At 54.6% G+C, this 279,148-nt stretch overlaps 9 protein-coding genes across 15 annotated transcripts; 2 read left to right on the top strand and 7 right to left on the bottom strand.

Moving 5' to 3' along the window:
- Nucleotides 1–28,677: 28,677 nt before the first annotated feature.
- Nucleotides 28,678–31,342, bottom strand: RABAC1 (Rab acceptor 1). The gene is made up of 5 exons (XM_055310587.1): nucleotides 31,185–31,342; nucleotides 30,662–30,874; nucleotides 30,279–30,376; nucleotides 28,999–29,100; nucleotides 28,678–28,914 (listed from the first exon to the last, which is right to left on the bottom strand). Exons 1-5 carry the CDS (start codon nucleotides 31,238–31,240, stop codon nucleotides 28,826–28,828), a joined length of 558 nt encoding a protein of 185 aa, XP_055166562.1. The 5' UTR covers nucleotides 31,241–31,342; the 3' UTR covers nucleotides 28,678–28,825.
- Nucleotides 31,343–36,592: 5,250 nt separating this feature from the next.
- On the bottom strand, nucleotides 36,593–57,105 carry ATP1A3 (ATPase Na+/K+ transporting subunit alpha 3). Its single transcript, XM_055311745.1, has 23 exons — nucleotides 56,991–57,105; nucleotides 52,818–52,907; nucleotides 52,619–52,678; nucleotides 52,128–52,331; nucleotides 50,561–50,674; nucleotides 50,314–50,448; nucleotides 49,834–49,951; nucleotides 49,425–49,693; nucleotides 47,734–47,932; nucleotides 47,534–47,643; nucleotides 47,317–47,451; nucleotides 44,139–44,331; nucleotides 43,644–43,819; nucleotides 43,421–43,557; nucleotides 42,976–43,126; nucleotides 42,692–42,860; nucleotides 39,829–39,983; nucleotides 39,628–39,751; nucleotides 38,699–38,844; nucleotides 38,223–38,353; nucleotides 37,845–37,946; nucleotides 37,276–37,367; nucleotides 36,593–37,051 (listed from the first exon to the last, which is right to left on the bottom strand). Exons 1-23 carry the CDS (start codon nucleotides 56,994–56,996, stop codon nucleotides 37,023–37,025), a joined length of 3,045 nt encoding a protein of 1,014 aa, XP_055167720.1. The 5' UTR covers nucleotides 56,997–57,105; the 3' UTR covers nucleotides 36,593–37,022.
- A 4,286-nt stretch (nucleotides 57,106–61,391) lies between these two features.
- Nucleotides 61,392–114,368, bottom strand: GRIK5 (glutamate ionotropic receptor kainate type subunit 5). The gene is made up of 20 exons (XM_055311744.1): nucleotides 113,794–114,368; nucleotides 109,988–110,116; nucleotides 109,547–109,711; nucleotides 106,995–107,092; nucleotides 106,733–106,898; nucleotides 104,658–104,836; nucleotides 103,089–103,142; nucleotides 102,830–102,991; nucleotides 101,055–101,207; nucleotides 100,564–100,668; nucleotides 100,347–100,454; nucleotides 92,716–92,919; nucleotides 79,188–79,301; nucleotides 78,877–78,986; nucleotides 78,271–78,444; nucleotides 69,515–69,680; nucleotides 68,076–68,301; nucleotides 66,099–66,227; nucleotides 65,882–66,003; nucleotides 61,392–62,384 (listed from the first exon to the last, which is right to left on the bottom strand). Exons 2-20 carry the CDS (start codon nucleotides 110,064–110,066, stop codon nucleotides 61,956–61,958), a joined length of 2,943 nt encoding a protein of 980 aa, XP_055167719.1. The 5' UTR covers nucleotides 110,067–110,116; nucleotides 113,794–114,368; the 3' UTR covers nucleotides 61,392–61,955.
- Nucleotides 114,369–118,871: 4,503 nt separating this feature from the next.
- On the top strand, nucleotides 118,872–124,639 carry ZNF574 (zinc finger protein 574). 2 transcript variants are annotated; one of them, XM_055312000.1, is made up of 2 exons: nucleotides 118,872–119,006; nucleotides 121,657–124,639. In XM_055312000.1, the coding sequence occupies exon 2, from the start codon at nucleotides 121,677–121,679 to the stop codon at nucleotides 124,371–124,373; it is 2,697 nt and encodes an 898-aa protein (XP_055167975.1). In that variant the 5' UTR covers nucleotides 118,872–119,006; nucleotides 121,657–121,676; the 3' UTR covers nucleotides 124,374–124,639. The 2 variants fall into 2 exon arrangements, with proteins under 2 accessions (XP_055167975.1, XP_055167977.1); XM_055312002.1 differs by lacking the exon at nucleotides 118,872–119,006 and adding an exon at nucleotides 119,539–119,624.
- A 7,934-nt stretch (nucleotides 124,640–132,573) lies between these two features.
- Nucleotides 132,574–164,656, bottom strand: POU2F2 (POU class 2 homeobox 2). 6 transcript variants are annotated; one of them, XM_055310785.1, is made up of 16 exons: nucleotides 164,620–164,656; nucleotides 157,373–157,438; nucleotides 157,234–157,268; nucleotides 157,044–157,100; nucleotides 153,689–153,871; nucleotides 153,169–153,450; nucleotides 140,293–140,398; nucleotides 140,113–140,204; nucleotides 138,543–138,656; nucleotides 138,209–138,350; nucleotides 137,972–138,120; nucleotides 137,712–137,888; nucleotides 136,347–136,413; nucleotides 134,909–135,110; nucleotides 134,703–134,776; nucleotides 132,574–134,448 (listed from the first exon to the last, which is right to left on the bottom strand). In XM_055310785.1, exons 1-16 carry the CDS (start codon nucleotides 164,645–164,647, stop codon nucleotides 134,117–134,119), a joined length of 2,106 nt encoding a protein of 701 aa, XP_055166760.1. In that variant the 5' UTR covers nucleotides 164,648–164,656; the 3' UTR covers nucleotides 132,574–134,116. The 6 variants fall into 6 exon arrangements, with proteins under 6 accessions (XP_055166760.1, XP_055166763.1, XP_055166764.1 ...); XM_055310788.1 differs by lacking the exon at nucleotides 153,169–153,450 and having other exon boundaries at nucleotides 138,543–138,704; XM_055310789.1 differs by lacking the exon at nucleotides 153,169–153,450 and having other exon boundaries at nucleotides 153,689–153,805.
- Nucleotides 164,657–224,873: 60,217 nt separating this feature from the next.
- DEDD2 (death effector domain containing 2) lies at nucleotides 224,874–240,717 on the bottom strand. Its single transcript, XM_055310948.1, is given in 6 exon segments — nucleotides 224,874–225,709; nucleotides 225,712–226,068; nucleotides 234,582–234,728; nucleotides 237,958–238,083; nucleotides 239,629–239,984; nucleotides 240,599–240,717. Coding segments are annotated over 5 exon segments (990 nt in total). The 5' UTR covers nucleotides 239,957–239,984; nucleotides 240,599–240,717; the 3' UTR covers nucleotides 224,874–225,677.
- A 1,671-nt stretch (nucleotides 240,718–242,388) lies between these two features.
- ZNF526 (zinc finger protein 526) lies at nucleotides 242,389–247,389 on the top strand. Its single transcript, XM_055310507.1, is given in 4 exon segments — nucleotides 242,389–242,455; nucleotides 244,552–244,651; nucleotides 244,740–246,611; nucleotides 246,614–247,389. Coding segments are annotated over 2 exon segments (2,028 nt in total). The 5' UTR covers nucleotides 242,389–242,455; nucleotides 244,552–244,651; nucleotides 244,740–244,756; the 3' UTR covers nucleotides 246,787–247,389.
- A 2,191-nt stretch (nucleotides 247,390–249,580) lies between these two features.
- GSK3A (glycogen synthase kinase 3 alpha) lies at nucleotides 249,581–259,937 on the bottom strand. The gene is made up of 11 exons (XM_055310508.1): nucleotides 259,233–259,937; nucleotides 257,115–257,302; nucleotides 255,733–255,816; nucleotides 255,442–255,552; nucleotides 253,503–253,633; nucleotides 253,296–253,402; nucleotides 251,978–252,075; nucleotides 251,802–251,897; nucleotides 251,233–251,419; nucleotides 250,842–250,934; nucleotides 249,581–250,279 (listed from the first exon to the last, which is right to left on the bottom strand). The coding sequence occupies exons 1-11, from the start codon at nucleotides 259,513–259,515 to the stop codon at nucleotides 250,206–250,208; spliced, it is 1,452 nt and encodes a 483-aa protein (XP_055166483.1). The 5' UTR covers nucleotides 259,516–259,937; the 3' UTR covers nucleotides 249,581–250,205.
- Nucleotides 259,938–263,807: 3,870 nt separating this feature from the next.
- Nucleotides 263,808–271,293, bottom strand: ERF (ETS2 repressor factor). The gene is made up of 4 exons (XM_055311880.1): nucleotides 271,155–271,293; nucleotides 266,521–266,755; nucleotides 266,025–266,140; nucleotides 263,808–265,921 (listed from the first exon to the last, which is right to left on the bottom strand). The coding sequence occupies exons 1-4, from the start codon at nucleotides 271,174–271,176 to the stop codon at nucleotides 264,624–264,626; spliced, it is 1,671 nt and encodes a 556-aa protein (XP_055167855.1). The 5' UTR covers nucleotides 271,177–271,293; the 3' UTR covers nucleotides 263,808–264,623.
- Between the last annotated feature and the right edge of the window lie 7,855 nt (nucleotides 271,294–279,148).

Here is a 279,148-nt window from a genome sequence, read left to right as displayed (position 1 = left end):
ATGCTCAGGAAATATTGTTTAAATGAAATTCAGATGAAAAGGAGCAAGGCAGAGAGATAGTGAGTCAGGGAACAGAGATGAAGGTGGAAGGGAAGGGCCTAGAGCTGGGGGAGGAAGGACCCAGGGATGGAGATGGGAAGAAGCCAAGGGACACAGAGATGAGAGGACTGAGACACAGGAATACAGGGGGGCAGAGACAGATGGGGAAATGGGGACCAACCTGAGGGAGAAGGGAGTGACTGACTGGTCAGAGAAAATGAGCAGATGAATGGGGTCAAGGACCCAGGAAGGCAAACAGGAGACACTGAGCATGGGGGGATGGGGGGTGGGGGGGGCACAGGGAAACAGGAGACACAGGGCAGGGCCTGAGAGCCTGGGGCCAGGCGTGGGGCCAGGCCGCTGGAGCCAGGTGCCTCGGCTGCAGGGGATCGCACAAGGGCCAGAGAAGGGCCGAAGGGCCGGGGTCCGGCTGGGGTCCGGCGGGGCTGGGGGAGGCTCAGGGCTCCAGGGGCATCGCACGGTGCTAATTCAGCTCCATCGATCAGACGGGATGAGAGCAATAAATTATTGTGACAAGATGCAATCCTGGCCCGCGCACTGCCGCCGAGGCGGATCGATCCCTGTCCCCAGCCCCACACCGGGGCCCATGCCCAAGCCCTGGCCCAGACGCCTCTGCCATCTCTCTCTCCATTCCCTCACCAGGCACACTCCCGCTGACAGCCAGGTGGGGCAGCAGCCCTAGGGAAGAGACAACAGGAATAGGAAGAGAGCCAGGGCAGGAAGACCAGCCCCTGCCTGTCCCGAGGCCTCTTGCTTCCCTCACCACCCCATCCTCACCACTACCTGGGAGGAAGCAACTGCCAGGATGCCCATTTCACAGATGTGGAAACTGAGGCTCAGACACGGAAAGTAACTTGGCCAAAGTGCCATAGGGGTAGGTGTGAGACCTGGACTCAGATGTGGGTCAGCATGACTTCAAGCCCCCCCAAAAAACTTGCCCTGTCAGAGGAGAGAACAAGGGACAGGGAAAGAGGAGGGAGGAGACCGAGAGAGCCTGAGAGGAGAGACAGAGACAGAACAGAGAGAGTCAGACGCTAGAAAGAAATAAAGACACAGAGACACTGAGAGAGACAGAGGTGGAGAAACAGCACAGAGACAGGGAGGGAGGGAAAGAGAGACAGAGAGACAGAGACTCAGGTTCAAGACAGGCAGGGGGGAGGTGGGCAGCCAGGGGCAGAAATGGAATAGAGGAAGCAAACAGGCAGGGTGGGCAGAGAGAGATAGAGCCGGGGAGCACCACGATAGGGATGGCTAGTTCTGGAGAGCAAGGGGTGCCTGGGGGACAGGCGTGTGGTGGCAGGAGCTGGGCTGGCTCCAGGCAGCTGGGCGGGCAGGTGAGAGTGAGGACACGGATGGCCAGCTTGGTTAGGGGAGTTGGTGTCAGAGAGGCCAGGTGTACAGGACGGTGGGGAGTGTCGAGGGCAGGAGTGGGGTGGGGGTTGGGGGGTGACCCTGAGGCTGGGGTGCAGGAGAGCTGGGGGGACGCAGAGAAAAGTGTTGCCAAAGCAACAAGGTAGACAGAGGTGTCCGTGGAGGAAGGAGGTCACCTGATAGGCAGGTGTGGGAGCTAAGGACACTTGGATGCCTGAGGACAGATGGCCTCCAAGATCTACCAGTTTCTGAGAACTCCAAGAAATTACTCCATTTCTCCGGGTTCAGTTTCTGTCTCTGCGCAGTGGGGATGAGAGTAAGGACCTGCCTCATAAGGGCCTGGTGGGGGTGAAGTGAGAACCGAGAACACAGCCTGCCACAGAGACAGGCTTAATAGGCAGTGCCCGGATGGGGCGCCTGGCTGCTCAGCCGGTAGAGAGGGTGACTCTTGATCTCGAGGTTGTGAGTTCGAGCCCATGTTGGGTGTAGAGATTACTTAAAAATAAAATCTGGATTAAAAAAAATAACAATAGCTGGGAACATGTGGTGAGTAGGCGTGTGCTACTCAAGGAGGGATCCCGGACCAGCAGCCCCTAGAGCTCCTGAGAAGTTCAGTCTCAGGCTCCGCCCCAGACCTGCTGCCCCAGAATCCCTGGGGTGTTCCCATCCAGTGTGTGTCCAACATCCCCAGCTCCGTGTTCCTGTAGGCCCTCCAGCTGTTTCTGATGCCCGCTGAAGTCTGAGAACCTCTGGTTTAAGGGAGTAAGATGCAGTGGCAGGTGTGGGGAAGGCTGGGAACAGGTGTTCTGTGTGTTTAACAAATGCTACAGGTGGTACTTATGCTCATCAAGAAAGGCGTTCCCTTGGGGATCCCTGGGTGGCTCAGCGGCTCAGCGGTTTAGCGCCTGCCTTCGGCCTAGGATCTGATCCTGGAGACCCAGGATCGAGTCCCGAGTCCCGTGTTGGGCTCCCTGCATGGAGCCTGCCTCTCTCTCTGCCTGTCTCTCCCTCTCTCTCTCTCTCTGTCTCTCTCTCTCTCTCTCTCTCTCTCTCTCTCAGTCTCTCATGAATAAATAAAATCTTAAAAAAAGAAGGTTGTTCCCTGAGATAGATGGGTGGTGACATGCTCTATGAAAGGGGGACAGTATTTCCAGAGGGGAGCAGGCTGGAGACGTGTGTGAGGGATCTGAAGGGTAGGTTCTAAAGGTGTGGGGGTGGACAGGTAGCGCAGGTGAGCACAGGGGAAACAAGGTGGCTGAGAGGTGTGGGGTACGGATACAACATCTGAGCAAGCTATGGAGGGGGGCGCCTGGAGGGCTCAGTTAGCAAAGCCTGTGACTCTTGGCCTCGGGGTCCTGAGTTCAAACCTCACACTGGGAGTGGAGCTTACTTTAAAAAAAATTCTTTTTTAAAGAAGAAGCTATAGGGGCAGTTGGGTGGCTCAGCCAGTTAAGCCTCTGCCCAGGGTCTTAGGATCAAGCCCTGAATAGGGCTCTCTGCTCAGTGGGGAGCCTGCTTCTGCCTCTGCCCCTCCCCCTGCTCACACACACACACACACACACACACACACACACACACACACTCTCTCTCTCTCTCTCTCTCTCTCTCTCTCTCAGAAAGAAAAATGAAAAAGCTATGAAAGGACATGGATGCCGGTGGGTGGGGGGAGAGAAGGGGTCCCGATGTTGGTGCATGTCTGTGGGGAAGGAGGGTGGCCAGGAGTCAGCGTTCCCCTTGGGGATAGGCTGGGGACACCAGGGGTATGGCAGAGACCCACTTGAAGAGATGTAAAGCAGAGAGAGATTAAGGCAGGTGTGGAAGCCTCAGGCAAACCTGTTTGCCAAAGAAATGAGTGGACGTGGTACTGGAGCAGGTGACACCTCCGGCAGACAGGTGAGGAAGGGGAGAGGTGTAGAGATGTGTCACCTTGCATAGCAAGGGAGGAGGAAGGAAGAAACCTGGGGAATTAGTGATGTGGGTAAGGGAGAGAAGTAGATAGTGCCCGAGGGACAGGTGTGGGGAAACAGGGATGCACGTAAAGCAGGTACCTGTGGCCAAGGACAGGTGTGAAGTGTGTGAAGTACTGTTGTGTGAGACAGACAGAAGCAGAGACAGAGATAGCGAGGAGAGACAGGTGGCTTTCAGAGGACAAGGGCTTGGAGGACCCTCATGGCAGAGAGGGACATGAGAGGAGGAGGAGCAGACCCATGATGCCCAGGGACCACTGCATGTGTGAGCAATCAAGCCGTGTTGAGGTCAGGAGACAGGTGCGGTAGGTGCATGTGTCATCTGGGATGTTACCTGAGTTGACAAGTGGGAAAGGCAGATGTGGGAAAGACAGGTGGGAGTAGATATCTGTGTAAAAGGATGTAAAAGGATATACGTGGGCACGTGCATGGGAAGCTCCTCGGGAAGGACAGGCATGAGGGTGGGCGAGGTGAGCACCGTATGGGGGAAGTACCGGACAGGAGAGGCGGGAGGGGGCAGGCTTCACCTGAGGACAGGTTAAGAGAAGGCACGTGACAGGTGTTAGGGCTTCTGTGCAAAGAAAGGTGTGCAGTATATGTGAAGATACGAAGAACAGGTACTGCTGGAGGGGAGACAGAGGTGAAGAAGTATGAATGTGTGAGAAATAAATGTGCTTAGAGCCTTAGGGGACAGGTGGGGTGATGCAGGTGCAGGTAGGAAAGGGACAACAGGGCAGGAAATGAGACAGATGCAAGGATTCAAGTGGGAAGGGCAGATTTCAGAGAACAGGTGTTACCTGGAGGTGCAGGTAAAAGGGGACATGTGTTACCTGAGAGATCGCGGGCATCTCTGGGGCAGGTTTCAAGGGACAAGTGTTACCTGGAAAAGCAGGTGAGAGGAAACACTCGGTACCTACAGGGACAGACGAAGAGGACAGGTTACCTGCAGGGGACAGGTACAAGGAGACTAATGTCGCCTGGAGGTCCAGATGTGGGGACCTGAAGGGGAAACACTAATGTGACAGGTGTGCTGATAGGCAGGTGTGAGTGAAAGGTATTACCTGAGGCCACAGGTGTGTGCAGCGTGGCTCTTCAGGGTGAGGTGCTGCCTCGGTTTCCTTCACTTCCCTCCCCTCCCCTCCCCAGGGGCCAGTTCTGGTGCTGGGATCCGTCCCCGGGCTCCTGCCCAGGGCAGGGCACGCAGTTAGCTCGGCCGTCAGCTCTGGGCTCAGCGAGGCCGGCCAGGCCTGCCGGGCAGCCGGGCTCCTGAGGCTGCTTGGCGATGCGGAGCGCGTCTGGGCCTCGGCGGGCCGGCCGGGCAGGGGGAGCGGGCGGGGGGGCCGTTTAGCCGTGATAGATCCGCGCGCCGCTTGTCTCTTAATCTCCGGAGCGACCGATCGATTCGCTATTTCCCTTTGTTGCCAGAAAATTCGATCCTGGGCCTGGAATTAGGTCCCCGGCTTAATCTGAGCGGAAACCAGCGAGGGGGAGACAGAGACAGAGATGCTGGGAGACACAGAGATACCGAGACAGTAAGAGACAGAGAAAGGCAGAGACAGAGAGACAGAGAGAGATGCTGAGAAAGGCGCGGAGAGAAGGAGGCACAGAGATTCTGAGACAGTCCAAGAGTTGGACCCGAAGGGGAAGGGAGAGATGCTGCGAGAGACAGAGTCGGAGAGAGACAGAGATTCTGGAAGTTGGACACCCCATCTCTGGACACAGAGATGCCCAGAGACAGAGACACAGTAAGGAGAGACCCAGCCAGGGAAGAGACAGCAGAGGTGGCCCAGCACGGCCCTGGGACGGTTGTGGAATGACAGAGAAGGTGTGCAGCAGACTGGGCCACCTGTCCCCAGAAGGACACAGCCCCTGGAAGGTCAGGGCTAGACCTGCGCTCCCAGCCCCGAAGTGTGTGCAGACCCATTTATTGGCCCAGTGTCCTTCCCACAGGCCCTGTGGACTCCCTTACCCCAATATCCAGACCCCACATATGCAGACCCTCAGCCTTGAACTCCAGCTCCAGATCCAGACCTCCCAGCGCCCCCCAACCCATCCAAACCTCCATACTGACCACAGCTCCAAATGTTCACACCCCTAGTCTGACCCCAGCCCCAGTCGGCTCTCAAGCCCAAATATGCAGTCTCTTGGCTCTGAACCCCTAGGTCCCAAATTTCAAGCCCTCGGGTCCTGGCCCTCAAGTCCCCCCCTTCCCCACCCCCCCACCCCAGGATTCTAGCCCCAGAGGTCCAGACTCACCCTCAGGTGTGCCGCCAGCCTCGGTTCCCAAACAGACCGCGTCTCTCCCAGCCCCCGACCCCTGGCGCTCCGGTACACTCCTCGGCCCGAGTCCGGAGTCCTGCCCCCCCACCCCCCACCCCGCCCCCCGCCCCGAGCGCGCACCTCCCCCCTCCTCCCTCCCAGCGCCTCTCCCCAGCCCCAGGCTCCGCGGCCCGGCTCCGGAGGTCCCTCGGGAGCACCTCCCGCGCCCCGCCCCCCTCCCTGCACCGGCCCGCGCGCTCACTCACTTTCCGGGGTTTGCGCCTCCGCTCCGGTCCGGCGAGAAGTGTTTAAAGTTGGGATCCCGCGGCCATGGCCCCCGCGGCTTCCTGGGGAGCGGGCACCGGGTGGGGGGGCAGGGCCGGGGCCCCGGGGGACGGAGCGCGGGCGAGAGTCTCGGAGAGCCCTGGAGACGGAGGGACGGCCGGGGACCGGGAGGGGCGCGCGGGACCGGGAGAGGCGCGCGGGAGGCGCGGGCGGGGTGCGGCGCGGCGGGAGAGCGGGCGGCCGGCCTGCGGGGCCTCCTGCGCTTCCTCCTCCTCCTCCTCCTCCTCCCCCCCCTCCTCCTCCCCCCCCTCCTCCTCCCCCCCCTCCTCCTCCCTCCCTCCTCCCCCCCTCCTCCGCCGCCGCCGCCGCCGCCGCCGCCTCCCTCCGCTCCTCCGCGGCGCGCGGCGCGCCTCCGCCCTCGCGGCCGCCCGGCCGGCTCGGCGCGCAGATATATGGAGGCGGCGGCGGCGGCGGCGGCGGGCGCGGCGGGGGAGGGGGCGGGCGCGCGATCGATGGAATATAATTTTCCTCAAACTCGGAAAATAAAGTTCAGAGCTGATCAAATTTGAAAACAGATGTCGAATCGCGACTCTAAATAAGGTTCGATCCCGGGACTGAGGGAGTGGGGTGGGGGCGGGGCGCGCGGAGAGAGGAGAGACCCCCCCACCTCCTCGCCCCGCCCCGCCCTCCCCGGGAGGACGCGCGGACGAACCGACCTTACCGGCTGGAGGTGGAGCGAGCAGCTGCGCGCCAGGACCCCTGCTGGACCCGCGAACCTGGACCCCGACACCCGGCCCGTACAGCAGACACACGGACACACGGACGTCGGGACGCCCGGACAGAGTGACACAGAAAGTGCAAGCACACACGCAGAGTACATAGCCCAGGGGGCCTGGGACACACAGCCACAGGCAGAGGCAGACACAGAGCAGCACAAACAGATGGACCCTGATCCACTGACCCCCAGACTGGACACACACACACACACAACCGTGGTGACCTACAGTTACACTCCACCTCCTAACACACAAACCTTCAGTGACACACAAGCCCAGGGCATATGGACAGACACACTGACAGTCACAGAACCCAGGGCAGGCACACGGACACTCCCCTTCACACGCACACGAGTGGCAGGAGCTCACCCACACCTGCGGCCACAGGGAGGGCCAGGCCAGGTGGGCTCCCACCGAAATAACAAGAAGTGGCCACTGGCCTCAGGGCTCTGGGAGCAGCAGCCCCCAGCCCCAGGGTTCAGCCCCCTCCTAGCCTGACCCTCGCCCTCACTCTCCACTCTCTTCTTTCCCTTGTACCTTCCCCTCACCTCTTCCCCCTCCCTGCTTCTGTCCCCCACTTTTCTCTCCCATTCTCAGATCAGGCTCTGCCCCCCCAAGCACCAGTGCCACTTTCTGGGGGGGGGGAGTGGGGGGGAGAGCAGCCCCTGGAGCCACCTGCCTCCAGAGGGAAAGTGTCTGGGGTTGAAAAGACAGTCCCCAAAGGAGCTTGCCACGGCCAGGGCAGCTCTGCGAGATCGCACCAACCCCCCTGACCTCCGGCTGGGCCCCAGCTCCGCCAGCCACTGCCCACGATGCACTTGGGCAAGTTACTAAGCATCTAAGCATGAGTTGGTAAGCAGGAGCCTCAGTTTGCTCAGCTGTGAAGCAAGGCAATAGTGACAGCTGCCTCCTAGGGAAGTAAACCCCAGGGCACGCCGCCGAGAGCGCTCTGCATTGGGTGAAGCACCAAATAAAGCACTTGCCACGAGCAACACTACTTCGAATAATCACATTAAAAACACTGGATTCTGCTAGAAAATGAGAATCCCCTCACTGGTTTCTACGTGGAACAGCACTCTTCCAGGGAGCCACCAGGAAGCTCCTGCACTGGGTGTCTCTGCCCCTTCATTAGGCCACACTGAGACCCCCTCAGGACAGCCACCATCCTCTGCGTGTCTAGAACAACCCTAGACCGTATATAGCATCCTTGAAGATAGCTCACCAGCTAGACTTGTACCTCTTGGGTGTCTGTGACACCCACCCAGCACCTTCATGGTGTGTGCGACTCTGGATGCCAAGTTGGAGGTTTTGGAACACCCGCTGGGAGGCAGGACTCCTCGTCAGCGCGGTGCCATTCAGGAGAGAGACAACACCTCCGGGTGTTTCAAGAAGGCTAGAACCCGGTCAGGACACCAGGAAGATCAGCTGGAATGTATTTAATGACCCTTAAGTGCACGAAAGAACACCTGGGAAGAGAGAAGGCGCACTGAGCAGAGGACTTGCTTGTATGCTACACCCTCCAGTAAGAGTCCACCCTCTGGGAAGGCACCACTTATTACACTGCGTGCAACCCTCTTCTGGAAATTACAACATCCCTGGGATGCCAGGGATGCCCCTAAGGCAGCAAAGAGCATCATCTTTATCTCTAAGCCCTGCGTCTAGGGGAGAGGAAGGCACCCCAGGGTGTCAGACCTTAGGTAACACCTGTAGGGGGCTTACATTGCCCATCAGAGGTCACGGAGGACCCCCAAAGGGAAGTCTGATGGCCTTGGTGGCCAGGGCCAGATGGGCTGAGCAACCATGCCCACGGGCATGTGAACACACCCCATCTAATGGCTCAGAATCCACGCCTGCCCAGGAGACACCTTCCTGATCCCTGTAACACCTTTTGGGCTGTGCACCTTTGGACCATCTCTGTTCCCTCTCTGAGCCCCAGGCGGTTGGGAGGCTTCGTGAGGAGGATGCCAGAGCGTGGCGGGTCCTGTAAGCGCGTAGGAACTGCACAGCAGGGAGAGTTCTTCCGTGGAGCGTCCCGGGGAGGGGGCTGCCCAGCAAGCCCGCGTCTTCACTCGTTAGCAGTATTGCCAACACCTACCCGACTGAAGGAAGCATCTCACAGGAGGGGGACCATTAAGCTGTAGTTAACAACCCAGGGAGGCTGCACTAGCAGCCACTGTAGTTAACACCCTACTGAGACAGAACCCCCTTAGGGTGTTAAATGCGAATGCCCCCTGGAAAAGACAGAGAGAGAGGGCACCCTCACCAGCCTGTGACACCCAGTGGGCTGAATTTATCACCCATGGAGGAGAGAACACCTCTGCGGACAGTGACATCCACTAAGACTCTTTTTAACGCCCCCCCCCCCCCCGCAAGGAGTAAGGACCCCTCTGTTGGGGCGAAAGCCTCCCTTTAGATTGCTTATAACACCATTGTAAGAGGTGTCCGGGTGCAGCAAATACCACTAATGGTGACAGAGGGTGAAGCCCGGCTGGGTATAAGGGGGCCACCCCCCCATCAAGAAGCCACCCCCTAACCCTCGCCCTGCATGGCTCTCCTGGAGCTGCAGGAGCTCAGGAGTGGGGTGGACTGAACAGGGCCTGTCACCGTTATAAGAGCCATGACAATGAACTGGACTTTGCTTGGGGCCAGGCACTGGCCCAAACCCTTCACGGAGATGAACTCATTTAATTCTGTCAAGGACAACCCTACGAGGTAGGTGCTGCTTAGCATTATCTCCATGTCACCGACGAGGAAACCGAGGCACAGAAGTCACTTGCTCACTGTGGCGCAGCTACAGTCAGTGTTGGAAGTGGAACCCGACCCTGGCCGGAGGGGGCGGGACCTGTTTTCCTAACTACCCGGTGGGGCTGACCAGACCACCTGCTGTGTACACGGGACTTATTAGACTCTGGTCTCCAGCTTTGGCCCACACCGCCCCACCCCGGCTCCCAGCACTTCCCCTGCACGGTCTGACATCCCCTGGTTGGAGGCTCCCTGAGGGCAGGGCCTGCACTGGAGTCTTCCCCGGTTCTCCAGTGAGGGCAGAGCCTGTCACTCAGGGACCTGGGGAGACTGAGGGACAGAGGGAGGGGGAGGAAAGGCAGTGGAGAGGGGTGCGGGGAGGAGGGCCGGGGGGATGCTGAAACTGGGCCAGGCCTTAGGGAAGGTGTTGGGGAGTGGGAGGGAATCCAGAGCCTAGGGGAGGCAGGTCTGCTTGGGGGGGTGGGGAGCAGCGGGATAGCATCTCCACCCCTCCCCCATTCCTCCCCACCCCTCCCCCACTCCCCCCCACCCCCTGGAAGGTGCTAGAGGGATGCAGGCAGGGGATGGAGCAGGACAGACAGACCACCACACACGGCCAACAGGAGAGCAGAGGAGGCGGCCAGGCAGGGCGGGCCTGGGGGGCGGTGGTCAGACAGACGGACAGAGCTGGGTGTTGAGAAGACTGATGGACAGATGGGGGAGGGGGTCCCACAGGAAGGGCTGGCCGACTTAGGGCGAGGGAGAAGACAGCGGGACACACAGACAGCAGGAGGGAGCGGCCACGGGTGGGGGGGGGCGGCGGACAGACGCAGGACGGCAGGGGAGCGGCCGGCGGCGGCTGCGGGGCGGCAGGCGGGGCAGCCCGCGAGGCCAGGGCCAGGCCGAGGGCGCGCGGTGGCGGCCGGCGCGGGGAGGCGGAGGCCGGCGAGCGGCGGTGTTTGTGGAGCTGTCGGCTGCGGTGGAATTATGAAAAATAGCAGGCATCGGAGCCGGCCTTCAGCTTCGATTAGGGGAGATGGGACATGACAGGTGCGATCAATACGCAGCCGTTCTATAAAGTGTCAAGTAATGAATCAATTTCGACTAAATTTTCCATTTTTCAGAGGCCGTTCTCCGAGAGAAGAATATCCTCTTTTGTAAAGATATTATTATCGATTTCGGCGGCAATTTGACATCAGGGGTAGTTAATTCCACTCAGAATAAAATTGAAAACACTTGAGAGAGAAAAGAGAGAGGCGAAGAGTGAGACAGAGGGAGAGGGGGGAGGGCGGGAGGGGCCAGGAGGAGAGAGACGGATGGACAGAGAGACAGAGACAGAGACCTGGGGAGAGGACAGACCGCGCGCCCGCCCGGGGAGCGGGGCACAGACGCGGAGACCCACTGACAGGCTGTGAAGCCCAGAGTTGGGGGGCGGCAGAGACGGTCGGGGAGAGCCTGGGGTGGGGGGAGCCCAAGACTACACGACAGAGAGACAGTGTCTCCCAGACAAGCGCAGATGCTAGGACTTGCCACAGAGGCGCAGAGACGTGGACAAAGACAAATTCAGAGCAAGGGAAAGATGGCAAAAAGAGGCAGGGGAAGCAGGGGGGAGACCCAGAAAGTGAGAGGCGGAGAAGGGGAAGTTAGGGAGCTGGGGGAGGGCCGCTGAGTGAGCGGGGCGACAGTGACAGGGGTCGGGACCAGATGAGCAGGGGTGGGCAGAGGCCTGTGAGAGGTCTGGAGGCTGAGGGCACATGCAGGGGTGGGGGCCTGCCCTGTGTGTGCAAGTCACTCTGAACGAGGTGTGTGTGTGTGTGTGTGTGTGTCAGTCACAGTCCCGAACCGCGGTGACTGGTTGAGGCAGAGTGTGAGTGTGTGTGAGTGTGTGTCGTGTGTCCATGAGCTCCCCGGGGCGAGGGGTCTGATCCAGGCTTCTGGGGTCTGACTGGGGTTGTGGTTCGGGTGGGGGGGGTGTGCTCTTGCGTGCTAGGACTGAATCTGATTACCCGTGTGTTTCCTGGAATCCTGTGTGTGTGTCCCTGTGCCTGCACACGTTGTCAGACCCTGGCCTCGCAGCCCCGTGGGTCTCCGCAGCAGGCAGTGGTGACACTTCTGGTTACTGCCTGCCAGGCCCCCAGCTGAAATCTCCAGCACGCCCCTCCACCCCCACCCCTCACCCCAGCTCACAGGCTGCCTGAAGAGAGGGAAGGGAGCTGGACGGTGGGGCCCCTGCTACTGAGAGAGAAGATGGCTGGGGACCCCGACTTCTGAGTCTGAGGAGGAGGGGCTGGTTGGCAAGGGTGCTCCTGAAGGGGGAGGTCGGCACCCAGGCACCGGGCTGGGCTGGGAAGCCCCTCAGCCATCCTGCCAGCCTCCCCACCTGAAAAGCCTGTGCCTGCTGCCCCCTAGTGGACGTGGAGATTGGGCAGCCGGGGACAGGGAGCTGACAAGGTCAAGGGAAGGCAGAGGGACGGACCCACAGGGGAGCGAGACAGAGAGACAGGTGAACACAGACTGGGACAGAGATGAACAGGGGACAGAGACGTAGGCGGACAGAGGGGCAAGGGTCGGGCAGGCAGAGGACTGAGCTCTGGTTGAGAGAGGAGACTGGGCATTGGGGACGGGCAGGTGAGGGGTCGGGCGGAGTGGGGACAGACTGGTGTCAGACGGAGGGACGCTGTGCTGATGTAAAGGCTCGGGGACAGCCAGTTTGAGAGACAGACAGGGGCCATGTGGACAGAAGGACAGTGTGACGGGGGGCGGGGGATGGCCGATAGATCTAGAGAGGGGAGATGTAAGGAAGAGGGAGCCCTGGGGAGCAGGCAGTGAGAAGACAGGGAGACAGAGAGATAAGGAGGTGCAGGCACAGAGCAAAGGGCAGGGATAGAGATGGGCAGACACTCATGCGGAGACAGAGGGACACTAGACGTGGATGGAGAAAGACAGGCTGACACAACCCGGAGAGAGCCTGGCAGGTGGACAGAGGGGTACAGAAGAGCCAGGGCCCCAAAAGCCAAGTGGACACCCTGAGATGGAGCAGAAAGCGGTGCGTGGGGGTGAGGCTGAGCCCAGGATTCTGGGAGACTGTGGCCTGGGGGGGTTCCAGGCTGAGGGGCCTCCCAAGGCACAGCTTAGGAGTGAAGCTGGGGACCCGGCTCCCCTGGTCAGGGTCTTTGCCCGCCACCCCCTCCTAATCCCCCCCCACCCGGCGGGCTGCCCGGCGGAGGCGACAGATTGAGCGATGAGACGCATTACGCACTTAATCCGCCTGATTGAATGTTTTGCTTTCGCCCAAATTGAAACATTAAACAACACGGGACGAGAAGAGGCGGCCGCAAATCACTCATGAAAGATTCATCTTCTCCCCGGCAGCCGCCACCGCCCGCCGCCACCGCAGCCCGCCCCAGCCGGGAAGCCTGGGGTGGGGGTGGGGGCGGGGGCGGGGCAGTGCCCCCGCCCACCGCTGGGGCCCCAGCCCTCGTGGCCCAGCCAAGTTCTTCCCACTGTCCAGCCTCCATCCCACAGGTGGTCTGAGCCGTGGCCTCAGATCCCTGGACCAGCTCCAGCAGGCAGCATGACCTTGGCCCTGTCCCTGTCCCTCTCTGGTGGGGAGCCCTTTCAGTCCTCTCCGGAGTCCACCTCTCTAGCTCCCTTCGGGGACCAGCCCAGGACCCTGAGGCATGGAGGGGGCCACTCAGTGTTGGTTTGGGGCAGGGGGAGTGAGGTCCGAGAGCCTCCTCTCTGTGCAGGTTCTAGAGCCAGAACTGGGGTGGCATCTGGGGTGGGTGAGTCAGAGGGAGGTGGCTACAAGTTGTGTCAGGATGAATGGGAACAGGAGGATGGGGAGTGTGTGTGTGTGTTTTCTGCCACTTGGAGCTGTGTGTCTCTCTACCTTGTATGAACGGCTGTGCTTTCTGTTCTGCTCTGTGTTGTTGTAACTTGCTTTGTGACTGTGCCTGTCTCTCCATCTGTGTCACACCTTTGTGATCCTGGGTGTGTGGCTGTAACTCCATGGGCCTATGGAGGTCTGTGTGCCCGTCTGTGTCTGAGTGTAACTTTCTCTGTGTGCATCTTGCGTGTAGTATTTGTGTGTGAGTGTCTGTGTGACTTCAAGGGTGTGACTGTGTGTGACTTCCTCTGTGCTTATCTGTGGGTGCCTGCGTGCTTGGGTCTGTCTGTCTGTCTGCTTGGATTTGTGTCTATGTGCTGCTTGCTCTGGGTCTGACTTGGGGCTCCTGTTTAACTGTTTCACATCCGGGTCTGTTTTGTGCATCCCTGTGTCTCTGACTATCTCTCTCTCTGTCTCTGGGTATTTCTCTGTCTCTGGCACCTGCTAGGGACAGAGACAAGTCACCAGAAGAAGTAGGGCTGGGGTGAGCAGCAGGGGAGACAGGAGGCAAAAGAGACAGAGAGAAAGACAGGACAGTGGTGCCGCTTGAGAGCCGGGGAGCAGGGAGCAAGCGCGGGGGAGTTGGGGGGGAGCCGTAGTGGGCGCCACGGCCGGAGCGGGTGATCAATATTCGATTTAGGTTTTAATTCCGGGGCTTTCGGAGCCTGTCAGCCCTGATGTATGAGCTCACACCGGGGCCGCCCAGCCAGCCACCCCACGGATGCCCATGGCCTGGTGGCCTGTCTTGGCCCCAGCTCCCTTGCCCTGCTGGCAGCTGGCTATGGAAGAGGGGGAAGGGGGGATGGGCCCAGAGGCAGAGGGAGGGGCTGCGCTTGCGAGTGAGCAGGAGTTCACAGCTGAGCTCACACCTGGCCACTCGCTCACCTAGCATACCTGCTGACCTGCTCCTTCCTGCCTGTGTTGGAGGGAAACAGGAAGGAGACCCAGGCCCTGTCCCAAGGGACCTGCAGAGCTCCTCTCTGCTTCGGGGACTCCCTGTAGCGTCCCACAGCCTGCTTATGGGCATTAGTCACACACACGTCCAGGTACCACACAGCCCTGGGCTCCTGCATCCCCGTGCATGCACAAACATTACCATTCACATGTCCACACACGTCTGTGGACTCAAACACACATGTGCACACACACACTCAGACATGCATATCCATACACGCATCCTCTGACGTATGCATGTCCACACGCATAACCCCAAGGCACACACAGACACGAAGATAAAGGTTACACATCAATGGGAAGTCGGATCAACGTGGGGGACAGTCGCCTGGCAAGAGAGCAAGAGACAGGGACAGAGAGACACAAAAACTCAGAGACAGAGACTGACACAGGGACAGAGATGGAAGAGACACCCGCAGGTCGAGAGAGCAACAGAGCAAAACTCAGGGAGCAGAGGCAGAGCCGTCGGGGAGAAGCCAGGGGAGGCCCCAGGACAGGTGGTGAGGGCAGTGGGCGGCAGTCAGTGCCGGAGGGGGATGGGGAGCTCTCCCTGCCTCCCCAGATGCCCCCCCAAACCCTGTCTCTCTCTCAGGAAGATGGATCCACCGCCCTCCCCGATGACAATGCTGTCTGCGCAAACTTTAATTAACACTTTGAGTTAATTAGTTCGAGATCATTTAGGAGTAAAATGTTTTTATTAGGGAGGCTGCGAGCCTGTTGATGGATGGGGCGCGATTCGCTCTTCCGCCCGCGGGGACAGCCGGTAAACAGAAATCAATCAGGGGCCTCCCAACCCAGCCCCCCCAGTGCCAAGCTCCCAGCCTAGGGCCCCCGGAGTCCGGGCTCCCAGCCCCCTCTCCTCCCGGGGGGGCCGGGAGTCCTGGTCCCCAACCTTCCCCTCCCTCAGGATCAAGTTCCTATGAGGAGCCCACTTGTCTCCAGGGCCCAGGCTTCCGACCCCCCAGCTCCATCCTCCCCCTCGGACCCCCTGAAGGCCTAGACACCCCGGCCGAGAGCTGGGGGCCGAGCCACTGCTGGGGGCGCTCCCTGGGCTGCTGTGGTCGGACCCTCCTCGGCCCCCTGGTCGGCGCCTCTGGAACTTTCTCTAGGTGGCCTCCGGTCGCTGCCCCCGCCGGTCGGGGCCCTGCCGTGGCCCCGGGGTGCGCTCCCGCAGCCCCTCCCGCCCCGCCGACGGCTTCATCAGGTGTCTGGGCCGCGGGCGGGGCCGGGCGGGGGAGGCCGGGGGCGGAGGGGGCGGAAGGGGCGGGGGGGGGGCGGGGGGGCGGGGGCTCCGGGGCCGATAAATCTTCATCAGGCGGCGGCGGGGGGGCCATTAGGCGCTAATGGGAAGATGGAGGGGCCTGTCGGCCGCGCGGGCCGGGCCTCATTTGTCCTGCTTCCCGCTCCATTGGCCGCCGCCCCCGCCCCGCCCCTCCCCCGCCGCCGCCGCCGCGCGCCCCATTTCCGCTTCAAACCTTTGGAAGGGCTGGGGGCGCTGGGGGGAGCCCCGAAGGAAAAGGGAGCTGTAGGGCGGGAGTCAGCCGCGGGGGGGGGGGGCGCAGGGCGCTGAGGGGAGGGGCTGGGTCGCGGGGGCAGAGCCTAGACCGTGGGCGGCCCAGCCCGAAAGCAGGCGGAGGGGGAGAGGGGCGCCCGGCGGGTGCGATGGGTCCGCGCGCGGGGAAGTCCTGAGAACTCCCCGGAGGAGGGGAGACGGGGGGGCGGGGGCCGGGGGGCGGGTCGGCGCCCCGGCCTCGGGGCAGGGAGGCCCCCGGCGGGGAGCTGGGAGGCGCGCGGCGGCGTCCCCCGAGGCAGAGGCGCGGCCCCCGCCCGCCGGCGCCCCCGCCCGCTCCCGGACTCGCGCCCCCCGCGCGTCCACTCTGATTTCTCGGCCCATTTTTCTTCCTCTCCTGTCACTCCGGCGCTCGCCCTCCCGCCGCCGGCTGCCCCGCCGCGCTCTGCTTCCCGCGGGAACCCCCGCCGCAGCCAGCCCGGGGCGCGGCCCGGCCCTGCGCCGCAGCACCCCCACTCCCGCCCCGCCGGGCCCCCGGGGCGCCCGTCCCAACCACGTATTCCGGGCGGGTCGCCCCCAGATTGGTGACCCCCGAAAACGGGCTGCCCCCCTGAACACCCACAGGAGAGGCCCAGCCTGGGTGGCACTGGGGGTGGGGACCCCAGAGCCAGTGACCGTGCCTCTAGCACTCAATTTCAGATTCCCCAGGAGGAGGCATCTGGGTACCCACAAATCAGGCATGGGAATCCCCACCTTCCTTCAGAAATCTCCACGCAGAGGGAAGACCCCCCCTCCCCCCAGATCAGACCTGGATCATACCAGGCCTCATAAATAGTAACCCAGACTCAGGAACACCAAGGACTGTACCCCCAATCCAGTCTCAAACACCCCAAAATAAGGATTCTGGATCCCAGTCCCATGCATCCCAAACCTCCAGCCCCAGAAAATGATAGGATAAAGGAGATAGGCCTTTAGCTCAGTCACCCCAAAATAAGCATCAGTAAGATACCCTTAAAATCAGCATATTCTCCCAGACTCAGGACCCCCAAATTAGGCATCAGGAGGCCCCAAAGCTGGCACACCTAAACTAGACCTTCCTCATTGAACCCTAAGCAAACATGAGGACCCCAACATAAATCACCATCTAGACACCCCACTCAGCAAGTGATCCCCCCCATTCTCAAAGTAGGAAAAAGGACTGAAACTCAGTAACCCCTAAACTGACCAACCCCAATCTTGATCCCCAGACTCCATCAATGCCAACTTGGGATCTGGGCTGCCAGCTTAAGACTCCCCCACACTAGGGACGCCTGGGTGGCTCAGTGGTTGAGCTTCTGCCTTTGGCTTAGGTCCTGATCCCAAGGTCCCGGGATCGAGTCCCGCATCAGACTCCCTCCGGGGCACCTGCTCCTCCCTCTGCCTGTGTCTCTGTTTCTCTGTGTGTTTCTCATGAATAAATAAATAAAATCTTTTAAAAAAAAGACTCCACCACACTACACATCTGGCTCCCCAGACTCATTTCCACTACACCAGTATGAGGAACCCCCAGCAAATCACCTTGACATTAGCCATCCAGGGCTCTACCATCATTCCAAATGTTGCATTAGACCCAGTCACTGGTGACCTTGACCTTGACCTAGGCATTTGAACAGCCAGCCATTTGAACAACTATCTGAGGTACCAGATGCTTCCCGGCTTGGTATCTAGAACCCCAGCATCAGGTGCCCCTGAGCTCCCCCGCTCAGGGCTCACCCCGGTTCATGAGGGTCAGGAGCTTTTCAGTAAGTTAATGCACCAACTAGGCAGCTAGCTTCCCAACCTCAGACCCTCCAACCATGGAACTCTGAGACACTGAAGCTTAGTGATCCCCAAACCACATCTTCAGTTACCCCCAGACTAACCATTAGAATCTCATAGGCTCTTACCCTTCCTAAGTAAGCAAATCAAGTCAAGAAGCCCCAGATCAGTTATCTGGAGCCGACTCTCAAAGTTGATCATCCTAAACCAAACTCTGGGAGCACCAGAATCAGTGGAACTCAAACTCAGAATTTAGGGTGTCTGCCTCAATCACCCCTGTAGTGGGTTGATGGTAGTCCCCCCAAAAAGACATCTCCATGTTCCTTTTTTTAAAAAAGAATTTTAAAATTATTTATTCATGAGAGACACAGAGATTGAGGCAGAGACGAGGCAGAGGGAGAAGCAGGCTCCCTGCAAGGAGCCCCATGCGGGACTCGATCCTGGGCCCCGGGATCGCACTCTGAGCCGAAGGTAGACGCTCAACTGCTGAGCCACCCAGGTGTCCCGATATGTCCATGTTCTGACCCCAGAACCTGCTAATGTGACCTTATTCAGGAAAGGGTCTTTTTTTCAGATGTGTTTAAGTGAAGGATCTCGAGATGAGATCATCCTGGATTACCTGGGTGGGCCCTAAATCCAGTGATGAATGTCCTTTTCTTTTTTTAAAGATTTTATTTATTTTTTTTTAAATTTTATTTATTATTTATGATAGCCACACAGAGAGAGAGAGAGGCAGAGACACAGGCAGAGGAAGAAGCAGGCTCCATGCACCGGGAGCCCGACGTGGGATTCGATCCCGGGTCTCCAGGATCGCGCCCTGGGCCAAAGGCAGGCGCCAAACCGCTGCGCCACCCAGGGATCCCAAGATTTTATTTTTTTTAGATTTTATTTATTTATTTATTTGAGAGAAAGCATGAGCAAGGAGAGGGGTGCAGAGGGAGAGGGAAGCAGACTCGCTGCTGAGCAGGGGAGCCCAAGTGGGGCTCGATCCCAGGACCCCGAGATCTTGACCCAAGTTGAAGTCAGACGCTTAACCAATGGAGCCACCCAGGTGCCCCTAAGATTTTTTATTTTTAAGCAGTCTCCACACCCAAGGTGGGGCTCGGACTCACAACCCCAAGATCAAGAGTCACATGTTCCACTGACTGAGCCAGCCAGGTGCCCCTGAATGTCCTTATTAAGAAACAGAAGACACGGAGAGATGAGAAGGCCATGTGGAACAGAGGCCAGAGCGCAGCAGTCACCAGTCCAGGAACGCCCCAGCTGCCAGAAGCTGGACGAGGCCTCCCCTGGAGCCTTCGAGGGTGCGTGGCCCTGCCGACACCTTGATTCTGGACTTCTGGCCTCCGGAGCTCTGAGAGAATCTGCTTTAAGCCACAGGATACTAATATAGCCCCCACCCCCACCCCAAACCAACTCTCTGTATCTCTAGACTCACTGGTCACCCCGAAATTAGGGGTGTGGACCCCCATCGCCAAGTGTCCCAAACTAGCCTCTGTTCCCCAGATCAGGCTTCTGGCTCTCAGACCAGTTGCTACTGTGGTATCAGGGACCCACAGTCACCCCCAAATTTGTTAACTAGATCCCAAGGCTCCTTCGGCCACCATCACCATTAAGTGAACCTTGGGATCCCCCTCCCCCGTAGACAGTAACCTCCAACCTCCTCCTCATCACAGCCTCGACAGACACCTAACACGGAGCTCCTCCCGAAGGGGCAGCTGGGATCCCAGAGTCAGCACCTCCAAAATGAAATAAGCATTAAGGACCCTTCTAGTTGGTTAACCCGAAACTCATCATCTGGGCCTGAGGGTTAGTCCACCCCTGACCGAGGCATAAAGATCCCCACTTTAAGCCACTTCTAATCCAGGCACTTAGGCTCCCCAAGTTCTGAGGTTCCATGTCGGTCACCCTTAACTAGGTACCTGGGTCGATCAGCCTCAGACCCCCTCATACTAGGCAACAGCACCCCAAACTCTATCACTCCTAAACCAGGTCCAAGGAATATTGCGGAATCTTCCTTAGTAACCTCCGAACTAGGCAACTAGTCCCCCCCTGTCTCAACTGCCCCTCCAAAGTCAGGCTTCTGATACACAAGAATGACCACCCACCCCCCGGGAGGCATCAGAGGACACAGCCAATGGCAGGTGACCTAGGGAGTGGCCACTAAACTTGGCATCCGGGTCCCAACTCTCACATACAACATGGTCATCTCAGCCTCCACATCGGGGCAGCTATGGTAGGCACCCCTAAACCAGACATCTGAATGGCTTGTCTTTGCAACCCCCAAACCAGCCACTCTCTATTGGACCGCTGAGTCTCCAGACTCACTCACCCCATCTTGATGGGCAAAGCCCCCTGAAGTCTCCACCTGAGCCCCCTCTATCACAGATCCAGAGCCTGGTTTGAGGCTCCCCAAATCGGGAACATGGGCTCACAAAAACCCAGAATTGGCAGGAGGGACTCTGGTCACCCCAAATTCAGTATTGGAAACCCAGCATCCCATGTCCCCAAAGGAGGAATCTGAGTCCCCTGTTTTCTTTACCAGTAACAATTAATGCCAAGAGACTTGGCATCTGGGTCCCAGCTCTCACATACAACTTGGTCATCCCCTTGACCCTGGGGACCCTGTGGTATCCCATTAAGACAGCCAAGTCTCTCCCATACCCCCAGCCAGAGACCCCTCTGGGCAGCTCCTTGTGCCCCACCCTTAGAGACTCCTCAGCCTAGTGTTCGGGCCCCATCCTCAACTGTCCCCATGTTGGCGACTTCTACGCCGCTCATGCGCAGGTGCCCCCAGCCTTGAGAGCCACTGGCTCTTTGTGCCACAGACATCCCCAAACCCAACCGAGGACCCCTCCAGTGGATCCTGGGTCCTGTGGTCCTGGCTTCCTGGCTCCCCACTTCCAAATGCCCAGCCTCCCACCTCCAGTAACCCCCAAACACGCCTCCATGCTGGTGGCCACGCCCACTCTGAGGTCCACATTTATCCGGGGACCGCATGCCTGGGGTGCAGGAAAGCCCTGAGTCGGTCACCACGGGAGCACCCATGCATCAAGGGTTCTTAGACTCAGCTGCATTTGGAAGGTCCTGGGGCTCTGGGCTCTGCGCCCCAAGCCAGGAGACCAGAACAACAGTTCCTGCCACCACAAGCCAAGAAGGGCAACCCCGAGTCTGCGCACCTCCCCGCCCTGGGCTAGTCAGCTGCCTCCCGTGCGGCCACATGCCACACTGCTGGGTTCCTGGCCCAATGCTCCACGCCAGGTCCTGGATCCTAATCTCTTTCATACGAAACGGCTCCCACACCCCAGTTACACCGCCCCAAACAGCACCAGACCCTTGTTGTGAAAACAGTGTCCATAACGTTGAGCATCATCTCAAATCGGGCCCTCGGACCCCCACTTCGTGCTTCCCCAGACTAGACAATTGGGCTCCTGGTCTGTCCCCCCAAAGTAGATAGCACCCCCACAAGGCACCCCTCCTCTGTCCATGGGAGACAAGCTGACCCTGTCTGAATTCCTTAAACTATTCAATGTGTCTTACCCATCCCATCATCCCCAGATAGACCATGGGAACTCCCAACTCTTCACCCCAAGATAGATGCATGGCTCAGTTTCTGAACCTAAACCGAACTGTTGTTCACACAAATTGGCCCCAGACCGAGGGACAGGCAGTCTCTGTCACCTGGAACCAAAAGACTGAATCCTCCATTGATGTCACCCCAAAGCAGGGCCCTTGTCACTGGATCCCATAACCCCAACCTAGATGGTGGACCCCAGTTCATCTCCCCCAACTGGAAAATTGCATCCCCATCACTGTCAATACAAACTGGACCAAAGGACCCCAGTTGCTGTCACTCTAAACTAGGAAACAGGATCCACAGTTTGTCACCCTATCTGGACAACTAGACCTACAGTCTCTGTTACCTTGAATAGTGACAATGGGTAAATAAAGTCTGTCACTCTGTCTTCACAAGTAAGCAAGCTGAGCACCAGTCCCCCACCCAGACAATACAACCAAACCTCCAGTCTGAACCGGTTTGTTACCCCAAAACATCCTGAGGACTTCAGCTTCTGTCTCTTAAAACTAGACAATCAGACCTCAATCTCTGCCATCGCAAACATACTCTGAGATCTCAGTCACTATCCTAGCAACCAGATCCCCATTCTCTGTCACCCCCAAAACACCCTGGGACCCCAGTCTCTGTCCTATAAAACTAGATAGCCAAACCCCCAGTCTCTTTGCCCCAAATGCTCCTTAGTACCTCCAGTTTGTCACTCAACTCTAGACAAGCAGACCCCGGTCTGTCAACCCAAATATCCTCAGGGACCCTAATCTCTGTCTCACCAAACTAGGTGGCCAGATTTCCAGAGTCTGTTAACCCAAATAGTCCCTGGGACTCCGGTTTCTTCCCCACGACAACCACGCCTCCCATCTCTGTCAAATATTCCTGGAACCTATTCTCTGCCCCACGGTACCAGGCAACTGACCCCCAGACCCTGCCACCCCGAACAAGGCAACAGCACCTCTGGGATCTGTCCTTCCACACTGAGCAACTATGGGCCTGAAGTATCACCTCAAACCAGAGACAGGGCCCCACAGCCCCCTATCTTTCCTCTTGTCAGTCCGCCTCATCTATTGCCCGAAACTGGACAAACAGACCCCTCATCCCACTTGTGCCAAACCGGATGAGCAAAGTCCCATTCTACATCACCCTAAACTAGACCCTAGAACCCTTGCATCCTTCATCTCCGATCCCTAGTCTCTGTCATCCCAAACTAGACACTAGTCTCTGCCACTTCAAGTCTGGTCCTGAATCCCAGAACCCCAGTCTCTGGCACCCCAATCTAGACAATGAACCCCCACTTCTTTCTTAAAAAGAATTATTTATTTATTTATTTATTTATTTATTTATTTATTTATTTATTATCTATAGCGTGTGAGCAAGGGGGAGGGGCTGAGGGAGAGGGAGAGAGAGAATCTCAGACTCCTCGCTGAGCGCAGAGCCGGATGAGGGCCTTGATCCCATGACCCTGAGATCATGGCCTGAGCTGAAATCAAGAGTCAATTAACCGGCTGATCCACCCAGGTGCCCCTGAGTGCTCCCCACTTCTTATGTCTAAAACTAGACATCTGGATCTCCACTATCTGGCCTCCTCAGTAGACAAAGAAACCCCAGAGTCCTCTGAAATCCCAATCATGACAACCATGTCCCTAATCTCTTCCTTCCAAGCCAAACAATAGACCCTAGTCAGTCTGTCACCCCAACTAGGCAGCCAGACCTGTAGCATCTGCTGCCTCAAACCAGTCAAGTGGCCCCCCACTGTCTCTTACCCAAAACCAAAACTCCAAACCCACTGTCATCACCCCAAAACAGCTGAGCAGTCCTTTGGTCTCTATAACCCCAAACTGGACAATTGGCCTGTGCATCTGATACCCCCCAATGGGATGACCACAGTCTCAGACACCTCAGTGGAATCCACCAGATTCCCGATTTCTGTTGCTCCAAACTAGTCACCGAGCGCTCAACCTGGCATCCCAAACCTTAAAATGTTGGAGTCTCAGCCTAGCAACTAGATACCATCTGTCTCCCCAAACTAGACCTTAGAATCCCAGCTCCCGGGGATCCCTGGGTGGCGCAGCGGTTTAGTGCCTGCCTTTGGCCCAGGGCGCGATCCTGGAGACCCGGGATCGAATCCCACGTTGGGCTCCCGGTGCATGGAGCCTGCTTCTCCCTCTGCCTGTGTCCCTGCCTCTCTCTCTCTCTCATTCTATGTGACTATCATAAATAAATAAAAATTTAAAAAAATTTAAAAAAAAGAATCCCAGCTCCCATCACCCCAACCTTGACAAGGACCCCCATCTCTGACAGCTAGAACAATTCCAGTCCCGGTCACTCAACCAGACAAAAGAGTCCCTCATCTGTCACTTACAGTTTGAGAACTAGACCCATTGTGTTCCTAACCCCAGGCAGACATTCCCTAAACTAGAAAATGCAACTCCCCAGTCGTCACTTCACACTAGGCAGTGAGACCCCTCACTCTGTTGTCCCGAGTTACACAGCAGGATCCCCAGGCTCTGCTGCTCCAGACTAGATGGTGTGGCCTGTTGCTCTTGCTTCAAGGAGACGACAGACTCCAATCAGGTCACCTCCAAAGGGACACCCTACCTTGTCATCCCAAACCAGAGTCCTAGACTCCCAGGGTCATGCACCCAAAGTTGCCACCCAGCTACCCTCACCCGTTTTCTATCACCCGAAGCTGGATAAATGACCACAAGTCTCTGTCACCTCAAAGCTGATAACAGATCCTCAATTTCTATTACCCCAAACTAGAAACCATCACCCCAATAAGACAAACAGATGCCACAGCTGACACCTAAAATGAGGCAGAGGCAACTCCCTGGCTTTGTCACTCTGTACTAGACAATCTTTTTTTTTTTTTATGATAGTCACAGAGAGAGAGAGAGAGAGAGAGAGAGAGGCGCAGAGACACAGGCAGAGGGAGAAGCAGGCTCCATGCACCGGGAGCCCGACGTGGGATTCGATCCCGGGTCTCCAGGATCGCGCCCTGGGCCAAAGACAGGCGCTAAACCGCTGCACCACCCAGGGATCCCCAATCTTTTTTTTAAAGATTTGTTTATTTAAGGGGCACCTGGGTGGCTCAGTTGGTTGGGTGTCTGCCTTCGGCTCAGATTATAATCCCAGGGTCCTGGAATTGAGCCCAATGCGGGGCTCCCTGCTCAGCGGAGAGCCTGCTTCTCCCTCTTCCTCTGCTCCTCCCCCCCACCGCTCGTGCTTGCTTTCTCTCTCTCAAATAAATAAAATATTTTTTTAAAAAAAGATTTATTTATTTGGGGGGGGTCAGCTGAGCGAGTGTGAGTGGGGGGAGAGGCAGAGGGAGAGAGAATCATAAGCAGACCCCTCCCCACTGAGTGTGAGCCCAACAGGGGCCAATTTCATGACCCTGAGATCATGACCTGAGCTAAAACAAAGTTTGGTATTTAACTGAGCCACCCAAGCGTCCCTGCACCAAACAGCTAGGTCCCTTGTCCCTGTCACACCAAACCTGGACCCACAGGCTCTTTAATAATGAAGTCGACAACTGGACCCCCAATTTGTCACTCCCAACAAGCCAGCTGGACTCCCAGGATCTGTCACCAAAAGAGATGACCTTTGTCCCCTTGATGACACACCGAGTCCTCATTTTTGTTGTCCCAATCCAAACCTCTCAACCTGAGGTCATTCAGGAGGGATGCACGGGGAGTGGGCCTCCAATCCTCACCACCCTCATGGAAACTTCTGGCCTGAGGCATCTCAATAACCCAACATCAGAATTAGGGACCTGTAGCCAGTCACCCCGAGATTAGGCCTCTGGACTGAGTCAACCTCCCATGCCCCCCAACCCCAGGCTGCCGACCACTTGCCTCAGTGACCCCAGTCCTGGCCTTGGGCCCCTGGTCTCCTCACCTCCAGACAAGGAGCCTGACCACCTTCCCTCCAGGCTCTGCAGTGTCAGCGGGTCGTAGTGACCACCCACCCTGTGTGAATGAAGACGTGTCCCCCCCCCTCCGGAGCACCGGCATCTCGATTGGCGGACAGAACGCCCCCTACCACCCCACAGGTGGGCTTGGGAACCTGGCCTTGCTGCAGCCGGGCCTGGGCCTGGGCCCGGGGAGGGCCGGTTTCAGTTCCCAGAAGTCCATCTCTGGCGCCCTCCCTGGAGAAAGCACTTTCCCGCCCCCTGGTGGCAGCCACTGGAAGCGCGCCCCTGGTGACGAGACCCAAGGTGGGCCGATCCGCCCTGGCCCCCTGGTCTCCCCGTGGGGCTGGAAACCCACGGCCGGGGCTCCTCTCAGTTCCTACGCACATCCGTCCCTAAGCTCCTGGTTCCGAATTTGTCTTCCTTGTCCCTCCTCTCCACTCCATGTCCCTGCCTCCTCCTCCTTGGCCCAATTGTCCCTCTAGCCCATGCCCCTACACAAACCCGAAGGGATATTCCAAAAATTCACACCTGGCCCTGTCGCCACACAGTTCAAAATCCTCCCATAGTCTACATGACCTTAAGCTAAAATCCCAAGACCTTCTTAGTGGCTTGCAGGTCCTGTGTGATCTGGCTCCCACATCCTCCCCACCAATCATCTACAGCTGTTCCCTTCACCCCTCACCCAGCCACACGCGCTGTCTTGTCATTGAGCAGTTCCCACCCCAGGGCCTTTGCACTTGCTGTTCCCACTGGCTGGAATACTCTTCCCCCCAGACCTCCAAGGAGCAATCTCCGCCTCATGCCCAGCAAGGCCCTGCCCCGCCACTCTAAGTGAGCCCTCTCCTTCCACGACTCTCCAGCCTTGCCCAGTCCGTTATCGGCTTCACCAGCTTATCACTTCCTAAGTTTTGTGTTTGCTGAGGGTTTGGTTCATGTATCACGTGCCTCTCCCACTGAATGTGAGCCGGGAGAGGGCAGCGGCTCATCTGTTTGTGGTGCTACTATTTCTCCAGCGTGCCAGCCAGCGTGTGCAGTAGACTCAGGATACAAGCCACAGAGGTAACTATATTTTCTACTTAATCACATTTTAAAAAGTAAAGAAAAAAGTGAAAATAATAAATTTACCTACAGGGCGCCTGGGTGGCTCAGTCGGTTAAGCCTCCAACTCTTTTTTTTTTAAATTATTTACTTATTTATGATAGTCACACAGAGAGAGAGAGAGAGAGAGAGAGAGGCAGAGACATAGGCATAGGGAGAAGCAGGCTCCATGCACCAGGAGCCCGACGTGGGATTCGATCCCGGGTCTCCAGGACCGCGCCCTGGGCCAACGGCAGGTGCCAAACCGCTGCACCACCCAGGGATCCCTAAGCCTCCAACTCTTGATTTTGGCTCAGGTCATGATCTCAGGGTCCTGGGACTGAGCCCCACGTCAGGCTCTGTGCTCAGTGGGGAGTCTGCTGGAGATCCTTTCTCCCTCTCCCTCTGCCTCCCCTGCTCTTTCTCACTCTCTTCTCTCTAAAATAAACAAGTAAATCTTTAAAAAAAATAACAAACTCACCTAATATTTTCCAACATATTACACTTCCAACATATAACCAGTATAGAAAATTATTAAAAGACATTTTAGGGACGCCTGGGTGGCTCAGCGATTGAGTGTCTGCCTTTGGCTCAGGGCCTGATCCTGGAGACCCGGGATCGAGTCCTGCATCAGGCTACCTGCGTGGAGCCTGCTTCTCCCTCTGCCTGTGCCTCTCTCTCTGGGTCTCTCATGAATAAATAAATAAAATCTTAAAAAAAAAAAGACATCTTACACCCTTTCCTGCTAAGCCCTTGAAGTCGGGTGTGGATGCTACACTCACAGCACACCTCAGTTCGGGCCACCATGTTTCAAGGGCTCAGTAGCCACATGTGGCCACCAACGATTCCAGAACAGTGCCGAGTCCTCAGCGGGCACTCAACAGGACACTTGAATGGTGAATGAATGGGTTTTGGTGATGCCACAGGAAGTTGGGGAGGCCAGGGGACTGCACTGCCAGGCCTTGGTGCTGTGGCTCTGCTTAGGCCACCCATCCCTCTGCCTGTGGCTGCCTCCGTGTCCCTCTGGGCTCACTGAAATGTCACCTCCTCAGACAGCACCTCCAGGCCAGCCGCATCTGAAGCAGCTTCTGAGGGCCTGGCCCCCTGCTTTGTTATCATTTCAGCCTAGTGTTTTCCCTCAGGCCTGTTCCTCACCGCACACTCTTCACGTTATTAATGATGAGTAGGTTGTGTCCCTCCCACCTCAGAGTAAAGCCAAAGTCTTCCACTTTGCCGGGCTCACCTGCTCCAGCCACCTGGGCCTCCCTGCTGCTCCCTCCCACCTCCAGGGCGCTGCCTGCCGCCCCGCCTCCGGCCCTTTCACTGACTACTACCTCTGCCCAGAATATTTTCCTCTGAGGGATCTACAGCTGCTCCTTCACTCGGCTGCAGGGCCTCAGGGAGGCCTTTAATCTGCAACTCAGCTCCAGAACTTTCTTTATGCAGGAGAGCTAACATGGTAGGTTGTCCTTGGAGAGGGCTGCTCACATCATTGGCCCTTGGCTGGTGTCTGGGAACTTGGGATCCAGAAGGCTTCTCCCTGGCCCCCGTAAGAACAACTCAGTGTGTCCACGCTGTTTGTGCAAGTGATACTCTATGCTGAACCCCTGCTTTCCTTCTGGGAGTCTGGAATTTCGGTCCATGCTAGACAGAGGGTGCTCGTGTGGCCACCACCACCACCCCAGCAGAAAGCCTGGGCCCTGGGTCTCTAATGAGCCTCCCTGGCAGACATCCATACCTGCTGTCACACCCCGCTGCTGGAGGAAACGTGGAGCACAGCAGCACAGTGAGTGGGAGTCCCCTGGGAGGAGTCTGCGAAGCTCAAGCGGGGCTTTCTCTTGACTCTGCCCCATGTGCCTTTTCCCTTCCCTGACTTTGCTTTGTAGCCTTTCATGATAATGAATTACAGCTGTGGGTCCAAACATGTACTGAACCCTCCTAGCATATCACTGAACATGGGGGGCGGTCTGGGGTACCCCTGGCTCCCTCTCCCCCCACCCCCCAGCACTTACCATCATTTGCCATCCTATTATATATTCTTTAATTAATTAATTAATTAATTTAAAGTAGGCTCCACACCAGTATGGAGCCCGGCACAAGGCTTGAGCTCATGACCCTGAGAGCAAGACTAAAGCTGAGACCAAGAGTCAGATGCTTAACCCCCTGAGCTGCCCAGGCGCCCCTCCCATGCTACTTTATTTATTTTTTTTAAAGATTTTATTTATTGATTCATGAGAGACAGAGAGAGAGAGGCAGAGACACAGGCAGAGGGAGAAGCAGGCTCCATGCAGGGAGCCTGATGTGGGACTCGATCCCGGGTCTCCAGGATCAGGCCCTGGGCTGAAGGCAGCGCTAAACCGCTGGGCCACCCTGGCTGCCCCCATCCTACTTCAGTGATTTATCTTGCTTATCGAACCCCCACCCACCCAGGGGACCCCTCTATCTTGGTCTCTGCAGTTGCCCTGGACCACCCGCACAGGCCCACAGAAGACCCCAGGAAAGCATCTGCTGAATGACAACTGTAACAGCTTTATTTCCACAGCTGGAATCCCGCCCTGGGCTGGCGATGGGAAGGAGGCCTTTGGCCAGGGCCTCGGGGCCAAGCGGGGCAGCGGGGAACAGGGATGAGGCAGCCGATTCCAGAGGCCCGCAGGTCCTCACACAGGCTCCATCTGCAGCTCTTCCCCATCCACAGCTTCCATCTGGTGGAAGGCAGCATGGGAGCCAATGACCACGAGGGTGGCTCCTGTAAGAAAATGGGCAGTTCAGGGCCTTGCTCCCTCACCTGCTCCCCCACCACCTACCCCAGCTTCCCAGACCCTGTACTCACCCAGGACCCAGAAGACAGCAGACCCTGCACCAGCCAGCCAGAAGAAGGGAAAGGAGACGGCCCCGGCCAGAGCATACTGATGGGCTGGGCTCACCTCTCGGCCTGGGGGAGGGGGCAGATGGCAATGGGGGCAGCTGTTCCAACACTCAAGCCCTCCCCCTGAGTCACCCCTGATGCCCCGCCCAGTCTGGTGACACAAGCTCCAGGAGCCCCAGGATCATCCCGACTCCTCATGTCAAGGCCCTCCAAGCCCTGGCCTCAGCCACTTCTCTGATGTTCCCACCGCCCACCGGAACAGAGCACACCTCCCTTACCACAAAAATCCCCACTCCCGCCCTAGCCCTGCTCATCACCCTTCAGCCCAACTTCTGTTAGGAAGCAACCAGCCTCCTACTCCCCCAGACTAGGGCTCTCCTGCCCCAGTCTGCACTCACATAGACCAGGAGTCTCAAAATGGTCGCCCAATGGCCAAGCCTGATCTGCGGATGTAGTTTTTGAATCTGCACAATGTTCCCCCCAAATTTTGATTTATAGTTGATGGGGAAACTGAGTGCTTTCACATAATCATGCAGACTTCTGGCTTCTCGGGCCGATTGGAAGATCGTGTCTGCAGGCCCCGGCGGCAACAGGGGCCGAAGCCAAGTCGTGGCTGTGCTCCAGCCGCTGCCCCCATGCCACTCAAGTGCCTGCCTGGGCCCTGTCATGGGCAGAACGTGCAAGCCCCTGGATTCTCACTTGGGTCTTCCTGTTTGATCCCAGCTCTTCCATACCGCTACTCTGAATCTAGAGCTCCCCTTGGGTGGAGATTCAGTCCTCTTTTTTCCCAGTGGTGCTAAGGGCCAGTCTGGGACCAGAGGAGCCGCAAACCTCAGCTTCTCTCTTGGAAGAGTCCCAAGATCTTTCCGGCCCCACCCCAGGAAGCGGGAAGGCCAGGGGTACAGATCTAGGCCAGTGTAAGGTCGCCACCTGGTGTCCAATGTGCGTACCTGCAGCTGATGCTTTCTGCAGGGAGGTGACAGGATGGGGGCGGCAGGGAGTAGCTTTAAAGGACAGGAGCCAGGTGAAGAGTAGGTTCTGGGGTATCTCTAGCTTTGAGAAATACGAACTGGGGGGATCTGATACTTGGGTGTGCGTATTTGGTGTGTCTAGAGTTCAACGGCTCCAGTTAGAAGAATCTAGTGTGAATTTATACTTGGGCAGACGGGTTTGGGGTTTTAGGCTTGTGTTCCAAGACCAGGATTTGAGGGATCAGAGAACCATCTGGACAGGGAATTTCTCACCAAACAGCACAAACTTGGACTGCAATGTGCGCAGATAGAGGATGTAACAGGCGCCAAAGAAGACAGCCAGAGCCACCAGCAGCATAGGGGACGTCACCCTGGAGAAGGGTAGGGAGGCATGGGTCAGGCGGCTGGGAATGAGCCAGCCAGGGGGACCGTGACCACCTACGCCCTTGAGGCCAGGCAAGGCCAGGTCACGTCTGGTCACGCTGGGTCCCGGCCAGATTGACGGGGCCGTGGTGGTGGCCTGGCCCTCGGGTGAAAAGGTCCGGCGCAGAGGTCCCCGTGGGGCGGGGCCGAGGCTCTGCGGCGGGGCGGGGCTCTGCGGCGGGGGCGCGGCCGGGTCGGTGGGCTGGAGCGTGCGGGGCGGGCGAGGCACTCACACGCAGTACAGGATGAGGCCCAGGAACACGAACACATAGTTGCTCTGGTAGTACTCCACGTTGCGTACGAGGCGCTGGCACAGCTCGCCCAGGTTGCGGGGCCGCGAGAAGCGCCGCTGGTCCACGAAGGAGCTCCAGGGCCGGATGGTCGCGCGGCGCCGCTCCAGCCACTCACGGCCCGCGCCAGATGGGATCAGTTTCGGCAGCAGGGTCCTGGTGGGCGGCGCCGGGTCAGCGGGAGCCCGGGGTGGAGCCCGGAGCCCCCAGTCCCCACCCCCGAGCAAAAAGGGTGCCGAGGGGGGCTGGACTCCGGCGCCCTAGGGTGGGAGGAGGCCCAAGACCCCTGGGTCCCAGAGGAGGAGGGGGCGGAGGGCCCAGACTCCAGAGTCCTTGAACTGGAGACCAGGGGCCCAGACTCTAGTGTCTAGAGCCCGGATTCCTGGGACCCGAAGGAGAAGGGGGCGGGGGGCAAGGGCTCCCGGGTTTGGGTCGGGGAGGGGGTGGCTAGAGCCGGCTCGCTCACGTGGCGCTCAGCCCTTCCGGCTCAGCATCCTTCTGCTGGTCCTTCTCGGCCGCCATGTCTGCGTCGTGAGGGGGTAGAACCGCTGTAACGAGCCCGGGACCCTGCAGACCCCGGCGGCCCCGCCCGAGCCCGGCCCCACCCAGCGGAGCCGACGTGGCGCCGTTCGGGAGCCGCCGGGGGCGGTGGTTCTGCCGCCGAGCATTGTGGGAGTTGTAGTCCTCATGGTGTCAGGGAGGCTCTGGCTCGCGAAACACCTTGGGAGTTGCCGCCGCGTGAAGCCGCGCTGAGCGCCTCTAAGCATTGTGGGAACTGTAGTTTCAAAACCGAGGCGTGTGGTGTCCGGGAAGGTGGGTGGTCAGGAGTCGGGTGTTATTGCGGGAGATCTAAAGGCAGAAGCGGGCGTCGTGTACTCCCCACCCCCCCAGAGGGTACCACGGGGCTCGTGAGAACTGTCGTTCTGACTCTAGAGTGCATGAAAAACACCTTAAGGGCCTGCTAAAAGACTCAAATGTCCTGACTTTGAAGATCCGGGGAGGGGTCATTAATCTGCATTCCTAACAAGTTCCTAGGTAATGTGGATGCTTCTGGTCCATGGGCCACATTTTGAATGGCTGTAGATAATTCCTGGGAATCTATTTGTTCCTGGAGGCAAAGGCAAATGGCAGAGGGAGTTTCAGAGGTGGAGAGCAAAGCTCCCCCCACAACCCTTGAGCTCCCAGGGATGCATGGGTTAGGACTAAGGACTTTGGGATACCCTCCTCCCCTCAGATAGCAAGACGAGACTTGGGAAAGGGTTGACTATTTATTGGGGAAGAGGGGCAGAGGGAGATAATCTTTTCTTCTTCTTTTTTTTTAAGATTTTATTTTATTTATTCGTGAGAGACACACAGAGAGAGAGAGGCAGAGACACAGGCAGAGGGAGAAGCAGGCTCCCTGCAAGGAGCCCGATGTGGGACTCGATCCCAGCTGGGATCATGCCCTGGGCAAAAGGCAGACGCTCAACCGCTGAGCCACCAAGGCATCCTGGAGAGAGAGAATCTCAAGCAGGCTCCATGCCTACTGAGGAGCCCAATGTGGGGCTCCATCTCAGGACCCTGAGATCATGACCTAAGCCAAAATCAAGAGTCAGACGCTTAACCAGCTGGGCCACCCAGGCACCCCCAGGATTGAGAAGTTTTAGAAGAGAGAGTTGTTATAATTGAAAGAGCTGGGATTTTGGAGTCAGAGATGAAAATATAGGCTGTGGGGCACCTGGGTGGCTCAGTGGTTGAGTGTCTGCCTTTGGCTTAGGTCGTGATCCTAAGGGTCCTGGTATCAAGTCCCACATCAGGCTCTCCACAGGAAGCTTGCCTCTCCCTCTGCCTATGTCTCTGCCTCTCTCTGTGTGTCTCTCATGAATAAATAAATAAAATCTTGAAAGAAGGAAAGGAAAGAGGAGAGGAGAGGAGAGGAGAGGAGAGGAGAGGGAGGGGAGGGGAGGGGAGGGGAGGGGAGGGGAGGGGAGGGGAGGAGAGGAGAGGAGAGGAGAGGAGAGGAGAGGAGAGGAGAGGAGAGGAGAGGAGAGGAGAGGAGAGGAGAGGAAAGAAAATCTAGGCTGTGATGACTTTCCTGATGTCATAATCGAGACAGTGGAGATCCTGATAGTACCACACTCACTTCTGGGGTTATAATGACTCAGTTAAATGGTCTGTGTACAGCGCTTGGAAGAGTCTTGATATTTTATACTCTTCAATAACATCAACTAAATGGTAGTCGATGTTATTGCCATTACATTATCATGAATGTTTTCATTATTTCTAGAGTTACACTTTCTGAAAATAAATTATTTCAAGTAATCTGCACACCCAATGTGGGGGCTCAAACTCGTGACTCCAAGATCAAGAGTCCCATCTTCTGCCAGCTGAGCCAGTCAGGTGCCCCTTGCCTTCCTAAATTTAACAGTAACATTAGGAGTTGTTGGCCCCTTTCTGTCAAGGTGTGGCTGGTGTCTGAGGCATGGGCCTTTCTTTTTCCTAGCTCCCACAGCCATGGTTCCCCCTCAGTCTTAGGCCCTGCCCCTGAATGAGTTGTGGGTAAATGGCCAGAGTGCTAAGGGGTGGGTACACCAGAAGAGCCTCAAAAAATGTGTGTGGAAGGTTCAGCAAGCCCAGCTCCCTTACATGGAATGAAATTTCAGGGCTGGTGGGACTGCAGAACACCCAGGTGGAATAGCCTGGTGACTCCTAACCCCAGCTGTCTCCTGAGACCCACATCCCTTTTGGTTTGGGCTTTGAGGCCTGCTGGAGGGCATTCTCATGAGGTGGGGGAGACAGCTCCTGCCAAAGGGGCTGGTAGAGAGGCCCCCTGTGTGGGGAAGCTCCCAAGCTGAAGCTCAATGAGCCGTACTTTGAAGATCAAGTCTGGCTAGTGACTGTTTATTTCCCTGTTGTCAGCCCCAGGCCTTTGTAGAATCTTGTTCAGGCTTTTTTTTTTTAATATTTTATTTATTTATTCATGAGAGAGAGAGAGGCAGAGACACAGGCAGAGGGAGAAGCGGGCTCCATGAAAGGAGCCCGACGTGGGGCTCAATCCCGGGTCTTCAGGATCACGCCCTGGGCTGAAGGCAGCGCTAAATCGCTGAGCCACCCGGGCTGCCCTTGTTCAGGCTTTTTCCACTTGTGCCTAGCTAGTTTCAGGAAATCAAAGGGGATCTGGGAGTGCACAATTAGCCCAGAGTGGGACTGGGAGGGTTTCTTTATAGGAGGTGTCCAAGAGCATGGGCTGTGGACAGTGGTGTCCAGAGGATGTTGTGGGGGTGACGGCCCTCTGGGTGGGGTGTGGGAACTTTGAATCAGGAGATTTCAGGCAATAGGGCTTTGGCACGGGGCAATGTGGGAGAGGACCCCCTTGACAGAGATTGTGGGCAAGGTCAGAGGGTCCTTGAGGGAAGGGGATGGTGGGAGATGGTGGGGAGAGGGGGCCCAAGGTAGGTGGGCCCTGAATTAGGGGGATGGTGGGAGATAAGGGGGCTCCTGAAAAGACCATGGGAGATGAGCCCTGACCCCATGCTCCCTCCAGTCTGAGGCCTCCTTCCTGCCTCTTGGGTCCCTGGAGGAAGTGGAGCTGGAGTGTAGGAGGACCTTAGCACAGACAATCAGAAACCTGGCTTATGTCCCTGCTGTGTGACTTCAAAGAAGTCCTTACCCTCTCTGGGCCTCAGATTGCTCAGCTGTCTATGGGAGTACAGGTGCCCCTACTACCCAAAATGAGCATTCCTTTTTTTTTTTTTTTCAAAATGAGCATTCCTATGAAACCTTTCGAAAGCCAAAATGATGTAAATTGAAGAGTATCCCTCACTTTCCAAAAGCTCATGCGATGCCACTTTTACAAAAGACCTACATTAGTACCTGTCTTCCCTAAGTGAAAGAAATTTAAAGAGGATTTTCACTTTTACAAAAAATACTATTATGGGGCACCTGGGTCCTTTAGTAGGTTGAGCATCTTTAGCGCCGCCTTCAGCTCAGGTCATGATCCCAGGGTCCTGGGGTCGAACCCCACATCAGGTTCCCTGCTCAGGAGGTTGCCTGCTTCTTCCTTTCCCTCTGCTGCTCCCCCTGCTTCTGTGCACTCTCTCTCTCAAATAAATAAGTAAAAATCTTAAAAAAAAAAAGACCATTATGCATGAATGTAGGTAAATGTAATTGTCTGGGGCGGTGGGCATGTGCACACACCCACGCTCACATCTCTGGGCTGTATTAGAAAGTCTGTGGGCAGCCTGGGTGGCTCCGCTGTGGTGGCGGCTTAGCCCCGCCTTCAGCCCAGGGTGTGATCTTGGAGACCTGGGATCGAGTCACACTCGGGCTCCCTGCCTGGAGCCTGCTTCTCCCTCTGCCTGTGTCTCTATCTCTCTCATGAATAAATAAATAAAATCTTTTTTTAAAAAAAGAGTTTGCCTCAAGTGAAGGGGGACTGCGGCCCAATCAGAACGGCTGAAATTCAAACTATTAACAATATGATTAACGCTGGGCGGGAATGCAGAATGACCTCAGAGCTTTGGAAAGAATGTGGCCATTTCTTTTAAAGCTAAACACAGTCTGTGCCGTGATTAGCAATGGGCCCAACAGAGATGGGAGCCCATGTGTCATCGGGAGACAGAAGGTTCCCACTTTAAGGAAGTGCCAAAGCTACTGCTACATGGGACAATGTAGGTGACTCTCATAGGTGTGGTGAGGATAAGAAGCCAGACACACGAGACAACATGCTTGTAAGATCTCATTTATATGAAGTCCAAGAACAGGTGCAACTTATTGGATGACAGAAATCAGAGCAGCCTCTGATGGGGTGGGGGTGGGGGAGTGCTGACTGGAAAGGGGCATGAAGGAACTTTCTGAGTGAGTTGAAATGTTCCACACCTTGATCTGGGTGGTGGTGATGCAATGCAATTTTTTTTTTTTAAAGCAGGCTCCACGCCCAGCAGGGGCTTGAACTCATGACCCCAAGATCAAGATCTGAGCTGAGATCAAGAGCTTGATGTTTAACTGCCTGAGCCACCCAGGTATCCCGCAATGTAAATTTTAAAAATCACTGAGCTATGCCCTTAAGATTTTTGCACATCACTGAAAGTTTATCTCAATTAAAGAGTGAGAGAGGGCAGCCCCTGTGGTGCAGCGGTTTAGCACCTGTCTTCAGCCCAGGGCGTGATCCTGGAGACCCAGGATCGAGTCCCACATCAGGCTCCCTGCATGGAGCCTGCTTCTCCCTCTGCCTGTGTCTCTGCCTCTCTCTCTGTGTCTCTATGAATAAATAAATAAAATCTTAAAAAAAAAAGAGTGAGAGAAAAGCACAGTACTTAGAGGTTGGACAGCTGAGGTTCAGATCTCAGATTTGTCCCCTCTCAGCTGTGTGGCCTTGAGCAGGTCACTCCCCTTCTCTGTGCCTCACACCCTGTGAGGACTGAAAGAGCTGATGCACCAGAGGGCAGAGCACAGAGTGGCCAATCAGTGAATTACCATCATCACCACCATTGTCACCATCATTGTCCCCCCCTTCCCCATCCTCCTCCAATGTGAGAGGATTCTGAGTCTGACTCTCTTCCTCTCTCCTGTTCTTCTTCTTCTTTTTTTAAAGATTTTATTTATTTATTCATGAGAGACACAGAGAGAGGCAAAGACACAGGCAGAGGGAGAAGCTGGCTCCCTGCAGGGAGCCACATGTGGGACTCCATCCTAGGACCCTGGGATCATGACCTGAGCAGAAGGCAGATGCTCAACGGCTGAGCCATGCAAGTGCCCCATCTCCCCAGTTCAGATCCCATAATCCCACTGCCTGGTAAATTCAAGCTGAGTTCACTTAACCTTGGTCGGGTCTAAAACGCCAGGACCTGGTGACTTCGTGATTCCTGTGGCTCCTGGGGTTGTGTGGATCACCCGGCAGTAGGTGCCAGGCCCGGGGACAGCCCCCCACCCCCGGGGCCAGAAAGCAAGCACAACACACACGCTTCTCTCTCCCCACTGATATATTTGATAATTGTCCAGAACCAGAGATGGCATCAGCCAGGGGTGAGGGGGAGTAAAAAAGAGCCCAGGGAGGGGGGTGGAGAGGGGGCAGGGAGGGAGGGGTGAAGAGAGGGAGAGGAACAGAGACACAGAAAAGAGAGACGGAGAGGGGGGTTGGGATGGTGGGGAGAGAAGCCAGCCAGAGGGGGATGGTGGGGTGGAGAGAAGTTGAGGGGGTAGGGGCCAAGGTGGGGCCATGGGGAGAGAGGGCCCCTCCCCCAGAATACAAAATGGGGGAACCGGTGGGGGCTGTCCTGGGCTTGAGGGGGCAGGGAAGAGATGGGCGATGTGAGGGGGGGTGAGGTCAGTAGTAGGTTTCCTTCTCCACCCAACCTGGAGACAAAGAAAGGAAGAAACAGGAAGAGACACGGGGAGGGGTACAGGAGGGAGACAGAGGCAGAGACAGACAGAAAGGGAACAACGGGGGAGAGAGAGCCGGGGAACAGAGGAGGAGGGACGTGGGGGAGACAGAGAGGTCAGCACGGTGCTCCTCCTGCTTGCCCTCCCCCCGCCCCCCCTCCCCCCAGCCCCTCCCTGCACCCGGAAAACCCCCTCACCCCCGGGGTTCCTGCGCAGGATGAGTTTGCGTATCTCGTCATAGACGAAGATGAGGAAACTGTAGGGGAAGGCACAGAACCACCAGCTGGGCCTGGAGAGAGAGCAGGGTGGCACTGGTGAGCAGGCGGCACTGCGGACCGGAGGCGGAGTGTGGGGAACAGGGGGGGCCACCCGGGCAATTCTCCCTTGCGCTCTGCACCCACAGGCGAGGGCTGCCCCGGCCAGGGCTGCAGGCTGGGGGCTCCCACTCCCAAGTGCCACCCCTCTGCCCCGTGAGGACGTCCACGGGGGAAGGCTCAATGGCATCAGAACGGGGACTGTGGGGGGGCCCGGCTGGCTCAGTGGGTAAACGTGGGGCTCTTGATCTCAGGGTTGTGAGCTGGAGCCCCACTTTGAAGGCAGAGATACCTCAAGATAATACAATCTTTGAGAAAAAAAAAGAACAGGGACCGTGAATGGGGGGGGTGGCGGGGGGGGGAGTGGGGGGCAGGGTCCAAAGAGACACCAAGAGAGGTGGGGCCTGCCAGGAGGATCCTGGAGCAGGGCGCAGGGGTGGGGGAGCACTCACTTGAGAGGGTACATGCGGAGGGCCACGTCCATGCCAGGGCAGTAGGACAGGAAGGCAGCCAGGGCCGTCTCCTCAAACAACCCAAAGATTAGGATCTTGTTCCTGGAGGCAGAGGCAAGAGCTGGACTCTGAGGACCTGAGCCTGACCCCGCCCCGCGGAGACGGACAGACAGACACAGATGGGGACCACAGAGAGACACAGACAGCGACACACAGATGGGCCTGCAAAGGGACGCCAAGTGATCCCCTCCCCACACACGTAGAGACAGACATGACCCGTCGGGAGATGACCACCCAGGGGACGGAAATGGCGCCTGCGGGGAGGGACGGACAGACACTTGGACGGGATGGAACAGAGCCTGGCGCGGCGGCCCTCACTTCATGCCCTGCTGGAAGACCGAGTTCCTCCGGGTCTTGCAGATGATCAAGTCAGCCCACTGGACGACCACTATGCTCACGAAGAAGGCCGTGTGGCACGTGAACTCCACCACCTTCCTCTGCTCGTACGTCTGCAGGGGCGATGACCAGCGTGCTGGGCCCCAACCCAACTCTACCGGGGCGGGGGGGGGGGGGGGGGTTGTTTGGGGGGGGGCGCTGCGGGGTAGGGCCTCCCCTCCGTGGCTGCAGGGGCGGGGCTGGGCCGTGGGCTGGAGTGGAGGCAGCCCCGCGTGGCTCGAATCGCAGGCCGGGGTGGGGGTGCTGGGCCGTGGGCAGGGGCGGAGCTGGGCCGTGGGCTGGCAAGGAGGCAGCCCCGCGTGGTTGGGATCCCCGGCTGGGGTGGTGGGGGGGAGGCTGGGCCGTGGGCAGCGGTGCTGACTGCGAGGCCCCCCCAAGCTGCAGGCCCGCCCACTCACCCACTGCTGCCCGTAACTGTCCTCCAGGTCATTGACGGTGCGGTCGTCCCAGTTCAGCCGGATGCCCACCAGGTTGCTGGGCAAGAAGCCATTTTCTGCCAGGATCACGAAGTAGGAAAAGAAGCCCCCGAGGGCCTGGATCATTCCTGGGGGCGGGGTGAGGAGATGAGGAGAGGCTCAGGTCGGGGCCAGCAGCCAGCCCAGAGCACCCGGGAAGCCCTGCGAGACTCCCCTTGGGAGGTGGGGGGCACCCTCGGAACTCTGGCCCCACCATCACCTGAGGCGGGGCTCCCGCGGACCACCTGAGAGCGCCACCTGGTGGTGAGCACCTGACATGGGCCAGGGACGGGAGCCTCAGGGAAGGGCCCACCTGGAGGCTCTCCCACCTGACCCAGGCCACCTGAACATCAGGGAGTCCCTGGGAACCCCTGGGTTTCAATCTGACAGGCTCCCCGATGCAGGAATGATCTCCCCGGGCCTCTGACCACCACCATAAAGCCTCTGCTTTCTGGGACGCTCCCAGCAACAGGGAGGTCAGCACCTCCGAGGCTCTGTGCCTGGGACCTCCGGCAGCAGGTTGAGGAGGAGGTGGGGGAGGGATAGGGCTCACTCCTGCCCTCAGAGTGCTCACAGGCTGACCCTGTCTTCCCCACTGTGGAGGCAGGTGGAACCGTGGGCTCTGCGGTGGCCAGCTTGAGGCCAACCCCATCTGCCACTTGGTGTCCCATGTGCTCCCCACATGCACCCCCAGGCCTATACTCCACCTGTACTGGCCCTGCTGTGCTGACCACCACCTATCTGCAAGTCACTCCTTCCAAACCTCCAGCACCAAGTCCTGCTTCTAGCCCCCTCATCCAACACAAGGTTTCAGAGTGCCAACAGGCACTGGACATCCAGCTATAAATCAGGTAAGGGCCCCACATCCTCACCAATCTGCCCATAGGCCATGCTGATGAGCCTCTCATTGACCAGCTTGTCAGTGCGTGGGTTCCTGGGCTGTCTCTTCATGATGTCACTCTCTGCAGCCTCGTATGCCAAGGAGATGGCAGGAACCTGGGCAGGAGAGTCCACATGAGCTGGAAGTGGGGGACCCTCCCCTTCCTGGGGCCCAGAGGGTGGCTGGGACTCACCATGTCAGTGCCCAGGTCGATACAGAGGATGGTGATGGTGCCCAGAGGCAGTGGGATGTTGGCCATGATGAACAGCAAGAAGGGTGTGATCTCAGGGATGTTGCTGGTCAGGGTGTAGGCAATGGATTTCTTCAGGTTGTCGAAGATCAGGCGACCTGAGGCAGGGGAAGGCTCAGATCTGGGGCACCCTGGCCCTCTGCCCCTTCCCTGCCCAGTCCCCAAGTCCTTTCCAATCCACCCTCCCATCTGCCCACCTTCCTACGCAAACATCCAACCATGGCACCCTGGTCAAACGTTCTGGAAATATAGCCACGTTGGAAGACTGGCAATTTGTATTAAACACCCCCCTCCTCTATCGACCCGGTGATCCTACTCCTGGGTTTGAATGAGGATTTATATCCACCAAACAGCAAGTACGAGGAGGTTCACCATTGCCAAAACCCAGAACTGACCCCAGTGCCCATCAGCATGGGAGTGGATAAATTAACTACGGTCCCCCCACACAACAGAATACCACTCGGGAAGAAAAAAGAACGAACAAGCTATGACACACTCAACTCCATGGATGAATTTTACAGATGTTAGGTCAAGTGAAAAAGGCCAGACACAAAAGCATTCATATCATGTGACTCCAGTTAGATGAAGTTCAAAACTAATGTATGGTGCTAACAGTCAGGATAGTGTTTCCTTCTGGGAGAGGTGCTATGGGCCGGAGGGAACCTGACGAAACCCTAATGGGGCTGGAAATGTTCTTTATCTTGATCGAGGTCTGGCGGTTGCAAGGGTGTGTACATCTATAAAAATTCCTCAAGCCGCCCAGCTTCCTGTGTGCCTGTCACATCTCAGTACGAACTCCATCAGTCCAGTGTGTGTAACGTAAAAAGAGGCCCCGGATGAACCCAGCCGGCACCTCCTCCCACCCTCCTGGGTGCGCTGAGAGGTGTGAGCGAAGAGATGGGTCATTCACAGGCACAGAAAAGGCAGGGCTGCACAGTGGGTACGGATGGCCTGATCACCTTTGTGTACACGGAAGACCCACTATTTCCTATTCCTGCCGGGCCTGCTCTGCTCCCCACAAACTGCTGCTGTCTCTTCCCAAAGTATTGATGGAGGAAATGAAGACTGAAATGTGCTTCGACAGGGACGCCTGAGTGACTCAGTGGTTGAGCGTCTGCCTTTGGCTCAGGTAGTGATCCCTGGGGTCCTGGGATCAAGTCCCGCATCAGGCTCCCCGCAGGGAGCCTGCTTCTCCCTCTACGTCCCTGCCACTCTCATGAATAAATGAATAAAATCTTAAAAAACAAAAAGAATACTTTATGAAATGTGCTTCAGGGGCAGCCCCGGTGGCGCAGCGGTTTAGCGCTGCCTGCAGCCCAGGGCGTGATCCTGGAGATCCGGGATCGAGTCCCACATCGGGCTCCCTGCATGGAGCCTGCTTCTCCCTCTGCCTGTGTCTCTGCCTCTCTCTCTCCTGCTCTGTATCTCTCATGATTAAATAAAATAAAATCTTTAAAAAAAAAAAAAGAAATGTGCTTCAACATAATCCAGTGTGTGTGCTGAGACAAAAGAGGATTGGCCATGAGTGATAATGGAGCAGGGTGAGGGATGGGGACGTGGGGTTCACTATGCTCTTTGCTCTGCTCTGTGGTTTTTTTGGTTGATTTTTTTCCACCTCTGAGAGGCCTTCCTTGCCCACCCTATCCGGGTAGGACCAGGGTTATCACCTATCATGGCATCCCACTTGTTCGCTTCTTAGCACCTGCCACAATTTACAACTACATTTATGTTACGATTTGTTTTTTAACTTGTCTAAAGCTGCCTCTCCCAGCTCCTCGAGGGCAGGGACCTTGCTGCTCTGCTCACAACTGTCTCTCCAGCACCAGGCAAGATGCTCAAGGCAGGAGCCCAATAAGCGTCTGGAAGGTGTGAACAGTGTATCCCGGAGAGTGTACCCTGCATACGCAGAAATGTCTTGGGAAGAAGAAAGGGTTAACCGTGGTGTCTTCTGGGACACAGGAAACAAGGGGTAAGACCATTTAATTTGTCACTTTAGGGCTCAGCTTTACTGTTGGAATTCTCTTTTATCATGCATTATTTTTTACCCTGGGGACACTTCAAATGAGAGAGAGAGAGAGAGAAATTGGAAGAAAATGCACCACAGCATGAATAGTGATTATTTCTGGATGGTGAGGTCATGGGTGATTCCAATTTTCTTCTTAATGCTTGTCTACATTTCCTATAATTATCAGCAATTGCTTTGATGATCAGAATAAAATTAAATGTGAACAAGCCCCATCTGTGGCCAATCAAGGCCCATCAGGAGGCGGTGCCCGTTGGCTCTGCAGCCTGGGCTCAGTGCCCCCCCCCCCCCCCCCCCCGCCCCTCCGCAGATACCTGAAGCACGGGCTCCCTCATGGCTGTGCACTCTGTTTCTCTGCCTGCAGCTTCCTTCCTTGGCCCTTGGGATTCTGTATAGTAATTCCTATCCACTCTAGAAGCTTCCTTGCCCCCTGACCCCAGGCTGAGTGAAGGGTGTCCACAGGGCTCACAAAAGACCCTTGGCTTCCCCCGAGGTTGCACTTAGAGGGTTTTATTTTTTTTAGAGGTATTTTAAAAGTGCTTCTACATCTGCCTCATCCACCAGACTGGGCCTGTCTTGGGTAATGCTGGGACCCAGCTCAGCCCTGCCTCCAGGGAGCCCCCAACCCCAGAGTGGGGAGGAAGACAGGTTCCGCCAGGGACTCTGTAGGATTCTGGTGTCTCCCTACTGTGCATTCTGCCCCACAGCCCTGGCCGGTTTCTCTTGCCCTTCTTGGGCCTCATGCAGGAACCCCCATCTCCAGAACCACCCCGGGCAACTCACCCTCCTCCACACCCGTGACGATGGAGGCAAAGTTGTCATCGAGCAGAATCATGTCCGCTGCCTGCTTAGACACATCAGAGCCAGCAATGCCCATGGCCACCCCGATATCGGCCTTCTTCAGGGCAGGGGAGTCATTCACACCATCCCCAGTCACAGCCACGATTGCTCCCTGGGGGAGAGAGGGTGAGGATGACGCCCAGGGGCTTGGCCCCAGCCCCTCCTCATCAGGGACCAGGAGTCCAGGCCCCAGCTCCCTCCTCCGAGGGACCTCAGCCCAAGCCCACCTGTCTCTGACAGCCTTCCACAATAATGAGCTTCTGCTGGGGGGATGTGCGGGCGAAGACGATCTCAGTGTGGTTCTGCAGGATTTCATCGATTTGCTCAGAGGTGAAGTCCTTGAGATCCGTGCCATGGATCACACAGGCCTTGGCATCCCTGGGAAGAGCAGAGAGCTGGTCAGGACTCGTGGGGATTAATGGACAGGCAGCCAGGCAGGCTGAACCCACAGATAGGAGAGGACTGGCTTCTGAAGTGTAAGTGACTTGCCCAGGGTCACAGCTCGTGAGCAGGGAAGCTGAGATGCATCCCTGGACAATGCTGCCCATCCTCCCATGTGCAGGGGGAGGGGGACCCAAGGGCTGAGACCCCAAGGGAAGGGGGACAGGCCGCCCCAGAGGGAGGCCAGGTGGGGGGCAGCAGCTTGGGCTGGGTGGGAATGAGGAGGCTCACCGGGGGTTGACCTGGCTGACGGGAATGTTGAGCCGGGCAGCAATGTCCTCCACAGTCTCGTTGCCCTCAGAGATGATGCCCACACCCTTGGCGATGGCCTTTGCCGTGATGGGATGATCTCCCGTGACCATGATGACCTGTGGGCATTGTTTGGGGATAGTCTAGCCTCACTGCAGACCCTGGGGGGCGCTGGCCCCACCTCCCCGGCTGCCCTAGGCCATACCTTGATGCCAGCACTGCGGCACTTGCCCACTGCATCGGGGACAGCCGCCCGGGGTGGGTCGATCATGGACATGAGGCCGACGAAGCAGAGGTTGTCGGTGGTAAAGTTCACATCATCACAGTCGAAGGCAAAGCCCTTGGGGAACTGTTCTTCGGGAAGGTAGTAATGGCAGAAACCTGATGGCAGGACGGGGTGGGACATGAGGGCTCCAGCCTCGGCCCTCCATGCTTCCCACCATCGGGTCCCTGCAGTCAGGACAGTCCCAGTAGGCGGGATGCTCTGTCAACATTCATCCCCTAAAATGCCTTCCCCTCTCGTTCATACACACACTCGCTCATTCATTCATTCATTCATTCATTCATTCATTATGGTGCACTCTGGGATGCCCTATTCTGAGCCAGCCTCCGGGCAGCCTCACATCCTTCCATAACCTCAAGGGGCCCCTAGAGCTGACTCTGCCACCCACCCCAATTCAGCCCCACCCACTGTGCGCACCAAGCACACGCTCGCCCAGGCCTCCGAGCTCCAGGTAGGCGTTCTGGAAAGCCTCCTTCATCTCCTCATCCAGTGGCTGCTCCTTGCCCTGAAGCAGGATGGTGGAGCAACGGTCCAGGATGCGCTCGGGGGCCCCCTTCATCACTAGCAGGTATCGGTTGTCATTGGGGTCTTCGGTCTCGTGGATGGAGAGCTGTGGAGAGGGCAGAGGGTGGAGGGCGAGCATGCCTGAGCCTCTAACGGACTAAGTGGGGGGAGGGGATGCCCCACTCCCATGCTTCCCCCTGCCCAGCATCATAGGAGCCAGGACAGACCACAGCTGGGGTTCCCCCAGAATGCACTGACCCTAACTCTCTACCCAAGAGATCTCCATCTGGTTCTTGAAGTCTCTCACAGACCTTGGCTCACTCCTGCCCATTTCTGCCTCTATCTCACAGATGTTTCTGCCTACGGGCTCTCTTACAGAAACCCCAGCCGTCTTTAGATATGTGCGTTTCTCCCTGGCTCACCCTCATCTCTTATCCCACATCTGAGCTGTCACCAAATCTGCTCAGCTCACCTCTCAGATACACTCAGATTCTGACCTCTTCTCACCTGTCCCCTGCCCTCCCCTCCGGGTTACCATCATCTCTCATATGGAATATCACACTGAGTCTCCGTGTCTGCCCTCCCCAGTCCATAATATTCCCTCCCCGCAGCAAGCAGGAGGATCCTTTAAAAAAAAAAACGCAAGTCAGTGAAAAATGGTGAGGTCACTTGGGCAAATAGTCTGACAGTCCCCCAAAAGGCTAAAAGTAGAGTGACTACACGAGCCAGCCGTTCCCAGGTACACTCAAGAGACATGCAAAGTATGTCCACACAGAAACGTGTGTGAATGTTCCCAGCAGCATGATACACAGGAGTGCAAAGGGACGAACAACTCAAATGTTCATCCACAGATGGATGGATAAACAAAACGTGGACTCTCCCAGGTCCGATGACCAGTGGGAGAGGCAGGAAAGGGTAGCCTGAGAACCCCAGAGGGAGGTTCCCCAAGGCTGGGTGGACTAGGTAAGGGGAGCGGACTAAGTATTAGCCTCAGCCACTTGCCACCTCTGGCCAGCTGCTTCCTTCTCTCCCCCCCTTCCCCTCAAAGCTGGGTCCCTAAGCCCTTTTGCTTTGTCACTGCCTAAGAGTATGACCAAAAGCAAGTTATCTAACTTCTCTAAAGCTTGGCCTCCTGGTCTGTGACATTGTGAACAGGTGAGGGGTCACCAGCCCAGCCCCAACAAAGGCTTGTTCGGAGACCAAATGAGACAAAAGCAATTTGTCTTGGCAGCTAATTTCAGTTTCCCTGGCAGTGTTTCTAGAAGGCTAGGGTCACAGTTTGTTCACCCTGTACTCCCAACACCCTCTATAGTACCTGATACTTAGTAAGTGCTCAACAAATGTTTATTGAATGAATAAATAAACAGTGTGAAGACTGTAAAAAAAACAAAAACAAAACAAAAAAACAAACCATGGACTCTCCAGACGATGCAACGTTATTCAGGCATAAAGAGGTACGTAGCACTGACACATGCTACAACAGGAAGGAAGCCTGAGACCATCACACTACGTGAAAGATGCCAGTCACCAAAGGCCATGGATTGTGTGATTCCATTTATATGAAATGTCCAGCATCAGCCAACGCATAGACACAGAAAGTAGGTTAGTGGTTGCTCAGGGATCAGGATGCTGGGGGAGGTGGGGCCAAGAGCTAAGGAGTGGGGCTTCTTTTTGATGAGATGGAATGTTCCATAATCATGTAGATGAGGGACACCTGGGTGGCTCAGTGGTTGAGCATCTGCCTTTGGCTCAGGTCGTGATCTCCGAGTCCTAGGATTGAACCCTGCATCAGGTTCCCCTTGGAGAGCCTGCTTCACCCTCTGCCTCTCTCTGTGTGTCTCTCGTGAATGAATAAACAAAATCTTTAAAAAAAATTATGTGGCTGATTGCACATATCTGTGAACATACCAAAATGCTGAATTATGCACTTTATGTGGGTGATCTACGGTATCTGAATTATCTCAGGGAAACTCTTTTGAAAAACTTGAGTCTCATCTCTCTACTGCTCAGAGCCCTCCCATGGCTCATGTCCATCTTAGAGATTCACCTGAGTCCTCTCCATGGCCCACAAGCCCAAAGGGACCTGGCCAGGCACCTACTGTCTTCACCTCCAGTACACTCCCTGGCTCACTGCTTCACCATGCTGGCTGCCTGGCTGTTGTTCAAACACATCAGTACCCTCCTGCCTCAGGCCTTTTGCACGTGTTATGCTCACTGCCTGGAACACTCATGCCCCAGACACTTGCAGGCAGCATATTCTGTATTTCCTCATGCCTTTGTCGTTGTCTGTCTTCCTCTTTTTTTTTTTTTTTTTTTTTTTTTTTAGGATTTTATTTATTTATGAGAGACACAGAGAGAGAGGCAGAGACACAGGCAGAGGGAGAAGCAGGCTCCATGCAGGGAGCCTGATGTGGGACTCGATCCCAGGTCTCCAGGATCAGGCCCTGGACTGAAGGCGGCACTAAACCGCTGAGCCACCTGGGCTGCCCTGTCATTGTCTGTCTTCTAGCATTAGAGTGTAAGTTCCACGAGAGGAGGGACTCCACTGTGGCACTCACTGCCACAGGTGCCCCAGTACCTAAAACATGTGCCTGACATGTGGTGGCTGCTTGAAAAAAATATTTGTTGTGGGGCATCTGGGTGGCTCAGTCCATTAAGTGTCCAGCTCTTGATTTCGGCTCAGGTCATGATCTCAGGGTCATGAGATGGAGCCCCACGTTGGGCTCCATGCTGAGTGTGGAACCTGCTTGAGATTCTTGCTCGCCCTCTCCCTCTGTGCTTACCCCCATTCCTGTGCAGGCTCTTTCTCCCCGCCCAAAAAAACCCCACTCTTGAATGAATGAGAGATCTCTGGCTGGTCCCCAGTCTCTGCCTCCCACTGCGACAGAGGCCTTGCTCTCACTCCTGGGTCTGCTTGCCCTTTACCTGACCGGGTGGATACCATCATTCCCATTTTACAGATGGAGAAACCAAGGCTCTGGAAGGTTAGCAACTTGCCCAAAGCAAGGGGGCACCAGGGAAGAGGTGACCGCTTACAGGCATTAGAGAGAAACTGAGGTCCAGGCTGGCTCTCTTAGACAGCCCAGAGTACCTGGTATTTGTTGGTGGAATTGAAGGGAATCTCGGCTACTTTCTTGTTACGTTCACGCATCAGCTTCACGGAGCCAGAGGACAGCTCGATGCACTTGAGCAGGGCAGACTCAGAGGCATCCCCGGCCACATCCCTCTAGGGAAAAAGAGGCCTGTCAGAGCAGAGCAGCAGGCTGTGGGCAGGGGCAGGGCCAAGGTGAAGGGGCGGCTGGACCCACCTTGAGCACCGGGATGTTGTCCTGACCTCCCTTGAAGACGGCACGGTTGCAGAGTCCGGCAATGTGGGACAGGGCCACCCAGGTGTGCGAGCTCTTGTCAAACGAGGTTCCTGAAAGGAGGTGTGTGTCCCATATTACTGTGCCTTGAGGCCAGACCCCCCCGCCCAACACCCCAGCTCCTGCCCGGGCCCCACCCTCACCTGACTGGTCCTCGGTAGTGTCAGCCTCATGGATCTGGTTATCAAACCACATGTGGGCGACCGTCATGCGGTTCTGGGTGAGGGTCCCTGTCTTGTCTGAGCAAATAGTGGAGGTGGAGCCCAGGGTCTCCACAGCCTCCAGGTTTTTCACCAGGCAGTTCTTCCGAGCCATGCGCTTGGCCGTCAGCGTCAGACACACCTAGGGGGCGTCCCAGGGCAAGCAGGTCACAGGCAGAGCGGGCGGCGGGGCTGGACCAGCCAAAGGAGTGCCGAGGACCCAGCTGCCCAGTCCAGGGACAACCCCGGGTGGCCCATAAAAGACAAGGGTGCTGCCCCCACACAACAAACAACAAAACAGACATGCACATACACAGGAGAGTGTTGTTGCCTGGCAATTCCACCCCAAGGCACAGACCAATGAAAACGGGCTCAGATGTGCCCCCAAAGACAGGTACCGCTATATGCAAGGCAGCAACCTTTTACCATCATCCCCCCAAAAAACAACCTAAACGTCTGCTAACAGCAGAAGGGATAAATAAATAGCAGGGGGAAAAAGATGTAATAATGTATGCCAAAGAAAAAGGACGAGCTCCTGCTGCCTACACCTGCACAGATGAAGTTCAAAAACAATGTCTGGCACATTCCATCTGTATGAAGTACAATGATGTAGAAGACAGGGCAGGGGTTATCTTTGGGTTGGGGAAAAGCAGTTGCACAAGGTCTGGAGGGGGTTTCTGGGGAACTCAGGTCTGGGTGCTGCGCACATGCACGTGCCCAGACTCACAGCCTGTGCGTGAATATGTGCAACTCCAGGTCTATACAAAGCCTCTGACCTGCCCTGGCTTTGAAAATGCTAATATGGAAAACGCTGCAGGATGTATTAAGTAAAAGAATCAAGCAGCAGAAGAGAATTCCTGGGACTATGTACCATGAAGACAGCATTTACCCACAGGCTGGAATCTGCCCATATCTGCCTGGGAACAGTGTGGACCGTGTGCTTCTATGGTGGGGCTGACTGTAGGGCAGCAGAGCAGGGATGGGGGGGGCACTTATTTTTTAACTATTTTAATGTAAAAAAAACTATTTTAATGTATTCTTTAGACTTTTTGCCATGAGGGTGTACTTTTTCTTTAAAAAAAAAAGATTTTATTTTTAAGTAATCTCTACACCCAACGAGGTGCTCGAACTCACAACCCCGAGATGAAGAGTCATACACTCTCCTGGCTGAGACAGCTGGGAGCCCTACGAGGGTGTACTTCTTAATTTTGTAAGTTAACTTAGAAAGTGGTAAGACTGAAGGGGTGCCTGGATGGTTCAGTTGGTTGAGCCTCTGACTCTTGATTTTTGGCTCAGGTCATAATCTCAGGGTTGTGGGATCAAGCCCTGTGTCAAGCTCATGCTAGATGGGTAGTCTGCTTGAGATTCTCTCTCTCTCTCTCTCTCTCCCCCTGTCGCTCCCCCTGCTCACACTCTCTCTTTTTAAAAAAAAAAAAAGGTGATAGGCTGTTAGCCCTTTATGTCTTGCAGTGTGCCTCAAGATTTTTGTTTTGTTAAGAAGGCCTTCCAGTCCCCAGGTCCAGTCATTTAAGATCCAGGAAGCTCAGCCCTCAGTGTACAAGTTGTCCTCATCAAGAACATTGTACTTAGGCCCCCAGACCCCTCCCCCTCAGACTTGGGGATCTGGGCCTTACAGTGACAGTGGCCAGCAGGCCCTCTGGGACATTGGCCACGATGATGCCGATGAGGAAGATGACAGCCTCAAGCCAGGTGTATCCGAGAATGAGGGACAGGATGAAGAAGGAGACACCCAGGAAGACAGCCACGCCGGTGATGAGCTGGATGAAGTGCTCTATCTCGATGGCAATGGGCGTCTTGCCCACCTCCAGGCCCGAGGCCAGAGTGGCAATGCGGCCCATGACAGTACGGTCACCCGTGGCCACCACCACACCTCGAGCCGTGCCTGTGGGGCCAGAGGGGATCGGGCTGAGGTGGAGATGGGGTCTCAGCGAGGTTCAGAGGGACCCCAAATCCCAGAGGCACAGCCCTCTGTCTGGACCAGCCCTGCCCCAACTTGGGTGCCCCCATTGCGCCCTGCCGCACCTTCCACGCAGTTGGTAGAAAAGAAGGTGATGTTCCGAGTCTCCAAAGGGTTGTCGTGTGTGCAGTCAGGAGAGCGAGTCTGTGGCTCTGATTCACCAGTCAGGGAGGAGTTGTCCACCTGAGTGGGTGAAGGGAGAGAGAGAGAGGGCTCAGCCCTGGGATCAGGGAGCATTTGGCCAGAGGACATTGGGGCTAAAGCTGTCTCCCTGGAGGTCAGATCCAGAGGCCTGGACATCTGGGTGAGCGAGTGGTGTCTGGGCAGCTAGAGGTTAGGCTCTTGAAGTGGGAAGCAGAGGTTTCTTGCCAAGGTCTAAAGTATTGATGGGTCTAGGGGGTGGGGACCAGAGGCCTGGGTTCCTGGGTCTGAGGGAGGAGGGGCTGGGGGCTTGGGCTCCTGGGTCTGAGGGAGGAAGCAGTGGGGGCCTGGACCCCAGAATCACTCCAGGAAAGACAGAGCTGGGCCCCAGGTCCCAGTCTCACCTTGCAACCATGAGCTGAGATGATCCGCAGGTCGGCCGGGACTCGGTCTCCGCCCTTAATCTCTACCAGGTCCCCGACCACCACCTCCTCAGCATTCACCTGCATCTTCTCACCTTCTCGGATCACCAGGGCTTGCTGGGGGTCGAACGGAGAAGAGTCAGCGCCCCTGCTGTCTGCCTGGGCTTGTCTGGCAGATCTCACCTCCATCCTTCCACTCCCACCTGGCCCCTTTCTGGGCCTTCCTCACCTGGGGAACCATGTTCTTGAAGGACTCCATGATCTTGGAGCTCTTGGCCTCCTGGTAGTAGGAGAAGCAGCCGGTGATGATGACCACAGCTGCCAGCACGATGCCCAGGTAGAGCTGCGGGGAGACACAGGGTCACAGCTCACTCCCGCTCCCTACCAGGCTCGCCCTGAGATTTTTGCAATCTGGGAAGGGAACTCTGAGTCAACGGCAGGGAGCGGGGTCTATATTTGTGTATCTGATGCCAGGTTGTGTCTACCTGGTTGAGGGTCCATGTGTCCATCTGCCTATTCAGGTTTGGGTCCCTCTTTCCGCACATGGGTGTGTTTGAGTCTCTAGGTCAGTCCATCTCTCCATTTTGTGCGTCCATCTGTCTGTCCTTCTGCCTGTATTCGAGGATCTGAGCATATGCTATTATCCTTCCATGTGTCTGTGTGTTTTTAGGTCAGCACGTCTGTCTGTCTGACTGTCGGCCTGCCTGGCTTTAAATTTAGGGGGCTGTTTGTGTTTGAATCTTTTTTTTTAATATTTTATTTATTTATTCATGAGAGACAACGAGAGAGGCAGAAACATAGGCAGAGGGCGAAGCAGGCTCCCTGCAGGGGGTCTGAAGCAGGACTTGATTCCCCAGATCGGGATCATGACTCCAGTCAAAGGCAGATGCTCAACCTCTGAGCCACTCAGGTGCCTCGTGTTTGCGTCTCTGTATGTGGTTCCCTGTCTCTCTCTGTTGGTCAGCCTAGGTCTGAGACTCCATGTCTGTCTATCTGCCTATTTACGTTTCAACTGCCTTTTTTTTTTAAGGCTTTATTGATCGATTGATTGATTGTAATCTTTCCACCCAATGTGGGGCTTGAACTCAGGACTCTGAGATCAAGAGTCGAATGTTCTTCCTACTGAGCCTGCTGGGTGCCCCAGGTTTTAATTTCTGAGAACACTGTCTGTGCTTGGTTCTCATGTCATTCTGTCTGTCACCAGGTTAGGCTTGCAACTCTGTGCGTGTTTGAGTTTCTGTGTGTGTCTATGTGTGTGTCTCCACTTGGGTGTCTGAATGAGGCACCTCTGTTTGAATCTGCGTACAGGTGTGACAGTGCTGACTCTGAGTGTGTTCGCGTGCACTTGTGCATGGATCTCTATGTAGTCAGCATGTAGGTCTGCATTTATGGGCATGGGGTCCGTTGAGATCGTGTCCCCCTGTGTGTCCCTGGCATTGGATCCTGACGGATCAGCAGGTGGGTGTGCCCGCCTCTCTACATGAGTGCACTTATTTTCTTGGGGCACCTTTTACACCACGGCCACCTGATGATGCCTGTCCCTAAGACCACCAAGATCACAGAGCCCTGGGACACAGACTCAGCTCACACGCCCCACATAGTGCACATGTTACTTGGCTTTTCTGAGCCTCGGTTTCCTTATACCTTCTCTGGTTCTCTCACTGAGTGGTTATGAAAGTCCCATGAGACAAAGCTGGAGTGGGCTCTGAGAAGTCTGAAGAGGCAGGAGAAGTGAGGCAGGATGTGTGCCCCTAAACGTCCAAGCCCTTGTTCAGGGCAGCGTGGAGGGTACTCACATTGTCACCCGAGGGATCATCCTCTGTGCCCGCCTGGATGCCATAGGCCAGGAAGCAGAGGATGGCTCCAATCCACAGCAGGATTGAGAAGCCCCCGAAGAGCTGGCGGCAGAACTTGACCCATTCTGGGGTAGTAGGCGGTGGTGTGAGCGCATTGGGCCCGTCCCGGGCCAGGATCTCTTGGGCTTTGCTGTGGGTCAGACCCTGGGGGACACAGGACTCACACAGAACCCTCCCTGAGCCTCCCTGACACCCAAACTCTTCACGAGCACCCCAGGCCCCCAGGAGTCCTGTCCCCAGCCTCTCCTCCCTCAGATCCAGGAGTCCTGCCCCCAGCCCCCTCCTCCCTCAGACCCAGGGCTCCAGGCCCCCAGCCCCTCCTCCCCCAGACCCAGGGATCCAGGCGCCCAGCCCCTCCTCCCCCAGACCCAGGGGTCCAGGCGCCCAGCCCCCTCCTCCCAGAAGCCCTCCTCCCTCAGACCCAGCCACACCTGTACACAGTCCGTGTTGTATTTCCGGCAGACCTCTTCCACTGACATCTTGTGCTCTGTCTGAGGAACAAGAGTTTGGAGGGAGGAAGTGAGAACCCAGGCCTTTTGGGGGCCGGGGCAGGACCTGAGAGCATTAGGCCCATCCTCAGCCAGGATCTCCGCTCTGGGAGCGTGTGTGGGCACAAAGGGCGAGGCTTACCATAGCCACCTCCTTCTTGAGGTCATCCAGGTCCCTGCGCTCTTTGGTGCCCTTGCTCTTCTTGGGCGAGCCCTTGTCATCTTTCTTGTCCTGCGAGGTGGCGACACGATAGCTGTCAGAGCCACCAGACTGCGGGCGAGAAGGGGTTACAAGGGGGACACCGGCCCTCTGGGCCCCCACCCCGGCCTGCTTTCTGTGCACATCTGAGCCCTGGGCAGGGGCTGGCTCTGGGAGTCTCTGTGTGTCTGCTGGGGCTCCCCGACACCTCCCTGTCTCTGCCCTGCATCTCTGGGTGGCTGTCTCTCAGGACCCTGGGTCTCATCTCTTCTCATTGTGTTCGTCATCTCTGGCTCTCTGTCCTCCAGGGTCTCTGTCTGGGTCTGTCTGTGTTTCTCTCTCTCTCTCTCTCTGATTCTGGGTCTATCTCTGTGTCTCTCTCTCCTTCAGTCCCTTTGTGTCATCTCTCTCTCTGCCTCTAAGTCTCCCGGCACGTGTCTCTACATAATTCTGTCTGTCTATCTGTCCCATTCAATGTCTGTCTGCATCTCCAGAATGATCTCTCCCTGCGTCTGGCTGAGTTTCTCTCTGGGTTCCCATCTCCAGGTCGATGTGTTGCGGGATCTCAGACTGTCTCTGAGTGTCTGTATTTTCTGCCTCGGGGTCTTTCTCCATCCCTTCGAGCTCGGTCCCTGTCTGGAACACTTGGTGTGTCTCTCCCTCTCCGTCTCTCCCATTTCAACCGCCTTGTGTGTCCATCTCTTGTTGTCTCGCTCTGTGACCTTTCTGCCTGTCTGTCCCTCTCGGATCTGTCTGGACATCTCTGTCCTTCCAGCTCTGAGTCTCTCGGCCTATGTGACTCTCCCCATCTTCTCTACCTGTCTCAGTCTCTGTCTCTCAAAGGACTCTGCTAATCTTGGGAGCCCCCTAAGGGGTTCCGCAGGAACAGAGGGGAAAGAGTACTGCACATGTTGGTCACAGCTAGGACACAAGCCCAGGAGGCAGCCCTCGACACACAGGGATGATGGCCTGGCTGCATATTCAGCCCATCCTGAGGGCCTTGACTGACAATTTGGGGGCCCTGGCCTCTCTCTCGGGGGCTGGTGGCAGCTTCAGACAGCTCTGAACAGAGGACAGGCAAGGTCAGGTCTCTGGAGGACAGACTAAGAGCGGGCTGGGGTGTGGGGTACAGAAGGGCGAGAGGCAAGAGCCCCAGCGTAGCTTGAACTGGATGCGGCGTGAGGGAGTGAGGGGGGTTGCAGTTGGGGGTTTGGGCAGAGGGGGAAGGCAGTGTCCCCCGAGGCTGGCAGGAGGGGTGGGGCCAGGCCAGGTGCTGGCAGAGGGCTGCTGACAGGTCCTCGGGCCCAGAGCCAAGCCGGGATCCCAGGCTCAGGCAGCTCAGTGCTAATCCTCTCGTGACCTTGCAGAGGGCTGAGCTGCCTGCTATCTGCCCCCAGACCCAGGGGCTGAGCCTGGGGGTTACTGCAGCCCAGCGCCCCGGAGCCTCTGAGAGGGTTTCAGAGGGTGGGAGGGAGGCTTGGTCCCGGGCCAGCCCTGCAGCAGCACTGCGGCTCACTCAAAGGCACTCAAAGGCCTGGAGGCCTGGGGGACAGGGAGGACATGACTTCACTGCCTGTGCCAGGAGGAGTCTTATACCTGCCCACAGGGGTGGACCCAAGGATGGAGAGATGTGGAAATAGAAGGTCATGGGGTCAAGGTAGAGAAATGAGGGGGAAGGCAGGAGAGAGAGAGGGGGGCCTGGCAAGAGCAGGGGAGAAAAACAGCAGCCCATCCTTGAAACTTTAGGGAAAACTGGGAGCTGATGCTTGGGGGGAGGAAGGGCTGGGGGCCTGGACCCCTAGTCTGAGGGGGGAGGGATTGGGGGCCTGGACTCCTGGGTCTGAGGGAGGAGGGGCTGGGGGTCTGGACCCCTGGGTCTGAGGGAGGAGGGGGCTGAGGGCCTGGAACCCTGGGTCTGAGGGAGGAGGGGCTGGGGTCCTGGAACCCAGGTCTCAGGGAGGAGGGGCTGGGGATCTGGACCCCTGGATCTGAGGGAGGAGGGGCTGGGGGTCTGGACCCCTGGGTCTGAGGGAGGAGGGGGATGAGGGCCTGGAACCCTGGGTCTGAGGGAGGAGGGGCTGGGGTCCTGGAACCCAGGTCTCAGGGAGGAGGGGCTGGGGATCTGGACCCCTGGATCTGAGGGAGGAGGGGCTGGGGGTCTGGACCCCTGGGTCTGAGGAAGGAGGGGCTGGGGGTCTGGACCCCTGGGTCTGAGGAAGGAGGGGCTGGGGACTCTAGACCCCTGGGTTTGAGGGAGGAGGGGACCGGGACACCCCAGTCCCTGGCAGACAAGCCTTGGCTCCTGCTTGCCCTTGCTTTGACCAGACTCCCTTGGGGGCGGGCTTCCATCTGTTGGAGGGGGAGCCGAGGCTTTCCCAGTCAAGGCAGGAGGCCCAGATGGGCGCACTGCGGGGTGGGAGGACCTCTGAGGGTGGGGGACACGCCTGTCTCACTGCAGCCAGTCTCTGCATCTCCTCACCATTTTCCGCTGTCCGCCTCCCCCTGACACCCGCCAGCTCACGCAGCTTCTGCACCTTGGCCAGCCTCTCCCTCCCCCTCTCAGAGTGTCTGGGGCCTTCCTCTCTGAGCATCTCTCTCTCTCCACCTCCCCTTTTGCTCTCTGCCTCCTCTTCCCATCCTTCAAGCTGACTTTGGTCGTCTCTGGATAGCAAATGTCTGTCCTTGGGTCTCCTAATCACAGACTCAGTTTCTCTCGTTGTCTCTGTATGTCTCTCCACGTCTTTGTCTCACATGGCCTGTCTCTGTGTGTCTCTCTGACCATGTCTCTCTTTGTCTCTACGTCTACGTCTCTTTCTCAGCATCTGTCTCTGCCTGTTTCTTTCACTCCTTCTATTGGGTTCTGCTTCTCTGCCACCCATGTCTAAAGCGTCCCGTCTTCTTTAATTAATGTCCCGCTTCCTTTCCTGGGGCGTACAGTCTCAGTCCTGTCCTCCAGTCGGCCCACGCCTCCCTCCTTCCATTCCACTTACCTGGAAGCCATCACTGACTCTCACCTCCCCCCTTCTCTCTCCCAGTCCCCTCCCCACCCAGTTCTTCTCCCCATCCCCCTTCGCCCACCCCAAACCACAGATCTGCAGCCCCACCCCCCACCTCCAACCCTGGGCCCATCAGCCTTCATCCGCCATCTTTCTCCCCATCCCTCATATTCCCTCTCCATTAGCCTTTCCCATCCGGACCCTCTGTCTTCATCCTACCCAGCCCAGCCCACCCGCCTCCTTCTCCCACTCTCCCCCCATGGCCCCGCCCCAGACACGCAGGGAGGAATCCAGGGCTGCAGAGGGGATCAGGTGGTCAGCCAGGGAAGGAGGCGGCATCTGCTGGAGAGACTCACAGACAGACAAGGACACACGGACACAGAGGCAAGGGCATAGCCAGACATGCACGACCCACTCCCCCAGCCTCCCCACCCCCCTCACGGCAGACAGGCGCCCTCAGCCAGGCCCTCAGTCTCCCTGCCCCGCTGTCCTGCTCCTCCCAGCGCCCCCATATCAGCTTCCCCAGATTAGGGGCTGGACACACAGCACAGCCCCAGGCCACGCGCCGCACTGCGGGGCCCCCCCATCCAGGCCTGGAAGGAGAGGGAGAGGTCATCTGGTGTTCATCCCACCGCCGGGACCTGTCCCCACCCGGCCGGGGACGCAGGGGGTTTCGACACCCCCAGACACAAACGCCGGCTCCCAGACACACCCAGACACGAATGCAGACGGTCAGACACAACCTGGGCCACTCGGTCGCTGGCAGGCGGTGCTGGCAGGACCTGACGGAGCCAGGAGCTCCCGCACGCGCACGCACACGCACACGCAGCACGGGGCGTGCGACCGCACCGGGTCAGGCAGACAGGCCGAGGCCGGCCGGTGCCCCACGGACCCCGCACCCGCACACAAAGACACGCCAGCACGCGCCAGACCGCGGCCCCAGGCGGCCCCGCGCACACGCTCAGAGCGGCAGGGCAGACGCACCGGCCGGGGCCCGCAGACCCGGCCCGGGAGCGCGGGGTCCCGGAGCCCGAGCCCCCGCCCCCGCCCCGCGGGCCCCCAGCGTCGCCGAGCCCCCCAGTGTCGCACACACCACGGCCCGGCCGGCCCGAGCACCTACCCCCATCTTGGCGGCTCCGGGGGAGAGGGGCGGGCGGGCGGGGCGGGGGCCGGGGCCGGGGCCGGGGCCGGGGCCGAGGTCTCAGGGCGCAGGCTCAGGCGCGGGCTCGGCTGGGGCCTCTGCAGCGCCCGCGCCTCGGTCCGCGCGTCCGTGCAGCCCGCAGCCCTCCCGCACAGAGTCTGCGGCGGCCGCCGCCTCCGCCTCCTCATATGCCCGCGCCCGCGGGGGGGCCGGCGCCGGCCAATCAGGAGCGCCGCCGCCCTGACGGACGGCCCGCGGCCCCGCCCCCGGTACTGCAGCTGTCCTCCCCGCCCCCCAGCCTCCGCAAAGTGGCGGCTCGGCCGAGGAGGGGGAGCGCTGCAGCAGCGGGGGATCCCGGAGACCCCGCAGTGAGGAGCCCGGAGGGCCCCGCCATGGGGGTGGCGCTTCCGAGGAAGGGGCGCTCGGACGGAGAGCGCCCCGAAAATCCCCTTATGGTGGGGGTGTTGCCACAGGGAGAGGGGCTGCGCGGCGGGAGGTGGACACCGGGTGGGAGGAAAGCCCCCTCCGTCAGCCGCCACAAGGGGGGGGGCCAGAGCACCTCCTTCCGCAGTGAGGTGGAGGGGGTGGCTGGAGACCTTGTAGGGGTGCTGTTCAGGAGTTGGAGGGGCCCTCAGAGGCAAGGAAGACCCCCCAATAAGGAGGGGTGCTGCAGAGGGGAAAGGAGGCCCGCTCACTAGTGTGCCTCACCCCCCCACACACACACATAATGGCAGAGTTATCCAGGGAGACACAACTGTACAGGTACACAGAGGCTACATCCCAGCCAGAGGACCCCACCAAACCTCACACTCACACATAACCATCACCCACATAGCCCAGATAGGGAGGACACACACATCTACCACCTCATCACACATCACCACAGTTTCGCCATCACATTCCAGAACACACCTGCTTGGACCCTCACACACATACCACACAACCCCATCACACAATCCCAGAGATTCACCAGCATGTGGAAATAAAATGCATGTCCCATCACACCACAACAGAATTACAATCACAGTCATAAACTGCCGTGTGGATTGACACACACCCTCTGAACACTACATCACAGACATGCACATTGTACACTCCACCATACCCTGCCATGTCCCATTTCACATAGAGACCCACAACCAATTGACCCATAAACCCAGAGACCAACACATCCCCACACTCAGCAGCATCACACACACACAGGTCACACACTGCCTCACACACCCCATGAGCCTTTGTGGATGTTGCTGCAGAGTCACACAAAGGCACACACATAACCACACACACACACACTCCTCCCCAGGGAGCAGAAGACCACAGGGCACAAGTGCCAAAGCATGGCTAATTGTGAATGACAGACAAAAAGGTGCACACAGACTCACACAGAGAACAATAATTCACAGAAACAGAGCACATGACGCCATCCCACACACTTCCCACACTACACACATCACGTATTGCAGTGCTATCACATACACCTCTGCTGCACCTGCAAACACGCCCCGATGCCCCCACCCAAATGCCACACACATCCCATCTCGGTGTGTGTAGGAGTGCGTGCATGTGCACACGCGTGTGCGCACACACATGCACTTAGCTAGCACACACACCCAAGGCCCACCACATACACACAATACCCGATCAGGCACCCATTGAGGCCTGGGGTGTCAGTCTCTCACCCCCACACTTTGCTCTCTGAGGAAGAGCCCAGACTTTCCTTGGCGATTGTGGAAGGGGGCAGAGAGCAAGGGAAAGCCTGTCCTTGTAGCTTTCTCAGGATGTGGGTATTCTCCCCACCTGTGGGAGTGGAGGCGTGGGGGACACAGGCAAGGGGCACAGAGTGAGCCTGGTGTGGATAGGGGCTGGGTAGTGAAGGTTAAGGGCCTGATCAGGGAAATATGTGAAAGGCTAAAAGCCAGAGTGAGACATACAAAAAGATAAGAGAGAAACAGAGATTCAAAGCGGAAGAGAGACAAACATGGACAAGGAGACAGGGCCTGAGAGTGAAGGGGGGCAGGAGCCAGTTTCCTTGTCTTTCCCCAGCACCCAGAGCCTCGGCCCAATCCTGTACTCTGACCCATCCCTATCCCTCCCAGCTGTCCCTTGTTGCCATGGTAATAGGGAGGCCGAATATGCAGCAAAGGAGGCTGGGCCTGCAGACCTGGCCTGTCTCCATGGAGACTGAGGAAAGGGGGGGGAGCCACATCTTCTAGCCCAGGTGGTTGGCCCCCAGGTCCCCTCTGCAATTCTGCCCCCTTCCTGGGTGTGTGTGTGGTGGGGGGAGGATCTGTCAACATATCATCTCTGTCCCCCTTGTCTGTTTCTGGCAGGGATGGGCCTGGACCACAGGCAAGGTGGTTCAGAGGACAGACATGCCTCAAGGTGTTTGGATCCCAGGAGATTCTAGGCTCTCTCTCTCACTCTCTCTGTTCCCCCATTAGGCTGGGGGAAGCCTCGACCCCCCACACGATACCCCAGATACAGGCTCATGTCCCCCTTTATGCACTCCCTCCTCAGACACGAGCCTGGTGAGACTGATGACTGTGCACCGTGCTCCCAGCGCGAGGCTCTGCGGAAGTTGGGGGGGGAGGAGGGAAGACTTAGGAAGGTCACAGGGATGGACAGGGACAAGGGAGCTCAGTGAGCGAGACATAAGGAGAGACTTAAGAGGAGAAATGGATACAGTTCAGAACCAGGTAGAGGCAGATACAGACAGAGAGATGGGCAAAGACAGATGAGAAAACAGACGGAGGGAAACAGAGCAACAGAATTACTCAGTGAAGGTGACAGAGAACCATAGGGACATAGAGAGCCTGGCAGAGACACATTTGGCAAATGGGAGTCTCCGAGATCAAGACCGGGGGATACTTGGAGCAGAAACGGGGAGGGGTGGGGAGACTGGGAAATGGGGAGAAGACCCCACGGATCAGCAGCATGGTATGGGGACAGAGGGCTGGAGAGACCAGAAATGCCTGCAATCATTGCAGTCATATTCCAGTCACCTCAACAGACCCAGAGTCTGGCCCAAGGGCAGAGACATTGATTAAAGTCTGTACAATAGATGTGGGGACAAGAGACCCTGACTCGAGCCCACCCCCACACCTGTCCCCGAGGGGGACGCACACACACAGCAAGGGCCGGAGACACAGGAGGGGCTGGGTGGAGACTGGGGGTGCTGTGTGTCGGGCGGGGTCTCCTGGAAGGGGGCCGCCCACGCACCTCCAAGGCAGGCGGGCCCAGGCGCCAGTCCCCGCCTGGCCGGTGCTGAACGGACAGCTCCCGGGCTCGGGCAGCCTGCCGGGGGAGAGCCCAGCTCTGGCTTTCCTCACCGCTGCGGCCCCCTCCCCTCTCCATCTAGTTTTCCTTGGCTTCTCATCTCTAGCCTCCCTCTCTAGTCCCACCTCCATCTCTGCTTCTCTCAGCCCCAGTTCCCGGGGGGTGGGGGGAGTGGGTCTCATAACTTCCCTGCTTCATCTGTCTCCCCGTCTGCCTCAGTACCCTGTCCCCATCTCCATTCTATCTCTCCTAATCACGGTGGGTCTCCCTGTTTCTCCCCCCTCTTGGCCCAAACTCTCTCTCTCTCCCTCCCTCTCTGCCCCCTCCTTGTCTCTCCCCATCTCTCTTTCTCTCCCCGCCACCACTGCCCTATCTCTTCCTCTCTTCCCACCTCTCCATCTCTCCCCCTTCTACTCGGCCTCGTTATGGCTCTTGCTGTGTGACCTTCACGCGTCCTTTCTCAGCTGCAGTTTCCAGTGGAAACCTCCAGCGGGGCGGGGGAAGGCGGGGACGGAAAGCAGACCCACCCCTCTCCCTGCTCCACCAGCCCTTCAGCCACCCCCTCTCCACTGGGATTTCTCACTTCCTCTCTTGGGGGCTGGGGAGGCACACTTTCCGCAGAAACACGGGTCACAATCACAGACAGTTGAAGATGGCCTCCTGGGTGTACACACACACACACACACACGCCCACGATGAAAAAGTCACCAAATCACCCTGGCCCAAGCACACACTTGGCACTGTGTGGCCACTCCAGGCACCACCACACTAAGCAGTTCCCTCGCCCTCCCCGCCCCCAACCCCATCTGGTTTCTATCTTTCTGTTCCCTGGTGTCTCCGCCTCTCCAGATTCCTGCATTTTTCTCCATCTGTCTCAGGGTCTCAGTTGCAGCCTCCTTATGTCCTGAGAGAAGGTCAGTGGAGAGGGGCCAGCTGCCAGGACCTGGGCTGACCTGCTGCCTGAGGGCAGGGCCCAAGGGTGGAGAGAGTCCAAGAGTGACCATCCAGTGTGTGGTTCTCAGCAGACTCCGTGGGGAGCCCAAGCCTTAGTGCCCTCACTTCCCCAGGAAATGAGACCCAGGTATTCCCAGTTTTGGGGTTTTGTTCTTTTTTTTATTCCAACAGGGACTGGGGTGTGGCAGCGGGAGGGATGGGGGCCCAACTGACCTCCTCCCTGGGGGGGTCTCATAGAAATTCCGAGGTTTCTCCCCAAAAAAAAGAGAGAAAGAGAAGAGTTTAGGGGCGCCAGGGGACACCCATCCGCCCAGAGGCCCTCCCCTCCTCCAGAAGTGGGGAGGGCTGTGTCAAGTCTTGGGGAGCCTGAGCAGTTCCAGGATGGGGCTCTCCTCGCGGACTGCTTTCCGCTTCTGGAGGGGCCCCGCAGTCCCCGGCCCCTGAAGTCCTCGGTTCCTGCGCTCCTGTCCGCAGTCGGGGGCGGAGGGCAGGGTCCGCGGCACCCTCTGGCGAGTCCACTAGGGGGCGCAGGCAGGCTCCGGAGCCGGGCCTCGGACTTCACCGTGAGCCCAAGGCAAAATCGCGGCGTCCCGCGCACCGGGGCGCAAGTCCCGTCCCTTGCCCCACTGGGGAAGCGGTGGGGGGGGCGGCCCGGGCCTGGGGCGGGCCCCGTCCCTGCGATCAGTCCGGCCGCCAGCCCGGCTCCGCCCGTGGTCACTCGTGCTCCGCCAGCTCGCGGGGGCCGGCGGGGCCGGGCCGCGGCCGGGGCGGGCTGGTGGCTTCGGCGGGGGCGCCAAGGCCACGCGGGGGCGCGCCGGGCCCGGACGCCCGCAGCGCCTGGATGCGCCGACACTCCTGGCAGACGCGCACGTGGGTGCAGGGCGTGGGGGCGGCGGGCCGTGCCCCGCCGGGCGGCCCCGGGTCGTCCAGGAGGCGCTGGGGCCCTCCGTGCGCGCCGCCCGCCTCCCCGCCCGCGCCGGCCGAGTAGAGCTTGCCGTTGCTGAGGCGCATCTCGCGGACCGCGCGCAGCGACAGCAGGGCCCGGCTCGGGCCGCCCGGGCGCCGGCGCCGGCGGGACCGCGACGTCTTGCGGCAAGACACCGCGTGCCGCAGCTCCTGCAGCATCTCCTGGCACACCGACACCTGTGGGCGGCGCGGGGCGGAGCGCGGTGGTCACCGGCCGGGCGCCGCCGCCCCTCGCCTGGCTTCTGCGTCTCCCCTCCTCCTCTTCTTTCCCCTCTCATCCCGTTCCCCGCCCCCGGCTCACCTCTCCATTCCTCGGTCTCTCCGCTTCTCTCTCCCCTTCCGTTCCCAGGGTTTCTCCCCAAGTTTGCCCTCACCTTCTGTCTAGGCTCCTCTCTCTCCCTTTCTTACCACTCTTAAGTCTCTGACCACCTCCTGCTTCTTTTCCATCTTTTACCTCTCATTCATGCTACCATTCCTGCAATACATTTCCTGAGCGCCTGCTGTATGCAGAGAACCAAACAGACACAAGTCCCTGCCCTCATGCAGGTTGGGTTCCAGCATGCAGGGACAAAAACAAAAAACAAAACTGTAAATGTAGGTAGCCTGTTAGCTGGTGATGAGCAGTTTGGAGAAAAATAAAACCGGGAAGAGAGGTGCAGGGAGTGATGCTGCATCTGCAGAAAGGAGGTCAGGGAACACTCATTGCAAGGAGGATCTTCAGTAAGACTGGATGCTGAGGGGCACCTGGATGTCTCAGTGATTGAACACCTGCCTTTGGCTCAGGTCGTGATCCCGGGGCCGTGGGATCAAGTCCTGCATTGGGCTCCCCGCAGGGAGCCTGGTTCTCTCTCCCTATGTCTCTAATGAATAAATAAAATCATTAAAAAAAAAAAAAGACCGGAGCCTGGGAGGAAAGCAGGCGGATGCAGTAGCAGGTCAAAGGTGTGGGGGGAGGGGGGACCTATAAGCAGGGCAGGGTGGCTGGAACGGGAGATGCAGGGGGACAGGAGATGCAGGGGGACGGAGAGAAGAGGAGGAATGCAGCCCCTAGGTTGCTGTAAGGGTTTTGTTCCCAGTCAGGTGGGAGGCACTGGAGAGTTTTAAGGAGAGGACTACGGTACTTTCACAGGATCTCTGGTGCCGTGTTAAGAAGAGACTAGGGAGGCCAAGGGCAAGCTGAGTGGCAGTGGCCGAGGAGCTGAGCAGGGGCTGGATCCTGGATATTTTTCGAAGGTGGAGCCAACAGGACTGGCTGAGAGATCCGGGGGAGGACTGAGAGAGAGGGGAGAGTGAAGGGTAATCCCATCTTGGCCTGAGCAAACGAATGACTGTGCTGTCTGCTGCGTGGGCAGGAGCTCTGCACTGGCCACGTGATGTTCCGTGGGCTACCTGTCAGACATCCATGGGCAGATGTCGAGTCCGGGGCTGAGTTTACAAACCCTAGGTCCAGGGAGAAGCCCCTGTGAGGGATGCACACTGAGGGGTTATGGCAGGCAACCTCCAGGGTCCTGCCTTCCAGTGTCCCCCCTCCAGTGTAGTCCCCTCTGTCTTTGTATCTGGGCTGCTGTGTGACCAACAGAATACGGCTAGTCAGCTAACTAGTCAGCTGACATTTTGGCTTCTTCTGGGTTCACCCTTGGATCACTCGCTCCAGGAGAAGTCAGCTGCCACGGTGTGAGGACACCCAAGCAGCCCTCTGGAGAGGTCCCGAGGCCTCCTGTCAACTGCCATTGGAGTGTGTATTCATCATGTTCTTTATTCTATCCTAGGATGGTCTGACATCTTAAAAACCTTGCTGGCCAGGTAGAGACTAGTCCTCCCAGAGCTAGACAATTCTTAGGGTTAGCAGAGGGCTGGGAGCCCACCTTTCATGCAAACCAACCAATCCCAATACCTCTCCACCCCACCACTTGATCTAACTCCCACACCCTAGCTGCTCTAAATCACCCAGGCCCAGATACACACAACTAGAGCCCACTGACATTACCCACACGAGCCAGTTCTAAGCTGCTCTCCCTGCCTGCCTTGCCTTTCATGCAGAAACCCCAGTGAAGTCTGAGGCCTAGGCTTTTCCCCAACTCCAGCTCCTGACAATCCTGATGCTTCTCCTGTGGCCCTGTGTGGTGTGGCATGACCCCTCCTGGGAAATGTAAGTAATAAAATATCTTCTCTTAGTGGCATTGGCCTCTCCATGTCATCACTTAGTCACCTCTAGAAATCAAAATCCTACAAGTACATTTGGAGACAGCATGCCACCTTGGAAGTGGACCCTCTGACTCCAGGCAGTCTTTCAGCCAACAGCATGACCGGGACCTCACTAGAGACCCTGGCTGCCAGGGCCACCCAGCTAAGGTGCTCCCAGATTTATGACCCACGGGAACTGTAAGCTGACATAAGTGTGCTGTTTTAAGCTGCTAAATCTTAGGGTGTTATATAGTAATAAATAACTAATACAGGTTGTCAGCATAGCAGTGGTCTTACAAACCGTTTGGCTGGATGGGATCACCAAAGGGGTGGAGAAAGCCAGAGGAGTCCAAGAAGGAGCCCTAGAGCCTCTTAACAAAGGACTGGCCACAGAAGAAGGAGCAAAGTGAGGCAGGAGCATGGAACAGAGTGTTTTAAAGAAAGCAATCAGCTGTGCTGAAGCCTATCACTATCTTACATGTGATGAGGCCTGACATTCCGGCAGTGGATTCTGGATGTGGGTCACGGGTGACGAGTGGCTTCAGTGCAGAGGTGAGGACAACAGCTGGATGGGAGTGTGCTCAAGATTGAATGTAGGAAAAAAAAAAAGATTGAATGTAGGTGAGGACCTGAAGCAGCAGGGAGAAACACTTTCAAGTGTGTAAGGTTAGGGGAGAAGTGGAGTGGTGTCTGGGAGGGGAAGCGGGGTCAGGGAAATTTCTGGAAGATGGAGAAGATGACAGCAGGTTTGTATGCTGACGGCCTTGATCCAATAGAGGGGAGGAAACTGATGATTGGGGGATGGGGGGAAAACCATGGAAGGATCGAAAACCATGGAAGGATGTCCTTGGGGAGGGAAGAGAGGAGATGGGGGCACAGGGAAGGGCGCCTTAGCTGGGAGTATGCATGTTCCCTTGGAGTAACTGACTGGGTGGGTGGAGAAAGCACGCAGGTGCCTAGATGTGGAGAGGTCTGCATGCTCTCCTCTGACTCCTATGCTTTCCTCAGAGACGTGGAAGCAAGGTCATGGGCCAAGGTGAGGAGGGGGATGGGCCCGGAGCTAGAGGAGAGAGGGCGGTGGGACGTGCAGGAGTGCAGGAGCATGTGTGGGTCCGGAGATGGAGGAGTGCCACTGGGCAGCAGCGAGGCCCCATGGAGCAGAGACCAGCCCCACTCGTTGCCTGCTCACCACCTCTCATTCCTCTTGCTTCACCCCCTGCCTCCCCACATCCTTCTCCCCTCCTTTCCCCTTCATCCTCATCTCTGTCCATGCCTGCTTCCCTCCTCTGGCTTTCCTCACACCCGCTCTCCTCTCCCTTCTGTTTGCACCTGCCTCTTCTCGGACCCCCTCTACCCCAGGTCTCTCAGGTCCCCTCCCTGCCCCTCACTGCCTCTGCTATTCCTCTAGGAATGCTGCGCAGGTCACAACCTCCATGCCCCTCTGCCCTGGCACCCCACTTCTCCCCCACACCCCTCGCCAACCTCCTCACCTCTTCGGATTCTGCTGACCTCCGCGTGGACCATATGAATTCCATGACCGCCACGAAGACAGCAATGATGAGGCCACAGATGAGCACAACAAAAATGCCACCAATGTTCTCCATGCCCAAACCTGGGGGTCGAGGGGGAAAGCCAGGGGGTTGGGGCTGTGTGGGCACAGGGACCTCGGGGGGCTTTGGGAATGGCACATTGTGTGGGGTAGCTGACCTTTAGCTCGATGGTCCTCCTCCTTGGGGCACCGGCCCCCCTCCCACCACTTGCGCTTCAGGATCTCCAGCCGGTTGTTCTCCTGAAGCTGCAGGATGGCCAAGGTGATCTCATCCCGGAATGGGGAGCCTGGACCAGACACACAAGGGAGTGGACTGGCCGCTGGGGCCCTGGAGCCCTGCCCACCCAAACCACAACTGCTCCCTCACCACGACACTTCCTTCTGCCTCCACCACATCCCCTGGGGCTTCTCTGTCCACCTTCAGGTCTGACTACTGCTTGCCACTCTCCTGTGACCAGCCTGAGCCAAGCCCCCACTATACCTAATGTCACATTTGTCACGGCCCCCTCCCTGCAGCTCTCCTCACCCCCCACCCAGGCTCTTCTTTATGGCAACCAGAGGGACAACTTCAGAAACACAGCCATAGATCTCGCCTCTCTCATGCTCACAATTCTCCAATGGCTTCCCAATGCAGAGAGAACCAAGGCCTTCCCTCAGACTAAAGGGCCTGCGTTCACTGACCCCGGCCACCTGGGGCTCTCAGCTCCAGCCACACCAGCCTCCTGGCTGTTCCTCCAGACACAATCCTACCATAGGACTTCTGCCTGGAAGGTTCCTTTCCCCACATCACTTGGGGCCCTAGTCACATGGTACCTCAAAGGGTCTCCTCTGATCAGCCTCACTTAAAATGGTACCAAGCACCCCACTCCCTGTCAATCTCTTCCCCTTAATTTACTTCAGAGCAGCTGTGACCCCCCGGTATCACGATATAAAGCCACGTGTTTATGGTCTGCTTGCTGTCAGTGCCCCTAGTCAAGGGCAGGAGGCTGAAGGCTTGGCAGCTCCCTGCTGAGGCATTCTAGCATGCAGTGCAGTGCCTGGCACACAATAGGGCATCAGACAATCTGCCAAGTGAATGAATCTCCGGCCACATCTCTCCTCTGCATGGCCTCAACCCCAGGCAACCTCTCCTCCCTACCCTCGGATCCTTGCCTTAAACCATCCTTAGGTCCCGAATACCCTACATGTGTCCTATCCTGGACTCATTTCTTCATTCGCTAGGACACTTCTTAAGCATCTACCAGGGGCTAGTAACTAGGGACATGGGCGAGTAGAGTGTTTCTTATTTATCAGGCACCTACTATGCGCCAGACCCTTGGTTTACAGACGTTAATTCAAGTCCTTTATGATCCTGGTATTACTAAGTGTTACTGCCCCCCTCCTCCCCATTTTCTGGATGAGGCAGGTGACATTCTTGCCTAAGGTCAGGCACGGAGTCACAGAAGGAGCTGGAATTTGAATCCAGGTCAGTGTGACTCCAGAGCCTGGCCCCCAAAGCACCAGGCTACACTGCTTCCCCGGCACAGCACTGAGACAAAGCACAAAGCTGCTAATATTTAGGGTAATTTGTCACACAGCAATAGAAAACTAACACAGCAGTGAGAAGTAGTGAGATGGATTTCAAAACCAAGATGTCAAAATGTAGTGATAAAGTTGGTGGGTTTTCAGCTCTGGGTCCTGGAAAAGCAAGTCTAAGTCCCCCTGGCAGATCCACCCACCTATCCCTCATACCTCTCTTTCTCCCTCCCTCCCATCCATCATCCCTATTCTGAGCACCTGTGTTGAGCCCAGCTGTGGGTTCCATGCAGAGAACATGAAGTACATAAAGCCAGGTCTTCACCCTCAAGAGGGTCCTTGGGCCAAAGGGGAAGGTGGCAAGTGTCATGGCTCATAAGTACTGGGTTGTATGCAGTCTCACTGGGTTCCCCCAATGGCCATGCAGAGTTGGAACTGACTGCTGCCAGGCCCGTTTTTGCAGGCCTAGTGTGTTGGTTCATGTTGGTGACACATGCCCAAGGCCTTGCAGCCAGGAGGCCGCACATGACAGGGGGGGCCTGGCCCAGTCCCCAGCTCACATGGCCTGGTTTCAGATGCCCAGGACCCCCTCGGCATTCCCCAGGCCCACCACTCCGTACCCAGTGGCATGCCGATGCCGTAGCCCTTGGTGTCGAGGAGGCCCCCGATCTGGGTGAGGTTGCAGTTGAGACGCCGGTGGTACTCGTTCATGGTGGACTCAAGCAGGAAAGCGTAGCGGGAGTTGAGAACACGGGCGATGCCTTCTTCTGTGCTCTTGACAAACACGCTGGGCTGCTTTGACTGCATGTAGTTCCACATACGCTGGTATGTCTGGTACCGCGAATTCTGGGGATAGGGGGGTGGCAAAAGGGGAAGTCAGGCATGCGGCAAGCATCTTTCCCCTGAGCCCTGTCCCCTGCCCTCCAGGAAGTTTCTCTCAACCAGAGAGTAAGCAAGGAGACCAGAGGAAGACTAAAGAGCCAAAGTCAGAAGAGAAGAACAAGACAGACCACTCGAGGCCAGGTCCAAGTCATCCACACGCCCACCAGCCCAGTGAGATCCCTGAGGACTGGAGGCTTTGGAAGAAGGGACCACCGTCTGTTCTCCAGCCTGTCTTCTCTCTTCCACCCCTGGGCCTGGCTTGGCCTGACACCCAGCCCTGTCTTCCCATCATTCCCAGGCCTTATGTGCAGAAGCTCAACCCCAAATTTACCAGGACCCACCTGGGTTGGGGAGACCTGTGTCCATGCCAAATAGGACAGTTTACTTCCTTCAGACCCTGCAGGAACCTTCTGGGGAATGCCCCACCCCGCCACTACTTGTGACATGTGCCCTCCTTTGCTCTGAGGTCCAGACACTGTTCTTCCTATGTACCCCACAGGCCAGTCCCCAGGGCTCAGCAATCTCCCAAACCTACTTCTCTGGGCTCCCATCTGTGAACTGGTCCTATGACCCACCTAGGACATCTGGGAGTTCACCCCTCCTCTCCGCGCTTCGACCAGTGGCCCCTCCCAGCTCCAGCCTCCCTTAGATCATTAGTCTACTCCCCATCTGCCCTGAAGGGAACCTCCAGCTCTAAATGGATCACTCCTGTTTGGTTACCATTCCTATCTCCCCACTTACAGGTTCCAATCTCAGCCCTATCCTAGCATTCAGGACCTCTACGGTCACGCAAACCTCCTTGCCAGGCTTGCTTTCCTTGTGATTCCTTCCCACCACCCCATTATACACAGGGACAAGCTCCTTTCACCCTAAAGGGACTTGCCCTCCTCTCTGCTATTTTCATTTTCCTAAGCCTAACACTTCTAGCAGCTTCCCTAACCCCATTTGGCCCATCTAGCACTGATATGACATTAGATCCCACATCTGTCTCCTTTCTATTCCCTGGGTGAGAGTCTAGTTCCTCCAGCCAGACAGTAACACTCCCTGTGACACAAAAGAGTGTCTTCTGCTCCCCAGCCTCCCTAACTGTCATGACCCAGGAGGCCCTGTCTAGCCCCCACCCTGGGCAGCTACACATGGTAGGGATACCAAGCCCAGGCAACTTCAAAGTCCCCACCTGAAAGAAGGTCATGGTGGAGCCAGCATGGATGGTGCCATACTCAATATTGGTCTGGTCTGCCAGGTCATCGGCTGACTCCACGGGCACCTCCATGCGCTGCACTGTGAGGAAGGCAGCCAGGTTGGCCGTGTAGGAGGAGATGATGATCAAGGTGAAGGCCCACCTGAGGGGTAGAAAGACTGAGCCACAGTCTGGAGCCATGCCCGCAACCCTCCCACTGTGGCCATACACCCTGCTGGTGGCGCCCATCTCAACGACCTCAGCATCTGGAAGGCTCAGTGACTGCTGACTTGTGGGAAGGCTGGAAGCACAGATTTTGGAGCCAGACTCTCTGGGTTTAATACTGCTTCCAGAGACTTCCACTTCCAGATATAAGAGAATAATATATCCTGAACATACTGTCCCACTGTGAACAACTAGAAAACTGAACAGAATAGAGAAAACTATTTAAAGACACAGGACAATAGGCATCACAGGACTGTAATCCCTGAGAAAAAAAAAAAGCAATGAAGTGAGACTTATCATTGCCCAGGCTGCCTAGCTGAATTTAATTTATAGACTGCAATGCCAGGAAGGGAAGCCCAGGCTGGCAATCACACTGAGTTGCAGAGGTGAAGATCAGAGAGGCCAACGTGGCTAGAATTCGTGGGACAGAGAAACCAAGAAGAGGGAGTGGCACAGAAAAAGAGGGTTCCAGAAATCTGCACAGAGCCCCCTCAAATCTTTGGCTGAATATTGATCCGTGCATGCATAGGGTCAAACTCCAAGAGGCCAGAGATGAACTGCTTTCAAAGACAACAATTTTTTAGGGTTCACACAGCGCTGGGAATCTTTTGAGCTCCTTCCAGTAGTGAGATCTCACTACTCTGAATACATGAGATATTCAGTAGAGACCCCCAAAGACAACCCATTACAAATAGAGTTAAGTCAGCCCTAGAATAAAGATTATGCCAGACCTGGCCCCAGTGAGCTGAAAAACAAGTCTGAAAAGGATCAAAATTACCCACAAGAATTTTAACTGCCTGTTAGAGAAAGTCTAAGACTCTTTAAAGTAAGACATTCAACAATGTAAATGATGTAAAATTCAGTGTCTGCCATCCAATAAAAAATTGCCAGATATACAAAGGTGCAAGAAACAGGGTACTGGGTGGCACAGTTAACTGTCTAACTCTTGGTTTCAGCTCAGGTCTGATCTCAGGGTTGTGAGATTGAGCCCCGCATTAGGTTCTGTGCTCTGTGCAGAGTCTGCTTAAGATTCTCTTCCAAAAAAAAAAAAAAAAAGATTCTCTTCCACCTCTGCCCTTCCCTCATGTGTGTGCCCACTGCTTGTGCATGCTCTCTCTCTCTCTCTCTCTCTCTCTAATCAATCAATCTTGGGGGGGAAAGGCAGCCAAAAGAGGGAAAACATACATAACAAATCAAAATAAGAGTGACATCAGGGGTGCCTGGGTGGCTCAGTGGTTGACCATCTGCCTTTGGCTCGGGACATGATTCCGAGGTCCTGGGATTGAATCCCGTATCAGGTTCCCCACACGGAGCCTGCTTCTCCCCTTGCCTGTGTCTCTGCCTCTCTCTGTGTGTCTCTCATGAATAAATAAGTGAAATCCTTAAAAAAAAAAAGAGTGACAACAGACTTCTTGTCAGAAAGTGTAACAGGAGATAATGCAATAGGCTGCTGAAAAAGAAAAACAACCTGTCAACCTACTATTCTATATCCATCAAAAAGATCCTTCCAAGAAGAAAACACACTAAAAAATTTTCATACAAACAAAAGCTGAAAGAATTAATTGCTAACAGACTTACACTTCAAGAAATGTTATGGGGAGTGGTGCCTGGCTGGCTCAGTTGGAGGGGCGTGCAACTCTTGATCTTGGATTGTGGGTTCGAGCCCCATGTTGGGTGTAGAGATTACTTAAAAATAAAATCTTTTTTTTAAATGAAAGAAATGTTATAGGAAGTTCTTCAGGTAAAAGGAAAATAATACTAAATGGAAATTTAGATGTACACAAAGCACAGAAATAGTAGATGTGTGGGTATATATAAAAGACACATTCCTCATTTTAAAGATAGTTTTACTTTTTTAAAAAAAGATTTTATTTATTTTAAGATTTCTCTTTTTTTATTTTGAGAGAGAGGGAGAGAGAGGAAGCAAGAGAGAATGAGCAGAGTAAGGGGCAGAGGGAGAAGCAGACTCACCACTGAGCAGGGAGCCTAATGCAGGACTTAATCCCAGCACCCTGGGATCATGATCTGAGCTGAAGGCAGACACTTAACCAACAGAGCCATCCGGGCAACCCTAAAGATTTTATTTTTAAGTAATCTCTATACCCAATGTGGGGCTTAAACTCAACAAATCAAGAGTTGCATGCTCCACTGACTAAGCCAGTCAGGCACTCCAAAAAAATGTCTCTAAAGGACATTTATTGTTGGGGCACCTATGGCTCAGGTTGTGATCCCAGGGTCCTGGGATGGAGTCCTGTAACAGGCTTCCCACAGGGAGCCTGCTTCTCCCTATACTTATGTCTCTGCCTCTCTCTCTCTGTATCTGTCATGAATAAATAAATAAAATCTTTAAAAAAAATAAAGGACATTTATTGTTTAAGCAAACACACACACACATATAAACCTAATGTGTCGTGGGGTTCATAAGATAGAAGTAATACATATGATAAGAGTAGCTCGATGGATGGGAGGGAGGGACAGAAGTATATTGCTGTAAGTATTTTGTAATCAACTAAAGATGCATATTGTAAACCCAGAGCAACAACTATTAAGAAAAATTTAAAAAGAAGTATGCTTAATGAAGCAGAATCATAAAAATCTCAATAAATCCAAAAGAAGGTAGAGGAGAGAAAAGGGAACCAAAAGAGATGGGACAGATTAAAAGCAAATAGTAAGCTGAGAGATTTAAACCCAACCATAACAGTAATTGTGTTAAAGGTAAATGGTCTCAACCAGGGGTTGGCAAACGATGGCCCATGGGCCAAATCTGTCTTGCTATCTCTTTTTGCACAGCCCACAGGCTAAGAATGGTTTTCACATTTTTAAACATTTAAAAAGAAATTCAAAGAAGAGCAATACTTCATGACAAATGACATATAAAATGCAAATTTTAGTGTCAGTGTCCATAAATAAAGTTTTATTGGAACATAGCCACACTCATTCATGTATGCATCATCTATGGCTGCTTTCACAATACAAGCAGAGCTGAGTAGTTGTGACAGTGACTGGATGGCCAGCAAAGCCTAATGTATTTACCATCTGGCCCAGTATGGAAAAAATTTGCCAGCCCATGCTCCAAGGCCTAAGTATGTGATGCCTATAAGAAACTTGCTTTAGATATAATGATCCAGGTAGGTCAGAAGCAAAGGAATAGAAAAAGATATGCTATACTAATATTAAGCATAAGAAAGCTGGGGTGGCTAGGGGCGCTTCGGGGACTCAGTCCTCTGTGCAGGGTCTGCTTGAGATTCTCTTTCTGCCCCTTACCCGGCTAACACATACACTCTCTCAAATAAATCAATCTTAAAAAAAAAATAAAGAAAGCTGGAGTGGCTATATTAATATCAAATAAGGTAACTGCAGAACAGGCACGTTACCAGGAATAGAGAGGCATTAGGTAATGACAAAGGGATCAATTCATCAAGACAACATAACAATCCTAAACATTTATGCCTCTAATTACAGAGCTTCAAAATTCATGAAGCAAAAACCATTAGAACTGAAAAGAGAAATAGATATGATTTTTCCACAATTACAGGTAGAGCTTTCAACCCTCCTCTCAATAATTGATAGAACAAGCAGACAGAAAATCAGTATGGATACAGAAGCCTTGAATAACACTATCAACCTACTGGCCCTAATTGCCATTTATGACACACTGCACCCACCAACAGCAAGTTCTGTGCAAGTGCATGTAGGACACTTACCAGGATAGACCATCTGCTGAGCCATAAAACAAGTCTCAATAAATTTCAAAGGATGAAAATCCTTCAGAGAATGTTCTGACCACAATGGAACTAAACAAGAAATCAATAATAGAAAGATCTCTGGAAAATCCCCAAATCTTGGAGCTATCACTGCCTGGCTGTGTGACCTTGGACTCATCTGGGAAGTAAGTACAACCGCAGGCTGCCCCTCATGGGGCTGTTTTAAGTGTGAGCCACGTCTGGCACAGAACAAATGCGGTGCAAGCCTATGCCCTCACTGTCTTGGTGGCTTGGGAGAAGAAGGTACCCATCGACCTCGCCACAGAGCCCAAGAGCAGCCACTGGTCTTACCCTGACCCTCTCTGTCCTCCTGCCTGGCAGGTGAAAGTGGCTCCCTGCAGAGGGTACAGATCTGTGGGGCAGGAAGACAAGGGAGAAGTTGGGGGGGCCTTCTGGACTACGTCCTCCCCCAGCAGGGAATAAGGAAAACAGCAGCTAACCTTCCCTGAGCACACATTCACAGTTCTGTGTTAGGCATGGGGGTGGGGGTAGAGTGGAAGCCAGAGGGATGAATAATACAGCCTACTGCAAAAGAAAGTCAAAACCCGACACACAAAGACCTGGGGTCTGACACAACTCTCTGGAAACCAAGTCTCTTCAAATCAACCCCAAGGGCCAGTGTCATTTGCTCAAGACAGAATGATTCAGTGCCTAGGACACACCAGGCACCACCTCGACCCCAAGGATACAGCGTGACTGACTGGTGGTGGGGACTGCAGGGGAGGTAGGGTGAGGGAGGCCACTCACTGACACGGAACAGGGGAGCGCAGATGGGGAGTCTGATGTGGGAGTAAAGATGTGTGCTGTGTTTGGGGTGCTGTTGGCACACACGGAGAGGGTCTGGAGGGGAGAACTTGATGTCAGTTCCAAAACACAAAGGGAGCTGGGGCTGGATGAGAAGGCCTCAGAGTGTACAGAGCAGGGTTTTCCCTGGTGCGGAGAGCCCCCTGGGGCACTTGGTTAGGTGTGGGGCACCCTGGTGGCTCCCAGTGTGGGTGGGTAGGGACAGGTATGCAGCAACACAGCCCAGTCTAAACAAGAAAAATACAGTACATGATGATCTGAGCCTAACTCCATGGTAGATAAAAACCAAAAATGTTTTTGCATGGTGATCACAGAAACTGAAGTTTCCAGAAGCGCATCTATTGTTCAGATTGAGGAACAACTGGATGTTGTGTTTGAAACTTTGCCAAAAACCCTTCATTGTTTGGAACTCAGGTCTCTGACAGCAGCCCTCCTCACGGTTTCTGAATCACTAAACCAAGACTGTTGGAGGAGTTGAGGTAGTAAATCATCATGCTTGTGGTGATTTGTATTTGTACAAACATACTCATTTACCAACTATTTTAAGGTGTCAAGTCTCAGGGGTCGACACAATTCTATTAAATGGTCTCAATTCTCGTAATTCCCAATGTGCCCGTAATAAGTTGGTCTGAGCCTTGCATTCTGTCTTCTGGCAGGGCCCCACCCAAGCATTTATGCATTGCTATTATATTATTCTATCATAGATCACTTCCCTTCCTCCCCTTTGTATTGCAATCAGGGCGTATTACCGATTTGTTTTAAATCATGTGTAGGCAGGTGTGTAAGTAGATATATTACCCTTGAATTTCATCAGGATGGGAAAGCAGATGTTACAAAATGTTCGTGGTAAAACAAGGGCACTGGGTCTGCAGGCAAGGGAGGGCAAGGGAGAATGGGGCTGTGGTCGGGCATAACCTCAAAACCATGGATTGGAGGCAGGGCTGCCCTAAATGATGGTGAGCCCTTGGTAGGGCCGTAGGAGGCTGAAGCCCCAACAAACACCAAAGATGATGGGTCCAGGAGACCAGTTTGGGCCCCGCTGGCAGCCAAGTCCCTAGGCTACTGGCATCGGACTGCTGAGTCATCATGCTGGGGTCACATTTGGAGACTAAGAAACCTCTGTTGAGACATCCGCTGGCCGAGTGATCGAGTGAATGTGTGAGAGGACAGAGGGTGAAGACGAGAGTGGGCTGGGGCCAAAGTCTCAGGTGGGGGGTCCAGGGGTGTGTGACTGGGGGCTTCCAGGTTGATGGTGATAGGTACAGGCAGAGAATGCCCAGCTGGGGAACAGGTCCCTGACTGAGGAACAGAAGGGATGGCCCACAGAGAGGAGGTCACCAGTCCACCACCTGACCTGAGGACCCAGCCAGATTTGTCACAGCAGGCTGCATGCCTCCTCTAGCCTGTCTGGAATGCTCCTCCCTCCTTTTTTTTTTTTTTTAGTGGTCCAGGTAAGGGGATGCACTTGGAAGGTGAGGGGCAAGGAGGGCAGAGCGGGCGGGGAGGAGACAAAGAAGTCTGGTGTCTAGCCATTGCCTGACTGGAGTGCTTATGCTGCCAGACGATGGAGTTTTACTGTGAGGCCAGTGAGACGGCCATGTGCGGCGAGTGCCGCGTGGGGGAGCACCGCGAGCACGGCAGCGTGCTGCTGCGCGACGTGGTGGAGCAGTACAAGGCGGCCCTGCAGCGCCAGCCAGCTCGAGGCGTGCGCGGCTGGTAGGAGCCTGGTGGGAACCGGGGCTGCCAGGGCCTGGGCTGGTGGGGCAGGGGAAGGACCCTGGGGAGGCTTAGAAATAAAATTCTTAGGGAGGACGGGGAGGTCTCAGGTAGGGGATCTCCTCAAGGGCAAGTGGAGACCCCCTGAAAAGGAATGGTTTGGTGAAAGCATCCTCAAGCAACCGCGGTATGAGATGTTTCCCCTCCCTAGACTGCCACAGCTGTCTGCAGCTATCGCCTTAGTGGGGGGCATCAGCCAGCAGCTGCAGGAGCGCAAAGCAGAGGCCCTGGCCCAGATCAGCGCAGCCTTCGAGGACCTGGAGCAAGCGCTGCAGCAGCGCAAGCAGGCTCTGGTCAGCGATCTGGAGGCCATTTGTGGGGCCAAGCAGAAGGTGCGTCTGTTCACCCTTCCCTACCACTGTCAGGGCAGGGAGGCCTCTATTTTAGCCTTTAGGACTCACCTAGATGTCACCTCTTCAAGGAGGCTTCCCTGAGCTCTCATATTCCCTACTGTTCTCTCTCCCCCTGCTCTGTTTGCTTCAGAAGCACAGTTTGCCTGAATCTAATACTTCATTATATTAACACCATCAGTAAGTGGTAACTGGGGTATGTGGTAGGCCGAAGGACCTCTGCCACCAGAGATGTCTACATCCTAAGCCCTGGAACTCATGAGTATGTCCCCTTATGGGGTAAAAAGGGCCTTTGCAGATATGATTAAGTTAGGGGATTTGAGATGCAGAGATTATCCTGGATTATTTATTTGGGGAGGCAGGCCAGCCAGGGTCCTTATAAGTGGAAAGAGGAGATCAGAGCCAGAGAGAGAGATAGGAGGATGCTATGTTGCTGGCTTTTAAGACAGAGAAAGCAGCCATAAGCTGAGGAATGCAGGTGGCTTCTAGGTGCTAGGAAGGTCAGGCAAACAGATTCTCTCCTGGAGCCTCCAGAAGGAGCCAGCCCTACCAACACCTGGACCTGAGCCCAGTGAGATTTCAGATTTCTGACCTCCGGACCTGTAAGAAAATACATTTATGTGGTCTTAAGCCACTATACCTGTACACTTGTTGCAGCAGCAATGGGAAACTAATACAGAGCACGTGACACTTGAAATGATGCCAGACCCGAAATGTTAAAAAACTGTCATCAAGACTCAAAAGATGCAAAGCCAGCAGACCAAGCGAGTTGCCAACAACTCACTATATGAGGGGGTTAGTCCCACTCACTTGGGAGAGGAAAACCTGCCACCCATTAAACATTAGTCTTGAACAGGTTTTGGATCAGATGACATCTTTGGGATTTATTTATTCTTGGGATAAAAGATGACGTTCTGTGTTTATTTGTTTAGCTATTTATTCTTGGCTCCTCTGCCTCTTGAGGCTGGATGCTTCACCTGAGTGCCTGGCATAGGGAGGGACTTGAGAAGCATCTGCTGAATGGCTGTTAATGCATGATGAATCCTAAGTGATAGGGAGAAGATGAGGAAGACAGTCTTTAAGAAGGCCTTAGGGAGCAGGGCTGGGCTCAAGCAGCGCTGGAGCTGGGGGCCCTGGGGAGAAAGTCAGCCTAACCCGGCCCTGCCTCTGGAGGAGTGTGTGGTCTCAGTGCTCTAATGCATAAACCCAGGAGAAGGTTGGCTCGTCTAGTGCTATCAGAGCCCCTGAATTTTCAAGAAGAGTGAGAAACCTGGATTTGTGAGTGAATTTGCCCAATTTTTAAATGTTACTAATTCAAATTTTTAAAAAACGGTGGGCCAAACGGACATGAATTGACAGTGTCCACTGTCCAACATGTGGCTTCTTGGAGCTTGTCATGGGGATAAAGTAAGCTCTGTCCAGGTTACTAGGGTCCCCAAGGGAATTTGAGGGAGCAGGTATCCCTGGACAGTGAGCAGGTATCCCTGCCCAGGTCTCTGTGACCACAGGGTGTGTGCAGGCCAGCAACAGCCACGCTGATGCTGTTCCAATCATCATCCTCATGTCAGCAGAAGCACTTTTGTATAACAGCCCAACTGAATCCTTACAATCTGAGACATGGGCATTTTTATCTGTGTTTTTCAGATGAGGAGACTGAGGCATGGGGTGGGGGATGTGGCGTACCCAATGTCACACAGCTTGCAGCAGGCAGGGCTGGGGTTCAGCTCTCCCCACCCCATTCCCTGTCACACAGCTGGCGGAGGGGGACCAGAATCCACCCAGGACACAGATGGGGCTCTCCCCACCCGGGTGGGACAGACAGAAGGCTGCTCACCAGACTCCACTGACACAGCGTGTGGACAGCGCCCGGGGCATGATCTCTGAGCCCTGCTGCATGAAGCCCCCCACAGGGAACCAGAGGCTGTTGCCCAGCGTGTACTGGTTCTCCAGGATGTGGGGGCGCGCCCGCAGGCACGGGTGTGGGTTGTACCACTCGTAGGGACTCAGCCTGTGGAGAGACATGGGAGTGAGGGGTGGTAGGAGCCAAGGGAGGAAGAGGAGAGAAATAGAGGAAAGAGGCAGAGACACCGTGATGAGAAGAGATGAGGGGCAGTTAGAAAAAAGAGGGAAAAGAGAGAGATGAACAGAATGAGATGCATACACAGAGAAGAGGTGGAAAGAAACACAGAGAGACACAGAGAAAGAGGGAGAGAGAGAGAGAGAGAGAGAGAGAGAGAGAGAATGGGAAGGGGAGATGCCCAGAGAGAGAACCCCAGAGAAATAGAGCTAAAGGGTAAGACAGGGCCTGTAGACAGGGAGAGAGGGAGAGAGGAGGGCACGGAAATCCAAAGCCTGGATAGACAGTGCGTGTTGGCCACAGACGCCCTGGCCTGTGCCTTTTCCTCGCCTCCTCTTCCCAGGCAACAGGCAGTGGACTCACCGGGCAGCCAGGAACAGGACGCAGCTGACGGCCAGGTAGGCGAGAAGCATGAAGAGCCACACAGCAGGCGAGAAGGGGTCCAGGAAGGAGAAGTAGCCAGGCTTGCGGCCCTGGGGGCAAGAGGGAGTGAGGCCCAGAGCCACCCCAAACTGAGTCACATTCCCAGCCCCTGCCCTGCCGGGTGCCCATGAGCACAAGTAGCCCATCAAGGAAGGTCCAGCCCACAGCGTCTGCTTCCCTGGGGGGACACAGTTGTCAGCCCCACCGCTAGCTTCTGCCCCACAGCCTCCACATCTCCAGGGGAGCCGTACCATGTGCACTCGGTAGAGGATGCTGATCCCCAGGGTCATGAAGGGTTTGGAGAAGTCGATGACCTTCTCCCGCTCGGCTGTGATGGTGAATGCAGCCACAGCCAGGTCCGCCTTCTACTGGAGGGGAAGCAGGGCAGGGGCAGAGGGGTGGGCCAGGGAGACAGACAGGCAGTTAGGGAGAAATGCACAGAAAGAGCTACCGAGAGACCAGCAAAGAGAAAGGAGGGGGACAGAAGGGGCCAGGAGCCCACACTGTCTCCAGAGCAGCACCTTGGGGCCAGAATCGGACCCCTGTCATCACATGTCTGCGGGAAGATGCTCCTGTGACCTCTTCCCTGCCCGGCTGCCCCTCCTCATCCTGTGAAGTTCACTGTTAAGGCCCTGCTTTATAAACTCCCCGGGGACCTGCATATCTCCCACCTCCTTCACTGCTCGGTCCTAGAGAGCGCCTGCCACTGATGCTGAGATGCCAGGATGCTGACCCACTCAGGCCTTGGTTTCCTCTCTTGTCTTTACAGTTAACAACATGGAACATTTACTCTGCACTGACTTTGCACCAGGCTCCACCCTAGTTAACACTTTCTGTAGATTGCCTTGAATCTTCCTTCCAACAGCTCCCAAAGGGCCACTATTAGCCCTGTTTTATAGATGGAGAAACTGAGTCTCAGAGAGGCCAAGGCACTAGTCAGTAAAGGCAGGAGCCAAGGGACCTTAAGGCAGAAATGGGACCTCTCCTGCCACCGGCAGGCACTGGTGACTTACGGGTGTACATAAAGGCACCCCTGCCCCGACATAGGACCTGCGCCCAGCATAACTGACATAATGACCTTGGGGGAAGCTACATGTCTTTAGTGGGGGAGGGGTACCCAGGGTCCAGGTCTGAGGTAGTGAGGGTGGGGAGTGGGTGCGGTGCGACAGAGAGAAGGGTTTGGGCTAGGGTCTGGCTGGCATACCCAGAATCCCTAATCCAAAAGGATCATTTTGCTCTAGCCCAAGTGGACTTAGCCGGCCTTTAGCTGTGGGCCAGACATAAGCCTGGGAAACACCCAGCACTTTGCACACCCTTCCCGCCACACAGGCACACGTACACACTGCACACGTGAGCACTGCCCACGGTCATGTGTATGCCACCACTGACATGTGCACACCACACCACATCCACACACACGTGCTAAGACACAGGCTGACCCAGAGGCGGACCACCAGCATGGGTGCAGGCAGACAGACTCCTGCCCTACACACAGTGTAGGGAGGAGTGGAGACACAGGGTGGAGGGGCATTCCCTAGAGGCACACACGGCTCTCACATGCGTACATACATGACGGAGCAGGCAGGGCAGGGCAGGGCGCTGGAAAGGGCCAAGTGCGGGAACGGGGAGCCCCGGCTCTGCCCCGAGTTCGCTGGGTGACCTCGGGCAGGGGCTTCCGCGGCTCTGGGCCTCAGTTTGCTCATCTGCAAAATGGGGGTGGGGGTTGGACGAGATGTCTCACACAGCTCTCTTGGTCCTGGGGTTGCCACCTGGCTCCCAGGATACCCCTGCCAGGCCTACTGACTATCCCTCAGGCCTCAACTGGATCCCAGAATTGACTCTAAATTCAAGCAGAGACTACCCATGGGGCTGAAATAAGAGAAGAGGTCCTGGATCACTGGCCCAGGAGGAGACACACACTCACACAGAAGCAGCTGAGACTGAGAGCACACGAGGTAATACAGGTGTGGACAGAACTGGGGCGCAGGTCAGAAGACAAGCGTGGGGCGAGGGAGAGAGCACCAGCCCCACAGCAGGATCCAGAGTTGGGAGGGTGCGGCAGGGGCCCAGAGCCTGGCTAAATTTGGGGCATACCCTTGGGAATTCTTGATGGTGACAGTAAGGAGCATCTTGCCACTCTCATGACTAATAGGTGAAATGCCAGGAGCAATGTCACTATTACAGGAATCCTATTACTTTTATGCACCCACGGGATGTGTGCCCTGGGAAGGCCCTCCATGGGGGCCCGAGTCTCCACTTAGGAAAGCAGGAGTCAGTGGCACTGCAGACAGGGCTCAGGAAGGCGCTGCTGATCTCTAGTCTTGCTCCCTCCTTTCTGCTCCATCCATGCTCAGCTCACTAGCCTCCTCACCCACTCTGGACACCTTGCCTCGACCCAATACCTAGGCCAAACCTGCTTCTTTCCCTTTCCCGAATTCTCCACATCTCTTCCAGTAGGAAGGGCAGCGGCTCTGCTGCCAAAACATAACTCTGATCTGTCCGCTTCCGTCCATCCCCTCTGACCAGGCCCTGACCATCAGAGTCTCTCTCCTGACAATCCTTTTTAAAAAAAATATTTTATTTATTTATTCATGAAAGACAGAGAGAGAGGCAGAGACATAGGGAGAGAGAGAAGCAGGCTCCCCGAAGGAAGCCGGATGTCGGACTTGATCCCCAGACCCAGGATCATGCTCTGAGCTGGGGGCAGATGCTCAATCACTGAGCTACCCAGGCATCCCTCTCTTCTGATAACCTTATCAGCTACCTCACCAGCCCCCTGGCCACCACTCAGAACCCCACAGTCCAGAGGGAAAGTCCCCTGTTAAAGAGCCCTGAGTGGCTCTGCACTGCACCTAAAACAAATCCTTTTCCTGGCCAAGAGGCCCTAGATGATCTGAGACCCACCTGCCTGCTGGCCTCACCTCATGCCCTCTCCCCTCACCCATTTGGCTGCAGCCACAATGACTGCCTTTTGCTCTTCAACACAGAAGGCTCATTCCCCACCTCAGGGCCTTTGCATGTGCTCCTCTGTAGCTCTTTCTCACCACTCGAAGTTTACTCACACTTCACTCCTTTAGGCCTCCCCACAGAGGCCTCTAGATGCCATTTACCCCTATGCCAGGGTCTTCTCTCTTGTATTACCCATTGACCTGCTTTATATTCTGCTTTTTAGCAGTCCTGGAGATGACCCTGCCTGTTTGCTTATTAATGGACCAACTTTCCTACTAAATTATAAGTTCCCTGCCTATCTGGTTAGAGGTGTACCCCAGGATCTACAGAGGGGTTCCCAAGAAATATTGCTGGATTTTGACCAAGCCTGGCCTCTCTGAATGGCACCCAGGGCTGTTACAGTTCCCTAAAATATTCCCGGGCCTCTCGCCCCCTCTCTCACACCAGCTGCTTTCTGGCCTCTGCATCACTGAACACACCATTCCTTTTGCCCGAGGCATCCCACTCTGCCCTGCAGAACTGGATCTCACCCACTTCTACAGGGTCCCTAGCTTCCCTCCTCTGCAGCACCTTCTATGGATCCCCCACATGCTCAACACCCTTTGATCTATCACAGCATTTAGCTCAGTTTGGAAAACATCCGTTCGCGTCTCTGCCTCTGCAACTAAACCTGCAAAAGCAGGCCCAGCTGGACACATCATGTATCCTCTGAAGAACCAGGAATGTCACCCCTTCTCCAGGGGCCTCCCAGAATGTCCCAGACAGAGAAAGCTCTCCTTCCCTGTGCTTTATGGAACCTTACATGGCTGCAGAGGCTCACACTTATGCAGCATGTGACTCTTGGCCACCATTTTAGGGCTTTCCCTCCCAAGAGTAGCTTACATAGTCCCCAAAGCAACCCTGTCAGAAGGACCATCCTTCTCACCATTTTACATGTGAAAAAATGGAGGCCCTCGCTGATCCTGTGATTCAGAACCAGTACCCCTCTAGGGGCTTCACCTGTCCACTGTCCCCACCTTCCATGGCTGGGGGCATCTGAGGTCAGGGCCCAGGTGTGTGACTCCTCTCTGGTCCTGGGGAGCTCGGGAGATGGGCACTTTGCAAATGACTAGAGTGAATTTGAACTTCTCGTCAACACACAGCAAACTCAGTCCTCACCCTCTATCCATGTCAACCTAGGCAGAAGCCTCCACCCTCTGCCCAGCATTGTCCCATGTGGAAGCAGACGGGCATCCTTGACATCCCCCCACCCCTCACTACTTCCATCTTCAAGCTCTCCTGATTCTGCTCCCCAGACACCTCTAGAATCCATCACTTCTTCCACCTTCACTGTTCTGCTCCAGCCCGAACTACCATGTCTCAGGACTGGAAAGATTAGCCAGCTGCCTAAGGGACCCCCCAAATTACAGCCCGGTCACAGCAGCCCTGCTTAAACCTGGCAACAACTCCCACTCTCCTTAAACTGTCATCCCAACTCTCCTCACTCGGCCCACTGAGGCCCTGCCCCACTCAGCCCCCACCCCACTGCTACATATTGAGTGCGTCCCCCCTCTACAAATTCATATGTTGAAATCTTAACCTGTAACACGACAGTGTTAGGAGGTGGGCCTTTGGGAGGTGAGGAGGTCATGAGGCTGGAGCCTCATGAATAGAACTGGTGCCCTCATCCCATTCCATCCCTCCACCATATAGGCATAGCAAGATGGCCATCTGTGAGCCAGGAAGAGGCCCCTCATAGACACCAGATCTGCTGGCACCTTGATTTTGGACTTTCCCAGCCTCCAGAACTGTGAGAAATAAATTTCTGTTGCTCGTAAGCCACCCAGTCTGTGGTATTCTGTTACAGAAGGACAAACAGACTAAGACACCCACCATGTTGCCCTGTGTCTCCCCGTTGCAGCCACTCTGCCTATTCTCTCTGGCCATCCACTCATTTACCTACTTGACCAATATTTACAGAACACCCAACACTGACCAAACATGGTTCTACCTCTGGGAACCCAGCAGTGAATATAAACATATAATGGTGGATAGCGACAGGTGCTATGAAGAAAAACAAAGCAGGGCAACATGATGGAGACTGCTGGAAGACACTAGTTTGGACACCACCACCCCAACCACCCCCCCACCCCGCCCCACTGCAGGGAAGTCTTGACTGAAGCAAAGTGTGGAGCAAGGCCCAAGAAGAACCAGGGAGAAAGTCTCAGGCTGTGAGACAAGCACATACAGCCCCTGTGATGGGAAGGGACTTGTAGTGTCCCGGGTGGCTGGAACCCCCTGGGAGGGTAGAGCAAGGATCGGAGCCCTGCAGTGCCTTGCACACATGGGAAGGGGACTGGATTCTACTCCAAGGACAACAGAGGATGTCACATCGGAGGGTGTGTGCAGGGGGATGACATGATCTGGCCACTGTGAGAACAGACCACAGAGGCAACAGTGGAAACAGGGTTCCCAGGGACAGAATGAAGTCCATGGAAATACCTGGGGGTGGGGCTAGGTAGTGGTGGAGTCAGGTGGCAGATTTAGATTTAATTCTGAAGGCGGACAGATGAATCCTTAAACCCTGCAATCTCCTTCTACGATCTCCTTAGGGCCTTTGGAGCTCTGCTTCTCCCTCCTCCTCCTCACCCTTGATTTCCTGGCAGAGTCATCTAGTTCTTAGAGGTTTACCTCCACAAGGGGACGCTGACATTTAATCTCTGGAATGAAATCAGGAAAAATCCAAATGATGAGCCATCTGTAGAAATGACGGGGCGGGGAGGCTGTCTGAACGCCGAAAAGCCAACCAGAGCACTTGTGAGCATGCATCCCACCCCAGCCCCAAGCTCGCCCCCTATCCCTGCTCCACGCAAACCCCGGTTCCGCCTCGCCGGTAGCTCCCGGTCAGACTCTGCCAACAGAGGGCGCTAGCGGGCTGCTGCAATGCTGGAGGAAGGCGAAGGGACCTGCTCCTCTCTGTGCCCCTGCCTCCCCCACCTGGGTGCTCCACCCCTGCAGCAGCTATTCGTCCTGAGGCCGCAGATGAATCCACGAATCCAGTTTGTGGCTTCCCTGCAGAACCAACCTCACTGAGCCCCTCTTGGGGAAACCAGTGCCAGCCAGTGAGCACCTTCCTCTAAGTTTCCAGTAATTTCAGCTCCTCTCTCTCTGTCCCTTCAGAACTAGGGATGCAGCCATTTCCTGCCTTGCGACCTCCACAATACCTGAGAGCAAAGGTGTGCAAACTGCGGCCATCAGCCAAGTCCAATGCCTGATTTTGTGAATAAAGTTTTATTGGAACATACCCACTCCCATTTGTTTAGGTATCACCTGTGACTGCTTGTTGACTAGTGGTGACACTATGGCCTGAAAGCCAAACCTACTTATTATCTGGCCTTTACAGAAAAAGCTTGCTGATCCCTGTATTAAAGGTTCAACTTTAACCTTCTTAGTTACCTAGTTAACAACTTTATTCCTAGTAAATAATTCTCTTCATTCAAACATTTGGCCTGCCTTGTCTCCTGGCAGGACCCCAACTCAAGCAGAAATGACAACAGCCAGGTCCCCAGAGGACACAGGCCACACGGTCACTCACCATTCAGCCTCTAGGAGGGCCCAGTAACGAGCATTTTCTCAAAAGGAGACTAGATACCCACAGAAGAGAGCACAAACCACTCCAAAACCCCAGAGGTCTCCGCTGTGAGTCACCTCTGGGTGTCTGTGTCCCTATTTGCCACCATCGCTCTGCATATCCCTGGACCTGCAGGGGCATCAGGCCCAAGTGGCAGATCAGCTTGCACACAGCTGGGACTTGCTGCAGAGCCTTCGTGTGTTCTAGGCCTCCCTCAAAATGAAAAGCCATGTTGGTTGTTTAGTAAACAGGTTGAAGCAGCACACAACTTACACCCAGATCCCCAACCCCACCATACATCACCAGTACCAAACAGTGGCCCCTTCTCAGAGGTCAGGGTTTCAGTTCTGTGGGACCTCTTATCCGAGTTTCTAGGTTTTCCCCTTTTCCAATTGCCTCTCTTGTCCTCTTAGGCCTCAGGGTGGCGGCCATTTCCTGCAGCCCTGAACCTGTAACCCCTCACTTTCCTTTCTATTCTTTCAGTTATCTGGCTCACCAGCTTGACACCTAGGTAACAATTCTTTGTATCACATCCTCTCTGTTCACGTAGCTGATGTGATTCTGTTCAAGTACCTGGGGCTATTTTTTGTCTTCAGATTGGACCCTGACTGCCAGATGTCAGCAGCAGGTTTACTGCCAACCCCTTTAAATGTCCTGCTCCCGAGATCCGATCAGTGTAATGTTGCCAGGGTAAGTGGACCAGCATGACCCCGGGGCCACTGCCAGGATCAAGTTCTCTGTGGCCTGTGCAATGGCAGAAGGCGAGGGAATGGGATGTCACCCTGAGACGAGACTGAGGCATTTGGTGGGCCTCAGGAAAAAGCATTTGCCAGATCAGGAACACACACCAGCTGCCAAGGGCCTTGTTGACTTGCTCCAATAAAGAGACTTCATTTGGGCCAGCGACTGCAGTTGGAGTCGCTGCCTGATTACATTTACAATAATCCACCGTTGTCCAAGATCCATCTGCCTTCTGCATAGGCCGAATCGCCCAGTTGACGGTAGATGAGATCACTACTTCTGCTTCTTTCAAGCTGTTAATGGTGGCACTAATCTCTGCAATTCCCCCAAAGGATGTAGAACTGCTTTTGGATTACTATCCTGGGAAAGGCAGGGAATTCTAGGGTCTTCCACTTGGCTCTTTTACCATAATGGCCCTGACTATATGGGTCAGCAAGCCAGTGTGGGATTCTGCTGGTTGTCACGTATGCCTCTTCCAATTATACAATGGGATGTAGGAAAACTCAGGGTGGGTCTGTGGACCTAGCAGGCCCATTCTGAGTTGAGCTTGGGCTTAGACTCTATCACCCAAATACATAAGACTCGCTGTGGTCCACCAGGCAAAACAGGAAAAAATCAAAGTAACCTATCATCTATAAAAATGATGGCAGTGGGTTGAGGGGTGGGATGTCTAAATCTCCAAAAGCCAACCAAAATCCTCTGTGTGAGAAGAAGCCTGTATAGAAACTGCTCTAGGGATCCCTGGGTGGCTCAGCGGTTTAGCGCCTGCCTTTGGCCCAGGGCGCGGTCCTGGAGTCCCGGGATCGAGTCCCACGTCAGGCTCCCGGCATGGAGCCTGCTTCTCCCTCTGCCTGTGTCTCTGCCTCTCTCTCTCTCTCTATGTCTATCATAAATAAATAAATAAATAAATAAATAAATAAATAAATAAATCTTTAAAAAAAAAAAAAGAAACTGCTCTAGCTTTTCTGAAAGCGGTTCAACAATATATAACAAAAGCCATACAAAGGGTCCTCTTTTATGCAGTCATTCTATTCAGAGAATCGGTCCTAATCAGCTGCAATGCAGTACAAAGATTTTGTGCATAAAGATATTTGCTTCTGATTGTTCATATCAACACAAACAAATAAAAGTACCTGGAAATAACTAAGTACAAAAACATGCTTCAATAAACTACATGGGGATTAGTATGCAGCCAGGTAATGTTCTGTTTAGGTGGGAAAAATAAGGTATTATTTTTGGCCTTTGAGATCGGCAGAGGTTTTTTTTTTTTTTTTTTCTCCAAAAGATTGATTATACCGCTTGTTGGCAAGAGTGTGGGAAATGTGACATTCCCGTGCACTTCTGGGGGGAATATAAATTTGTGGAACCTTTCTGAACATCCATTTGGCAGTCTCTGCTTAAAACACATTCGTACTCTTTGACCCGGCGCTTCCGCAGTTTGGAGTTTCTCCTTTAGGAATACACCCACAAATCCACAGGCCCAGCTGATGGTGGCATCGTCTATACCAGCAAAAACTGGAAACCACCCAAATAGGGGCTGAGCTAAATAACTCACGCTCAGCTGCACAATGAAATCCATATTTCTCCTCTCAAATGTTAGTCACCCCAAGCGATCCACGCCCAGAGACAACCCTTATTTCCCCAGACCCAAATCAAACGGTTCCTCCCACATCCTCCCCAGGGTGGGAGCCAGCCTCATCACCCACTCAGCTGCTCAGGCCACACCCTGAAATCACCCTTGATTGCCCTCTCCCTCTCAACTGCACCCAACATGGCTACCACTCCAGTACGAGCCCTCATCTTCTGTCTTTTGAACCCTCTAACGGATTTTTAACCAGACCATCCTGTCTCTACTCTTGTCCTACTACAGTTATTGCTCAAGAGAGTAGCCAGAGCAATCATTTTAAAGTGATTTAAAAATTAGTCAAGGTCATATGTCCATATAGTGGAACATTATTCAGCCCTAAAAAAAGAATGCGGCGCTGATCCGCGCTACGACATAAATGGATCTTGAACATGTGATGTTGGACCAAAGAAGCCACACACAGAAAGCCACATATTGGGTGATTCCACTTGTAGGAAGTATCTTGAATAAGTAAATCCACGGAGATGGAGAGACTGGTGGTTGCCAGGGGCTGGGGAAAAGGGGAATGGGACCTGACTACTTAATGGCTATGGGGATTTCTTTAGAAAACATTTTAGTACTAGGTAGAGGTGATGGTTGCACAAACTACTTGCCGCTGAATTATACACTTCAAGATGGTTAATTTTATGTTATGTGAATTTGACCTCAATAAAAAGAGAAAAAAACAAATTAGATCACAGCATATTCTCTGCCTACACTCTTCTGCTGGCTTCACACACAGTGAAAATAACATCCCAGTTCCTTGTCCACAAGGCCTCCATGATCCAGGTTCTGCTCTAGAGCCTTGTACTCTCCCTCACCACCCCCTCCAAAACCCTGTGAAGGTAATATCCCCATTTCAAGAGGAGACACTGAATCCAGAGACATGATGTGCCTCTCAAGGATCTCATGGGAATGCAGACAACTGAAGCTGGCTCTTCCTAACTCCTACCTAGCTCATGGCTGTAGTAGCCGCAGCAGAGGCCACTCAGACCCCCTCCCTCAGGATCGGGCACTCACTGATCCAGCTGCCAAGCGTGCTGGTGGGGATCACTCTCCGCTTGGTGGCTGGAAGAGCCTCCTTGAGGACAGCCCCTTCCCATGACAGGTTGGTGGGGCATATACAGGCCTGCCCCCTCACCTCGGGGGTTTTGATGGCCAACTAAGGCCCAGTCTAAGTGCACTGCAACTCTACTCCCTCCTCTGCCCAGGCTTGCTCCTTCACTCCCTCACAGGGCTGATTTCCAAGTGGGCCTTCAGCCTGCTAAAGTCCACCTCAGGGTCTGCTTCCCTGGACCAACCCAAAGATATCTGCTTTGCCCTTGAGAGAAGGGTCAGAGAGCACAGGCTTTCTCCTGGGGGTGGGAAGGTGTTCTGGCTACACCATGTGAATGACAGGCCAGACTTGTACCACAGGAGATCCTACTGGAGGACAAACCAGAATGGAGAGAGATGGGAGGCCAAGAAGTCAGTGAAGAGCCTGGTGAGAGCCTGACTTCGTGCCATGGCAGTAAGAACAGGGAGAAGCCAATTCCAGCAATGGCCACTGGGTGGAATAAAGGGACTAGAATTTAAGACTAGCCTAGGGACGGGTGGGGTGACTGGGGAGATTCCAGTGCCCTGGGCCGTCTTCCATCTGGAAGTCACTCGTCAGCACCAGGCCATCCTGATGGGGGCCAGCCCTGGCTGTGACAGCCACCAGCCGAGTGGCCTGGACATGGTACCTTGGAGTCTCACTCTCCATTACAGAAAACAGGGCTAATACCAGGCCCTCCTCATGGGGTGGAATTCATACAGTTCAGAAAGCTTAGGCAAGGCCCTGGCACAGTGTGAGTGCATCATCAGGTCCACTCTGGGCTTCCTGAGGACCTGCTGGGGGTCTGGGAAGGGCCTTGGGTCAGACACACCTGGCTGCGCCCCATGGTGAGGGGAGGCAAGTCCCTTCCCCTCTGAGCCCCGGAGCAGCAGTGGGAAGACTGCGATTTTTAGGACCTTTAAGTAACACTTCAAAAGCCTCTGGCATGTGGTGTGGTGTCAACAAAGGCAGCTGCTGCCGCTGCTGGGAGGCCATGGCGAGTACCCGCATGAAGCTCCGTGTACTCGGCCATCCCACGGGCAGCAGGCAGCTGAGCCTCTGCAGGGCCAAGCTCCGCCCATCCTTCGCGCTCCTAGCCTGCTCCTCCTCCAGTGTTCTCTCCCTAAATGTCATCGCTGCCACCCAGCTGCCCAAGCAACGAGCAACAGGGAACTCAGTCCTTTCTCCCGTGCCCCCCCCCCCCGCCTCAGCAGTCACCAAGCCCTGGTGCTCACAAGCCTCCCCCTGTCTCCATCTCTGCTATCCCCATACCTCCCTGCAGGTCATCCTGCTGCCCACCCAATCCCAGTGATTCTGAGACCTTTGCGGGCATATGCTGTGAGCCCCCTGCTCATGGCCAAACTCTTCAACCTGTTCAGTAAGAGCAAGGCCAGGCCTGACTACTGTATCCCCAGGGTGTAGCACAGGGCCTGGTATACAGTAGGCCCTCAGTAAATGCTAGCTGGCTAGGGAACACACAAACACATGAATGTATGCATGTGTTGGCCACGTCGGTATTATTAATATATACCAGTATTATTAGTATTCTTATTAGTATATTAATATGAATATAAATAGAACACATTCTTATAATACGCACTACCTTCCAGGCTCCATTCTGAGCCCCAGAAATAACTTGTTTCCTGCTCAAGACAGTGGTGTGTACTAGCCACTCTTATTCCTCCAATTTACTGCTGAAGAAATGATGCTAACAGAGTGGTTGGTAACTCGCCCAAGGTCACACAGCTAGTATGCAGCAGAGCCAAGATTCAAATAGGACTCAAGATCACAATCACAGCAGCTCATCAGAAAAGCTCCCCCCAGCCTCTGTGCTATGTTTGCCCCAGACACCATGATGCCCGATCCTAGCTCATGCTGTAGGATAGGCCTGAAGCTCAGGAGGTTAAGACTCTTCCCCCAGGTCATGTGGCCATAAATCAGACTATCCCGCTACTTCTTTGTTGAATAAACTGGTATTCTGTTTATAGTGACTGGTTGGGGGCTACTCTACCGCAGTCAGCTTACTTCCAGGGACCCTGATGAATGTTAAAAGTTCTGAACCTACATAACTGAAGACTAGGACGTGGAAATGGAAGTAACGGAGAAGCTGGCCAGTCGGGTGGGTGCTGGGCCGACAGGGCTCCATGCCCCCTCCCTTCTCAGACTCTGGCTCTGGGACCTTTAAATCCACCCAGGACAGATGTTTTTAAATAGGCTGGCAGCTGTGGGGCAGTGCCTCGGGCCTGCTCATGGGGTGAGGTAGAAGAGACTTAGCCACCAGGACCCCAGGGACACCCCTACCCCTGCCTCCACCAGAGCTATTCTGCTTTGTCTGGGGTTCTGAGGGTGCTTTCAGTTGGGGGAAAAAAGGTTCTGCAGTCAAAACAGCCTTTGAAAATCGGTGCCCTAAGGAATAAACTGCCCTTGTCATGCAAAACGGCCTTCTCAAGTCTACCCTGGTGACATTCAGGGGCTTGGAGGCAGTGAATTCTGGGATGGAAGAGACAGGAGGGTAAGGATCCTAGATGCCCTCAGCCAAGTCCAATGTCAAAGCTTCCCTGACTGTTTGCAGCCACAGGTCCTTAATATGTACACCTGCCTGGGGTGTCTGGGGCCTGTTTGTCTAGCATAGAACAGTCCTGCCTCCAGGTACTTGCCCACATGGCTTTTTCCTGCCTGGAATGAAAAGAGGGAATACACATTGAGATCCTCTGCCTCTGACAAGTGACATGTCTGGTGCTGTCCCCGTTTCCTGAAACCCTCCTGACAGACCTGTGAGGCATCACCATCTCCATCCACAGGAGGGGAAAAAGAGAAGTTAAGGAAAGAGAAACAACTCACCTGAGGATTCAAACCCAGACTGGTCTGACTCCAAAATATTTTTTCCACATTATCCTCACCTCCCACCTCCCACACCCCTGCCTCTCTCCCTTTTCCCTTCCATCTAAATCCCACCTACAATCAGGTCCCTTCCAGGGCACCCCACTCTCCCTCACCCTGATGTCCCTTGTAGAAATGCCATTTCCTCCACTCTGAACACATTCCCCTGCCCCCACACCCCCTTCAGCCCCCGTTGAACCCTTCACACCCTTTGGGAGTCTGTTTGGGCTTCACTTTTTCAAGGAAGACCTCCCTGGATGCCTGGCTGGATCAGGAGCCTCCCCTGGGTCCCTCCTCTGAGTTTCTCCCATCATAGCCCTGAGGGCTATCTTGTAGGTCATTTGCTTTCCTGAATCTCAAGGACAACCTAACCTTTTGAGAGCAGGGTCCAGATCCACTATATCCTATGCCCAGCATGGTGCAACATACGCATTAGGTGCTCAATAAACACCTTCTGAGTATGGGGACTTGTGAGTTCAACACATAGCTTCAATGTCTGCAATGTGCCAGGCCCCCCTGGCAGGGGCAGGACACAGCGCGCAAGCAAGCGCCATCCCTGGCCTCCCAACCTAGGCCTGCCTCCTGCAGGAAACCTCCTACCTCTACAGTCTTTATCCAGTTCTAACTCCATGGCTTTTTTGTTCACTCAAAAAATCCTGAGCACCAGCCAAGTCAAGGTGATGCTAGAGGAGCATGCAGCAAAGCAAGACAAAGGAGGTGATACATTGTCTCTCGTCCCCACCTGCCCCGCACCTGCCCATGGCATTCATCAGGTACAAGAACAGAGCGCACCTCTTGTTATATGCCAGAGTGCTTGGAGCAGCCACTGGCTGCTTGCTTGCCGGCCTCCCCATGCCCACCTGGGCCACAGCCCCCTCCCCAGACCTGGCCCAGCCGTACCCGGTTGATGAGCTCGCCGACCATGCCCGTCCAGGAGCCATTGGGCTCGGGTGCCCCGTAGAGCCCATCCTCCACCAGCCGCAGGCGGTAACGGAAGCGCAGGAGCTCGGCCAGCTCTCGCAGCATGTCCACACAGAAGCCCTCAAAACGCTCATTCCCAGAGAGGGCCTGGAAGTTTGGCCGGCGCATGACATACGGGTTCTCCTGGGAAGCAGCAGAGAAGCGAGGTCAGAGACTGAGCATCTACGGGCTGTTTGGGGATCCCGGAGCCCGGGCTGGGCCGCCAGATCAGGAATCCGCCTCAGCGTGGGATGGAATCGCTGCATCCATTCCTTGGCTACAGATGCTCAGAGTGCGGAGTAGGCCTGGAACATCGGGGCAAAGTCTCCAGACGATGTCCCCGCCCCCCAGCAGATCACAGGGAGCTGTTTTATTTTTTTATTTTGTTTTAAAATATTTTATTTACTTATTCATAAGAGACACAGAGAGAGACAGAGGCAGAGACACAGGCAGAGGGAGAAGCAGGTCCCATGCAGGGAGCCTGATGTGGGATTCAATCCTGGGACCCCAGGATCACACCCTGGGCTGAAGGCGGCATTAAGCCACTGAGCCACCCAGGGATCCCACAGGGAGCTGTTTTAATCTCCACCAGCCAACCTGATCAATCGTCTCAAACTCAAATGCCTACCAGTGAGGCAGGTTACCTAATAGTTAATCACACTGGAAGGAGATTATGCCAAACTAAAATGGGGGCTTTCAAATTTCTGACTAGGACCCACAGTAAAAGATACCTGTTACTTTCGGTTGCAAATTACACACACACACACACACACACACACACACGCGCGCGCGCGCGCGCTTAAATAGACTGTTCTTCAAAATGGTCCTTCCAAAAAGAAAAAAAGGTCCTTACCCTTAGCAGCAGACCCTGGTTATTTTCTCTCCTGCTCTACTTCACTTTTTTTTTTTTTTAAGATTTTATTTTTAAGGGACACCTGGGTGGCTCAGTAGTTGAGCATCTGCCTTTGGCTTAGGTCGTGAGCCCGGGGTCCTGGGACCGAGTTCCACATCAGGTTCCCCACAGGGAGCTTGCTTTTCCCTCTGCCTATGTCTCTGCCTCTCTCTGTGTGTCTCTCATGAGCAAATAAATAAAATCTTTTAAGACAAATTTATTTTCAAGTAATCTCTACACCCAACATAGGGCTCAAACTCACAACCCCAAGATCAAGAGTCACATGTTCTACTGACTCTGCCAGCTGGGACTGTGCCCTCTACTTTACGTCTGCACAAACCTGTAGCAACACACTGAACAGACTTGATGAGCTAGCAAGGGATCACAGGGTCTGCCCCGCCAGGATTTAGCGCCAGCAGACGCCACCATGAGGGAAGCAGGCCTGAGATGCCAGATGGCCCAACGTCAAGAATTCTGGACTCCTCGGCTGTTTTGTGAAATGTCCTGATTATAAAGGTTAACAACAATTCACATTCTAATACCAATTCTTGCAATGCTCTGCAGGCTAAATAAACACCTCAGACTCTGTACAGGTTTGCTACCTTGATACTTATTTCTGAGGGGTTTACTGGAACCCCCAATGCAGCAAAAATAAGTACAGAAGAAGAGAAAACATGCCTAGGGCTAGTAAGATTAGGCATATGAAGGTGATGTCAACAAAAGGGATGCACAGTTATTATCTAAATAGGTGTTTGTATGGTGTCACTTCAGACTTAAGAACAAAGGAAGTTAGGAGTTAGGACATAGCAGGGAGGGCTTTGGCAAGAATATCTGCAATGGTGGCCTCACACTGAGTACCTGCCGAGTGTAAGCACCCCCCATCCCCCTGCCTGCGCTGCATGTGCTCTCTCGAACAGGTTATTTTATTTTTTAAAGATTTTATTTATTTATTTGACACAGAGAGACCACAAGTAGGGAGAGCAGCAGGCAGAGGGAGAGGGAGAAGCAAGCTCCCTGCAGAGCAGGGAGCCCAATGTGGGGCTCAATCCCAGGACCCTGGAATCATGACCTGAGCAGAAGGCAGATGCCTAACTGGCTGAGCCCCCCAGGTACCCCCCAGAAGGATCACTTTAACTCCTGGCAGTGACCTTATGCCATTATCAAACTCAATTTACACATGTGGAAACTGGGGCTCACCGGAGGTCAAGTAAGGTGATTTTTACCCAGTGACAGGTACTATGAGGCCAAGTCTTAGTATAGGCTCTGGATTCCTGGACCACACAAAGCCCCACAGCTGAGGGGTAGTGGGATGGAGGGAAGTCAGTGCTTCTCTCTCTTCACCAAGCCGCCTTTCCAAGCCCAAAACTGTGGAACGGGGAGTAGGAATGTGAGATAATGCTAATAATAGCATCAGTAGCTAGCATTTCTTGTAGGCTTGCTGTGTGACAGCTATTCTGTCAGCGTGGGAGGTCGGTATTATTACCCCTCTTTTAGAGATGAGGACACTGAGGTCCCAAGAAGTGAAGTAGTAAGTGGCTGAGATGGACAAGTTGGTATGACTCCAAAGCTCTGCTCTTGAGCCCTGTGCTAGACAGAATTCAAGTGGACAGAATCAGAGAGCAACACAGGAGAAGCCAGAGGAGGGACCCAGGACAAGTATCAAAGCCGGAGAATCAGAAGTCAACACTCCTCTAGACAAGCACCAGCAATGGAGCTGGAAGGCTCTCCCCGAACTCTCTGGACATATGGAGTAGGGAACTGAAGCTCAGGGAGGTCAAATGTCTTGTCTGAGGCCACACAGCTGAAGCAGGGGAGACGAGACAAAGCTGGGACTCAAGATGCAGTAACTGTGCAGCCCTTGGTCCTTCCACCAGGCTCATCTGTTCTCCAAAACCAAGGCTGAGGCACTTGGGTTATGGATTTGGGTTCAAGGCCTCAGGATTGGGGTCTAGGCTTATAGAATCAGAAATAAGCTGGGGGCCTATGAACAGAACTCAAGTCAGAAAACAATGATCTGGGGGGGGGCATCAGGGTGGCTCAGTTGGTTGAGTGTCTGCCTTTGGCTCAGGTCATGATCCCAGGGTCTTGGGATGGAGCCCCATGTCAGGCTCCCTGCTTGGCAGCGAGTCTACTTCTCCCTCTCCCCCTGCTTGTGCTTGTTCTCTCTCAAATAAATAAAATCTTAAAAAAAAAAAAAAGGAAAGGAAAAGAAAACAATGATCTAGGACTCAACATAGGGCGCCAGACCAACAGAACCCAGGGTCTTAGGGAACCTCTCATCCAGGGTTTTCAGATTGTTCAGAGAGTCTTCTGCGGAAGCACTGCAGACAGACAGTGGGCTGGTGCTAAGTCTGATTCTAAGAATCCATCCCACAAATGGCTGTGCATCTGTACACAAAATGTACGCCCGACAGAATCATGGCAGCACGGCTCCTAGTGGGAACAAAGACTGAAGCTGCCTAATTTGGGACAGGTTAAAAAGATTATTGATGTCATCAAAGACTCCTAGGCAACTACTAAAATAACAAGTTCTATCGGATATATTAGGAGGAAAAAAAAAACCCAAGCTACAGAACAACGTGTACAATATGCTACTCTTTGTGAAGGAAAAAGTGAGGATGTGCTTGTACATGCACAGACATCTCTGGAAGGATGTGGCCTCTGAGGAAAAAAATGGGCGCCTGGAGGGTAGGGAGCCTGGCTTTTCTCTCCTCACTCCCATGTGCTTTCAATTCTATTTTATATAGATTTGTATTAAATTCTGTGCCTCTCCCGATGTGATGAATTTTTTTAATTAAAATTTGTAAGATTAAATATTAAAATATTTTAGAATTTTGAAGTAGAATATTTAAACGTATACAGAAATGCCAATGGTCAGAAGAGCCATAGCAATCCTAAAGAAGAAATTGGAGGATTAACTCTAGAGGTATTAATACTTAAATTAAAGCTATGATATTTGAGGGGTGCCTGGGTGGCTCAGTGGTTGAGTGTTTGCCTTTGGCCCAGGGCATGATCCTGGGGTCCTGGGGTCGAATCCTGCATCAGGCTCCCACAGGGAGCCTCCTTCTCCCTCTATGTCTCTACCTCTGTCTCTGTGTCTCTCATGAATAAGTAAAATCTTTTAAAAAAATCCACATAAAATGAATACATTCTGCCCCCCTACCTCACATGGTACATAAAAATCAATTTCATGTGGATTATAGATTTAACTGTAAAAGGTACAACAGTTAAGTTTTTTGAAAATGAATAGAAGACTATCTTCGTGACCTTGGAGTAGAAAGAATTCTTGAATTCTAAAAGCATTAATCAAAAAGGAAAAGAAAATCACAGATAGAATGGACTTTAGTAAAATTAGAAATCTTCTCTATCAAAAGACAGGGCAGAAGCAAGCCACAAAGCACAAGATATTTGCAATACATATATCCAGTAAGGATTTGTATCCAGAATATAAAAATAATTCACAAATTGATAAAAAGTTCATATATCCCAATATTTTTTTTAATTAAAAAGAAAGACTCCAACAGGGGACTTCCCAAAAGAAGAGTATCAAATGGCCAAGAAACCCAAAAAGGTTTCTTTAAGGGTTTCCTGTTAGGAAAATGCAAATGAAAACCACAGTGTGGCTGGTAGGGCGGTCCTCAGGGTACCGGGAAGATGGAATGACACAAGCAGAGGGCTTGACCCAGCACTGAGATGTGGGCCATGACGGGTGCTAGTTCATCCAGGATGCAACATCAGGAGAACATGCCTTTCATGCTGGGAAGCCAGGTGGCTTGCTTACCTCATGCGATCCTTCCACAGCCCTTCTAGGTGGGATTAATAGACCCATCTTACAGATAAAGGAATAGACCACCTGAAGTGGTCAGGAGGAGAGCCCAGAGTCACCAAAGAGAAGGATGGGATGTCCCAGCATGACGAAGACAATCATAGGGACCCCTGAGTGTTCTGGCAAACCTCTGCAGGAGGGAACAGAGGGAAGGCCCCTCACAGCCTTGCTTCCGTGGGCCTTCTTTTGCTCCTTAGCTTCCTTGTGGAGCCTCCATCAATCATGGTCCCAGCCACACTTTTAGCTCCAGACCATTGAGCCCCACCTCTGAGACAGCCTCACCGTACCCCCATCTCAGACCTTCCCCTTTTAACCTCACCCCCAGCCTCTGCCAGCCTCAACACCTGCACTCTTCCCGACCTCGAGCACCTTTCCTCCCTGGAGCTTTTCTGACATCTGGATCTGACTCTGCCCCTTCCTGTTCAACACTCTCCAAGGGTCCAAGGGCTCAGGGAAAGCATAACCGCATCCTCCAGAGACCCTTCCCCCTCTGCAGCTGCACAGCCTCTAGGCCACCTTGGTCACAGCACTTATCACCCTCCTGGCCCCTCCATGCTTGGTAGGGGCCAGGCACTATTCTAGGCCTCAGGGACAGAGTAGGGCAGAAGGCCAACCCTGATTGCCTCTTGTCCCAGGCACCCAGTTTGAGTCACACCAGAATCCCTAAATGCCTGACGTAGGCCCTGCCCAGAAATACAAGTCAGAAAACACGAGTGAACGATGGGTACGTCCTGCTGTGCACACAAAGCTGCTGCCTCCACAACCAGTCTGGCACATATCTCCTAAGGCCCCTGCTCTTATAGCTCACGCTTCTTGGGATGTCTGGCCCTTCCTTCCCTGTGCATCCAACTCCTACACAGCTTCTAAAGCCCTGTCTAATGCCACCTTTTTTGTGAAGCCTTCCTCAAACCTTCTAAACCTGAGTTAGCCCCTCCTTTCTAAGGAGGGGCCCTCATTATCCTGGGTTGGAATGATTGTGTCCAGCTCAGGACTCCTCCATCAGACTGGCATCCCCTTCCCCAGTGCCGCTTAAGAGTAAGGAAACCACAAGACCATCTATGACTATTCACATGCTTCCAGCATTTGTGTGAGGCCTGGTGTACAGCAGCTTCAATAAAAATGTGTGGAATGAGGGATCCCTGGGTGGCGCAGCGGTTTAGCGCCTGCCTTTGGCCCAGGGCGCGATCCTGGAGACCCAGGATCGAATCCCACGTCGGGCTCCCTGCATGGAGCCTGCTTCTCCCTCTGCCTGTGTCTCTGCCTCTCTCTCTCTCTCTCTCTCTCTCTCTGTGATGACTATCATAAATAAAATTTTTAAAAAAATGTGTGGAATGAATGAATGAATGAGCCATAAATGTCAGGAAGAGAACAACACAGGCTCATGGGCTTTTGGGGGAAAGGAGAGACAGATGTGAGGAAGAGATGAAGCCTCCAGGGTCACGGCTCGTTTCTCCTGACATCCCCTCCCTGACCTCTGTCCCTGCTCCCTGCCCAGGAAGCCATCTCTTTTGGCCCTGGGAAACTTCTGGGTCTGACCACACTGCCACAGGCATGGAGGTGTGACTTCTCTCAGCTGGCCCAGCCTGGCCCTCAGGGCCTCTGGATGAGGCTGTTACGGAGTGTCTGGTTCCCTGTCTGCAGGCCATCTGGCCCTCCCCAGCAGGCTCACTGGCCCTTCTCCAGAGGGACACGACGTCCACACTAGATCAGGAGTTCCCCAGGGACTGAGAGGATAGTTCTGCACCGCACTGCTGAAGGTGGCATCCTGTGGCACCTGTGGCAATCCTCTCAACCTCAGCATCACAGCTGTGAGCCGCCCCCGCCTGCACACTTACTGAGGGGCTCCCACAGACACCGGCTGCCAGCACACCGGGGACCTGGCTGCTCTGAAGGCCATGGCTGCCTGGCACACGGGCCTCCAGGCCTAGCTGTGCATCACCCCCTGCTCACCAGGTCCTGTGCATCACCCCCTTCCTGACCTCCTGATGGCCACCATGCCTGGCAGGAGGTGGCAGGGTGCCGGGGAGAGAGCACAGGCTCCGAGCATGTCACTCAGCTCCAGCCAGAAGTCGCCCTGTGACCCGTTTCCTTACCTTCAAAACGAGGAAAATCGGACAAGCCTCATGGAGTGGCTGATAGGTTTATAAAGCAGCGCCTGGCAAGGGCCCTTTACGGTGGCTGGTATAGAATGGGGTGCTCCGTAAATATTCACTGACCCACAAAGGCCCCTGGGTCTCTGATCTGCTCAACTCAGGAACAGCCCGCACAGGGGCCACAGGACCATTTCCCTGGCTGGTGTCAAGTACGAAAGGACCACAAATGCAGGGCACAGCAGCCACGGCTCAGGCTCTGGAGCCTCAGGGGCATGACTTCCACTCTGGCTCTACCATGTCCTTGGTGTGAGACCTGGGGCAAGATGCCTCACCTCTCAGAGGCCCATTTTCCACAGCTTTAAGATGTATATAGAGTTGTCACACGCCAACACACTCAACTAGCAAGTGTGGCAAAATGACTGCTCGGCCAACCATGATTTATGGGTGCTGACCCTGGACCAGACAATGTGGGAGGTGCCCTGCCTGTGTGGCCCCTGGGATCCCTGTGACGTCAGTCATGTCTGTGTCTGCTATGTGACAGCAGGTTGGCAGAGCCTGTGCCCTCCCCTCTTCCAGTGGTGATTAGGCTGGTGACTCCTTGGTCACAGTCAGGAGTTGCTGGGCACATGGGTCATATTCCCTTCAGGTCTGTGAGCTGTGTGAGCAGAGGCATCCTCTCCTCACTAGGACTGGGCTGGGGCACTGCTCAGGAAAGGCCCCTCCACCTACTATCCAACCCCCTCCCCCAAGGGCCACTCACCAGAATGGTTGTGACCACCAGTGTCTTGTTGGCCAGGGTCTGCGACAGGTTGATGTCCAGGGTGGTGGCATTCATGGCCAGGGTCCGGTTAGAGTACCATACCCCGATCTGGGGCAGAGAAGGTGCCATCAGCACAGGCCCCGGCCTAAAGATGCCTTAGCCCTCTGGGCCTGCCCCCACCCCATCACGACTCTGCAGTTTCCCTGGACTTGCTCACCTCACGGTGGCCCTGCCGAGACTTCTCTAGGATGCGCAGGGTGTAGTTGGTCCTCTGTCCTTTGCTGTTGAACTCGACCCTCCCAGTCAGCCCGTCATACTCTACCTAGCAGGGTGGGAGGCGGGCAGAGGGAGGGGTGGCAGGGGCCCAGAGATACAGGCAGGAGAGCCCCAGAGGGGAGGAGACAGAGAAGGAAAAGACAAACAAGAGAGGGAGAGGGACCAGGAAGAACCACAGTTAAAAGAGAAAGACGACGCCCCAGCAGAAGGGAGATGGAATAAAGAAGCAGGGAGAGGGCAGCACAGACAGGCAGAGAGAAAGCCAGGAGGGGAGAGACCATGGAAAGGAGGAGGGAGAGGCCCAGAGAAAGCAGAAGGCAGGTGGTGTTGGCAGCGGGGGAGAGGGCAGAGGGGCCACAGGGTGGACACGGTGAGTGTCCCAGCCTGAGACAGACGGCCCTGCCCCCTTGGCCCTCCCCGCTCCCAGCTCACCATGCGCAGGTAGTTCATGAGGCTGGTCCCGTGGGGCCAAATGTTGGCCGACGTACAGGCCAGCGGCTTCACGCCGATCTCTTGGCTACGGTTCAGCTCCCGGACGGCGCTCACCACCACATGCACGGCGTCAAACATCAGGGCCGCCGACAGCTGCAGGGGGATGGGAGGGGGAGACAGAGGTGGGGCAGGACAGGGGAAGAGGCAGCTTAGCCAAGGGGACCCCAAGCCCCCATGGTGCTACCCTGAAGCCCTCAGACAATCCCTGCCTCTCCAGGAACATAAAAACAAGCGGGTGGGCAGGAAGGACCAGTCTCTGGGTGCCTCTCTCAGGGAATCAGAGGGCAGTGGGGAAAGTATACGTGCTGCCCATGCCTCTGTGGGAGTAGCTCCTCCTGAATCATGAGGCGCCGGCGTATTTGGGGAAGGGCACGTCAGAGAGGGTTTGCCTGGACGGCCAGCTGGGTCACCTCCAAAGGACATGCTCGTGGACCTGAGGGCGAGTCCCGGCATCTGTGTCTACGTGGCTGCTGTGGGCACGAGAAGAGGGCCACAGCCTGATCGTGTGTGGGGACACATGTACGTAGGCTAGACAAATGTGCCTATGTGTCTACACACATGGTGGGTGTGGCATCTAGAAGGCAGGCGAGCATAATGGTTGTAAGCGTAGGCCTAGGCAGCAGGCAGCTCTGAGCCAAAGGTCTGGCTCTCCTATTTCCTATAGAGGGCCAAGTCCCCACCCCTGTCTGAACCTCAGTTTCCTTCCCTGTAAAATGGGGACAATTGGACTCTCTGCCTCCATGTTCTAGTGTGGGGATCAAACAAGATAATCCACGTATGAGCTCAAAACTGCCCAGTACATAGTGAAGGCTTGATACACATCGGGCATTGCTCTGTGGCTGGGGACATGTGTCTATGCACATGTATTTGTGAGAGTGGGTCTTTGCTGGGCTGAAGTGAGGGCCTGAATGAACATCTGTGCTGTGGAGAAAGGTGCAGGGGTGCACACAAATGCGCCTCTGCCTACGTGTGTCTGTGACGCCCGATTGCGTGGCTCCATGCATGCATGTGTTTCTCTGTAGGAAGAGTGCCTCGGTGTCTTGGCATATGACTACATGTCTGTGAACAAATACACATAAGTATGCATCTTTTGTATGTTTGCCTTTATTCAACATATATCATTGGATACCTACCCTGAGCCAGGCTGATTTTAGGCACTAGGGATACAATGGTGAACAAAACAGAAAGAAACCCCTGCTCTTGTGGAACTGACGGTCTACACATCTGTACCTAACACCTAAGCAAAACATAGAGCAACTTACGTGGTGATTGAATATGCAGAGACAGGTGCTGTGGAGAAAAATTCAGTAGAGGAAGGGGCTAAATAGTAGGGAGTTTCTCATTTTTAAGATGGAGGACCAAGGAAGGTCTTATAACCGAGGGAACATTGGAGCAATAATTTGGCAATGAGGCAGTGAGTCACTAGTTCTCTGGGGAAGTATGTGTGAAGCAGTGGGAGAAGTGAGGGCAAAGGCCCTGGGGTGCATGTGTACTGGGGCCATAGAGGCAGATGGAGGAGGCCAGTGTGTCTGGGGTAGCAGGGGAGGTAGAGAGGAGGAAGCAAGTCAGACTTATCTCAGGGCCACCCTGTGAGGCCTCAAAGCATATACTCGGGAAGTGAGTGGGGGCACCAGAGGGTTCTGAACACCATCTGACCCACGTTTGAAGGGGGCTCCAGAAGTGTCTGTGTGCCCAGGAGGAGGGCAAGTGCTCACCGCAGGACCCGGGTAGGTGCTGGCTTCACAGTTCTCCCTCCAGGACATGTTGAGGCTACGCACAAACTCGGGGTAGAAGGGATGTGAGGTGTTGAACATGGAGAAACCCAGAATGTTGGAGGTGTCCTCCACGATCCCATCCAGGTGCAGGATGGGGAAGTCCTGGGACCAAGAAGAAGAAGTGAGGCCTGGAGCCAGGCCCCATATGGGGCAGACACCAAGTAGAGTGGGGGCTGGAGGGGTTGGATGGGGTACGCACCATGGTGGTGAGGATGTACTTGTAAAACGCTGAGGTCATTCCCAGCTCTGAGGCCTGGAGAACACGGGGCAGCACAGAGGTGGCGGGAGAGATGGAGACCCACAGGCAGGGCCGAGGAGACGCCGAGAGAGGAAGAGAGATTTAGAGACAGGCCTAGTGAAGACACCCGTGGGAAACGCAGTAAGAGACACCCAGAGACAAGGAGAAGGACACGCATGGGGGCAGAGGAAGACCTCAGTCCCCAAGATCATGTTGTGTGAACTGGTGCCCCAGCGGGGATGACGGTGTCGGTGGAGGAGAGAATGGCCCCCTCAGATGGCTGCACCCCTCTGTAGCGCACTTGCAAGGCTGCCTCCTGGAGACAGGCAGGCAGAGGGATGCTTAGAAACAGGGCAGGCCACTTAGAAACAGGGCAAGCCTGGAGGGTACCTTGAACCCTAACCTTCTCCCTGCACTGCCCCTGAGCCAAGTTTGGGCTGCTACTGTGTGGGGCCTAGCCTGGTCACGGGCCAGATACAAAACAAAACAAAACAAAAAAACAAAAAACAACAACCCTGCAATACTTAAAAACACTTTGCAGCACTTCAACTGGAATCTCAAAATTCACATTTGGAGCACACCCTTCTCCACAGTCCTCGAGGAGAATAAAACTAGAAGCTCTCTCCCCACCAAGGGTACAGAAACCTGTCCCCACTATGGTCATAGAACAGTAAACAGCACCAGCCTGCGCTGACTGAGTGGCAGGAGCTATCATTGTGAGGGTCACGGCCTACTCCCCGGCACAGAAGCGGACTTGAGAGGAAAGTCACCACTGGTCATTAGGTTCACAGGGCCCCAGGCCTGCCTCCCTCCCAAGCCCAAAACCTTTTCTCTAAGCTTTCCTTCCTCAAAGGCCCTATAGATTCATCCACACTTCTTCCTGTTTGCTATGATCAGCAGTGACATATGGTTTTAATTAAAAAAAAAAAACTGGAGAAAAATAAATAATACAGATTAGATTATGAGAATGAATTAAGAGCAGCGAAACAATGAATGATTAATGAATATGGATCACTGCTGGAGGGCACGTGGCAGGCCCATGGGGGAAGGTCCTGGCACTACCTCGCCTGGGTGCCCTTGAGCCAACCCATTTCCCCCTGGAACCCTGACTCCTTCAGCCACAAAATGATTATCACACTTGTCCTGCAGGGTGGGTGGAAGCCAAATTCAAGTGCCTCCAGGCAGCAGGACAGGCACTCAGTGCAGATCACAAGGAGCTCCCACTGCACCCGTATCTCCTCTGGGCCAGGACCCGTCCCAAGCGCTATGCCACCATTCACTCACTAAGCCTTGCAGGGACCCAGCACGCAGCAACATTCACAGAGAGGAGAGGGGACCATCCGGGGCCTGACCAGGGGTGCAACCAGGAAGCGTCCGAGCTGAGACAAACTGCATGCTAATCATCTGTAGTAGGGAGAGGATCTCCACACCCCATGTGACCACTGAGACACCGCGGGCACTAGGTGACTTGCTCCATCACCCCACATTTCTGCCCCGACCCTGTAGGGAAGCAGAGACCAGGGGACCCACCTTACGGAGGATGAGGTGAGAGATGGACGCGTTGGCGTCAATGATGATGGTGGACACCTTGTCGTCGCGGATCTCCTTGAGCAGCGGCGTGGGGTCTCGGCTGTCGTCCAGCATCCTCACTGACAATGTCTCCTTGGAGATAAGGAAGCCACGCACGAGCTCCTCCAACCGCAACAGGCCTGGGGGAGCAGGAGGGCCCAGGTCAGAGTCCACGGCAAGTGCCCAGCACAGGGGAGCCTGGGAGAAGATGAGGGCCACACTGCCCAGGGCTCAGGTGGCTCTCTTGGGGAATTGGGCCCCAGGACCCTGTGCTCAACCTCCACGAACTGTCTCCTGCCACCTTTCGACCCACTGGGTCGTGTGACAGGGATTTCACGGTTCACTCGTGCAACCCACACTCCACTCCTGTTGCCCAAGCCACCACCAGCGTGCTGGGGGCTCAAGCCCAAATCCTGGCAGCAGCCTGGCGTCCTCGCTCTGTCTCTGACCTATACTCACTGCAACACAACCCTATCACCAACCTGACCTAAACCACTGCCTTCCCTCACCCATTACAACCGACAGCCACACCTGTCCCAGTCTGTTAGCTTCACAGCAGCCACAAGCATGTCAAGCAGATGGTGCTTCCTCTAGCCCAAACCTCCTCTGGGCTTCTGGCTCATTCAGAGTAGAGGCCCAAGTACTCACGGACTCCAGGTCCTACTCCCCCTGCACATCCCCTGGCTGTCCTCCTGACCTCACTGTATCACACACACCAAGGCCCCACTCCTGTCCTGTGGCCTTTGTGCTAGCTGTTCCCTCTTCTCCCAGACCCCCGCACATTCCCTCCCTCACCACCTTCAGGTCTCTACCCAAATGTCACCTCCTTGAAGAAGTGGTCGCCATCTCATTTCGAGGTGCACCCCTTCCTCCAGCACCCCCAGTCCCTGCTACCCTCTTCTGTTTGCCCCATTAGAAAGCAGGCCTGACAAGGGTGGTGTGGGGGTCCTAGCCTGGCTCCCGCATGCCCGTGGCTCTCTCCCCTATACAGAGAGCAATGTCTGGGCCATGGCAGGTATTCAGTAAATATCTTTTAGAAGACAAATTTATCCTGGAGGTTATGGAGTGTGGTTCCCCCTCTCTCACCAGCTGCACACCCACAAACCCACCAACTTACTGGATATTTCTACTTGATGGTCTCAAAGACACCCTGACCAAACTGTCCCCCCCCCCCCATTCTTGGGTAGAACCCAGTCACCATCTGTGTTGGCACCCTCTCGCTTCCCTGGCGACTCTCTGCAAACCCCTCCTGGCCACTCCAGCCCTCAGTCACCACCTGAGATTTAAGTAGCATCACTCCTCCCTGCCTGGTGCTGGTCTCCAGCCACACCCTATGGCACTCTCCAGTTGGTTCTCTGGGCTGCAGCCAGAGCACTTCCTGCGACGCGCACCCGGCCACGTTCCCTGCCCCACCCTACGTGGGAAACTTCCAGGGCCACCACCACATTCAGGCTGACACAGGCCCCCTGCATGATTGTACATCCTGCATGTGCTGCTTCATTGCTCCCACACTCTGGCAGTGGGCTGGCTGGAGGCATCCTTGAGCCTCTCAAAGAGGCCTCGCTCCCCTGGGCCCTCAGCCTCTGCCCTGCCACACACCCACCTTTCCCTAACTCCAATTTCTCCCCAACCCAACTTTCATCCAGCTCAGAAGCCCCTTTCTTGGGGACACAGGCTCTGAGTTTTCTGGATCCAAGTGGGATTCCCTTCTATGTCCTCTGACAGCACCCCACATGCCCACTGACAGAGCATGGATCACTGCACATCACAACTGCTCTGCTACTGTGTCCCCCACAGGTCCTGGAGTGAAATCAGGGGCCACATCTAGTGTGAAACCGCCAGGCCTAGCAGGCACCTTGCACACAGGTGCCAGTCACTACCTGTTGACCAAATGATCTCTTTAGGTAGGTGAGGAGGTCTGGGTTCCTAAAGGGAAAGGGGGTGAGGACTGGGGGAGCTTGTGCTGTGTGGGAGACTAGATCTCTTGGGCAGGGGAATTTAGGGGAATAGAAACAAAACATCCAGTTCTCCCTCACACTCGGCCTTGGCGCAGATGAGGCTGGCCGAGGGGTAGTTGAAGGACTTGAGGATTCGGGAGACCGCCAGGCTGACGTCCTCGTTACTGGGGTACAGGCTGACGGACGCGAAGCGCAGGTACTGCAGGCGGGGTGTCTCCTCGGGACCCACCTTGATGTGGGGGATCTGGACAGAGAAGGAGCCTTTGCTTCTACCCCATTGCCTCCTCCCCAGCCTCACCTCCCAGGGACACACCCCCACCCCACCCCACACTCTACTCACCTCCTTCTCCCCACAGATATGGCTCACGGTGGAGGCAGATGCAGGGCTGGAGGAGGGCCCCAGGACAGACACGACCCCTTTAGGCAGGATCTGACACACTGCAAGGGGTGGGAAGAGACAGATGGCAGTCAGGGGGCCTCCTCTCTGTCCCCACCTGGCCCAGGAGCGTACCTGATGCTTGGAGCTGCCAGATCTTCCCTGGCCACCCCAGAGCCAGAGGCCCAATCTCCAACCCCATCCACTGCACTGGACAAGACAGAGAGAGGTGGGGAGAAATGGGAAGAGGGATGTGTCAGACCAAGAGAGAAACAAAGGAAGGACAAAGAGGAAAGCCCACGGGTCTCCTGGAGGCAAAGCTAGTGCCTAGGTGCTCAGCCTGCCTCACTCCTCCCTTCTAACCAGCTACAGCCTCGGGTACATCCCATGGCCCTTCCGCCCCAGACCCACAGCCCAGGGCCCCTCTCTGCCCCACATCCCAAACAGCTCTTCTCTTATATTCATCTGGTCCTCTTTCTTCTTCTTTTTTTGTCTTAATATTTTATTTATTTATTCATGAGAGACACAGAGACACAGCCAGAGACATAGGCAGAGGGAGAAGCAGGCTCCCTGCAGTGAGCCCAATGTGGGACTTGATCCCAGAACCCTGGGATCATGACCTGAGCCAAAGGCAGATGCTCAACCACTGAGCCACCCAGGAGTCCCTCTTTTTTCTGATTTCTTTCCTCTTAAATATGTGTACATCTCAACACTGGGAGGTAGAAACCCTTGTTTTTGCCTGCTCAGTGCCTGTTCTCATGGCAAAACCCTAACTTCTCCTCAGGGAACTCTAAGTTTCCCAAGAGTGGCTGGCACTCAGGCCAGTATCCAGAACCACACTGCCCTGGCCACAGTGACTGGTGCATAGATGAGGACGGGCTCAAACCAGGCCATCAAGAGCCTTCCCCAGGTTTCTGCTCCAATTATTACTAGGTTTGCTATCCTGGTAAAATGTAAGCTTTGAGCTATTGGGGCCGGGATTTTAGGGAGAGTATTCCTGAAAATGAAGCCAACTTAGAGGAGGTCGGGGACCACAGATGAAGACAGAGATTCTTGGGACATCATTTGCCATGCCTGAAGTTAGTCAGCCCTAGGCCTTCTGCTGTCATGAGCTGCTAAGTTCTTTTTCCCTTAAGGACAGCCCAAGTGGGGCTCCTGCCACAGCCACCTAAATGCTTTACCTTCCTCTAAACTTGATTCTTCTGTGCCTTCCACACTGGGTAAAGGCTCCATTTGCGCAGACCAAATGCTCAGAAACGATCCTTGCCTTCAATCCTTCTCTCAATAGGCAAATTAGTCACCAAGTCCTTTCTTTTTTCTGTCCTCAAATTTTCTCACATCTGTCCCCTTCTCTTTGACTCCCTCCTCCCCTGCCCTACATTAGGGCTCTCAACTCAGGCATGCAACAGCCTCCTCACTTATCATCCAAATCTAGCCTCCAGATTTACCCCCAGAAGCCCAGCTCCCTGGCCTAAACCCATCAATGGCTCCCCTCCGCCTCTTGGTGAGGACCGCAGCTTTCAGCCCGCCACTGTAGGCCTCCTTGAACTGTTCCGCCCATCTGCCCAGCCTCATCTCTCATGGCTCCGTTGCAATTCAGCCCAAAAGTCTCTCACAATTCCTGCAAACATGTCCTGAGTCCAGGTAATCAGGACAGGTGCAACCCTAGACCCTGTCCCCTGGCTCCATATACCCACTTCCTCTGCTCCAGCTCCAGACTAAAGGCATATGCCTGGAACACCATCTGCCTTCTCATCCCCCATCCCAGCTTCTCCCAGTTTGTGCACCAGTCAGAAAAGTATAAGCAACATTGTACCCCATTCTTCCTCTGGCTGACTTGAAATATACATAAATACAACAAAGGCTCTGATAAGGCCTGTAAGAAATCAACCAGTCAAAAAAAAAAAAAAGAAAGAAAGAAAGAAAGAAAGAAAGAAAGAAAGAAAGAAATCAACCAGTCTAAAACATACTGAAGGCAGCATCTCCTGAAGGTGTACAAACCCAGAAAGTCTGTTCAAGAAACACGTATTAACATTCACTCAATCTGTCAGGATCCAACAAATCCTTATGCACCCCTACTACGTGGCTACTGATGTTCTACGGAGCATACTTTGAGCAATGCCACTCTTTCTATATCCTGCTCGCCTTTCAGAGCTCAGAACTTTAGTTTAGCCTGCTCCAAAGTGCCGTCACTGTCCTTGCCCCTGAGGCCCCTGGTCTCACTGCCCAGGTCCCTCATTACTCAGCTCTGAGGGCTGTATCCCTGGCCAGCTATGAGCTTATCTTTCAAATGAGGCCCTCAGCTCCTATAGGGCGGGGCTGGGGCTGGTGCTCTCCCCACCTCCCCACGCTCAGCAGCACCATCTCTGGGAAGGAAAAGGTAGAGCAGACACAAAGGAAGGAGCAGGTGAAACTAGAAAGAAACAAAGCAAGCTGAGGAGGCTGGAAGCTGAGGAACAGACTGAGGGCTACCAGCCAGCCCTGCCTCATCCCACACCCCCTGTGGCCCTGCTCACTGGTGTCCGTGGTCTCGTACTGGCTGTCCCGCTGAAGCTCGAAGATGTCTACTTCAACCCGGGCCTTGGCTGGGACTTCAATGATCCCGTTGATCTGCTCCCGGGCCAGAGCCAGGGCCAGACGTTCACCACGGCCACACACTGTCTGATCGTCCAGGATCGCAGCTGAGGGGACACAGGGATTGGGGACTTGGGTGCTAAGAAGGAAAAGGCTGGGGTCCTAGACTCCTGGGCTCTGAGGTGGGGGTGAGGATGCTGACAGGGGTCCAGGCTCCCGGATCTAAGCTTAGAGCTGGAGGTCAAGGAGGAAAAAGGAGCTGGAGGTGTTGTTCCTTGTTGCCAAGGGAAGCTGAGACCCAAAGCCCAGATTCCTGGGTCCTCGGGGACTGGCATGCTTGGGAGGGTCTCTGTGGAGGCAGGGCAGGGGCTGAGGGGCCTCACCCATGCGCAGTGACGAGAGCACCTGGCGGCTGGGGCTGGCGAAGGCAACAATCAGCAGCAGCAGCAGCTCAGCCGGCATCTTCCTCCCCTCCTCATGGGGACGCAGCTGCCGCGGCCCCCACTCGCCACCTGCAGGGAGCCCCCCCGCCCACAAGGAGATTGCTGATGGGGGTGCCTCAGAACCCTTTGGAGGACTGCTAGACGAGGTAGTGACCATAGACCCCGGGACATTGTGGGTGAGGTCTGAAGGGCCCTGTCCTTGTCAGAAGCTGACAGTACCACGGGCATTGCTGCAAAGGAAGCTCAAGTTCTGAGAAGCACCACCAAGAAGGACCCCCCAGCACTGAGTGGGGACAGGCACTGCAGGAGGACAGTCACAGCTACCAAAACAGAAGGGAACTCAGGTAAGAGCAAATTCCAAGGACCATCCCCACTCCAATAGGAAACCAGGAAGTGCCACCCCCCACCCAGTCCCGCCCCTGTCTCTGGGCAGGCCACCGTTACTAGGCAACAGAAACTGGCTGGAGAGGATGCGGTGGTTGCTAGGCAACCCCATCCCAGGCCTCACTTGCCACTTTCCTGACGTCCCTGGTTCCCACAATCCCCTGGGGAAAGAGGCCTGGACATCCGGGGTCTGGAGGAGAGAGTATCTGGGAGTTAAGGAAACTTGGAGAGAGAGGGAACGATGGAGAGAGTCAGAGACACACACAGAGACAGATGGATGGACTTGAGACAGCCAAGGGGCTAAAAAAAAAAAGTAAAGAGAGAGAGAAGGGAGAAACAGAGACAGAAATAGAAAGAGAAGTTGAGACAGAGAAAATACAAAGAGATTTGGAAAAGGAGAAAAAGAAAAACAGGCAGAAATACAAGGGAACAAGAAGATAAGAAGACAGGAAGCAGGGGGAATAGAGATGGAGAGAACAGAGGAGTTTCTGGGAGGTAAGGTAGAGGGAAGAGGCAGCAGGCAGGGAGCCATGGGAGTAGAGAAAGGGCAGGGTGGGGAGAAGAGTGTAGGGCAGGCAGTAGAGAGAGAAATTAAGGCACAAGAGACACAGAATGGAACAGGAAGACAGAAAGGAGAGAGGACACAATCCCACTTGAGATGCCACCAGAGACAGCTGTAAAGGAAGACTGAGTAAGGCAGGGAGTGAGCTATCTGCCAAAGAGGTGCCACACTGCAGCCCTCCACTCTGCTCTAGGAAGCCGAAAAGTAGGGGGGAAGACAATGCATTTCTGCTCTCCAGAACAGCTCCATCCCTAGGAAGTTAGAGTCCTCCAAGTACCCTAGCCTTCTGTGGGGCATCCCCCACACCTAGGGAAGGAATGAGTTTGGCTAGATGCACAGCTTCACCTGGCCAAGAGCCATGCCCCAATGGAGGGGACATTGGGTTTCCAGGGGAGAAAGTTACTGTGAGGCTCACAGTGCTGTGAGGTGAGCCTGAGGATCTCCCTGTACCCCACCTGATCCCCATAGAAAGGGGGCTTGAGCTAGTGAGAAAACAGAATGAAACCTCCCAGGGGATAGCAGAGGCACAATGCAAAGCTTTGGGCCATCCTTGTGGCCAGGAAAACCTAGACCAGGGCAGCAGGAGACCCTCTCAAAAACCTGCTCTGCCCCAACTCCCACCTGAACTTGCAGCAGGTCCCTCTCTCAGGCCTCTATGAAAGGCACTGTCGGGGAGGGAGGGCAACATGGACTGGCTGGGGTTTACAGATGGTCATTTGGGTCTAAAGTGGAAAGCTTCAAGGGTAGAGGAGCAGGCAAGTTACGGACCAGGAAGGAGAACTCTCCAGGGAGGGCTGTGGAGGGTGGGGCTCAGAGAGAGGCAGGAGTGAAGGGGAGGGTCATCCTGAGACACCAGGAGTTTCTGGGGACAAGCCGGGGAGCAGAGACTGGAGAATGAGGAAGCCCAAGGGAGAGACAGGGGCCAGAAGGGCAGGGTCCCACAGGTGGCAGACACAGGTGGGAGCAGAAAGTGCAGGACCAGGGTTGGGGACAGCAAACGAACAAAGACATACAGGAAGGCACAGACAGAAAGACAGCCCAAAAAGAAGTAACAGGGGTTGGGATCCCTGGGTGGCGCAGCGGTTTGGCGCCTGCCTTTGGCCCAGGGCGCGATCCTGGAGACCCGGGATCGAATCCCACGTCGGGCTCCCGGTGCATGGAGCCTGCTTCTCCCTCTGCCTGTGTCTTTGCCCCTCTTTCTCTCTCTCTGTGACTCTCATAAAAAATAAAAAAAAAAAAAAAAAAAAAAGAAGTAACAGGGGTTAAATGAGAGAGAAGGACACACACACACACAACACACACACACACACACACCTCGCCTAGAAGTGAGGCACCAAAAGAAACAGAGACAAGACAGGCAGCATGAGGTGGCAGAGGCAGAGAATCAGGCAGGCCTGGGCCCCACAGGCAAACCCTTAGGCAAAGCCAAGTAAAGGTGGAAGCACAGCAGGCAACAGGGCAGAAGGAGCCTAGTGAGGGGGCCTGCCAGGGGAGGGAGACAGATAAGCGGGCAAGCAAGAGACATGGCCAAGGTGAGAAGGGGACATCCGTGAGACAAATGGGGTGCAGAAGAGGGAAAAAAATGACCACAGGTGCAAGTAGGAAAACTGCAAAACTCTGAGAAGGAGGAAGGCTAGCTGGAAAGAGACAGAGACAATGAATGTCAGAGCCACACAGCAGATCTAGAGAAGACGAAGGGGCAGGTGGAACAGGCACAAACTAGGAGAGGGGGAGCGAGGGCCCAAGAGGGAAAATGTGGCAGGGAAGAAGATGGAGCAACCTGGAAGGGCAGAGGCAGGGTCGGGGCAAGTGCCCAGGTAAAGGGGGCAAGTCCACACAGAGGTGCCTCTGCCTCCCCCCAGGAGGGTCTTGAGGACAGTGGTCAATTCTGGAGCCCACAAGCCCCAAGGCAAGGGGCCAGATAAGGACCAACAGGCCAGCCCAGGACGCAGAAATGAGCAGAGGATGGGGCAGGAGGTGAGACCACCAAGGAAAAGGCCAAGTGGACCATGGAGTGGCTGCAAATAAGGAGAGAGGAGTGGATCTGGGGTAGGAAAGTGGAAAAGTGAGCAGGAAGACGGCCTCCAGGTGCAGGGGCAGAGGCAGAGCCAAGAGTGGACGGAGAGAAGTGGATAGAGAGCCAGACCTGGCGGTGTGGGCACCGCTGAAAGAGCCAGACAAGAGGCAGGGGAGTTTTGAGAGAGAGAGAGAGAGAGAGAGAGAGATCAACAGAGACACACTAAGAAAGAGTTAGGCTAAAGGCAAACAAGAGAGAAGTTGGACAGAGTCAGAGAGAGGCCCAAGAGACACAGGGAATGGAGACTGTAAAACGGAAAGACATTTCCAGGAGACAGAGCGGATGGGATGGAGATGGGCTTGTGGCAGGTGGAAAGGATGAGCCTTCAAGGAAAGAAGAGAGGTGGAAAGAGCGAGAGAGAGAGAGAGAGAGAGAGAGAGAGAGAGAGATTGGGAGAGGGAGAGAGAGCAGAGCCAGTCACCGCGGGACCGCGGCTGGAGAAAGCAGGGGCGGAGACTGGCCGGGAGTCCTGGACGAGGAGTGAGCCCACAAGTAAGAGCCAGGCAGCCCCTCAGGACCCCTGGGGCTGGGGGCTGGGGGTGAGGATGAGCTGTGCACCCAGAAGAAGGGTGAGGGGAACGGAGGTCGGGAGATGGGGCGCACGAGGCAGGCCCCTACTCGAGGAGGGGCAGGGGGACGTGGGAGCCCCACCAGGCGCCCGCGAGCCCAGCCTTCCAGGACCCAGGCTGGCCCCAACCCAACCCCCGCCCCGCAGACACTCACGGATCCTGGTGGGACGGAGGGCTGGGCTCCCTCGAGGCCCGAGAAAGACAGCGGGGAGATGCTCTGGCGCTGGGTGGTGGTGTGGCCGGGGCGGGGGGAGAGGGCAGTCCACAGGGCCCCCTCCCCCGCCGCCGACAGTGGCCCCCAACTAGTCCAAAACGGGGGCTCCCCAGGAGCAAGGAGGAAGGACAGGTGGAAGCGGAGAGGGCGGGCCGGGGCAGGGAGGAAGGGGAAAGGAGAAAATGGAGGAGAGAAGGGGAGAGAGGAGAGGGGGAAGGAGCAAATGGAGGGGAAGGAGGGAGGAAAGGAGGAGAGGAAGGTGAAAACGGAAGGGTGGGGGACACAGGCAAAGCCGGGGGAGGGGGAAGCCGGCCCAGGAAAGGGCCCCCGCCCCCTCCCCTAGCCGGGCCGGCCTGGGGGGGCCACAGGGGGCGAGGACTGGCTGGAGACCAGGAAGCCGGCCATCAGGAGGAATGGGGGAGGGGAGGGCTGGATTGGGGGGAGGGGGCCACCCCTTCCCCCCTCCCCCCTGGAGCCTTGGCCCTGCCCTGGATGAGGCAAGGGCCTGGAGTCCTCAAGCCCTCAGCCCCCACGGGAAAAGCATGCTAGAGGCGGGGAGAAGCCAAGGGGTGGAGGGGCTGGGGAGGATGGGGTGCTGGGAGACCCGGAGAGCCGAGAGGGGGGCAGGCGAGGTGGAGAGATGGGGAGGAGGGAGAGGAGGAGGGAGGGAAGGATGGAGAGAGGAGCAGGTGGAAGAGGAAGGCGGAGGAGGGTGGGGTGTCCCGGGGGTGCCCGGTGCAGGGCCCCGGTGGGAGGGCCTGGCCACGGACTCCTGGTCCCCTGCGAGGCGCAGCCGCCGGCTCTGGGTCCCCAGCTGGGCCTGCCTCCCTGCTGCTGGCCACCGCCGCCACCGCCACTGCCGCCACCGCCACTGCCGCCAACACCACCACCACCACCACCACCACCACCTCCGCCGCCGCCGCCACCTCTCCTTCTCCCCTCCGAGGCCGCCGCCTGCCTGCCCGCCCGCCGCCGCCACCCGCGCTGGGTCCTGGAGCGCGGGGGGGCGGGGGGGGGGAGAGATGAGGGAGAGAGGGAGGGAGGGAGGGAGGCAGGGAGGAGGGCGGGAGGGAGGAAGGGAGGGCAGCAGGCGGAGAAAGAGGAGGGAGGGGAGTCAGGGGGAGGGGGAGCCCGTATTGGTCGGGGCTGGGGGGCCCGCGAGGAGAATGCTGATGAGGGGGGAAGGCGCTGCATTGGACAGAGGGCCCACCCCCGGGCCACCCCCTCCACCACCATGCCGCCGCCCTGCCCAGGAGCCCACGGAGATGAGAGGCTGGGAGACCTGAGGAGAAGGCCATGGAGCTGGGGGGAGAGGGCTACAGAGATGAGGAAAAATGCAGAGGAATAGCAAGCTGGCCATCAAAACTCACAGAGGTGGGCCAAGGTCCACAAACCCCACAAGGACAAGGACAGGAAAAAGCCCAGAAAAAAGAGAGGAAAGCCCATGGAAACATGGGAGCAGACCAGAGACGGCAAAGGACCTCAGAGACCAGGGCAGCCGGTGGACACAGAGAAGCTCCCATGAAGATGGAAAGAGGCCCATGGGAACAGAAAGCACTCCAGGACCTGGGGAGTGGTCCATGGGGACAAGGACACGTATCACAGAGACAGGGAGGCAGGCCACGCAAAGTGGGAGAAAGTCACAGAAATGGGGTTGGGGGAAGACAGATATCGGGAACCCTCGAAAACAAGGATGTGTGGACATAAGAGGTCTAAGGCAGGAGAAGCCAGCCCCTGGAGATAAGCGAGAAGCCCCCAGAAGTAGAAATAGTCCCTGTGGAGGGGAAGGGATGGGTGGGGAGAATGGGAATTGTCTATAATGCACTGAGACATCCTTGGGCCCCACAGACATGAGTGGGTGGGGTGAAGAGGCCCTCCTTCTCGGGCCACCACCTGAGCAGAGAGGTAGTGGGAAAGGGCAGGGAGATGGAGAGCAGAGCCAGCACAAGTGGGAGACTCCCTCCTAGGGAGCCCACTGCAGCCTCTCAGAGGAACGAGCAGGACAGGGGGATGAAAGACAGAAGCAGTGACACAGATCTTGGAGTGGGGGTGGGTGGTGCACGGCTGGGTGGGGGGTGAAATTTGGGGGGAAGGAACATGACAGTTGGCGCTGAAGGCTGAGCCCGTGACTCACCACCACCCCCAATGCTCGTGATGGGGACGAGACACTGACACACTCACGTGCAGCCCCCCAGCACACGTGACCATATGCCTTTCACACACACACACACACACACACACACACACACACAGAGCACATGGCAACCCCTACACCAGCCTGGCATAGAAAGCCCTTGTCCCATATGGAGCATCCCTGACATAAGCCTGACACATACATTGGACCCTGAAGGACCACCAACTTTGCACACACCTCCTCCCCCTACATAGACAACACCTGTGGTCCCCCAACGCCCACCCTCAGCTCCAGGAAAGCTGAAAGCCTAGACTCTCACTGGCCTCTAGGCTTTTGCTTATGCAGGGACCCCAGCAAAGAACGCCTATCCTCTCTAAAATAAACCTACCCCGAAATCTAGTCCCATGCCACCCCTCTATAAAAACTGACCCAGGCCTCAGCCCTCTCCCGTGCCATCAGAAGAGAAGGAACCTAGCTAGTCGAGAGGACCTGGGAAGTCCAAGCAAAAGGTCTGAGCAGAAAGGGACCTGACATGTTGAGCTGGACCCTCGCATTTTCAGGTGGAAAAGGAGGCTTCAGCGGAGTGAGAACCTACCCAAGTGCATGGAGCCTATCAAAAGCTGAGTCTAACTTCTGGGTTCTGGCTCCGGCCCAGGTGATTTCACCCTGATGGCAAACCCAGATCACCAGCTTCAGAGCTCACGCATTCCCATCAACTTCTTTTCTTTACTTCTTGCATTCATCCATTCAACACACCATGCAGGACAGGACATCCACCTGGCCAGGCAGGAGAGCCTGGGGGCCAAAGGCACAGACCAACACAGTCAACCCCTGGGTTGGAACCCTGGCTCCATCTCCTCCTAAAGATAGGCAAGCAGCTTAACTCCTCTGGGCCCCAGTCTCTTAGTAAAGTGAGAACAGTAATTCCTCCCTCCTAGGGTTGTTGAGATGATCAACCTGATAAAGCATAGAAAGCACTAAGCACAATACTTGGCACATCATAACAGGCTGAGGACACAGGAGCTATTATTACTGAGCTCCTTGAGGTCCTAATAAAAATTCCTACATAGCATTTACTCTATGCCTCACCACCATGACACAGGGGCTATTATCCTCATTTCACAGATGAGGAAACTGAGGCACAGGGGAGTGGACTTGTCCAAAAAGACAACAGCTCAGAAGTGGCAGGGTCAGTGGGGAGCCCGGGTGGCTCAGCGGTTTAGCGCCACCTTCAGCCCAGGGCCTGTTCCTGGAGACGCAGGATCGAGCCCCAGGTTGGGCTCCCTGCTGTGTCTCTGCCTCTCTCTCTCTCTCTCTCTCTCTCTCTCTCTCTCTCTCTCTGGGTCTCTCATGAAAAAATAAATAAAAACCTTAAAAAAAAAAGAAGTGGCAGGGTCAGGATTCCAATCCAGATGGCCTGGTTTAATTACACTGGCTTGCTGTTAGGGACTTTAATGTAGTGGGAAGTTAGGGTATCCAGTTAGAAACCAATTGAAGGACAGGGCTAAGGTGATGACCAAAGAGTCAAACCTAGTTTCTACTCTGTATTTGGGGCCCCTTGGTCACTTTGAGCCTCAGAAAGGTAAAAAAAAAAAAAAAACTCCTTTGAGACTCAGTTTACTCATTTGAGAAATGGTGGTGTGTGGGGGGTACTAGTTAGAACAGTGAATCTCTTGCACCCCCAGCCCCCACCCCCAGTCCTTGGGTTTGGAGAGTAGCTCTGAAAACGTAGCAATGCTCTGCCAACGCCCTGGGGCCAGAAAGGAAGATGAGCAGCAACGGCCAGTGCCCCCTGGACACACAGAAGCTCCACCTTCCCAGTTGCCCTGGGTCAGCCTAGAAGGAAGGCACCTTGGAAGGAAGGAAGCAGAGTCCATCTGCTACAGCGTCACTTTCTTTTTTAAAGACATTTTTAAATTTTATTTAATCATGGGGGGGAGGGGAGCACAGGCAGGGAGCCCGACGCTGGACTCGATCCCCAGTCTCCAGGATCACGCCCTGGGCCGAAGGCTGCGAAGGTGGAAGGTGGCGCTAAAGCGCTGAGCCACCGGGGCTGCGCCACGGGGTCACTTTCTGCAGGTGCTCACCCCAGCTGCCCCTCAGGTCTTCTACGCACTCCCCCACCCCCACCCTCTCCGTTTCTTCCAGTGAAACTGTCCTTGGCTGAAAATGAATGGAATCCCGTTTCCTCCCCTCTTCGGGTTTTCCTCGCTGCCTCGGATCCGCTCGCTCCTTGCTTCTCCTTTGACATTTCTCCTTCCCCCTCCCTCAAGAGTCCCTCGGTCGGCCTCCCCTTCCTCTTTTTCAGGAAAGGAGTCTGGAGCCTCAGTTTCCCTTTTTATTCCCTCCATTGCTTGGTGCTGCAGTCTCCCTCCCCGCTGGGCTGACGGGCGCTTCACTTTCTCCCTTCGCTCCGGGGGGGGGGTGCTGCTGCGCCACAGTTGCCCCGCCCTCACCCCTCTGAGTGTCCTGTGCCTCAGTTTCTCCAACTTCCCCCTCCCCCCCCTCCCGTCCGACCCCGACACGACTGCAGCCCGGCGTCCCCAAGATGGCGCCCGCAGCCTCGCTCCGCCGCCTGACGTCACCGCGCTGCCGCCCCTCCTTCAGGCGCCAGGCGGAGTCGACGGGGAGCTGGGGGAGGAGCATCCTCCAGGGGGCTTTAAGGGGCGGACACTATCAGCCCGGGGCCGGCCGGCGAGGGGACTTCGCTGGAGGATTGGTTGGGCACTGGGGGGATCCCGACGCTCCATCCTATTGGCCCAAGGCTCACAGACGTGAGCGTCGATTGGTCGAACGGCCGGAGCCAGACGGACGCTGATTGGGCGCGTTCGGCCGTTCGCGGAGCGGCCGAGGGGGAAGGTAGGCGGGGCGTTGCTGAGGGCGATTGGGGGCGAGAGCGAGGCTGCGGAGCAGACGAGAGGCGACGGCGGGAGCTAGAGAGGGCGCAGCGCTAGGGTGGCCGCGCGAGGGGAGCGGCGGCCCGGGCCCGGGCCCGGGGGGTGCGAGACGGCGGAGGCGAGTGAGTGCCGCGGGGGCACCGCGGGCCGGCGCGGCCCGGCTCCCCCCTTCCGCCGCTCCCGGCCTCCCCACGCCACCCCGCCTGCGCACTGAGGCCCGGAGGGGGCGCGCGCCCGGCGGGGAGGGCGGAGCGGCACCAACGGCCCGCGGGGCGCGCGGGCGGCGGGGCGGGGGCCGGGCCGGGGCGGCGGGTGGGGAAGGGGAGCTAGAGTCGTGTGCTGGGCTGAGTGAGGAGGGGCGGGGCTCGGGCCGGGAGGGACCTCGGTGGCGAGGGAGGCGTTAGAGCTGCCCCCCGGGAGAGGCTCCGAGGCCCGCGGGGCGGGGGGTGGGTATTGAGCCAGGGCCTAGCGGTAGGGCCGTCCGGGACCGTAGCGGGGTGGACGGTTAGAGGGGGCTTGGGTGTCCCGGGAGGGGCTTAGGGCGTGAGAAAAGAGATAAGTTAACAGAAAGAAAACAGTTATGCCTGGAGGGTATTAGACCAGTGAGAGGGGCTTGTGTGAAAATGACTATTTTAGCAAATAAATATCCCTGGGTGGGGAGGGGGGGTTGGGATTTGGAGCCGAGGGAGAGGTCCGAGTGTGAAGAACGGGGTTGCGTTCATGTGAAGAGGAGTTGGGAGGTGGGTACTGTTGGAATGGGGTTGGGGTTGAGAGGAGCCCCTGTGCAAAGGGTTAACTTATGTAAAAAGGGTGTCTGGGTGTCCCTAGGATAGGTTGGGTAGAGGTGATGTTTTTGAAAAGTACAGGGAATTAGGTCAAGGTGAAGAGTGGGAATTGGGTATCCCTGGAAAAGGTTAGGGTGGTGAGAGAGATCCGCGTGCCAAGTGGCAGAGGGGTCTTGGCATTGCCAGAATGAGAATGAGCTGTTAGGTTGACAAGAAGTTGGGGGTCTGGGTATCCCCAGGGGATAAGCTGGTGAGAGGAGTCTCGCTATCCTCTGTCTGGGCTGGGGGGTGAAGGGGTTCAGCATATCAAGAAGTAGGGCCTGGGTATTCCTAAAGGGGATTCTGGCAGTGGGAGGGGTGTGTGTGTGTGTGAAAGTTTAAGCCTTTGTGAAGAGTAGTCTGGATCTCCCTCGATTGGGTTATGGTTACAGTACATGCTGGGATGTTTTTGCAAAGGAAAGAAACTAAGTTGTTATAAAGAGGGGGTCTGAGCACCCCTGGAATGGGTTAGAGTGGGTTGGGTCTCTTTGCAAAGAAGAGAGGTCTGTTTATGCTGATATGAAGAGGGGATCTGGGCATCGCTAGAATGGACTAGGGTGGGAAGGGGTCTTTTTGAGAAGAAGAAAAGATTAGGTTTATAACAGGGACTGGGGTCTGGATGTCCCTGGCAAGGGTTAGGGCACCGTGGGTTTGTAAGGAAGGGTTTGCGTTGATGAGAAGACCGTATCTGGGCATCCCTGAAATGGGTTAGGGTGGGTCATGTTGTAAAGAAGAGGGGTTGAGGTTGATATGAAGAAGGGTGTGGGCATCCCTTGTAGTGGTTGGGGTAGCTGTAAATGTGAAGAGGGGACCTGGGGACTCTAGGGGGTATTAGAATTGTAGGTGAGATCTCAATGTAAAGAAGTGATTGCCGTGAAGAGTATCTTGAGATATGACTTAGAGGGTCACGGGTAAAATATAGGTGTGAAGAAATAGGTTTTTGGGAAGTGGGGCTGGATGTTCTGGATACAGGGTTAGGGCTGTGGGAGAGGGCTTTGATTTGGAGAGAGGTTTGAGTACTTTGAAGAGGGGGATCATCTGGCTATCATGGGGAAGTGGTTAAGGAGGGAAAAGTGTAGGTGTGATGGATTAGGCCAATGTGAGACAAGATGGTTGAGGGAAAGGAGAGTTTGATGTGAGGGATCTGGGCACTGGAGGGAGAGACTGTGCGCTTATGTGAAGGAGAGCAGTTGTGCCATGTGCCGGGCCTTGGGGCAGTTTTGAGTTCTCTGGTGTAAAAAGATGTTAGGAGCCAATGGGAGGGAACAGAGGAGGAGCAAGGCTGGGAGACGTGGCAGCAATTAGGGCCTGTGACGGCTTCCCCAGGCACCTGAGAGCAGGAGTGGGGTAGTAAGTTGGTAGTCAGTTGGGCAGCCCGGGTGGCTTAGCGGTTTAGCGCCACCTTCAGCCCAGGGCATGGTCCTGGAGACCTGGGATCTAGTCCCGTGTCAGGCTTCCTGCGTGGAGCCTGCTTCTCCCTCTACCAGTGTCTCTGCCTCTCTATCTCTCTCTCTGTCTCATAAATAAATAAAATCTTTAAAAAAAAAAACGTTGGTAGTCAGTGGAAGGAGGCTCAAGTGGAGAGGACACAGGTTCCTGGGGCATGTGTGTGGCTGTGGGCCAGCTGAGTGGCAGAGGAGATGGGTTGGACAGGTTACAAGGATCTGGTGGGTGGAGTTTGACGTGCATTGATTTCAGACGTGAGACTTGGGTAGATTCTAGGAAGGGACTGCTGAGAAGTTTCTGTGCTTGGTAGCGTGTTCTGGAGAGGAAGGATTGCTAGGGAGTGGGGCGGGAATGGGAGATGGAAGTGAGACTTTAGAAGGTAAAATGCATCTAAGGTTTTGGCTGGGGGAGGGGCGTGCTAAGGAGATAGAATTGTCCCTGGGAAGGACCGAGGAAACAGCAGTTTAGCTATTATTTGTCCCCACCTCTCTTCTTTTCACAGCCCAGGGCCTTGCTGCCGCCATGACCGAAGAATCCGAGGAGACAGTCCTGTACATCGAACACCGCTATGTCTGCTCTGAGTGCAACCAGCTGTATGGGTCCCTTGAGGAGGTGCTCATGCACCAGAACTCCCATGTGCCCCAGCAGCACTTTGAGCTGGTGGGCGTGGCCGACCCTGGAGTCACGGTGGCCACCGAGGCAGCCTCTGGCACAGGCCTCTATCAGACCCTAGTGCAGGAGAGCCAGTACCAGTGTCTGGAGTGTGGGCAGCTGCTCATGTCCCCCAGCCAGCTCCTGGAGCACCAGGAGCTGCACCTGAAGATGATGGCTCCACAAGAGGCCGTGCCAGCGGAGCCACCGCCCAAGGCGCCTGCACTTAGCTCTAGCACCATCCACTACGAGTGTGTGGATTGCAAGGCGCTCTTCGCCAGCCAGGAGCTCTGGCTGAACCACCGGCAGACGCACCTCCGGGGCGCTTCTACCAAGCCTCCAGCCCCGGTTGTCCTGGGGTCCCCAGTTGTCCTGGGGCCCCCCGTAGGCCAGGCCCGTGTGGCTGTGGAGCACTCCTACCGTAAGGCAGAAGAGGGTGGTGAAGGGGCTGCTGTCCCTTCGGCCGCCGCCACCACCACCACTACTACTGAGGTGGTGACTGAGGTGGAGCTGCTCCTCTACAAGTGCTCTGAGTGCTCCCAGCTCTTCCAGCTTCCAGCCGACTTCCTGGAGCACCAGGCCACCCACTTCCCTGGCCCTGGCCCTGAGTCTGAGGAGTCTGCCTTGCAGCAGGAGACCCTGACTCCGTCAGCCACAGAGGGGCTTGGGTCCCAGCCTGATCCCCTGCCGTCCTCTGACCACAGTTATGAGTTGCGCAACGGTGAAGCCATTGGGCGTGACCGCCGGGGGCGCAAGGCCCGGAGGGACAACAGCGGAGAACCAGGCGGGACAGCCACCCAGGAGCTCTTCTGCTCTGCTTGTGACCAGCTCTTTCTTTCACCTCACCAGCTCCAGCAGCATCTGCGGAGTCACCGGGAGGGCATCTTTAAGTGTCCTCTATGCAGTCGTGTCTTTCCCAGCCCTGCCAGTCTGGACCAGCACCTCGGAGACCACAGCAGTGAGTCTCACTTTCTGTGCGTGGACTGTGGCCTGGCCTTTGGCACGGAGGCCCTCCTCCTGGCCCACCGGCGAGCCCACACTCCGAACCCCCTGCACTCGTGTCCTTGCGGGAAGACCTTCGTCAACCTCACCAAGTTCCTGTACCATCGGCGTACACACGGGGCAGGGGGCGTCCCCTTGCCCACAACACCGGTCCCCCCAGAGGAGCCTGTCATTGGTTTCCCTGAGCCCGCCCCAGCAGAGACTGGAGAGCCAGAGGCACCAGAGCCTCCTGTGACCGAAGAGGGCCCCGGAGGGCCGGCTGCTTCGGGCACCTACCGCTGCCTCCTGTGCAGCCGTGAATTTGGCAAGGCCTTGCAGCTGACCCGGCACCAGCGTTTTGTGCATCGGCTGGAACGGCGCCACAAGTGTGGTATCTGTGGCAAGATGTTTAAGAAGAAGTCTCACGTGCGGAATCACCTGCGTACACACACGGGTGAACGGCCCTTCCCCTGCCCAGACTGCTCCAAGCCCTTCAACTCACCTGCCAACCTGGCACGCCACCGGCTCACGCACACGGGGGAAAGGCCCTACCGGTGTGGGGACTGTGGCAAGGCCTTCACGCAGAGCTCCACGTTGAGGCAGCATCGCCTGGTACATGCCCAGCACTTCCCCTACCGCTGCCAGGAGTGCGGTGTGCGTTTCCACCGCCCCTACCGCCTGCTCATGCACCGCTACCACCACACGGGCGAGTACCCCTACAAGTGTCGTGAGTGCCCCCGCTCCTTCTTGCTGCGCCGGCTGCTGGAGGTGCACCAGCTTGTGGTTCACGCTGGGCGCCAGCCGCACCGCTGCCCGTCCTGCGGGGCTGCCTTCCCTTCCTCCCTGCGGCTCCGTGAGCACCGCTGTGCCGCTGCAGCGGCGCAGGCCCCACGGCGCTTTGAGTGTGGTACCTGTGGCAAGAAAGTGGGCTCGGCTGCTCGGTTGCAGGCGCACGAGGCGGCCCATGCGGCTGCTGGGCCTGGAGAGGTCTTAGCTAAGGAGCCCCCAACCCCACGGGCCCCCCGGGCTGCTCGCACACCTGTTGCCTCCCCGACTGCCCTGGGGAGCACAGCCACGGCAGCTCCTGCAGCCCCTGCCCGACGCCGGGGCCTGGAGTGTAGTGAGTGTAAGAAGCTGTTCAGCACAGAGACGTCGTTGCAAGTGCACCGGCGCATCCATACGGGTGAGCGGCCATACCCGTGTCCAGACTGTGGCAAGGCCTTCCGTCAGAGCACCCATCTGAAGGACCACCGGCGCCTGCACACAGGCGAGCGGCCCTTCGCCTGTGAAGTATGTGGCAAGGCCTTTGCCATCTCCATGCGCTTGGCAGAACATCGCCGCATTCACACGGGTGAGCGCCCCTACTCCTGCCCTGACTGTGGCAAGAGCTACCGCTCCTTCTCCAACCTATGGAAGCACCGCAAGACCCATCAGCAGCAGCACCAGGCGGCCGTGCGGCAGCAGCTGGCCGAGGCAGAAGCTGCTGTTGGCCTGGCTGTCATGGAGACTGCAGTGGAGGCACTGCCCCTGGTGGAGGCCATTGAGATCTATCCTCTGGCTGACGAGGGGGTCCAGATCAGTGGCTGATCCTGTCCCCATTCCCTCTTCAGCACTATTGTGCCCTGTTGCTGAAGAACCTCCTCCAGCGTCCCCTTCAATCTCTGTAGATACTGTGCCCTTTCCTCCACCTCTCCTAACTGCCATGTAAGTTCTGTAACTGGATTTATTCTCCCGAGAGGGGGTTGATCTGGGGTCTTTAATATGCATAAAAGGCACCCCACCCCCTGACCTTCCACCTGTTCACACTGGTGGCCCCAAGTTGAAACAGTCAATAAAGACTGAATTGGACATGTGTTCTGTCTGGCCCAGCTGTGTGGGTGGAATTTGGGAGTTTTTCATGGTTTTTTCAGCATCCAGAACAGGGCCTGGCAGAGTAGTAGGAGCTCAGTAGACATTTACTGAATTCAGGACCCAGAGTCTGAGTGCATGGCTCAGCAGGGACTTCACCCTGGTGCTGGGTGGGAAGCAATGTGGCTGTCTTGCCACCAGAGGTCCCCACAGCACCATGGAAAAACTGGAAGTTGTTTCAATTGGTGGCAGGAACGTTTGGGAAAATCTGAAGGTCTTTTTTTTTTTTTTTTTTTTTCTCACCACTTCTGCCCTCCACTCCTGTGCCAGTGTGAGCGGTCTCCCCCCAAGGCCATCTGAGTTTCGCACTATGGGTCCCTGAGGGCAAATGCAGGTCTGGGAAAGGCATGATCTCCAGGGCAGTTGAGGGTGGCTTCTGGGACCAGACCCAACTGTGGAGTTAGAGAAGATTCTGGGAGTTAGGCAGCCTCATAAGGGGAGCTGCCTTGGCGCCCACCTAGAATTCTGGCTTAGCCAACAGATGTGGGGAGAGGGGTGGTTGGAGTGGCTCTCTGGCATTTGTCTAGTTTGTCTCGAGAACTTAAGTTTTTATAATAATCGTCACACTGACCTGTGAGGAGAAAATCTTGTAGGGAAGGAGTCTGAAGTCAGAAGCAGGGAGGTGATTTGCCCAAGGTCATTCAACGACATAGGATAGAGCTTGAATTTAAGCCTAGGTTCATCTGGTTTAATCGCCCATGTGTTTTCCTCTGCAGCCTGCTGCCTTCCACATGCCTGGGGGAGGGCGGTTGAGAAGATGGTGATTGGTGACAACTCTCAGTTTCTGTGCTTGTCTTGTCCCTAAGAGCCGTAGCCCAGGAAATACAAGCCCCACAGAATTGCTCTGTGACAGTGGGATGATCACCGTTCCTCAATTGTGGTTACTTCATATTCCAGTCTTTCTGTTGGAGAAAATTCCTATTTGGAACCCTAATAAATGAGAGATGAAGGGAAGCTGTTTGTATTGAAACCAAGGAAAGGGAGGCCTGAGACCTGCCCACTCAGACTGTTAACTCTCGGCACCCTCACTGGTCTTCTAGCCTCTGGGCACCAAGCTTGGGGAAATACACTGGCCTCACCTATGTTCAGGTGAAAGATGAGAGCTCAAGAGGGGAGATTTATCAAGGCTAGGTAGATAGATGGTAGACCAGAGCTAGAAACCAATTCTAGCCCATGATAGAAATTTTACTACTTAAGCCTTATTTTATTAAAGAAAAAAATCCCGTTTGATAACCTGACTGCCCCTAATGAAGAGCACACCTGTTAAGCAGTTGTTTTCAAGCAGAATGTATGGATGACGGACACCGTCAGTGACCTCATACCCTGCAGAAAGGATTCAAGCTATCTTAGCCCAGCATGCCAGATCCCCTTTAATCCCCAGGTAGAGATTCCTTCTCATACTGCCTCCCAAGAAGAGCTGCAACATCCTGAAAGTCATATCAAATAAGTGCTTAGAACAACTGGAGGATTTATCCTTGCCAAACCAGGTAAAAATCAGGTTGAATCAAGGGACAGGGTGGAGTACCTGGGTGGCTCAGTGGTTGAGTGTCTGTCTGCCTTCAGCTCAGGTTGTGATCCTGAGGTCCTGGAATCAAGTCCTGTATCCTCCTCCCTGCAGAGAGCCTGCTTCTCCCTCTGCCTGTGTCTCTGCCTCTCTCTCTCTGTCTCTCCTGAATAAAATCTTTAAAAAGAAAAGGAACAGAAATGGGGGAGGGGTGAGTCCTGAGGGTGCTGGGTGACTCCCAAGATTCAGCAGGGAAGAATGGCTCTGTGACAGTGGGATGATCACCGTTCCTCAATTGTGCCTTTTTAGAGCCGCTAATGAGAACTGTAGACTCCCACCCTGTGAAAAGTTGACGTATGCAAACACATTTATGAGCAAGACTCATTCTTCACCCGACTGAAACTTGATGGTCCTCAGTTGAACCACTGTCCTAAAAAAAGGCACTAAGCAAACCCTTGTTGGATGCTGGGGTTTGAGCTGAAAAGGCAAAGGTTCTTGAACTTTAATGTTTGGTAGGGAATTCCCCTAGAGGTTCAGATCCAGCAAACATGTCTGGATGAGACCCAGGAATCTGCATTTTACTTTTCATTTATTTTAAGAGAAAGAATCTCATTTAAAATTTTAAATCTGCATTTTATTTTTTTTATAATATTTATTCATGAGAGACAGAGAGAGAGAGAGAAGCAGAGATACAGGCAGAGGGAGAGGCAGGCTCCACACAGGGAGCCCAACGTGGGACTCGATCCCAGGTATCCAGAATCAGGCCCTGGACTGAAGGTGGCGCTAAACCGCTGAACCACCAGGGCTGCCCTGCATTTTGTTTTCTTTAAAGATTTTTTTTATTCATGAGAGACAGAGAGAGAGAGAGAGACAGGAAGAGACAGGCAGAGGGAGAAGCAGGCTCCATGCAGGGAGCCCAACGCGGGACCTGGGACTCCAGGATCACGCCCTGGGCCAAAGGCAGGCTCTAAACCGCTGAGCCACCAAGGGATCCCATAAAATCTGCATTTTAAACACCAATTCTGGGCAGCCTGGGTGGCTCAGCGGTTTAGCGCCACCTTCAGCTCAGGTCGTGGTCCTGGGGTCCCGGGATCGAGTCCCGCATCGGGCTCCCCGCACAGAGCCTGCTTCTCCCTCTGCCTGTGTTTCTGCCTCTCTCTCTCTCTCTCTGCCTCTCATGAATAAATAAAATCTTAAAAAAAAAAAAATTCTGGGGTGCCTGGCTGGCTCAGTAGAGCGTGTGGCTCTTGATCTTGATGTTGTGAGTTCAGGCCCCACATTGGGTGTAGAGGTTACTTAAAAGTAAAATCTTTAAAAATGAATAAATAGGATAGCTGGGTGACTCAGCCGATTAAGTATCCCACTTCTGGGGTCAGGTCATGATCTCAGGGTCGTGAGATGGAGCCCACCATTGGGCTCCAGGCTGGGTATGGAACCTGCTTAAGATTCTCTCTCTCCCTCTCCTGCTTCTCCCTCCAAATAAACACACCAGTTCTGATGCAAGTAATCTGCTGACCCCTCTAAGAAGAGCCTTGCATTGCCTATTTTTAGTTGGATATGGAAGCTACATAAGCAAGAATGTCAAGGGAACACAAAAGTGGTCCTCTATCGCCCACTATGCTCTTGACAAGAGGAGGCCCAAATGTGACTCTCTGAGGGAGGGCATGTGGAGCAGTTGGGCACATACACGGGACTGTAAGTGGATACCTTGTTCAGTTCCAGAGTGTTCTCAGGTGTGCTGCCTGTGCAAGCCACAAGAAGACCTGGGTAACAAGGAACTCAGGTCTGAAGGATTCTGACTGCACCACCCTACCTGAGGGGGCTGGTCTAAATGACCTTCCTCTATACCAACATCCCACATCCCCACGCCTACTGACCTGTCTTGAGAATTGGGGAGGTGCTTTTTTTCAACCTTGCCAAAACGATGCAGTGTGAATGCTTTTTTATCTAAGTGATTCAGCTCCTATTCTTTTCCTTTCTCCTATCTCCCCCATCCCTTCCTACTGAATTTTCAGAATTCCAGCATCTATGTGCCAAGCATTCATCAGAGGGATGGAACAGCAGCAAGGAGACTTGATGCCAGTGAGAAAACCAGTTGTTGACACTATTTCTGATCTCCAGTGGTGAGGGTTTGGGGATCAGCCCTGTGAGGCCACTGTTTGTGCCAAATGTGACATAGGCTGGACACACAAATTTGAGTGAAAGAGTGTTAATATCACTCTGAAAAAGAGCGTACCTTATACTACCAGACAACTTCAAAGTCAACTATTTGTCAAGGGTCTGGTTATAGTTCCTCTGGGAATGGAAGTGGGGAAGGACTCACTGGCTTTCTGGCTTTCCCCATAGCTCTCATTTATTGAAGACCGTGTGCTAGGGGTGTCCTAAGGACTTACCCATCATCTCCTTTAATCCTTGGACCCCATAGGGTAGGTACTGTCTCTATGTTACAGGCAAGGACATTGAAGGTCAGATATCAAAAGTCCCATAGTTTTAAAATGGCAGAACTGAGACGTGAATTCAGAAATTTGAATTCATCCTAAATTCCGAGTCTCGGTTCTGATCGGTGAAAACACGGCTCAGGCAGGCCCCACTTCTGAACACTTCTGTTTGATGAGAAGCAGAGCCTCCCCTCCACAGCACACAGGTACCCACCGCCCTTACCAGAACAGAGAGGAGACCACAGGAGAGCAGGGCAGCATTTCTCTCTGTACAGTTTTTACTTTTTTATTTTTTGATGTTGTTCAGATGAATGACACACTCAAGTTACAAAAATGGGGCCTTAAAAGAAGCACATTGTACAATGAACAAGCAGATTGGAGTTAAGAACACTGAAACGCTAACCCACTACCACGAGAAGAGACAGGGAGGGGGGTACAGGATGGGAAGGGAGGGGCTACCAACACAGGGGTTCAGACAGAACTGAAAGTGGGGCTCACTTGCTGAGAAGGGACCAAAGGCAGGTCTCCTCCGGGCCCACTCAATTTCCAGAAGCCACTTTGTGGTCTTCCTTGCCCGCTACTTGCCACCTCTTCCCCTCCCCATCCCAACCTGGTCATCTGAATGAGCAGGTGAGAGACACCCACTCCAGAAAGGGCCGAGCCACTCAGATCTTTACCAGATGGGTAGTCACCTTGCCTCAGTGCAGGCTTGGATTTTGGGAGGTGCTGGTGGCAGCAGTGGGATAAGAAGCCAGAAAGGAGCTAGCAGAGAGGCCCCTGCTTTTCCCCCAAAGACTCCTTGCCCCTTCCCCACCCCACAGTGATCCAAAGGCCCTCTCTACCTGCGGAGAGAAGCCCCCCAGTCACCCTGCAATTATGCAAATAAATTAATACTGAGCCCCTGGGCTTGGAGGACAGGCTGGGGGAGGGGCAGCAGGGATTGAGGAGAGGAAAGGGAAGCAGAAGGGGGAGGGGTCACAGACATAGTAAATAGTTGTCTCCGTCCCAGCAACACTTCTCTCTAGATTTTTTCCTCTCCTTTTTGTGTTTGTTTAACAAGGAGCTAACATTTCAAGGACAAATACTTAAAAATATACATAATTTTTTTCTTCTTTTTCGCCTTTGTCATCGTCATCTTGCTTTGGAGACTGCTGAGGTCAAAGTTCAAACCGCAACGCAGGAACTGCGGCTTGGAGTTTTTGTGTATTTTTTTTTAATTTTTATTTTTTAATTTTTTTCACTTTTTTTTTCCAACGTATAAAAAGGTAGCGGAGTTGTCTGTGGGTTTTTTTTTTTTTAATGGTTAAATCTTTGGTTTGTTTCTTTTTTCTCTTGGAGGCCTTTATCTCTCGCACTTGCCTTTCCCACTCAGAGGCCAGTGGGGGCCCGCGTGTCTCAGTCTTGCTCAGACGGTCTCACTCTCTCTCACTCAGTTCCCCCTACCCTGGGCTAAAGGGAGAGAGAGGCACCCTGGGATTTGGGTGGGCAAGGAAATTAGTTGGGTCAAGAGGTCATCACCCTTACCCTGTCCACCCAGGGTATGGGGCTTGGAGACCCTCTCTTGGCCTTCCCCAGGGAGGAGATATGCAGGGGGGAACTAATACCCTTCCTCCCTCCTGTCCTGATCTTATTAGCCCTAACTCTTCCAGGGCTTGGGTTCCCCATCTCCACCCACCCCTACTGATACCCCCCAGCCCCTCCTTCCCACTTCCAGCCCCCACCCTCCCAGAAGAGAACAGAGAGGTGTTTTCCTTACTGGCATTTTCTTTCTTTTTTTTTTTTTTTGGCACAAAAGGCCCACCATTAGGGCAGACCCATTCATTCTCTGTCCCTCCCTCAATTAGGAGGTCAGGGTCAGGGAGAAGAGAAATTCAGAAGGCTCCCCCTTTCTCCAATGCACTCATCTTCCTCTCTTCCTAGACCAGGCCGCTGCCCCCCCCCCACCTCAGACATCTCACCTAGCCCAGAGCCTGGCTTGGGGTCTCCCTCCCCATCCCCCACATAAAGTCCCCTAGCCCCCCCCCCCCACTCTCTCTCTCACACACAGACACACGGACACAGGCTCTGTACAGACCACAAAATAAAAACGATGAGATAGTTTTGTTTCCCGGAGTCGAGACAGGGGGTACTGGAGTGGAAGGGGCAGAGCGGGGTGGGGGGCATGGATTCCCCCATCACCTCCCCAACCCTGGCTCCCTCCAGCCCCCCAGCCCCTTGCCCTGGCTGGCCCCCAGCCAACGATATTTGGTTTCCTTTTTTTTAACATTAAAGTTCTATGAGGTATTTGGTGCCTTATCTCGAGTCCTCGGGGGAGGGGGGCCCAGGGGGGAGACCTGGGGCACACTGCCCCTCCCTCCCTCCCACCCCCTTCCCAATATTTGGTTTCACAGCTGTAGTTAAAGCTTGGGATTTGGTTATTTTTCCCCTCCCAGGAAATTTTTTTTCTTGTTTTCTTTTCCCAGTTATGGGGGTCAGATGGGGAGGGTCCCCCTCACCCCCAGGCTGCACGTGGGGGGGGGGTCCCTCCACCAGTGTCAGGGCATCGGCCCCATCCCTGCCCCTGCTTCCTCCGCTCCTCTCTGCCCTGCTCCCCCAACACCAGGGGTGCGGGAGAGGTCCCCAGTGGCAGGAGTTGATGGGGAGGAAGCAGGACGAAGTGGGTGGTGGTGAGTCCTGGATTTTCTTTCCTTTTTTTCTTTTTTTTCCTTTTTTTTTTTTTTTTTTTTTGTGGGGGTTTTTTGGCTTTTTTTGTTTTTTTGTTTTTTGTTTTTTTTGTAGTTTTTTTGTTGTGTTTTGTTTTTTGGTCTAGAATCATAGTTTTTAGTCATCTCCACCATGCCTTCCATGCTGCCTGTCTTCTCGGAGGGGTTTTGGTCGTAATTCCTTTCACTTTGCTCTGCTCAAAAGTCCTTCCTATCTGTTCAGGAGCCCTTGGCCCCCTCGCCACCCTTGGGCTGGGGCCCAGGCCCTCTTGCCAATCCCTTCTCTTCGGAAATAAAAAAGGACAAACTCAGAGGTAGGGTAAGGGCAGGGAGTCGGTTCAGCGGAGATGCTTACATTCTGGCGAGGATGGGTCGACGGCAGGCCAGGCCCCATTGGTGCCAGGATGGGAGAGGCAGCCACTCCACCACTGCCCAGACAAGGCACCCCGAGACCCCCAAAACAACTGAGTCTCTGCTGTCTCCGTGGCCCAGCCCAACAGTTTCATTTCCCCGGGTGGGAGAAGGGAGACAAGAAAGAAAGAGAGAACGCTGAGACCTCGGGGCCCAGGGCAGGCGGCTGCCTCTCCTCGGAGTGTCCAGCCGGTTCCCAGGCTCCCAGGGGGGGCTTCCAGGGGGGCTCCGCCCAGCAGGGGTCAGGCCTCTGATTTCAATGGCTCTCGTCCTTCACAGCAACACTTTGGTTTGAGGAGAGACACAGAAAGACTGGAGACTGAGAGAGGTGAGAGAAGAGCCAAGAAGAGGGAGAGGCAGAAGCAGAGAGAGAACAGACTGGAAAGAACAGAAAAAGAAATGAGAGGAATCAAACCACCCGAAAGTTTGTTCGTTTTCCTTTGTCCATTCTTTTTGCTTTCTTATTCCTTTTTTTCCTGTTTTGTTTTGTTTTTGTTTTAAAGCTTTTTCAGTGGATTGGGGGGCAGGGAGCAGGGGGCTCTTCACCCCTGTCCCTGACCCCCTCTCTCAGCCCTGCCCACCCGCTTCCATCCACCCTGGCTGAGGGACAGGCCCTGCCCCAGCCTCCCCCTCCGGCTTTCCCGAAGACGACGTCCATGAGGTATTTGTGAAGAGAAAGAAGCGTCTGTCCTTCCATCCGCCTTGAGGACCAAGGGCCTGGACCACTGGCGCAGGGGCTTGGCTCCACCTCGCGGCTCCTTCTTATTCTTGAAGAGTCCTCGTCTTCTTTCCCTTAAATATATATATATCTATAAATTCTTTTTTCTAGTTTTAATTTATTGTTTGGTTTTTTGTTTTTGTTTTTTTGTTTTGTTTTGTTTTTTTTTTTTTTTGGTTCAAAACTTTGTTGGCCTCCACAATAGCAGGAGGGCAAAGTGGCTCCCAGCGGCGTCTCTCCTCTGTCTGTTGAGACGTGTCCAGGGCTGGGCAAACACGGGGTCCAGCCAAGACTCAAGGGAGGTCTCGTGGGAGTGGTGGCCACCACAGTGCCCTCTCGGATGGGGACCACAGGTCATGGCACTGTCCCCGCCACGTGGACCCTGATGGGGATATCACCTCGAGGAACCCCACCACTGGGGTGCGTGCGTGTGTACATGTGTGTGGGGTGGGGAGGGGGAAGAGGCATCTGCCAGTATCAGGGGCACAGGGTGGGAAGAGCGAGGTGAGTTCTCTTTTTGGTTTCTGGTCAATGTCAAAGAACGTGAAAGATCCCACGGATAGGCACTGGAATATGAATTTTTTTTTTCAGGGAAACTGACAGACGAGAATGGGAAAAAGACAACTTGAATGCCCTCACCTCATCCCTCTTGCCCGAAGCTTCCACCTTCCCCTGGGCTGGGGAAGGGAGTGGATTCCAGAGCAGAAGAGGGTGACGGGGTTGAGGGGGGAACGAACGTGTGAGAGCTAGAACTTTTCAAAACGGCCTAGCCCACCCTTCAGAGGGAAAAGGGGGAGGTACAAGGGGTGAAAAGTCATCCCAGGCCTGCCCCTGCACTCTCCCCTGGCTGGGGGAGGGAGGAGGTTAAAGCGAGACCCCCCTGCCCAAGTAGGGAGAGCTGGGGGCCAAGGGAGAGGGGGACACATGGTAGGGACACATTCTGTTGAGCGCAACGCTAAAAATTCTGTACATCCTTTGGATGAAGCTACTGAATATTTGGTGTAAGGTTGTTCACGCCCCTTCTCTTTCAACTTCTGGAAAAGAACATTTGGCGGGTGGTTCTGAGCCCACCCCGTTGGCCCCAGGCTGCTGTGCCCTGTCTTTGCTGGCCCAGGGCTAGGGGCTGGGGCTGGAGGCTGGCACATTCTCTTGCCTTCTCTGGCCCCCACTGGGGGAGACCAGGTTGGGGGTTGGCCCCCCAGCTAGGGACTCGGCGAGAGGTCCGCCCTGCCGAGGCTTCTCTGCCCCTGGCTGGGGTTCTTATTTGGTGTCATAGCGGTGAGGGTGAGCACACTGAGGTCTGGCTCGCAACTGGTTTTTGGTTTGGTTTTGTGGGGGATTTTTTTTGATTTTGGTTTTTGTTTTTCACCTCTGGTTCCTTTGGGGCAGCTGGTTTCTGTTGTGATTATTTTTGGTTTCTTTTTGTTGGTTGTTTTCTTTCATTTTCTTTCTTTCTCTCTTTTTTGTTTGTTTGGTTTTTTTTTTTTTTTTTTGGTTAGTTGGGTTTGTTTTGTTTTTTTGGTCTTTCCTTCCTTGTCACTCCGGCTCCAAGGACCCTCTGCGCCACCACTGCTGGCCTCCTCGCCCTCTTCTCAGGCGGGGGACTTAGGTGGGGGTCAGAGGAGTAGGAGGGGAGGCAAGGTGGGCCCTCACTCAGGCTTAGACCCTGCCTCGGGCCCCCCGGAGCCTCCAGGGGTCTGTGCTGCCGCCTCACTGCAAGTGGAGGACGAGGACGAAGACGACGAGGAGGACGAGGAGAGGCCCGGAGACTTGCTGGAGATGGAGGCCGCCACGGCTGCAGCGGCTGCGGAGACCAGGCCCACGCCAGGTGGGGCACTGAGCAGGGGCAGCCCAGCGTGGTTCAAGAAGAGTGGCGAGGTCACCAGGCCAGGGCTCCCTGGGGCCGCGCCGGCCGCCCCCAGCACCAGGTTCCCGCTGCCGTCAAGGCTGGTAAGGGGCAGGGTTCCACCAGAGGCCAGGGCTGGTGGGGAGAGAGAGAGGCTGGGCTGGGGGCACCTTCCAGCATCCTGCCCACAGTGCCCCCTGTCTTCCCATCTGTCCCACTGACCCCCATCAGCAGCCCTCACACCTTCCCCACAGGTGAGATGGGTATGAAGAGGCGAGCAATGCAGTGAGCGGGGGGCAGGATGGCATGGCTGGAGCAGCAATGAGGGGGGCTCGAGGCCCCAGGGGGCCAGGCTGGTGGCGATGGGAGTGACATGAGGCAGCACGCACCTTGGATAGTGGCCAAAGGGTTGTTGCTCATGAGGGCTGGACTCAGCCCGGAGCTCAACCCCACCATTGTGCTTCTGCAAGAGGCAAAGCAGAGGCGTTAGCAGGGGACCCGCTGGCAGCAGAACTGGGGCACAGCTCCCACCCAGGAAGCAGCAGCGACCCTGCTTCTCTCCTCACAGCCTCCCTAACTGCAGGTGTCCACTTACCCCGTGCTGGGGTTCAGGCCCGACAAGCCGATGGCCGAGTGGCTGCCTTGAGGGCTGGGATTTGTGCTGTTGGTGGTGGCCGGGGGTGGGGGAGTGACAGAGGGGATGGAATTGAGGGGGGGCGCGGCCCCGCCCCCGCCCCCACCCCCTCCGGCTGTCCGGCTGGGGTGGAGCGTCCCCACAGCTGAGGATAAGGTAGTAACTGCCAGAGAGAGATAGAAAGATAGAGACTTCAGCTTTCACTTGTCCTCCACCGAGGAACCCGAGGAACCCGGTGTCGGTGTGGACTGGGCTCACCTTCCCCCCCAGCTCGCGCCCTGCAGCATCTTCTCTGGAGGAACAGACTTAGGCCTCCCACCCGCTCTTCCCACAGCCTCGGTGACAGCGATCACGATAATCGCAGTAAGAGCAGTTGCCACTCACTGAGCCATGCCCTGTGTCCAAGTGCCCGGGTGCGCTCACACACAGCAGGAACCTTGCCCTGAACCCCTGCTCCGGGCGCCCAGAAGACTATGCCCCGTGGCTCCCTCTAGGAGCCAGGCAGGGGGTTGCGGCTGTGCCCGCCGAGGTGCACAGGGCTCAGAGCCCACACTTGGGTCAGACAGCCAGGGCAGCAATTTCCTGGCTGTTCAGTCCCATCTGTGCCCTTGGGCAAGTGCCTTCACCTCTCTGGTCTTCAGTTCCCTAATCTGGAAAAAGGTATAATAATAGAACCTATTTCATAAAGTGGTTGCGAGGATAAAATGAGTCATCAATATTCTCATTTCAAATGAGTTTAGATAGTGCCAGGCACACCCTTGTTACTTTATAAACTTCCACTTAATAACTCTTAATGTGAGAAAAATCAATATGATGTTTGTTTTCTATTCTTTTTTTTTTTTAAGTTTATTTAAGTTATCTCTATACCCTATGTAGGGCTCGAACTTACAACCCCAAGATCAGGAGCTGTATAGTCCACCAACTGAGCCAGCCAGACTCCAGTTTTCTATTATTCTTGTATATGGTGTTAAACATGCCTGTCCCAGGAGGGGGGCAAAGGGGGTTTGGTCTGTGTGTACACAGACATACACACTCTTGTATGTATATATTCCTGTATATAGCTTTTCTGTGTATTATATGTTCACAAAGATTTTATAAAAACTGAGGCTCAGAGAGGTAAAGTCACTTCTAGAGTTCACAGTTTATAAAAGCCAGGAACAGAACCTGAGTACATCAATGTTTAGCAAGCCCATGTTTTTCTCATATGAAATCATAAAGCAGATGAGAGCTGAGCTGCTCTGGCAGGAAGGGATGAGGCTGCCCTTTCCCCTCTGTGACCCCTGCCTCCCTCATCCCCAGGCTCAGCCTTGAGGCCCACAGGTGCCCTGAGCTACTAGAGAACCTCGGGCCTGTACTGTGTCCTCCCAACACCCCCTCACAGGCTCTTGCCCTCCCTGACCTGTTGTGCTCAGACTGCTGGAAGCTTGGGACAATGGCAAGGTCCCGGCACCCCCTTGGGGTGTGACCTGGGGAAAGAGAAAAGAAGGCATGGTGAGGCCACTTCCCAGCAGCCCCCATGACACTCCCTGTGGGTAAAAGCCCCAGTCATCTGCCCCAAGGCTGGGGGGAGAAGGGGCTTTGGGCACAAGGCTATGCTTGTATTATGCTATGGTTCTTTCCATCATATCTATCTTGACATTTACCCAAAGTGATCTCAAGCCACAGGTGGGAAGAAATAACTCCCAGTTGACAATGTTCCCCTACCTTTCTTCTGACACCATCCAGTTGCAGGTCTAAAGTGTGCGTGAGCGTGTGTGTGTATGTGTGTGTGTCTGCGCGGGGGGTGGGGATGAGGGTGGGGGATGGGTGTTATGATGATAAGGGATAGCTCTGCATCAGAGTGTTGGGATGTCATATTGCTTGACTTTCTGGGACCCTCCCCCACCAGCCTCCTTGGCCTCCCTGCCTCCAGTCTCATCCTTCCATCAGCTCCAGAAGCCTCATGTAATGGAACCCTGTCCCTCCCCAGCTCAAAACTCCTCCTTAGCTCCTCACTGCCCATGGTTCACGTTCAAGCTCCTCAGCATGTTACTTGAGAATCTGGCCCCTGCCCACCCCCTATACATATGTATTCCTGCTCCACCCTCATTAAAATGCACTGGAGTTCCTCAGTTTGGTCTCAGCACACTCGGGCTTTTAGACCATTGCACACAGCAGTCCCTTTGCCTATGCTTCAAGTGGCTGGCTACCTCTCCCTCATGCTTTATGACTCAGTTCAGATGGTCTCTTCTTCCTCCATACCAGGGGTGGGGGTGGGGGGTTCCTCTCTGCAGCGTCACAGCCTTTTGCACAAGAGATGCAATAAAGGGGTGTCCCAGTGTGTCTGATCCTGAGTGGGCTTGTGTGTAGCTGTGAACCTGAATGTACAACCAGGGACGTAATGCTGTCCCTGCCTGCATCTGTGTGTGTGGCTGTGAACCTTGTGTGTGTGTATGCGGGGGGGAGGGACAGTACCTCCATCCCCTACCTGGGATCCATCCCTGCGTGGCCCTGCCCTGTGACAACTATTTTTGGCTCTGTTGGTGTGTCTCTGTGTGTGCTTGAATCCCCCACATAAGACTACAGTTCCCTGGAAACTGTGTCCTTGTGTGACTGTGCTCCACCCATATGACAGCCTGTCCCCACCGGTGAGTCTCCCTGCCTCAGTGCTAGGCACTGTGAACAACCCAGTAGGCTGTGCTTCTTCGTAGACATGGCTGCCTACGGGCGTGGTGTTGCCATAGCTTTATGCCCCCCCACCACCCCTCAGAGGGGTTCCTGGTACCAGATGGGGGCTGTAGCTCGCCGGTTTCCCCGGGCTGGGCAACATGGGGGCTGCGCTGCAGGGGTTGATGCGTTTTTCCTTCTGGCGCCGGTTGCAGAACCAGACGCGGATCACTTCCTTCTCCATGTGCAGCTGCTCTGCGATCAGCAGGATCTCCTCTGAGGTAGGCTTCTGGTTCTGTGGGCAGAGGGGTGGTGAATCCCAGGTCCACACTAACACGCCCCCGCCCATCAGGGCTGCCCAGGAAGCCACGGCCTCACCGCTAGAAAACTCTTCTCTAAGGCGAAGCGGACATTTGTCTCAATGCTGGTCCTCTTCTTGCGTCTCCGGCCGGGGAGTCCGTCGAAGCCCAGGCTGGGGCTGCTCAGCTGGTTGGGGCTGGGCAGGCTTGAGTCCACAGACATAGTCTCTGTGCCCAGGAGGAGACAGGGGCATAAGAGGGCGCCTCCCGGGCCCACCACCCGCCTCCCGCCGTGGGAGCCCCAGGCCAGTCTCACCTGCGTCATTGAGCCACTTCTCCAGGAGGGGCTTGAGTTTGCACATGTTCTTGAAGCTCAGGTTGAGGGCCTCGAAACGGGAGATGGTCGTCTGGCTAAAGTCGTTGCCGTAGAGCTTGCCCATGGCCAGGCCCACGTCACCCTGGTCCAGTGGGGTGGGAATGGGGTCAGCGGTCAGGCCCTGCCTTTGGTGCCTGGCTCACCCGGGTGCACCCGCTAGCCACACCCCTGGCCCCGCCCACCCCCACCCCCACTGCGGCCGCGCCCCGCCCACCACCTGGCTAGGCCAGGTCACCCTCATGCCCACGCCCCGTGCTGCTGGGTGGCCCCAGACCTGTGTGAAGCCCAGCTTGATGCGGCGTTGCTTGAAGGTGCGGGCGAACTGCTCCAGCTCCTCCAGGTCACTGGGCTCCTCGGGGTGGGATGGTGGCTCCAAGCATTTGGGGGGCTGCGGGTGCGAGAGGTGCGGGTCGGGCAGCGTGGGGCGGGTCACGGCCTGGTAGGGTGGGCAGGGGGGGTGGGATGCAGGACCGAGCACCAGGACGGGGCTCAGCGATGGCTACGCACTCCTCCTTCCCCTTCCCTCCCAGCGGTCCCGCCTCTTCCTGCAGGCTCTTCTGTACCTGTCTCCGGGAGGCTGATGCGCACTCACTGCCCCGAATTCTCTCTCTGCACATTCCCTCCCAGCCTGCAAACTCCCAGAAGGAGCAGCCAGCTCCTTTCAACCAAGGACTTTTTTCCCTGGAGCTGGGGGCCATGGTTTTATCGTTCTCTCGGTCAGGGAATCAATGACTGGCTCTGCTACCGAATTGCTGGGAAACTTAGACAAATTTCTTAATCTCCCTGGGCCTCCGTTTCCCCCCTGCAGAATGGAAGCAATCATGGCTGCTCTGCCCACCCCATGGCTTGATGGGAGAATCCATTTAAAGGTTGCAAATAAAGTGAAAATATTTTTAAAAGTAGATGGGGAGGGTGACTGGGGGATTTACAAAGAATGAACCACTCTCTCTAGAATGCTTCATTTCCCTAAAAATATCTGAAACAGGTGGTGAGTGCAGCCACGTTGGTCACACAAGTCCTTGATCCATTATCCAAATGCTAGGGCCAGATGTGTTTTGGAATTCAGAAATTTTGTAGATTTTAGAAAGCCTACATGGGGCATGTATAAATAACATGACTCCCCCCATCAGGGTCAAGACATCACCCCATAATTGAACATATTAACAACTCTCAGAAAAGCACAAATATCACACAGAAGGGAGAAAGGAAAGTCATACTCCTTGCCTTAGGTCAAGACAAGTTTTGCAGCCAAATGACTTCTGGTTTCACATTACGAAAACAACTTGGTTTTCCAAGCATTTTGAATATCAGAATTCAGCTCAGACCCATATTAGTCTCTAAATTTTTTGGGTTTTCTGAAATAGTGCATCTATTTTTGAAAGGGCTGTTAAAAATAAGTGGGTAGGAGGGAATGTTGAAATCTGTAAAGAATCACGAAAGATTATTATTAAAATCTAGAACCCAGTCAGGAAACTGAAAGAAAGGCCAAGCCATAACTTATAGGTTTTTTGTGTGCTTATGCATGTGTGCATTTTTTGGGGGCAATGGGGGTCAGATCTAAATCTTTCTTCAGATTCTCAAAGGAGCCATGTGTCTGAAAGGGTTAAGAGCCACTGGCCTGCCTGACTCCCCTGGTTCTATAGAGAAAGAAGCTGAACCAGACAGGGAGAACAGCTTGTCCAAGGTCCTACAACAAATCTGTGGCAGAGCAGGGCTGGACCCCAGGTCTCCCCAACTCCTGTCCTGGCCTTTGTGGTCCTGAGGAGGGTCAAAGGGAGAGGAGACCCTTACCTTCCCACCCCCATTCACCCAGCCTGGCACACTCACTCTATGGACATTCTCACCTGTGTGGGCAGCCCGGCCCGGGGCTGGGAGGTCAGAAGAGCTCCCTGGGTTTGCTGAGGTAGCTGGAAGAGATTTGGCGTCGGTAGCAGGCCTGGGGAGACAAGAGGAATGCACGGGGTGAGGGGGGAGAGAGAGTTTTGTGGAGGCATCATCAGGGAGGCCATGGGGGTGGGGCTTACCTGGCTGACTCTGCTGGGCCTGTGGCAGCAGGAACTGAGCAGGTGGCTGGAGGTGGTGACCCGGTACAAGCACCAGCTGCTGAAGCTGGAGGAGCTGCTGTATGTCCTGGCAGGGAGGAGGACGGTCAGAAAGACAACCTGAGTCCTGGCCCAGCTCCTTCTGCATTGCTTGAGCCCTAAGGGGTTCCCCAGGGAGGGCAGTAAGGCATGGGGCACGGTCTCTGAATTACATCCAGAGCTAAGGGCGCCTAAGAGGCTTCTCCCAACCCTGGGGCTATCATAGCAACTATCTGGGCTGTCCCAGGAGGGCTCGCTCTTTATTTATCTTTCCTTTCTTGAAGAAATATTTGCCTTGTCTTAACATTCCCACAGAACAAATAGTATCGTTTAAAAATGTAAATCAGACCAAGTCTTCCCTTCTTTTAAAACCCTCAAGGCAAATGATACCATGGCTGGAATTAGCTTTAAAATACTCTGGCACAGTAAATTTGTTCAACCACTTTGGAAAGCTCTTTGGCACTGTTATGGCTTGATTGCGTCCTCCTCTCAAAAGATATGTAGGAATCCTAACCCTTAGAACCCTAGAGTGTGGCCTTATTTGGATATAGGGTCTTTGCAGAAGATCAGGTTAAAATTAAGTCATTAGGATGGGTCCTAATCCAATAAGACCAGTGTCCATTTAGTAAGGGGGGATTTGGACACACAACAAATGCATACAGAGGGAAGGCACTACCTAAAGAGAAGATGGCCAACCCTGCCAACACATTGGCTTTGGACATGTAGCCTCCAGAACTGTGAAATAATAAATTTCTGTTAAGAGAGTCAGCTTGTGGGACGCCTGGGTGGCTCAGCAGTTGAGCGTCTGCCTTCAGCTCAGGTGTGATCCCGGAATTATGGATAGAGTCCCACATCAGGCTCCCTGCAGGGAGCCTGCTTCTCCCTCTGCCTGTCTCTGCCTCTCTCTGTCTGTCTCTCATGAATGAAAAAATAAAATAAATCTTAAAAAAAAAAAAAGACAGCCAGTTTGTGGTTGGTTGTTACAGCAGCTCTAGAAAACATACACCTGCCTCATGACCCAGTGGTTCCACACCTGGGTATAAGCCACCATAAGTATGTGCATGTGTTCACCAAAAGACATGTACCAGAATGTTCACAGCAGAACCATTTGTAGTAAGCAAAACCTAAATAAAGCCCAAATACCCATCAAGAATTGAATGGGTAAGTGAATTGATTCACTAGAATGCTACAGCAATGAGAAGGGGCAGTCTACAATCAATCCGTAATGACACAGAGCAAAATAAACTTCCCAAACATGATACATGGAAGAAGCTAGACACCATAGAGAACATCCTATATGGTTCCATTTGCATTTTGGGAGGTAGAGGCTAGAAGGCATCCCAGGGGCTCCTGGGGGGCTGGCCATATTCAGTTCTTGATCTGGGTACTAGTTACATGGGTATGCTCAGTTTGTGAATGTCATTGATCTCTATACTTATAATTTGTGCACTTTTCAGTATTTGTTATACTTCAATGAAAAGTTTTTTTTTAAGATTTTATTTATTTATTCAGAGAGAGAGAGAGAGAGAGAGAGAGGCAGAGACACAGGCAGAGGGAGAAGCAGGAATCATACAGAGAGCCTGATGTGGGACTCCATCCAGGGTCTCCAGGATCACGCCCTGGGCTGCAGGTGGCCCTAAACTGCTGCGCCACTGGGGCTGCCCGAAAAAATATATATATTTTTTAAAGGAAATGAGGCAGGGAAAGAGGGAGAAGAAAAAATAATCCAGCCTTTCCAGCAAAAAAGTGAAGCATATACCCAGATGAAACAGGATTGACAAAAGGTTGGTATCTATTGAGCTTTGTGAAGGCATGTGCAGTTCCTTATATCATACTCTCTACTTTTAGGTTTGAACATTTCCGAAAGAAAAAGCAAAACCCCCTACACACGTGTGCACACACACACACACACACACACACACACACACACAAAAAAAAAACACAAACACTCTAATGGTTTCTCATAGCCACAATAATACAATCAAAACACCCTCACCTGCTCACTAAGGTCCTTTATACCAAAACCTTCCTGATCTCAACTCCTACTTCAGGCCTTTGCACATGCTATTCCCTCTACCAGGCAGTTCTAGTTCTTATTATCCTGCCTAGGCCCTTGTCACTCAGGTCTTCATGTAAAATCCCCTCTTCAAGGGTGTCTGGGTGGCTCAGTCAGTTAAGTATCTGATGCACTCAGGTCATGATTTCAGCTCAGGTCATGATCTCAGGGTCATGAGATTGAGCCCCACATCAGGCTCCATTTCCAGCTCCCTCTCCCTCTGCTCCTCCCTCTTGTGCTCACTCTCTCTAAAATAAATAAATAAATAAATAAATAAATAAATAAATAAATAAATAAATCCTTAAAAGAAAATTTCTCTCTCCCTCTGCCTCCCCACCCAGATACACATGCTCTCTCTCTTAAAAAAAAGAATCACTTCTTCAGAGATGGCCTCATTGACCATCTAATCTAAAGCAGCCACCACCACCCCTCCCTTTGTTATCTCCATTTCACCTCTTCTGTAAGACTTATCACCATCTCAAGGTAGGTATCTCTCTTTCTGTTTACTCTTTCACAGTGCATCTCTGTCACTGATATGTCAGCTCCACGACAGTGTGATCTTGATGGTTTTGGTCATTATTATAATCTCAGCATCTAGAATAGCATCTGGTACCCAGTAAGTGCTCCACATATATTTGTTGATTGAGCCAATACTGATGCTTCTTGATTTACTTAGCAACTTTTATGTACAATCGAAAGTTATGTTACTTGGAGTAACATTCTTTTTCCTTCCAGGAAATTGAGGGCAATGATACATGCCCCTCAATTCCTCCCAATGCTATCTTTATTCCAAAGACCAATTTAATGTCCCAGGAAATGAACAAGCTGAGGAAAAACATAAGCAAACTGACACAAAGGGTTCATTTCTTTAACATATAAAGAGTGATTACAAATCAATAAGAAAAAAAAAACTAACAATCCAATAGTAATCTGGCCAGCATAGGTCTGGCAACTGCCCAGCAAAAGAAATACAAACAGCTCTGAATTAAAAAACATTCAGATTCATTCACAAAAAGATAAACACAGCTATAACTGCACTGAGGTACTGTTTTTACCTATCTGATCGGCAAAGATGACAGTAGTGCAGAACACCCTCTGTTGGGGCATATGGGGAAAACAGTCTTTTTTTTTTAAGATTTTATTTATTTATTCATAGAGACAGAGAGAGAGAGAGAGAGAGAGAGAGAGGCAGAGACACAGGCAGAGGGAGAAGCAGGCTCCATGCCGGGAGCCCAACGTGGGACTCGATCCCAGGTCTCCAGGATCACACCCCAGATGCAGGTGGCACTAAACCGCTGCACCACTGGGGCTGCCCTGGGGAAAACAGTCTTGCATGTCACTCACTGCTAAGAAGATAATTTGGCAATGTGTGTCAGAATTACAAAGGCATATACCCTTTGACACAGCCATTTCACTTCTAGGAATTTATCTTAGAGATACATTCACACTTGTGCAAAATGATCTCTCTGGAATGATATTCCTAGCAGTGTGGAGTATTTTTAGCAAGAGTAGAAACAAGCTGGACGCACAGCAGTGGGGAATGGGTAAACGAATTAGGGTGGATCTTTATGATGGAATACTATACATTCACCAAAAAGAATGAGGACACTCTTTGTGTCCTGATATGGAACAATCTCTAAGATGTCCTGTTGAGTGGAGAGCTCAAGAGACAGAACAGTGGGTCTAATGTGCTGCTATTTGTGCTATTAAAAAAATACATATCTAGGGATGCCTGGGTGGCTCAGCAGTTGAGTGTCTGCCTTCAGCTCAGGATATGATCCTGGGGTTAGGGGATTGAGTCCTGCATTGGGATCCCTGCAGGAGTCTGCTTCTCCTTCTGCTTATGTCTCTGCCTCTCTCTGTGTGTCTCTCATTAATAAATAAATAAAATCTTTAAAAGATTAAAAATAAAAAAGTGTATCTAGGTATTTCCTGGGTTTGCATAGACTATACCTGGAAAACTATACCATAAACTAGCAACACTGTAAATCCTTCCATATCTCTTGAGTTTTGAACATTTACCTAGCCTAAATAAATAAAGATTCCCACCCCCACCTACCCAACTGAACAGTCACTTCTGCCCAACATCCCTGTTTTTCCAGCTATTTGTGTTTTGACTGCAAAGGCCTCTGCTTTCTCTCTGTGCCTCAGAAAGTGGACAGAGTACCCAGATGCTCCTGACCTCTCACTTCTTCACTCTAGCTGCTAACCATCTAAGAATGCAGCTTAAGGGATTTGAAGCCCCAACACTCTATCCTTCGAAACTGTCCGTTCTGCCTTTTCTGAGACTCCTCCACCTGATAACTCACATAGAGGTGTCCCTTCCAGATGAGGCCTGGCCACAACATGAGCAAAGCTTAGAATTCAGCCCCCTACCCTTTATAACGGACTCTTCCAAGTCCCCATACCTAATTTTGATCCCATAACTTTGTCTTCTTTTTCTCTAAAAGGACCTGCAAATTGTATAAACATCAGGCCCCACAAAACTGAACCCATCCTGCTCTACACTGCATTTCTCGCAATGCAGTGCATTTGTTTATGTACAATTTTTCCTCTTGCTATACTGTAACTCTCGGGGGCAGAGGCCATGTGTTATTCTTGTATCCCTAACCCTCAACACAGTCTGGTCAGCCCCCATTAAATGCCCACTGACCTGAATCAAAGAATAAAGCCAGAAATAAAGTCTTATTACCAATGTTCTTCTGACTAGCTTGGTAATGAAAATATCTGTTAACCACTGTCTCTCCCTAGTGTGACTCTCAGTGAAAATCCCCCTTCCTCCCCAGAAGCCTAAAAGAGAGGTGTCTACAGATTTCTGTCTGAATCAGCAGGGAGAGGAAAAGAGTGGGGGAAGTGCATCCCAGTTTGTAGGGGGGGTCTCATGGAGAGAAGTCCAAATGAAAAACCCAACCACACCCCCATTCACTGTCACTGAGACCAGAAACTTAGAGGTCAGTCCCAATACCTTCCATCCCATCCAACATATCTGCAAGCCCTAACAAAAATGTTCTCAATGTTTCTGTGCTCTGTCTGAATTATTTAGTGTCTGACAAAACTTACTGCCCCCTTCTCAGAGTTTTAAAAAAATGAGTAAAATAGATACAATTTCCTATGAAATCAACTATATATGGAAAAAAAATCATCCAACATCTTGAATTGTGATAATAATCTATGGGTTTCTTTATTAGCACATTAAATAATAAGATCAAGCAATATGTCTGATTACTACTGTAATTTCAAAGCAATGATGAGTGAAAACAATATTTTGAGGTCTCTGTGTATAGAAATATCTCTGATTCCATTTGTGACAAAGTCCCACTGATGCTACTGTGGTCTGTTGCCTATTCATAATAGAAAGACATGTAACATTTTCAGTTGGAGGATAGTAAAAATTGAGACATATTTTTTTCCCATCCAAGTTCACGGACTCCCCTGAATTCTATCACAGACCCCTCCAAGGGGTTCCTGTTCTGAAATGTTGATCTAACCATAAAACCTCCACTAGTTTCCATCACATTTGTAACACAATTCAACTCCTTGCCATGGCCCTGCATGACCTGGCCTTCCTCATCAACCAGGCCAAACTCCCTAACTCGGAGCCAATCACACTGGTCCTCTTCCTGTTATTGAACCCAGAAAAGGTCCCCACTTCAGGGCCTTTGCACATGCTGTTGCCCTCCCTCTTCTTGATCTGCACATGACTGGCCCTGCCTCATCATTCAAGTCTGTATAAAACACCCCCTCCTGAGAGAGGCCTCCCCTGGCTATCCGCTCTGATGAGGAGTCTTCCTCTTCTCAATCTCTATTACATTATACCCTTTTCTTTTCTTCATTGCAATTATCAGCTATGAGTAGGTGCCAGCTCTGTGAGGGCACAGACTTGTTTGCCTTATTTCTCACTGTATCCCCCATGCAAAAAGGTGCCGGGGCATGGTGGATGTTCACTACCTGTGTGCTGACTAACGAAATTACATAATGAGAGAAAGGAGATTCCGGGTGCTATGCTGGCTCAGGACTGGGGTTAACCAGTAGGAGGCCCCATTTCTCCATAGGCTACAGGCAACGAGCAATCTGAAGCCACTTGGGGGCGCGTTAGGACCAAGTCAAGATGGTAGAGAAGTTAGAGGAAGTGGAGACACTGGGGAAGGGCCCCTGGCCAGAATATTTAGTGGATCATCTGCTCTGTCCCTAACCTGTGAGAAAAACTATCCCAGAGGGCTTAGCACACCCCACTAAAGCTGAGAAGGGAAGAGACCATTTCTTGTTAGTTGCTGTATTCCAACCACCCCCGCCCCAGTGCAGGCACCCAGCAGGCAACTAGTGAATGAATTGAATGAATCAATGAATGAATTTCCGATGAATGAATGAGTAAAACCTAGGACTGATTAGTGGTGTTTCAGAGCGGAGGGGCTCCATTTTGCAGTAGCTGGGATCCTGGCCAGAGTGGGGCAGAAAGACTGACACTCAGTTCACATGACACTCGGGGGAGCCCGAGTATAATTGTCCACTCTCCCATCTGGGCTTGTTTCCACCTGGGGGTGGGGGTGGGGGGTGGAAAGAAAGCCTTTAAAAGGAACTAGAGGAGGCCTGGCCCCTGCTGTGGCCGCTTGGGACCAGGTGCAGCGCCTCACTCCAGCGCACAGGACAGATTCCCCACCACCACCACCCCGCAGGCCCCCACACATGCTCTGGCAGCCACCCAGACTGGGATGGTGTCTGCGTGACACTGGCCATCCCTGATATGGCAAACTACGACTGGTTCTGGACACCCCATTCCAAGACATGGACAGTATAGAATTAAGTCCAGAGTAGGAAAGACAGGAAGGGGGTGTCTGGGGACCATGTAAACTACACTGTCATCGCTTATGTTCAGAATGGGGACGGGCTTCCCGACCCTCTGAGACATGTCAGGCTGCCCGTTGGTGGGGTCGGGGGGCTGCCTGGGAAGGCAGAGGGCACCTTTCCTGGGAGCCACCTGGGAAAAACTGCACCCCCACTTGCCCAGAACTGTGCAGAGGGAGCTCCTACACCAGGTGGGAGGGTGGTCGGAGGAGCGCCAGGGTCTCTGCCAGCTGGGAATCTTGGAGGTCTGAGCCTCGGGCCTGTTGCTTGCTTCTTGCTGTGTGACTCAGGGCAAGCCAGCCCTCTTCTGGGCCTTGACCTCCTTAATTGTATAGGGTGATAGTGCACAGTGTCCTAGAGACGGCCAGACACCTGGCTGTCCCTCACACAGTGTGTGTGGGGAGACATGGGCATCCCTTACTGTGAATGCCTCAATATCCTTGGGTGACACCTCAATAATTCTTACCTTGTGGGGCTGTTATAGGAATTAAATACAACAACAACACACATAGCATGTTGAGCCTGGTCTCTGTTCACTCAAATCCTGCATAAATGTTAGTCGTGACTACTAAGTCATAGCTCTCATAGGGTCTTGGTGTTCTCATCTACAAAATGGGGATAAGACTGACTCTACTGGATTGTTCTGAGGCCTGAGTAATATTAGTATCTGCAAGAAGTTTGGAAAATCACAACATATTCCCCCTGCACAAACATTTGCTACCCCTGTACTCATGTCACTCCCCTCCTGTGGCCCCACACAGCCATAAGCTCTCAAGGGCAGGGGCCCCTGTTCTCTGTCTGACAACCCACAACTGCCAGTCCCCACCCAGCCTCTCCACTGAGCTTCAGCCTCAAATGTCCGCCTGTGTATTTGATGTCTCCACTTGGATGGTGAATAGACTCTTTATCCCCTGCCATGTCCACAGAGAAATGCCTGGTTCCCTACTCCTGCCCTCTAAAACGCCCTGTGCCTCCCCGGTCTTCCCCAACACAGGAAACCAGCTCACCACCATCCCGGTTGCTAAAGCCAAAATTCTAGGAGTCATCCTTGATCTATCCTATCCATATAAAATAGCACCCCAGGCCCCCACAATCACCCTCACCTCCCACCTGGATGTCTGCCAGGATTTCCCACTGGGCCTCTTGCTTACTCCAGTCCCCCACAGTCCATTCTCCACCTGGAAGCTGGAAGGATACCACTTCTCTGCTGAACAACCCCCCAACAGCTTCCCATCATAACTGGCATACATTCTAAACCCCTTGATCTGGCCTGGAAGGCCCTGCGCCACCTGGTCCTGCCTACCTCCCCCTCACCCCTTACTTATCTCCTGCTCACTTGCTGTGCTCCAGCCATACCACTTTTCTTTGTGCCCTGATGTCAAGCTGCCTTTCACCACAGGACCTTTGCACTTGCTGTTGCCATCTCCTAAAATCTTCCCTAGGCTTCTTCATCACTGACTTATTCAAGCCTCAGCTCTCAAAGGCCAGCTCCTCAGTGATGCTTTTTCTGACCACCTCTTTCTATGACACCAGCCTGTTTCATTTTCTGCAGTGCACTCACTCTAAAACAGTCTTGCTTTGTTAGTTTGTTTACTTGTTTACTGTCTCCCCACTAGAACATGAGGTTCTCAAAGGCAGCCACCTATGCCTTGTTCACAGCTGTCCCCTCGGGGCCATGAATGGGCACCTGGCATATACAAGGGGCTCAATGGATGAACGAATAAATGACTTTGTTACTCTAGTCACTTCACTAGAAACGAAGCCCTAAATTTGGGGGGGGGGGTGGGCAGAGGCGGCCTGTCTCTACATGGGCTCCTGTATGTATCCCTCTCCCCCAAAGTTGGCCCTGCCACATGGAGCCCAGAAAGTCCCAGCAATTGGGGCAGAACACCACAAAACCGAGACATGTCCAACAGGAAGAAAAAAATGCCAGGCTAGATGAGCAACAGCAAATCCCAATCCCACCATTGTGGAGTGACTGGTACCCCTCAGCCCAGCTCCTAGACTCCAGGGCCTGTGGGTACACTGATGGACCTCCAGGTGTGGCTGACCTGGCCCCCCACTGCCCCTTCTTCAAGCAACAGGACCCACCTCTTTCTCTTGGGGACTTGCCCTCCCCGATTCTTAGGTAACATGGTCCAGGGTGGGCTGACACTACCTTCTCAGAGTTGAGGACACCAACTCAACCCTGGCCAGTGGGAGGGTTTTATCTCTCTGGGCGCAGTGGCTGCCAAGTCTAAAAGGGCCCATTTTGCCTGCCTCAGAATGAAAATAAAAGACCCCTGGGGCTGGGACCCACGTTCCAGGCTGGGCCTCTTCAGGGATCTGAACCAAATATCCCCTTTTCTTCTTCAGCTACCTGGCGTGGGGTTTGGTCCAGTTGCCACCCCTCCTAACCCACTGTCTTCCACTGCTGTCCCTCCCCGCCCCCCACTCCCCAAGCCCACCGCACTCTCACTTTATCTTCCATGCCTGGAACAGCTTTCTCCACTTCATACGGTAAATTCCTACTTGTCCCAGCTCAGGTCAGATACCACCTCCTCCAGGAAGCCTTCTCTGATTCCCTCAGACACAAGTCATCTGTCTTTTCCCCCAATCCCACCACATCCAGTAGGCTTCTCTGGGGACCCTGTAGTCACTAGGTCCTGCCAGCCTAAAAGATCTTGTCAAGCTTTATTTGCCATGGTCATATTATGAAAATAGGGATTTTTTTCTTTCCTCTCCAAATACAAAATGATGTTTTACTGGTTAATGTAAATTTTCAGTCAATGCCTACCCCTACCCCAGATATTCTGAATTACTCCCCCAGAGAGATGTCTTCCCTACCCTTGATTGAAAAACTGCAGCAAAACATCCCTCATTGATTCAGTAAACATTCATGTGGCCCCCATGGTAGAAAGCATCGTGCCGAGCACTGTACACACAAATTATAGAAGTGTGTTATGATCACCCCCTTCTCTGTACTAGCTAGGAAAATGCAGGGAAGGCTCCTGCCAAACTGTTTAACTGACATAACTGTGGATGCTGGCATTAGAGGGACAGATGAGGGATTTTCCCTTAGTACCTTATGTAATTTTAAAGTGATAAGGTTTGGGGTGTTTTTGACTCTGTTAGTATTTTTAAAGTAAGACATTTCTTAGTGGTTCATTGGTGAGTCTTCTTTCCCTAAAAGACTGGGAGCCCTGAGGGGGCAAGGAAGGGTCTGAGTCATTTTTAAGTCTTTAGCTTCCCACCAGGGCCTGACACACACAGGAGGCCCGGAAATGTCTGTGAAATGACTACAGGGTAGAGCTGAGCGGGTATGGGAGGGAGAATTGGCAGTGGCACAGGACACAGGCTGAGAGGGGTCATGCCCAGGGGCGAGACAGCTGTGGCTGCAGTAGGCAGCGAAAGCAGGAGGAATGTGGTACCCATTGCAGCTGGTCGGCACGGTGCCTGGAACGCTGGTGGTACGGGATAAACATTGGTCTATTGGTCTGTTAGGGAGATGAGGTCACAGGGTAACAGAACTCCCAGAAAACAAACGTGGCCCAGCTTCGCGATAGCAGAAAGCAGACCTGAGCAGATGGGAGCTGGGGCAGGAGGAGTGAGAGGAAGGGGTTTGGCAGGGCAGGTTGGAGGAGACCTTGAGAATCCGAGTTCCAGCAGGACAGCAGGTGGTAGAGGACCAGCCTGCTGCAGCCCTTGGCTTGCAAGGAACTTGAAAGAGGTGGTTCTAGCAGTGTATGAATGGAAGGAAAGCCTGATGCTCCCAAGGGATGATGGTCTGGTTGGTCTGAACTAGGCTGCTCTGTCCCCCCTCCCTCCCTGGAGTCTTTGTTCCTTCCACAGATACTTCCTTAGGCATATTTGGACACAGTGCTGGCGATTAGGGCCAGAAGGAAAGGAAAGGGCTGGGGGCCTCCAGAGAAGGCAGGAGACAAGAAATCAAACCTGCTGTTGAGGGGGAAATCATGAAAGACTTCCTGGAGGTATGGACTCCCAAGCCGAGGCTTAAAGGCTGAAGAAAAGTTGTCCAGGTAAAAGGGAGGGAGCTGACTTCCAGATAGACAGGAGAATAGGAACAGGTGCAGCACTCTTGAGACCTAGGGAGGAGCCCTGGGCATTGGGGTTGCTCTATGAAGAGCTGTATGTACTGAGAGGTGACCCCTGCTATTGGGATTTCTGGTGGCCAGGGTGGGGAAAGGTGGGAAGATGGCTAAAGGTAGCAGCCCTGGATCATGTGGTTAGAGCCCAGACCTGCTCTGCCACTTGTGCTCATGGGGTAACCTTACCTAGGATGAGGATTCAAGGAGGTCACCATTAGTACAGTGCCTGGTACAAAGGCAGCACCTGCCAGACTCTGGTTACAATTACCGTGGCGAGCCAAGCACCACAAGGCTAAGTTTGGAAGAGCTATCACACTGCCTTTGGCTCAGGTTGTGATTTCAAGGTCCTGGGATCAAATCCTGCATCTGGCTCCCCACAGGGAGCCTGTTTCTCCCTCTGCCTGTGTCTTTGCCTCTCTCTGTGTGTCTCTCATGAATAAGTAAATAAAATCTTAAAAAAAAAAAAAAGATTTTAGAAGAGCCATTACAGAGCAGCGGGTACAGATTGCTCTGTGTGTCTCTGAAGAACCAGGCCCAGAGGCAGGAACCTCTAAGAAGGCAGACACCAGCTCAGGGTTAAGGACAGTCTCAGTCTCGGTGGAAGCGCTGGTCAGTAGTGGAATGGGCCCATCCGAAGCTGAACTCTGTCAAGGGACAACCTTGTGGGGGCACTGAGCATCTTCTCTGGGTAGACAGCATCTGATCCTGAGGTTCCATGGAAGGCAGCGGTTGGAGAGAAAGAACAGCAATCCAAAGAGCAGTCATTGTGGGAAGCACAAGACTAAGGGAAGACTTTCACTGTCCTGGAACAAAGACTCCCACAGAGTCAAATGCTTAGGGAACTCCAGGAAGATAGCACAAATGGGTGACAGGGACAAGTGTGGACCGAGTGGAGACAGCAGACCCATCAGGAGGGAAGCTACTACTCAGTTCTGCCAGCTATCCTTACAGGAAATTTGTTGGCCACTATCAGGGTTGAATTGGATCTCCCAAAAAGATCTGTTGGAAGTCCTAACCCCTGGTGACTGTAAATTCATGACCATATTTGGAAACATGGTCTTTGCAGATGTAGTCAAGTTAGATGAGGTCATTAGGATGGGCCCTATTCCAATAACTGGTGTCCTTATAAAAAGAAGAGGAAATATTATCATGGGGACAGACAGGCACAGAGAGAAGATGGCCACATGACCATGGAGGCAGATTGGAGTGATCCAGTTACAAGAATGCCAAGGATTTCTGGCACTTCCAGAAGCTAGAAGAAACAAGAGATTCTCCCTAGAGCCACCCATTTCGTGGGGCTCTTTCATGGCAGCCCTGGGAAATGGATACAGCCACTAACTCATGATTCAGTGTATGCCAGAAGTTTCCAGAATGGCCAGAGTGGAGGCTGCGTTCCCTGACCCAGAGGCCACAGGCCCCTTTTCTGAAAGAGCATCTCTCACTAGGTACGCCAGGGCACATGTTATAGGTCACTAGCTCAGAGTCTCAGCCTTTCCTTTTGCACCCACATGAGCACTATTCCATGGAGGTGACTCCTCGTTTCCTCAGCTGTAAACTGAGGATAATGTGCCAACCTCCCAGGTGGCTGGGAACCCTCAGTGAGATACACAGAAAGCACCAGGCTCTCCACCACACAGAGGATGTCCTCCATCTGAGCCTCACTTTACCTCACTGAGACTGGTGACAGCATCCCCCAAGGCTTCCAAGGGTTGTGGGAGCTGCCTGGCACATGAGCAGTGGTCAGAAACGTCCACTCGGACCAGTCAGCCCCCGCACACCGGGCTTCTGTGGGCCCTCCACTGGAGGGCGTGTGCCCCCCAGGGCTGCCCTTACCTGTGCTGTGAGCTGGATGGGCTGGGACAGGGTGAGCTGTGGGGTCCCAGGGGGTTGGCTGGCAGGTTGTGGTGGTGGCAGGTCGCCTCCCCCAGAGGAGGCTGGGGGCTGCGAGGTCGAGGAGGAGGCAGAGGAGGAAGAGGAGGAGGAAGAGGAGGAGGAGGTGGAGGAGGCGGCGGCGGCGGCTGCGGCGGCACTGGATTGCTGCACGGCGGCGGCCAGGAGCTGGGCCTGCGCTTGCTGCAGGAGGAGCTGCTGCTGTGCTGGCATCAGCGCCGTGAGCTGTGGGGGGCGCAGGGTGGCAGGGCCAGAGGAGGGACAGAGGGAGGAGCAGAGAAGGCAGACAGGGGTTAGTGCCCGAGCCAAGCAGGTTAGATGGCAAGTCTTCCAGGAGGACTGAGGAGGGCAGGAGGCAGGTGTGAGAGAGTAGCTGAGGCCCTGGTGGGACACCCCCTGGTCCTATAACAGATGGGAGGTGGCTGGTCTATGCCCACATCCCCATCCTTGCCCAAGTACTTACCCCGGCTAGCTGGCTGCCCGTCAACATGAGTTGGGCCTGGGGCAGATGCGGCTGAGCCGGCTGGGGGGGCGGGGGTGCTGCCGGGGCTGAGTCGCCACTGGGGTCTTCAGCCTTGATCTGGGGGGGAGAGAGGCAGGGTCCGGGACCCCAGAATGTTAAGTGGAGGCCAGAGAGAATGCCCACCTGTGAACCAAAGAGAGGGCATGTGTGTGGCAACAGCAGCCTTGGGCTGGAATAGGAGGAGCGCACTGGGGTACAGAGGCAAGACCCTGCACTGACTGGCCAGGATCTTAGGCCACTCCTCTGGCCTCAGGTTCCTCATCAATCAGTAAAGCTAACACATCCCCTGCATCCAAGCTCCTTACAGGAGAGGGGCACCTTTGAAGAGCAGTTTCCCCCTCTGGGAGGTGTGTCAGTTTCCCCATCTGTAAAATGGGAAATGTGCCAGCAGGGGGCTCATGACATCAAATAATAGAATTCTAGGTCCCCATTGGTCATCTGCTTTAGCTGGAGGTGCATCTCTCATTAATGGAGTAAGGCTTCATTGGAAGAAAGGGCCATATATATATATATATATATAAACTGCCTTGGAACATGGATTTGGAATTCAAATGAGTATAGAAACAGACAGACAGTACAAACGGGTGAGATGGGCAGAAGAGGAAGGCTAAGCTTGCCCATCTCCTCCTCTGTTCCCACAAATCACCCATTACAAAATCTAAAGCAAGGGACACCTGGGTGGTTCAGTGGTTGAGCGTCTGCCTCTGGCTCAGGTTGTGATCCCAGGGTCCTGGGAGCCAGTCCTGCATCAGGCATCTTGCAGGGAGCCTGCTTCTCCCTCTGCCTATGTCTCTGCCTCTCTCTCTGTGACTCTCATGAATGAATGAATGAATGAATAAATAATCTCATTACAAAAATCTAAAGCAATAACTAAAAGCAATCTTAAAAAACAAAAACAAAAACATTGGCAAGACCAGTAAAGCACATATGTAGGCCAGATGTGGTCCAGATGCTGCCAGCCTTCAGTCTCTGCCCCAGAAGTGCGCTGAGCCCCTCCTCATCTCTCTGTGTAGGATGTAGAGGCATCTCACACCAAACACATAGGCCAGACCAGCACACAGCAGTCCTGGGCTTCCTACTCGCCTAGACAGAAAGGCCAGACCACAGTGGGCTTGCCTGGGAGGTCAGGTGGTAAAGGAGATGTCAGGGTGGGAGGAGGAGGCATGGTTGAAGAATCACACACTCAGGGCCAGAGGGGACACTGCATTTTGCAGAGGTCCCAGCAGCATTTTGCAAAAGGGGGTCCAGAGAGGGAAAGCAACTTGTACAAGGTGACACAGCAGTTTGGCGGGGGTGTGGCATTCTGAATTTCAGAGTGAGATGAACAGAGGCCTGGAAAAAGCCAGATAACAGAGGGTGAGGGGTGTGCCCCCCGGGTATGGATACAGATGTCAGAAAGTCTAAGGGGTACAGGAATGCAGCAACCCCTGGTGGGGAATCAAGGGCCTCTGGTAGTTTGGTTGTGTTCTGTGTCATGATCTAGTGGTGCTGGCAACACGGGTATTCAGTTTGTGAAAATCCACAGAGCCATACACTGAGGATCTCTGTGTGTGTCATATTTTAATTAAAAGTTAAAGAAACTTCCCTTCTCACATCCAACAACACCGTGAGGATGTTAGTCCTCTTTCAGGTTTCTTTCATCCTTTCTGCTCTTGAGAAAGTCTCCCTTAGCTGCTAAGATGGCTCTAATGCCTCACCCCCAACACTGCTCATCTGACTTTTAAACAAATGAAGGAAAAGCCTCAGGCTTAGACTCGTCAGCAAGCAAGAGTCCCTGGGTACATTTTAAGAATCATTGTGTTGGGGTGCCTGGCTGGCTCAGTCAGTACAGCACCGACGCTTGATCTCAGGGTTGTGAGATCGAGCCCCACGTTGAATGTGGAGATTACTTTAAAAAAAAATCATTGTATTTATTTCCATGGCAAGAGATTCTGATTTTCCACTCGTGAAATTTCCATTTAAAAAACATTTATTTGAGCTGTTGAAAAAGCAAGCCAGTTCATGAGCTGAAAATTGTTGAAGTTGATTGATGGGTACCTGGGGGCTTATTTTCATGATACTCTTTTTTTCTCCGTTTGTATCTGCTTCACATTTTCCATAATAAAATGTTTTTTAAAATGAAGCCAATTAACACAAGTGCAATGTAAGTAGTTGTACGTGGTGGTGTGTGAATGTGTCTGAAATCATGATGGGAACACGTAAATCACTGCGGTCGGGTAAAGGAAAGGCACCCAGTGAACAGGACGAGGTGTGGACAGAGGCCCGGAGTCAGAGGTCAACACCCTCTCTGCCTCGGGCTTTCCTGAGGAACCAGGGTCCAGGCCAGGGAAGGGTAGGGAGAACCCCTCCTTCTCAGGGCACCCCCCCACCCCCACCCTGGCTTCCCCACAGAGAAGCAGGGCTGCTGTGACGCAGCTGAGGAGGGAGAGGGTCAGGGAGATGGACACGTGCTCCGCTCCAAGGGCTAAGGCCAGAACTGCACCTGGAGGGAAGGAGGCCAGAGCCAGAGCCCTTCTTTCTCCCCTGGGCCCTGGCCTACTCACTCAGCACAAGACACCCACCCACGAAGCTGCACACGGTACCTCAGAAGCCCTGGGACCTGATAGCCCACCATGTTAGAGAAAAGGAAGCTGAGAAGCCCAGTGGAGGGGGGGGTGGTTTTCCCAAGGTTACAGAATAGTTTCCGATCCCAATCCCAACCCTCACCCAGGACCCCTCGGCCCCTGCCCTGCCCTCCGCCCTCAGGCATCTGGACCCACCAGGCTGGGGCCTGGAGGCCCAAACCCCAGACACCTCAGGAAGCCCAGCAGTGCCCAAAAGCAGGCAGGGCCCCTCTGGATTAGGAATTTGTTCTGTCTGGCCACTTCCAGCCTCCTCATCATCCTCAGCCATCCTTATTGGGTCTGTCCCCCGCCCCTGTGCCCCTCTCATCAGCTGGCCCCTGGGTATGTGTGTTGGGGGGCTGGGGGTGGGGCAGGCCCCTGTCAGGGAAGTTGGGATGGGGGCGGGGCCCTCAGCTTCCTGTTGTTCATCGCCCTGGGGCTCTGGGGGGGATTTCCCTGGCCACCCCCACCCCCCCAGGGAAGGGGAAGGAGCCTGGGTGAGTCACAGGCCTGGGGCGGGAGCCCGAGTGTGAGAAGGGGCGGGAGGAGCCTTGTCACCAAGGTATCAGGGCTCTGTGCACCCCCTTCAGGCCCAGGGCCCACAGGAGCATGAGGGACCCTCTCATAGATGCAAACCCATCACAGGACACCCTCCTCGTCCCCCTGCCCAGGCTGTTCTGATAAATGCTTACCTTGGTGCTGGGGCCAGTTGGGGACACGGAAAACGGGGAGGTCTTATTCTGGGGGTTCTGTGGAGAAAAAGGGTGGGGAATGGGAAGAGTGAGCTGAAGCAGCTTCTGGCACCCCACCCCTCCCCCACAGGGGCGCCCTCTGTCCCTTCTCCCCCTCCCCACCCCTCCTGCTCCACCACTCCCGCCTGACCTGATGGTTAGTGTCTGGTCCATTTCTTTCAGTGTCTGCAATGAGAGGGAAACAGTGAGTTGTCACCAGTGCCCCCCATATCCCCACAGCTCCCCCATCACACAGGCCCTCTGCCCTCCCTGCTCCCCTACCCACCAACCTGTGTGCTCTGATGGGGAGTCCAGACCTTGCTTCTCGGCCTCCAGGGGCTTAGACATTCTTATTTCTGGGGACAGAAGAGGGATGTAAGTGGGGTGAGGGAAGCTGGTGGGGGGGCTCTTGTACTCTCCTCCAGCACTACCCCGGCCTCTCTCCAAATACCCCCGCACCCTCTGCCACCTCGTAAACGCCTCTTTCCAGGGGATACGTCCTTCTTACTGCGCCTCTGGCAAGACAAGAAGGGGCCTTCAGTCCTTGTGAGTCTTGCCTGGTCCCTTTTACCCCTGCAAAAGGTGGCACAGAGAGTGCCACCCCTGTGAGGCCCCGGGGCAGGGTGGGAGGTAGCCAGTGGTCGTGAGAAGACTTCAGTGCCCAGGAGGAGGTGGGTGATGTTCCACAGGAGCGAGTCAGCCTTGGGCCTCCTCCTGAGGCGCACCCGTCCTGCCTCACCAGGTTTCGGGTGAGACATGTTTTCCACTCTGAGTGGAGCCTGGGCGTGTGAAGGGCTGCAGCATCCCCAAAGGAGTGAGTCTTCTGATCTCTGCGTGGGATTCGGCACCCTCGGCCCTTCCCCCAGCCCGCAATGTTCCTGTCCACACCTGACTCCCACCCGGCCCCCCAGCCTCCCTTCTCATATCCAGCACACAGGCCCAGCAGCCCCACCCAGAACTGGGAACTCCGACCTCAACACCATCCGGCTCTGCCCCTGACCAGGCCCTCAGACTCACTCCTAGGCCTCACCTAGGACTTCCGCCTTGAATCCCAACTGCACGCCCAAATCCAACCTGCGTGCCCCACCCTACAAACATGATCCCATTCCGTAGTCTCATAAACCCAGGAAATGAGGGGAGGTGGCAAACAGCAAGCTGGCACCGGGACACGAAGCAACGCTCTCTCCTCACAACACTCTGATGCTGATAATGGAAAGGTGAGTGTGCTTACCGGTGCTGAGCACAGCGTTAAGTATGATTCAGAGCTTAGTGCTAATATTACCCCCATTTTACAGAGGAGTAAACTGAGGACCCAAAAGCACAGAGAGACGGCAGAGGTGCCCTGATTAGACACCTGTCTTCATGACTCCAGGGTTCCCGCTTCTAATCAGGACTGCTACGGTCTAGTGGACCCCTGCTGTGACTTCCACCCACCTCATCTCCAGCTGTCACCCCTACTCAAGTTCACCCTGAGGCCAACTCGAGTCCAACCCCTTCTGGTCCTAGACCCCACACAAACCCTGGCTTCCACCCTACCCATTCTCAGTCCCCTGACCCACCTGAATCCCAGCTCCCATCCAGATGTTACAAGTCCTTCATCTGACCTTGACTCTCAGTTTGGCCTCTGACTTTCCTCATAACCCTGACTCTGACCCGAAGGTCTCCCCCACAACTCACTCCACATCCCTGCTTAAATCGCAATGCCCTATCAAAGGGGCTGTCCAAATCAAGTGTGTTCTGTGCCCAAGATATTTAAAGAAGGCCAGCTAAAGAGAGCTAGGACGTCCTCAGCAACTGGGGGGAAAAAATGTCCAGGAATTTTGCAATTGAGGGTTACTCGACATGAAACACCACTCGGGTTTAAAATTCCTGATTAAAAAGCCAGGTCACACACTGCTCATGGGAGTGTAAATCGATACAAGCACAATACAGGAAAGCTGAAGAGGTACCCCCTCCCCAGGACCCAGCACATCCGCTCGCTCCCGCACAAGCGTCCCCATGAGACAGAGGAACGTCCCGCCCACCATGGAACCAAGCCCATGGACATATGTGCTCTTTCGAAATGGCCCCCAAGGCCGATCAGTGGATCGACACAATGTGGTACATCCATACACTGAAACACCCCACAGCAAGAGAAGAAACAAACCCCTGCCTCACACCCACCACTAAATCTTGCAGGCACGACACCAAGGGAAAGACATCAGACACACAAGCGGACAGATGGTAGGATTCCAATTACAGGAAACTCAGAAACAGGCAAGATGATATCTGATGATCAAGATCAGATTATGGGTAACTTTCAGGGATCGCTGACGGGGAAAGGGCGTGAGGAGGCCTGCAGGGGGAGGGAAATGTTCTGTATCATGATCTGCTTGGTGGTTATGTGGTTCCACACGTAGGTAAAAATTCATCAAGCAGCACCCTTAAAATATGAGCACTTTGCTGTTGGTATGTTATGTTTCCACATTTAAAAAAGAAGAAAAAATTAAAAGCTAAAAAAGAAAAAAAGCCAGTACATAGTACTATTAAGCATAGACTGGTGAGAAGATAGTGTGGGGAACAGGTGGTCAGGATGCTTTGGGAGCTCGTGTCCTGTTTCCAGGCACTTGGATGGCAGTGAGTGGCCAATGATCTTGAGAAACCCAGGAGGACAGACCAGGTGCTGGTGCCAGGTGACAGACCCCACTCCTGACTTTGGGACACCAAAGGCAGGGGTCCTGCTTAATCCTACCTCTAAATGGCCCAGAACTTGGCCCAGCTCCTGACAACCACTAATGCTGGCGTGGTCCTGCATTCCACCCCTGCTAGCATCCCTGAGACCCCTGCCCCAACCCTGTCCCCAGCCCCTACTTCCCACCTGTGCCCATCTGGTCCCAAGGAGATCCTTCCCACAACTTGGCCCTAACCTTTCCACGGCTCCCCATCTCCCCCAAGTAAAGCCCAGATAGCGTTTTTAAAGAGGTTTAAGTTAAATGAGACCATTAGGGTGGCCTTAATCCAATATGACTGGTGTCCTAATAAGAGGAGGAAATTGGGACAGAGACACACAGAGAAAAGACCACGTGAAGACACAGGGAAGAAGTCGGCCATCCCAAGCTGAGCAGAGAAGCCTCTGCAGAAACCAACCCCACTGCCACCTTGATCTTGGACTTCTAGCTTGCAGATTTCAAGAAAATTAATTTCTGTTGTTTAAGCCACCCAGTGTACAGCACTTCATTAGGGCTGCCCTGGGAAAATAATACAGCTTCCCACGACCGTGCCTTCCCACTGGCCGAGCCCTGAGCCCACAGGGCCATGGCCTTCTGTGTCCCTGTCCTTTCCCACCAAACCAGGGGGCAGGCATGCTCTGACTCACTGCCGGGTCCCTGGCATCACCCAGCTCAGAATAGGTGGTAAATGTCGGCAGAATGTCCCTCCCCGCAGCTTTCTCTCTTTCCTTGCCTCTGCCTCCATCCTGCTGTCTCTCTGCCATTTACACAGTTTCCTGAGTCCTTGGCATGGGCTGGTCCCTCTGCCTGGAAGGCTGTCCCCCCACGCTGTCCACCTGGTGACCTCCTGCTTATCCTTCAGGACCCAGCACAGGCTCTGTTCTCTCTGGCTCCCTCCACCCCAGAGTTCCCACTGGCCTAGCATCTCCCCTTATGGGGTCCCTAACACTGCCCAGCCCAGGACATGTGGGTCGGGTGAACATGGGTACCCCGCGGACTTTGCCCCCGCTCTTCTCCCACATGGCGACCTTTTCTTCTCCACTTGCAAACTCCTGCTCCTCTTTATGATCCCAGCTCACACATCACCTCCTCTGTGAGGTCCTCCCTGAGTCCTCGGGTGGTCAGTGTCTCTCTCATCTGAGAACCCCCCTGCCCCTGCCCCTTAACACACCCTGTCTCCCTGGACAATGGCCTCCCCCTGCACCAGACTGTGAGCTCCTCAGAGCCCACACTGGTGTCATAACAGCACTGGCTGGGATTGTGCCTTTGGAATAAAGCAATGCACACAAGAGTCTCAGACGGATCAGGACCCAGTCTTGTCCCAGAGAAGCTTCTCTCTCTGCTGCCACCGGCCACCATGACCTTGAGCCACAACTCCAGCCCAAAGCTTTAAGGTTCTCTGCAGGGATAGTGGCTGAGGAGGCAAAGGCGGCATGAGAAGAAATCTCCACACTCTTTCCCTTGTTCTCCCTAATTCTTTCCCCCATCCCGACTCACACACAGCCCAGGCACCCCTACAGCAGCATTTGGCTGGGCTGATGGCAAACTCGCCAGTGTTGCCCTTGGCCCAAGCTCATCCTGCTTTCTTTCCTCCTCCTCCATCAGAACCCAGCCTGAGAAAAGAACCAAATCATCCCCACCAAGGATGAACAGGGAACTCCATTTCCACCACAGATCCAAAGCCAAACGATGCCCTAACACTTGAGGGCATTGGCAGTCCCCTTAGGAGGCTGGCCCAGGTGCCTGTCCTGCAGCTGTCAGCCTTGACCCAGGACCCTCTCTCTCTTGACTCGAGAGAAATAAGAACACCTATTCCCACCCAGACACTCTGCTTTCACAGGGACAAGGTGAGACCGGGACATCTGGATTTTGCAAAGCCCCACCCCCACCCCCCACCAGGTGATCCTAATATGCTCTGGCTCCCTGGTGCCTTCTGAAGCCGTCTCAAAGCCTCCTTCACACAGAAAGGCTGCTTGGTTATATGACCTTAGTCACCCTCCTTCTCCCATCCCAGGCAGTGCATTAACTCGTTAGAGGACCAGGCAGGAAAAAGCAATGCAGAATTCTACTGGGCCCCTTGTATCCCACCACCCTGGAGTGAGACACACCCAGGGCTACCCACACCCTTGGGGTCACACTCGCTTGCCCCACTGCCTCAGGCCTGGGACTCTGGGTCCCCTCCGCCCTCCCCACCTCTCCCTTGCCCCTCCCTCCCCGGACTTTCACTTCTCCTCTGCATTTCCCCCAGCCGGTTTTAGCAGACTTGGGCCAGCTTCTCGTTAGCACTTACCGAAAATGGGGCTAAATATAGAGGGCCCAAGGGCTGCCCCTCACCCCTCCTGGCCCCTCTTAGCCTGTCCCCTGGGTCTCCTGCCTTCAGAGCTGACTTCAATCAAGGCTGTGGCCTGGGAGCCCCTGTGGGCAGGGTTCTCATTGCCGGGAACCTCTGTGGGCCCAGCTGGCCCGGTCCCTGCGTCCCTAGGAGCAGCACCTCACACCCCCACTACCCCACATCTGTCCCTGGGTGGCCTCAAGGGAACGAACACTTCTGAGCTGTCAGGAGGGAGGGATGGAGATAGTAGGCAGCAGACACAACAAGAAAGGGTGGCCCCACAGCTGTGCTGACAACAGGCTGCTACTTCGCACACACACCACAGCCTCAGCCAGGCAGGGCCCCAGACAAGGACAGAGACCATGCAAACACCACGGGGACAGGTGTGCACAGATCCCAGGCAGAGAAGACATACACCCAGACACAATGGCATGGGTAGATATGCAAAACACACACCCAGACATGTACATGCACACCTGTGCTTACACACACACACACACACACACATCCTGAATCATGGCCCAGAGTGACTCACAGACACATATACATGTACACACATACACTCAGGTCACTCAGACACATACACATGCACACACTCACACCTGAGTCACTCACAGACAGAAATACAGATAGATACAGATGTGCATACACATATACACTCAGGTCGCTCAGACACAACTGAGACATGCACACACACGAGCGCATACACACACCTAGAGTTACTCAGATGCACACAGATGTGAACACACACATCCAGAGTCACTCACAGACAGACACACAGATGGACACAGATATGCAGACACACACATACCTAGGCAACTCAGATATACACACACGTGTGTGCACACTCCCACACCCAGAATCAGCTCATCCTGGGAGATGGCCAGGGTGGACCCCTAAGCCTAATTCACAGGTGTGGAGCTGAGCCCAGGCAGGATGAGTGATCTGCCTGAGACCATGCAGTGTATTCATTCACATCCAGGCAGGGAACCCAGGTGGGCCTCGCAGGCACCGCAGTTATGTGCAAAATCCCCAGTAAGGGGTCTAACTCAGCACCCAGCATGTACAAGGCTCCCATTCAACCCCAGGTAGGGAACGAGTCCATGGTGGAGCATATGGCATGCATGTGCAGACACCCGGGATCTCTGTGTCTACACTGTATGTGGGCACACGCATATACAATTGCACGTACAGTCACCGCAACAAATAATCACGTACCATCCTGCAAGTAGCCTTCCCTCCATCTCAATCCCCTCCTTTACCTCCTTTGCCTTGCTCATACCATTCATCCTTCACATCTCAGCCCAGATGTCCCCTCCTCCAGGAAGCCCTCTGTGACACCCTTCTGGCTCAACTGGGCAAATCTTCTGGGCTCCCACAGTTCCCCATGTCTCCAGCATCCAAGCCCTGACCCCTCTGCCTGTGCTTCCTCCACTGTCTGGCAACACATCTGTCTCCCCGACTGGGAGCTCCAGGACAGCCCCAAAGCTGCCTTTTTCAGTTCTATTTCCAACACCTAGCAAGGAACTGCTCAATAAATATATGTTGTTGAAAGATCCCAGGGATGCCCGCGCACACAGGTGCACATAGGATGGCACAGGTCCAACCAGGACTTGTCCCTGCAGACTCTCACAAGTGTGACATAGACCAACACTCACACCTATATGGCCACAAATGAAACAATCATGCAGTACTTATGCTTGCTGTCTTCCAGGCAGTGTTAAACATTTACACACATTACCTCATTTAACTGTCCCATCAGTACTGCTGGGAGATAACTATCATTATGCAGAAGTAGACACATTTTACCAAATGAGCCAACAAATACAAATCATCTTGTGTGGTGCCTGGCACACAACAGTCACTCAGTCAACCGTCATATAATAAATTTTCAGGCAGTGATACATTCCATAAAGGAAAGACAAAGCAGGGCAAGGGGATGACCAAGAATGGTGGGACTGGTTGCCAGTCCAGACAGGGAGGTCAGGGAAGGCCTCCCTGAGGAGGTGACATCTGAGACAAATGAAGTGAGGCTGTGAGCCAAGAGATCATTGCCAAGGCTAGCCCACAATGCCACACACAACAGCCCTTCACACACAGACACATGACAGTCACACTCAGAGGACTTGGAACTGCCACTCACATTCACACACACAGAAACTCACGTACACTGTAAAGTCCTGCAACTCAGGGTTCCCACCACCCTGTAGCCCCCACCCAAGAAGCCCACCCACTGGTCCTCCATATAAGAGCCTGCTACAGGCACTGGGCTCCATCCTCACCGTCCCCACCCCAGAGCCCTCAGAACACTGCAGCAGAGATGGGGGGGGATCAAAAGCCCCCAGGTGTCTGGAGTGAAGAGAAGAGGGAAGAGGAGTTGAGGGTGGGGACCTAGGGTGGGAAAAGGGGAGCTGCTGAGGTTCAGAGCCAAAGTTAGAGGAGACAGCTAAGGAGGAAGGGCAGGGCAGGCAGCAGGCGCTGGCCCCAGGCCCCTTACCTGGAGCCCCCATGCTGGAGTGAACCATGCTGCCCGCCCCGCGGGGCCGGGGGAACAACTGTGTCATCTCCCCGCCCTCTCTGGGGGCCAAGCCCTCTCAGCCGGAAGTCACCCAGGGAGGAAACCACAGGGTCCGCCCCCTTCAGAAGGGAAAATACTCTGGCCCAAAGGCCCACCTCAGGAGGCGGTGGACCCCAAATCATGTGTATGTTGGGGAAGTGGGGGTAGTGAGGCACAGGGCAAGTAGGCTGGAGGAGCTGACTCCTCCAGCTGAGTCTCCAGGAGGTGCCTGCAACAGCTGCCCCAGCCCTCCAGCTGCTTCCACCAAGGCAAACACATCTGGAACAGGGCATGTGGGTCTGGGAGAGAGGGTGGGCCCATTACAACAACGGCAGCAATCCCAAACACTGGCTAGAAGCGTTTTTTGGGGGTGGAGGGGCTTTCCCAATGCCAAGCTTGACAGACACCATCTCTTGAGGTGATTGGTATTTGCCCCATTTTACAGACGAAAAGACTGAGGACCAGAGAGCCGAGGTAGCCTTCCCGAAGGCCCAGAGCCCCAAAGCGTTGAAGCCAAGAAGCACAGCAGGAGACATTTGCGGTCCTGCAAGGCTGTGGGAAGGGAGGTACTCAGCCATGCACCTGTCCGCAGGTGAGGCTTCCGTCCACTGAAAGGAAGCCGAGCCAGTGGGCAGTGGCAGCGCGGGCGATGGGGCGGGGCCTTGGCCCGGAGTGGCAAGACGCCTGCCTGCCGGGGGTGGGGGGGTGGCAAATGCGGGTGCCCGAGGTGGTTCCGGCAAGGGACCCCGGACTGCCCGCTGGCCCTTCTCCGAACTGCGCTCCCGGCCCAGCGTTTCCCTCCGCGCCCGCCAGAGGGCGGCAGCGCCCAGCCAATAGGCCGGAGGGCGGGGCCGGCTGCGGAGGAGGAAGCCCCTCCCTCCGCTCCCCTCCCCGTCCCCCCGCCCCGCCCCCGCGCGCACACCTGCGAGGGTCACACAAAGGCGCAGGACTCCCAGCGCAGGGCGGCGCAGACAAAGGCGCGGCCGAGCCCGCTGCCCCCTTCCTTTGCCCGCGCCGGTGCGAGGCTGCCAGGCCACCTGGCTCCTCCGAGCAGCCCGCTGCCGCCCTAGGCCCCGCAGGACTCAAGGCGCCCCACGCCGGCGGGACCCCTCAACCACAAGCGCGCACACGGACGCCTGGACTCACCCAGACAGACACATACACTCAAGTGTTTATACATATGGGCCCCAGCACTTCACACACACGTGTGCACACGCAGACACATGGGAACCCTCTATGTGCCCAGGGTCCAAGACCAACCCCCCCTATCCACCATCCCTAACTCCTGTGTACAGAACCCCCTCCGCTCCCTCAGTGGGCACAAGGGCACATCTACACAGGTGTGTCCAGGCACGCCTCCTGGCCCTGTGGGCCATGCTCACACCCATGCACCTTCAGGCAGGATATAACACACAGGCAGACCTTTATGAGTGCCCTTCCTTCTGCACACAAGACCCTGTGAACCCAGACCCGCCCAGGCAGGCAGACCCACTCACTGGGGATGACCAGCAGTTTTTACATCTGTACACAGAGGGGACAGTTCCCAGCTATCTACACACCACAACATCCCATATCTCCAGAGACCACATAGCATTAACCCAGCTTCAACTGAGACCTCCTGCCTCAGGGTCCACCCCCCCACCCCCCACCCCCATCTCTCTTTCAGATGCAGGGTGTCTGTACATGAGGGCCTTCGGACAGCAGTCTAGTGGCAGTGAGTACTGGAGCCTTGCCTTGAAGCTATAGGTTCTGTTTTGATTTAGGATATATGTTTTGAGGGGCTTAGAAATAAGGGTAGTAAGGACATTGGGGGGGGGGGCCAGAACCCTACCAAGCCACCCCCATGCTCCACTATGTACATAGTCAATGTCATCTATATCAGGTATGCGTTTTTGGACATGACTGGGTGTCAGCCCCTTACGGTGAGCATGAACAGAAGCACCACCCATTCCTGGCGCTGCCAGACTGTAGGTCTGTAGCTGAGTGGGGGAGCCAGGGAAGGCCTCAGGTGCTCTCCCAAGGGATGAAAATACTCTATACCTCTTGGCCCCCAGGCTGAATCCCTGAGCTAGAGTCAGGGATTTGAAGGAGAATGGGTCTGAGATGTCTGCCTGCTGGGAGAAGACAGAGGGACAGAGTTCAGGACCACCAGGGGCCTGGCAGCCAGCAATGGGAGGCCCAGGCTGGGCAAATAGTGGCCTCTCAGTCAGGGAAGAGGCCTCAAGCCATGTTGAGCAAAGCAGGTAGGACATAGGAGGTGGGGAGCAGTGGGGGGCCTCTCGGGGTGCAGGGAGCCTGGGAGGGAGGCAGCGCAGGGGAGGCCAGGCTGGGCTCAGGGCTGAGCGGTAATTAAAGGAGACGTAGGGGGCTCCCCAGGGCCAGCGGGGCTGGTAACTGACACGCGGGCCCCATTGCTCTGCTCATATTTCTCACCGGATCGATACGTTTGACTCCCGACAAGACAATAATCGCTTGTACGCGGCCGGCGAGTCGATCAAATACATTATTAGAGCGAGGTCCCCCGGGGGCCCGGCGGGGAGCGGTGGGGGGAGCAGCCAGCCCACCGGGGACAGCAGAGCGGGATTCTTCACCCCTCAGGGCCCCCAGCCATGGCCTCTTCCTCTCTGTTGCCCCTGGGGACCCTCTCTGTGGCTTGGTTCCCTGGCTTCTTTCGGGATTCCCGTTGTCTCTGGCGACCTCTCCACTCAGCCCCCCACATGTCCTTGCTCTGCGTGGGGACCCAAAGGGTCTTTCTCCACAAGTGCTGCTTCATCTGTAGGGCTGCACTTGTGGGAGCTCAGAGAGGCCCCTCAGACCCCCAGCTTGGCAGTAGATAGGGACACAGGGCTGCAGGCCACACTGAGTCAACAGCTGGGCCAAGAGATGAACTGGTGATTCATTGATACCAGCACTTACTCAACACATCAGCCTTCAGCACAGAATAGGCCGGGCATCGTCTTGGTGGGTATGGCAGGGGGGTGCAGGGGTGGGGGGCAGTCAGGGAAAACCGGCTTAGGGACCCAAACTCATAGGAAAACAGGATGAGGAGTAGCAGACAGACACAGAGACAGAGAGATGTCTGGCTAGTCCTACTGCAAGGCTGTGTCATCTTCCAGTGGGCCCTGGATACTCTCAAACCAAACCTAGCCTTGGCCTGCCCAGGGCACTGCCTGCCCACCTCTTCCCCCACCTTCCTGGTTTCTGGGCTTAAGCCTTCACTTCCTGTTTACACACCTGCTTCAGCCTCTGCCCTGCCCTCAAAACTGCTTCTTCAGTGGCCCTAAATCAAGGTCAAGCTGCAACCACCCCATGATCTGCCTAAGAACACCCAGCATCCAGGGACTTAAAAATATTTCTTCTTTACCATCATCATCATCACCAGCAGCAGCAGCAGCAGCAATTGTCTACTCTGTGCTAGTTGAGCCAATACATTATTTCTAATTTTCATGACAATCTGAGAAAATAAGGTCTATTATCATCCCCATGTTACTGATGAATTGGAGCTCAGAGAGGTGAAGTCACTTGCCCCACGTGACACAGCATATGAATGGTGGAGTCAGGATTGAAACTCAGACCAGTCCTCTGCATAGCTTGTTCTCTCTCTACTGCACCGTGGGTCTCCTGTGAGCTTTGAAATGCTCCCTATCCTCCAGCAGACAGCAGGGAAGTCTGCTCAGGAACAGCAAATCTCACAGTCCACAGGCCCACTCCCGCAGCCCTGAGTCTGGATATTCAGCAATACAGTGGACTCCCTCTGCCTTATCAATTCTCGGCGGAAGGTAGGCCAACCCTTCCACTGCTTTCGATTCAGATGTTTCCTGTGTCCCTTGGTGCCACACCCTGGGCTGGGGTCTGAGGGCCTAGAGATGAGCTGGGCTGAACCCTGCCTGATGATCTGATGGAAGACAGAGGGTGGGCGGTGTGGTATGGAAGGCTTTGTGAGGAGGTGGCGTTTTCATGGCAGTCCGGAGCTATTCGTGAGGCAAAGGATGTGGGGAAGTGCACTGCAAACAACAGGAACAGAAGAGGTAGGAAGGGAGGCGTGTATGGCTTGGTACAGGGCAAACAAGGTGGATATAGGCGACTGAGGTGGAGAGGCAGAGCAGACCCCAGGGCCTTGCAGGCCAAGTAAGCATTTTGGATTTTACTGCAAGCACAGCAGGATGCCACTGGGAAGGTCTCAAGTGGAGAAGTGATGTGATTCTGTGAGTCTTTTTGTAGACAATACGGGGTGCTGTGGGAGGCCAGTGAAGGGCCACAGTGTGAGGGAGGTCAGCTGTGAGAAATAGGTGGTTTCTACATGAAATGGAGGGGATGGTGGCTGGGACCAGGGTGGTGGCGGGGGCGGGGTGGGGAGGAACACGTGTCCCTAGGAGCAATTTTGACAGTAGACTCAACAGGATTAGTGATTTGCTGAAGGTGGGAGTTGGGGGAGGAGTCAAGAATTAAGCCCAGGAACACAGAAGTACCTCTGTTGCCATTGAAAGGTTGAAGAGAAGGGAGACCTCAAGCTGGGATGAGAAAGATCCAGGCAAGGTGCCATACAATGCCTCGAGGCTGGATTTGATGTTATAGGTGGAAGATTTTTGAGCAGGGACAGTGCGTGCAAGAGACATTCCATGGCATGAGGACAGGCTAGTGGGTGGAATCTGGAGTCAGGATGAGTAGAGAGGAGGCTGGGACAATAGGTGAGGTGACAGGGAGATTGGGGCCATGTGGGTCCACCTTCACAGGAAATTCTTTTTTTTTTTCCTTCACGGGAAATTCTACAGGACTCTTGTGGGCCTGCAGGTGGATGACTGGTCACGTGGCTGGGTAAACACTGAGACCATCATCAATGGACAGTGGGAAGGAAAGCAGGCTGGGAGAAGACACTCAGGTCAGTGCTGGGGGTGAGGTCAGGAAGAGGCCTCTCAGAAGCAGCAAGGTCTATGGACCAGGAAGCCAACAGATGCTTAATAAATTCACATGGACACAGCATGCCTCGATGTACCACCCTCAACCTCATGACACCAATTACCCAAAACCTGCCAGAATTCTCAAGAGTTCACCTCAAGTCAGAAGAAATCGAGCACTGTGATATGACTTAAAGAAGACAAGTCATAAGACCAAGCAGATCCCCATTCTGAACTGGCCACGTGGTGACCTAGGGCAGCCCTTTGCATGCTCTGGGCCTCAGTTTCCCTGTCTCTAGGTGGGAAGTGGGCTGGAGGAGCTCACAAAGGCTTTTTTCAGCTCTAACAGTCTGTGCTTGAATGAAACAAGAATGGGCAAGATAGTCTGATGGATAAACGCTGTAAGACAAATACAAGGAGAGAAAAGGAATGTATTACAGGCTTAATCTAAGTACGACCTGGCTAAGGATACTAAGGGCTCCACTGACTCCTCACCTCTTATTAGGGACTTTTGTTATGACTATTTTATTTTATTATTTGTTAAGATTTTATTTATTTATCTGACACGGAGAGAGAGCAAAAGCAGGGGGAGCAGCAGGCAAAGGGAGAGGGAGAAAGCACTCTCCACCAAGCAGAGAGCCCAACGCAGGGCTCGATCCCAGAACCCTGGGATCATGACCTGAGCTGAATGCAGACGCTTAACTGACTGAGCCATCCAGGCATGTTATCCCCATTTTAAAGAAATGAGGGAAAGTGAGGGCTGTGGTCACAGCTAAGCTGAGGTACACCCACAGCCTTTCTGACCCCAAAGCCTGTGCCCAAACTGGTGCTGGGCTCACTGCTCCTCTTGGCTAGTGTGTGTCTCTCTGAGACTGTAGATCCTCTGAGAACAGGGTCCATGGCATCCATCAACACATACCCACCAGGGCCTCCAAGGAAGCTAAAGAAGCAGATGCCTGGCCCCTTCCCCTGACAAGGCACGGCCCTTGGCCCAGGAGCCCCTACTCACCCCATGCTGTCCACACCAATCCAGCCCAGACTTCCCACTTTTCCAGCAAGCCTGCAGGCTCAAGGCCACCGCTGTCCCACAAGCAGGGAGGGAGCTGTCCAAAGGCTGAAGTGCAGGGACCATCGTCCTTGGTCTGGAAGCTTTCTAGTACCTCACTTCTGCCTCTGGGACAAGCCCAGTGCCTGCACCATCACGGCCTCCTGGGCCCAGCAGGATTTCACTTTATGTCTCCCCACAGAAAGCACCGCCCACCAGCCCCACTGGTGGAAGCTGAGTCTGTCGTCCCCACCTCGGGGCCTTTGACCCTGCTTACCCCTCTCTGAGAATGCTGTTCCCATCACTTCCCATTCCTCTTGTCCTTGAGAACCCAACTCAAAGGCTGCCTCCTCTGAAAGGTCTTCCCTTAGTCTCTCTCCACTCTCACCGGTTTCATTTTCTTCGTAGTACTCTGGAACTCAGTTATCATCAGCTTGTTTTACTGTCTGGATCCCCCTCTGAAATGGAAACTCTCTGAAAACTGGTGGGGTTGTGGGGTTTTTTGTTGTTGTTTTTGTTTGTTTTTTTTTTTTTGGTCTATTCCCAGCACCTAAAATAGTGCCTGGCACACAGCAGGTGTCCAACTATCTCTGTTGAATGAGTAAATCCCTTGGGGCTCCCAGAGCCCACAGAATGAAGTCCAAGGCTGGCTCTCCAAGCCCAAGTGGGTGAGGGCCTCTGCCAATCTGTGCAGCCACTTTGCCCTTAGAGCTCACCTTCTTCCTCTGGTCAGCACCTTGGATTCCCCTATGTGCCCAGCCTTCTTGCCTCCTTTGTCAGCCTCGGCTCAAATCCCCCCGCCCCCACCGCCCAAGAAGCCATCTCTGACTCCACCAGAGGCCCAATTAATAGTAATGACCTGGTCTTTCCACAGTCCAGGCAGCATTCTGGGCTTTAGCACCAGTGGTCCTGCATTGCAATTACTTCCTATTCAGGCTGTCCCACAGGGCAGGGCTTGAGGGCAAGGCAGGGTCCGATTCATTACTGTGGAGTCAGAGCCCAGCACTGGGCCTGCAGACAGCTGGGGCTTCAGGAATGTTTGTTGCATTAGGGCACCCACCCTGCAGACTGTTATTATCTGTACAGCCTATACAAGCACTGATTTGGGAGTCAGATGTATGAAGATCTACAAACTAGTCCCTCCATTCACTTGCTATATAACTCTGGGCAGTGAATTCACCCCTCTGAGCCTCAGGCTCCACCTCTGTGAAATGTAATATTTGCCACCATGCACACAGAGTTCAGAAAGTTCACAAAGTGTTCATCACATCAAGGTTTAAAATACACATGATAAGATGAGCACTGGGTGTTATACTATATGTTGGCAAATTGGATTTAAATAAATTTTTTAAAGATTTTATTTGTTTATTCATGAAAGACACAGAGAGAGAGAGAGAGAAAGAAAGAGAGAGAGAGAGAGAGAGAGAGAGGCAGAGACACAGGCAGGGGGAGAAGCAGGCTCCATGCAAGGAGCCTGATGTGGGACTCGATTCCGGGACTCCAGGATCATGCCCTGGACCAAAGGCAGGTGCTAAACTGCTGAGCCACCCACATATCCCGATTGAAATAAAATTTAAAACACCTTGTTTTGTTTTTATTTTATTTTTTTTAAAACACCTTGTTTTAAAAAAAAATTAGGGATGCCTGGGTGGCTCAGTGGTTGGGCACCTGCCTTCGGCTCAAGTCGTGATCCCAGGATCCGGGATTGAGTACTACAGCGGGCTCCCTGCGAGGAGCCTGCTTCTCCCTCTGCCTGTGTCTCTGCCTCTTTCTCTCTCTCTGTGTCTCTCATCAATCAATAAATAAAATCTTAAAAATAAAATAAAATAAAATAAAATAAAATAAAATAAAATAAAATAAAATAAAATAAAATAAAATAAAATAAAATAAATAAAGAATCCACTAAATGAGACAAAGGTGGCTAACTACAAAGGAAAAAGCAAAGAAATGATTATCCCCAAAGTGAGGACAGGGGTTACTTCCAGCAGGGGTGAGGTGACAGGTGTGTAGAAGGGACATGCAGGGGTGGGGGCTGCTGGATGCTTGTGGCCTTCTTCATCCTGACCTAAGTGGACAGCACAGATGTTCACTGTATAAAGATTGATTAAGCTGTACATTTATGACTTGTCCACATGACCGTGCTTCCTGCGGGCAGGGGCCAATTTGTACATGTCGCGGTATTGTCTGGGCCCCATCCACTCCTAATTCACTGCACAGAAGCAGACCTTCACAGAAGTCTTTGTTCAGTAGGGTGCGCCCCATAGCTGCGAGTGCTCCAAAGGACCAAGCCGCTGTCCAGGGTCCTAACGGCCCATGCCTGGGAGGCCTCGAGAGGCGAGCCAAATCAATATGCCAGCTTCAAGACTCATTATCCTAACCAGCACCCCTCAACCCTGCCATGTGACTGACCCCAGCTCGCCTCTAGCTCATCACCTCCCATTATGCCCCAGACATCACTCACTTCCTCCTTGCTAGCTTTCTGTTCCTTCAACCCAAGCCCAAGCTCTGCCGTGCCTCAGGACCTATGCTCACACTTGCCTCCTGTCTGGTGCCACCTTGCCCCAGATGTTCTATGCCGCATTCCACTCATCCCAGGATTCCACTTAGGTGTCTTCAACACAGAGAGGTCTTGGTCATCTTGCCTCACGTTAGCCTTTCCGCTCCTCATTTCTATCCTCTTCCAGCACTTCTCACTACTTAACATTCAGGTTTTTGAGGGTTATGTGGTTGTTTATAATCTGCCCCCCCCACTTGGGTTTTCTCAATGCCAGGAGGACAGGGAGCATAGCATGTCTCTCCTGTTCTGTTTTATCCTGCTTTTTAAAAGGGCCTCTGGTGCCCAAAATTGCATTCATCATAAGACTTGTTCACCACATACTCCCATTGTTGGCTGGGCAAACCCCTGGCCATTATTTATTTGCTTATTTTATTTATTTTAAATAATATGCTCATGTGAACCTGCCACTCAATGTTCAAGTTGGAACCATGGAAATAATCACTCTGACTCTTGTAGGACTTGTTTACGCTATGTCCCCAGCTCCTGTCATATAGGAGGCACTTGGTAGCTATTTACTTAAGAATAAGCTAAGGGAGGGGGGGCACCTTGATGGCTCAGTTAGTTAAGCATCTGCCTCCAGCTCAAGCCTTAGGCTTAGGTCATGATCCCAGGGTCCTGGGATCAGGCCCTACCTTAGGCTCCTTGCTCAGTGGGGAGTCTGCTTCTCCCTCTCCCTCTGCCCCTCACCCTGCTCATTCTCTCTATCTCTCTCTCTTTCTCTCTCCCTCTCTCCTCTCTCTCTCTCTCTCTGTCTCTCAAATAAATAAATAAAATATTTAAACACACACAGAATAATAAGCTAAGGGACACTGACCTGCATACATGAAAAGGGAGCTAATGGGAGTGCCTGCCTGGCCTCCCAAGAAGGCGGATGGCGGTGGAGAAAGAATCAAAGGCCAGGCCCTCCACTAAGCTCCCTTGTCCTTCCTGGTGCTCCCAGCCTCTGCTCAGCCTGGCCCAAGGCCTCTTCTGTGCAATTCCACTCTACACCTTCACAGAGGCCTCACTGTGCTAGCCAGACCCCATGCCAGGACTGAGGACACCGAGCCCACCAGCCTGGGACTCACCCTTGAGGGATTCTCAAACCACTATGTCCTGGGCCCCCTGGCTGTCTACTGTTACCATGAGCTACAGTAAAAGCAGCCAGCCAGCTCCTGTTCTGTACTGGCATGTGCTCTGTGCTCTCCTCGCATCATCTTCTGGCATCTTCCCAGTGAGCCAATAAAGCAGGTGCTATTCCTTTCACCCCCTTCCAGAGGAGCACCCTAAAGTAGGCCAGAGTGGGTAGAGACTTGCCCAGACCAGGAAGGGGGCAGGGTGATTCCAGAGCACGGCTCTCCTTACCACCCGGCATGCTGCTGTGCCAGCTTCTCCCCTCAGAGGTCCACAGGATCCTGGGCCTCCTGCATTTCTGCAAAAGCAACTGAGCATGGTGGGAAAGGTGTCCATTCTAGAGTCACCTCACAGGTGGTAAGGTCCCAGTGGCAGGATTCAGTGAGGCCTGGGCAGGGGTGTCACTTGGACCAGGTACCCCATCCACAAAGGGCCTCACTGAACAAGACTTTTTACTTTATGGTTGGGCACCACTGCCAGACCACACCACCTGGGGGACACTCTGCATTTTGTTTTACTTAAATAGTTCAATACATGACCTGGCAAATACTAGTTATTTCGCATTTTGTTGTTGTTGAGAGTACAAGTCTATAACTCCATTTTTTGTTCCTTTTTCCTTTATTCTTAGCATACTGGGAAGCTCAAAAAGTATAAGCAGGTCTTGGGGTTCTCTCAGCCTCTATGGAGCTTGCTGAGTCCTTGCTGTGTGACTGCAAGCAAGCCACCCAACCTCTCTGAGCCTCTCCACAAAGAAACAAGGTGGCCTCTGAGGGTCTTTCTAAAACTTAATCAGGCTGTCACTCCTTTGCTTAAGACCTCAGGGGCTTCCCTGCATTGGGGGAAATAACCCAAACCCCTTAACCCAGGCCATGACATTCTGTGCAATCTGGCTCCTGCCTACATCTCTCATCTCTTCCCCTAACACTGATCCAAGCCACATCCACAGAGGGCCCTGCCTGCAGGAGGTATTCCACAAACATTTATTTGGAGGTGTTTAACTTGATGAAATTGGGTAGGCCCACATTTTATGAGACAGTCCCTGCCTCTGTGGAAGCAAACTCTGAGCTCTGGACACTTGCAGGAAAGTGAAGGATTGGGACGCCTGAGTGGCTCAGAGGTTGAGCATCTATCTGCCTTTGGCTCAGATCGTGGTCCTGGGGTCCACAATTTTAAATAAAATCTAAAAAGGGTGTCTATTCTTTCTTTTGAAAACAAGTGAAGGTTGGGATCCCTGGGTGGCACAGCGGTTTGGCGCCTGCCTTTGGGCCCAGGGCGCGATCCTGGAGACTCGGGATCGAGTCCCACGTTGGGCTCCCGGCATGGAGCCTGCTTCTTCCTCTATGTCTCTGCCTCTCTCTCTGTGTGTGTGTGACTATCATAAATAAATAAAATTTTAAAAAAAGAAAAGAAAACAAGTGAAGGATTAAGGAAGATGTGTAGGGTTTTTTTTAAGATTTTATTCATTTATTCATGAGAGACACACAGAAAGAGAGAGGCGAGACACAGAGAGAGAGAGAGAGGCAGAGACACAGGCAGAGGGAGAAGCAGGCTCCATGCAAGGAGCCTGATGTGGGACTCGATCCCGGGTCTCCAGGATCATGCCCTGGGCTGAAGGTGGTGCTAAACCACTGAGCCACCCAGGCTGCCCCAGATGTGTAGGTTTTTGGTGTGATAACCATTTACTGAGATGGGATGAGTTCCTAGAGGAGCTCAGGGACAAGGAATCCAGAGTTCTGCTTTAGACAGTAAAAGGAGGTACCCTGTACCCACTGGTTAGAAACACTTTCCATGCATTTTCTCATTGAATATTGTCACTGAGTGGTTCTATAAGAGGACCATTGTCAACATGCCCATTTTACGGATGAAGAAACTGATGCGCAGCAAGGTGGAATCATTTGCCTGAGCTGACACAGATGGAACCAGGGTTGGCATCCAGGGTCCATGCCGCCATCCACCTGTTCTACCTCTCCCCAGACCTTTGTCCACCTCTTCCCTTTGGCTTGGGCCTGGGCTTGCTGTCTGAGACATCCACGTGCCTCCTGTCCCTGTCCCGGCTATGGCCTCCTGCCAACAGGAGTCATTTGCTAAGAGTGTTTACGTTGGTTGCCTCCCCGAGTCACAGCGACGTTGGGGTGTACACTGTTCCCAGGGGCCCGGTACATTCCCAAGTTCACACAGCAAGGCCAGCTGTGAGGAGCACAAACACCTCTGGACCGACTAGCCCCCTGCACCACCTCACTGAGAGCTCGCCTCCTCCCTGGAGTATCCTAAGGAAGGCCTCTCGGTCACCTCCATGCAGGACCTCTATCTGGCAGTGAACTTCTCCCTAGCGCCCAAAAGACCAGGCACTTTGAGTTTTGTGTAGAAAACACTAAAATAGATGCAACCCAAGATTCTGCCTCCCAGAGGCTGGCCCTGGCCTCCTTGAGAAAAACCAGCATCCGTCCTGGTGAGAGGAAAGGCTCAGGTACGTGCAGGCGCAGACCCTCACTCTGCCCGACCAGCCGTGTGAATTTGGATCGGCAGCTCCGCTACTTGAAGCCTCAGTATGAGCACCATCTCTAAAGCCCCCTCTGATTCCTCTACACCCCCAGGCTGGGACCCCCCCCCTTCCAGCCCTCACCCTGCAGGTCTCCATGCTGCTATGCCTGATCCCCATAGTCTCCTCTCACCCTGGCGCCCCAAGAGGGTCTTTCTAAAACTTAATCAGGCTGTCACTCCCTTTCTTAAGACTTCAGGGGCTTCCCTGCATTGGGGGAAATAACCCAAACCCCTTAACCCAGGCCACGACATCCTATGCAATCTGGCTCCTGCCTAGATCTCTCATCTCTTCCCCTAACACTGATCCAAGCCACACCGCCTCCTCTTTGTTCCTTAAACCAAACTCTTTGTAACCCTAGACCCTTTGCATGTGCTAGTCCCTCTGTCTGGAAGGCTCTTTGTCTAGTTAGGTCCTATTCCTCTTTCAAGGTCCTGCTTAAATGTCTTGTCCGGTCTCTATTAGCTCCCTATGACTGTCTCTTCTTCGGAGGAATTTATCACCATTTCTGATTTTGCATTTAATTGATATTTGCACTTAAATATCCACATCCACTCTGGTCTGTCAACTCCACAAAAGTAGACCATGCCAGTTTTGTTCACTGCTTTATCTCCAGTGCCCGACACAGAGCCTGGCACACAGCAAGGGCTCAGCAGAGCTGGGGAATGTGTCAGTTAAATGGATCCTTTATGGACAAGCAGCTGAGGCTGGACTTGAGTCTTCTGTGCCTCAGTTTCCAGTTCTATTAAATCAAGATCATAATTCCTCCCATACAGAGTAGTGGTGAGGATCCAAACAGACAACAAATATTGACGGTGCTTTTGGGGAAAAATGTTCTTCAAATATAAAAGCTTGAGAGAGCTGGAACCTAGAAACTGGCAACATTCAGAGAAGAGCAAGAGAGAAGGGCATGGCCATTTGTCAAGTAACCTTATCTGCCAGACATTTTACATTTCCCCGTTCACTGACTTCTATGAGATGGTAGTTATGGCCCAGAGGAGGAAGCTGAGACTCAGAGAGAGGAAAACACCTGCCCATGGTGAGTCTGGAAGGGCCCGGATTTGAACCCAGCACATGGAGGCAGTCACACTTCCCGTGCATCTCCAGCAGAACTTGACCTCTTGCAGTGGGCTTTGAACAAACACTTAGAGGTTGGATTAGTGAAAAGGGCCAACCAGAGTGGCTTGGGTTGGAATGGCTGTCTCGCCAGGTTCTGCCACTAGCTGGTGACCTTGGGCCAGCCACTCCCCTTCCCTAAGCCTCAGTACCCCACCCACAAAGGGGTAATGATGACTGTGCCTGCCACCTATGGTGGTCAGGGATTCAGCCCAAGCCTGCAGGTCGAGTGCTTAGGAAAAAGTAAGCAGTTATGAGCAGCTGTAGAACCATTATTCTTGCACACGAGGGAGCAGCATGGGCAAAGGCTTGGGGGCAGCTTAGAGGGATGATGAGAGAGCAGTGGAAAGAGGGCCCATCAGAGAGGATCTTACACTCTGAAGAATAGACTCTGTGGGCAGGGGGCGGGGGTGGGGGGATCATCCTCAAGCAGCCAGGGGTGAGGTGGGATCCTCCATCTCCTGTCCTTCTTTCCACCCTCTGCTCTCAGACCCCTCACCTCCTTCCTGGGCCCCCACCACAATCCCATACATCTCAATCACCTGCCAACCTCGTCTCCCATCCCAGGGTCCAGCCCGGCCCCAGCTCAGGAACACAGCCGAACACAGCCCACAGGGATCTTTCTTTTGTGTCAGGAAGGCCTTCTACTAATTAGAAAAGTATCATCTGAAGACTGGATAGAACATTTCCTAATGGTGAAAAGTAAGAATTGTTTTAGGCGATAGAACACTTCCTACTGGTGAAAAGTAAGAACTGTTTTAGGCGCAAGTCAGGTCCTGACATGTGGGTAGGTACGTGTGTTTAGGCACCACATTTCTAACACAAACTACCTCTTCCCACTTTCCAGAGGAATCACAGACACACAGCTCCTTACTCCCCTTCACAAGCCAGGGAGCTGCGAGACCTGAGGGGAGGAAGTGAGAATGCTGTACCAACGTATGGATTTGTTGACTGGTGGTCACTGAGTCCCTAGGTGAAGAATGACGGCCTGGAAGGGAGACTGGGGTTCATCCTGGACTGCTCCCTCTCCCGAGTGCCCCCCCATCTGTCAACCCCCCATCAGTTCAACCCAGACATCTAGAAATCCCTCTGCTTCCTCCGGCATCTAAGCCCCCCTCTTTCTCCTCATGCCTGCCTGCCCCACCACTGCTCAGGCTCGTCCCCAGGCAGACACTGAGCTAGGGACAAGATGCAGTCCGGTCCATGGAGCTGCCGATGGAAGCAGGACCTGGGGTCCTGAATCCATGCCTTACACAACTCCCTAAAAAGCCCGACTCTGGTCAGATCACACCCCCTGCCCTGACCTAGAGGAAAAGTCTTGGCATCTTGGGCTTCCTCCAGCTTGCCCTTCCCAGCCGTAAGGAGAAGGTGAGAGGGCATGTCTGCAGTGTTGAGACTTCCTCCTGGGAGGACATGGGGATGGGATGGTGACCATGCCCTGCAGCAGGACCCTGCCTGGCTGCCTCCCCAGGAGTCTGGGAGGACTCCAGATTCTCAAGGCTCTAGTCAGGCCTGTCCCCAGAGGATGGCAAAAACCGAGATGCAGGGCAGGCAAGTGACAGGAGCAAAGCCACTTGACACATCTGTGGGACCCAACCCCCATTCCCCAGCTCTGTCTCTGCGGGTGCAGACTCATTCTACCTCCAGACACTGTTGACCCCAGGAGAAGAGAAGAAAGGTCCGAGATCTTTTCTCTGCACTTCCTGCTGACGTTCTAAGGGCCTGGGCCTCTGTTTATGTTCATGCAGCTGGAGAGAGCAAGCAGAGATAAACCAAGAAAGACAGGCAGTGGGACAAGGGATGTGGGGGCAGGCAGGGTAGGAGAGGCAGGTAGTGCGGCAGAGAAAAAGGTGCCGGGAAAGAATGATCAGGGACTGTGCAAGTAGAACAGAGAAGAGTGTGGGGGCTCCGGCATCCCTGGACAGAGAGGCAGCAATAACGGGGAGAGGTACACAGAGACAGAGACAGAGGGCTGCAAAGAAAGAGAGACAAAGAGGGAAAAAGAACAGAAAAGGGGGGGAGCTAGAGCAAGCAAGCCAGGGTGGGGCTCCCAGGGCCCTCTGTAAACTGCTTCCCCGACACCCCGCCTGACGGCACCCCGCCTGACCTGGCTGGTGTGGGAGGGGTATCCAAGCCCATGCTATCTCTTCCCCTGTCCCCCGAGACAGGGCCCAAGTGCAGCTTGGAAGGGGGAGGTGCAGGCGCTGGAGGACCGCCACCGGCCAGCCCAGGGGCAGGGACCTGTCTCCCCCCACCTGTTCTTATCCTCTGTGCTACGTTGCTGCAGGCGGGCGGCTCCAGCTCTCCTGACTTCTGTCCACACCTCCCTCAACCTGTGGCCATCATCTCTCTGCCTGCCCACCCTGACACTGTCTTGTCCATCTCCGTGCCGCCCCCCAACACACAACTCATCCACAGCCCACCTTTCTGCTCCCCTGCAGGTTTGGGGTTAGGGCGGGTAGCCCAACAGCCTAGATGGGGAGGGGGCCTGGTGGATTATTAAGGATGTACTGGACTGCGGCTGACACGGATGAGGAGGAAGAGGAGGGGGTCTTGGTGATGGACGATGCTGGTTCTGCGGTGGGGGGCAGCGGGGAGGGGGTGGAGGAGGGCTGGGGGAGGGGTGGTTAGGAAGCGGGTTGAGGGGGGAGCAGGACCAGGCTCACATTTGGCATTCAGGGCAGCTGACAATAAAAATGCTTTATTGCCAAGAAACTGGATCGATCGGGGCTGGAGGGGGCCGGCAGGGGGGACGCGGAGGGCTCGGCGCAGAGGCCGGCGGCCGGGCCTCCGCAGCGACCAGGGCCCGAGCTGCCCTCCCCCCTGCGCCCCCCTCCCCGCCTCCTGCCCTTTCTCTCTCCTGCAGCCACCGCTTAGTTCTTATTATATTTTTTCTTATATATTTTTTCCCCCAGCTTCTCCTGCTCCTGTTATTTTTTTTCTTTTAATTTTTTTTAAAACTCGCTGCACTCCCGATGCCGAAGGCCGCATGGGGGCTGGGTGGGGGTGTCTGCCCAGGCCAGGCCCCTATCCACAGGGCATCCAGAGCTGCTGGCTCAGAGCTGAGCCCCACTTTGCCTCCACATCCCCCAGTTCAATCAGACTCTCCCCCACCGCCAGAGCCTGCTCCCATGGGTGCCTATCTCCCCTGCCATTCATGCTAAGGGTCTCCGTCCTCCTATGAAACAACCCCCCCTCTCCGGTAGGCTCAGGGCCCAGGCCAGACCTCCCTCCCCTCCCCCCTACCTGGTCCCCTGCTCACTCCCAGAGCCATTTGGCTGATGGTCAGAACTGTCCGTCAAGGGGGCTCTGAGCCCCTGGGGACCCAGATGGGAGGAGGGAAGGGGAGAGGTCGGGGGTCAGGCCACGTCCCCTCAGCTCCGCTCTTTCCCCTCCCCCTTCCTAACAAAGGGAACAGCGCGGACGCTGGGTGGGGGCGGCCTGGTACTCAGGGAAGCAGGGAGGAGAGGGATGGTGGGGATGGCCATGGGCAGGAGGTGGGGGTGGGGCTTGCCTGCCCCTCCTCTGCCCTCCCCCTCGGGTCAAGGCTAAGGTGATTCCTCGACCTCTCCGGGAGGCTGGGCTGGGCTGGGAGGGGAGGAGGATCTGGATAGACAAAGAACCCGGAGCCCCGGGGAGTTGGGGGTTGGGGGGACGCACCTGGGACCCAGGCAGCCCCGGCTGAGGGAGGGGCAGCAGGCACCCCTCTGGCCTTGGTCTCACCCTCCGCATGGCCCTGCCTCCCATCTGTACTAATCCCTGCAGATCCCACAGCCACACAGAACCTGAGCTTGGGCAGAGTTAGATGGGGATGGGGGAAACTGAGACCCAGAGAAGGGAGACTGAGACAGGGCTGGGATGGAGGGTGCAGGCTTGGGCCCAGGGTTATCAGTGCTGTCTGGAGTCTCTCCTTTTTCTTTGCTCCTACCTAGGGACACATCCCTCCCCTTCCCTGCCCAGCCCTGGAGAGGCATAGGTAGGGGACAGGTGGTAGAAAGTTCTACGGGGAAGGAAAAAGAGGGAGAGGCAAGAGGAGGCTAGGAAGAGGGAGAGGCTGTTTTCTTCTCTCATCTGAGAATGAGGGAGACCAGGAAAAAGAAATTGTAAATGTGGTATGTCTCTAGCACTGGCCTGGCACAGATTTGAGGTGGAAATTCAAGTCAGAAAGGGCAGGATACCAATATGGATGGGGTTCTCCTGAGTGCCTGGCTATCACTGGCTGGAGAAGAAGACATTCAGAGAGGTTCTTTCTCCTGCCCACCAACACACAGCAAAGGAAGATTCGCACTCCTGTCCATCTGACCCAACCCAACAGTGCCTCAAAGCCTCCCACCTAGCCAGCCCAACTGTGGAGGGCAGAGGGAAGCCAAGGCAGTGACCAGCTTCGAACACCCCCACCTACCCCTCTACTCCCCCCAAGCCTCTTGCCCATAAGAGATGAAGAGCTGCCAGAGGCAGAAAGAAATGGGAAAATCTGTGCTTAAATTCTACCCAGGTGGCTCCCAGGGAGAGGGCCGCAGCTAAGAGGAGGTGGGGGAGGATACGGTGGGCCTCTTTTTTGGGGGGTGGGCTGGCTGGAACATGGCCCCACAGCCTGCCAGGGAGGCCCCAGATGGGCCAAGGACTATAGGGGTCCCGCTGCCCTCCCCCAAACCTCCCCTCCCTTCTCTCCCTCTCTTTCTCGGCTGGCTATCGACCGGGGCTGTGACATGGTAGATCAATACGGCAGGGATATAAAGCCGGCTGGCTGCCTGCCTGCCTCTGCCTCTCCCTCTCTCCCGCTTGCCTTGCTTCCCTTTCTCAGAGCCGCACCCAGGTCCCCCACCCCCCATGTCCCCCTTACCCATGCCTCTCAGGGGCCAAAACCCCACACACACCGCCAGCCACCCCCCTACAGCAAGAGAGCTTAGGGAGGCTGAGAGCTTGGACAGCCAGGAGAGGGGGTGAGTATGGGAGTGGGCAGGGAAGCAGATGGGGATGATGGGGATGGGGGGGGGTCACACTGGCAGGAAAGGGGGTTGGGATAAATTGAGGGACAGCCCCCCTAGAAGAAAGAGGTATCCCCTCAGTTGGGAGCAGCTCGGGGAGATGGGGCCCTTTGAGGGTTTGAGAGGGATGGAGCTCTGGGAGATGGTCAGGGGGTACCTGGGGGTGCTGGGGAGACACTGTCCTGAGCCCATGGACTGGGGAAAGGCCTAGGGGCATTCTGGAGTAAGCTGAGGTGAATGGATGCCCAGATCAGCGGGGCAACCCCCAGGCAGCCTGCTGCCCAACCATAGCGCCCCTGGCTGCCCCATCCTTGGGTCTCTGTGGGCAGAAGCTGCCTTGGCCTCGCCCCAGGGCCTGGCCTGCACGTGTATAGAGGGGTGGGGAGCGGTGTGGGGGATGTTGTGAGGCTTCCGACAGGAGGTTCCAGGGGAGCTCTATGGTGTCTGAGTTGCCATACACATAGGGTATGCATGTGTCCCCGTGGACTTGGGTTGCTGTGTGTCTTTGAGTGCTTAAGCTCTGCTGTGGAACTCCAGGACTGTGTGTCTCTGCGTGTCTCAGCTACTGAGTCATGTCTGTGTGACCACAAGTATGTGGGTGTGTCCCTGGGGACTCGGTGGCTCTGTGTGTATGTGTGTGTGTGTGTGTGTGTGTATGTGTATGCTTCCGTGTGTCTCCCCCACTCTGGGCATCCCCAAATGTCTGAATGTGTGTATACAGATCTGTCTGACCCTCGGGCGAGAGTGCAAGGTCTCTGTGACCTGCCCCCAGGTAACGTGGGTGGTGGTTGTGCGTTCTTATGTTCCAGGAAATGTGTGTGTGTGTGTGTGTGTGTCGCCGCCTGTGTCTGAGCGGGGATGTTTCTGGTAGAACTGGGGGACCGTGGAATGAGGCCCCATGTGTCTGTGTGTGGATTCTGTGTCTGTGTCTGTGGGTGGCTGTAGGTGTGGTTGCCTCCGCGTGTCATCGGAGCTTCTTTCTTTCTGAGTGTCAGAGAGCCAGTGTGCCTTCTGTGCAGCTACGTGATGCCACGTGTCCCTGTGTGCCGAGGGCCGAGTGTGTTTCTGAGAGTGGGCTAGAGGCTCTGGGTGTGTCCCATGTGTGTCATGGTGCCTCGGTGCTTATGACGGTGTTGGGGGGGGGGTCTCTGAGTGGGGGAGGGTGGCGAGGCAGCAGGGACTGCCACTGCGGTGCAGGCTGGCCTGTTCTATTGCTACAGCTACATCTACATCGCCTCCAAATCCATATGTGAGGGCCTGCTGCCTTCTCTTCCCTGCTGGAGGCCCCAGATCCCTGCCAGGATGGGCCCAGGGCCCCTACCCCCTCCCTGTCTTGGGCACTGCACCTCTGCTCCTCAGCACCCCCTGCTTTGGTGGATGCCACCTCAACTCCACCAAGCGACCTCCGTCCCTCCCAACCCCCCCAGCGCCACCCGCTCCCCCCCGCCCTCCCCCCACCACAAGTCCAGTCCAACCCAGACAAAAGCAATTACTCCTGAGGTAGGATGTGAGTGTGGGTGTTAGAAACAGAAAAAAGGGGGGGAAGGAGGGGGAGCGAGAGACACACACACAGAGGCAGGGATGGACAGCCAGAGACCCAGAGAGACAGGGATGGGAGAGACAGAGGATGAAAGAGACTGGATGAGACCCAGCCAGACACAGGAGGCAGCGGAGGAGAAAAGGAGCAGAGGAAGGGCAAACAGGAGGTGGAGAGACACACAGACACAGGGACCAGACAGACAGAGAGCGTGTGTGCGCGTGTGTACACAAGGCACGCAGATAAAGCGAGGATGGGGGGCAGAGCCGCAGAGGAGCCAAGGGGTCAGGGCAGACAGGAGCGATGCACAGAGGGAAATGGAGAGATTGCCATGGAAGAGCAGGACAGACAGGGAGAGTGAGACAGAAGAGCAGAGACAGCTGGCGAGAGACCTGGAGAGCCAGGCAGCTGGAGGTGAAGGGAAGTTGGGAACACGGGAGACATTGAGGCTGCGAAGCTAGCGAGGAGCTAAGGGAAGCCTAGTGCAAAGTGGTCTCTCCTCCTGCGGGCTCAGGCGCTTACGTGTGTGCGTGTGCATACACACACACATTCATGGCTTTCTTCCCGTGTCCTCCGCCCCTCCCCCTGCCAGAATTCAGGGGTGCCCAAGCTCCAGGGGCTCTGGTCTGTCCTCCAGGCCCCTGTGAGCCAAGGCAGGGAAGGGGACAGGTAGGGAGGAGTGGGAGCAGACTGGGCTTCTGGCCGCACGACAGAGAGAAGCAGTACCTCCCTCCTCCCACAGTCCCTGCCGTGTCTCTCTCTCCACGCACACACGAGGGGCCTTGGCCAAGTGTAAGTTCTTTATACTCTGTCCCACCACGGTCTGGTGAGGGGTGGGGCCGCAGGCACCAGGCAGGGGTGCAACCCCCACTGCCCCCCTGTTGTGGCCCGGAGGGCGGTGGCCCTCACCTCTAGTGGTTCACTTTTGCACCCTCATGCGCACACTTTCTGACTGGCTCTGAGCCTCTTGCTCTGCTCTCCCGGCTGACTTTTTGCTATCTCCCAGGTCTCTTTGTCTGCTCTTTTCACCTGCTCCCCCTCTCCAGGCATTTTTCTGTTGCAGGGTGCTCCCTGAATCTCCCTGAGTTTCCCCTAGTCTCTCTCTCCCTTCCTCAGATGACCCCTCTGGCCCTCCTGTCCACACATGCCCCCAGAGGAAGGCAGATGGCTGTACAGGGGAGCTTTCAGAAGCTGTCCTGGAATGGTGAGGCCAAGTGAGAGGGGGGTACCTCCTTTCTTGTTTTCCCCTCAAGCATCGTTTTTCCTTCTCTCTTCCCCACCCCCCATTCCCACCAGGTCCACATCTCTGTGTGGCTCTCTCAAGACAGAAAGCTCGATATGGACCTGTACACACTCTACTCGCAAGACTGGAAAGAGATCCAGGCTCAGAACAAGGAGGGAGAGGGGTGGAATGGAGAAGCCAAGACCCAGAGGAAACCAAGCAAAGGAAAAAAGAAGGGAACAGGGTAGAGCCTCAGGATGAGGAAGTGGAAAGAAGGAAGCCAGAAGCAGAGACAATGTGAGCTGGACAATGCAGGGGCTGGGATGGGCTGGGAGCGTTCATCATGACTTCCAAGAAACATTGCTAAAGCTGCACAGCGTCAGACTCTGTAGCCTGCCCTCTGCCTACCAGCCCTCTACATGGAGTTAGGGCCAAGTGCCTGTCCTTGGCCCCTAGGGCTCCAAGCCTGATGGGACAGCAGGCACTTTAGCCTTCACTTGCTCTGGGACTGAGATGCCTGGGACCAAGCAGTCCCTGAACCTGCAGAGGGATGACAGCCATTTGCACCTCCTCCACATCTGTACGCCCTACCCTCTGGCTGACATGCTCCCAGTCCTGGGTGGGGCACAGCTATCTCCACCCATCCAGTGACAGCAAAGGCAGCCAAACAGATTGAGTGATCTCTGGACACCTCCCAGCATCCCACCACTACAGCAAACAGCACCCCCGCCCAATCATGATTCCATATCCAGCGAGGAACACCACTGCAACGGTGCAGTTGGGCCAACAGCCTCACACAGCCTTGCCCTCTGGACCACCCCTCGTGGGGCCTGCCCACATCCAAGGAGCCACCTCCATACTGAAGCTCCTTCTGGCCCACCTCAGCCCCAAGGCCCCTCTGTAACACCACACACCCTATTCTGTAGCCAAAGCCCCCAGCTGCAGCTGTGACAAAGGGGTAGCTAACTGCGCCCAGGGCATCCAAACAAATCCCTGACCCCACCTACTGACTTTGTGGTTCTGGTCTGCAGAACACCTGCAATGCCACTCAGGCTGCATTTTGTATCCTGGAGCATCCCACCGCCACACCCATATTCTCACCCTGGGGAGGAGGCATCTACCTTGCAGCTCCATTTCCCTGTCTCTTAAGCAGCCCTGGGTTCTCTCCAAGACCCCTCACCAGACCCAGCAATAGGAACCTGTCACCCACAGCTGAGCTCCCTGCGTCTGAGGCAATCCAGACTCTCCCTCAGGGTGTGTGGGTGCCCCGGGCATGCCCTAGTACTACTGTCTGAGCCACCTGTGGGACTCTGGGGCCTCCTCCACACCAAAGGCCAAGTCATTTTGTGGAAGGATGGAAGGAGACAAGGTGAGGACACAACCTGCTCCCTGCCTAGCACTGGGAGGGCCTTGGATACACATGGACAGTAGCTGGCCATGGGGACTCTGAGGCCAGGCTGAATCCACAGTCCTCAATACTGACCCACCGACTAGAACAGTAGCTTACGCCTTGGTTTCTCCTAACCTCTCAGGAACCCCCTCACTGCCTCCTCCTCTCAAAGTCTGCCCGAGTCCCTCCTCCCTCCCGTCACTCACATCACTCACATCCTGCTTTCTTCTGACCTAGTCCCTTGCAGGCCTGTGGGTTCGGGGTAGTAGTGTTGATGCTTGTCTCCCCACCAGCCTGCGGCCCCTCAGAGGCTACACAGGTCTCCCCCAACCCCACTCTGAGGCACAAGGCCTGGCACACTAGAAACCCCCAAAAAATGTTGGCTGAAGGAAATAAATGGATGGATATGGGTTTATGTGTATGTGTGCTCACTTATTTATTCTTTCAACAAATCCTAACTGAGCATTTACACTGTGCCAGGGGCTGGGTGTCGAGAGCTTGGGGGTGGGATGTTATACACACAATATATCATCAGATATGGTAACAGTGCTCAGAAAGGAGGAACAGGGTGGGGGGCAGCCTTTGGGAGGCTGTCAGGTAGCCTTAGATGGGGAGGGGAGGGAGCCAGATGGGAGGAGATCCTGGCACTGAGGAGGCCTCCAGCCACATCTGGGGAATCACTCAACTTCCAAGTGCAGCTAGAAAGGAAAGACCATGGGGATGGGGGCAATGTTTGTTGGAGCTCTTGTTTTGTAATGAAATTATGTACCTAAAAGAGTGTCTCCTTCAAACATGTCTCCCTGGAGTGGAGGGGCATGAAACTTCCCCTGGACCGCTCAAGATATTTTGGTGACAGCCTTCAGGGCCAGTTCACAGACTACATAAGCCAAACATCTCCTGTTGTAACATGTGTTTCTCGTTTCTATCAAAAAACCAACAAGTAGCCCCAGTATTATCTAACCCTTTTTTGGTGCCAAACTTATCAGAGTTGGCACCAAATAAGACTTCAGGGGTTTCCCCAAAATTAAGTCCCTCCCCACCCCCACCCAACCAAGCCTAAGGATCCAAGGATCAGCCACCCTGAGGAAATTCCAGTCACCATGGTGGGTTCTGGTGAGGTCGGAGTGAGAGTTCGAAGTTCAGGCAGACCTGAACGCAAATTCCACCTCTACCACTCCCTTGCTTTAGGCCTTTTGCCTCTCTGTGCTTCAGTTTCCTTCTCTGGCAACAGGGGACTACTAATTCACCTCACAGGCTTACACTGAGGATTAATGCAAAATGCCCAGAGTGGGCCCTGGCACAGAGGTAGCCCCTAATAAGTATGGGTTTCCTCATTAGGCTGCCAACAGCTATTGGCACATGTGAACAAATCTTCCAGACATATGTCCCTGAAACCTTGGATACTGAACAAATATCTATTTAAACACGAAGAGCTAAAATCAGAGACTTGATTAGCAACCTCCATCAGCTTTGAAACATAATTCCGTTAACAGCCTCTTATTTTAGCCCGACTTCAGACATTCCTCAAAGCCAGCCTCTAGCCCCCAAACTAATTCTACAATCTGGAAGCTCCTTGACCCTCTTATTTTTATTTTTATTTTTTAAGTAGGCTCCATGCCCAATGTGGGATTTGCACTCATGACCCTGAGATTAAAGGGCACATGTTCTACTGATTCAGCCCCTCCTTGACTCTCTTTTCAACATCAAGAGCATCAGGAGACGTGAGTATTCCTGGGAAAGCTACAATTCTGGCTCCATGGAGAAAGCACACATCCTATACTCAGACTCCTACATTCCTTACTAGTTAGAATGGGGATCATGGATGGGTTTCAGGGGGTCTGCAAAGATCCCAAGTTGGAGCTCAACTGAGGAGATATAGGGATGTGTTTTCCCAGGAGAAAGTCTATACTAATTGCAGTACAACTAGAAATCTGTGAGGCAAAGATTACCCAAACCGTGTAGTTTGGATCACAAGGAGATTTTTGAAATTTCGTTAGTAGCCAACTTTAAAAATTGGGAGATTGGCTTCTTTCAGGAAATTGTAAAATCTGGCAAGTTAGTTTTGCCTCTCTGTGGGAGACAGTGAGTGGAGCTGAAAAGCAGGTTTCCACCCCAATGCATTTTGTAGTCCATTATGGTCCCTACTATACCAGGTTGCAAACCCTGAGCTACGGCTTTCACCTGCTTCCTAAAGTGAGTCTGGGACCCTGGCTACAGCAAGGATGCCCATGGAGGATACCTATAAGGGCAGCCAGAGGCTTCCCCAGGACACCTGATGCCCACCTCTGGATCCCATTCTAACTGGTAAGGAATGTAGGAGTCTGAGTCCAAGATGTGTGCTTTCTCCAGGGAACCAGAATTGTCCTGAATCAGAACAGTTCTAAGACCTGTAGGTTAAGCTGGGAATAGGGGTGGCAGCAAAGAGTGGGGGGGTCCCACCCCCGAGCACCCCTCTCCAGATGCTCACTCCTCAGGGCCTCATTGAGCTGAGCAGAGAAAACACCAGAGGATACGCCTGGAGCCCCTGTTTCCTTCTGAGCCAAGCAGCTGAAGAACTCCTACTTCTGCTTAGGAGTCTCAGTGGGCTCCAAGGAGGGGTCTCACCAATCCTCACTTGTTCAGGGGTATCTTTCAGCTGTATTTCGAGCTCCTGCTTCCTGAGGCACATGCTTCCAAGAAGAAACTTCTTTCATCCTTACATCCTGTGTGGTGGGTGCCATTATCACCCTCCTTTGATAGATGGGGAAACTGAGGATCACACAGCTGGTGCCATCCGGCTCTGGAGCTGGAATCTGAACTGTCTCACTAGCCTTCTGGCCTCAGGTCAGCGCGTAAGGCAGATTTCTGTTATTATTATTCTCTTTATAGATGAGGAAGCGGAGGCTCTGACTATCCCAAGTCACTCACAGCTAGGAAGGGAAAAACAAGGGGCTCAGACACAGGTGTGCCTGCCCCCAAGCTGTGATCTGAGCCACCAAGTTATCCATCTTTCTCCTACTGAGTATGACACTCATCAACAGAAACCCTCATGTCACCCACACCCAGAACCAAATCAGTGTGGCCAGAAAGCCACGGGACACAAAGGACAAAAACGCAAAGCAGACTAACCTTGTGGAGGACAGAGCAGAACAAGGAAGGGCAGCACTCCAGGGAAGAGGATGGGAAGGCAGGGGCTTCTGAGAGGGAACAGGACCCACCCGGAGCATAGCAGTAAGCAAAGCTCTGAGGCCGTGGCCCTTACCTCTTGGGCAAACGCAGCGAAGCTAATACATTCAGGCCACCAACCCGGTCCAGTTGAGAACCTGGAAAGAGAGGAGAGGAGAGTCAGCTGGGAGGGAATCTGTGAAGTGTCTCTGACTCGGGCAGGATGAGGCACTCCTCGAGTGGAGGAACTCTGCTCCTGTCACACAGTCAGGACTGGCAAATGTGGGCTCAGGACCTGCCAACCACTTGTTGCTCCCAGTGGTCATTTCCAGGCTCTGAGTCTCAGTGTCCCCATCTCATAAATGGGCATCCTACTGCCTGTCTTGTTGAACATCTGTTTTTCCCATCAGACTGGAAGCACCTTAAAGGTCAGGGACTATATAGACACAGTCCTATAGCTTTAGCCTTTGGCAGAGGGCCCTGCAAAATGCAGAGTGCTCAAGAAGTCAATGACAGGTGATGAGTCAACAGGTGGACGGATGGAGGGATTAATTGATTCACAAACTATGTATCTCAAAGGACAGTCAGGAGGATCTGATGAGAAAGACATCTGAGTTACTCATTATCAGGTGCCTATGTGTTGCGAGGAGATGAAAATGGAGTCCCAATGATACTTCTGACCTGTATATTTGTTCATTTATTTATTCGCTGGGTCAATCAGCTGATATGAAGTGTATCTAAGCTGGGCCCTGGACCAAGCGGGGGTACAGGGGTGGATTAGACAATGCCCCGGCCCTGTCTGCCAGAGGGTTCGCAGCCAAGTCAGGGGGTGGGTGGCTGGATAAAGACCCAATGCCAACATGCTGGGGTAAGCAGAGGGTGCTGCGGGGACCCCAGCAGAGGTCAGGGAAGACCTAACAAGGGTGTCACCCCTGAGCCAAGCCCAGCAGACAAGTTAAATAAACTTTAATCAGGTAGAGGGCCAGATGGGAGGAAAGAGCATGTCAGGCCTCTATCTGCCCAGGAGGCAATGGGGAAGTAGGAAAGACAAGGCTGCAGAGAGAGCAGGGGCTGCACCCCACAGTGCCTGCCTGGGCCAAGCTGCTAGGGGGAGGGACACACTCCACTTAGTCTTTTTTTTTTTAAAGATTTTATTTATTTATTCATGATAGTCACACAGAGAGAGACAGAGACACAGGCAGAGGGAGAAGCAGGCTCCAGGCAGGGAGCCCGACATGGGATTCGATCCCGGGTCTCCAGGATCGCGCCCTGGGCCAAAGGCAGGCGCCAAACCGCTGCGCCACCCAGGGATCTCTACTTTGTCTTTAGAAAGGTCCTTCTGCGTACTATGCAGAAAAGGAAGAGGACAGAGAGGACATGGGGAGACCTGTCCCCAAAGAGTATTAGCTGAAGCCTCTCTGTGGCTCTACAGGGAAACAGAATGGCAGCTGGTATCAGCCCCACTTTACAGATGCGGCCGACGAGGCTGAGAGGAGATGTGACATCCCTGGGGTCCTAGTTAGAGTTAGGAGCTGGTTAGAGTTAGGGCCGCGTGCTGCCTCCTGAAACCTCGTTTCCTGCCTTCTGGGTATATGGTCCTCCTGGAAAAAGAACCCACACAGAGGCTACCTTCGCCCCTGTTTGCTGTGGGCTTTCAGAGAAGGAGCAGGAAACGTCGGCTAGGGAGAGATTTCTCAGAGGAGACAGGATATCAGAGATATCTTCCCACCAGGTGAGTACTGATGAGTTCACAGAAAGAGGCAACACCTGAAGAGGGAGGGCCCTATGAAGGGGGTTAACAAAGACAGGGGGCTCACAGCAGTCTCACAGTTTGGGACCTGTGGGTACAGTCCCCAGAAGGGAGACAACAGGGCGATAGGATGACCGTGCACTACTTTCCTATCTCGTGGCAAATATGCAGGCACAGATGGGGAGACTGAGGCCCAGGACCAGCAAAGGACGCAAAGAATTAGTGGAGACTGGACAGGAGTTGAGAATGAGAAAAGAGATAGAGAAAAAGACGGACGTACAGAGTGGGGACAAGATGATGGACAGATGGACAGACGGATGGAGAAATGGATAGGAAAGAGATGAGAAGAAATGCGGAGACACAGAGTAGAGGAGTGGAGGGAGCCACAGGCAGAGACCAGAGAAAAGCCCAAATGAGAAAAAAAAAAAAAGTGGGTAAAAAGAGCAAGGGGCCCATCCAATTCCACCCCCCCCCAACTCCTCCTCTCTCTACCGGGGCCTCCATCTTCAGGGTAACAGGACCCCTGTTCCCTGGGGGGAGGGAGGAGCTGGGGTCTCTCCCCACTCACGAGCTGCTCCCCCCACCCCCCACCCCCCCACCCCTGCCTGGAGCTAATCAGCGGCTGTCATCTCCACGGTGAGGTCTTGGTTAAGGAGATTTAGGGCCGGGATCAATAGGAAATTTAAAAATCGATGCAGCGCGCAGGGCAAAATCGATGGCGTTTAATCGCCTTGCCGATTCCCAGTCAAAACAATTAGCCGCGCTGAGTGTTGAACACGGTGGCGACACGGCATTAACCGTCAATATTGGTGTAAGTGATGGCGGGCGGGCGGGGGGAATCCCTGAGCCTCTGAGGGGCCCCGAGTCAGACGGTGCCCGAGGGCTGGGGTCTTCCCCAGGGCAGCGCCCCACGTTGGCACTTCCCTCTGGCAGCAGCTCCCACGCCGGCTCTCCCTTCTACACGCTGCCACCCTCAGCTGCGATGCCCAATGCCCATGGGCAGCACTACCCCCAGCCCGGCCTCCTCATCTCATCTCCCAGCCCCCGTGCCCCCATATGTCCTCTGACAGTCCCCTCTCCCCAGTAGATAACATCTCCCCTGTGCAGGAGACAGCCCTGTGGGAGCTGGGAGCTGCCTTCCCAGCGGCGCCTGGAGTGGAAGATGGCAGGAGCTATTTAGGAGGTGCCTTCTGCCCGTTTCACAGATGGGGCCTCTGAGGGACAGGGAGGGGAAGCAGCTGGCCGTAGTGACCTGGCACAGGAAGTGGAGGGGCCAGGCCTTGAATCCCAAATTCTCTGACTCCAAAGGCTATATTCCTTGCAGCAGGCCACAGAGAAGGGGAGGGTTCTGCTATTCGCCCAGAGGAAAGAAAGCCCTCACCTCTCACCAAAGCTAGTATCAAAGTTTGTGTGTCTTGGTATTGGTCGGCTACCTGTCTGCCAGAGTGTGAGCTCGAGGACAGTAGGCTGGGGCCTGGCTCTTCTGGGGCTCCCTGGCATCAGCCAGTACAGGGTATGGCCCCCAGCTGGAGCTTGGGACAGGCCTGAGGATGACAGTGCCCCTTGGCCCCACACACAGCCTACCTACACTCCCACCAAGGGACAGATGGGCAGAGCAACTGGCCCCCCTGCAAACAAGCAGCTGGATAAGTTCAGCAGAGTAGCTCTCAGTGAGAGCAGCTGGTGTTTCTTGAGTGCTAGCTACAGGCCAGGCTGCTGGGCATGCTGAGTTGCTCTGTGGACATGATCTCACAGAATCCTCGTGACCCGTTTGGTGAGGATCATCCTAAGATAGACATGGAGAGATGGAGGTTCAGAGAGGTGAATTCCCTTGCCCAAGATCACACAGCCAAGAGGGAGCTGCTCCATCTGACTGGACTCTGAGAGGCGTGTGGGAAACAAAGCAAACAAGATCTAGTGACAGCAAGCAAGAGAAAGTGATATAAACAGAGGGTGTGGGAACGTAGCACCAAGACTGAGGACCTGGAGGGATCCCCAGGGGGCGGGGGAAGGGAGGCAGGGACAGAACTGGAAATGGCATTCTGGGCTCCGGACTTGGTAGGACTACGATGGGAGATGGTGAGGCCAAGGCTGGCTCTCACCTTCCCTGAACTTGCAAAAGGGTTCCCGGTCCTGGGGTGCTGCATACGGGAGGGCAGAGGCTTCTACCGCCACCTGCTCCCTGGCGCGGAAGAACAGGGCGGGGGGTGGGCAGGGGAGGAGGCCCATGAGATGAGCCAGGGATTGATCTGACAAGGTCCTAATCAAATGGTCAATATCGCTGACCTGACCACTTAACCTATTGATAAGCTGGCAAGGATGGAGCAGGCAGTGAGTGGGCTCAGGGCGGGAGGCAGCGAGGGGGCTGGGGGGGGGCGCTGATGGGATAGTGCTCAGGTCCACAGCGTGCCTGGGTCTGGGGGCCCTGGAAGACGGTGGTCTCCTCCTCAAGCACCCCTCCCTCCCCTCTGACGGCTCACATGTCTTTTGTCTGGGGGCCCCTCACCTCTGCCCTGAGTGAGGCTAGAAACCATTCCCAGCACCCAGACCACCCCCAGATCCCCTTGGATGGTGTCTCAGCTTTTCACACATATGAGGGACTTCTCCAAGCCTCAATGTCCTCACCTGTTAAGTGGGGGTAATTATCACAGGGAATGCCAGGAAACAACCTAGATATCCTGTGACTGGGTACAGGAATAATAAATGCTAGTACAGCTGCCACAGGGCGGAGGATGGCAGGGCTGTAGAAAATATGCTCAAAATAAATTCATTGACAAGGGAGTGATGCTCATAACCCATTGTTAGGAAGAAAAAGGCAGGTTATAAACTGGTATATAGCTTGTGATCTCATTTGTATGAAACACATACATATACACTCCCCCCACCCCACCCCCTGCTCCCCAGAGAAAAAGGTTTAGAGCAGAAGTCAGAATTCTGAGTTCGGTCCCATGCATCTGAGTTATAAAAAGTTCTTTGGGTAAACTCCTAGGGATACTCCTGTTTGAGAAAAAGCTATCCAGAAAGACAGGCATCGAGAAATTCATTTTTTTCTCATTTGACTCAGTGATCATGGTGGGTTCTTCCTTCAACTCTCTGAATATCTACATTTTCTCTTTTTTCTACAATGAGCATGTGTCACATTAGTTAATGTTGGTAATTGCAAACAGTGGGGCTAACGAGCCCTCCATTGGCAAGACTGTGAGGAGGCACCTGGTGGGCTTACAGTGAGCCATGTTCCTCTGGTCCTCTTCCCTTTCCTGGCCAAGCTTTAGGTCCCCACTGTGTCCAAGCCCAGCAGAGTCCACCTCCACCCCCCCTCCCCAGAAGATGAATAAATCTAAAGCCTACTGAGCAGAGAAGTGCTTGCTCCTCTACTTTCTCTTCTATTAGAGAAGACGGGGTAGGCCCAAGTCAAAGTCTGCACCCGTGCCCTCTTTGGGAAATTGGCTGAGGACTCATAGACAGGAGTGACAACTGGAGGGGAAGCTGTGCCCCAGAGGGGGAGGGGGACGGAAAGAATTTTCCCAAAGTCACAGAGCTGGTTGTGACAGAGTTGGGACCAAAGCGGGGCTTCTGACTCCTGCGTCATGCCCTCCCACTGCTGGGAGAAGAACAATTGTAAGAGCAAGTGTTCATGCAGACCAGAGGGCTCTCAAGAGATCATGGACTTCTGTGGGGCAGAAAAGTGTGGTGGCCAAAAGACAGCTCTGCCACCACTTTGCTGTGTGACCCTGGGCAAGTCACTTCACCTCTCTGAGCCTCGGTTTGCTCCAACATACAAAAACGAGAATAATAACACCTGTCTTACGATGTTGGTGTGAGAAGTCAACAAGACCATGCTTATAACAAACTCAGCCAAGAACCTATACAGAAAAGGGCAAGAGAGTGATGGAAATGATATCGGGATCACCCAGCCAAGACTGACATGAGAGTTGGGTGTGCAGCGGGTGGGCGGGGATGCGGGGGGAGGGGAAGGGAGAGAGTGTGCGTCCTGGTACTCTCTCTTGGGGTTAGCAAATTCAATGAAGACACCTGCCTAAATATGTTCCTTTGTTCGTTCACTCATTCACGTAATAAGCATTTCCTGAGGCCAGTTCTAGGCCAGACCCTGTGCTGGGCCCTGCAATCCAGAGCCGAACAATGGAAGATCCCACTAGGTTAGTAAAGAGGAATTAGGGACGGCTGGGGCTGGTCTCTCTTCTGAGAGTTGCTGCCTCAGTGGCCTAGGAACTCTCCCTCGGGGGGGCTTCTGCTGCCAGGGGCCGAGTACAGGAGCCCAAGCCCCCACTGCCTGACCGGTGTGGCACTCCGGGCGTGTGTGTGTGCATGCACACTGGAATAGTAAGCTCTGTGAAGAAGGGTTATGTTCACCTTTGTGATTCACAGCACCGTGCACGGGGCCTGACACTCTGGGGACACTCCACGCTCAGGGTTTTTTCCTCCGTTTTTTCTAATGAAAAAAAGTTCAAAGCACCTAGCACAATGCCTAACACCTGGCAGGTACTCGATAAATAGCAGCTATTATTAGTAACATCATCACACGCGCGCGCTCACTCTTCGTCCCCACAAAAACCTTATTTTGCCGAGGAGGAAAGTTGAGCTTTAAAAAGAGTGATGTGATTTGCCCTCAGCCGGGATGGGCCTGGAAGCAGGGTGTGTGGACCTCACACTCTGGGGTCCCCTCCCCCGTGGCTTGGGGGTGGGGCAGCCAGGGTGTATGCTGGGGGAGAGGAAAAAGAAGGAAGCAGTCGGGGTGGGGGGGTGGGGTTGGTGAGCAGGTGAGATGATGGGGGACAAGGATGAATTGGCTGAGGCGTGCGGAACATGGTGAGAGATACAGACTACAGCATACGGGTCCGGGGTGCCGGGTCTAGAGTCTGGCTGCTTTGGGGTTCAGGCAGGCAGGGACCTGACTTGCCGATACCCAGGTAGGTACAACCCCCAGGGAAGGTGAGCTCCTTATACCTTTCTCTGGTCCAGCAGATGTCCACCCCTGCCATTCATTATACCTGGCAGACTGGGATGACAGGGGACCTGTTCCTTTCATCAGACTGAGCACTTACAGTGTGCTGGGCACCATTATAGGCATTGGGGATACACCTTCAAACAAGACAGAGTCCCTGCCCTCACAGCATTGACCTTCCAGTGGAGGGGGAGATACAATAGACAAGAATACATATCTAAGAGCTAAGAAGGAAAATAAAGCAGATGAAGGCATGGATGACAAGAGAATGTTTCTTTAGAGTGAGAGGTCAAAAAAGGCCTGTGGGGGAAGGTAGGTTTTGAGTAGCAGCCCAAATAAAGTGTGGGGTAAGAGCTTTCCAGGCAAAGGAAACAGCAGGTGCAAAGGCCCTGAGGCAGGACCCATGCTGGCGTGTTTAAGGAACACCAAGAAAGCCAGAACAGCCTGAGCTTCCGGGAGCAGGAAGAAAGGAGTAGAAATTGAATAGGCAGGCAGGCGTCAGCTCATATGGAACTTCTAGGCTAAGGAAGATGTTCTAAGTGGGAAGGGGCCCCCCCGGGGTGGGTTGGGGGATGACAGGCCTTCTTACTGTGGCAGGTGAGGGTTAGTCTCACCTTTAAAACTCAGGCTCCAGGGATGCCTGGGTGGCTCAGCAGTTGAGCATCTGCCTTTGGCTCGGGTCCCGGGATCAAGTCCCACGTTGGGCTTCCTGCATGGAACCTGCTTCTCCCTCTGCCTATGTCTCTGCCTCTGTGTGTGTCTCTCATGAATAAATAAATTAAAAATCTTAAAAAAAAAAAAAAAACAGACTCCATTCTCACCCTTTTCCCATATACTCTTTGGGAGCTTCTGACCCATTCACTTTCCAAGAATAAGCTCAAGAAACCTTCAATAAATGCAAGGAATCCCTGACAGGGCTTTGTCAGGGGACTGGGGACTTCCCTGGAGCAGGGCAGTGTCTGGCTTATCCATGTACCCTGGCATGCAGCTCAGGCCTGGCTACAAGAGGCTTCAGAAAACAGTAGCCTGGGGCACCTGGGTGGCTCTGTTAGTTAAGCGTCTGCCTTTAGCTCAGGTCATGATCCCAGGGTCCTGGGATTGAGCCCCACCTGCATCGTGGGGATCCTTGCTCAGCAGAAAGTCTGCTTCTCTCTCTCCCTCTGCACCCTCACCCCCAGTTGTGTGTTCTCTCTCCCTATTTCAAATAAATAAATAAAATCTTAAAAAAAAAAAAAGTAGCCTATGGGCAGTTACTAAGGGGGTCCTTAGCAACCCTTGACCTCCAGCCCTCAGCAAATTTCCTTGTAGGAGAAGTTCAACTCTGCCCAGAGGCCAAGAGATGGGGGCTGGGAGCAGGGAAAGGTAGTCTGTCACTTCCCTGGCCAGGCCTCGTCCAGGGATCCCAGAGTGGTTAACCAAGGCAGGAGTTCCCTCCCTCCATGTCTTGCCATCCTTCACCTGTCCGTCCTCCACACCAGGAGACCCTCCAAGGGATCCTTGACTTAGTTCCCGGCTCACATCTTGTCGAGAATTTGGAATAAATCCCAAGCCTTAGAGATCTTCCCAGTGATGTTCAAGCCTCATCTCCCACCGCTCCCTGCACAGCCCTGCTAATCCAGTGACCTCCCACACTGGCCCACAGTTCTGCACCTGTGCACAGGGAGTGCCTCCATTTGGAAAGTCCTCCGCTTCCCCTTTTTCACTACCCACCCTTCCCCCAGGTCACCTCCTCCCTGAAGCCTCCTGACTCTCCTGCATAGGTTGGCCACCTGCTCAGCATTGGCCCCTGCTCAGCATTGCCCCCCCCCCTGCATGTTTATGTGCCTTTCTCAGAACCCAGACATCAGGGCCCTAGCCAGTAGGGGAGACTCCATTTCCCACCACAGAAGTTTTCTAGAGGGGACAATGAGGCACAGCTGAGTTGGGGGTGGGGGTGGGATCAGTGTCCTGCATTGTTTATGCCTGTGTGGTCTTGGTGAGTTTCGGGAGGGATGCATGTGCACATTGACAATCTGTGTGTTGTGTCTAACGCTCAGCTTAAATGTCACTTCCTCAGAGGTGTTCCATCTGACCCACCAATCTAAACCAGGCTCTCCCATGACCCCTCCCACAGCCTCTGGTTTCTTTCCTTCCCAGATGTTATCACCATTTATAACTAACTATACACTGAGGTCCGATCAGTGCCCATCCTGTTGGCTCCGAGCTTTTGGAGAGCAAGGCTCAGGTCTGTCTTGTAAATCATTGTTTCCCAGCTTCTAAGACAGGGCCTGGTTCACACAGGGCTCAGTTCCTGTGTGATAAGTGGATTCATTCCATGAATATTTGCAGACTGAAGCATCTACAGGGATGAGTCTAAAGTGGGGGATGTTTATTCCTATAACTCAGAACATGACCCTTCTACGAGTGGCTTCCCCATGGGATCTCTGAACGTGGCCTATGTGCACTCATGGGCATGAGGGCTGGGATACCACCATGTTTTAGTATCCGTATTTGTACCTTTTCTGTTGGAAAAAAAAATCTCTATGGGAAGGCACCCTGGTACTTTGGTATGTCATGCCCTGTGATGTCTCGGTACATGCATGCATACATGGATGTCTGGGCTTTCATACCTGTGTGTATGTGCCTCCCCTTTTCCAATCTGGCATGTCCATTTCAGCATCTCTGGAGATGTATGCACAAATGTCTGTGTGGATCTGTAGGATTTAGTAACTATACATTTTCTAAGAGAATCTCTAGCCAAGGGTACGTGTCTCAGGATGCACAGGTATGTGTGCATGTGTCCAGCATGTGTCTGAGAATCTGTGTACGTGTCTATCTCAGGACCACTGCATATGTCTGCATGTATACCTACTTCAAAATTTGCATGTGCATCTGTTCAAGACTTATGTGGCCTCCATAGTTTGGAGACAGAGAGCGTGTGTGTGTGTGTGTGTGTGTGTGTGTGTGTGTTGTGTGTGTGTGTCAGGGGTGACAGGGACATTTGTATACTTGTGTATGTCTCTTCCCCTGGCTGCTGTTGCCTACCCAGTCTGGATGAGTACCTATTTCCTATCTCTCTCCCTCACACCCATCCATGCTCATGTGTGCCGTGTGGATGGGGAGGGGGCCGGGGTGTCGGCGAGCTCCTGTGTCACAAGGTTAATTTCTCCGCAGCCAGGCAGGCTGGGCCCTGAGGGGAGTGGTGGGGGAGGGGCTGGTCCCCACAGCCCCTCTGATAAATATGTATTTGGGGCTGTTGTGCTCAAAGGTCATGGGGGGAGAAGGAGGAGGAGGGGTGGTCTGCACTGTGCTGTGCTGCTAGGTCCCAGCCAGGCCCAGTGCAGGGTTGTGCGTGATCACCTCCAAAGGGATGATGAGATTCAGGGAGATGCCTCCCTCATCCTGGTCTGGCCTACCCCACCCAGAGCCATGCTCAGTGGGAGATGCTGTTGTGGACACACAGATATTCAAACTCTGGAGCAGGCAAGCACACGAGCCCACGCCCGCCCATACCCAGACAGAGGCTCAAACGGATGCACAAAGACAGCCTCGTGAGCCACCAGATGCACAGATAGCTAGGAGCCCAGAGCCAGACCCACATCCTTTCTTTCTCACCTAACCTTCACCCCCATGCCAAAAAAATACAAGCATACAAGAGTACAGAGCATCTCACAATAAGAGAGGTCCCTACGCACTCAACAAACACACGCACACTTGAACACAAAGGTGCACAGGGTCCAGTGAAAAAGGCGCCCAGACACTTTGTGGGTATGCATGTATACACACAACCAAGAGCACACACAAAGGTGCGCATATAGGTGCATACCAAGAGTCCTGAAGACACAAAGTTCTACGGAGATAGGTACACACTGACAGTCGCAGATAAATGTGCGCATACACACACATCCACATGCGCACGCGCACACACACACACACACACATACAAAGACCTCAAAACCCACACACCAGGCAGGATGCATGGCAAAGCCAGGCTGGGAAACCCACCCAGCTGCGGCACAGCCAGCTCTGGCCCTGTCCCCACTGAGGCGAGAATGGCCGCCTGGTCTCTGGTCTATGGCCCCCTAGCCAGCTCCAGCCAAATGCGCCATCATTCGTCCAGCCCCGATCACATCAATTGTCGAGCCTCCCCTCCTTGCTGACCGGCCATCTCGGCCATCAGCGGCCTCGGCCATTAGCCGGCTCCCGCCTCTGGCCTGAATTTGTTGAATCTCCCTTACCTGCCAGAACCGTCCAGACCAATGGAGCCCTTCCAGGGTGGTCTCCCTGACCCTCTCCTCAAGGGAGTCTGATGTCCCTGTTGTGTGACCCACGGCCCATGCCTCAGCGCGACCCCCCCCACCTCGGCACACTGTTCATGCTGTCATTCTTCAATGACCGCTAGCCACGGTGGTTCTGGTGGATCAGGAGGCTGTGTGTTTGAGTGTGTGTGTGTGTGAGTCCGCTTGCAGGCATGTGTGTATGGGTGATGGGATGGCTACAGCTGGGCTTTAAGTCAAAAGGAGTGTGTGTGTGTGTATGTGTGAGTAAGGGGTTAGGATATTAGCAGCTGTGCTTAGAGTCAAAGTGTCCGAGTGTGGTTGTGCATATGGGGAGTTAGGACATCAGGGGCTGTGCTTCACATGTGTGTACATGCGTGTGCACGTGTGTGGCTTTGATGCAGGGAGTGACTCAGTGGCTAGGGCTAGCCTCAGTTCCGGGGAGCTGAGAGGAGCTGTCTTGGGCATGGGGGAGCAGCACAGTACAGGGGTCTGCTTCTCACGCGCTTGTGAGCAAGTGGAGTATGTCTCTCCCAGACTCTGTTGCCTGTGTTTGTGAAAGTGACAGATGCTGCCTCCCTGGCCTCACTGCGGCGGATTAAGTCTGTGAATGCCACATGAGTTTGCACCCCAGTGGGGGAGGGTCCCCAGCCTGCTCTATCGCTCAAATGTGTGGCCACAGCCCTGGACAGTATATCCTGGGGGAAAGGGGCTAAAGTTGGTTTCTGCGAGGGAGATTGTGTCCGAATGGACGCGAAGGCCAAGGGCTCTGCATGTGTGTACAGGCGCCTGCACTCATGCTCACATGCTAGTCCGTGTTGTCCAAGGCACATCGTTCTGAGACACACACGTGTACACACGATTGCACAAGAGCTAGCTCCTCGCAGCCAGCCAGATGGAGTCCAAACTCCTCAGAGCCTCCACGGAGGGGTCCTGCATCAGGAGGGGTCCTGCATCACCGTGCCAACCTCCGCCCTTCAGGCCACACCCCCAACCTGGGCTGCTTCCTCCCAGTTTTCCTCAGCCATCATTCTGCCCTCCCACCTCCCCACATCCTCAGTGCCCAGAGCAGCGTCAAAGACCCACCTCCCTGTTTAAACCCATGCCTCCCCCCTTGTCCAGATTCCCGACAACCTGGAAACTCCCCCGGAGCTCACAGCCCAAGCACTAGAATCTTGTCTAAGGCTGGGATGGGGTCCCCTCCAGAGTCTATGGTTGGTGTCCGATAATTGTTTGCAGGTAAGAAGTGATCATGCTACCATCACCTGAATATCTCAGGGGACTGTACTTCATCTGCTCAGAGACTCACACTACTCAATAAATACCTATCAAATGTGGGGACCTAATACGTGGGGCCACCACCTCCAGCCTCTTGCTGGCTGTGTCAGAGCTGGAAAAGCTGCCTTCCCCGAGCATCTAATGAAAGTGGGGCTGTGTATGAGTGAGGGAAGGTGTAGCTGCCTTGCAAGGCCACTGTGTGCATGGGGGGCAGGTAGCTACACAGCCTGGGGCTCACAGCAGGGGTTGGGGGGCATGAGAGCTCATCTGTACCCCTATCTTTGAAGAGGCCCAGTCCCAAACTGTCACCAACAGAATGGGCTCTTGACCTCACTTACTTGTCAACTTTCCCATCAGGATACAAAGCGAGACCCAGGTCCTCAAAGCCCTCAATGAGCCATGTAAGGCATCTATCCACCTTAAAAGGTCCTGGGAGACAGTCTGTAGATGGAGGTCTCAGGGGGGCATGGAGCAAGCAGAGATGAGGCTGAGCCAGAGAAAGGACATGGTGCTGAGACAGCTACAGGGAGACCTCTAAGGACAGACCAAGCTTGGTACCAGGAATCCAAAGGCCTTGGCGCTAGCACTGCTTGGTAGCTTACAGCCTGGGAGGATGGTATGGACCTCAAACCCTCATCTGTGAAAGGGGCATCGCCAGGGCTCCAAAAGAGCTAGGTGGATGTGTCATCTCATCATCATCATCATCGTCATCATCATCATAGTCATCATCATTATTAGATCAGGAGGTGGTGGGCCTAAGGGGAAAACGATGAGTGATCTATATTTAGAAGAAAGAACAGATCCCCATCTGAGGAGACCCCACACTCACTCTCTCCTCAAACAATTCTCCATACCGGAGTTTCTCAAGCATTTCAATCCCGAGAAAAAGACCTGGAGATTAACCAGCACATATCAGATGTGGAAACTGCTCCCTTGCCCCCATGAGGTCCAAGCAGCCCCTGGTGTGGCCATCTGTCCTCCCCCAGGGCCTGCATTATACTCCCCACATTAGGATTATGAGCCAGGGCTCTGACAAGCTCTACCTAGTGGGGTGCTGAGGTTGAGGCCCTAGCTTGGCTGTCACACTAGTGGGAGAAGGGGTTCTGGCCTGTGGCCCCTGCATATAAGGAGCTAGCTTGTAGGAGCCCAAATGGAGGTGGCCTCAGTGGCCACTGATGGATCCGCTGGGAAAAAAATCTGTCCAGGACGCTGTCTGGGATATATAGGCTAACCTCTATGACACACACACCATGGGTGTGGGCATGCACAAACACCACACACACACACACACACACACACACACACCGTGGCCAAGTTCTTTCCCTATGACAGCCCCTGTCGCAGACACCCTCCATTTTCCCTGCAAAGACTGACAGAGGGAAGTGAGGGCAACCAAGGCCCCCAAGAACAGCACTGTGACCAAACAGAGGGTTGGCCAGTAGCTTAATGGAAATGGGGACGGGGATGTGGACCTCTCAATGGGCACAAATGAGCCTCTGTCCAGCATTACCCAGAAATCAGGAAGTAGACACAGAACTGCGTTACCAGCAAGTAGAGATGCAGACTGCAGCCCTGATCTCCTTCTCTCCTGGCCTTCCTTCCACCCCCTGACACGGGACGCTTTGTTACCAGGGAAGAGCCAGGGAAGGTTTCTGTGGGCTGACTTCGGGAGGGGGCATCTTCTCTTGTTTTGTTTTCTTGAACTGAGCTTCACGACTGCTGTGCAAGCATGCTGTCAAGCCCACCCATATGCCTGTGACCTCTGTACGCATCTTTCATCACGGCACCCAGATCCTGCTTCATAAGCCCACTCTCCCCCTAACCTAAGACACACAGAGACACCTAACAAAAACAACAGTAATAATAATAATAATAGCTCTGTGTAGCAAAGGTACTTTCACATGTGACTTTATTTAACATAGATCCTCGTGTGCACACACCACGTTCAGACCTAGTACACACACGCAGAACCTCTACTCCAACCACGCTGCACGTACGCATTGACGCACCCACTGCTGATGCCAGACTTGGCACACAGACCTGCACACGCGTGGATGGCTGCCATGCACTGAGCCAGCGAGTGCCTCCCAAGTGCACACTCAGTGAGGGGCCCATGAATGTCCAGACAAGGGAAGAACCAATATAAATGCCGGCGCCGACTCCCTCCTGCACACGTATGGCCCACAATGGGGACCCCCAGTACCCAGCCCCCTGCTGAACGCACAGGTTGTGATTCTACACCTTTGGCTCCTCATTCTGCCGAGGCTCCCAAGCCCTGCACACAGTCAGTCTACCCTGAACACCTCTTGCAACGTACACGGGCCTTGTACACAGGCACACTGCCGCCATGGTCTGACCCGTACACACCAGCCCCCCACTGCGCAATGACGCTATATTCTTATGCCCTAGGGGAGGGGGGCAAATTCACCAGACAAGATGGCAAGAGACTAAAACCTACTGAGTTAAGCAGCTCCTGGGGTCTTTCTCTAAACCCAGGTCCTGCTCCCCAACTCAGCAGGCCCCAGAAGCTAGAGAGAAATTGGGGAGTGGTCGGCAGGCCACAGGCTTTCTCTTAGGACCTTTTACCTGGGACTCAGAGGCTCTAAAGACCCTCTCAGATGCCCCCCCCCCTCAATTTTCTCCCTTTTCACTTCCCACTAGCCATCCGTGTCATTTCCTTCTCTGTCCACACCCTTCTCTCTCAGTGGGGCTGAGTCCACAGCCATGAGCCCTCACTTAAGGTATTCCCCTCCCCCTCCAATGGCCCCAGTAAGCATCCAGCGGGACTTCTCTAGGAAGCCGGAGGAAATAGGGGGTGGCGCTAGAACCCCAGGGCAGACCCAGGCCCCCAGCAGGGAAAAAAGATGGTAGAAATACTTGGGGGGGGGTATAGAATAAGGGTTAGGTTGTGGTGGGAACTCAGGGATTCTTGTCTTCGTGCAGAGCCCCTCTCCCTGGCACCCTGCTCAAGGCCAATGCTACCAAAGTGATGAATAAATGAAACTGAGGGAGGGGATAGAAAGGACAGGGAAATAGGGAGAATGAGTGGCAGGGAGGAAGAATGAAAGAGAAGGAGAAAGGGGGGAGGGAAAAAAGAAAAAAAAAGAAAGGAAGGGGTGGAAAGAAAGAAGATGGGGGAAAAACTGAGTGGAGAGGAGAAAGCTTTTATTGAGAGGAGGAAGAGACAAACTGGAAAACAGGGAGAAAGAGAACCGGCAAAGGGATGGAGAAAAAGCAGGCTGAGATAGGACAGGAGAGGAAGAAAAGAGAAGGGAGCACAGACGCAGGAGGAGGCCACCAAAGGGGTTCCCCAAGTTACAGACTTTGCCCAGAGAGCCAAGGGGTGCACCCTAGCTCCCCAACATCACTCCTGGGCCCTGGAGCTCCACTCCCACCTCTCCTCCTACCAGAAATGCCGCCGCCTCTCAGGCGCCCCATCCCAGCTGCTCCCTCTCCCATCTTCCACCCTGCCGGCAGTCCAGAGCACCCCGTTTCTTTCTCTTGCCCCTCGTTTCCACCCCCAGCCCATTCTGGTCCCCCGTGCCCTCTTACCTCTCCCCCCCATGCACCCTGCTTGCTTCGGAGCTTCAGACAGCACCAGCAACCAATATCTTCACCATCATCACACTAAACCGGCCCCCACACCCCCAGGAAAGGAGGAAAAAAAAAAGCAGGCGGCACCACCACCAGTCCTGACCCCCTCTCGCCTCATTTTCTCCACAGCCGCCCCTTCCCCAAACGCAGAGTCAAAAATGGGGATCCCGCCCAGCCCGGGGAGCCTCTCCAAAGCGCCGAAGCCAGCCGGGAGCGGATGCCACCTCGCCTCTCTTCTCTGCACTCGCTCCTTTTTGTATACGACGGCCCCAGCTGCGATGGGTTTTATTTTCATCGTCTTTTTATTGGTATTATTGTTTTTCTCTTTTTCTTTATTTTTTTGCCCGGGGGGCGGCAGCGACGAAGCGCCCACCGCCTGGTCTCCGTCGCCAGCTCCCGGCCGTCGGCTCTTTCTCTCTCGGCGCTGCTCTCACCTCCCTCCTTTCTCTTCTGTCTCCGCTCGCTCCTCCGTCCTCTCGGCTCCGTCCTCTGTCACTGCGCCCTCTCCTCCCTACGGCCTCCCGCCCCACGCCTCTCCTTCCCCCCCATCCTTCTTGCCCCTTCTCCCCTTTTTCTCTCCTTCTTCACCTCCTCTCCGTCCCCATTTCTTCCCATCCCTCCCCCCCCACCAACCACGCACATCTCCTTTTGGTTCCCTCGCCGCCACCGACAGCAAGCCACCCCCCTCGCCCCCAAATAATAAAAATATCCGGCCGGGGGCAAAGCCCCGACGCCGGCGCCGGGAGGGAGGCGAGAGGGCCGGGGCCGCAGCGGCGGCGGGCAGCCCGAGCGCGGTGCGGAGGAGCGGCGCCCGCCCGGCTCCCGCCCGGAGAGCTCTCTGCAATAGGCCGAGCCGGCTGCATTAAGCTTCTTGCAATCAATAAAGCGCGGGTCAGATTATGCAAAGCGCAGATATTAATATGCAAAGTTTTAAAGATTTTTAAATGGAAGGGCGAGCGCGGCGCGGGCGGGCGGGCAGGGGCTGCGAGGGGAGAGGGAGGAAGGGAGGGCGGGCGGGCGGGCGCGCAGGCGAGCTGGGGAGAGGAGGAGGCTGCCCGCCGCCCGCCCGCCCGCCCGCCCGGCTGCGCCGCGCCGCCTTGCCTTACCGCTGCTCCCATCGGTAGGCGCCGCTGTCTTCGCCATGCGCGTCAGCTGCACGGCTCCGAGGGGATGGCCGAGGAGGAGCCGCCGCCGCCAACGCTACCCCCGCTCCCGCTCCCGCTCCCGCGCCCGCTCGCTGCCTGCTGCTGGCGCTGCTCTGGCCGCTGCTCCTCGCCTGAGCTGCCGGCGCGAGCCCAGGCGCGCGCCATCCCCGGCTCCCACCTTGTCCCCATGGCAACCCCGGGCCCAAGGATGCTCAGAGAGAGAGCGCGAGCGAGAGAGCGAGGGGGGAGAGAGGGAGAGGGAGAGGGCGGGGAGCGCAGGGGACACGGAGGCAGGGAGAGGCCCGAGACCCACAGAGACACAGAGACACGCAGAGACGGAGCGACTCAGAGACATGCAGAGATAGGCTGAAACAGACAGAGACGCAGTGACAGAGAGAGGGGAGAGGGCGGGGAGTAGAGGGGGACACCGAGACCAGGAGAAGCCCAGAGACGCACAGAGACACACAGAAACGCAAAGAGACAGAGAGACAGAGGGGAGAGGGAGAGGGAGGGGAGCAGAGGGGGACTCAAAGGCAGGGAGAGACCCCGAGGCACAGAGACACCCATGGATAGAGAGACATCTAGAGACAGAGAGAAAACGGAGAGAGGAGAGGGCCAGGAGCTCAGAGGACACAGAGGCAGGGAAAGACTCAAAGAGACAAAGAGATGCCCAGAGACAGAGACACACAGACACACAGACACACATAGACCAGGGACAGAGAGGGAGAGGTGAGGAGCAGAGACAGACTCAAAGGCAGGGGGAGGCCTCAAAGAGACACCAGAGACACAGAGACAGGGAGGAAAGAGACAGGAGAGACAGTAGTACAGGAGACACGGGCAGGGAGAGACTAACAGAGGCAGAGAGATGTGAGAGACACATGGAAACATAAACACAGGCTTGGTGCAGGGGGTGAGAATGAGAGGTAGGGAGTTGTAAACAGGGGCATGAAGGCAGAGGAGCACCAAGAATCCCAGAGACATGCAGAGACAAAGAGATAAAGAGAAGAGGTCCGTGCGGAGAGAAAAGAGATGAAGAACTAGAAAGACAACCACAGAGAGGCAGACACACAGACAGGAGACAGTTATATATCTATATCGATAGCTACAGATACATAAAGAGAGGGAGGGAGAGAGAGTCAAAGAGAGACGTAGAGATAAGAGACACAGACATGCAAGAATCAGAGATGGGAAAAAGAGCTACACTCAGAGTTGGAGAGATACAGAGACAGGAAGAGAGAGACAGAGACAGGCACAGGGAGATAGACACGGAGATAAGAGAGACATGCAGAATCAGGGAGTACGAAGAAAGAGCCATGAGGGGGAAGGCAAAGCCAGAAAGGCACAGGCAGAGACCAAAAGATAAGGAGACAGAGAAGAGGAGAAGGCACCCAAAGAGAGAGAGACAGAGAGGTGGAGGCAGACAAGGAGACAGATGTTTAGTGAGGTGTAGACAGAAATACAGAGAAGTAGGGATTCTGGAAGAGAAGCCAAGAAACAGAAAGAAAAAAAGGAAATGTGCAAAGAGAGACACAGGATGAGACAACCAAAGAGACAAACAGAGACAGAAAGCCAAGACGGAAGATTTTGAGAGTAAAGGGTTGAGCTGAGAAACCCAAAGAGACAGGGACAGAGACTGCAGGAGACAGGGAGATGGTAAGATGAAGAGGGACACTAGAAGAGTCTTCCTGGTGGACAGAGATCCACGGGGGGAGATACGAGACAGAGACAGCAGGGGACAAATGAAGAATCAGTAATTGAGACTAAGACTTGGAAGTAGGGGACGAGGGACAAAGAGAAATAGCCTAGGGGAGGCCGGGGAGAGGGTAGAGACCAGGAGAGTGACAAGTGGGTCTAAGGGAGCACCAGCGGGAAGAGAGCATGTAGGGAAAACTAGAATAGCAGGGGATGGGGAGGGAGGGAGGGAGGAGGGCAGTATCCACACAGTGAGCATCACCCCTGTGCCAGGCACATTAAGGCAGGGAGGGAGAGGAAGGAGAGGGGGACTGAGCAGGAAGGGACCCCAGCCAAGGGAAGGTGGGCTCTGGGTCTGGGGAGGGCACGTGGTGGCTCTGGCCCCAAGTCGGGGGGGGGGGGGGGGGGGGGGGGCTGCGCTGCAGGGGAGGGGGGGAGGATGGGGCTTCCAGTGGTACCCAGAGCTGACGGGTTTGTGGGAGGGAGGAGGAGGAGCAACGCGGAGTCTTGGCTCAGAGGCTGCAGCTGCCCGAGGACGCTTTGTTACCCACCCTGCTGCTGCCCCGCACGGACTGTGTGGGCACACGGGTGACATGTGTGTGAGAGAAACACGAGAATCACCGACTGCCCACGTGTACAGAGAAGGCTCCAGGGACCTACACTGAAAGCGCGGAACAGAAATAAATACAGGAAACACCTACCCCGCGGGCGTACAAAGTAAGTACACGGGACATGTGCAGCGCATAACAGACTTGGAACTACCTCCTCAGCCCTGTACTGGGCAGCCTCTTGGGACCCACACTGTGTGCACAACACAGGTAAATGCGAGAAATACCTATCCCATGTGCATACAAAGTAGGTACAGAGACTAAGGCAGTACATGCATGAGCCGAGGAACCGCTTAATACCCCCTATACGGAGCAGGGCCCCAGAATCCACACTGCTTGTGTACAACACAAAACAATACAGGAAATGCCTGCCGCACCTGCACACAAACTAGGCACACAGGACCCATACATCATGAACATAAGGGACATGGAACCACATAACAAGCGGCTTCCCAGGATCCACACTGTACGTACACAGCATAAATAAATGCAGGAAGTACCCTATGGCTTGTGTCTATAAAGTAGGCACACACCTAATATTAGGACCTCAGGGGTCTGAATATGACAGACACCCACGAGCAGGTTCTGGAGACCCGCAAAGTGCATACTACACAAGTAAATATAACAAATACCCACCTTGTTTGGATGCAAAGGCCCAGGGGTTCCACTGATAAGGACAAACTCAAAAGGGGTGTGTATAATGACTATAAAGGAACAACCCACCTTGGAAGAACCAAGAAGGAACAGTGGGCCCTGCCATGAGCTCCCCACTGTGTGTGCACGGACACCTTGATGCCTGTTAAAAGGGAAGCTCCAGGCAGGGACTAGGGCCACGGGATATTCTGTTTTCTACCCTACCCTGAAACCCATAAAGGACCCACACGTGGTGGGAGCTTCTCCCCTCCAAGAATGAGTGAGTAGGCAATAACTACATGTATAGTGAGCACACACTACACACTCAAGTACTAGTGTCAATGATTCCAAAACGTTGATTGGATACATACATGCAAAATCCTTATCAGATGTTTACTGGACAGTATGCTGAGCAGTGATGGCCCGCTGCTGATATATGAAAGGTGTCTTTTAATTATCCAGAATATCCCCATGAAGCAAAAGCTGATGTCACTCACATAGCACGGGCAGATCCAGGAGGAGTCTCAAGTTAAGCCATGGGGGCAGGTTGCCCTAACTGCTCTCAAGGGCTCCACACACAGCCCTGAGTCAAGACCATGAGGCTTAAGGCAGCCACCAAGCACACACAAAGACACACAAGGCACATTGCACACAACACGGGGGAAATGTGCATGCTCCCCCTCCTTCTGAAGGAGCCCTAATTCCAGAAGTGCTGGATTCTTGGGAGGAGTGCACGGGCATATGAGTCTGAGTGAGGCTGTGTCTGGAGATGGGTGAATAGCTCTTCTTGTGCCAATGAACTTGTGGCCTTAGCTCTCACTCCCTACTCCTTCTGCCCCTTCACATTCCAGAGACTGTGTAAAAATAGCAGTACCTGGTGTACACTAAGTGCAACATGTTGTAAGCTATGGATACTCTTAATCATGCGTGTGCATATGAATGCACATCTAGATGGAAGCACATGCTCACTAATGCAATGTGTCTGTCCCTGTATCTGTAGCCACCTATCCATGTGAGTGTGGGCATGTGGACATCTTTGTGTCTGGGTCCCCAGTCTTGCGTCTCCCTTATAAACTGAGGACAAAGTGGGTAAGATAAAGGAAATGGAGGCACACAAAGGGGGAGGAGCACTCTGGGAGAAGGAGGAGGGTTGTGGATAGGAAGAGGGAAAGAGGAAAAGACCCATCAATGGAATGGGGCCAAGGGAAGGAGGAAAGGAGCTTCAAGGATGGAAGCAGTGGGAGAGGGTAGATGAGGAAGGAGAAACAGTGGGCTGGGAGAAAGGAAGGAGGCCGGCAGGAGAAAGGGATGCAAGTGAGACCCACTGGAGAAAGAAGAAAACTGAAGAAGGTGCCAAGAAAAGGAAGGGGCCTCAGGATGGAGGGAGGGAGGGAGGCAAGGGAAGGAAATAAGAGAGAGAGAGAGGTTTTTCTGGTCTGCACAAAATTTAGAGATCTCCCCCAAGGGCCTCCTTGAGGGAAGGAGTCTGAGTAGGGGATGAAGGGGAATGGAAGGGAACAGAGGAGATAAAGGAGGAGAAAACATAATGAGGCTCCCCAGAATGGGACAGCCAGCTGCCACCAGCATCCTAAAAGGGGCTCAGGAGACAGGGACCTCAGTGGCCCAGAGAAAGAGGCACACAGAGCATGCCAGGCAGAGGCAGAGGAACATCTGAAAGGAGTGAGTCTCGGAAGAGGTGGGGGGATAGCTGAGCGACCCGTGGACTCAGGGAGGCCAGGGCTCAATGGTGGAGACTTCCAAAGGCCAGAAGAAAGCTGCAGTGGGCAAGAGAGAGGGACAGAAGACCAGGTAGAGGGACAAAGCCTAGCCGGGGCAGAAGAATGAGGACTTGTGGACTGGAAATGGCTGGAGCAGCTGGAGGGCATCCTGAAGGCCATGGGTACCTGGCAGATGAGCCCTGTCTTATGCACATCCAAGATCCAGAGGTTCTCCTAGGTGTGCTCTCTCAGAACATTCGATTCAGTTCCATTTAAGAAAACATCTACTGAGTGCTAGTATGTGCTAGTGCTATGCTGTGAGCTGAAGACACAGGGTGGCCGAGGTACAACGCTGCCTTACAGAGACCTGGTCTGCACAGAGACAGTAAACATGCAGTTAGTGAAAGAGGCGGTAACACAGATGGACCCCAGAACAAAGTGAGAGAAGCTGGACATGGAAGACTACATACTGTAGGATCCCATTTACAGGAAATTCTACCCTCTACCCAGAGCAAAACTATAGCAGCCCAAAAGCAGATCAGTGGTTGGAAGTGCTGGGATTAGGAGGGGACTTGTGGGGTAATGGGCATGTTTTGCATCATACTGTGGTGGTGGTTACATGACAGTGGGGTTGGGGGGGTACTCATCATACACTAAGAACTGGTGAATACTGGATTTAAATTATACTGCAATAAAGCAGACCAAAAATAAGTAAATAAAGAAGCAATTATAAGCCAGAACATTGAGACTCAAGATAGGGAACACTCAGTATTCTGCAGGAGCCAAGAGAAGGTAAAGGGGGCAGTGAGAGAGGGCTTCCAGGAGGAGGTGATGTCTGAGATAAGATCTAAAGGATGGGGGTGAATGGTGAGGCATTTCCATGGCCATGGCGGTAGGACTTTCATGTGGAAGCAGGTGAGAACTGTAAAAAGTTCGATATATTTTTTTAAGATTTTATTTTTAAGTTATCTCTATACCCGACATGGGCTCAAACTCACAACCCGGAGATGGAGAGTCATATGCTCCACCAGCTAAGCCAGCCAGGAGGCCTGAAAGTTCAGTATGTCTTGGGCATAGAATGCAAAGTGGAACTAATGAGAGTATAAAAAATCAGAGTCCAAAATACAAAGCCCATGACTTCCGGGGGTACCATGTTGACTAAGCCCCCCCTGCAGCCCGCAGGCCCTCCAGAGGGAAATTGCAACATGGGACTGGGGATTGTGAATCTGCCCCTGTGTACCTCACAAAAAGGCCTTCCTTCCCCAGCCCTTCCAGAACTTCTTCTCTATTCCCTTCACATCAGAACGTCCCTCCCCCCTAGTAAACAGCCTCTGCAGTGGGTCAGCTCCCTATTCCCTGCCACAGCCCACATCAAGCCCACCAGCTTGCCAGGCCCCAGCAAATCCCTTCAACCTGGATTCCGTGTGGCCACTGCCCCCTGGTGGCTACAGCCACGCATTACTGAGGATCAAGGGCCAGTCCCAAAGCCAGGCCTAGTCTCTTCCCCTCCAGGGCCCAGTCCAGGCCACTCCTATCACTGTCCCCTTCCCCAGACTGCCTCCTTCTTGCTAAATCCAACACGTGCTTCTCAGTCATAGGACATGCCCTCTCTACAGCATTGGGCACAACTGTCTTAAAAATCCTCTTTGCATCTAAGAAAACTCACTCTCTTGGTTCTCTTGCTCTGTCTCAGCTGCTCTCTCTGGGTGAATCTTCCCCTCCCACAATTGCCTTCTCTAAGCTGGTAAACCCAAATATTTCTCCATCTTATCCCTCTCTCCTAAACTTGGGACCCAGATATCCAGTCACCTCCTGGAGGTCTCAAAGTCACCTCAAAATCAAAATGTCCAACCTGAACACACTGCCTTCCCCACCATGCCCCACCTCCACCCGATGTGAGCTTCTTCTCTCCCTACCGACCTCTCCATCTGATTCAGCAATCCAGTCAGAAAAATAGCCCAACACTGAGGGGGGCACTTGACAGGATGAGCACTGGGTGTTATGCTAAATGTTGGCTAATTGAACTCCAATTAAAAAATTAAAAAAGAAAAAAAATTAAAAAAGAAAAATAGCCCCAGACTTGGCAGCCTCTTTGTCACATTCACCTCCATGTCAGACTCAAAATCCCATCCAGTTCATTTACTTTCTTAATATATTTTTAAAGATTTTATTTATTTATTTGAGAGAGAGAGAGCAATAGAGAGCACAAGGAGGGGCAGAGGGAGAGGGAGAAGAGGCTCCCCGCTCAGCAGTCTGATGAGGGGCTCTATCCCAGGACCCCAGGATCATGACCTGAGCTGAAGGCAGAGGTGAGCCACCTAGGTGCCCCGTACCTTCTTAATATTAAGATGAACCACATAAAAATTGCCAACAGTCAACTGGCTTTTTCTTTATAAAACAGCAATTTCATAGATCTCAACCTATTTCTCAAATCTATCCCCTCTTTTCTTCCAGTGACACTTGCCTCAGGTCCTCATTCAGGCCTCCACACCTGATGCACCGGCTTCCTGCCTGGCCTCCCAGCCTCCAGTCCTGACTTTTCTAGTCCATTTTCCACAACCAGCCACTGGAGCGATCTTTCTACAACATGGCTTTGATGAAATCACTCCCTGCTTCAAACTCTTTCAGGGCTCCCCGTCACCAACAGAATGAAAGCCAAAATCTTCCTTAGCCAGTTTTTCAGGCCCTTCCCAGTATCTGGCTCCCCTCCTGCTCCTCCAGTCAGCACCCACTATGCACTGTATACTCCAAACCAGACCACCACCACTTCCTTGAATTGGCTTCCTCTGACCTCCTGCCCTTTGCACATGCAGTTCTCTATAACTGGAATGTCCTTCCCCCTCTTCTCCCTCTGGCTAATTTCAATTCAACTTCAAGAACCATTTCATAGGGGGTGCCTGGGTGGCTCAGTCGGCAGAGCATGCACTCTCGATCTCTGAGTTCAAGCCTCACGTTGGATGTACAGATTACCTTTAAAAAATAAAGCATTTTTTAAAAAAGAACCATTGCATATATCCTAAGCTATAAAAATCTCCAGTTTATACATTCATGCATTTAATACACACAGCTGGAGTAACCCATATAAGTACGACCTCCACGGAAGGTGCTAGTGATGCCAAGAGGGAGAGAATACAATTCCTGCCCTCAAGAGCTCATGGTCCAGTAGGAGAGACAAGCACATCAATAAATCAAAACAACATGGTGTGCTGGGACACAATACCAGCCTGGGTAAATTTTCTTGAGTTTTATTTTATTTTTTTTTAATTTTTTATTTATTTATGATAGTCACACAGAATGAGAGAGGGAGGCAGAGACATAGGCAGAGGGAGAAGCAGGCTTCATGCACTGGGAGCCCGACGTGGGATTCGACCCCGCGTCTCCAGGATCGCGCCCTAGGCCAAAGGCAGGCGCCAAACCGCTGCGCCACCCAGGGATCCCTTTTCTTGAGTTTTAAAGGGGAAATCGTTCTCCTGAAGTGGGAGGGGCATTAAAATCAGAGAGGACAGTAGAAAGAAAGACATGCATGTGAAGAAGAGCAGGTTGTGGGCAGGCAGGCAGTGAGGTTGCTAACATACAAACTGTGTCAGAAAGATCCTTCTGGAAAGGCTGGATGGGGCCCTATCATTAAGCATCTTTTGATCTCAGAGGCCATGGGGGGCTTTAATCCAGGGCAGCTCTGTGTTTTTGAGAGGGTCAGAGTGAGGCAAGAAAAACCAGGAAGCTGTTGCAATAACCCAACCAAGAGGAGCTAAAGGCTGATATTGTGACATTATTAGCAACCCAAAGCAGGTGACTGGTTTGACAAACTTTGAGGTAAATCCAGTCAGCAAGGCTTTATGTCTGGATATGAGGGTGAGGGAGAGGGTGGTGTCAAGGGTGATGACCATGTTTCTCACCTGGATGACTGGGTGGACGGAGTGCCATTCATTGAGACAGGAGAAAATATGAGGGAGGCACAGAGCTTACTTGAAGAAGTTCTTTTTTGGAACTTCTTTTTTTTTAAGATTTTATTTATTTATTCATGAGAGAGACACAGAGAGAGGCAGAGACATAGGCAGAGGGAAAAGCAGGCTCCCTGTGAGGAGCTAAGTGTGAGACTTCATCCCAGGACCCCAGGATCACGCCCTGAGCCAAAGGCAGATGCTCCACCACTAAGCCACCCAGGCGTCCCCTTTTCGGAACCTCTTATGTCTGAGGTATGCATGGGACACGCTCTGATCCAGCAGTCTATACTGGCTCTGCAGTGGATATTAGAATATAACATGGAGAGAGTCTGGGCTGAAAGTTTGCACATCATCAGCATACTGGTGAAAGCTAAAATCACGTGGGTGGATGACGTCTCTCAGGAAGAACGTGCAGAAGGAGAAGAGCTATGGGTCAAGAAAGGAGCCTGGGGAAGAGCCACATTTCAAAGATGTACAGAGGAAGAGGAGTCCCTATATGGACCAGAGAAGAAGCTGTCAGTGAGGAAGAAGAACGATGACTAAGCTAGGTCACGGAAGCTATGGTAGGCAGCCCTAAGAGGCACCCAGTGACCCCTGCCTTGGGGGTCTTGTGTGATCCCCTCCCCGTAAGTGTGGGCTGGACCTAGACACTCACTTCTCATGAAGAGAATACAGCAGAAGTGATGGCTTGTCACTTCCAAGATTAGATTATAAGAAGACTACAACTTCTATACATGCTCGCATGTCTTTTTCCCCTTCTCTCCTCTCTCCTTCCCATCCCTGATCCCTCTGTTGGATCACCCACCCTGGGGAAACTCTTGCATGCTATATCCCCCCCACACACACAACCCGAGCCTTCAGACCCTTCAGACGAGATCACAAGCCCTCAGCTAAACCGCTCATGGATTCCTGACTCGAAGAAACTATGAGATAATAAATGTCTGCTGTTCTGAAATGCTAAGTTTTGCAGATCAATTTGTTATGCACAAGCCAGGAAGGAAAGATTGTCTTTTGTTTTTCCTTTTTTTAAAAAAAGATTTTATTTATTTATTCATGAGAGACACAGAGACACAGTCACAGGGAGAAACAGGCTCCCTGAGGGAAGCCCAATGTGGGACTCAATCCTGGGATCACGCCCTGAGCCGAAGGCAGACGCTCAACCACTGAGCCACTCAGGTGTCCCAGGAGGAAAGATTTTCAAGAGAGAGGTACTGGTCAATGGAGTCAAAAACTGCAGACAAAGACTGAAAAATGTCCTTGGATTTGGCAAGAGAAGGTCACCAACAAGCTTAGTGCAAATGGTTTCAGTGAGTTGAGGCTCAGAGGGAGATGAAGGCTGGGTCTGGTGAGCAGGAGTGCTCTGCGCCACAGACATCCATTGTTTCTGCCTGACCAGCATCCATTTCCCCCTCGTCTATGATAGCTCTCTGATTTTTCTCTGAGTAACCACCCTTGGCCTACCAGATACAATTCCAGGAGACTGTCCAACAGGGTGCCCAGCTGTCCACAGGCCAAGGGGAGGCTACATGGCTCAAGCCACACCAATCAGAGGCTGTCCCTGGAATTTGAATCGTGAGCTTACATGACCTGCCACTGGAACCTGGTTGGAGCTGATTCAGACGGCAGCCAGGGCCCAGAGGAGACTGTTATTCCTTCTTGCTATCTCCATCCCTGCCATGCCCCTGGTTCAAATCCTTTTGGAAGCCGGGCTCTTCAGACGCTCCCTCCATCTGTGTGCCACCCTCATTTCCTTCTAATCAATTCTTTTCTTGCTTAAGTTTGCAAGTCAGTCTCTGTTGCTTGCAGTCAAAGAACCCTAACTCATACATGTTCTTGCCAGAATTTTGGATGAGGGGCACTTAGGTAGCTCAGTGGTTGAGCATCGACCTTTGACTCAGGACCCTGGGATCAAGTCCCACATCAGGCTCCCCTCAGGATGCCTGCTTCTCCCTCTGTCTATGTCTATGTCTCTGCCTCTGTGTGTGTGTGTCTCTCACAAATAAATAAAATCTTAAATAAAAAGAATTTTGGATGAGATGAGGAGGAAGAAAAAGGACAGGCAACAGAGATAAAAGGAGGTAGAGGCTTTTTGTTAGTTTTTAAGGCAGTAGAAACTTGGACATATTTACAGGCTAAGAGGGAAGAAAGAGAAGGAAGGACCATTGAAACAGAAAGGAAGGATGATGGAGTGATGCTCTAGGAGTCACAACGGGCTGGGTGATACATAGGTGGAAAGGCTGGCCTGGAACACAGCCTGGAGAAGTATAGTAAATCTGGGTGTGGATCCCTATAGGTTTGAATAGGAAGCTGAAGGAAATCATGATGGATTCACCTTAATTGTATTTATTGAGACTCAAAGGGTAGTGTCAGAGGATACTTGTGGGAAGGGGTAACAGAGAGAGGCTGCCAAAGAAGTGGGACTACTTTGCCACCATCCTTATCTGTTTTTTTTTTTAAGATTTTATTTATTTATTCATGAGAGACACACACAGAGAGAGAGGCAGGGACACAGGCAGAGAGAGAAGCAGGCTCCATGCAGGGAGCCCGATGTGGGACTCGATCCAGGGACTCCAGGATCATGCCCTGGGCCGAAGGCAGGCACTCAGCCACTGAGCCACCAGGGTATCCCAGCCACCATCCTTCTCTGAGCCAGTCTCAACCACCTGGACTGAGGCTAGGGCTATGCTGCCAGATGAGGCAGATGGCCCCCTGTAAGGCAATCAACAGTGTGCTGGTCATTTTCCCTTTGTCCTTCCAGGTCCGCCCCCACCCTTCTCTACCCATGCCCCAGGTTCCTGTGCCCTCCGACATCTACCTGGGATCTCCACAGAAGCACCAGCAGGATGTTAGAGTCGGAAAAGAAAGCACTGTTGTAGATATTTCTCCTCCTACTCCCAGCTCTGTGTCAGTACCGTGGTTCTGGCAGTGGCTGTACCTTTCACAACTTCAGCCCCTCTCGGGCATGTTCCACAGCTCTCACTGGGCTCCAGTAGTACCGTTTCCTCTCCTCACCCCTGCAGACCTAAGGGTGGTCACAGCTTCCTGCTGCTTTCACCTCCCTTGTTGGCTCCCTCAACCCTACCCACACCTCTGCAAATAGTTCCTTCATTAAATTATCTTCAAAATCCCAGCTGTGATGCCCTGTTTCCTGCTGGGACCCTGACTATTAGAGAGCTAGTGAGAAAGATCAGATAGTCTCATATGAGGCTCTGGCTGGGCAGGGAAGGGAGAGAAGCCAGAAGGGGTCCGACCAACTGGCCCCAAACAGAGGGATCAGGGGAGTGGAGCTCTCTGTGAGTTAATCTACAGGTGTGATGGCAGTGGGGGCCTGGGAGCCTGGAAGGCAGGTGCTGGGATCAGAGTGCAAGATACTGGATTTCAAGCTTGGAAAACAGTAATGGGTTGTGGTTAAAATCAAGGCTTTTTTTGTTTTAATTTTTTTTTTAAAGTAGTTTCCACACCCAGCGTGGGGCCTGAACTTACAACCCTGAGATCAAGAGTCACATGTTCTACCTACTGAGCCAGCCAGGCCCCCCTAAAACCTGGGCTTTTTAATTTGGGATCCAGAGAATCCTGTGTTAGCATCCTTGCCCTGCCACTTCACTATGCGTCAGCCAGGGAAGTGACTTCACCTTCCTTACTGTGCATCCTCACCTTTAAAATGAGGCTCCTAATACCAACCTTGCAGGTTTTTGTGAGGGGTAAACACACATAAACCATTTGGCACTATGCCTGCCATGTAGTATGAATGCTCAGCAAATGTTCACTATGTGTACTGCACTTCTGAGTAATGACTTAGTCCAAGGTGTGGTCAAGGGAATGAATGGCTGGTTTGGGAGGAAGGTCAGCAGAGATGAGGTGGAAAGAGGCCAAGAGGTAAGATAATTGGAAGGATGAGTTATCACAGGGAGGTTAAATATTCCAGGGGGATCGTGGCATGGGGTAGACATGCAGTCTGTGAGGAGGTGCTAGAGTCTTCAGGAATGAGGGCAAGCAACCAGAGTCAACACATGTCAATGAGGAAGTGGCACAGTGGTAGAACCTTTAGACATAAGCCTCAAGGAAGCCCGAGTTCCCTGAAGCCAGATTGGACTCAGTATGTGCCTCATCTGAGCTCCCACAGTGACTTGTGTGTCCTCTTGAGACGCCCACAGTGATCATGTCCCCCAATAAGTCAGAGCTGTCAAGAGAGGGATTGGATCTGACCCATCCTGTAGTAGCTAGAACAGAAGTATACATTGTTAAACGATTGTTGAATGACAGGAGAGGGGTTCAGGAAAGAGCACAGTTCTGGATGACATTTAGCAAAGTGGCAGGGCCAGGACGCTAACGCAGGACTCTCTAGGTCGCAAATTAAAAAGCCCTGGTTTTAGGGGCACCTAGGTGACTCAGTGGTTGAGCGTCTGCCTTTGGCTCAGGTTGTGATCCCGGGGTCCTGGGATCAAGACCCGCATCAGGCTCCCTGCAGAAACCTGCTTCTCCGTCTACCTATGTCTCCGCCTCTCTCTTGCTGTCTGTCATAAATAAGTAAAATCTTTTTTTAAATTTTTTTTATTTATGATAGTCACAGAGAGAGAGAGAGAGAGAGAGGCAAAGACACAGGCAGAGGGAGAAGCAGGCTCCATGCACCGGGAGCCCGACGTGGGATTCGATCCCGGGTCTCCAGGATTGCGCCCCGGGCCAAAGGCAGGCGCCAAACCACTGCGCCATCCAGGGATCCCATGAATAAGTAAAATCTTAAAATAAAAAAAAATAAAAAGCCCCGGTTTTAACCACAACCCATTACTGTTTTCTGCACTCAAAATCCAGTATCTTGCACTCTGATCCCAGCACCTTCCAGGCCCCCAGACCCTCAGGTCCCCACTGCCATCACACCTATAGATTAACTCACAGAGAGCTCCTCTGCCCTGATCCCTTTGTTTGGGGCCAGTTGGCCAGACCCCTCTTGGCTTCTCTCCCTTCCCTGCACAGCCAGAGCCTCATATTGGACCATCTTATTTAAGTTTGACTTTGTCGCATTTATCTCTCTGCATTCTCTTTTAATAACCTAGTGCCTTAAAAACACTTCTTATTCAATTTAAACAAATGTTCCCTGAGGGGCGTCAGTTGAGCATCCAACTCCTGAGTTCGGCTCAGGTCATGATCTCAGGGTTGTGAGATGGAGCCCAGAATTGGGTTCTGCATACTCCCCTCTCCCTTTACCCCCACCCATTGCTCACTCTTTAAAAGAAGAAGGAGAAGGAAAGAAAAGAAAAGAAAAGAAAAGAAAAGAAAAGAAAAGAAAAGAAAAGAAAAGAAAAGAAAAGAAAAGAAAAGAAAAAGAAAAAAGAAAGACAAGACAAATGTTCCTGAGATCTCATACATACTGTTCCATCTATCTGGATTACCCTTGCCCATACCATCCACTCAAAGACTTCTTACTCCTCATTCAAGAGTGAGCAGAAATTAGTCATCAGGGTGAAGAAAAATAAACGACGATACCACACGTTCATCAGACTGGCAAAACTAAAGTGTCTGACAATACCAAGTGTTGATGAGGATGTGTAAAGACAGGATGCAAAGACAACTCTCATTCAGTGCTGGTGGGAGAGTAATCTGGTACAAACACTTTAGAAAAATACTTTGGCAATGTGGCAGGCTGCAAAATGGCCCCCAAAACATATCTTCGGCTCAATCCCCGGAATCCATGAATGTTATCATGGATGGCAAAAAGACTCCAGATGTGGTTAAAGTGAGGATTTTGAGATGAGATTATCCTGATCATTTGAGTGGTCCCTAAATGTCATAACATGTGTCCTTATTAAGAGGGAGGTCAACAGAGATGTGACACAGACAGAAGAGGAAGCAATGTGATCACAGAGGCAGAGATGGGAGGAATGTGGCCACAAGCCAAGGGATGCTGGCACCCATCAGAAGTTGGAGGAGGCAAAAAACAAATTCTTCCCCAGAGCCTTTGGAGGGAGTGTGGTTCTGCTGACATCTTGATTCTGGCCCAGTGAAAATGATGTTACACTTCTGGCCTCCAGAACTACAGAGAATACATTTCTGTTGTGTTAAGGCATCAGATCTGTGGTTATTTATTACATCAGCCATTGGAAACTAATATTGGTGGCATCTATGAAACCTGAACATACCCACATCCAGCAGTCCCCCTTCCAGGTATATCCCAATAGAAATGTGAGCATTTGCTCACCAAAAACCATGCACGACAACATTTGCAGCAGCATTACTCATTATAGCCCCAAAGTGGAAATGATTTCTACGTCCATCAACGGTGCGATGCATGAAGTACTTTGTAGGATGGTCATAAAAATGAGTCAACTGCAAACAGACACATAGAGGAACCTCACAAACGTGACACTGAGCAAAAGAAAGCAGACGCAACAGAAGACATATTGTACGATTCCATTTATATCAAGTGCAAGAGATAAACTTAACTACATCGAGGGACATAAAACAAGCCAAAACGAAACAAAAGCAAAGAATTATTACTGTAAAAGGCGGGATGGTGTTCCTAGCTAGGGGAAAGAAGGAGCAGGTGTGGTCAGGAGGGAGTATATGACAGCCAGGTGGCAGGGGGTGGGGGATGTCTGGGATGCTGGCAATGTATTTCTTAATGTGGGAGGCACAGGTGTTTCACAAACACACTAACACCGCACTAGCAACGTATATCCTTTGTCCGTACTTTTCGGAATGTTGTATTTCACAGCTGAAAGGTATGGTGGTGGCGTTGATTCTAAACAGAATGAACAGGGGTCCGATCCTTGAGGCCTTTCTGGGGCGCTCCACTCAGCGTCCTCTGGGCTCCCGCAGCCTCTGCTAATGATTCAGGTCACCGACCCTCCGGGGCTGCGACCCGCGGTGGCCCTGCGTGGCTGGCCCGCCAGAACAGGAGCTGCGGGGCCAGCGCCCGGCCAGAGCGCCGCCAGGGACTCCGGCGGAGGCCTGGGGACAGGTGCGCGGCCACGGGGCCTGCCTCACTCTACCACTTTCTAGCGTTACTGTGACTGTGATCGTGGCCAGCCCGTGGGAGCTGATGGCCGCTGAGCAACCGACGGGGGGCGGACTCTGCACCGCCGCCACTTACCTCTGACTCTCCCTAAGGCCTTCAGGGGGGCTGCTCTCTCTGCTGGGAGGCTTCCTCTCGGTCACTCGGTTGAACTCCTACTCATCCTGCAAGAGCCAGATGCGGGCTCCTCTCCTCTGTGAAACCTGCCTTCCTCTGAGCTCCCACAGGCCCCTCCGTCGCCTGGCCGCAGCCTGTCCATGCCCTGCCCCACAGAATCTGTCCCAACTCCTGAAGATCTTTGATCTCCCCGGCTTGTGTCCTCATGGCCTGGGTCTGACCCACTTCTGAGCCTCTGGGGTGCGTCGGTCACCGCCGGTGCCGGGCGCGGGCTCTGGCAGGTCCAGGCGAGCTCCACAGCGCGCGCGCCCACGGAGGCTCTGCAGGCGAGACGTCTCAAGGTTCCCGCCACCGCCGACTCCTGCATGCACTGCGCCTGCGCGGGCGCCGGCGGCCTCGCGGTTAGGCGTCCCTACGCCCGGCACGCGCGTGCCAGCGAAAGGGGCGGGCCCCGGCTGAGGAGGACGGGTGGGAGGAGCCTAGAGGACGGGCGGGGCCTGGGCGGGGCGCGGGCGGGGCCCGTGTCACGGAACTGACGCGCGGACGGGGCCCGAATCTCTCCCAGCGAGGAGGCGGAGTCATCACTCAAAAGGGGCGGAGAGACAGGCCTCAAAGACCATGAAGAGGCCAACTCTGCAGCTCAGCCCAGCGGCGGCAGTACCGGCAGCCGCTCGACACCCAAGTACGGAAAGCCCCAAACCTTCAAGAGAAAACCTACTCCCGCCCAGACCCAGGAGAGTCCCCCAGCTGTTGGGAGGAAGGGGCGTGGAAACCTCCCACCTGCCTCCCCAACCTGCGTCCACTAGGGCAGAGAGCTCTGGAGCTCAGCGCTTCTCCATCCCCCAGGCAAGTCACCTCCCTTCTCAGAAGCCCATTTCCTGTCAAAAATGGGGGTAGAAGGGATCCCTGGGTGGCGCAGCGGTTTGGCGCCTGCCTTTGGCCCAGGGCGCGATCCTGGAGACCCGGGATCGAATCCCACATTGGGCTCCCGGTGCATGGAGCCTGCTTCTCCCTCTGCCTATGTCTCTGCCTCTTTCTCTCTCTCTGTGTGACTATCATAAAATAAATAAAAAAAAAATTAAAAAAAATAAATAAACATTGCATTTAAAAAAAAAAAAATGGGGGTAGAATCCCTACTTCACACAGGCTAAGCATCAAATAAATAGATCTTGAGTGGGTGCCCAGGAGACCTCAGCTCCCTCCCGGCGAGGGTGAAGGGCTAGTCTGAAGTCACAGAGCAAATAGACCAGGTCCTGACTCCAGGACAGAACTCAGCCCCCAGACTTGCCACTCTCCCTCTACACCAACACAGGCCAGGCGTCCAGGTTCCCAAGTGTGGGCAGGAGCGCCCACTTCCCCAGGAAAGGCCAACAGTCCCTGCCACCCCCTAACTTTGGTTCTCTTCCCCACAGGAAGGAAAACCTTGGTTATTGTGTAAGAAACCTGAGTTCCTAGGCCCTTAAATGAGGGATCGGGAAACCCAGGAGGCCACAACCTCCTGTAGCCGCAAGGGAGCAGAAAGCCGTACTGCGCCTCGGGAGGAAGAATGCAGGTTCAGATTTAAGAGGTGACCGTCCAGAAGGCACGAAGAGCCAGCTGAAAAGGGATTCCAGGCAGAGAACTGTGGCTCATGACCAGTTTGGTTTCCAAAGCTTTGGGCTAGAGAGCTGGCTCACCTCTGGGAATAAAATAAAATAGTAGTATTCTCAGGAATAAAACAAGAGCAAATGCGGTTGGGACGGGTTAGGACTCCAAGGCAGTATTCCCTTTGACAGATGAGGAAACTGAGGCCCAGAGAGGAGGGCAGCAGGCCTGTGGTGCCAGCGGCGGATGATGCCCCAGCACCCTACCCCTCCTCCAGCCTGATACCGGGCCAGGAACCCCAGGATCTCATCAGCTCCTTCCCCCAACCCACAAAGAAAGAGTCCTAGGGAGCCTTGATGCCCACCCTAAGCCCCAATCCAGGGCAGTTTTATTGGTGCCATTTGTAAAAGGCCTTTCCCATCAGCCCCAAGCCTTTGCCTTCCCTTTCTGAGAAGGAAGTTGCTGATCCTGGCCCCATGGGTGACAACACACTTGGTCTGATACTGCTGTGATGCATGTGTGACATTCCAAGTGCAGGTCCTTGTGCAAGTCTGCATCCAACCATGGGCAGCAGGAAAATGTGGAGAGCCAGGTCTGTGTATGGAAGCTGGGCAGAGCCCTGGCTGGCTGTAGAGATGTGTGGGCAAGGTGAGCAGGCCCCGTGTACACCCAAGCCCCAGTGCCCAGCGTAGCTGAGGTCCAGGATTGGGGGCAGTAAAATCAGAGATCCTGAGAGAGAAGCCCTTGGGCCAAAGACATGTGTGGTGGCCAGGGCAGGAGCCCAGGTGAGATTCCAGAGGGGCAGTGTGCATGTTCGTGCACAGCCCAGAGGCAGGGACACTGTGTGCAGGGGGCCTTTGGTGAATGTGTAGCTATGCCTCCCTCCCTTTCTGATCTGCATGCCTGAGTCCCTGGCCTCCTGAAGCTGGGGGTACACACCAGAGGGTAGGGTGGGGAGGAGGTTGGGAAGGAAACTCAGGTGGAAGTGGTTTAGGCCTCAGAGCCCACATCCTGTGGGAGAGTCTGTCAAGGAGCCAGGCCATCTGTCCCAGTCCTCAGAGCTGCTGGAGTGACAGTCCTCTAGGGGCAGAGATGGATGTCCTCTGGGGGAGGAAATAGCCCAGAGGCTAGGAGGTGGGTTTAGTCCTCCCCGTTCCAGGATCAGGAGGCCTCAGTCGGGCGCCGTCCCCCTCCTCCTCCATCAGCAGCAGGCGGCGCCGGCCGGCCTCGTAGTCGGCCTCGTCCACACTGACCAGCAGGCGGACAGCCTCCCGGCCCACGGCCTCACGAAGGGCCTCAGTCAGGAACACGCCCCGCAGGGCCTGCAGCAGGGCACCACTCAGGTAGTCGCCCCAGAAGGCGTCCAGATAGGAGAGCTCTGAGAACTTGATGTCGCAAACCACGGAGCCCAGGTCTCGTGAGCGCAGCACTGCGGTGGCCTGCCCAAACACGTCCAGCTGCCGTGCCAGCGCCTGGGGCCGCCGGGATGCCACGCCCTGCTCCAAGGCAGGCCCGTGCTCACAGTACTCTGCTCGCACCCTGAGCCGGATGTCTGCGGAGAAGGAGGGACCAGTCAGGGAGGGGCCAACACTTCACACACTGTGCAATGGGACTGGAGGATACAATGGGACTAAGGACAGAAACCCTTCCTCTCACCTTTCCTCCCCCACAAGCTCCTCCCACCACCCCATGGGTTGCACTGCACCTACCCACATCCTTCCCCCTTCTGGCACCCACACCCAAGGATGGGTGACACCCTCCCATGGCTTCCCTCCTGTGGCCTGGCCTCTGTTACCTCCTTCCTGACCCCACAACCTCCTCTCCCCTCACGTGCCCCACTCTAGCCTTAGCACTCTGCTGTACCTCCACTCACCAAGCAGGTTCTATCCATCCCTGCCCTCTCCTTTGACTAAGGATGCTCTGTGTGTCCCTGTAGCACTTGCTCCCTTACTTCCTTCAAATGCCACCTTCCCAATGAAGCCTCCCCAACCTCCCAGTGAAAACTTCACCACCAGCACCCTGGCCCCCCACATTCCCAGTCCCTCACACCCTGCTCCATGTCTTCCCAAGGCACTTACCACCTTCTAACCTCCTCTGTGCTCTCCCTTATACTGTCATGCTTATCACCTGTCTCCTCTGGGTGAGCCTCCTGTGAGCCCCCTGAAGTTAGGGGCTATCTGGTTTTGTTTTTGTTTTTAAAGATTTTATCATTCATTCATGAGAGACACAGAGAGGCAGAGACACAGGCAGAGGGAGAAGTAGGCTTCCTGCAAGGAGCCCAATGTGGGACTTGATCCCAGGACTCCGGTATCAGGACCTGAGCCAAAGACAAGAGGTTCAACCACTGAGCCACCCAGGTGCCCCCAGGGGACTGTCTGTTTTATTCACGTGTGTAGCCCTGTGGCACACAGTGGGTGTTCAATACATATTTGTGAAAGAACCAATGCATGGACCAACGGATTTGCTTTGAGGCAACCGGCCTCACGTCCTCCTGCCACCAGAGAGACTCCTTTGGGGCCAGCCACATCCTTAGCACCCACCCACCAAGTGAGCACCACCCAGGAGTCTCAAGGCTGGACCTGGCTGGATCTGCTGGCAGCAGGTGCTCTTTACCCTCAGAGGCTGCTGAGATGGTGGGCTGTAAGCCCGGAGCTCCTGGGGGCCACCTGGCCACCAGGAGGGGAGAGTATGAAGCCTACCCAGGGTCAACAACAGAGAGGAAGAAACAGGGGTTTCTTATGCATCCCCCGAACACCCAAATTTGCAGCTACAATCAATGCCCTTTCTGCTAAGGCCAGTCTGAGCGGAGTTTGTTGCTTACAACCCTACCCATATCTGCCCAAATGAGAGGACAGCTCTGCAAAGGGCACAGGCTCCAAGACTTCTTCCTAGACTGTCCCTGTAAATGTGTCCTCAGGCGTATCACACCTCCCTGTGGGATTACTGAACTCCCACTTGTGACACAGGCTACTAACAGAACCTCCTCTTCAAACAACACCGGCTGTGAGAATCAGCTATGAGCTGGAAATGACAACAGGCACTACCCACATATGAACTCATTTAATCCATGAACACCCCGTAAGGCAGGCCCTATTATCACCCCAATTTACAGGTGAGCAAGTGGAGGCAAAGAGAAGGGAAGTGATTTTTCCAAGGTCACAAGGCCAGGGAGTGGTAGTGCCCCACAGAGGTCACTGAACCTCCTGTGCCCCACAGGGCAGCTTCTGGTCAATGGAAACAATTCTAACCCAGGAGCCTTAAGGCACCAGCTGTGTGACCGGCACAAGCCACCACCTCTCTGAGCCTAGGTTCTTGCCTGAACCAGGGAATTCTGACTCTGGAAGGCTGCTGAAAGGATTAAAGAGAGAGCGATGGATGGAAAAGAAGTGGCTAGCACTGCAAATAGTGCCCGACAAGTGCTCCAAGAACGGCAACCGCCAACAGCTCCGATGTGCCAATGCTTTACCCCTAGTATTCAGAAGGACCAGCCCTGTAGGGGCAGGGGCCACATGCAACCCATTTGACAGATGAGGAAACTGAAGCTCTGGAAGGGGAAGTGCCATGTCCCCATCTCCCTTAGCCTTCCATACACAGTGTCAGCAGCAGAGCACAAGGTAGAAGGCAGGTCCCTGCTGCCCCAGATGACTTCTCAGTAGTACCCACTTCCTCCTCCCACCTAAACCCTTTCTCTTTCTACCTCAAGGAGAACCTCATCCTCTCTGCCTGAAGCCCAGGGCAACCTACCTGGCCTTGGCCCCTCGGACTTCCCACAACACTCAGGCCCAGCTCCTTCCATCTTAAGAACCACACAAGAAAAAAAAAAAAAAAAAAAAAAGAACCACACAAGACCTCCAAGCCCACATCCTAGACTCCCAGGGGCGTCTGACCATGCCCTCAACTGGTGTGGGCCAGGGAGCAGGGGATTGGGAGGGGCAGCACCTGTCCAAGGCCACACGAAGCAGCTCAGTGGCAGAGGCACAGAGCCAGGTGGCGGAGTCCGACAGACCTTGAGGCGAGTCCCGGCTCTGCCACTCTCTAGCTGTGGGGCCTTGGGCATGTGACCTCACCTCTCTGAGCCTCAGTTTCCCCATCTGAAAAACATAAACAGACAAACAAGAGGTCCCTGCTGCATGGTGCAATCGTGAGGGTTCAATAAGGCAACTCACAAAGCACTTGCCCCAGGGCCTAGGACACAGAAGGCACCCAGAAACAGGAACTGTGATTTCAACACCCACCACTCTACCCCATGGCTCCTGCTCAGGCCTGGCTCTCTCTTGCTTGGGCCCCTTAGTTAATTCCTCCCTCAGTCCCCACTGCATTCTCCCATGCTCTGAGACTCCAGGTGCAAGGGCAGCACCCCCAGCACAAGCCTTACTCACTCACACAATGACCTGTCTACCTCCTCTGCCCACAACAGCCCCATTCACCCGCCAAGGCTCAGCTTGCGAGACCACATGTCCTGAGCCCGTGAAAGCCTCCTAGATGGCCTTTCTCCTCAGCACAGTTGGGTATTCAACCTGTGGCAGAAACTGTTCACCACAGCCTACCCCCAACATGGGAAGTGGAAGGACAACAGGACCAGGATGGACTAGTGTATGTCCCAACCATTCTTTCATTTGACAGATGTATTTACAAAGTGCCAGGAACGCTAGCATGGCATGCATGCCGCCACCAGTGTGCCTAGGAGATACAAAACCCCAGTTAGGGAGCACCTCTCGTGGGCCAGGCCCTATCCAACGGTTCTCCAGATCTTCAGCCCCAAATCCCCACCGTACTTTCCTATCTCCATTGACAAATGAGGAAATCCTTCACCATGCCACAGCCCAACCTCGGGTCTGGAACACAACAGCATGACGCACAGAGAAAGAGCACAAGGAGACTCCAGGAGGGAAAAGAAGACCTGCATTACCTGAGCCTCCCTCTACTCCCCCTAGCCAGGAATCAGAGGCAACAGGTGCAATCTCTCCTTTAGTCCTCACCAAAATGACCGAAGAACAATAGATGATCTCCATATAGCATTTACCGCAGACTAGCACACACACGGCATGTATTGACCCTCTGATTATCCTTGCAACCTTATAGGACAGTGCTGTTAACTCCTTTCGGCAAATGGGGAAACTGAGGCACCCAGGATGAGTCACCTGCCTGAGGCCACACAGACAGGAAATGGCAGAGCTGGAGTTCCAACTGGGGTGCCTGGCTCCAGAGCCTGAGCTCTTAATTACCTCTGTTCTGTTTGCTGCCTCTCACACAACAATACACAGAAACCTGTAATTAAAAGACATCCCAAGGGCCATGAGAGAAAATTAGAGAGTACGAGGTGTAATTTAGATTGTAACAGAGAGAACCTCTCTAGGAAATGACACTGGAAGTAAAATGCGACGAACAAGCAGGTCGAGAGAGAAAGAGAAGGAAAAGCAGCCTTCCCAGAAGACAAACCGGCTTGCAGGAAAGTCCAGAAGCTGAACGTGAACTTGAGGCTTTCACAGGCTGGGGGCCGGTGTCGCTGGAGCACATGGAGAAGGGAGGCAGGGGAATGAGCAGAGGTGCGGGTGGAATCATGAGGGGCAAGGTGTCACAGCCTCTGGGAGGGGACCACAGCCCTCCGCACTGCAGTGGCCACCTCCATAAAACCTCACCCCGGCACCTGCTCTCCTGGGGCTGGTTGGGGGATCACATGGCTGGATGCAAGTGAGGAGCACAGGCCAGTGCCTTGCACATAATGAGCCCTCTGAGGGCCACAGGAAGGATACAACCTCACCCCAAAGGACTCCGCCTGTACCCCAGAAGCAGCCTGACAGTCTGGGACAGAGCCAGGGTGGCAGTCGGGGAAGGACAAAGGCGTTCAACCCAGGAAAGATGCAGCAGAGAGAAGTGAATGATCCAGGCCCAGGTGTGTCAGGAAGGAGCAGAGTGGGGAAGAGCATGGACCAGGGGCTGGCTGAACTGTGTCCTCTGGCCAGAACAGCAAGCATGGGCCAACGGTCCCTCTCCACTTGGGCAGCTGGATGGAAAGGCTCACTGGCCCCAGGGCAGAGGCCATGGCTATACTCTCCTTAGTGAGAAGAGCTGCTCTTGCTCCCACACTCTGGTGGGCCCCAGCACTCTCTGGTCCTCCTGCCCCACACGTCAACCCCCTCTCTACTAGGGCAGAGGGAGATTTGGAGGGAAACAGGCAGGTATTCCCAGTGGAGGACCAGAGAAGGGACAGGGACAGGCCAAGGGGGAGAATGGCAGCCAGGGTGCTCTGATGGAAAGACCCCTGCCCCTCCACGGCCATTCCAGGGGTCCCTCTGGACAACAGAGGCACCCATCCCTTGCTTTAGTCTCTTCCCTAGGATGTGGCCAGCATCATCACATCAGATATGAGGTTCTGCTAAACTAACAGATGGAGGCAATGAGGAGCCACTGCCACCAATGTCAGAGAAAGATAAGCAGCCACTACCTGCTTCCCAATGGAAGGCCACACCACCACCTGGGGAGTGAGCTTGAAAATAAAACTAAACATCACATCAGAATCTGATCACGTCTCTCTAGACCAACTACCGATTTTCAGGAAACAGACTACAGGGGACCGTATCAATCACCTCAACTGTGGGATGCAACTAACAAAATCCAGTCTTGGGCAGCCCCGGTGGCACAGCAGTTCAGCGCCGCCTGCAGCCCAGGGCGTGATCCTGGAGACCCTGGATCGAGTCCCACATCAGGCTCCCTGCATGGAGCCTGCTTCTCCCTCTGCCAGTGCCTCTGCCTCTCTCTCTCTGCATCCCTATGAATAAATAAATAAAATCTTTAAAAAAAAAAACTTAAAAGCAAAACAAAACAAAATCCAGTCTTTAGGAATCACTACAGGACAACTACTTTCAACAAATACAAAGCTAGAGGGATGGGGAGGGAGAGAGAAGTGACATGACGAAGGAAATATCAGAGATCAGGAGAGACTTAGAGAGCCAGCAGACAGCTCCTGGTTGGCTCACACGGAGCATCTGCCTTTGGCTCAGGTCATGATCCCAGGGTCCTGGGATGGAGTCCCACATCGGGCCCCCTGCTCAGTGGGGAGTCTGCTTCTCCCTCTGCCCCTCCCCCTGTTCCTGCTCTCAAATAAATTTAAAAAGAACCAGCACTTCTGAGACAACCAGACGTTGGAGCACTGATTAGACATTTAAACAGTTAAGGAACTTAACTTTCGCGTGGTGATTTTTCAAAAATTCTGATCCTTTAGAGATACACAGTGAAAAATCCACAGATGAAATAAAAAGACACCTGAAAGTGACTCCAAAACCATGGATGGTGCAGCAGGATGACCCACGAGCTGATAATAATGGCGGAAGCACAGTGAAGGCGGGGGAAAGGGGTCATCATGCCGGTGTGCCTGCCTCTGTCCCTTCACCACAGAAAACAGGAAAAAAGTCCATTCTGCCACTCAAATCCTCTGGCTGCTTTCCGTCATTTAAAGCAAAGAAAGCACTGGCCCATGCTGCTGGCCCTGCAGGATGAGCCCCACACCTCCCAGCAATCTCCCCTTTACTCCCTGGGCTCCAGTCTGGCCAGCTTCCTCACCATCCCTTCACCACCACTGGCTCACCCTTACTCAGATCTTGGCACCTGCTGTCCCCAGATCTAGAACACTCTTCCCCGGCCATCCACACACTCTATCTCTTCCAAGAGGGCTTCTGAGACCACCCTACCACCCACACATCTAAAGCTGAATTTTCCATCTCTCTCTACCCCCTTGCTCTGCCTTCTCATCTCAGCTGCCATCTGAAGTTTCTCTGTCTTGGTTTTCTCCTCCCATCAAAACACACGCTCCATATGCACAAGCACCTCCCATCCCTGCTGTGCCTAGTGCGTAATAAGTTCTCTAAGAATACACATGGAATAAGAGAATGAACCAACCCTGCCACTCTGCACAAGGAGTGCTATCACCCCTACCTCAGGGCTGTCTTGAAAATTCAGGGCCAGGTGAGTAGTATGCCCAGCACAGTGCCCGATGGATGGCCTTGAAAGGGATGTGGAAACTCAGAGGATCTGTGTCCAAACCCGGGGTACTCTAGACACCCTTCTTCCCCTTCAGAAACCCAGAGTTTGGTCTGGTTCTACCCCTCTGGGGAGGGCACCTGACTAGGGGCAATCCCCACAGCGGTCACACATGAGGGGCAAGAATGGCAGATCACGCAGGTCTGAACGAGCCTCCTTCCACCCCTGGTACTGGGCCTCGTTAAAGGTGAGCCATCCCAGCTTTCAGAGGGAAGGAACCACCAGTGCCCTTACTGGGAAGGGCCTCCCTCCAGCCCCACCCTGCCTAGTGAGTCAGCAGTTAGACCTGCTTACAGTCCTCCCAGCAAGACCCAGCCACACCCTGGGTAACAACCTTCCTGCCACAGCCCTGCCCTCTGGGAAGAGACCTGAGGCCTCTGCAGGCAACAAGACCCCTCCCCAGCCCCAGCTCAGCAGGGGGAGGCAGTGACTCCCTCTGCTGCAGCCAGCCAGCCCAGTGGCTCTGCTAATTGCTGCTGGCCCACCAGGCAGCCACTCCCTCTAGCTGAGGGTTGTTGGAGGACACTGGCTGGCTCTATTGGTCTGTTCCTCCTGGCAGCACTCAGCACAGGTTATCTGCAGCCTCATCCGTGGAGTGGATGTGACACTCAAGAGAGGGAACCAAAGAGGTGTGGGCTGAGTGAAAGAGAGCACATCTACACACCTTAGAACCAGCCGGAATTTCTCGAAGGCAAGGTCTGAGCATGAATCTCTAGAGCAGAGCCCACCACCCACCTGACCTAACACACCTACAGGCCCAGGCAGCCCTTCTCCTCAAGAGAACGTCCCTGGGCCATACCTCCCTCGTCTCCTGCATGGGCTGCCCAGCCTCTTCACTCTATTCTCTGCTCCCTTTTCATTTAATTTATGTAATACCTACCTGGCACGGCACATACTCTTTATATGCCTGACACGCTTTTAAACACTTTATAAATCAAAACTCGTGGGCAGCCCGGGTGGCTCGGTGGTTTAGCACTGCCTTCAGCCCAGGGCGTGATCCTGGAGACCTGGGATCGAGTCCCACATCAGGCTCCCTGCATGGAGCCTGCTTCTCCCTCTGCCTATGTCTCTGCTTCTCTCTCTCTCTCTCTCTCTCTCTCTCTCTCTCTCTGTCTCATGAATAAATAAAATCTTCAAAAAAAAAAATAAATAAATCAAAATTTGTTTATTAACTAATTTTCCAGATGGAGTCAGAGTTCCATCAAAAGCAGGTATCAGATCACCTAGCTCCCCTACTAAAACCCTAAGTAACACGTGCTGTATGGAATAAAATCCCAACTCCCATCTATTCCCAGATCTGCCAGGCCCAGTGGCTTGGCTCCTGCCAAGCTCCTCCACCCACTCCCCACCCTCTGTTCATGGCACTATCTAAAGTGAGCTTTAGTTTCACTGATCTGTCACCCTACTAGAAGGTCGCCTCCCCAAGGGCAGGGACCTCACTGCTATTCCTGTCCCAAGCACACTGCACATAACAAGACAACCCACAAACTGGAACATAGCGCATAGCGCGGGCCTCAAGCCAGGCACCGTTGTGGACATATTACCAGGTTAAATCATTTTCTCTCTCAACTCAACAACCCTACTCGGAAAACACTGTATCAGCCTCGTTTTACACAAAAGGATTCGGCCACCTGCCCAAGGTCAAACGGACTATTTAAAGGCCAAGGCTAAAAGATGAATCTGGCAGCCTGCCCCAGGATCATTTTCTACCCATATGCTATTCCACCCCTACAGAGGAAATGACTGTAGGGTAAGTGAACCCGGAAAAATTTTTTCTGAAAAAAACAAATGAAACTGAGAGCAAGGGGTCGTCAGTAAAAGCTTCCTGAAGGAGGTAGTACATGTGATCCTTCAACTACGGACAGGACAGACAGGACGTAGAAAGCAAGGGGCTGATGATGAACAGAAGCCACTGCCTACCCACTAGGTGTGCCACTCTCTGGACCAGTGTCTGTCTCTGCCATCCTCTGGCTCAGCACCTGGCCACTGGCACTATACATGCATTCACCAAGGCCCACAGACACCTACCACAGGTCACTTTGCCTTCTGAGGCAGGTCTGGCTGGCTCTTGCTGCTGCTGCTGCTGGGGGGTGGTTGGGGTCCCTCTCCGCCGCCGTCTGGCACCACCACTGGGCCGGCCCCGACTCCGCCGCTGCCGCTTGGTCGGTGGGGAGCCTGAGGAGAGAAAGAGGGGCACACTGAGGGCCAGGATAACAGGTAGAGCAGATAGGCAGGTGCCTGCTGAAGAGATCAAGGCTTGTCTCCATGCCAGGAGATCCTGGATGAGCCCCTCCACTTCCTGGGCCTCAGTTGTCCTGGGCCATAAAATGAACAGGGAGTATATCCAACCTAGCATCATCCAGAAGAGCATACCCTACTACTGGGCAGCCCCACTCCCATGTGTGACCCTGAAGAAGCCCCTGCACCACAAGGCCAGGAAGCAAGCATGACAACAAACCACTGGGGCATCTTCCTAATTGTCTAAATGTGAACACAATGTAAATATCCAGCAAGAAATACATAGGGTAACTCCTAGGGCAGATTGGTTAGTGAAATAAAAGCAAAGAGTCAAACAAGTGTCTACAATTTGCTACATCTGTGTGAAAAAAGAGAGAGAGAAAATAAGCATATATACACATTTGTTATTTTTGCAAGACAAAACACTATAAAGATAAATTGGAAATGAATGGAATTAGTTACCTATTCACTAGGAGTGGGGGGCAACAGTGGAAATGATCCTGAGAACATCTTCTGAGAACATCTTTCTCACCCATGTTAGTTCTGACCTTTGAGTCATGAAACTTATTTTACATACTCAAAATATTAGACCCCAAAAACCCCCAACCATAAAATTAAACAGAAATAAATGATTCTAGTTGTATATATAATTGGTAATTCGAACAGAAAAATTATTTCAAGTAACTTGGAAGAACATTCTGACTATAAACTCTCAGTGGGATATACTCCTAGGGCAGGAAGAACCAGGAATAAATGGTATGCTTCATTCAGGAGATACAGTCAGCAGCGGTGCTGGTACTGACGTACTTTCGAAGCTATGCCTGTCGTAAAACAAAGTAAACAAACCTATTATCACAAAGTTATTAATACCTAAAATTTTTAGAGTACCAAGAAAAGTCTTTGTAGTATTAACTTTGAAAACACTAAAATAGGGCAGCCCCAGTGGCGCAGTGGTTTAGTGCCGCCTACAGCCCGGGGTATGATCCTGGAGACCTGGAATCGAGTCCCACGTCGGGCTTCCTGCGTGGAGCCTGCTTCTCCCTCTGCCTGTGTCTCTGCCTCTCTCTCTCTCTCTCTCTCTCTCTCTGAATAAATAAATAAAGCTTTAAAAAAAAAAAAGAAAGAAAACACTAAGATAATTTATTTTTGGAGACAGAAAGAGAAAGCGAACACACATGTATGAGAGCAGGAGAGAGGGGGAAAGAGAGAACCCCAAGCAGGCTCCATGCCCAGCACAGACCCCGACATGGGGCTTGATCCCACAACTCTGAGATCATGACCTGAGCCAGAATCAAAAGTTGGCCACATTAATGAGCCACCTCAGTGCCCCAAAATAACGAATACCAATTTCTTAAAAGCAATTTCTAGTTCTGTTCGCTAAAGAGTCTGGAAACAGCACACACACTCAGCACCCAGGTCTGGGTCTCTAAATGCCAGTGCCTCTAAAAGAAACAGGCTTCTGGAAATAGCAGATTCCAGGACTGGGGAAGGAAAAGTACAAGTTGAGTCCAGGACATCTCACCGTGCCACAGAGCAGGAAGCCCAAAGAATGATGGAGCCACATCAAAAAGACAGTAGGAGCTAGTCAATTTGAACCTCAGGAAGAATGACTAATAAATTCTAACACAGTAAATAAATAACAATACAAGAATACATAGTGCTGCTCCCTCTCCCCCCCCAAGAAAAGAGAGAGAAATAAAGGAAAGTCCTGAAAGAACGCCAGCTAACAGACACTGAAAAATAAGAAAAGAATAAATCACCATTTTGGGAACACCAGTGTAATCACTGGTTCGGGCGGAGATCACCAACACATGCTAAAGCCACTGGGGATGGCGTTGGGGAACAGAATGTGCCAAAGTGTCACCCCACAGATTGTCTAGCCATTAAAGGGGAAAATGTCTGTTTACCAAGGACAAATATGGCAGACACCACCTTACCCGAGTGATCACACTTGCCTACTCACAAGAAAACCAGATCTTAAGCAGCCTGAGGTGTTCTAATGTGAAACACATGGCATCAACCAAGGAGCATTCCTGCCAAAACATGTAACCTGAACCTAATCAAGCCTCCTGACCCACTTTTTATTGCACCTTACTTTACTAAACTCTCAACCCTGGAAATTACTCTAACCTCTTCTGGCCACGTGTTTACGTGATTTTTAAGTTTTGTTTTGTTTTGTTTTTTTTTTAAGTTTCAAGTTATAAACTATACACAGCGCCAGGTGGCTATTGCCATACCTGTCTCCAGGTATATGTGTGTGTGTGTTTGGGGGGGGGGGTCCCACTTCACAGCAGATGCAGGGCACCAAAGGGACCAGCTCAGTGACACCATGAGGAAATTATCAGTCACTTCCAAAAACAATCAGGACATTCTGCAAAACAATGGCCTGACAGGGTCAGTAACTCAACATCAAAGGAAAAAAAGAAACAAATATGGGATGGGAAAGGAGTTTACATTCTAGAGTTAAGAGATTAAGGAATATAATAAATGAAAAGTGGATCTTAAGAGTGGAGACAATCTTGGGGAGATGTGAAAATGATGATGAAAGAGAATTATTTATTTACTTCCGATAATGGTCTGGAGATAGTCTAGGAGAATCTCCTCATCCTCAGGAAATGCCTCCTGATTTAGGAGTAAAATATCCTGATGGCTACAACTTACTTTCAAAAGAGTTCACCCAAGAACCCCACTGTTACATATACACACACAAAGCCAAAATGTCAAAATGCTAAAATTACTGAATTGAGGTGGAAGATAGGAGTACGCTCACTGCACTCATCTTTCAACTTCTCTGTATGCTTCAAATTGTGTTTGAATAATTTAGGAATGGAGGAAGAGGAGACTGCCCACATGAACTGGCAGGGAAACTCAAAGAAACCCATTAAAGGTACTTGACATAAATAATCTCAGAAACACGTCCAGCAAAGTCAGCCATATGAACACCCACCATGTGATGTCATTCAGATGCACCATAAAACCACAACAAACAATTCTATACGTTGCTTCTGGACACACGCTTTTGTAGAATAAACACCACGCACAAAGGAATGTAGAGACGGAATGACCCCCTCGGGCCCCTTCCTTGATGGGTCGGGATGGAGCGGGTTCACCAGGATTCAGGAGGAAGAAAGGGACGCTGCCATCACACCCAGCTCTCAAGGCTCACCTGTCTCCCACTGACCCTGCTGAACCTCTGAGGTACCACTGGACTGGCGACGGCGACGACGGCTACCTTCAGTCCTTTTAGAAGAAGAGCCAGAGGCGGTGCCATAGTTGTAGCGTTCTGGAGACACTTCAGAGAGAGAAAAACGGAAAGAAATATTCACAGCCTCCAACCCCTCCCCGACCCAGGCTCCAATTCCCATCTGGAGATGGACTCCTGCCCCACTAGGTGCCTGAGTTCAGAGCCCAGACAGCCACTCCCTCTCAAATGCTTCCTGCCCAGTGGTTGCTACATGCCTACGAGAGATGAGACCTGTGACCTTCTGGGGCTGTCCAACCCATGTTTATAGCAGCTTCCAATTGTCAGGACTGGACTCTGTATGTCGAGTCATGGCCAGGATCCCTGCAATGTGGCCCCCCACCACCAATTGCCCCCAATGCTCCCTGAAGCCCCAAGAAGTAAGCAGGCTCCCCAAATTCCCTCTTCCATAGCCTGACCTCCACATATATTTTTCTAAATGCACTGTTGGTTCTCCTCTAGTGATGCCCCTCTCCTGGTTATCCAGTTCCCGTGGACTTTCTATGCGCAGGGGAAGTTTGCAATCCCCCTCCGCAACTAGCCACTGCACCTGATAACCCAGCCAAGGGCTCAACAGTTCAGGGCCTATGCACACACAGGACTTCTATCCCTTAAACCCTTGGGTTCCTCACCTTCTCAGAACTGCTCCTCCAGGAGTACTTCCCTCACAGGATTAAGAGCATCAACTCAGAGCCAAGCCAGCCAGGTTTAAATCCTGACTCCCACACTTTCTACCTGTGTCATCTTCAAGCCCCTGAATAAAGTGGTTTCTTACCTCCCCCTCTGCTCTTCGTTTGTCAGTCCCCTTTGCTCCTGCCACACTGGTCTCTGATGATACCAAACTCATTACTGACTCAGGGCTTGAAAGCCTGTCTTTCACTCTGCCTGGCATTTTCTCCTCTGAGATCTATGCACACCAGGAATAGAGAGCCTCCATTCCATCACTTTCTCAGAAAGGTTTGGACTGGTTATCCAATCTGAGGGGAGCTCCCTTCACTAGAAGGCACTCTCTACTCTCTGCATTCCCATAACTCTGCTTTAGTCTTTCCATAACCCTATCTAAAAATAAACCATCTGCCTTGATGGCTGCTTCCCTCCACTAACCATAAGCTTCATGGAATAAACACTTTGTCAGTCTCAACACCCCATACCTCCTGTACTCAGCACATAGGATTCAGTTCTTATATGGGTACAAGCTGCTTAACTTCTCTTAACCCGGTTCTTTTCCCTGTAAGGTGGAGACACTAACAGGGCTCCCCACCCCCGCAGGATTACTGGGAGGATATAAGGCGACAGTTCACATGAAGGGCTTACCGCTGTGCCCAGCATGAAATAAGCCCTCCATAAAGTGGCCACAAACGTCACAGATGTGGCCAAATTCCACAAGTCACAGATGTGGCCAAATTCCACAAGCTCGTGTCTCCCAAAGCCATGTCTCCTCCCTGTCCTGTTCCTCATTGATACTCTCAAAGAAGGGGAGGAGCGAGTGGGGAAGCAGGCTGATATGGTGCTGTCCCTATCAGGCCACCATGGAGGTCCAGCCAGGGCAAGGCCCCAGGCCTACCGGAAGTCTGTCGCCCTCCCATTCAACCATACCTGGCCGGCGCCTCTTGCGCGCCAGGTGCGGCAGCAGGTCGTGGCGCGCCAGGACGCGCAGGAGTTGCCCCAGCAGGCGAAGGTTGCTCTCGTCGCACTGTCCGCGGCGCTCCAGCTCCAGCAGCAGCTCCAGGCCGCTTCGGGCGCGGGCCAGACCGCCGGCCGCGCCGGGGGCCTCGTCGAGCAGGAAGGCCAGAAGCTCCAGCTCGCACTCGGTCAGCTGCCCGCCCACCACCTCGAACATACGGTGAAGCGACAGCATCCCGTAGTAGTCCAGGCATTCATCCTCCTCCCAGCTCGGGGCGGGGGTCAACCCGGACAGCGCCATGTCCGGGAGGGGTGGGTGGCACCAGGGCCTAGAACCCACACAGCGCGGAGGGGACAGTGGTCAGCGACGCGAGGACCCGGGCCCTACTCCCGCCAGCGCGTCTCCCCAGCCCCGTGCTGCCGGGCAGGGCCACCTTCGCACCCCAGCCTTCCCGGCCGTCCGCCTCCCCCCAGAAAAGAATGGTATCGCCCGAGGTCCCCTAGTAACAGGTCGAGACGCTAGACCCCGCTCGTCCTCCCACCAGTAGGGCCCGCCCGGCCCGCACACCCCTCCCCAGGTGGTATGTCCCGAACCAGCCTCCGGATCCGACCGAGTGATCCGGTCCGAACAAGTGTGGGGGCCCATCCCGCGGCACCCTGCCAACCGCCCTTTGACTCTGGGCAGCACTGTCCGGACGTGCCCCTTGGCTCGGTCCTGTGGTATTGTCCGATCAGCGCCGCGGCTCCACCCAAATGGTACCGTCCGAAAGTGACCCTCTGCCCCCCACAATGGAGCCGACCAAAGCAGCCCTTCACCCCACACAGGTGGTGCTGCCCGAACCCGACCCCCTCGCTCTGTTAGGGCGGTACCGCTCTCTCCCCAACACCCAGGTGGCTCCGTCTACCCGCCACCAGTCGCCCTCAGGCCTCTCTGGATCCTCACCAGATTCCGGCGTCTGAGGACTCCTGGGCGACGGCCGCAGCCACTTGTTTTGGATCTTTCTGGCACCTTCTCTATTATTACGCCTGCGTCACCTCGCCCCTCCTCCTTCCCCCAACTCGCGCAGGTGCGACCGCCACGCCCCTTGGGCGCATGCGCAGAGTGAAGCTTCCAAGCCCCACCCCCTCCGGGCCCGCCCCCAACCGTAGCGTCGGGGCCCGCCAGTGCTGCGCCTGCGCAAGACGAGAGCGATTCCGCGTCTGAGTTGGAACTGGTACTTGGTTGCAGGGTTGCTTCTGTCCGCCCGTGACTTAAGGTTGGGTCCCTGTTGCCCCACGTCGAGCCCTATTGGAACTACCCAACTCAGGGACTACGGCCCCATCCTAAGCACGACCTAGACGCCCACATAACCGCTGCTTCCATCTGCCTGTATGCAAGGAACCCCAATCGCCACCGTCCGGGCTTCTCATAGCCCCCAGGCCCCTTATGATCCGGACTTGAATGCTCCTCCATCAGACTGCCCCTACCCCTAATGGCAACCAGGAACCTACGTCACAGCTGTGCCCATCTCATGACCCCAACTGGAATCTCTCTCCGAAGCCCCCATCACTAAGTTCCTACCGCCCCCCCCCCATCGAGGCCAGGAAGCTTCCCCATCTCATGTTAGAGACCAATACCTCCTTCCTGATTGCAATAGGCCCCTCCATCCCGACTGCTCACTTCCTGATGGCATCCAACACGGTCCCTTACTACAGACACCCTTTTCCTGTCTCAAACGCCCCCTCAACGACTCTTTCCAATCTCTGCCCTCAAAGATCAAGGGGCCTCCCAATGCCCCCTCTCTAACCTGCACTCTGGCGAGGGTAGGTCCCTATTAAGACAACTGTAGTCCAGGCTGCAAGTCTGAGCATCTCCCCTGAGGTGGGGCCTTAGGCGTGGTGGCCAAGGCCCACCCCCCCACACTTAGGTGACTCAAGGTCGAGACTCGCACTGTGCCTTGAAACAAGTCCTCTCCTCTAGTGGTTCCCACCCCTGAAATTATCTCCCTTTGGAAAGCAGGGGACTTGGGTCCTGCTTGGCACTGGCTCAGCACTGTTGGCTTAGGCTGCAGCAGGGACCTCAGAAGAGTCCTTTTCTCTAATGGCAACTGTCACGTATTAAAACCTAGTCCTGGGCCGGACACACAGTAGGCGTCCGATTAGTGAATATCCTTAAGACAACTGAAGAGGGGGTGGGAAAGGAAAGCAATTTTGCAAACTGGTAAGGACTATGTCCGTGTTAGATGGGCTCTAATGAGCACCTACGGTGTATCAGGCCCTGTGCTGAGCGCTTTTACGTGTTTGATTTCAATCAACAACCTTTGAGGTGGATGTGATTCAGGTCCGTTTTACACAAATGTAAAAGTGAGGCCCTGAGAGAAGTACCCCAGGTGTGTCTGGCTCCAAAGCTATGCTCTCAGAGATGCTCGGCCTCTTCCTCTATGAAATAACACTTCTGCCCAGGTCTCCCGCCACCCGATTCACTCCACAGGCCCTGGATCTCCAACGATGCCCACTTCTCACCGCTTAACTTTCTGATTTTTGGGAGAGCAGCCCAGGAGAACTGCGCAGGCGCTCACCTGCCCCCCCCCCAAGCTCCGCCCACGGGGCACAGTTGTGTGCGTGGAGCAACTCGCGGCGCCCCGCCTGAGCGTCAACACGCAGGCGCAAGGGCGCGTGCCCTCCGCTGCCGGCTCTGATTGGCTGCCGCGGGTAAGGGAACCGCCCAATGGGAGGTGTGGATAGTGAGGGGTCCCGCACGCCTGGAGCTGAGAGGGTCTGTGTCAAGAGCGGCGGGGGCTGCAGGAGGCGAGAGAGACGGGTGAGGGCGCCGCGGGGCGGGCGGGGAAGAGAGCGCTGGGCGTACGGAGGGCGGAGGGAGAACGAAGGGGACACCGGGGGACGGAGAGCCGTGGGGCCTGCGTTAGGGCGGGAGCGGCGCGGAGTGGAAGGAGAGCGCTCCTTCCTCTGTGCCCTAGAGCATTGATTCCGCTCGTGCGGCGTGCAGGACCCTTCCTGGAGCCCGCCGCCCCCACCCCTGCCCCTTGCAGGGCGCTCTCGTGCCGCGGACTTGATTAAGTCTGATCGGTGAAAGGGGACGTATAGCGGAAAAGTTCGAACTTCCAGGCCCGTGGTGGGTTCTTTCCCGGAAGGACTTACTGCCCCACTGTGTGAAAAGCCCCTATCCCCTCCGCACCAGTAGCACACAATCCCAAAATTGGGAAAGGAGGAAGGCAGACGAAAAGTCCCAAATTTTAGATTGCTCAGGCCACCTTCTGAAGGGACATTGACAGGGTGCCTACTTTGTGTAAGCCTTCCACCAGGCCTTGGGCCTTACCCCATGGGAGTTATGTTTGGAGTGTGGCTGTAAACAAGGAAAAAGCTGAACTCTGGGGCTCCAGGTCGACTCATTCCTTTACCGAATGGCTGTTGTGTGCAGGGCCGTAGTAACTGAGGTATTAGTGAGGGAGTTGGAATAAGTAGTTAAGAAAGAGTAACGCCTGGGCTTTTAGTGAATCATTTATTCAGGGACCATTTATTGGGCATCGAGTGAAAACAGGGTCACATGCTGGGCTGTGTTATTGTGGGAATTCACGGTCCAATGGGAAAGTTGGCCTGTTGTGAGAAGTGGAAGGGGCACAGGGAAAGTTAAATACTCATGGCCTCACTTCCTGGAGGGAGCATTATTCATTCACAGAATATCTACTGAGTACCTGTTGCGGGCTACAGGTAGTGGTGCTGGAAATACATCAGTGAGGAAGAGACCCAACTTTCCTGCTCTCTGGTAGCTTAATATGAGCAACTTTGCCTGCCTGGCTGTAATCTGAGCTCCACCTGCCCTTTGGAACTAACAGATGAGTTAAAGAAGAGATAGAGACGGTGGAGGTTGGATTCAGAAAATTAGCTGTGAGGCGTCAGTCATTTGCTAAAGGGTCTCTGAGCCCCTGCTGTGTGAAGACGCCTCGGTTGGGTTGGGTTGAGCCCACACATAAAGAAGGGGAGGTGGGGGCACGAACAGGGAAGTTAAAAATTCCTCTCCCAGGTCCATGGTTCTGTTGGTGACATCAACCCCTACAATAAATTAGACCTGCCCTGCCTGCATGGTCAGTCTGGAGAGGAGCACAGACTTGCATCCTGGGCACGTGTTATCTGCTACGATAGAGGTGGCACAGGTTGCCATAGGAACCCCAAGGAAGAAGGAGTGGACCTCACCCTCAGGATGCAGAGATGTCAAAAAAGGCCTCACAAAGGAAGTGCTAGGTAGGGGTTTGCTAGACCAGGAAAGGAGAGAATCTTCTTGGCAGAGGGAATAGCCACAGCAAAGATTTCGGGTTCAGGAGTAATACTCTGATGAACTACAAGTCATGGTTGTTGTATTTGACGTTTCTCAGGTACCAGGGCCTTCATGGTCAGTAGTACTTTTACCTCATTTCACAAGTGGCAGAACAGTGTCAGAGAGAGGAAGTGGTGGAGCTCAGATTCAAGCCAAGGGCATTCTGGTCCAAAGCCTGTGCTCTTGAGCGCTTGGCCGCATCTGTGTGTGTACATACGCTAGGAGGAGAGGTGGTGCCCAGCGAGGGAACTGCACTCAAAGGCAAAGGCTGAGGGGCATAAAGAGACAGGTATTCTTTTTTTTTTTTTTTTTAAGATTTTATTTGTTTATTGGAGAGCGAGAGTGAAAAAGGGAGCACAAGCAGTGGGGAGGGCAGAGAGGGGGAGAAGCAGACTCACTGCTGAGCAGGGAGCCTGATGTGGGGCTTTATCCCACGATCCCAGGATCATGACTGGAGCCAAAGGCAGACGCTTAACCAACTCAGGCACCCAGGCACCCTGAGACATGTGTCCTTAGAAAGGGGCAGCTGGCCCTCTGGGTAAGGAAGGAGGGTAGCATCAGAGGGGGCTGCCCCTGTCTTACAGATGCCCGGCAGCATGGGGCACGTGTCAGCCTCAGAATCCCACGTTCATTGAAGACTGAGGCACCAACACTGGATCCAGGCTTGCTGATTGGAAGAGGCTGGTGAGTAAGGGGATGGGCAGAGAAGCTCCTAAGCCACCTCCCTCTCCTGGGGCCCTGACGTTTCATCAGCTCCCCCTTCTTTTTCCAGGCACTGCCTTCCCCACCATGGCAGAGGTAGCGGCTGAGGTGGCTGAGCTTCCAACACAGATGTCACCAGGGGCAGTAGAGATGGCAATACCAATGTTAGGGGAGATGACAGAGATGTCAACAGAGGTGACGGAGATGACCCCTGGAGAGGCCCTGGCCTCATCCCTTTTCTTTCAGCATCACCAGTTCATGTGCTCTGAGTGTGGCAGCCTTTACAACACACTGGAGGAAGTCCTGTCACACCAGGAGCAGCACGTGCCCAATGTCACCGAGGACGAGGCTCTGGCCACCCAGGATCCGGGCTTGGAGCCAGAACTCCTGGCAGGGTCTGACGATGGGCCTTTCCAGTGTGGGGAGTGCAGCCAGCTCATCCTGTCCCCCAGTGAGCTCCTGGCCCACCAGGACGCCCACCTCCGGGAGTCTGCAAGCCAGATACAGTACCAGTGTGGGGACTGCCAGGAGCTCTTCCCCTCGCCTGAGCTATGGGTGGCTCATCGCAAGGCCCAGCACCTTTCTGCTGCAGCAGCTGAGCCACCCGGGCCACCCCCGCTACCCCCACCGACACCACCACCTCCACCTCCTGCTCCCCCTGAAGTGAAGATGGAGCCCTATGAGTGTCCTGAGTGTTCGACCCTCTGTGCCACTCCTGAGGAGTTCTTGGAGCATCAAGGCACCCACTTTGACTCCCTAGAGAAAGAGGAGCAGAATGGTCTGGAGGAGGAGGAGGAAGAGGAAGAGGAGGAAGACGATGAGGAAGAGACAGAGGAGGAAGAGGAGGCGGTGGCGGAGGTTGGCGATGATGCCACAGGAGGCAACAGGGCCACAGCTGGTCCAGCCCAGGGCTGTGGGGATTGTCCCCAGCACCGGACTTCAGCAGAGGCCCGCCGGCGGCACCGACGGACATCCCGGGGCCCCACATCGACAGCCCACCCCTTCCACTGCAACCAGTGCCAGCGCAGCTTTAGCTCGGCAAACCGGCTGCTGGCACACGGGCGGGCCCATGTCGGCGGCACACACGAGTGTACCACGTGCTCCAAGGTGTTCAAGAAGGCGGCCTCCCTGGAGCAGCACCTGCGGCTGCACCGCGGGGAAGCCCGCTACCTGTGCGTGGACTGTGGCCGCGGCTTCGGCACAGAGCTCACATTGGTGGCTCACCGGCGGGCACACACTGCCAACCCCTTGCACCGCTGCCGTTGCGGCAAGACATTCAGCAACATGACCAAGTTTCTCTACCACCGACGCACACATGCGGGCAAGAGTGGGGCGCCCCCTGTGGCGGCCTCCTCTTCCTCCTCCTCAGCTTCCCCGGCACCCACCATGCCCGCACCTCCCCCGCCACCCCCTGCACCCCCCGCCCAGCTGCCCTGCCCACAGTGCCCCAAGTCATTCGCCTCGGCTTCCCGGCTCTCCCGGCACCGGCGCGCCGTCCACGGACCCCCCGAGCGGCGGCACCGCTGCGGCGTCTGCGGCAAGGGCTTCAAGAAGCTGGTCCATGTGCGCAACCACCTGCGGACGCACACGGGCGAGAGGCCCTTCCAGTGCCACTCGTGTGGCAAGACCTTTGCTTCCCTGGCCAACCTCAGCCGCCACCAGCTGACACATACGGGCGTACGGCCCTACCAGTGCTTGGACTGCGGCAAGCGCTTCACACAGAGCTCCAACCTGCAGCAGCATCGGAGGCTGCACCTGCGGCCCGTGGCCTTTGCACGCGCCCCCCGCCTCCCCATCACTGGCCTGTACAACAAGAGCCCCTATTACTGCGGGACATGCGGCCGCTGGTTCCACGCCCTGGCCGGCCTGCGACTGCACCAGCGGGTCCATGCCCGAGCCAGGGCCGTGACCCTGCCGCCGCCCCGATCGCCACCTCCAGCCCCGCCCCGCCCCCCGAGCCTCAGCAGACCATCATGTGCACCGAGCTTGGGGAGACCATCGCCATCATCGAGACGTCCCAGCCACTGGCACTTGAGGACACGCTGCAGCTGTGCCAGGCCGCGCTGGGGGCCAGTGAGGCTAGTGGGCTGTTGCAGTTGGACACGGCCTTCGTGTGACGTGGCCAAAGAGCGGCAATAAGAGAGTTTGGTTGCAGCAGCAATTGTGGGCCCCTCTGGGGAGAAAGGGGACCACCCCCCGGGTGCCAGCATCCACCCTGGCCTCTTACCCGCTGACTCCTCACAACAGTCCTCCCCAGGTCTCCCTCGCCACTTTTCTCTGACGGGATACCGAAGCTCTGAGGTCTGATGCGATCTGTTCCAGGTCATCCCCACTGCGTTATAAAAGAGGGTCTGCCAAGGTTCTTTGTTCTGTATCCATCACCCTGGTGCCCAGCAATGTCAGGTGAACCTTTCCTGAGCCCTGACCATGTGCTAGGTCTGTGCAGGGTGCTGTCTCATACCTCCTCGGGTTCTCGCTTGTCCCTTAAGCCCTCACCTTCCCCGGACTCTGGGCACCCAGGACTTGGCTCTGCCTTGATCTCTGTGGACTTCCTAAGCTCACTTTTGACAATGTGGAGGGAAATCTGTAGGTACCTAGGGACTCTGCGGCAGGCCAGGTGGTGCTGGAGCTTCAGGAATGACTCAGAGTCAGGCTGTACCCCAGGAGGTGCACAGTGGGGTAGGAGGAACACACAAGTACAGATCGCCTTGCTTTCTGAGTGCGTCTCATTGATTTGTTCAGCCTGGGAGTCCTGCGGCCTCCTTCCCTTGCACATGCTGGGTGACGCTGGGGGCCAGGAAGGAGGCAGCTCTGTCCTGCCCCTGGGCAGCAGGCAGATACCAGCTGCGATGGGGATGTACGGGGACAGTGGGATCCCAGAGCAGGGAGCAAACCCCCACCACCACTACCACTCTAGGAGGGGTAGTCCTTGAGGAACAATTAGGAATCTGCTAACAGGAAGAGAACATAGCAGGCAGACAGCACTGCAAAGAGGGTGAGTTCTTGGTATACTTGGAAAGGGTCCAGTTATTCACAGCTACAATAACAGCAAACGCGACTGCCTAGCCGTGGCAGGCACCGTGGCTAGCACTGTGCATGGATTATGACGCAGCAGGCCTGTGAGGTGATCTCATTATTAGCCCCATTGTGTGGATGAGAAGACAGGGACAGAGACTCGCCCAAGGTCTCACATTAGGCAGCAGTGTCGCTGAGATTTGAATCCAGGGCGGGGGTGGGGTGGGTGCCTTCAGTCCGTGTCTGCCACCAGTACTGCCGAGTAAGGGACTGGAGACTGAGACAGGCATGGCAGCACTCAGAGGAGGCTCTGTTCCAACTGGAGGGAAAGTGAAAAAGTGAGCTGCTGTCACACAGCAGCTGACGTTTGATCGTACCTCGAAAGATCAAAGGTCTGAGGAACAGGAAGAACTTCCCAATTTTTTCAAAGGTTACCTGGGTTGGCAGTCCTTCTTCTGTAAACAAGTAGAGGGTTTATGGCAGGTCCCTGGAACAAGTTCCCGCCAGGCCTCTGCAGACCGAGGTGTTCAGGCAGGGGAGGCCATGGCTGAAAGGCGTCTGTGAGGGAGGCAGGTCTGGACCTGGGAAGGCCAGACTGAGAAGTGGGGGCAGGGTGGGTTAGTAGCGAGGCAAGGAGGGTCAGAAGTGGGGCTTAGGGCTCCCTGACATCAGGGTGGGGCAAGGGGGGAGGCTGAAGATGGTCTAGGAGGGAAAGAATGGGACTGGGCCAGGGTAGAGGCCCCCAGAAGAAGGGGAGGGACAACCTCCGTGACCTCACTGGCTGAACGGATGTGAGCCACAGGAAGGTAGGCGTGCCCGGGGTGCCCCTTGCCCAGACCAGCCTTTCTCTCCTCTCTGGTCTCCTTGCTTTAAGTATTCATCTTACAAACAAGGTGCTATCCAGAGAGCACTGAGCAGGGAAGGCCAGGGATTGTTCTGGGCAGTATACAGATGCCCCCTGGAGCTGGCCTGAGCAGACTGGAGAGTTCAGATGCCATAGGAACAGTCCCTGAACTCTGAGGACACGTTCAAAATTCCCCTTTTGGGGGCACCTGGCTCGCTCAGTAGAGCACGTAACGTTTGATTTCCAGATTGAGTTCAAGCTCCCCCTTGCGCGTGCGTAAACCCCCCCCCCCCCCCCCACACACACAGACTGGATATAGAGCTTACTTAACAAACTCCTTCCCTTTTTCTTCACAATTGAAGTCCGGTGGAGGATGTATCAGTTGCTCCTCAGACCTTCCACTTCTGGGGCCTCCCCCTCACATAGCATCGGCCCTGCATGGAGGAGATGCCCTATTCCTGTGCCCATGCCCCCCCCATCTGGCCCCCCAGCATGTTCTCCAAGCAAAGAAAGAAGCCAAGTTCTCTGCACCCATCTTCCCAGTATCCCTAGATGTGGGCCAGGTATGTGCCATTTAAAACAGAAATGAGAGCTTGGAGATGTGTCATGGTTTAAGAACAGCTCCCCTGCCCACTAAGAGTCCACATCCAGGCTGATGTGGCCTCAATGACCGCTTGTCACCTGGCGTCCTTGTGAAGCCCCAGGTAGCTCGGGCCATGGGACACAGAGCCCTCATGTTCAAGTCTTGACTCTGCCACTTCCACTCAGTGGCTTTGACCCCTGATCCCCTGTTCTCTCAACTGTCACCTGGGAACAACAGTGCCTGCCTCCCTCTGAAGGCAGCCCCCCAACACACACTAAGCCTCTGCTGTGGAGGAGCCAGACTGTTCATCCCATGTGCAGAGCTGAGGCCCGGGAAAGCTGGGTACGCGCATCAGGGCCAGGACTCAGGCAGCCCAGCCTGGGTTCACCCTGCCCCATTGCTGAGATGTCCTGTCCCAGTACCTGGGCACCTCCCTCACCTCTGTGGGAACAAGGCAGCCAGACAGGAAGCAGTTTTTCATGCCAATAATTTATTGAATGGAGGTCTGTACACAGGCAAACCTTACTGTGGAAACCAAGACATCCGGAGCTCCACCACCCCCACGCCCTCAGCCCTCCAGGGTGGGGAGAGGAGGGAGGAGACCTCAGGGGCAGAGGACAGGAGGGGGGACACAGCTGTAGAAGGGGGATGGGCCAGGTTGGACGGTGTGAATCGACGTTTTCTTTAAGAAAAAAATTATAACAATCTATTTACACCCGGGGGGGGCGGGGGGCAGGGAAGGGAAGAGGAATAGACGGGTCCGGTCTGGTTCTATTTACAAGGAACACAGGAGGGGAGGAGGGGTTGGAGGAGTGTAGGCCTGGGAGGAAGGGAGGGGGCCAAGGGGGTAGGAGGTCTCATGCCTCCAACCCCCCGTCCTTCCTACTCTTCCCTCCCCACAACCAGTTAAAATCCTCTTAAAAAGCCCACCACTGGGTGAGGCTGGTGAGGGAGGGACTGGAGGTAGGGACAGGGACTCATTTACCTCTGCCCTCTAGTCTAGGGGCCCAGCCAGGTCAGGAACTTGATGGGCTATGGTCCCCCTTCCCAGCCCCACCAGGGGCTCCCAGATGGAAGGGTGATGGGGGGGGCCCTCAGGAAGAGTTAGTGAGGGGAGCCGTGGCATCGGTGGTCTGCCAGTCTGGGCCGGTCTGAGCCTCACTTAAAGCTGAGGAGGGAGAAAAAGCAGAGTTACCCTGGGCCTCTCCGACCCCGGTCCAGGAGCAGGACCTCGGTGGGGGATACTGGTAGACACGGACAGCTGCCACTCTTAAGTCCAAGGCTACATCCGGCTACATCCGCCAACGCCAAAGGGCCAGGTTGGTCATGGAGTGACTCACCAGGGAGCCAGGCCCCACATAAAAGTGGGCAGCTAGAACTCAGCCCCCACCCACAGCACTGCCCTGAGGAAAGGCAGGCCCACTGCTGCCCAGATTTTCTTCCCCAGGAGACACAGGAAATCGGGATCCGTACAGGCAATGGCCTGTTTTTAAACGTGGGCAACAAATTTAACTGTTTATTTGTGTAAGCCAAACCTATCTCTTTGGTTTTCCAGTTAGCACTTAAACACAAATATAGGGAATCAGACTCTATAAAGGTGGCCGTTTGTGTCGTATACTGTCAATGCTCCACGAGTTCCACGCACATGCAGGGATCCCAGGGGCTGTGGGGACAGGCCTGCCTCCCAGGCTGAGAAAGGCTTTCATCCACAGCAGGTGGCCCCGACTTACCTTGTGAGGATGGAGTGAGGGAGGCAGTGCCCGCTGGGGACCTCAAGTGAGGAGGGATGAGAATGGCGTTGAGAGATGGCTGGATGGAGAGTTCTAGAGACAGGAATGGACAGGCCCAGTCAGGAGGTGGGTGCTGGGAGCTGGGGTTGGGCTTAGGAAGGGGCACCAGGTAGGGACCCAGCTCTTGGCAAGGCCAGCAGACTCTTGTAATCACTGAACAGTTTACATGACAAACCAGAAAGGGCCTAGCACAGGTGATTGCAGAGCATGGGTGAAGCAGTTCCGTGTCTCCTGTATCGGGGCCATCTCCTGAGCACCCCACTCCTAGCTCTAGCACCAAGCGCTCCTCCACAACGCTGTTGGCTCCCTGTACCCCACGCTGTGCCCTCACCTCCAGGACTGAAGTTGAAGAGGGGGGGAAGCGGGCGGTTGTTGGGGAGCTGGGTTCCGTGACATCGCAGTTCGTCAAAGAAGCTGTGGGCGCAGGCTTCCAGAGGGGAGAGCCTCGAGGACGGTGTGTACTCCAGCAGGCTAGAGCAGAGTGCAATGGCCTCCGGCGGCGTTCGAGATTTGAACACCTTGAGGGGAGGGGGACAAGTCAGGAGGGCGAGCGGCCAGGCACCGGGTACTCCTGCACCACACTGCTCCAGGGCCTGACTCCTGCACACCCACTTTCCAAATGAGGTATAACCACTAAGGAGAAGTCACTTTTTTTGCGGTGAACAGCTCACCCAGGTCCCATCACTGGACAGGTCCTGCAGTGAGCCTGTTTCCCCAGCAGAACAATGACACTCTTGAACTTACCACGGACCCTCAACTTCTAGAGAATGGAAGATGCCATAAACTTTGAAATCTGAACAGACCCACTCCCAAACCCTGACTCTATAGCCAGGTCCCCAGACCAGCTGGCCTCCAGAGGGGACGTCGACCTTGCTGCCTGAGCCCCCAGCCCTGCCCCACCTTTGTCCAGGGGTGAGCTTTAATCTGGGGAAACTTGAACTCCGTGTAGTTAGGGTTCATCTCTCGGATCTGTTCCCGGGTTGGTGTACCCAGCACCTGGAGAGAAAGGGAGGGGTCTGAGCCACAGCTCCTAGCCCAAGGCCCTGTCCCCGCCCACCCAGCCACAGCGCCCTCACCTTGATGATCTCCACCAGCTGATCTACCCCGCTGTCCCCAGGGAAGATGGGCTGGCCCAGGAGGAGCTCGGCCAGGACGCAGCCAGCTGACCACACATCTGAAGGGGGTGGGGGAGGGTCAGGGCTGCCCCATCCATCCCCTCACAAACACTTCTCTTCCCCACAGTCATCCTGAGGGTGCCAGGAGAGCCCCATTTTCTCAGCCCCAGCTCAAAGTCCTACACGGTTTAGGGACACGGGAGCCCGCTGTTGAACCTCCAGGTCAGGGATCCCTGGGTGGCGCAGCGGTTTGGCGCCTGCCTTTGGCCCAGGGCGCGATCCTGGAGACCCGGGATCGAATCCCACATCAGGCTTCCGGTGCATGAAGCCTGCTTCTCCCTCTGCCTGTGTCTCTGCCTCTCTTTCTCTCTGTGACTATCATAAATAAAATAAAAAAAAAAATTAAAAAAAAAAAAAAAAAAATAAATGAACCTCCAGGTCAGCCTGACCACGCTGCGCTCCGCCATCCAAGCATTTGCCACCGTCATTGCCTCTCCCCCCTCAGCGACCCCAGGAAGCCCCTGCTCTGCCTCTAGACTCCGGACAGCCCAACATACCTAGGACAGGTTTCTGTGTTCTCTGGGCCCCGAGAAGGTCAAGCCTTAAGTCCTAGGCCTAGCCTCTATCCTGCCCGCAGGAACAGCTACAGGCCGGTAGTCTTGCCCCTTCCCCGGTCTGTACCTTGACCCCCACCCCCCCAAGCACACATTCACACCTAAGGACCATGCAGTTTCTTCATGCTGCCTGGAAATGCTCTCCCAACCCTTTCACGGCCTCTCCTCCCGCCTGGAGGTTGCACTGTCATCCCCACCAATGGGACAGGCCCCAGAGACTCAGGGAAAAAGTCACACCCTCTTGCTGGTCAGCCTTGCCTCCAAGGTCGCTGGCAGCTTCTCACCACCACCACCACCACCACCACTACCACCATCGCCCCGACCCCCACCTCCACCTCGATTTACCCCCTTCCCCCCGGGCCCCCGAAGAGAAGGCTGACTGGGAGTTTCCAGAGCCCACGTGGACTCTGGAGTCAGGTCAGCTTTGAAAGCCCAGTCCTGCCCAGCCCCAGCGGTGCGAATGCAGGCAGGCGGCCTCACGGCTCTCAGCCTCAGACTGCTCATCTGTGAAACGAGCAGGCGCCAGCATCGCCCTCCAAAGTTTGTGAGGACTGGATAAAAGAACACAGGTTAAGCTTGTATCACCGAGCGTGGCAGACAGCACCCTTAATGCAAAAACTGCCATGCCTGCCGCTCCCCACCCACCGCCCTCCCGTAAGTCTGACCAATGGACGAGGTGTAATCAGTGGCTCCGAAGATCAGCTCCGGGGCCCTGTAGTAGCGAGAACAGATGTAGGAGACGTTGGGCTCCCCCCGGACCAACTGCTTTGCACTGTGGGAAGAGGTGGGCAGGGGTCAACAGAAGGCGATGGATGGGGCCCCCCACACTCCTCACCCCTTCAGCCACCCAGCACAGCCCAGGCCAGGCCCACCTGCCAAAATCGCAGAGCTTGAGGACAGCTGTGTCAGGGTCCACCAGCAGGTTCTGGGGCTTGATGTCACGGTGACAAACCCCCTGGGAGTGGATGTAGGCCAAGCTCCGGAAGAGCTGGTACATGTACACCTGGGATGGGCAGGGGACAGCACGACTGCAGTTTCTGCCCACAGAACCTGCTAGAGATCCCCCCTCATGGCTGAAGAGCCCTTCCAAGCTCCTCGCTCCAGCTCAAAAACCCTTCTGCTGCCCCTGGGTCCTCCAAGTTTGGGATGCACTGGGATCACCTGGAGGGCTTGTTCCAACAGGGACCCCGGGGGCCCTGTCCCAGAGTTTCTGACTCAGTAAGCTCAGGATGTGGCATCTGCAACGAGCCCTTCAGGGCTGGTGCCGCCCCCCACTTTGAGACTACTGCTCCAGTCACACACCTCAGCAGGAGCCTGACAGAAACACGCAGACATCACGAAGGCCTTGTGGGAGCCAGTCGCTCAGCTCCGAAACCACTGGCTATAGGAAGGGCTCTGCTTCCTTCGTCTGCCAGTCAAAACCACCCACGGACTAGCCTCTCTCCAGCTGGATTTTCCTGCCACTCTCCCTCCCACCGATTAGAACATAAGTGCCAGGAGAGCAGGGATCTCGATGTGTTTATCACCGCTGCATCCCCTAGGGCCTAGCCCAGTGCCCAGTGTGCAGTAACCGCTCAGGCCAGTTTCCTGGGCCCTCGTCCTCCTGTTTCCACTGCCCTTGGCTAGAGATGCCGCTTCCTCACCCTGCACCTGATGATCTTTCAGAAGCCTTCCTTGATCCTTCTTACCCCCAAAGCAGACAAGCCTGGGGGCCTGTTTCCAGAATTCCCTATGCTCCCTCTAGTACGGCAGTTGCTAGTCGTTTTATAGTTCTTTGTGACAACAGCTGTCTGCTCGGCTAAACTGAGAGCTCTTCCACAGCAAAGCCTGGGTCTCAGTCAGCTGGGCCTCTGGAATCACTCGATGCTGGGTTCAGCACACAGCAGCCACAGCAGAGATTCATCAAACCAGAGGACTCCCCTCCCGGGAGGCAGGATCCCCCAACACCAACCATTGGTAGAGCTCTGAGGCTGCCCTGGGCCCAGGGTTCTTAGAGCTGGCAGGAGGAAGCTGCTCAACCTTCAACCGACCTGAAGCCACCCACCCCTCCCGATGCACAAGGCTGCTGCAGCCTCTGCTCTCTGTATCAGCCCTCCATTCCTTGATTCTTTCATCCATTCATTCGAACGTCTCCTGAGGGACAGTAATAGCCGGGGCCAGCACCAGGCCATGGGGAATGAGCTTGCAGAGATGCCAAAGATGCGTCCTTTCTGGGTTCTGTGGACACCAACATTCCTCCAACCCTGCCTCCTTCCCACTTGCCTCTGCCAAGGCTCCGAAGGCCAGGACTCTGACCTCAGTGTTTCCCCCCTTGGTATTCTCAGGCCCCACCCCAATTCTGGGCCAACTCCACCGCTACTGGGGCCCTGGGCTCCCAGTGTGGACCCGAGCAGTCTCCCCAGGCCCCACTCAGCCTGCCTCCCTGATTTGGTCAGGCCTCAGGGTGGCCTGCCCTCCACTGAGCAAGTTCCATCTGTGGCGGATATGGAGACAAGAGCAGGGAACACAAGGCCTCTGGGGAGCAAAATAAATCTGAAGAGTGAGGGACACCTGGGTGACTCAGTGGTTGAGCATCTGCCTTTGGTGTTATTCTGGGGTCCTGGGGTTGAGTCCCGCATCAGGCTCTCCGCAGGAAGCCTCCTCCTCCCCCTGCCTGTGTCTCTGCCTCTCTGTGTTTCTCGTGAATAAATAAATAAAATCTTAAAAAAAAAAAAATTTTTTTTGGAGGATAAGGGAACCCACAGAAGGCAGGAGGATCCAGGGACCCTGGCTTTGTAGGCCTGGGCCCCAACAGCCTGCCAGACTGCCCACCTTGACATAGATGATAGGGATGGTCAACTTGGCCTTGGTGAAATGGCGGGCCACCCGGTACACTGTCTCGGGCACGTATTCCAGCACCAGATTTAGATAAAGCTCATCTTTCTGCAGAGAGCAAAGGAGAGGTGTGAGGCGCTGCTGTGAGGAACAGGCGGGGAAGGGGGGCGGGGGAGGGAAGGCTCATAGAGGGGGTAACGGGGGAAGGACTGGCAATCACGAGAAAGACAGGCAGGAACATGGCGGGGAGTCAAGGTGGAGGACTCCCCCGCACACCCAAGGTCTCACCTTCTCCCCGCTGGAGTAGAAGAAGTATCTCAGCCTTACAATATTGCAGTGGTCCAGCTTACGCATAATCTGCAGCTCTCGGTTCTTGGGAGCAAAGGGAAAGTGCCTCAGATGACAGCCTGACTCCCCTCACCTCCCCGGCGCCCTCCCCACAGCCTCGCTCCCTCACCCCTGCAAGTAGAGCCAGGCAACCACTCCTTACATCCCAGCTGCAGGGCCCCTCTGGGGCAGTCCCTAATTCCTCGCCCTAGGAGCTAAACCCAACCTACAGATGAGCTTTCTTCAGCCCACTGCTCAAAAATGTCCAATTTGTTGCTGACCTTTGAAAACCAAACATCTTCACGTACAAATTCAGTTTCCCAGCTGTCTGGGAAAGGCCCAAGTGACAAAAGACAAGTACTGGCCACTAAACTTACCCTGGTCCCCCCTCCTCTCTACTGCTTCCGCTAGAGGCATCTGGGCCCTGGAACCCTGGGCCTGGATCCTAAGGCCCAGGCTCCAGACTTCCACCTTCCCAAAGGGGATCCAGCCTCAGCCTCTCCTCCAAGACACAGTCTTAATCTCTTCCCTATTCTCTGTCCCCCTGAGAACTCCTGCCCTCAGATCCCTCTCACCTCTGGTACTCAACACTAATCAAATTCTGACCCACACCCTGGAGCTCCTCCTGCGGTGGCAAGGAGGGGTTCTCCCTGCCAAAGTCCAGGCCGAGACCTGGTTCCCTCCCAGCCTAGGGTCAGTTCATTCATATCCAGACTAGCCTAAGCTCTAAAATGCCAGTCCTTGCAACACCAATCAGCCCTCAACTTCCACCTCCCCCATGTCCTCCTTGTTCCCTGGGCCTCCACTAGGTTATAGGGCACAGCTGTGTGAAGGAGGAATGGGGGACAGATCTCCCCACCACGGCACGTGGTCTGGTGAGTGTGGGGCAGGCTGCATTTCACCCTGCACTTGGCCAAGCACCTGGGTCAGGGCATGACCTTCACAAACACGGTCATCACCTCTACCAGCTTCCTGCCCGCTCTGTGCAGAAGGGTAGCTTTGTGCGTGAAGTGGAAGGCTTCGGAATCAGGCAAGCCAGAATCTAGTCTTGCCCTCAAGTCAACTCTCTTCTACAAGTCTCAGTCTTAGACACCGATACCTACCCTCAAACGATCTTTACGTGAGTTAGATAAGAACTTGCCCTTGTTACAAAGCACTTCACGCCAATCCAAAAGCCAGTAAACACCATCCTGGGCTCTCTGGGAATCCGCATGCCTATCTTCCACACAATTCATTCCCTTCTCTTTCCCTGCGCTGGCCCATGTTCAGGTCCCCTGTGGAAAGCCAATTCCAGCCCTCTCGCCTATCACACCTGGTCACGCTTCCTTGTCCCCACTTGCTACCTTGAACCTTTTGTCCTGGAGAACCTTCTTGATGGCCACCAGTTCCCTGGTCTCAGCCAGCCGTGCCTGGTACACGACCCCAAATGAGCCATTGCCAATCACTTTGATGTCTGTGTAAGCCACCTCCTGGGAGCGCTCCGGGCCTTGGCCTAGAGTGGCTACCACTGTGGTCACCTTCCCGCTGTCACCTGGGGAACAAAGGGGACACACAATCCACTGACCATCCCCCTTGCCACCACCCAATCATAGGGCTGTGGGAAGGAGGGGAATCACTACAAGGTGCTCACTAGGGGCCTCCTCATCCCCTCATCTTGGAGCAAAGATGGGTGTCAGATGCCTCCAGGTGTACTTTCTCCTTTTCCCTCCAGGGAATGCTAACTCCTGCCTCTTCTTCTGTGGGAGGACACTGACATCTAAACCTCTTGCTGTTCAAGCGTTGATAAGCTGTAATTTCTATGCCTGATAAGCAGCAAATCACTGGTCCCTCTTGGTTCGAGGGCAGCCTCACACTCGCAGATGTTGACTCCATCCACTCAGAGCTTACTGCCTGCTGGGGCCCCCTCCTGCCTGGGGAAAGCCTGACCCAAACTCTTCCATTTAATACAGCAGCAACCCTAAGGTACTTTGACTTTCAGCAAGCACTAGTTTTTCTCACAGCTTGGGGAACAGTGACCTCTAAGTCCTCATTGGTAGAGCTGGTAACTGCCACTGGTTTTCGGTGGCAGAAAGGACTCCTTCAGGCTTAAGTGCCAGTGCCAGGACTCTCACTTTTTGGGGAGAGCTAGCCCGTCCCAAATACTTTGGGGTTAGAAAAAGTGCCGACATGACCTCCTCATCTGTGTGGCCCAGAGCCCTAGACCCTTTCATGTATTTGGAGGGGTCCCCAGTGGGCAAGTACTGAGTTGTGAAAATGGCGAATCTGACCTCCGTTAACCAGGGGCTAGCCAAGCCTCAGTCCTCCAAAGGAAAGCTGTAATCCCTAGCTCCATTCTTTAAACAGCAGCAAACTTTTGTGGTGTTCTTAGAGAAAAGTGGCCCCTTTACTATGAGGAACCATCAGACCCCAAAGAAAAGGAGTCACTGATGAATCAAATCCATTTTGAGGGGGCAGTGACACCTTTTGGAAGGAGATGATCCTACATAGCTGTTCTTCCACAGCCAGTGACACCACACCTCAGAACATGGGTTTAACCCCAGATCCGTATCCTAAGAAGAACTGTGACCCTCCCTGACCCTGTTTCATTTTTGTGGAAGAACACCCACCACTACAAGTTTTTCATTTTCCTTGGTGTTTTGGGTTTGGTTTTTTGGTTTTTGTTTTGTTTTTTTGTTTTTTTGTTTTTTTTAGCAAATTCTACCCTCAATGTAGAGCTTGAACTCACAACCCTGAGATCCAGAGTTGCATGCTCTACTGACTGAACCAGCCAGGCGCCCCAAGCCAAGCTTTCAAAAGAACACTGACTATAGACTTGGTCTGCAGAATACAATGATTCCTAGTTTGTCCTTTTTTCTAAGAAGCAACAATCATTAATTTCTACCACCGGGGATACAGTTTTACCTATTACAGATGGGATGATGGTAACTGATCTTACGTTTTAAAAGGAAAGACTGCCTGGGTACCAGGTTTGGGAAGCCCTGGCCCAATCCTTCCGGGCCAGAGTAACCCCTAAACCATTTCCATGTGATATTTACTCCAAATCCCCATCCTCTAGAGGAGAGCAAATTCAGACCCCCCTCTTTTGAGGTGATGGTAATCTCATTCTTTTTGGGAACAATAACTCTCTAGCCCCATTTGCAAGCGATGACTCCTGATCCTGTTGTCTAATGGATGGCAACATCAGATTCCTGTTTTTGAGGCTTAAGGATCCAAGCCCCAGGCATCGGAAGAACAGGAACCTGTGACCCCTGTTTTGTGGAGAATTACTAAATCTAATCCTAAACTCCAATTGATGGTAACCCCTCAAACCCCTTTCTCTGGGAGAGGGAGAGCTCAGATCCCATCTTTGGGAAGCACACTGAGCTGGAGCTCCTATCTGGGCATACAGAAGAACCTGATCGACGTCTGAAGGGCTTCAGGAACCCAGATCTCCACCCCCCACGGACGCTGCTAATACTCACGGCCCAGCTTCACTCCGGGCGGCGGGAAGCTAGTGCCCGCACCCGGGCCGCCGCTGCCTCCTCCGCCGCTGCCGCTGGGGCCGCCCCCGGAGCTCGAAGCCCCCACGCCCCCACCCATGGCTCCGACTGACGCCTTCCCACCGCCGCTGCCGCCCGGGCCGGAGGCCGAGCCCCCGGGGCCGCCACCGCCGCCGCCGCCTCCGCCGCCTGGCTCCGCGAACGAGCTGGTCCGCGCCCGGCCCGAGCCCCCAGGGCCGCCCCCGGAAGGCGCGCCGCCGCTCATGGCGCCGAGCGCAGGCCCAGGCCGCGGGGCTCGGGCTGCCCGGGCTGCCCCCGCTGCCGCCGCTGCCGCCGCTGCCGCCGCCTCCCCCGGGCTCTGGCCTCTTCCAGGCCGCGCCGCTCGGGCTCCGGCTCCGGCCCTGCGCCCGCCGCGGGGCACGCCGGGAGATGCAGTCCGCCTGCCCTACGCGCCGCCGTCGCCGCCCTCGGTGGGCACAGAGAACCGCGGGGCACGCCGGGAAATGGAGTCTGCAAAGGCTTCAGAGCTGACCGTAGGGGATGACGGGTCGCGCTGCTCGTCAGGAAATAGATTCTTAGGCAATAAGTCAGCCGACTGTGTAGACGGCGGACCCTGAAGTACTTTGAGAAGTGGAGTCAGAGTCACACACTCGCTCCACTGCAGCAACTGCGAGCGCTAGATGTGCTTCAGAAATGCAGTTGAAGCCACTCTTCGGAGAGCTTTGTAGGCCTGATGCACGCCGGGAAACGGAGTCCAGACGCTCATTTAGTCTATTGGTTGTGTATGCCGGTCAGCGCCAGGTGCACTGTGGGAAATTGAGTCGGCGCCGGTGCATCCGCAGATATCAGGCCGTGAAGCAAGCCGGGAAATGGAGTCGTCGCCACGCCCTCACCGCATTGCAGGTGTACCGCGACTGCCAAAGTACGCCGGGAAATGGAGTCCCATGTGCTCCCCAAGCCCCAAGTGGACACTGCTATTACGGAGATAGGCTAGGAAATAGAATAGGTAGGTACGGCGTTCCTCTGCCCTCTTATGGTGGGCCGCAGTTCCTACCGGGAAATGTAGTCGACACCAACGCTTCGGAGTAGTTGCCACAGTGAGCCTTTGTGTCTTCTGGGAAATGGAGTTCAAGGCAGACTTATTTGACTGAGGGGGAGGGTTCTACCAGGAGCCCGAAGAATGCTGGGTAATAGTCCAGACCGGATCCTAACCCTTTATGAGACGAGACTGCAGAGGCTCGCTGGGAAGTGTAGTCCAATCGGTACATTTGGGAAAGCGTGAGCCAAATGTGGAAGACGTCAATCCCCTGGGAAGATTGCAGTGTTCAACGCCTCCTTACCCTCCTCAGACCCCAAGAAAAAGCTGAAGTTGGCCAGGGGCTGCGGGAAAATGGAGCCCAAACATTCCAAATTCCAAGTTTCCACAAATCAGGAAGGAAAAACCCGCCCTCAAACAATTTGGGGAACAAAGTTCCCGGTGGTCTCTCAGAACAATAGTCTTCTAGCTTTTCCTACCGACGTGGGTTGCACCAAGAGGCTGAGACGAGCATTAAAGCAGGTGGAAAAATTTCCGTTTTGCATCTCCTTTCAGCCTTTTGCGTACTCCCGCCTTCTAAGTTTACAGGATCCAGGAGGGCCCAAAACAAGGAAGCCGGCTGTTAAGAGTAGCCTCGGGTTTTGTGCACGGACTAGGTCGCCCTATTTATCGATTAATAACCGGAAAGACTAATTTCAAAGGACCCTGGGAAATGAAGTTCGTGCGAGGGAGCGTGTGTGTGTGTGTGTGTGTGTGTGTGTGTGTGTGTGCGCGCGCGTGCCGGAAATATTTGGAACTAGAATGAAATCATCCTCGGCCCCTCCTATCCCCTAGAATAATGGGAAATGGAGTCTCTAGACGTTCACTTTAATCTGAGTCTATGTTCATACTGTCTTGCCCTTTCTGAAGCCTGAAGTCTCGTTCACTAGGTCTGACTGCAATTCGCAGCGGACCCACAAAGCCTTAGGGCCTCGGCAGTCTCGCGAAAGCCTTCTGGGACTACATTAACCAGAAGGCAAAGCGCGGACATACTTCCGCTACCTTTTCAATGAACGCGGCTGCATTAAGGAACAGTCCAGAGCGCGGGCTTCTGGGAGTGGTAGTTTTTCAGTCAAGTGGTAGTTGCTGCCCTCTGACGGCAGCTCAGAGATGAAAAGCAAGTCCTACACTGGACCACCAAGGCCCAGAAGGGCAGCGGAGAAGGGCGGGATGGCAGCGGTTACTTAACGGCCGGAGCTCATGGGACACGCGCAGTGGACGGCGCGTGGACAACCGCCACGAGGGGATTGGGGTCCGTGGGAGTTTGAGGGCGTCCATCTGAGGGAACCTTACCAGATTGCAGGGGTGAGAACGTTTGTTGAGGGGTACTAGGGCAGACTCTTAAGTGTCTATGAGGGGCCCGTGGGTGTCTTGAGGTGCTCAGGGGAGTCCATGGAGAGGTGAAGGGGCCTTACTGGGAACCAGTGGAGAAGTCACAGGGGATTTGGAATGTCTTCAAGATCTGTAGGATACCAAGAAACCACCGCTGACTGAGGGGATCTCTCAGGGACCCCAAAGGGCAAGCACCAGGAAGGAGCTTCAGGGGCCTGGGAGGGGGCGAGGGGGTGTGATGGTGCTGGGGGTTGCAGGCAAGAAGAGAGTCTCTGAAAGGATGAATTGATGAAGTATTGTGAGACCTATAAAGGGCTTTCTATTTGGAATCAGAGATCCTGGGATATAGAAGGGAGCAGGGTGTGGTCTTGCAGAAACTGAATAGATTTAGGTGGGTCATTAAAGATTAGAGGAGCCGCTGGTGTTTTCAAGACCAGACGCCACCTGTGACATTCCTCAGGGTCAGAATTGGAGGCAACAGGTCTGGCTTTGCCGTGGTCTGACCTGAAGAGCAGTTCTGGAGCTGAACACTCTTTAATCCATATTAGACCTGGTTAGAGATGCTCTGAAGGCACTGGAATCGGGCTGAGATTACGAGTCTGGGTCCGCCCCCATCCTCCCAGTGATAACATCCCCCTTTCTTCATCACACCACCACCACCACCACCAACTCAGTTGCATCTATGTTGCCAGGAGACATGCCTCATCCCAACTTCCAGAAATAGCCCAGTGGCCCCCACCCCAGGGAGTGACTTACATCACCCAGGAGAGGGAGCAGTTGCCCGCAGGCTGCCAAGGGAGCCTCGGTTTCCTGCCAGTACCCCAGCCCTGGATCCTCTCTTCACTGCCAATCGACATCATCTGGGACCACCCACCCTGGGCTGGCAGGAAATGAGGGTGAAGCCTGAGCAGATAGGAACTGCCAGCTCCTTCCCCCTCAGAGTGGCGCAGGGTGGAGTTTCTCCGTGAAGCCAGTCCAGCAGGCCTGAGTCTTCAATTCCCACTCCATTTCTTAGCTGTGTGGCCTTAGGGAAACTCCTTCCTCTCTCTGGGCCTCCTGTGCCTCACCTGCACTGAAGGGGTTGGACTGCCCCCTAAGGACCTTTTTGGCCAGAATTCCTCCTTTTTCATCCCCGGAGCAAGTTCTCCAACCTGAGCTTCTAGCTTTATAAGCTCACCTTTCAGATCCTATGATCTTGAGACCTTTGTCTAGATCCAACCATCCTGGCCTTAGGAGAAAAAGGAGTCGTCAAAAGAACATGGGCTCCAGAAACAGACCTCATTTTAAGTCCTGGCTGGCCTTAGGCAAGTCATTTAACCGAGCCTTGCCCTTACCTCACTGGATGTGGGAGATAAAGCACTGCAGCTAACTAGGTATCAGCAAGTCGATCAGTACCAACTATGATTAAGCCTGTCCCTTCTCTTGGGACACCTAGGTGGCTTAGTGGTTGAGCATCTGCCTTCGGTCAGGGCATAATCCCGGGGTCCGAGGATCAAGTGCCTTGTCAGGCTCCCCGCAACAAGCCTGCTACTCCCTCTGCCTATGCCTCATGAATAAGTAAAATCTTTAAAAAAATATTTTTAAAGCCTGTCCCTTCTCCACTTGCTGGCAGAGCATGTTTCCTTGGTTTGACAGACCACTAAGGAACTGTGCAAGGTCTACATTTCAAGAGACACTGCAGGCCTGCTGCCAAAGTCTCACTCCCAGCCGTGGGGACAAGGACAGGAATACACAGAACTAGAAAGGAAAGGCAGTTCAGGTGATCAGAAGAGCAAAGGGCAATAGTGTTGTGGAATCTCAAGTGCTTCCAAGGACCAGGGGATCCCCCACAGAATAGGGGAGCTGTCTGAGGGCCAAAGGGTGCCTGAGGTCTTTATCATCAGGCCCTGGGGTTATGTGGCTCTGGGGTCAGATATTCCCCAGGCTTGGATTTGACCCATTAAGATGGGGTTAGACCCTCTGGCCATAGATCTCCTGGAGAGACAGTCTAGGCCCCTGTCTTTCAGAACCAAACAGAGGCTGTGACCTTGTGGTGGTTGTGCCTAGCACCCAGGACAGATCACCACATCCAAAGGTCCAAAGTTTTATTGTTTTGAATACATTCTCCAGCAGCCCCCCAACTTCCCTCCCCCCCCACCCTCCATCCCCAATACAGAATAAGGCTTGACCAAAGACCCCCACCCCAGGGGCCCCAGCTAGGAGGCAGAGGGGGCTTCCAGTTTGGTTTCAGGGCACCCCCTTCTCACCCCCCCACCCGCCTGCCTATGGGCTTAGTCCTAGGAGCAGCTGGGGGTGAAGGGGTTGGACCAGTGCTGGGGTAGGGAGTGGGAGAGGGATAGCAGGCACTTGTAGAGATTTGTGGCCTCTGGGCGGCACCCCTCCCCCTCCTCTGCCCCCCACCCCCCACCATGGAATTTTTGGTTCATCAGAAAATGTCCCTCCCTCTCCTGCTGCAGCCCTGTGGGGTATGAGAAACCCAGGCACTCAGGGCCCCTGGAGGGGCAGGGAAGGCAGGATGGGGCTGAGGATGGCCGGGGACGGAGAGGGACTGGGACAGGGACAGGAGGCAGAGAACAGGGAGGGAGACAAGGCTTTTACTTCCTAAGCGATTGTAATAAAAAACGTTCCTGGGCATGGAGGCCAGAGCCTCAGTTCAAATATAAATTCCCCAGAATGGAGGTGGCCCCCTCAACTTCCCCCCCTCCCTACCCTCCCCACCACCACTTTGCCTGGAGCTTAGAAACCCACAGATAGGGGAAAGCCCCCAGCCCTGGGCACCCACCCACCCTCACCATTAAAAAAAAAAATTAAAAGTTTTATACAAAACGTGGGGCAGGAAAGGGGAGGAGGCGGGAAGACACCAGAGAGCTGTCCTCACCTCCAGGGCTGGGGGTGGGGGGGTGGTTAAGGCAGCAAAAGAAGCATGGGAGGTGGGGGGGACCAGGGGGACCCCCTGCCCACAGCTCTCAGGAATCTCGATGCTCCAGGGAGAGCTGGGCTGTAGCGTGCTGGAGGTCAGAGCTCACTCGCCTCGGGGTGAGGGGTCCCCCGGCCTCCCCGGGCCCCTCCCCGCGCACCTTCTTGTCCTCACCCTCATCCTCTGGGCCCCCAGCGGGGCCCCCACCCCCCTCCAGGCGACAGTCTTCACTCCAGCGCCGCTTGAAACGCAGCTTGAGAGGCATGCACTGCGCCGCCCCGGGAGCCTCGCCGGGCTCGGGCTTGGGGGGCGCGGGGGGGGCACGGGGGGTCTTGAACACCTCCCCATCTTCCTCATCCTCATCGCTGATGTCCGTCACCTCCACTTCCTCCGACTCGCCTTCCGAGATAGGCTCCACCTTGATCTGTGGCGGTGGCGGCGGTGGCGGGGCCAGGGCCCCCACACCCTCGGCCAGCCCGCCCGCGCTGCCGCCACCGCCAATGCTGATGCCACCGCTCTTGTCAGCACCCGCCGGGGCTTTCTCCCCAGCTGCCCGCTGCCGGCGTCCCAGCGGGGGCGGCTGGAGCTTAAACTTGAATGGGGAGGAAGAGGAGGAAGAGGAGGACGAGGCCGAGGAGGGGACCGGTGGGGTCTCCGGTGCCATGGGCGGCAGCGGGCACTTGTCAGGGCGCTGTGGCTGGGGCACCACCAGCCCAGGGTAGTGCAGGAAGGCGCGGGGACTGAGGTGGTAGTTGTAGACGCTTTGGGTGTGGGCCTGCAGGTACCGTTTCATGTCCTCCGGGCTGAAGGAGAAGTGGGAGCCTCCCCCTGAGCCACTGGGGCCACCGCCACCACTGGGGTACATGGGGCTCAGCGTCGGGGAGGGAGTGTAGGCCAGGTGAGTGGGTGTCATGGGCAGAGCCGGGGAGAGCTGAGGGGGGAGCAGGGAGCCAGGCCCAGCCAGAGGCGACACAGGGAAGGGGCTGAGGGGCTCAGGGCCACCCCGGGGCCGGGGGTAGACACGGAAGACGCCGGGGTCATGGGGCAGGCGTGCCAGCGGGGGCCCGCGGAAGGCACCCAGCTCCGGAGGCCCTGGCGGTCGGGCCCGGGGGTCCTCTCCCAGTGGCTCTTCCAGCTCCGACGTGCCATCGCTGCAGTCACTGACTGAGCCTCGGCCCAGGCGTCGGGCCACCACAGCCGAGAAGAGGGAAGAAGAGGATGAAGAGCAGGCCGGTGGGGAGCGGGGGTCCTCGGTGGGGGACAGCACCTCGGAGGGCGTTGAGGGAGGGAAGCGGAAGTGGCTGCCACCCGATGGCACTGGAGGGGCACTCTGGGGCACTGCGCCCCCTGCAGGAGAGGGGAGACGTGGCGTCAAGGTCCGCGGTCCAGCCTGGACACAGGCCCATCCTCTCCTCCCTCTGAGGCCAAGCCTCCCAGCCCAACTACTCACCAGCCAACCCCACATCGATGAAAGGGTAATTAACCAGCACCAGTTTGTTGAAGTTGAACTTGTAGGTGAACCGTTTCCCCTTGGTCTTGTGCAGAATGCGTTTGTTGTAATAATAGCTGTGGGCGTAGAAACGCATTGGACCATCAGTCACGCAGGGACCCCAGTCTAGACCCTTACTCAACGCAAGTTGGGTGTCGCTCACCAAGGAGGACCAAGAAACCTCGGTCACACGCGAGAAGCCAAGGACCCAGGAGAATGGAAACAGCTCTCCCCTCAGGTCTGGGGCCAAGACTAGATAGAGGTCACACCCAGACTGTAGTCTCTCCTCAGGACACTTCTATGTGACAGAAGCGCTCCAAGGAGGATTAGGACTTGCCCGTGGTCGCACAGCTCCGAGCTGGCAAAGGATCAAACCCGAAGCCTATTCCCCTGGGTTACAGGCTCCCCAGCCAGTGGGGGCCATCCACTCTGCCCAGGGGCTTCTGCCCCTCCTCACCGCAGGGCCCGGCTCAGCTTGTCATAATTCATCTGGGGCTTGCACTTGCGGACACCCCAGAGCCGAGCCACTTCGTCAGGGTCCTTGATGACGAATTCCCCGTAGTCCCCCTGCCAGGCGATGACACCCTGGTACTCCTCCTTCCGCAGCAGCTCCAGGATAAAGTGCCACAGCTGGATCTGCCTCGAGCCAGGGGACGACTCCGGCTTGTAGGCCCAATCCGGGAAGGCAAACCCTGGGGACAGGAGGCAGGGGAGTGGCCCCGGGTCAGGATGCCAAGTCCAAGGCTTCAGGTCCCCTCCCAGGGTCCACCCTCCTACCCCACCCTCCACGTGGGGAAATCCGTCTCCCCTCTGCCAAGTCAGGACCTGAGTTAGAGAGAGACAGTGTGTGTCTGTGTGTGAGGGGGCTAGACGGGAGCTGGGGGGGGGAGGGAAGCTGGAGCCTGCTCCAGCGACACGGGAGAAACAGGAAACCGTCGGCGGCGGGTCCCGGGGCCAGTGCCAGGGGGCCAGGCACCAAGCCAGGCCGGCGGGCAGGGCTGCCAGTGGGGGAGGGGCAGGAAGGGGCACACGTGGCCAGCCGGGTTGGGGCGATCCCCCCCCCAACCCCCCCAATTCCCATTCAGGGCCAGTTATACCCCTCCCCCAACTCACCCCACAGCTCCAGTCCCCTTCTGGGAACATAACACTGTCTCCCCTCCCAAAACCTACCAGAGCCCGACTCCCACCCCAGGACCCGATGATTTTTTTTTTTTCTTAAAAGGACCAGGAGGGGTGGGGTGGTTGGTTGACGATGAGGTCAGCGCTTGCACACACAGAGGCTTCTGTCTTCCCTGGAGAGTGAAACCCAGACTGTCTGAGAGAGCCCCCCCCCAACAAGCCCTAGACCCTCTGTGCTGACTGCCCTCCCCGGACCCAGGCGCATGGACACAACCTGGCTGGAACGCCCCAGCCCAGGCCTGGAGACTGAGCAGGCAATGCTGCAGCCTGTTCCCCCTTCCGCCTTCTCATCCTCAAGCTTCTTCCCTGCCCACCTGCCTACCCGCCCCCAGCATTAACCTTGGGTAGAGGTTGGTGGTGGGCTGGCTGGTCCCTGGAGGGGGTGGGCAGCCTGGGGGGGGACGGTGGGGGGGCTGCGGTTGTCATTTCCCAAACCCCCGGGTAATCAGGGGCCATCAATAATTCAGCACTAGGCAGCCGGTAATGGAGGGGTGGGAGGAGGGAAGGGGAGGAAGAGAAGGAGGGGGAGGCAGGGCAGGGGCCCTGATGCCACCAGAGGGAGAAGGCCAAGGTGGACAGCAAAGGATGGGCGGGGTCCCAAGTCCCAGTCAGGCTGCTGGAGTGAGCCTCTGGCCTGCCTCAAGCCCCAACTGAAGCAGGTACCAACCAGGCCTGGGGCAATGCTGAGCCTCCCTCAAAGACTCAACCGCAGCCTGGACTCCCAACAGAGGATACTTCCCCTTGGGGACACAGGGATTCAGCAGTTCCTACTCCCACAGGCACTACCCCTTCTAAATCCAAAGCTGACTCTATCCCCTACAGTGACCCAGCTTCCTGAGCCCCAGCCTTGGGTAGGATGGAATGGCCAGCATTCCCCACGTAGTCCCAGCCCCATTCAGAAATCCCAGCCTCAAACCAGCGCCTCGGGGCTCCAAGGATACGACCTCCAGCTGGTTACAGACCCAGAGTCCTACACCAGCAGCCCCCGACAATGCCTTCCATAGATCCCAGCATCCATAGCCCCATCCCTCTCTCGGGAATCCAGGTGTTCATCCCCATTATCCTCACCCCACTGGAGATTCCAGGTCCCAGGGTCATCCTCGGGGCCCGAAGGCCCTTAGGAGCCAAAGTTACCAAATGACTAGCTCCATGTACCCTCTGAGTCCTACAAAAAAAGCTCCTACCCCCCCCAACTCAGGGCACCAAGCTCTGTGCTTCTCCCACCTAAGCTCCAATCTGGCTCACAGACCCAGGAGTGTGTGTGGTGTTGGCGGTGGGGGTTGTGAAGCCCCTGAGACATCAGTCTGGAGTTGGGGGAGTATACTGACTTCCATCCTCCCCCCCAAAATTAAAGCCACCCTTCCCAGCCCACCCGCCCCAGCCTCCTTGTCCCGGTAACCAGGCAACGTGTGTGCAGCGACAGTCCTGGGAGCGGGGGAGCAGGAGGCTAAAAATAAACTTTGCAGAAGAGAAGGAGTGAGAGAGACTACATGCAACACAAAGGGAACTCGGAAGGGAGGTGGGGGGCTCTGGGAAGGCCTCAAGCTGCATTCTGGGGGCCGTCCCAGGCCGCCTCGTTAACCCCCCCTCCCTGAGCAAGCCTCCCTCAGGGGCTAGGACCCTGGATCCCACTCCAGTTAGAGACCCTCCCCACTCCCAGGTCCACCCCTACCCGGCTTTCCTCATCGGACATGGCATACATGAGGGCCTGTTCCTGGCTTTGGGGGGAGAAGAAGAGCGAGGGTGACGTCAGGGTGTCTCAATGGGGCTCTGTTCCCCAGGCCTTGGAGCCAGGAGCCAGGCACGGGCAAGGGGAGCATGTGTGAGTGTGTGTTGTGTATGGGTCCACGTGCTTCAACAGGGAACCACCGGGCCTGCGCCAAGAAAGCTTGGGGGAGCAGGACCCCTGGAGCATGGGGGTGGCAGCGAAACAGACAGCAAGCAGTTGACACTGAGAGAGGTGCTCAGGACATTCTGAGACAGGGTGGAGAGGTGGCAGCAGACAAGACAGGAAGGGTTGGGATGGCAGGGTCCCAGAAGGCACACCTGGGTCCCACAGAGGCGGGGTAGGGATTCTCCCAGAGGGACTGGAAACCAGGGGTGGGGAACAGAACTCCTGGGCACCCCCCAAATTCACATGACTGGCCAAACTTTTTTTAAAGGGACCATGGGGGTCGGAAGGGAGGGGTGGTGATAGAGGAAGAACACGCCGACCTCCTGGGGGGCCCTACCACCTCCCCCACTTCAGGCAGCCCTCGGTGGCGCCAGAGCCGGGAAGAAAACAGGAAGTGGGAAACAGCCGCGGCAGAGACTAGAGGGGCCGGGATGGAGGATCGGATGAGGGGCGTGCAGACGGACAGACGCGCCGACGGACCGATCGGGAAGCCATTCCAGGCCCCCGCCCCTTCCCCCAACCGGAGAATCCACACGCGCGGCTCAGCCCCAAGACAGGGGTAGGGGAGCGGCCCAGCCGGTCCCACCAGGAGAAGGCCCGCAGCAGGGAGGTTAGACGAGGCGGGGTTGTCTGGGCGCCTAGGCCCCCTCCTCGGGCGAGGGGAGGCTCCTGCTGCCCCCAAGGCCCAGCGGCCCCGGAGCATGTGGGAGCCAGAGAGTATGTGGGACGCACGTGACTGACCCTACAGCACTCTGCACCCCTGCCCCACCCCCCTGCCCCCCTCCTCGGCCCCAATCCCCAGGCGCCGGAGCCGGGCTCCGAGCCCTTTAAGAGCCGCCCCCACCCGCCGAGCGGGGGGGCGGGGTGGGTGGGCCGGTCGGGGCACACACCCGCACACAGGAGCCCTAGCCGCGGCCGCCGCCGGGGGAAGGAAACAAGTTTGAACAGCGGCGCCCGGCCCCCTTCCCCCTCCCCCGTCCCCGCCCCGGGCCGGATTCCGACGGGGTAGACGGGCAGGGGGCGGCTGGGACCCCTCCCCCCAGCGCGCTCGGGCGCAAAGTCCAGCCCGCGCGAGCCCGGGGGCGGCGGGGGAGGGGAGGGGGGAAAGTCCGAGTGGGAGGGGGGTTAATCCCGCTGCCCCCCGCCCGCCGACGGACGGGGGGGAGGGGAACCTTGGCCCCTTAAGGAGGAGCAAGTTGGCGGGGAAGAGGGGGGCGGAGGGAAAAGACGGCCGGTTGAAAGAGAAGCGCTGGATGAGGGAGGGGGGGCGAAGGGGGAGCCTCCGCGTCCCCCCCACCTTCCCCACCCTTCTCAACCCCGAGGCCCCGGCGGCGCGGGAGGAGGGTACCCAGGTCTCCCCGGAGCCACCTTAAAGCCGCGCGTTCTAAGGTCGGAAACAAAAAGTTCCTTTTTCGAACGTTCGGGCTGCGCTTTGGAACTTTGCGACTCGGCGCGGGCGGGGGAGCGAGGAGCCGGCGGAGACGGGCGGGGGAGGGGCGGCGCAGCCCGGACCCCGAGTCTCCGGCTCCCCAATCACGCCTTCCTCCTAGAAGCCATCCCGTATCCCCCTCTAAGCCGGTGCGGGGCAAGCGCCGCGGTGAAGGTCATGGGCCGGACCACGCAGCGCGGAACCGGGAATAGCGGGCCCCGTGGACAGCCCCCCCACACACGCCCCGCACACGTCCCGGCCCCCAGAGTGCAACGTGACAGAGCGGCGGGGAGGGACCCCGCCACCCCCGTGATCCCAGGAGTGGGGGAGAACCCAGCTTTCGGGGTCCAGCAGGGAGAGGACCAGGACTCGCGGCACCCACACCACTCCGCCCAGACCCAGAAATTGGGGGTCCCATGCAGCACCCCTCGCTTGCGCCACGAGAAGCAACAGGTCTCGAGTGCTCGGGGGTCCCCCGGAACTGGGGATCCCTCGGGCTACCCCGAAACCCTTTAGCCCCCCCCAAAGTTTCTACGCCTGGTTTCCCGGGGCAACAAGTCTCCCCCACACGTGCTGCCCCCGCCCCCACCTGTGTCCGCCGGGGTCTTCATGCTGGGGGGCCCGGGGCGAGGCGCCCCGACTCCGGGCCGCAGCTCCCGGCGCCCGCGCTGCCCCGTCCCGTCCCGCGCCCGTCGGGCCGCCCTCGGCGCTTCACCCGGCCTCGCCTCTCAGAGCCTCTCCCCTCCCCGCCGCCGCCTCCCGGGTTAATATCGCACTCCGGGGCCGGGACGCCCACGCCCCCCGGCCGGCGACGTCACCGCCGCGTCGCCATGGAGACACTGCGCCCGCCCCCTCCCCGCGCACTCACACACACACTCGCCGGCGCGCAGCCACTGAGGACCGGCCGGCTCTGGGCTTAAAGGGGCCGCACGGCGGGGGAGGAAGGAAGGAGGGGGCGGGGGTGGGATGGGGTCCTGGGGGTCATGACCCTTTTCTGAGGCTCCAAGTCTGCAGATAACTTAAGTCCTCGGCACTCGCGACCTGCCGCCCCTCCTCCTCTCCTCCCCACTGCAAAATCCAGAGTTTCTTTTGGGAGCTTGTAAGAGGGGAGGGGGGAAACTGGGGGGGGGGGTCAGAAACTTTTGAAAGGCCTGGACCTTTCGGGAGGGGTCAGGATCTTCACTGCAGGGGGGCAGGGTCAAGACCTTGGGGGATGATCAAGACCACATTTCCCACCCTGGCCTTACCCTACCCGCCCCCCGCCCAGCCCTAAGCCTGAATGGGGGCAGCTGTCCGGGGGTGGGGTGGAATGGGTGGGAAGCATTTCCCAGCATCGGAAACGGGGAGGCGGCTGTGCCCTCTGCTCCTCCGGGGATGGGGTCTTGGCCTTCCAGATAGCCCCAATCCCAGCTGGTGAGGAAGTGACCAGAGAGAAGGCATTCGGGAGCATCCACACACACACACACTCCATCCTCGGGCAGCAGCTGTCCTAAGGACACGGCTGGCGTCGGAGGTACCCCCACCTCCATCGCCGGCGCTGGGGGTTCCGGAGGTGGAGCCAGGATGCGAGGGGGCGATCAAAGTCTGAACAAATGTGCTCCCAAGGGGCACTGGGGGGTCGCCAGGAGAGAGGAAGGTGGGCTTAAGGATGAGGGCCAGTGCGTAGGGCAGTGTTAAGTCTGTTCTCCGCAGCGGGGAGGGATGGATGGAGCCTGAGGCTTCAGGAAACAGGAAATCAGTGCTGATCAGATGGCTAGCTGGAGCTGGCAGCAGGGTAGAGGGCAAATAGAAGCAATATCCACAGACTGAGCCTGGAGACAGAGTTTCAAAGAAGACTCTGAGGTACCAAAGGAGAGGAATATTGGAGGCGGTGGGGGAGTGATGCTCAGAGAAACTGAAATTGAGAAGATGGGCCGGGAAAGACAAGCCACTGGGAGGGAAGGCCAGCGGGTCAGACTCTTTACTTCTTGGGGCTTCCTGATGCATTAGAGCAGTCCCTCACCATCGCCTCAGAAGTCTCTAGCCTCTTCCTCCATGGAGGCCAAGGCCTCGAGGGAAGCATCACCTCCCTGGGGAATTATGTAACCTTGCCTACGGACAGTGCAGCTCCCCCACGGATATTGTAACCCTCTGGGAGCAGTGTGGTCCAGCAATAATAATCGCCATCATTGTTATTATAACAGCTCCCGAATTCCTAGCGCTCATGATGTGCCAGGCATTGGGCCAAGCATTGTCTGGGGCATCTTGTCATTTGATGCTCACAAAATCCCAAAGAGGGAAGTTACTATTGTTACCCCCATTTACAGATTAAGAAGGTGAGGCTCAGAGGGGAAATCAGACTGCCAAAGTCCTACAGCCAGGAAGTGTTGGGAGTCAGGATTCAAAGGAAACCTATCCAATTTGGAGCCACTACCCTTCACCACTATTCTTTACTAACGCCTTCACTGTCCGCCCCCCTCTGAAAAAGACAATGCTGAGTTTCAAAGATTATAGGTCTGTAACAGCTTCAGTGATCCCACACTCCCGCTGACAAGAGAGAGACTTAGGTTGCACCCCTAACTTTGCTACTTCCTGTCTGTGACATAGAGCAAGGGAGTTTGCCTCTTTGAGCCTCAACTTCCTCATCTGTAAAATGGGGATTTTATTAGACCCATCATGACCAGCTTGTTTTAAGAAATCGGGGATGTGGGATCCCTGGGTGGTGCAGCGGTTTAGCGCCTGCCTTTGGCCCAGGGCGCGATCCTGGAGACCCGGGATCGAATCCCACGTCAGGCTCCCGGTGCATGGAGCCTGCTTCTCCCTCTGCCTATGTCTCTGTCTCTCTCTCTGTATGACTATCATAAATGAAAATTAAAAAAAAAAAGAAATCGGGGATGTGAAGTAAGTATGCAGTAAATACTGGTAATAATTAGTAGGAGAACGAATGAACTAGATACCCCATGAATAATGTAAGGACCCCTCACTGTATAGACTCCGAACTGTAGGCAACAAATACAGGGTACTGACAGTGTAAAATGGCCTCTTAATGGCATAAGTCCCACCCTGACCCAGTTGGATAACTCAATCCTACTGTTTCAATGAAGTACAATCATGGATGGGTGGGCGTGCCTCGTGGCAGAGTCTGAGACATCACTGAGAATGAGAGTCCCTGGTGAAAATGTCCCTTGGGTAGTGTGACCTCTGGTGGTTTGTGAAAACCTATCCACAGATAGTGTAACCCCTCAGGGGTTGAGTGACTCTACCACAGAATCATTGTGGGCCCTTTTGGATAGTTCACTTGCCTCGTGAACCCCATCCTTGGAGAAGCTGGACCCCACTATTACCATATGAAACATTAACATATTCTGAACTTGTGATAGAAACTATTCATCACTACCAGTCATTCCTTAAAGACATGCCATCCAACCAAGACCGTATCAATTCCTTTTCTTTTTTTTAAAGATTTTATTCATTTATTCATGAGAGACACAGAGAGAGAGAGGCAAGGACACAGGGAGAGGGAGAAGCAGGCTCCATGCAAGGACCCCAATGTGGGACTCGATCCTGGGACTCCAGGATCACGCCCTGGGCCTAAGGCAGTCGCCAAACTGCTGAGCTACCCAGGGATTCCCTGACCGTATCAATTCCAATGAACAAGGGGGACAGTCCTCTCTCTGCTCCCGTTCACTGTGAAAAACCTATACAGATCCCCCCTCCCTGGGGCCTGTGAAAAGTGCAGCCTCTCACAGACCTAAGACACGCCTACAGTGAGCAGTGTCACGCTCCAGGGAGAAAAGAACTCTGTCCGGACAGTGAAAGCACCCTCACTCCCATGCACCTAGCACTTCTTGTTCCAGTTTACCATCCTGACACAGATAACATTTATCCTGTTGCTTTCAGACTAAGGCATGGACAGAACCTGTCCTCAAAGAAATCCCAACACTCCACAGACCTCACTCCTAGAAAGGAAACTGTATGAATGATAAAAAAATCAGAGTTGCAACCTACCCATCATCACCTGGAATGAGCAACAATGAGCCATTACTAGGTACATTGTAGCTCCCTTAGAAATAATATGAATCACCCTATATGGAGAATGTAGCCACCTAAACAGTGTGACCGCCCCCAAACAAAAAAAAATGTAGCCCCATTAAAGAGTATAACCCTTCTTCAGCTCCCTGACTTGAAATGCTGAAGGGCTCCTGCACTCAGACCTGGGTCCTCCTCTCCCCCTGGGTGATCTCCACCAGCACCATGTTTTTCATATGCCATCTCTATGCTGATTACACCCAAATTTCTCTCTCCAGCATAGGACTCACTCCTGGCCTCCAATCTCACACATCAAGCTGCCTCACCAGTGTCTCCATTTGGATATCTCAAGATTGTCAAGTCTTTCTCAGCTCCCACAAACTGTCCCCAAACCAGTCTTCCCCATTGTGGGCACCTGCAACACCATTTTGTAAGTTGCCCAGGCCGAATTCCTTGGAGTCATCCTTAACTTCTTTCCCTTACCTGTCATCCGGTCTTAAGGGAACTCCCATATGCTCTACTTTCAGCTGCTTCAGAATCAATCTCCTCCCCACCACCACCTTGCACCTCTGGTCTGGGGACTCTTCACCCTCTCCTAGCTGCCACCAGCCCCTACAATTTGTGCCTCACTCACAGCCAGAGGGGTTCTAGTAAGTCAGATGACATTCCAGTGCTGCCCCCAACTCCCTGCAGTGGCCAGCAAGGCCCTTCCTCCCTGATTTCACCTTCTACCTCTCCCTCTATTTCTGTGCCAGCTGCACTCCAGCCTGTGATTCCTTGAACAGGCCAGGCTAATGCCTGCCTCAGGGATTTTGCCTGTGCTGTTCCATCTGCCTGGAAGGCCTTCCCTCCAGAAGTCTACATAGATCTGCCCTTCATCCCCTTCAGATTTTTATTCAGAAACCCACCTTCCCGGGCAGCCCCGGTGGCACAGCGGTTTAGCGCTGCCTGCAGCCCAGGGTGTGATCCTGGAGACCCTGGATCGAGTCCCACATCAGGCTCCCTGCATGGAGCCTGCTTCTCCCTCTGCCTGTGTCTCTGCCCCCCTCTCTCTGTGTCTCTATGAATAAATAAATAAAATCTTAAAAAAAAAAAAAAAGAAACCCACCTTCCCAATAAGACCCAACCTGACCACTCTATTTTATTTATTTTATTTTTTTAAGATTTTATTTATGTATTCATGGAAGACACAGAAAGAGAGAGAGAGGCAGAGACACAGGCAGAGGGAGAAGCAGGCTCCATGCAGGGAACCTGACGTGATCCCGGATCACCACCTGGGCTGAAGGCGGCGCTAAACCGCTGAGCCACCGGGGCTGCCCACTGACCACTCTATTTTAAAATGGAGCCCCCTTGAGATGCCTGGGGGGCTCAGTGGATGAATGTCTGCCTTTGGCTCACATCATGATCCCAAGGTCGTAGGATGGAGTCTCACATCAGGCTCTCCACGGGGAGCCTGCTTCTCCCTCTCCCTATGTTTCTGCCTCTCTTTCTGTGTTTCCCATAAATAAATAAATAATTAATCTTTTTTAAAATTTTTTTTAAAATTTTTATTTATTTATGATAGTCACACACAGAGAGAGAGAGGCAGAGACACAGGCAGAGGGAGAAGCAGGCTCCATGCACCGGGAGCCCGACGTGGGACTCGATCCCGGGTCTCCAGGATCGCGCCCTGGGCCAAAGGCAGGTGCCAAACCACTGCGCCACCCAGGGATCCCTAAATAATTAATCTTTAAAAAATAAATAAACTGGAGCCCCCTTCCAAGACCCGTATGTACCTTCCTTCTATGCACTGTTTTTCTCCATAGCACTCATTCTCACATGATATGTATTTCTGGGATGCCTGGGTGGCTCAGTGGTTGAGCGCCTGCCTTTGGCTCAGGGCATGATCCTGGAGTCCCAGGATCGAGTCCCACATCAGGCTCCCTGCATGGGGCCTGCTTCTCCTTCTGCCTGTGTCTCTGCCTCTTTCTCTCTCTCTCTGTGTGTCTCACATGAATAAATACATAAAATCTTTTAAATATATGTATATTTCTGTAATACATTAGCTTGTCATCTGAATCTCTCCTCTACAATGTCAGCTCTGCTTTATCACCGTGCCTATACCACAGTGGGTCATAGAACAGTCTCGTAATATGTATCTGCTGAAATGAACTGAGTCCAGGTACAGTTGTATAACCCCACAATCAGAACCCATCATACAGACAGAATGAAGTCCATAACTGATACAAACTCCAATCTGCAGTGTGGCTCTCATATGGACAGTGGAAACCCCAAATACTGCAAAGCTGAAAAATAGTACAAACCCCGGTTTAGGCAGCACGACCCTCATAAACCTCATAGAGACAGGGTAACCCTCATAAATAATGTGAGTCTCACTCAAATAGCATGGCCTTCATAAACTTTGTGAGCCTCATATAAAAGGGCAATCCACATAAATGGTGTAAACCACATATTGGCAGTGTAACTCTCATAAACAGAGTGAGCCCCATATACATGGTGAGAAGCAAATAAACAGTGTGGGTCCCCCTACATATAGCATATACTCTCATTAGTGCGCTCTACCATAGAGGCAGCACGGCTGGCTTAACACTTTGAATTCCTCTATCAACAGGGTCAACTCCTACAACCTGGGTAAACCCATATGCACTCTGGAGACAAGCATATAAATAGGGTCATTTCTGTAACTGGTGTGACTTTTCATGTGAACAGTGTAGCCCCATAGTCATTTAGCCTCATGCAGTGTAACCCATGGACCCCGTGCCCTCACATGGACGGTGCCACCAGCCTCAGTGGGCCACTCAGTGAACAGTGTAGATTTAACAATGATTGCAATAGGGTGCCTGCATGGCTCAGTCCTTTAGGCATCTGACTTCAGCTGAGGTCATGATCTCAGGATCCGCATGGGAGTTTTACATGGGGGAGGGGGGAAAATCCGTGTTCAGCAGGGAGTCTGCTTCTCCCTCTATCTCTGCCCCACTCCATGCTTGTGCAAGCACTCAGGCACTCTCTCAAATAAATAAAATCTTAAAAAAAAAATCCAGTGGTTGCAATAAACCTCAATGTCACTATGTCAGTTTTATTAAGTCATTGACAATGTAACCTTTTTCCATAAAAAGGGAGAAAATTCCACCTTCCTTTTAAGCCCCTGGACCTCGTAACCTTCATAAAATTATATTATGCACCCCCCTCTCCAAAGTCCTAATTCTCCTATTAAAAATTACCCAACTTCCCTTCAACACACACATGTATTAAGACAGAATGGCATCCCTGAAGGGTGGTGTAACCTGTCACAGACAATGAGGCTCCAAATAAAGACCAAGAAATGGTGAATTCATGAATGGCAGGGATTTCCCAGGGCCCAACACAGGATGGGGCACATAAAAAAAGTGCTTCTCCTATTTACTGAGCATTTACTATATGCAAGGCCCTGGATTCAACATCTGATTTCATTGCTACCTCAACTTTATCATGTAGCTACTCCCATGATCCCCATTTTTCAGATGAAGAGAGTGAGACTTAGAGAGGTTCCAGGCTCCAAGGCAACACAGCTAAATAAGGTGACAGCTGAGACATCAAGTACTGGACCAAATGCTTCCTGGTAGACCAACAAATGCCCCAAAGATCTGTTGAACCCTGAAATCTTGCTGAAAAACACTGCCCCCACCATGACCAGCACCACCATACACAAACCATGGACAAGGTGACCAGTGAGACTGAGGTGGCACAAACTCTTCAGGCAGTGATAACCTCCCGAGTACTGCCAATCACAATAATAGCTAAGATTTTTGAGGATTTACTCTGCTGGAGACACTGTTCTAAATGCTTTGCACATAAATTCATTACAACCTAATGCCAAGGTGGTTTTTTTTTTCTTTTCTTAATTACCTCTGTACAGATGTAGAAATGGAAGCACAGAGGGATTAAATGACTTGCCCTAAGTCACACAGCTGGGGGAAAAGCCCAGCTGGGTTTGACCCCAGCAGCCTGGCTAAGCCTCTATTATTTTGCTTCCTGCAACATCACCCCTTCCCTCCACTTCGCAGGACAGTGTAATTCCATTGAACTGTACAACTAAGTTAACTACATTTTATATAATTCTCTCAGGGGCAGGGTACAGCTGACTGTGCATACCTTTCCTTGATGACAGCGAAAATAGGTCTTAGCATGAATTCCCATGCACAGGTCTCCTTCATGTATGGTATAACTCCAATAAGCAGTGAGGATTCTTCTGTAGACATTGTTTTTGTGTGTGTGTTGTTGTTGTTTTTTGGTAGATTTTATTATGAGAGAGAGGAGCACAGGGGGAGGGGACAAGCAGGTTCCACACTGAGCATGGAGCCCGATGTGGGGCTCAGTACTGTGACCCTGAGAGCATGACCTGAACTGAAACCAAGAGTCTGGACACTTTACTTATGGAACCACCCAGGTGTCCCCCCCCCCTGCCCCCACTCCCCGCCTGGTGGACATTGTAAAACTCACCACAGCTGAGCAGATCCTGAGCCAACAGCAGAGGCCCTTTCACTACAGCAGAATGCTCCCTGAGCAGGGTGAGTTCCTTCATAGACAGGACACACC

The sequence above is a fragment of the Nyctereutes procyonoides genome, unplaced genomic scaffold, assembly GCF_905146905.1.
Source record: "Nyctereutes procyonoides isolate TBG_1078 unplaced genomic scaffold, NYPRO_anot_genome, whole genome shotgun sequence".
Taxonomy (NCBI): domain Eukaryota; kingdom Metazoa; phylum Chordata; class Mammalia; order Carnivora; family Canidae; genus Nyctereutes; species Nyctereutes procyonoides.
Note: the sequence above shows the minus strand (reverse complement) of the source record. Positions and strands in the feature narration are given on the sequence as shown.

Coding starts and splice junctions, on each gene's coding strand:
- RABAC1 (XM_055310587.1), bottom strand. CDS start 31,240: ATGGCGGCCGAGAAGGACCAGCAGAAGGATGCTGAGCCGGAAGGGCTG. Junction 30,875..31,184: donor CCGGAAGGGCTGAGCGCCAC/GTGAGCGAGCCG, acceptor GCCGCCCACCAG/GACCCTGCTGCCGAAACTGA. Junction 30,377..30,661: donor GGCCTCATCCTGTACTGCGT/GTGAGTGCCTCG, acceptor ACCCTTCTCCAG/GGTGACGTCCCCTATGCTGC.
- ATP1A3 (XM_055311745.1), bottom strand. Junction 43,558..43,643: donor GCCGCAGTGCTGGCATCAAG/GTATGGCCTAGG, acceptor CAATGCCCACAG/GTCATCATGGTCACGGGAGA. Junction 37,052..37,275: donor CCTGCGCAGGAACCCCGGGG/GTGAGGGGGTTT, acceptor CTTTGTCTCCAG/GTTGGGTGGAGAAGGAAACC.
- GRIK5 (XM_055311744.1), bottom strand. CDS start 110,066: ATGCCGGCTGAGCTGCTGCTGCTGCTGATTGTTGCCTTCGCCAGCCCC. Junction 100,669..101,054: donor TCATGAACTACCTGCGCATG/GTGAGCTGGGAG, acceptor CCACCCTGCTAG/GTAGAGTATGACGGGCTGAC. Junction 66,004..66,098: donor GGAGGACCATCGAGCTAAAG/GTCAGCTACCCC, acceptor CTCGACCCCCAG/GTTTGGGCATGGAGAACATT.
- ZNF574 (XM_055312000.1), top strand. CDS start 121,677: ATGACCGAAGAATCCGAGGAGACAGTCCTGTACATCGAACACCGCTAT.
- POU2F2 (XM_055310785.1), bottom strand. CDS start 164,647: ATGGTTCACTCCAGCATGGGGGCTCCAG. Junction 138,657..140,112: donor GGGCCGGGCTGCCCACACAG/GTGAGAATGTCC, acceptor TCGCACCCGCAG/CCCCCCAAATGCTTGGAGCC. Junction 138,351..138,542: donor TCAAGCTGGGCTTCACACAG/GTCTGGGGCCAC, acceptor CCACTGGACCAG/GGTGACGTGGGCCTGGCCAT.
- GSK3A (XM_055310508.1), bottom strand. CDS start 259,515: ATGAGCGGCGGCGCGCCTTCCGGGGGCGGCCCTGGGGGCTCGGGCCGG. Junction 257,303..259,232: donor GCCCGGAGTGAAGCTGGGCC/GTGAGTATTAGC, acceptor TTTGTTCCCCAG/GTGACAGCGGGAAGGTGACC. Junction 251,898..251,977: donor AGCTGGTGGAGATCATCAAG/GTGAGGGCGCTG, acceptor CTTTCTCTCCAG/GTGCTGGGTACACCAACCCG.
- ERF (XM_055311880.1), bottom strand. CDS start 271,176: ATGAAGACCCCGGCGGACACAG. Junction 266,756..271,154: donor GAAGACCCCGGCGGACACAG/GTGGGGGCGGGG, acceptor TCCTGTCCCCAG/GGTTTGCCTTCCCGGATTGG. Junction 266,141..266,520: donor AAGCTGAGCCGGGCCCTGCG/GTGAGGAGGGGC, acceptor CTACGCCCACAG/CTATTATTACAACAAACGCA.